This window comes from Cavia porcellus, unplaced genomic scaffold, assembly GCF_034190915.1.
Source record: "Cavia porcellus strain 051 isolate PalLab524CR breed Dunkin Hartley unplaced genomic scaffold, mCavPor4.1 scaffold_5, whole genome shotgun sequence".
Taxonomy (NCBI): domain Eukaryota; kingdom Metazoa; phylum Chordata; class Mammalia; order Rodentia; family Caviidae; genus Cavia; species Cavia porcellus.
The window spans coordinates 34,252,170-34,540,527 of NW_026947488.1; the positions used below are offsets into that span (position 1 = coordinate 34,252,170).

The following is a 288,358-nucleotide window of genomic DNA, read 5'->3' on the forward strand; positions in this document are numbered from 1 at the left end:
CCAGTGCCTGGAGGTGCACCCTAGCAGTGAAGCCTTCAGTAGGTTGACCTGGAGGGTGGGCCCAGCAGAAGCTGCCCAGGTCTCTGTCTCCCTAGTACACTGCAGTGGGCAGGAACACCTAGCCGGCGCAATTCAAACCGTAACCAAAAAAGAGAAAAAAATTGGCCTCCTACATTCGCTTGTATGGAAGGAAAAAAAAGTAGGGGAAGAGGAAGCAACATGAAAGGGTCCTCAGTCCCCAATCCTGAGAACACTGATCCAGGAAAGGGAAACACAAAGGAAGACACAAAACATGCAATATCAGACAAGGCACCAATAGATATAAAGCGATATATCCAGAGCCTCATAGACAAGTTTAAAAATGAAATATTTAATGAAATAAAGCAAGATATAAGTAGAATAGTTAGAGAAATGCTAAGCACCACCCAAGAAAAAACAGATAGTGGAATGGAAGAACAGAAAAAAAGAGGAGAATTGATGGAGAAAATAGAGAAAACATAGAATACATGAAGCAGGTTCAAAGAGATTACCAGGAAACTAAAAACTCTATTGAAAGCTGGCATAACAGCTTGAAAGAAACTAAGGATAGATTATCTGAACTGGAGGACAGATTTGTAAGGTGGGAGCATGAAATGAAAAACTTCTTAAAAATAACAAGAAAGCAAACAGCAATAATACAAAGGCTAGAAGACGGTAAGAGGACCTATAACTTAAGAATTAAGAACATAAAAGAAGAAGTAGGGACACAAACAAATGAACTACAAAAGCTACTTGCAGAAATAATCCAGGAGAATTTTCCTAAGTTAGCAAAAGGTAAAGATACTCAGATGTATGAAGCATACAGGACCCCAGCCACCTACAACCCAAACAGAGCTACACCCAGGCATATAATAATCAAAGTTCCAGAAATCCAATATAAGAACAGAATATTAAAAGCCGTCAGAGACAAGAAACACATCACTTACAAGAGAACACCCATCAGAATTACAGCAGACTTCTCGGCACAAACCATCAAATCATGAAGAGCGTGGGGAGAAATAATTCAATTTGAAAGATAATAACCTCCAGCCAGGATTGATACATCCTGCACAACTATCCCTGGAAATTGATGGAAAAACAAGGTGCTTCCAGGATAAAGAGGAACATTTTTAAACTTGTCTATGAGGCTCTAGGTGAATATGCAACCACCAATTCAACTCTACAGAGAATATTGCAGGATATTCTAAAAAAGAAAAATCCAGAAATAGTGGCAGAGAGGCCACAATGAATGGAGCAGAAAACAAAATGAAGAAGACAAACTGACAACAAATGACAGAAAAAGAGCTCAACAGAAATGAGGCAGAGAAGATTAGATGGTAGGAACACCTATTTTGGAGAAAACAAGACATCCTTAGTATCACCTTGCTTTGAAGTCCCATCAAGCTTTTATTCTTCTATCTCCATCAGTCTTAACAGGTTGTATCTTATTATATGTGATAATATAAGCAAAAACTTTTCTAGACAAGGAGATTATACAGAAACTATTGTTCATTTTCTCATGATTTTTTTTTTTTTAGTCTTTTTCATTTTTTATCAGTACCGGGGGTCGAACTCACAACTGCCTGCTTGCAAGGCAGGCACTTATGCCGCTGAACTAAATCCCCAGCCCCCTATTGTTCATTTTCTGATAGTTGGTTCTAAATACCCTGTAATACTGTCATTCTCTTGAATGGTTTTACTTTGTGTTGATATGTTTGGTGTTACAGTATACGAAGCTATACTCAAAGATTTCAAGGAAAGACACACTATGGTAACTACTTTTATGTCAAGATATCTTGTGGTGAAACACTAATTTGCTTAAATGGTTATGCTTTGACCTGCGCTGTTTTGTTGTTATGCTTTTATCTAAATCTCCTTTTTTAAAATTTATTTTCTTTTTAATTAAGGGAAAAATAAAAAAATTAGCAGGATACATTATAGTAACCTACTTTGATTTCCTATTAACTTGATTTGAAACCCTGTATAGCCCTCACCATCTTGCTTTGACTGATTTTCCTCTATTCTGCTTTGCTTGATAGTACCAAGTTTGAAAGTATAGCCAACAACTGTGAAGACAGTAAGATTCATTATGACGCCCATTCCGGTTGACTATTACCTTCTTTTAAAGTCCTGTAATGTCTCCAATGTTTTGGTTTTATTCTTTACTGTTTTGTTCAATTTTATTATAACCGATGATATAGGCAATTCTTTTTAAGATAGCAAGAGGCAGTATGGTAACCATTGTTATCACCTAGTATTTTGTTTTTACATTATCTATTATGTCCATCCTCTTGATTTGACTGACTCTGTTCTGTTATGGCACATTTGGTTTTACTCTCTTCAAAAAAAAGTAATAAGAACTGTGGGAGTAATAAAACCCAAAATGTGTAATTGTCATTGTACAAAAGAAAGGAAAAGTGCTCTAAAGAATATAACTGCATATATATTTAAGTGTATAAGATAACCATATTACTGAGTTTTGTTGGATCATTGAACTGTTTCCAGTCTCACTGTTTCAAAGTCCACTTTATATGCTTTAATTTTGTAACTTGAACAACTATTTCTAAGATAATATGTAATCTATTAACTAGTGATTTCCTATTTTTTCTGAAATTCTGTATAACTTGTACCCCTTTTTTCTACTTAAATAAAAAAAATAGTAAAAAACAACAACAAAAAAAATAAGTCATCTAGTGCAAAAGCATAGGAAGCAGCCATCCAGCACATAGAGGCTGCATTTCCAGAGGCTTGCTGTGCACCGTAGTGCTACAGGAATGGGAATGAATCCTGAGCATCTAGGGCTTCTCTCACAAAAGTTCCTGTAGAAGAGGACAGCCAGCATCACAGAGCTGTGCACAAGGCATACTGTCTCTCTGTCTCACAGCACAAGGCAACCTGGCACTATGCAGAAATGCACATCTGCCTCAGGTCTGTGCCTGGGGCCAGGCCAGCAGCTCATTTTAACTTCACTACAGAGGAATCTGGTGCTTCATCCCGGGCAGTGAACCTGAATGTAATTTAGAACACTGACTCAATTTCCTCAAAGGCCAGCACAAGTATAAATGGGAAGGCCAGGAGTATAACTGAGTGGCACAGTGTCTGCCTCACAAATGCAAGGTTGTGAGTCTGATTCCTGGTACCAAAAAATTAACTAACTAAATAATCTAAAGCACAATTATAAATGGGTAACTGGATTTAAACTCTAGTTACACCAAATATGAATGAGAGGTGGACTTTTTTGAGAATTAAATTGATTTTCTGAGAATCAACATTTCTACAGTGGAAGTTATATAGCACCATCTCTACCCAAGACAGTCTACCCTTTAGTATGAATACCTGAGGAGCTGTGGTTTAAGTTCTGCTTCCATATACTTACATAGGGGAGCATGATGCCTCATATGTTCATGAAAATCTCAGGCATTCCTACATCTACCCACAACTGAAAGAGGATTTTAAGTTTCATAACGTACCACTCATATGTCTAATATTATTGAATAATTTTGATAGAAGATTTTTATGTTGGATTAAAACCTTAACATAGGCTCACATACAATTTCCACAAGATCTTCTGATACTATACAGGACAAATTCAATTTGGCTTTCACATTGTAATTCTCAAAATATTTGAAGATAACTTTAATTTTCCACATTAAACCACACACATAGGCTATAGGTATAGCCAGTGGTACAGTGCTTACACAGAATACGCAAGGTCCTGGGTTCAATCCTTATCACTGAAAATATATATATGTATATGCATACATAGATATATCTGAAAATTTCCCAAACAACTAAAACTGAAGTTTCTAAAGACATAAAACTCTAGTGTTTAAATAAAGTGTCTTTAGTGGCTAATGTTTCAGCTCCAAAAAAAAAAAAAAAAAAAAAAAAAAAAAAAGCTTGGAAGTCATTAATTCCTTTTATCCAAAGAGAAAAAAATAACAAAAGAACAAATTGAAGTCAGTAGCTTTTTTCTCGGACCCACTGGAGGACTGTGGTTAGATATCTAACTACCACCTTGCAGTCTGAAGAGACAGGCAGATTCACAGTCACAGCCAATAGATACTAGCCTGGAGCAGAAGTATTAGAGCCATAAGCTGGCAGGAATGATTAAATGTTAAGTGTGATGAGCTGTTAGACCTGTTTAGGAGCCAGACATGGTGGTGCCTGCTTTCTAGAAAGGTTAATTCCAGCTTTCTAGAAAGGTAAGGCAAAAGGATTGGAAGTTTGAGCCCCGCCTGGGCAAGCTAGTGACTTAGTTGAAAATAAAACCTGAAAGCCTGTTTGAAAAATAAAAAATAAGCATGTGCCTGGAAAGTGCAAGGTCCTGAGTTTGATTTCTGGTACAATAATAGTAATAATAATAAAAGACTGGGGAATGTAGCTCCATAAGAAGCTCTTGGGTAGGGCTGGGGATTTAGCTCAGCGGCATAAGCACCTGCCTTGCAAGCAGGCAGTCATGAGTTTGATCCCCGGTACCGATTAAAAAAAAAAGTAGGAAGCTCCTAGGTTCAATTCCAGTACTAAAAAAAATCTAGTGCAACCTTAGGGGAGCTCACACTTTTGTAGACTTTTACCTCCAGGAACCCCAGAAGGTTTTGAAGAAAAGACCAGGAAAGACTCTCTTAGAGCTCCGACAGTGGAAAGCTGCAAGTGATCATTTGAAATACATCCAGGATACTGCCCTACAAATGTCCTCTTTCCTTAGGGATAAACTTTGCTAGCCACTTCCCTGATGGGAGCAGAAGGGTACACTTCCATGATTCCAGTCCTACTATACTTCCTGACTTAAAATGGGGGAGGGGGATACTTATGAAAATCATATCAAGAACACGGGTCCAATGGAGTCTGAGATTTACTCATTAGGATAAGAGTTGTATAACAATAAATACAGTAACTTAGGAGTCCTATATCTATAAAATCACAAATTATGGACTGCTTAATCTAAATCTTAATAATAAAATTAAGGATTATAGGATTATAGAACTCTCCCATGCTTTACTACCAAAACCAACAGGACACCAGCTTAATGAGGGTAGATTATAGCTGAAAGAGGCACAAGTGGAAGCTCCACATAAGAAAGAGTTCTTCAAGAAGCCCAAGACAATAAGAGATAAGAGCAAGGACAGTAGGGAGGGCAGAAGCCTCTGGCACTGTAGCTGACATGAAAAACAGCCCGGTGCCTAGCTATACTACCACAAAAACCTCACTTTAAAGGCCTACTCACCTCAGTTTCTATTACCTGATACATAAGGTTTGACTTCTAACCACAAAATCATAAATCATGTTAGAAAGCAAGATCAGCCTAAAGAGATGAAGGAAATACTACAACCAGACTTAGATATGCTGCAGATTCTGGAGATATCTAACAGGGAATTTTAAATAATTAGGATTTACATATTAAGGGCTGTAGGGGAATAATATTACATGCTGTACAAAAACAGGTGGATAATATAAGGAGAGATAGAAACTAAGAGAATCAAGAGGGAATGTTGCAAGTCAGTGAGAAATATGCCTAAGACACAGAAAGAAAACACAGAAAACAATGGCACATTCCAGAGCCACGGGCCAATTTCAAAAGGGGTAACATGTACCTAACAGGAATTCTATAAGAGAAGAGAATAAAGCAGAAATAGATGAAGTAACAATGGCCAAGAATGTTCCAAAGTTAACGGCAGACACTGGGAAAAAAAAAAAAGGTAGCCTCTTTAACAAATGGTGCTGGATAAACTGGCTACCCAAATGGAAAAGGATGAATCTAGGCCTGTATCTTTCACTATGCACTAATGTAAAATAAAAATGGATTGAAAACCTAGATATTAAAACAGAAACAATCTGCTGGAAAGTAAAATAGGTAAAACTCTTGATGATATAGGCAGAGGCAAGGACTTTCTGAACAGAATACCAATTGTACAAGAAATAACACAAAGAATCAATAAATGGGATTGTATCAAATTAAAAAGCTTCTAAACAGTAAACAACCAACAGAGTGAAGAGACAACCTACAGAATGGGAAAATTTTTGTTAGGTATTCCTCAGAGGAATAATATCTAGAATATATAAAAAAACCAAAAAGTAGACCCTCTGAAATAAAAATTCGATCAAAAATGGGCAGTTGAACTGAAAAGACACTTAGAAGAACAAACGCAAATGGCCAATAAATACCTGAAAGAACATTCAAATCTTTGGTCATTAGAAAAAATGCAAGTGAAACAATACTGAGATTTCATCTCACTCCAGAAAGAATAGCCATCATCAGTAATTCAAAAAACACATGCTGGTAAGGCTTAGGAGGGGTAGTCTACATTGTTGAAGTGTAAATTAGTGCTACCCCTATAGACATCAGTGTGGCAATTTCTTGAAAGACTAAATTAGAAATTCCATTTGACACTGCTGTTGTCCCTTTTCTATCTCCAAAGAGTTGAACACATTATAATATAAGCATGTGTATATACTCATATGTATAGCAGCACGATTTGCAGCAGCTAAATCTAGGAAAGCAGCCTATAGGTTCAGTAATAGATGCATGGATAAAGAAAATGTGGCATTTACCCACAGTGGGGTACTACTTTGTCATAAAGGGCAAATGACTCATTTAGGAAAATAAATGCACCCTGAGATCATAATATCAAGTGAAATAAACCACTCATTAGCTTAAATATGATATAAAGAAGGAGCAAAAGATGGTAAGACACAGGGAAGTAGACATTTTGCAAATGGTAAGGGGACATGGAGATGGAGGGAAGGAGGAGGAAGGGCAGAGGAGACATAAAAGGGAGTAAGATATGATATGTACATGTTCAAGCTCCCCATGACAAATATATTCAGTAAGTATTACAAAAAATGTACTAATAAAATAAAAAGAGTGACACACACCAAACTAAAGATTTAGGAGCTCAGAGAACACCAGTAGGATAAATCCAGATCTAAACATATCCCTTTCAAACTTCAAGTACAAAAATTACAGTAGACTAGTTATGAGAAACCATGCATAAGAGAAAAAGTGGAGTCAAATATTTAGTGACCAACACTGGCAAGTGCTATGAGGAAGAGGTAGCAACCAAAAGGATTAACAAACTAGAGATTAACATATAAAAATACATAATGCTCATAACTGAGTCACATTTAAAAAGTGAAAATTCCTTCCTTCATTCCTCTTTCACTCTCTAAAGGATAACTCCGGTAACTATTTGGCACAACTCCTTCCAGATGACTTTAAGAAAAACACATAAACAAATTGAAAACATTTCAGGTATGTTATTTCAAGTACATTAATTATTTCTATAAAATGTGATCACAAGGTGTGGTGTGGTGTGCCAGCCAATCCTCATTGTCAGTTCGGCAGGATTAAACAATGAAGGTGACTGGATTGGGAAAGCACAGTGAGTATGAGATGAGGATGTGGGATGTAGTTGGAGGTAGTGGCTCACACAGATTGGCTTTGGCTGTGTCTGGTCCCTGGCCCTTCCTCTCTGGTTCTTTCTCTGCTGTCTGCTTCCAGGCTGCCTTGAGCTGAGCAGTTTCCCTCTACCAGGTCCTTCCGCTATGATGTTTCTGCATTGGACCTAGTGTACCCATGAATTGAAACCAGGAGCCAAAATAAAGCTTTCAAATTGCAGATATCAGGTATTTTGTCCCAGCAACAGAAAAGCTAATGCACATGGCTTTGCAACTTTTCTTCAACTTTTCATGCCTATGAATGCAGCCTTCCCTCATGCTACTACACATCACTTTTCTATGGATGAAAACTCAGTTCACAATACTTCAGATTGCCTTCTGGGTAGCTTTTATACATATTTATGTCCAAATATTTTTATAGGATACTTACCTAAAGGTGAACTTGATAGTTCACAAAAGATGTACATTTAATATCTTCAAGCAAAAATGCTGTATCTCTTCATAATCTTGACAATATTCTGTCCTTGTTGTCCTGTATTCTCCAACTCGGAATATAAGATAATCTTTCTGGAGGCAAGGAATGGTTGAGAGAAAGGGAAGGGGAGTCAAGATAAGATTCACAGAATGAGCATGATGTAGAAGGGGAAACAAGAACAGAAATCAAAGAAGTTTTCCAGAAAACAAAGATAGTAGCAGTCATGGTAGCAGAGAAGTCAAAGAAAGGGTGCTGAGCTGGACAAGGTGCCCACATCTGTAATCCCCACACTGTGGGAGGCTGGGACAGGATGGTCAAAACTCCAAGCCCAGCATGGAAAACATGACTTCATGAGACCCTGTCTCACATAAAAATTAAAAAGGGCTGGAAATGTAGATCTGTGTGAAAGCTGAGTTCAATCTCCAGTTTTTTTTTAAATTTTATTTAAAAGGAAAAAGAGAAAAAACAAAACAAAGTGGTGTAAGGGTACAAGTAATACAGAACTACAAAAAAAAAAAAGTAAGAAATCACCAGTTAATAGATTACACATTATCATCTTAGAGATAGTTGCTCAAGTCACAGTATCAAAGCATACAAAGTGAACATTCATACAGAGAGACTGCAAACAGTTGTGTTCAATGATCCAACCAAAAACATTAATATGGTAAGCTATTTAACACCCCTAAACACACTTGCTGTTGTATCCTTTAGAGCACTTTTTTCCCCCCTCTCCTTTTTACAACAAAATTTACACATTTTGGGTTTTATTCCTCCTTAGTTCTTATTACTTTTTTTTTGGAAGAGAATAAAGTCAAATATGGCAAAATAAAGCTGTCAGTCAAAACCAAGGATAGACATAGTACATGATGTAAGAAGAGAGTACAAGGTTATCAACAATGGTTACCATAATGTCTCTTATTTCCTTAAAAAGAATTGTCTATCTCATTAGGTATTATAAAGTTGAACAAAACAGTAGAGAACAAGACTAATAAAACTTAAACGTTGTATAAACATTACAGGACTTCCAAAGGAGACAACAGTCAAACCAGAATGGGCATCTTAGTGAATCTTATTGCCTTCAAAGTAGTTGCCTATACCCCCAAACTTGATACTATCATACAGAATGGAACAGAGTCTAATTAGTCAACAATCTTCAGTTTAAAAAAAAATGAGTATGAAAGCAGGAATTTGATCGTCTTGTTTTGTTTTGTGTATCCCCCTCCTGTTCTCTAATCACCAACTCTCAACCACACACATCTCTCAATGGTTCCAGCCATGGCTGCCTCTCATAGAACTATGCCCACAGCAGTGAACACTTGTTCAATGCTGAACCAACCAGGCTTTTTAGATTAGAGTACAAATCAATAGTCAAAATCTTCGAGTAGAAGTCTATGTGAGGGAACCACAAAAGGGGATGCTAGCCCCGTTTCCTGCCACATTGAGGAAAGTAATCTGTAGTAGAAGTGACGCCAACATGCAGACAATAGATGAGTTTCCTGATGGCATTTGAGTTTCTCATTATTTTGTCCCTGACATTCAGCTATACACTTACCTTTCTCTGGTCTGAGACTAGTCTCAGCAGCATTCAAATGAATACCTCTTTTCATATAAATTACTTCATTAGGATCCTGTAATCCTCACGAATGTAAGGTGAATCTTTTTGAAGGCAAGGAATAGTTTTTATGGCTGTTTTATTTGTTAAGTCCCTTGTCTACTAGAGAACAAACACCTTGCTGGTAATGATTAGTCCTTGGTACTGTTTTGTTTTCATAAAATGCCTATTCTCTACTGGCTCATTCATTTGAAAGCACATTTATAGTATATATCCTTTGTGAATACCACCTGTGTTTAAATTAAAATTTTCACATGCAACTGTATTTTTAACAATAGAATGAGAACTGTTAAAGAGCAGTAGGAGAAGAAAGATTCCCTGACCTCTTTAGTACCTCACATAACCAGTACTTCCCCACTTCCATGGCTGCTGATTTAGTCCAAGCCGACATGGATTTTTAAAACAGCCTAGGTTTTTATAATAGCTTCCTTACCGATATGCTGCATTTAGCATTAGTATTTCTGGATTAATTCCCAAGCCTGATGCCAGTATGATTTTAGTCTTGCTGTTTTCTGTGGATAAAATCCAAATTATTTTACATAGCATACAAGGTTCTTCATAATCTGGCTCTCGCCAAATTTTCCAATTCCACCTCCCAGTGATCCTCAATTTGCTTCTTTTACTCTGGTCACACAGTTTGCCATTCCCTGCACACACCAAGCTTTCTTTGGGTTGGCATGTGGCAGATGACTTTGTTTTTTGGTGTTATATACCTGAATCTGGATACTTACAGAAAAAAAAAAAGATTTAATTCAAAATTTTTGAGGTTAAAGTCCAACACCATGCATTCTCATCTGCTTTACTCCCAGTGAAGGCCCCCTTTGCCATCTAATGTGGCAGAGAAACTGGTACCCCCACAAAACGCCAAGCCTGTGAGGTAGCCTTGGTTTATAACAACTCACTTGCTTAAGAACTAAGGTCTCATGGGAACTACACTATCTCTTCTAAGGCATATGCCACCAAATGATCTAATCACCTCCCAATAGACACCTTGGGACTTGTACGCAAGTTCTCTACTGCTTAGCTACATTTCTAGTCCCTGCCCCTACCTTTTAAGTCTCCCCATTCTCAGCATCAAAATATTGAAACCAAGTTTTCAGTGTGGTTTTGGGGCACAAATTCAAACCATATCTGAACTATGATGGCAAACATCCCTTAAATATTTGTTGACTTAAATTACTTTTGTAAATGTCCTTTAAATGCTTCTCTACCTAAACAGAAGAGCACAATTTCAACCTTCTACCTTCCTCATCTGTGACATTCGTGAAGCCCTGATTTAAGTTTTGCCTAGGCAAGATATTTTTACCTTTGGTATAGAACTTTGCTTTAGAAGCTTTTTTTCATTGATGCCAGGATAATACAGTTGATTTTCTTCCAAAAAGAGAAACTTCTCTTCTGACCAAAGATGTGAATTTTTCCAAGATAGAGAGTACATTATTCAGTATTTTAGCTCTAAAATGTCATACAAGAGAAGGCTGAGTGCTGTCATGGGATGATGAAATGACGACTCAGCCCCCAAAAGGATCAATCTTTCTCTCTACAAGCCTAGGTCCACTGCTATCCTACTACTTGACCTCTCTTTTGACATAGCAGACACCATTCTCTGCAATTAAACATGGTATTTTAGGAAATATGTCCTTTTGTTCTCATAGTGGAATAGAAAGAAGATATAAGCAAACATTTCATGGACTGCTGTGATAGACTATTTCATCTATCACTTAGTCCTACTTCATCTGCCACATTTTTATAGTTGAAAAAAATGAATTTCCGGGGACTCAATTTGCCACCAAATTTCCTTCCAGTAGAATAGGATTCAATGAAGTTCATTCAATTCTAAAGCACACTTGTGTGGGGCATGGTAACACAGCATTAATTTGTATGCTATTTAACATTATACATATATATGTTTATGCACATGCATAAGAAAATATATGTATGTATTTGTCTAAAAGAAAATACTTGCCACGTTTAGGCAATTGACTTATAAACTTCAGAATATATCCCATTGGTATGGTGGAGAGGCTAAAATTCTAAAAATCATTAACATTAATCTTTTACTAGTCTATTAGGTGCATTCATGAGCTTTATGTGTTCATCTTAATACAGTATAAGAGAATTAATGCCTGTAATCCCAGCACTCAGGAGGCTGAGACAGAAGGATTGCTGTTTGAGGCAAGTCTGGCTATACAGTGAAAAAGACAAAGAATTTTTTTTTTAAAAAGCACATCTGCTTTTTATTACATCATACTCAAGGTAATAGATAAAAATAGATTAACATTCTAGGTTAAAAATTTTAGCTTGAATACTTAATACTGGTATTACTGCATATTGTTTCAGGGACTTTTTCCCTTTCACACTGTTTTTCTTTCTTTTTCATTTTTTAAAATAAGTAATGCTTTTTGTAAATAGAAAAGTATTGAAGTGATATTAAAATACTTAGGTAAGACTACAGAAGTTTGAGTAAAAGTGATTAGTATTGATGAGATGTGGAAAGAAAAGCCATCCACTGCTGACATATAAACTCATAGTCTTCTTGGAGGGCAACTTGACAAGTTCTATCAAAATGTGCATTAAACTTAGCCCTGGTAAAATTTTACTTCTAGAAATTTATCTTGCAGAAGTTTTTGTACCCACATCTAAAGATTTGTGTATATGTTATTGGTTTCACTGCTTACAGTAGAAAGGGAGAGAGGGAAGGAGGGAGGAAGGAAGGCAGGCAAAGAAAAACAATGAACCTGAACTCATTGGGGAGAGAATGATTAAATAACTTATAGTAAAATTATGTTAGAGAATGTAATATGCTCATTAGACTTATAACATAGTAAAATTATGTTAGAGAATGTAATATGCTCATATGATGGAGGTCTATGTACAGTGCCATGAAAACCCAAATTGGTAGACAAGGAACATATTTATAGTTACTGATGTAGAAACTGGTATAAAATATAGTTAAGAGGGGTGGGGATGTGATAGAGCTCTTGTTTTGTATGCATAAGGCCCTGGGTTTGATACCAGTGCCACGTAAAATAATATAGTTAAGAAAGGAAATCACAGAATATATTCACACCATAGTATATAAAAGACAATATGACTATATGCTTTAGACACATAAGGAAATATAAAATATGTATATGCATACGTGTGTTTATATTTTTACACATACTCAGAACATACAGGCTACATTAGACAGACCTGGAAACACACAAAACCTTTAACCAGTGATTACTTATGGGGTTGGTGGATGCAAAGGTGACTTTCCCTTTTACTCTAACAGTGGCTGACTAACATTTTCTGTAAAAGGACCAGCCAGTAAATATTTTAGGCTTACAAATCGAACAGTTTTTGTTACAACTATGTACTCACCTCTGCTGCACTAGCACAACAGTGGACACAGATAAACCAGTAGACCTGTGTTAAATAAACATTTATTTATAAACCCCAATAGCTAAACTCCATGATTTTCCTATGTCATGAACTATTATTATGCATTTGATTTTTTAAAATCATATAAATAAAAAAACAATTCTTAGCTCCCAGAATACAAAAAGATATGTTAGGCCAGCTTTGGTTTGCAGGTCCTAAATTCTTAAAGATCTATGCACACTGACATGGAAACATGTTATTTGTAATGACAAAGAACAAGTGTATAGATGATTTGGAAGCTGATATAAAATATAGTTGGAGTAACTCTGCTCAATACAGTAACCAGGAGCAGCTCATACTTCCTGAGGTTGGGCAGTGTACCCAGTCTAAATGGAGATGTGTAGTAAATGTAAAATTACAAATATTCAGTATACAAATAAAGGCCTCTTTAATAATTTTGTATTGACTATGCTCAAAATCAGTATTTTACATATATTTGGTTAAATAAAAACACTTTTATTTGACTCCACCTATTACTTTTTAATTTAACAGAATAAAATTTTAAAAATTACATACGTGGCTCACATCTTTTTATTGGACACCACTGCTCTATGTACTTCCATATTATTTGAATTGTTTTGTAACAGGCTTCTATTTAGTAACTTTAACAATGTTCAGCTGATACAAATAACCACTGGTATGAGCTATGAATACAATATTTGTAACACACTGTAACAGGAAAGATTATACTATTAATTTTTCTAAGGAAATTTTACTACTGTGGTACCTATAGGAAAGAAACACCTATCATTATTGCTCCATTAACCCTACATACAGCCACTTATAACATTCAAGCTCTCTGCTGTCCTGATAAATATACAAAAACCAAATATATTGTTGTGTAGTAAGTTTATAAATCACATGGCAATGTGATTAACAATAGCTACCATCCTGACCTATCAACCTCACACAGATGAGAACAGTCAATTTTCTGTGAGATCTGCTTGCTCCTATTCAGAATTTTTAAAATTTGAATTCATTGTCAATCACACTAAATGTTCTCTTATACTGTATTAAGATGAACACATAAAGCTCATGAATGCACCTAATAGACTAGTAAAAGATTAATGTTAATGATTTTTAGAATTTTAGCCTCTCCACCATACCAATGGGATATATTCTGAAGTTTATAAGTCAATTGCCTAAACGTGGCAAGTATTTTCTTTTAGACAAATACATACATATATTTTCTTATGCATGTGCATAAACATATATATGTATAATGTTAAATAGCATACAAATTAATGCATACATATATACAATTGTGAAATACAGTATGATTGCTCACTCCAGAACCAGATGGCCCTTCCTCTCTTTTTCCCAAGCACTCAGGACATTCTACAGCACAGTGAGCACTTAATAATTCATAGATAACAGAATTGTATATGTTCACTCCAGATAGTTGTGCTATCAGGGATTTTAGCTCAAAAAGGAGAAAACATAAGTAGGACAGTGACTATAAGATAATATACTTCTATATTTAAGAGTTTTATGGGAAGAAAACTAGTTTGGCATCAAGAGACTGAACAAAGATTGATTCTTGCAAATTATAGCAACTACTGAGCAGTAGGGGAACTTTCTAGTAATCAGACTAAATCATATTGTGGTTTTTATGTGGTGTTCTTTGAAAAGTATGAAGTTCATTTCTGGACTTCAGAAGCCTATAAACACAGACCATATTATTTTTTTCCTTTCTCAAAGTCCATGATTAAGCTGATGTGGTGCTGAGGTCTCAAATTCCTTTGGGATGACCACTATAACAAGCCAATCATAGAAAATAACTCTATCCACTATCAAACTATTAAGAATATTCAGTGCTTTCTCTGTGACGTTCTCCATTAGATGAAGGGATAGAGCTTTTGTAAATGAGTAGGCGTCCAAGAGAATTTGGGTAGAGCAGGAGGTGGGGAGAGAAAATAATTAGAACAAATATGTTATGTATAGGAACCTAATAACCTAAATGAACATAAACATGAGATAACATTAATAATATCAAAAGAATGAAACGGCAAAGGGGATTTAGAGGAGAGGGAAAGGTGGGTGGGAAGGAAAAGGGGATTAAAAAGCTGTACCCACTCAAGATGATTGTACACTACATACTGCAAACATGTACTAATAGGAAAAGAAATTTTAGAGCTGAGTGGTAGAAAATGCATCTTGGAGGCATGAGGGTGTGTTCTTCCTAAAAATAAAACATAAACTTGCTTTTACAATTGAGCCCTAGGATGCTGTAAGCCAAGACTGACATTCAAAGGATGTCTGTAAAGGATTTTTTTCTCCATTTTTTAAAGTATCTCTCCTATAAGGTCCTTATTTATGAGGCCCTGATTCTTAATGAATGTTTAAAGTACACAAGTATGTTTATTTATAAACTGTCTCATTTTTATCAATCAAGGGAAAGAGAAAATGTATTTTATCTCATAATATTCTCTCTAAATCTGTGTCAAATAATCTACATGAGATAAAACTGGCTTGAACACATGGAAATGGAGCAATTTATATACAGAAAGTTAATGACAGTTTGCCATTAGATTGTCTTGGGTATAGAACGTGTTTGTTAAGTTAGTAAACAACTCCATCTATTACCTATGGAGTCAAATACAATCACATGGAATATACTCAATATACACAGTATTCTTCATTTTTATTTTTGACATAGGTATAAAAGAGACACTCTAATTTGTTTCCTTAAGATCCACAACCAAATAATCTCTCTGTGCCACATAATTTTTTTCATGAGCAGAGCATTTAAATGACACTTGCACCTTCTAAACTCCATTTTCACATGAAGATGATTTCAGAGGGTACTAGAACCCTAGGTTTCTCTTTGATTCCCCAGTCTCACTAGAAACCACTTTCTAAACCACCATTTCTACTACTGTTGTAGTCAGGGTTTTCAAAGAAAACAATTTAATGCAGGACACACAATTTATAGGATTATTTAATAATATTCACCCAAGCTGGGTAAATATAGCGCCTGCCTAGCAAGTGTGAAGTTGTGAGTTCAATTCCCAGAACAATCAATCGATTGATCAATCAGTTCACCCAGAGTCAAATGCAAAAAGAGTATGGAAAATCTCTCCACACACTAAAGACCGAAGAATCTAGCTGAGGGCCTGGATTCCACAGCAATGTCCTGCATGAGTCCAGCTGAAGACCTAGAACCCATTAAACTGTGCCAACCCCCACCCCACCCCACCCCCACTCCCATCCAACTGGAGGCCTAGCGCGCATGGTAATGTCTCATGCAAGTCTGTTTCATTCATAGATCAGGGCTGGGAAGACCCAAAGGTCAGTGGTGTAAACTAGAAAGTCTGTGCCAGCGGAATGAAGGATCTGTGCCAGCAGACCAAAGGAGCCACACTGGAGCTAGCAAGCGACACTCAAAGGACTAGAAAAGAACCACAGCCATCCTCAGTGACAATAAGGCCCCAAACCCCTCCAACAATGGAACGGCCGAGTTCATATCAGGGAAACCAGTGCGCCTCTTCCTCTCCAGTTCTTTTTCCACTGCTAGCAACAATCCTTAGGTGGCCCTCCACACCCAGCACCACACTGATTCAGTTCAGCTGGGTGTTACAAGTTGCCTACCAGTTATCAATCCATCATAACAATCCTCTTAATCTCTGCAATTGTTGAAATGTGCTCCCCATATTGACATGACTCCCCATAGTGACACGATTGAATTCCCTTTTATGTTTAGTATTTCATTATCAAAAACTTTAATACTGATTTGGTAAGAGTCAAAAACCACTATTAGTCTATTTCACAAATTAGATATTTTAGCTCAGTAATCTTAAACCTTACCTGCCAGATATATTGTGATTTAACACTTATTTAAGTCTAAAATGCTAGGGCTATAGCTCACTGGTAGAGTACTTGCCTAGTGTATGCAAAGTCGTGTTTCCTTTTAAACACAATTCCTACTCTCGAGTTCAGACATATATACCCTCTCTGTTCAGTATACAAAATGAAATTTGCCAAATTATTCTCTAGTTATAATACTGTCCTCTAAAATATTATTTCTAAAATGCACATAGGAAAATTTCAATAACCTGATAATCAACTTATCAGAACTGGAGTTACTGTCTAAGTAAATAATGGGAACAAATAATACAATTACCTATCTCAGCTGATAACTTCCTTTTCAAATTGACTTGTACTTATAAGGTGATACATTTTTAACAGGACACTGAATTCTTAGACTTACAAACATTGATAACGTGAAAAAAATTATAAAAGTTTATATTTTTAAAGGTTACATGTAGTTATTATTATTAAACATATGTAGAGACAGGGTAGCACATTTAGGACAACCAGCTTCTTACACAATGAAAATATGATTTTACTTAAAATTGAAGATTTTTTTTTCCTATGAAGCATTTAATGATATTCAAAACATGAAAGATGCTAAAAATACTGTTAAATGGAAATGCCATGATTTTAAGTTTTAAACTTTCTACCTAAGTGAAACACAAGTAAACTTGTTATTCAGAATTAAAATATTTCCACATTACTATTGCTTTCCCATATCATGTATTGTACTAAAAATTAACTTCTAAAATACAGAAAAATTGGAGGCTGGGGATTTAGCTCAGCGGCATAAGCACCTGCGTTGCAAGCAGACGGTCGTGAGTTTGATCCCCGGTACCGATAAAAATGAAAAAGACAAAAAAAAAAAAAAAAAAATACAGAAAAATTTAAATTTCTAGCTTGAACATACAATACTAGTGTGAGAGAATTATGACAAATAGGACAACTTTCAAATTTTTACTCCATATTATAGCCTGTTATTCTCTGCTTAAAAATAACAAACTGTGGGGCTGGGGATTTAGCTCAGCGGCATAAGCACCTGCCTTGCAAGCAGGCAGTCGTGAGTTCGATCCCTGGTACCAGCAAAAAGGAAAAAGCCAAAAAAAAAAACCTGTTATGGTGTTTCGATGGGGAAAGTTTCTTGGGATTTTTTTTTTCTATTTTTTTCGTCATTTCATTGAACTTCACTATGATTATGTAGGCAAGGATGATATCTTTAACACCTACTCATCCTTGGATAGTACTAACAATTATGTTAATTTAAACATATTCATTGGTCAGAAAAGAACAACTTTCAATCTAAAATATCTGACTTTTAGGATGATTTAAGATTTTTTTAAGAGTAGTTGAACTGTGAGGATTCTACATTTTGTGAAGAAAACATGAAAGGAATACTGGGTCATAGTGAAGTAAATCTCATAAATTTGTTTCCAGTGCTTATTTCAATTATTTTAAATTTCTTTTAGTAATTGTGTACTTCTGTTACTCTGTGACTCAGTAACCCTTTCTTTCTTTTTTCTTTTTTTTTTTTTTTTTTTTGGTACTGGGAATCGAACTCACGACCTCGTGCTTACCAGGCAGGCACTTATGCCACTGAGCTAAATCCCCAGCCCCTTTCATATTTTCTTCACAAAATGCAAAATCTCTGCAACTTTTAAAAATAATCAGCAAAAAAATTAGCAAAAACTTTAAACTTTGTTTCATCTCTCTAGCAGTTTTCTGTTTATAACTTCAAATGTTCCTATACAATAGTAATATCTTTGACAGAATTCATTATTCCCTTCCAACTGCAAAGATATTTTAAATCTACAACATGAAAATTTCATTATTTCACAACTATTTCAAGCTAACTACAAATGTAGCACATGTCTCCTTCCCTAAAGCCAACTTAAGTCCTTGAGCACCAAACACAGTTTTCCATAAACACGGTCCTGATGAGGAAATTCAGGACACATTGACAATCTACTTGTTACCCTAGGAAGACAAGCTTTCCCTCAGTGCTGGCTGGAACTCCACTTCAAGCAGATCTTGCTAGAAGGGTTGGGCTCCCCTCAGGCCCCTCTGTTGAGCTGTCTGACAATAGCAAATTCCAGCTCTTGGGAAAGCACCTTCTGTAGAATGATTTTGCCAAACGTTTTTGTCCCTAAAGTTAACCAAAGATTAAATCAAAGATTTTCAGTAAATACCACACTTTTGTCAAAAAGTTGAGTGTCTACATAATCTTTTAGTTTACGAAAATTTTATCTGCCACAGCCTTAGTACGTTTCCAGTATTAAGTGTAATCCTTAATCAATGCTAAAAGTGAGGCACCACACCACACCCAGGACATGCCACCTTTAGTGTTATTACATGATCGTGTGCCTTCACCTTCTGTGTTATTACATGATCGTGTGCCTTCAGATGCCCAGGCCATCTGGAAACAGTAGGTTACACAGTGTGCCTGCAGGGAAACTGGAAGGCAGGACAGAGGGACTTCTCATTTCACTTTCAAAGTATTTGTTTTTGCTTTCCCCTGAGTGCCAGCATTAAGAAAAACAACAAGAAAATATTCCTGATAAAATAATTTCCTGTGAAATCCAATTTAATCGACAGTATTTAAGAATCTACTAAATCTAAATTTCCATTCACAATTTTGACAATTTGATAAAAAATGAAATGTAACCAAATTATTTTTTTTCTGTCTTTATACAAATACACCTGCCAAAATATCTCTATTTTCAAAACCATCTGTTCACATACTTGCATTTCCAGCCTACAGATATGCGATTTCAAGTAAGACACAAATAATTAACAGAAATAAATGCTGATGATTATAAAATTTTCCCCTCAGAGCTGTGCACCTTTAGTGAAGGACTATTTGGTTTACTTCTAAGGGGTCAAAAAATGACTCTGCAGAGATTCTTCAGATATGATAAAGTACCTTTTAATTTAAACATGGGAATCTCTCAGATGTAAATGTACTTATAATAGGACCCAATGCAGTTAAAAAGCAAGCTTAGCTTCTGGTATAACCACTTATAAATGACTAATTGAAGTTCTATAAATAAAATGTGAAATGAAATCTATAGCCTGAAAACAGTGAATAGTATTCATCTAGAAAAATTATAATTGAAATATTTTTTTCAATTAGGATGCCTGGTCAACATAGAGACTGTGACAATGGCTTCCTGTTTGAAATGTTCGAACTTGAAAAATAAAATAGTTCATTACCTTTGTTTGAAGAAAGTTTAAAATTGCTTTCTACTATTTTCATTTAAGTTAATAAACACAACTAAAGTGATGCAATTTTTTTAAAAAAGAAAAACTGGACTTTTTGGAAACATCCGAGTTGTGCATCCTTAATTTAGGAAAAATAGGCAATTCCAATGCAGGTGAGGAAGAAGATCTAAAAGACCTGTAAAGCAGCATGACATCAAAACCAGGCCAATATTAAATTTTGTCAATGACCGATGTTTATAAACAATTCATGTAATTACATTTTATTCTTTAGCATGTATTTTAAAATATCACTCTAAGTACTCATCTAGTTATCACTTTCTTCCTGACGATATCGCTTTTTCTCCATAGAAAAGACAGATTCTTTACAAAAACTACAATGCAATGAACATAACAATGATTAAAACAGTGAGACAAAAATCACATTCCAACCACAGAAATGAAACCAAACAGAAAAAAGGAATATGTAACAGTGTTCTTCACTGTATGGCAGGCTGACAGGTTAAACTTCCACAATTTTCATACATCATCTTTTTAAACACAATAGAATCTCAATGAATAAATCATTCTGTTCTTTCTACTACTCCAGTTTCTAAGAAAACTTAAAAATTGTATTTTCATTTCTGTTATAATTTTCTAAAGTTGCAAGATTGTTTCCAAAATTTAGTTAATATGCTACGCACATTTCTTTTGTCTAATTCTTTGTCTCACAGAATTCATAATGTGCAAGTTCTTCTTTGTCATGCAGGTAAACTTACAAAGAAAAAAGATGCAGTTTTCCTTTTACATCATTTTAACTATGGCTTTGTATTTTTCAAGAGAAATTCACTTTCACTTTATTTCTACTTCCACTTTCATATCCCTTAAACAGTTTTTCCCCCAATAACAACAACAACGACAAAAGATCTACTGCAAACAGCTTTTTAAAATCTTTGCTAACAGGGTAATGACAGAATAAATTCTAAATCAAGAGGGTTGAGGGGAGAACACAGAAGGAAAGGTAACAATAAAAGAACTTTATAGGTATAAACACGATACATTTTACCAAATAAAAATAAAAATCCACTTTCTCCTGTTCAATTGCCATGCCCACAGAGTAAACACAGAATACTTACAAGTTAGCATCTGTGTGTGTGTCAGTGTCTGTGTGTGTGTGTTCTCTCTTCCTCGGATTGGGATACCTCGAGCTAATTTGATGCTATCCGTTGGGTGGCCCACAAAATGATGCTTAAAGACCTAAAGATGCATAAATTAGGAAGTCCTACAATGGCAGAGGACGGGCATTGTAACTCTTCTCTTTATGCGCTCTTATAGTTCGACCCAAGAGCCTTTTTTTTTTTTTTTAAACACTTTAGATGATGGAACCTGGAGGGGCTGGCAGCTGGAGAGGCCGGGGCGAGTCCCGCAACGCCACCCCTCCCTGTCTTAGCACACGCCGCCCCCGCCCAGTCATCCTGGACGGCGCTTCCCAGTCACTTTGGGAAACTCTGGTCGGGAGGCGGCCAACGCCGGCCACGAACGCTGCTCAGAGCTCCAGGGCCGGACACCCGGCGACGCGCACGAGGACGGGCGGCAAGAAGACCCTCCCGGAGCATGCAGCCCCCCTTACCTTCGCCGTCTCTGTTCCTGGGGGGTGTCAATGACCATTGTCTGCCCGTTCGGGATGTTGCTCCGCCCCCCGAGGCTGTCGTAAACCTGGCGCTGGACTAAAATAAACCCAGCTCCGCAGCCCGGCCGCACCGCGCAGAGGTGGTGGCGACGAGCGGCGCCGCGTCCCGCCCGCCCGCGCCCCCGGGCCCCACCTAGCCGCCCGCCGAGCCATGTCGTTGAGCCCCAAGCACACGACGCCCTTCTCCGTGTCCGACATCCTGAGCCCCATCGAGGAGACCTACAAGAAGTTCGGCGGCACCATGGACGGCGCGCCGCCCGGCCTGGGGGCGCCGCTGGGGTCCGCAGCCGCCGCCTACCGCGCGCCTCCGCCCGGGCCGGCCCCGCAGGCGGGGATGCAGGCGCCGCACGCCGTCGCTGGGCACAATGCAGCGGCCGCCGCGGCGGCGGCAGCGGCGGCTGCGGCGGCGGCCGCTACCTACCACATGCCGGCGGGCGTCTCACAGTTCCCGCACGGCGCTATGGGCGGCTACTGCAACGGCGGCCTGGGCAACATGGGAGAGCTGCCCGGCTACGCAGACGGCATGCGGGGCGGCGCGGCGGCCGCGGCCACCGGCTGGTACGGCGCCAACGCGGACCCGCGCTACTCCTCAAGTGAGCGGGGGCTGAGGGTGGCCGGGCGGCGGCGCAGGCATTTCCCTCCCCAAGCGCGGCGCGGGCGCGCGAGGGGTCCTGGGACTCGGCCTGGGCGTCGCGGGGCTCCTAGAAAGGCGCGGGGGGTCTTGGGACCTGGGCTGAGGCGCGCGGGGGCTGCTGGGGGCCCGGCCCGTTCGCGCCGTCGCGGGTGAGGGGTCCCGGATGGAGGCGGCGAGTGCGACGGCCCCGGTCCCGGCCCCGGCCCTGGCCCCGGCCCCGGCGGCGCCGGCGCCCGCGGACCCGCGCTCACGGCCGCCCTCGCCCTCCCAGTCTCCAGGTTCATGGGACCGTCGGCGAGCGTGAACGTGGCCGGCGTGGGCTCGCTGAGCGGCATCGCCGACGCCGCCAAGTCGCTGGGCACGCTGCACGCGGCCGCCGCCCCGCGCCGGAAGCGGCGCGTGCTGTTCTCGCAGGCTCAGGTGTACGAGCTGGAGCGGCGCTTCAAGCAGCAGAAGTACCTGTCGGCGCCTGAGCGCGAGCACCTGGCCAGCATGATCCACCTGACGCCCACGCAGGTCAAGATCTGGTTCCAGAACCACCGCTACAAGATGAAGCGGCAGGCCAAAAACAAGGCGGCACAGCAGCTGCAGCAGGAGGCCGGCCTAGGACCCCCACCGCCACCGCCTCCGCCCCCACCGCCCTCGCCACGCCGCGTGGCCGTGCCAGTGCTGGTCAAGGACGGCAAGCCGTGTCAGAACGGCGCGGGGAGTGGGGCGCCCACGCCAGGCCCGCCGCCCACGCCCGAACTGGAGGAGCTGTCGCCCAGCCCACCCGCGCTGCACGGGCCGGCGGCGGGGATGGCGCTGGACGCGGCTGCCGCGGACTACAGCGGGGGCGTGCTGGGCGCCAACCTGCTCTATGGCAGGACGTGGTGACCCGCGGTGCCGAGGGCCCGGGATGACGCCTGGCACGGGCGGGGACTGCGGCTCCCCGGGGCCCGGCGCTGCCACCAGGCTTGGCGGTGGCGATCGCGATCTCCCGCTTCCAGGAGTTGCTAAATACCGGAAACGCTGGCGGAGCCCTCGGGCACCAAGTTCCTAACCCGAGAGCAAGTTTTAAAAGTTGGAAACTTTGTTGGTGTTTGTAGCTCTCAAAATCAACCCAGCTTCAACAGTCAGTCCTTTCCGACGCGAAATTGATCTTGGGAGATTGATTTTCGAAGGGCACCCCCTAAGTGCAATTTCATTAATGTTTCAAAGTAAGTTGAATTGTGACTCGAGGTGGATCATAGGGTCGTACACATAGGAACATTATCACAGAGGAATTATTGCCATTTAGGTAAAATAGCGCAACAGACTGAAAAGAAACCAAATTATATGGCTCAATATAGCGTTTAAAATGCTGATTTCAGAAGGTCTTCATAATTGTCAACCTAGTGTTTGTATTATTCTGCAAAAGAGCCCTTCCCCCACTAAGGCAAAGCTCATCCTAGGAAGGGTTGTACTTTTTATATGGAAGCAGGTTTCTCCATCTCTACTGATAAATATACCCCGTCGTTCTGTAGACATGGTACTGACTCTTTTTAAGGTATTTTTGTCCGAATTTGAAGCAAGCAAAATTGCTAAAGTTGACATCAACCTATATTTGAAAGCATGTGAAGAAAGAATAACATGATTTATTGAATTGTAATAAAGAGTAACCAAAATATTTATAATTTTCCATCATATTTAGAACTTAATAGTTGCACCGATTTTGTTGGTGTTTATTGTATAAATAATGTATTTACTATGCCAATTTGTATTTCCTATGTTTCAAATGAATATTTAAATATAATTTAAAAGAACCTTAAGTACTTTTTCATAAAACTCAAGTGGTCATTTCTTTTTTATAAAGTGTATAGGAGCTTGTGACTTTTTAAAAAGCACTAGTTGGCATGATGTGACAACCTAGCCCAATTTACTCATGATTTAAATAACTGGGGTTGAAGGGGAAATATTGAAGCAGCTGAATAATGTGTTTATAAAATGTAGTTAAATAAAATGACTAAAGCACAGTTTACAAATGCTGACAAAGTTACCAGAGATCCCAAACCTCTTCTATATTAGAGTTCAGAATAACAGTTTGGGACTGAAACATTTCGTTTCATTTCTTTGTTTGAAAATTTTTCTCCATGTGCAAAATGAATCCATAGGAAAGTATAGAGGTTAAACTTGCACTTTCTGTTTTATAAAGCAAATGCTCTTTGTTTAAACTTCGTTTCTTTCACAGAGGAGAAAAGAAGCAAAGAGACTGCCTTTTACCAAGGAGTGACTGCATTTTTGGAAAATGAGATTTAATTTTTTAAAACGTTTTACATAATTTCAACAGGCAAACTAGTATTAAAATGATACAATAAATCTATAGAAAAATCCTCTACCTGGGGTTTTTGTGTATTGATGGATTTACTTCACAAAGAAATGTTAATCAAGATAGCATAACTATCATTAATATGCCAAGAGTTTAAAATGCTCATTTATAGCAGTTAGATCCTGTATTAATTTTAGAAAACATGTTTGCAATTTTTTTCTTTGAACATCCTGGTACGTATAAAACCAATAATGGCTTTTGGCCCAAGAGCACGCAGTAATTTTTTAAAGGAAAATTAGTCTTCATGGACAGTTTTCTCTTGACCAAAAAAAAAGTACAAAGGTTCCCTTAAATTGATGAACTATGTAAAAATATCAAGGAAAATAGTTTTATTCAATATTTTCTGCAAGTGTGCTTAGTGTAGCCATATTTTTTTTCTTTCAGCATTCCTTTAGTGAAAGACCTAAGCCAGAAGTAATTACTGCAGAAAGCTTACCATTTTACACCCAGAGATTGTGTTTTATGTGTGCATATCCTGAAATTAGGAAAAGGTTTGGTTCCTGAAACAGTAAAAGAAAAGTTTTTACTATAGATTTCTATCTGTGATTAATGCAGAGCAAGAGCTTTTTTTTCTTTTTCAGCTAGTGCTTTGCAGATCTTTTATAAAAACGCAAACGGCCAGGCCAGACTAGGTGAAACTCATTAACTGAAGAGGGGGATAAGTGTCTCCACATCCAAGAGGGAAGACTGGCGCAGGGGCTGAGAGGGACAAAGCCCCTCAAAGTTTAGCAGAGGCCACAGCAAACCTTGGTTTCAGAATTGCTAACTGCAGGTGTGACATTCTCCCGTCTGTCTTGGGATCTAACTTATCTTTTCCCATTGAGGCGCGGAAACCAAAACCCAGGATCAGAGTTGCAGAGAGGACCAGCAGGACTGCAGGTACTTTCTCTAATCTGCATTGGGATGTAAATTGAAGAGTCTGTGTGAGTGTGTGTGCCATTTTGGAGCACACAAGAAGGGTGTTTGTCTATGGGAGGGTGAGGGTGGAACCCAGTTGTCTTCTATTTAAGGCTGTGCTTAGAACCGCAGCCTAAAGGTCAAAACAAGTAGTCAATCAGACTTCTATCAACACAGATGTTGTGTTCAAACTCCATTCTGCTAGCCACTGTTTACTTTCAATTTAAAGCAAATCAGAGACTCAGTCCTGTTCACTGAATGCAAGCACCTTCCATAGACTTGCTTTGTGAATGCGTTGAATAGAGATGATTTAGAAAGACTGAAATTTGTTATCCATAAAGATGCAGTGATTACATTTTTACAGTTTGTGCATGTGAGAAAATAATGCATTCTGTGGTGACCACATAATTTCAGATGCAGTTCCAAGCATGGATGTGTTCTCTAATGGTGTGTGGAGGGAGCCCTGTGTGTGTGTGTTATTTAGGTCTGGTTTTTGAAAAGGTTACTTGGCATCCCAAACGCAGTGAGATGGGACAGGACATGTTTTATAAAATGTAAGTAACCTTTTACTGCTAGTGACCACTTGTGAGCACTGGGAAACGTCTAGAAGATGCCTAGACGGACCTGTATCCCCCTTGGCAGGAATGTGCCGGCCCCAGTAAGTACTGAGATTGCTCTGGGGTTTCAAGATCACTTTTTTTTTTTTTTTTTTTTAAGTTTAGAGATAACTGAAGTTCCTGGGAGAGAGGTTTTATGGTTTTGTTTTTGGTTTAAAAACATACCCCCGTGAAATGCAGTGCCTTCATGTTTAAAATGTATTTTAGTCACTGTCGAGGTGACTTCTGATAACACCATAACCCTGAAAGTCGCCTCACTCACGCAGTGGTGAACTGCTGTGGTTCCCTCATCCGAATTAAAGAGTGCTCGCCCTTGATCTGCATCCTCTCCATACACTGTAAAGAGCAAGCAAACCCCCGTGTGTTGGACTGAGGCCTGAGTGGAAGAAACACCCGTGGAGAGTGGGCCGTTTGATACTTCTTTCACTCGCTGCCCTTTTGCTCAACAGTCTGCCAGGATCTCATGCCCCTGACCCAGGGGGCAGGAAGTGTCTAACGGATCAGGTCCGAGCTAGGATTAGGGTAGGCAACCATGCTGCGGGAGCCAGGAAGCCAGATTTTAGGTTTCCAACCTAGCTGAATTCGGCTACCGCAGCTTCTGCCTGGGGAAAAAAACATTTCCGTTGTTTTCTACAGGTTCTGCGCTTGTAGAGGCAGAGCGCGGAGTCCGTGATGCTGGGTGGGTGAGAAACTGCGGGGCAATGGAAGCCCCGCGAGAGGGCTGGACTAGCGACCTTGCAGCACCACGATCTAGCAGCGTGGCACCCCGCGGTTCCACCCTGCCCAGACCTTGGCCTCCGCCAGCCTCCAACTCGGAGTGACGGCGGGAACTAGCTCTCTGCCGCGTCTCCGCCCATGGGGAGGTCAGTTGCTCGCAGCGGGCTGCGCCGGGTTCTAAAGTTTTAAAAAATCTTGTACTGTGGAGCCCTGAAAAATGCTCCCTATTAAAGTACATGCAGCCACGAAAAGCTGGCCCACTTACTTTGTAGTGATAAACATCTCACCTTAAAGTTCCAAGACCAACCGCCTGGAACAACGGGACCTTTTTCTGCAGATTCAATGCGGGCCGCGCTGCTGAGCAGAAGCCTCAGCAAGTAGGACTGGCGCGGCAGGACCTGAGGGGCTGAGTACACCCACCTGCTCCACGGAGGAGCTGCTCCAGACCGGGCCTCCACGCCTGGGAATACTTAATTTTCATTAGTTCACGTTTGCAGTAACGATTACGTTCCCCGCGGGGACTTGATACATGTAACATAACTCTTTATGTTCCCTCCCCACTGGCAAAAGACCCATTTCCCTCTGAAAACACTCAGCAGTCAAAAGCCAAATTAAAGGCACCCTAACTAAGGCTTAAAATTAAACTCAAACTAATGGTCTGGGGTAAGATACAAAGGGTGGTGGGTACCCCCAAAACAGGAAGATACTCAAGGGCTCCTTGTCAAATATTCAGTGCTTTTTTTTACAAGCTATTCATTTTAAATACTGAGAAGATAAACTCCACCGCAGACAGCATTATCACCTGCCAGAGTGGAGGTAACACAGAATGATGCTGGCGATTCCTCATGGAGACCTCTATCAGTGAGCAAAGGGTGCTGTGGTGTTAGTCCATCACTAGCAGTGACCTCGTTAGCTCCAAAATACTTCAAGGCAGGAGTCATCTTCCCCACAGAAACAAAGATTAACAAGTGCATTTAAGTTGAGTATTAGCACAAAAATGTGCTAAATCAGAAGGTCACAGGTATCTTACACTTAGGCCAGGTTGGAAAGACTGAGACAAAGCAAGCCTTCACATGTAGGATCCAAGTTTGTTTTGGTAATAAAATCAAAATGCAAATACACATAAAGGTGCTGTATGTGAATTCCAAACACACACTTAAGGAATATAGTGTGCTTAATAGCCAGCAAAAACGAACAAATCTATGAACATTTAAAAATACTGAAGCGTATAGAAAATGTAGCTATAAATTAAGTTTTTTTTTTTTTTTTTTTAACTTTTTATCGGTACCAGGGATTGAACTCACGACCGCCTGCTTGCAAGGCAGGTGCTTATGCCGCTGAGCTAAATCCCCAGCCCCCGAGGATCATTTTTTTTTAAGTTTTTTTTTTTTTTTAAATGTAGCTATAAATTAAAATTTTCAAGTTTTTAAAGATTTTGGCACAAATCCTTAAAACAGGAACATGTCTGTGTGAAATTTATAAAAATGTAAACAACTAACTCTAAGACTTTAGTTTGATTGTCTTGCTGGCCACATCCTCTTAAAAGCTCCACTTAGCTGGGCATAGTGGCACGTCCTGTTATCCTGGGAGGCTGAGGCAAGAGGACTGTAAATTGAGCCCTGCAGGGCAATTTAGCAAGATCCTGTCTCCAAAATACTACTACTACTACTACTAGAATATAAAGTGCAGGGGATGAATGCACCCAGAATGAAGGCTCTGGGTTTAGGCCCCAGTATGGGGGTTTAGCATCTTCTTTATGATTTCACTGACTTGCTTGTGACATCTAATTTCTGCAAACGCTAATGTGTTTACTAAAGATTTTCAAAGCTGCTGGGGTTTAGTTCAGTGGCACAAGCGCCTGCCTGGCAAGCATGAGGTCATGAGTTTGATCCCTGGTATAGAACAAAAAAAAAAAAAAGATTTTCAAAGCTGAAATACTGTCAAATAACACAGGATGCTAGAACTTTTAAAGTTTAACTTTATTTTTTTATTAAAGCCCAGAAATTTCTGTAAGACAAGTACATTAATGAACTGTTTCCAAAGAACAATATATACTCTAGTTTGCGAGGGTTCCAGCTCAAAGAGCTCATACCTAATTCCTGTGCACTAAAAATCAGCATGGATCTTAGATGATCTAGAATATACTGTGTTTTGAAGTCCACAGCTAGTTTGATTTTTAACCATAATGAAAAACCAGTACTAATTCCATCAAATGTGTTTTACAAGCAATTATAAATTCAGATCCACTGTGTTATGCAACACACGTCTTTGGAAAGCAACATAAAACAGTGAGATCAGATCAGTACAAATATACACAGTTAAAAGAAATACACAAAGGACTGTAGTTTTATTAAAAACTACTACTTGAGAAAGAAATCTTTCCACAAATAGCATAAAACTGTAGAATGATGAAAGGATTTGGGAAAGCTTTACAAAAGCTTAATTCCAACTGTATCTTCCCGAGGGTGGTGGCAAAGGGTATTTTCTTCCTTCTCTGGGATATCCCTGAAAATAAAGCAAACAAAGTGTTTATTTTGTGGATTAAAACTCCTGCATAGAAATTAATTTTACATCTTGGTTAAAAAAAAACATATCATAAAGAAGCTAAGTATGTCTTAAGGTACATGGGCGTCTGTAAGTAGCTACTTGGAATGCAGAATCTTAACATAAGCTTGCAGGGCTGTAAGTAGCCCAACAGCCATCACTGAAAACTAACCAAACAAGCCATCACTGCACCAAAGAAATTCCTCAAAACACACGAATGAACAGCAGCAAAATGCTTTATGTAAACAACACGTACAGACAGTGGTTCTCAATTTTCCTACCATCCCAAACAGTAATTCAAGTAACTGAGTGGCTAGGAAAGTCATTCTGTTAGAGCCTGCTGAGTCAGCTAGGCCTACTAGGCAATCAAGGAAAAAATTTTTCTGCTTTAGTGATAAACTTAAGGTTATCATATAAGTGGTGACATGTGTCATATATCCTAGTATGCTTGTAACATTTCTGCACAATACAAGATAAATGTAACAGCCCTTCTGTAACAACCTCCCATCTAGGGACTGGTGCACAGCTCAGGGGCACTGTACTTGGCCAGTACTGTGAAGCCTCAGGGTTTTGTATCTAGAACCACAATACCCTAGAGAAAAGGGTTCCTCCCTGCCTAGTGCATGCTACGCAAGCACTCATGCCCTAAGCTAAACTCCTAGGCCAGCAGAGCTCACTGAAAGGGAAGCTTCTTGGCAGAAGGGAGGAAGATGCGGACCTGGCCAGTAGTCCAGGCAGCCAGTCCCCCACCTCTGCTGCCACACTGCTGGGCTCTTAGTTCATGACCTGGAAAATGAGGTGAATGGACTTAACATTCTCCAAGGTTTCTGTCAGTTATGTATTTATTTTAAAAATGCTCACATTTAAATTGTTTAGTGCTGTCTAGACTTCAGTGGCACAGATAGCCTCAACTTACAGATGTGACTTTTAGAGGTCTTGGGTTGAAAGGATTCAAAGTAAAATGCTATAAACTGATTTTAACGAACTATAACACAATCCTCAAGGAGCATTAAAATCTGCAATTAAGGTGAATTTTATAAAGGGTCTAGACTTGTGAAAACACATAAAAACCATAAAAAATAATTTTCCTTAGCTGTCAGAAGGAAAGTTTTACACTAAAAGGGATTCATGGCAAAAACTTAAGTATAAAATTAATATACAAAGCACAGCAGAAGGCCAGTGGGCAACACCAGGTAAGCAATTTACAAACTACCGAACTGTGGGAGCCAAACTCCACAGACAGCACACACTCTGAATCTCGGCTTACCAATTCTGTTTTCCAGCAAGGATCTGATCAAAGAGCAAATAAACACTAGCCAGAGTGCCAAACTGGCCGGGAAAATTATGTTAAACAGACCTCAGCCTTAAATGTTTCTAAACTGGATGCAAACGAGAAGAAAACTACGCTTATATTATGCGAGCTATCTATGAAATGTGATCCTCATTCAGTGACATGGCTAGCACCATTTAGTAAAAAACATGTGCAAAATCTTTCCAGGTGGTGAGATATCACTGAGAAGTCAAGACCACAGACTTGTAGGATGAATAAATGCCAGAATTCAACTGGAAGATTTTACTTTCAGCTTCTAGAAAATTCTATGTTATAAGGGATCTAGTTTCTGTTAAAGCACAGTTTTCCCTTAAACAGAAAACAGTATGTTTTTAGTGACTGTCTTGTGTTTGTGCTACTCAGCACTGACTACTGTGATTAAAAGGATTTCTGGGCTGGACTTCTCCAGGGCCCTTGGGGTATAAGTCTGGGGAGGCAGATACTATACTTACATACGTGGTCAGTAAAGGACACAAGTTCAGCTGAGCTACTCTACTGACACATTCTCCAGAAATAAGACAAAATGCTGCGTCCTGCAAACCATGCTGACATACAAAGTTAGCAGGAAGCTTTTTGCCCACAGTCCACACTGCATTACCTGTCTTCCTCCACGGTCATCTCTCCGGGGCGGATACCCACCAGGACCAGCTAGCATCTGGTACTGATTTGGCTGGAAAGCTGCGTTTTGGGTTTGGAGCATCCGGTTCCATGGCAGCAGTGGCTCAGCCCCAACACCTCTGTGGAAGGGAACCATGTGTACATTTTAAGTCCAGCTTGTTACACAGCAGGAAGCCCTGGCACTGGCAGGCATCATCTCCAAGCCCCAATCTGATATGCCTAGGTCAGCCACGTGCGATGTACAATATCGGGAAGGCCTTCATGTTTCTTGTATCTGGTACAGTCAAATGTATTTCACAAGATATCTGTATTTATTAAAAAGGATTTTCAAATGCAACTGAATCAGGTTTGGCTTTTTAAAACAGTTTGTTTATTTTCAATTGTGAAACTGCCTTTTCATTCATTTGAATATTTGGATCCAAAATCATCATGTTGGCTATATTTTTGATACTATCCAGAATACATATGTACAAGAGAATGAGGCTTTTTTAGACTGTCCAGACTTGTTCTTGGAATCCATTCTTTCTAGTTAATTGCAGGTTGCAAATGAATTCTTACTGCTGAGTATTTTGAATCCAGGGTAGGGGACTTGGCTGCTTTTTCCCATCCATTATTCTGTTCAATATGTCAGAAGGTCTGATCGGGAGGAAACCTTTTCAAGTTCTATTGATGCAGCTTTCAATTGACCATGGTGACCTAGCAACATGAGCACTAATTGGCATGGGCTGACTGGCATTTGGTGTACAGTTTACATGGGAACACAGATTCAACAGCTATTATAACCCAGTTTGCTGTCCCAGATTACTAGTTGAAAGAAATGTTTTAATTGTCTTCAAGTGCCTATTTTAACTTTGCAGATACAAAGCAACAGGTATAAGGTACTAAATCATAACTTAATTAAAAATTGTAACAATGTAGCAAAGATACACCTTTTAATAGGAATCATCATTTAAGGCATAACATTCTCCTTGAGTAACTTTACTCACCTTCTAATCTATAGGCTTCACCACAAAGAATAAAAAGAAGTGAAATTCTTTGATCTATTTTAACATAAAAATTTTGAGGCCACTGAGGATGTTAGGAAGAATGCAATAAAATTTTAAAGTTACTGGTGTGCTGACTAGCTGCTATCACGCATTACCATATCAGCATATGAATTTTACTTCTTAGTAGAAAACTCCCAGGAAAAAAAGCCCAGTGTTGACTCATTAGGTAATACATTCTCCTTGCAGCTATTCAAGCCCAATTTCATCTTCTCTAGCCTCCATTCTTTTTCTTTTGACTTGGAGTTTGCATCAGAAAGCAAAACAAAAACCCAACAACAAAAACAAACCCAAAGATAATTACTTTTGTGTGATATTTTAAAGCAAATAGCTCTCTGAAGAACTCTAGGAAGGCCAAAGTTATTCTTTACAGTGCTAAAACTAGAGCTCTATTGTAACTTGCTGTGATTAAAAATAAAATTCAAGGTCTGTATCTCAGAAAGAAATGTGTATGTTTAGGACTTACAGTTATTGTTCAGGCTTACTATTAGTACAAGTTCCAGCCAGGATGCCTCATCTGCTTTAGCAGGAACAGCTCTGCATCCAGAGCAGAACAGTAGAGCCTGGGGAGGGGCGAGACCTGCACTGTGACAGGAGGCTCCCCAGCGCTGGGGCAGGGTGTGGGACTCCAAGCTAGACACACACTCACACGCTGGCTTCACTGTTAATCAGTTTTTCCTTCTGGTCTTATACATGTAAAATTCACACAACTGTGTTTCAAGAAAACTCACTAGTATGAAAAATGTACATTTTAAAATGCAATTTTAAAAAACATTTTAGGGGGCTGGGGATTTAGCTCAGCGGCATAAGCACCTGCCTTGCAAGCAGGCGGTCGTGAGTTTGACCCCAGGTACCGATAAAAAAAATAAAATAAAAAAATTTATATATTAAAAATGTAAAAACAAAGCCAGTTTAAAAGCACACATCACTCCTTTTTGTTTGAAATGATTACTAATATTTTTGACAATGATATTTTATGATAAAAATCACTAGTTAAAACTAAGAAAGAATAAAGTATCATTGATACGCACTACCTTCTTCCACTTAACAGCAGAAAGGTCTTTATTTTCTAAACAATGGTATTTCTATATTAATTTATAAACAAACAAATGAACTACAATTTGCCTAGGAGAATGTGTTCAGATCTGAGCTGGAGGCATTTAAGCTGACACATTTTAACTTGCTAGCAGTTAGAAACTGGGCCAACATAATGGAAGCATTTGCCATCATGGTGGAAACAATATTCCTAAAATTTCCAAGTGACTGGAAACATGAAGTCCACCAATCTGGATTTTTTTAATGTATATGTAGGACAAAATGGGGTTTTTAAAACTTTTTCATGACTAACCGAGCTCAACACCCATAGGTTAGAAACAAAATGTCTGCCTTACTAGGGCGAGAAAAAGATGCCTCTATTGGCAAGGAAAATCCAGAGAGTATGGCAGCCTCAAGTGGTAGAGGAAACTCAAACCCTGGCCACTGCTTCTGACAGTGGACACTACTAACATGGGCTGCTTCTGTGTGGGAGCAGGAGAAAACATGTTCCTGTCTTTGTTGTTTCGTCTGTTTTGTCCTAGATATTGAACCCAGGGCTTTGGCACCAGGATATTATGCTCAGCTTTTATGTATTATTTTTTTGAGAAAGGGTCTTGCTAAGTCATTGAGTGGCCCAGGCTGGGCTCAAACTTGCAGGTGTCCTGCCTCAGCATCTGGGATTACAGGCATGCGCCACCACCTCTAGCCCACTCCTGTTACATTTCTAAATCAAATAAATAAGTAGATTATAAACACGATCTTAAATTAGGCAATACATCAACTTAATATAGTGTAGTGTAGAGAAAAAATATACTGAAAATTCTCTTTTCTAATAGGATTCTCATCACATACTCCAACTAGTGGAATGGAAGTATACCATCTTGGCAAAATCAAGACAGTCTGTCATCTCTGTCTTGTAAGGTATGTATTGTTGGCCTGACAAGTCCTACAGAAGTGAATGATACAATAGGTCTGCATATTAGTTAGGAGAAGTTTAGGACGAGAATCCAAACCTAGTTTCTGATGAACAAAATGGTGAATTTCTTAAATGATTATGATTTAAGCTTCATAAGTTAGAATTCTACTAATGTTCACATTTAACTTTTGCCTTTAGGCATAATTTTAAATTTCTGACTACAAACTAAATCAAAACAACACAAAATAAAACCCTATAGAACTTGTTCCTAACCTGCTGGGTTCATAAGACAGCTAGGATCATGCTGATACTTGGTGAGTACGGAATAAGAACTGAAGGATGAGCATTAGAGCAAGGAGAGGGCCACGGCGGTGATCTTGGGGGAGCTGCACTGCGTGCAGGGAGCAAAGTTGTGGGATGAGACAGTGGCCTGCATCTGGATGTGGAGTCTCTGCTTCCTCTTAAGCTCCGGACTTACTGTATTATGCTCAGAGTGAAGATACCAATGAGTTTTGTTCTCAAGAAAAGTTTCCTGGTAAAGAGCAGCATAGAAGTTTGACCTTAGCTAAGCTACTGAACTATGTGCCTCAGGTTCTTCCTATCAAAATAACAGGATCTACTTCAAAAGGTTGCTGGGAAGCGAATATATTAAGTCATGTTGACAAAAGGGTGTTAACACGTCCTTCAAAAGCAGTGGAGAAACACAGGCAATTATTATTAAAGTGGGGAAGAACTGAAGAACACGATGAGAAAATTAATTCAGAAAAACACACACTGTGTATCTAGAACATGATGTGTGCTTTGAGAGCTTACACACTGAAAACAGGACATACACACACGCTGCCCATCATATTAAACTTCAAATGTGACTCGCACTAAGCAGCTAACACCTCTAATGAACTTAGCAACACGATTTCCTGTCTTCTTAAAGAAAACAAAAAATGAAAATTCTAAAAGTCTCTAAATAATTACTGACTTTTCTTAAAAGGGGGGCACTATTTAAAACCTTATTTCATTTCAAGTATAACCAGGTGAGAGACTGCTGAAACACTAGAGAGGGGAGTAAAACAGATTAGAAATGGGAAGGCAAAAAAGGAAGCCTTGCTGCACTGGGGCTTCATTTGTTTTCCTATTTACCGATGCTGGTAGAACCAGCATGAAATGATGTATTTTAAAACTGTGCCTTACAAATTTTGCTACAGATGTTAATATACTATTCATGACACGCCTTGCTGCCTTGTCGTCCACAGTCTATCTGACTTAGGAACACACAACTTATCAATGAAGAGACACATGTCAAACATCCCTTGTTATTAAACCATGTCACATTCTTCCTAGTCCATGGCACTTATTAGACTGCAGATCCCATAATCCTCTTCTGAGTCCCTTCTGCATTTAATTCAGTTCAGTCTTAAGTAGTTAAAGAAACTGTTTTCAGTGGCAACTAATAACTACTGACCTACAGTGACACTGCCTTACAATAGGCTTGTCAGTCCTGAAAAAGTTCTACCAAAGAAGCTGATTAGGACTTCAAGAGGTTTGTAGCAAGAATCAATGGTTGGTCTGTACTAATTCTGTGTTGCCAGCATAGAAATGATAAAGTGGAACACTGTTAGTTATGCCTCATTAAGCTGCACAACCCTGCTAAAAAGAAATTTGTTTAGCCTGACCAAAACCTAATACAGTTTTAAGCTCTCTGTGTTGCATTTTTCGGGGCATCTCAAAAGCTTCAACAAAATAAAGGCCAAGAACCAAGATAAGTAGGGAAGTATACAAATGTGAGTGTTTTAATTCAAAGTGTTTCTGTATTTTCAAAGGACAGGTGCAAGAAAACCCTTTTGGTGGGAAAAAGTGTTTTTCAACCATGGAGGTCTTAGACTCTAAAAAGTCAACAAACCCCAAATGCTGATGGGGGAGAATATTTAAAAGCTGTGTTGGTTTTACTATTACCTGTCAAATCTCTGCTGCTGGAAAAGAGGAGGAGGACCTCGCCAGGAATCCTGTGGCCTCATGTCTGGAAAATAAACAGTGATCAGTTAAACAGAGTATTTTTTAAAAAGTAATCAGTATTCAGCTGCTCATACACTTTAACTATAAACTCTATTAAAGAGTGCCTGAAATAATCTGAGATAGAATGTACACCAAGTAAACTAGTATTGCAATTATGTAGAAAGTCAAGAAAGCAACAGAACTGACAGATTTGTAAATCAATTTTCCCTTGATAAAAGTTTTGGTAACCATGGCCATCAAACACAGATCACCTCTCTCTCACTTGCTATATATAAAGCATATATATTTCACATATATTTTAAATGCTGTGAAGGACAGGATTTAGGTGTTATCCATAAATAGACACTAAACAGACACTAACTTGCATAGAAACCTTGAAATCCCACCCCCACCCCAATGTGTAAACCCACCGTAACACTGAGGGCATACACAGCCATGAAGGGCCCATCCACTCTCCACAGGGTGCTCGAAAACATCTCATCCTCAGGGCCAAGTCGGCTCTAGGGATGTCACACTGGATGGCTACCGCCCCTGTACATGGACTCACTGACCAGGGGCCCATAGGCAGTGTCCCGAGATCCCTTGCAGGATGCTTGGCAGCTGCAGGCTGCAGCCTTGCAGCCCCCACCAGCGGAGTCAGCTGCAGCCTAATTAAAACAGCTGGCACCAGAAGTTGTCTAATGAGTTTGCTGTGCAGGGACAGTCACCTCCTCTGGACTCCAGAGACCAAGGACCACAGGCTTACCATAATGTATTCAGGCTCACATTTTAATGGAAACACAAACTAGAAACATGCTTTTCAAAATTACTTCCTTAAAGAAGAAATGAAAGCTTATCTCTGAATTAGGAACCCACCTCCATGCAATTTGGTTTTCACAAAAAGAAAAGAGTAAAATTCTGTGTTTTAAAAGCTTATAAAACAGAACAGAGCACAAAAAAATTTCTAGCTGCTATAATGGTTATAGTGTAACCCAAATGGGCACCCCTGTGTCTTCTTTGAATCTCGACAGCACAAGGACAGGCAGGGGAAAGGGTGAGAGGGGTGTCCTTCCCTGTGGACACAATACCACAGGGCAGAAGAGGGCTAGGGCAGTGAGGTCTGCAGGGCACCCCAGAAGATCATAGGCAGGAAGCCTTCTCGCAGTCAGCACATTCACACAGAGCCCCTTCTGAACTGAAATGGTGTCTCTTGCCAGTCTAAATCAAGTCCTCCTACAATCTCTTAAAAACCAACTACTAGCAGCCAATCCGAGTAACAGTGAGGAGTGCAGGGCCCCAGGGTGTCATCACAGCCCAATCCTGGACAGAAACTTGGGGAGTGGGTCACCAGACAGCTCCCCAGCCTAGACCCAGACTACTACAGACACAGTTAACAGAAAGTCAGTTAGAAGAGGCAAACCCTAGAAACTGTTAACAAGAGCAGCAATTATCTCATTTGTGTGGTTTCCTTCTACAGAAAAACTGAAGATACATTTACTTGACATATACTTTTAAAAAGTTACTACTTAGGACAAAGCAACCCACTGAAGAGTAAAATCACCACTTGTGTCAGTTTTCCTCATTTTTGCTCTCTTAAACTTCAAGACCACTGGTCTGCTCAGATGGTCTACCAAAATCATTTGAGGGGGAACTGAATGAAATGTTGCTAGAAGTCATTTACTTTAGTGCCTTTATATAGATTGAATTAGCTAACTTTGGGTTCCTGTCCAGCCCTGTATTTCACATGTGCTGAAGCTGCTATGGCCTCCTAGAAACATGTCTTTTTTATCAAGGAGACTTGGTTTGATGTGTGAGATAACCATTGGACACACACTGTTTGGTACTTAAACTTCCACATTGGATCCACCAGATTTGAAATGCAGACAGTCAACCCATCTTCACTAAGAGAAATCTACTAAAGCAATATTTTAATGTCATAGAAAAAACACTTGCACATCTTTTCCTAGAAAAAATATAGCAGGAAAGCCATCACCGCCAGTAATACACCTGCCTGTGAGAGTTGGAAGATCTAGATATCTAAACAGAACTGGAAAACAAACGTTCTGGGCGTGCTCAGTGTCCACCTGTCCTCCTGTGCTGCCAGGAGGGCGCACAGCTACTACTCTGTCCATCTACTTCCAGCAGCTGGCTGCTTCCCCTCTATTTTACATTGGCTATTTCTTACCTTTAGAATAATTTTTCTCACATAAACTCAGCATGAGCAAAAATAGTTTTTGTTAAAACCTAAGCAAATTTTCTAAAACTTTTAAAAGAAATTCTATCATGTAATTACTAAAATATCCCTTGCTTTCTTTCAACCCCCCCCAAAAAAACCTGAAAAGAGCAGAAAAAAGCTTCTTGGCAACCTTTCTATAGGCATGTATGTGGCTGCATGTGGCCAGAAGTGTGTGTGAGTGGTGTCTGGTGTTTTCTGACTGTTTTGTTCTTGTAGTAGTAAGGCCTGCAGTACTTGCACCCTAGGCAAAAGGTCTACCACTGAGCTACACCTTTTTGAGATATGTATTAAACTGCTTAGGCTGCCCTCAAACTTGTGATCTTCCTGCGTCAGCCCTCAGGGTAGCTGGGATTACAAGCAAGCCTTACCATGCCTGATGTAGGGTTACTTTTACATAATTTTTTTGTGTGACTAAGTAATATATGTAGCCTTAAGTTTTCACAAAGCAGAAACACTTCCTGGCTGATAAATAATGAAGTAGATGGTAAAATAAACTTATCACCATTCATTTGTAAGGCTCTATCAGAAGATCTATTTGAGAGGAAGAAAAAAATTTCCAAGATAGTGAATTGCACTTCAGAAGGTACAAGCGAGTAGGGGAAAAAAATGACAATTTTTTTCCTTTGGTCTTTAAAACCTTATCCCTCTTCTAGTGCTCTAAGACTATGTATACCACGGCTTTGCCAATAGCTTCTCAAGTGACAATTTACCTAATCAATGTGGCAATCAAAGAAAAGATTTCATTTTTTCTGATTGCACTAATCAAGAATCACTTTTCAAATGCAGTTAATTGGTAAGTTTACTAACTGAGGAGAAGTCACACATCATGTTTTCTGGGCAGCAGAAACCATATGCTTTATTCACACAGGGTACTTGGGCTGCACTTGACTCCAGCAAGTCATCAGTGCCTAACAATTACTGATCAGCCAAAACTGACACAGGAAAGACACACTGGAGGCCAGGCACAAGGAACATCTCCTGCAGACGCTCGGCAGGTAGCAGTCTGGCCAAACGGCCCTTCTTTGTGTAATTTTAAACAATGTATGAAGAAAATAGATCCGACACAAAAACATTCACAAAAATTAAATGCTTTTGATAACAAATTTACTAAAATAAACAATTTCTGACTAAATTTTAAAGTTCAAAATTCTAGAAAAAGGCAAGCTGATCTGTGATCGCTGAATATTTTCGCAGTACCTGGTATGTGCTTGGCACTGTTAGAACTGTGACTAAGTGAGCAGCCTGGGCCCAGGTAACTTGTGACTCTGGAGCACAGAGAGAACACCAGGCACTGACCACAGTCTGCACAGGGCATGAGCTATCATGGGGCAAGGGGAAGCCAGGGCTACCTTCTCCTACCCGACATGTACTTGTGCCATAGGTTGGGCTGCCAATTTGTGTTATGAATTCTGGGCTTCTCAATCAGGAGGCTCAGAAACTTGGGGTTTTAAGAAGAAAGGATTAGCGATTTTAAAACTTTTTAAAATATTTTGAAAATTCAGAACTCACACTATTCACATGTCTAATTAGCTCAGGAAGGAAAGGGCTGGTACTGTGGCTCCAAGGCCCTGAGTTCCATTCCCTAAAAACCCCCCTCCCCACAAAAAAGCTAACAAGGAAAAAGAAATACTACATGCCTGGTAAGCATTTCCTTAAGTACAAATTATATCTCATAACAATGTGGGAAATGAGGAATAACTTACTCCAAATCATAAATGTGGATCCACTGAAATAAACTGCTTATGTGCAAACAAGAGTTGTGTGTTTCTAAGAACGACTGACCCAAGAACTACAGAACTACAGGCCCCTAGGGGCATAAAAGTATATGTATAGTGATGCTGATAAATACTTGTAAAAGAAGCTTTTGGACTGGGGGGTGGTGCTGGGGAGCAAGCCCAGGGCCTTGTGTACACAGGGCAAGTATCCTACCTCAGAGTCACAAACTTTGCCCCTAGGTCTCTCTTCTCCTCCTTTGCTGAAGGAGGATCCTTCAACTGGGATTGATAGACCATAAGACCTTGCATTTCCATAAGCCTCATACACAGTGATTTTCTGAGGAGTGGGTTGATGAATGCCTGGAATGCCCGGAAAAGTAAGGACTACTGACCTAGCATAGTATTTCCCAAGAAGCAGTACATAGGATGGCTTGGGGGCATCTGTGAACAAGCCTTTATCCTCAGAGCTATAGATATTAGTGTGTACCTGACTCTTTCCCCCTCTTTGGGGAAGTGAGTGGGGAAGGAACTCAAGGCCTCACGCCTGCTGTGCATGGACTCTGGCCCTGAGCCACACCTCCAGCCTCCCTTGAGGTAGAGAGTTGGTAACCTGTAATGTCACAGTCATTATGTAATTTATAAATTTAAAATAATCAATCTGCATTAAGAGATTAGAAAGGATAACAAAGTAGTTAATAAGGTAATATTGAGACAGACCAAGGGTTGGTAATATTGAGACAGACCAAGGGTTGGTATACCCAGTTACAAGTAAGGCCTTAGGAAACATAGTGTTATGGTTGGATCTGCCTGAGTGTCTTCCAGCCTTCCTGCACTGAAATGTCACACGCTTCTGACAGCTTGAGCCACCGGTGCTATGTGCATGACTGTCCCACTGCATGGCCTAAACCACCAGTGGTTAGCTATTTAACGTCAGATGACAGAATTCAAATCAGAGCTGCTGTCAGCAAGATGAATTATTATGGCCCTATTGTGAAGATATGTTCAAAGACGGGGCTGCTGGGTGGTGATTAGGATAAGGTCATTTGGGTGGTACTCAAGTGGCTTTAAAAATGACAAAGATCCCCCCACTCCCATCTCCTGCCATGAGATGCCCTAACCTGTCGTGCTCTGCTAAGAGACTCTGCCACCAAGAAGTCTTCCCAGGTGGGGCACTTCCAGAATCTTACAAAAAAAATTTCTCTTTTTTTGTAAGTCAGTTGGTTTCAGCATTTTACTGCAGTAATGCAAAATGAACTAACACTTGCAGGTTGAAGAGAAGCTTCTTAAGCACAAATCACACACTTTTATCATGCTACTCAACCTTCTTTTCATATCTCTAACATTTATTCCATGCAATAACCTGAGAACTTCCTTGTAACTATTATCTTGAGAAATACTAGCTAAACTAGCCCAGATTCTACCAGCTCGAACATTCTTATATTTCAGTTCTTTTTCCTGTGTAGAAGCTGTGATACCACTGTGCATCGAAGTAGATGACAAAAAGTCACAAGGGAATGGATAAGGAATGTGTCAATAAACAGCTGGCTTTAAAACTAAGCTGGTTACACTTTCTCACCACTCACTGCAAAAGACAATTAACTTCTTCAGTGATTATTAGATCCTGCTGCATGCGGTACTGCATCCGTAATGAATATGCTCAAAAACTAAGAAATGTTATTTGCTAAATCATAGGAGAAAAGCAGCTCATTAACCACTGTACCAGGCAGAACATGAACTGCATCCATGGTAAGTCTCACACTGCTCTGATAAAGTTCAGTAACCCATACAACTTAGAAAGGCAAACACCAGTGAGGGACACACTTGAGAACAGAGGGTCCTGAGGGCATGACACCTGCAAAACTCATTTCTTCTTCAGGACTACATGCATAAAATCTGAGTTTTATGGTAAAAAATGGTCTGTGACTTACTGACTAAACAGTGGTAGGCATGGGACATGAATACTTCCTAACAGTCATTTACTTTAACAAGGCACTTTCTTTTATTAACTAACTATGCATTTGGTTAAATAATTCTGTTGATTCTCTGCATTTCAGTAGTACTTTTTTTTGAAATTAAATTTTTGCAAAATATTTTAAATATTCAGAAAACAACCTGAAAGGATAGGATCCTCAGACTTGACACATTACTCTGTTATTTCTCCCATGCCATCCTTGTCAAACCATCAGATAACCAGGTGGGGCTTCAGGAAGGCAGTGGTTTTAAGAACCTGGCACATGACTTATACTCGTGTAATAAAGGGGCACAGCCCGAGAGCACAAAAATAACATTAAATGGAAATAAAACCAAAATTACTGTAAGTCAGTATTCGACTATTTTCTCCCCTTCCCACAGCAATCAGAATATCATGTTGATCATTTTTTGTGGTTAGGATTAGCAATTCCCAGCTTTGTTAGGTACTGCTAGGTAAAATTTAGATCAATTAAGATAGGATCACTTTTGTCTTTCAAATATCAAAGTGGTGGCAATTTCATATCTACTTACCTAGTTTAACAGTCCAAATATTTGTATTAATGGAAGAAACAACAATAAACCCCACATACCTCTTTCTATGTATGTTAACTCAGAAATAGGTTTGTAAATGAAAACAAAAATCCAGTTTGTCTCATTCAACTAACTATATATAGTAAAGATAAAAATGCAGATAAGACTTTACATTAAAAATTCTGTTATAATTCTTTTAAATGTTTTTAAGAACTATTAATGCAGCGATACAACTGTGATAAATCTCAGTAATAAGGGCTCAAATCCAACTTTGCTGTGACACTTCATTGAGAATGTAAAATAACCAATTAGGAAAAACTTACTGGACATCAGTTTGGGGATCTGGGCTTGGCCCCTTAGCAGCGGCCTGTATAAACTTCCCTGGTAAGTTGCAGGGGGCGGTGCAGTATTGCTGTAAACTCCAGTTCCTGATCCTCTTGGCATAATATGGCTGCAGAAGGACCCCACATGAGAAGAGACAAATATAGAGAGACCCATCATGACACTGAGCTGGCATCAATTCAGCAAACCTGGCTACTCTTAATGCTAGGTCTGCTGAAGAAAAAAAGCAAAAACAGAAAGGTTTACAACTAACATTCAGAACTGTACATAGCAGCAATGGCATGGCAAATGCTCACGGGCTACAGTAAGACTTCTAGAAGCCACTGGAACACACAGTCACATTATGCAAGAACTGAGTCTTTGCTTTACTGGCCTAACTTATTTTTTCCTCAAGAATCCCTGCTGTTATCACTGTACACAACACTGCTCTATATACTGCTATTTTTAAGTTACTATAGAAAGTACTTCTTACCGTTCATATTCCATATATACATACAGATACAAATTTCATTTTTTACTAAATTTTTCCTATCATTCAGTGTCGGTACTTTGGATTGCAATACACCAGGGATACTTAGGTATATAACTATGGTTCTGTAAATCTGCTCAAGACAAAAGCCAAGAAATAAGAATCTAGATCAAAGATTAAAGAATATCTCCAAAACTCAGACTCTATTTAGGGTACTTCTACGTGGATTTCCAAAGTATTAGAATAATGCAAATAAGACATTTTAAGATTATTCTAAATTTATTTCTTTATTAAGAATGAAGACTTCTCAAAACAGTAACAGTAATAGCTAATGTTTACAGTGTTTAAGAACTACTCTGTACCTTCATGAGGTAGATGTGGTCATTTTACACACATGAAAATGGACGTATAAAATGGTTCAGTAACTTAATATACTCAGTGGTTCACTGTATCCAGACAATTAGGATCCAAGGCCCATGGCCTTACCCATTGTGCTACCCCTCTTCCTATTCATACAAATTACATAGTGATGGTGATGCTTTCTCTCTAGATCACTTTTTGAATGATTTCAATTAACTAGAAATGCCTCAAGCAGGATGTGGTGGCACATGCTTGTAATCCCAGCACTCGGGAGGCTGAGGCAGGAGGCTTGTTGCAAATTCAAGACCACCTGGGCTACAGAGTAAACTCAAGGTCAGCCTGAATTGCGTAGTATGACCCTGTCTCAAAAAAACAAAAACAAACAAAACCCAAAAAAGCCTATTTATAAGTTATCATGAATAAGACTTGCATTATGACATTACTATTTCCTTTAGCCTGTTGCTCTGTTTATCACAACTTTACCTGCTATTTGTTATACCGTCCCCCTGCCACTCTTCGACAGCAAGGAAAAAGACAATGGCATAACTAACAGAGCAAAAAGTAAAATAAATAAAAAAGTAATTTACAAAAGAAGAAATATAAGTGACCAATAAATACTAGGGGATAATCTTGGTAGGCAGAAAGGATAGCCTAAGTCCCAAAGACATCACTGTCCAAGCACTGGATAAATAAGACCTGAAGACATACACATGTTAATTCAGCTAACACTTTGTAGAGGGTAAAGATACATTTTATTCCTTTGAAATAATTGTCAGAAAGATAGCAAAGCCTCTTTAAAACACAGAATTAGCATGCAACATATAAAGTAGTACACAAACCCAAGATGGGGAGAAGTAAATTCCTAAAAATGAAAAACTGTATCAAAGTAATGAAATATCAACAAATGACTTGTAGTTTATGACCTCTTAAATATCTGCGCAATAAATACTGACTTGCTTTGTTAAATGATTTAGTAAAGGCAAAATACACCAAAGACAGACAGAAATATACAACTCACCCCAAAGTCCTGAAGGCTGCCTGGTCCAGGTGGACTGGCCTCCGGTCCCGGTTAAAGCCCAGCTGGGGCTTCCACTGACGGCCATTGCTGGATTTTTCCCAGTCACTGGGCTTCAGTACTGCCGCTGGCTTTCTGGCCATTTGAAAATTCAGTATTTTAGGTTATTACAGTGTTGAACACAGTTCATACAAAAGTCAACCTAGAAGTTTACTGCTGTTACCTTGCTCCGGGAAGCAGTATAGCTTTAAAAACATAATCTTCAGCAAACTGTGGGTCTTTAAAATTAATACTGAAAGAGAATAAGAGATAACTTAAATGATTTCATTATATCATCTTAATTATCATGAACACTGGGATTTAAAAAATTTTAAATAGCCACAATTCTAAAGTCTGTAAGAATGATTTCAGCCAATGATTTTGCCAGACGGCTAAATAGTTTCCATACTAAACTGCCTCTGACTCCTCTAATACCTAGGCTTCAAGCAACTTTCTCTGTGAGCAGAACCATTTCCAGCTAACTACGGGTGATCACAGAGAAATAATGGACACTGCCTCGATTCTTAGGAAATTTTAATCTAGTACTCCAGATGGACATAAAAGGTATACAACAACAAATAAAGGTAAGATAGGTAACCAGTTAAAAAGTTTATGTGGGATATAAAACAAAAAAGATCCCACTAAATTTCCCAGTTGGAAACCTATACCTGCTATCCTGATGTGCTTCTCAAACAATAAAATACTCGTAATTTCAAAATTACATAAATGCCTATTTTTTAAAGTTATACAATCAGACTGTGAGTATAAGATGGGCCAGATTTCTTTTCTGGGATAGGGGTGGTATGGTCTGTCATAAAGGCTGGTGAGCAGCTGTGCGAATCTTCCTGCGATCCTACAGTGCCTCTTTCTAGCAGTTTAGCCATCAGATTTAAATTTAGCAAGCTCATAACGCTCTTGTTGATAAATGTCAAAAGAAGCCAGACTTGTGCCAGGGATTTAGCTCTGTGGTGCAAGTGCCTGCCTGGCAAACGTGAGGTTGTAAGTTCAATTCCTTGTACCAAAACAAATAAAAAATAAAAAATTAAGAAAAGAAAAGAAACCAGGCTTGTTCCTAAAAATGGAATCCTCAGATGATAGTTTAAAAAATGTAGTGATGGGGCTGGGGATTTAGCTCAGCGGCATAAGCACCTGCCTTGCAAGCAGGTGGTCGTGAGTTCGATCCCCGGTACCGATAAAAATGAAAAAGACAAAAAAAAAAAAAAAAATGTAGTGATGGAAAAAATATGTATACAACAGACTAAACATATACTCATCAACAGGTTATCAGTGATTTTTGTACAATCTTTCCCTTTCATTATGATTTTAACATTTCCCAAAATTCTACTAATGATTACAAACTATAGTTACAGTCAGTTGAAAAGAATTTCTAAAATACAATTTTACTGAAATGGCTGATATTTTTAGATAGCTTTTTTTTTCCTTTTTGAATATTGCCATTTTAACAAGTAGGGTCCATCTGTTACAAAGAAAATGTCCTTGCAGTCAGATTTAACTGTATATTTTAAGAACAGATTAGCTTTATATTTATGATAAACACAAGAGCGCAAGACAGCTAAACACTTCAGTTTAGTCAATTAGTTCCTTGCACAACTTGCGTTTCACTGGCAACTGCCACTGCCCCCAAAAGCTCCCTGCCACTGGGGCGGCACAGCAAGCACAAAACAAGACAGGCAGTTTCAGAGCACACGGCTAAGACCCCTAATGCACTGGGACTGTTTTAGGCTTTGTGGATACAAAGTAAAAGAGAGGAAACTGGCAAAATTTGCAACTAAAGTGTCTGGAAGCAAATTTCAGCAGGGCTTTTCAGCAGTTTACCAAACTGGTGGATGCTTACTGCATACACAGTACCATGGTGGGAACATCCCCTTCTAGTAAGAAAAATAAAAAATGCTTGATAACAGTTTTATCAGGAAGAATGCAGGACAGATGCCGAGTCAAAACGTATTTGCACACAGCTCTAACATGCTATGTCTTCATCAGTGTGTGTTAAGGGTGGGATAATACCACCCAAGAGTTATGGTTTAAAGTGGGACAGAATTTAATACACAATGGCAGAGGAAATAAACTCAACAAGACTGCTGAGTTCTACACAACATTTATAAAACCAACACCAACTCTCAAACTATTCCAAATACAGTAAAAAGGAGGGTAGTCGATCAAAAAATATTCTACGAGGCCCACATAACCATAACATGAAAACCAAAGATATTTTTCTTAAAAAATATATATGAAAAACTTCTCAACCGAATCCAACACCACATCAAAAAGATTATAAACCATAATCAGGTGGAGCTCACCTTAGGGATATATTAGGATAATCTGACACTTGCAAATCAATAAATATAAAACCATATCAATACACTGAAAACTAAAACCCATAATCGATACAGACCAATTAGGTATAAAAGGAACGTATCCCAACATAATAAAGGCCCTATATGAAAAACTATAGCCATCACACTATGAGTGTTTCTTCTAAGATCTAGAGTAAGACAAAGATGTCCACTCCTATTCAAGATGGTATTGAAAAACTTAGCCAAAGCAATATAGCAAGATTAAAAAATAAATAAATAAAGCGTATCCAAACTGGGAAAAAAATCAAATTATCCTTGCTTATAGATCATCTCATACATGGAAAACCAAAAAATTCAATAAAGAAATCACTGTATGATGAACAAATTTAGTGAAGTTGTAGAATATAAAATCAATGTACCAAAAAAAGGTAGGCATTTTATATAGACACAGACACACACACACACACACACACACACACACACAGCAAACCCATTCACAATATCCAATGTTTTTAAATAACAAACTATCTTAGGAGTAAACTTTACCAAAGAAATGAAAAGAATCCATAAAGAATATAAAAATATTCATGAAATAACTCTTAGCACACAAAATAAAGAGATATCCTACATTCACCAATGACAAAACATTTTATGTGTCTTGGTTACTTTTTATTGCTGGGGCAAAATACTCAATACCCACAAATTAAAAGAAGAGAGGTTTATTTTGGCTCCTAGTTTGCAGTTGCAGTCCATAGCTGGCTGGCTCTAAGGCCATGACACAAGAGAAACAGTTCACAGCGTGGCAGACATACACAAAGTTATACGTTTTTACTTGTGAAAGCTAATGAAGTTTGATAGGTAATTAAAAGGTCACTTGAAGCTATGGAAGAAAGTGGAATACAGGAAGGTACATGATGAGAATCAAAAGCAGCAAAATGGGGCAGTTCTAATGTCCAGTGTACAGCACAACTGGGCAACTAGTCTACAACAATCACACATTCAAAATAGCAAGAAGAGGATGAACGTTTCTAACACATAGAAATAGCACTATAGCAGTAGACAAAAATGCTAATTACCCTGATTTGATCACACATGGCATATACTTACTGAATCACAACCTTGTACCTATAAATAAGTACACAAGTATTTCCAACTTTCAAAATTAAATTTGAGGCCAGGTATACACTTGTGTCAGCAAGAGGCTAGTGTAAGTAAGGCCCTTAGCCAGATTCCCACCACTGGAAGAAAAATTCTAAAAAGAAAAAAAGAAAAATAACAAAGACATGGTCCTCTTCCCAGACTAAGGAAGAGCAGGCCTTCTCAATGGGGATCTGAGAGCCCTCCACAAAAGTGACATGACTACAGCCTCAACTCTCCCAGGGCAGATAAGCTGAACAGCTAACAGCATCCTAGAGGCACAGGACACAATCGGACTCGCTACATACAGCAGATGCTTCAAATGCTCTGGGCTTCATATTCCGAAAGGGCTGTATTTGAGGGCAACGTGTGCAGAAAGAGGGGCCAGCAGAAGTGAGTAAGGCAGAGGCAGTGGCAAGCAGGTAAAAGTGATCAAGATTCGTTTCAGAAAGAACCACCTGGCAGCAATGTGGAGGGAAAAAGACTTTGAAGCCAGTAGAACGACAGTCCACAAGATGTAGTTTACCTGCCGTTAAGTCACACCCAACAAAATAATTGACATTCTCAATACAGTACAAACCAGTAAGAGAAAGAAAAGGAATATGGAAAGAGAAACTTGGAAAATCTCTACTGAAAAGACAAAGACGCTACCAAACTACTTATTCAGAGACAGGTGTCACTATGTGGATCAAGTTGGCCTCAAACTCACTATGTAGCCTAGGCTGGCCTCAAACTCATGGTGATCCTTCTGCTTCAGTCTCCTGATTGCTGCCATTACAAGCATGTGCCACCAGGGCCAGCCAAAGACTATAATTTCAAAAGATTAAAGTGTCCCTTTTCCTTAGGTTTTTCAGAACACTTTGAAGGCACTCTTTCTCTTAACATGAGGTCAATCTCCTTAGGCTGAGAGATCTTTAGTATTTTAATACACCAAGATGTGTTGTTTTAGAAATGTACTTTTCCAGTGTGCTAACATCACCCATGATCCCGACATGAAAAACACAGTGGAGGACCATCAGGCAAAGACCCTAAGGTAACTTTATGTATCAGCATTCCTCTTCTTTTCAGGTTTATGATTTAAATTCTTATAGGGATAACACACAAGGAAAAAAAATACAGACTACCCTTTGACGACTTCCACCTGATAAACTAAGACCTAAGCACTGCAAAAACAAAATAAACCAACCCCAAACAGCCACGGAGCCAACAGGCTGCTTGACCACTGTAAGAGAATGATGCTCGGGTTTACACTGCTCCATCTAATCCTGCAGTGCAGAGAGGTACTTCTCCCACCGTGGCCACACAACAGGCACGGGAGTGCTGCACACCCAGCTCACTGTCACTGTCGGTGTCCAAGAGAGCAGCCAATGGACTCCTCCTTTGACAGGCAACCTACCTGTTGGGTCAGTGAGTGTTTTTGTAACTACACTTAGGGCAAAATGAATAAAAATGTAAATCCTAAGCATGACTGAAAATGAAGCAACTCAATAGTGCTTTTATCTGTACTTTGGCAAGAAGAAAATGTGGCAAAGTCTCAGGAGACAAGGAAGGGAAGTACAACTCTTTTCTCGGACTCAATTCACTTAACAACTATCTGTAGAGAGGCTATTTAATTGAGAGTGCTGGCATCCTTAGCAAAGGAAACCAAAAATTCCAGATACAAGGGTTTATTTATACTCTACCTTTCCTTGGTATATGCTTTAATTAATGCTAAATGAGCATAACAAAGCAATTCTTGCAGGAAAAATTTCGTGGTTCATATATACTTGACATTTGAAAACACTTAGAGAGTTTATAGAATTTTAGCAGGAGAGGTAACCAGTTCAATGTCCTCTAAAGTAACACCAGCAATGCAGCTCACACGCTCCCAAGTGCTTTCTACCACCAAGTTTGCTGTGTGTACTCCACTGTCTCTAGGCTTCTGACTTTCAGTTATTTTTTGTCAACAATGAATCTCACAAATGCTGCAGGAATGGTTACACTTAGAAAGTCCATCTCCACACAAATTCACAACTTTTAAAAATTTCTTTAAAAAAATAAAACATTCTACCCCTTACCTAATTTATCCAAAACAAATACAGAAAGTTTGAGAAACCGTCTTCTGAAGAAAAAAGTTTGGGGCCCATGGAAGAATTCAGCAAATACTGGTTCCAATACTGAGTTTTTATGTTTTTACATGGGCTCAGAATTACGCTAGGTGGTATGGAGTGGAAAAATATCTAACAATGTCACTGCTGAAAATAACATGCAAAAATTATTAAATTATCCACTTGTTTTAGAAGGGAAAAAAACCAAGGAAGGGTAGGCCATGAGAAGGCAGAGAGAAAAAAGGAAGAACACCTAACAGTGGGAAAAAGACACAGAGGCCAAAGCACACTGACGGGACCATCGAGGAGGGGCCACGACAAAGTGGGCTGCAGACACACAGCCATGGCTTTGCCAAGCCAAGCCTGGCCTCAGAAACCTGAAGTGTATGAGGCTGAGAATACCCAGGCTCCCAAAGAAACAGGAAATTGTGCTGCTGTCCTGGGAAGATAACTTCTGTTAATTTAAAATTGTAAGCCAAGGGTTTATATACTTACAGTTAATAAAGAATTATTCCAAAGATACTACATGTAAGTAAATTACAATGGTAGAGGAAGACCAACATGAAGAAAATGAAGGGCAATAGCATGGTTCCTTCAAAGTCTAGCTACTATTATGTCAAATCACATACAAAAACAAAACGGGCAGCGGGGAAGATACCCTAGGTCAGAGCTGACTATAGTTTCTAAGGGTCCTTCCAGGAACTCAGGGCACTGCAGTGACTTGTACAGTGTGCTTCCTTAGCACTCTAGGTAAGACCAAAAGGAGTAGCAGTAACCAAACTAAATTCAACTTAAGGAACCAACTTCTTGAATGCGGAATGGGATCCTGGATGCATCCACTCCTGTCAAACTAGAACAATTGGCAACTGACCCTGGAGGCTGCGTTATTAGATTTTTACTTATAAAGCAAATATAACACTGGGATGCATGACAAGCACAGAATCAAGCAAACACACACACACAAAAACTGCAATAAACTGGATCCCAGCCCAACATTACCCTTACAGAACACACTGAATATGACCTCATGAAATAAAAGTTAACTAGTCTTCTACAAGTCTTTGGGAAATTAATTCAATAAAATCAACTTTTGTCTGAAGTTATTTTCAATATACACTTGACTATGCACCTAGATCCAGGGTTTGGTATTTTTTATAAATTTAAGAAACACAGTGGGTACCAAGTTGTACTTCAAGCTCAGAACCAACCAATAATAGTATCACTGCCATAATACAAACTGCACGAACTGTCTGCTGACTACATAATTCTCCTCTGGCAAGTTTTTCTGTTTCACTTAGAAACTTCGTAGAATGAACTACTTTTAGACAGTGAGGCAGGAAGGCCCTTGAAAAGAGCAAAAAAACCCTGAGAAACACAAGCAAAAAACCCAATGAGAGAGCAGGGCAGTTAAGTAGTCTGAAGTGCCAGAGACTCTAAGATGAGAATATATGTCCATCACAGGCCTGTCAGGGCCAGAAGGCCGCGATGCGCTGAGGAAGGTGACTTTAGAGCTTATGCTCCCCCCTTAACAAAAGAGCACAAGACAAACAGGCAGGACAGGTTACATATAAACATAAACAAAATATCATGCATAAAGATAAGTGAAAGCAACTAATTCAGACAGATTCTCCCAACATAGAACAGTTCTCTTTAAATAAAAGCCTTTCTAGAATGGTAATCAGTTACTATCCAAATCTATTAAAGAGAGGAAATAAACATGCCTAATGTGAAATCTAAGCAAAATCTAAAATATTTCCTGAGAGGGAGAGGAATAAAAAATGGGTGAGAAAGGAAGATTGATTGAGAATTAGCAAGCTTTTATCAAATTCTTGAATACCTGAGAAATGCCTCCATAAGTTAAGCCATCAAGACACAAATTATATTACATGGGTGAGTAGTAAGAGTGATTTTGTATGCTAAACTGTCATATCAAATTTCACATTATTTTTACTCAACACAAGATGCTGTCACTGCTCAAAAACTGAGGTATATGTACCTTTTCCAGACTATAGAAATTAGCCCTGTAAATTCACAACTATTGATAAAAATGTTCACAGTCTATCTCAGCCCAACTAAAACATGTAATATTTTTTTTAAAAATCCAACTCTACAGGACCACAACTGCAAAAATTACAAGCCCATTATAACACAGGAAAGTTGTCTTGTCTGCTCCTGTGTGGAAATTCTGAGAAACTCCTACTCTGCCTCCCACTTTCCTAATCCAGGAAGAATTAGAGGTTGTCAGGGGAAACCAGAAAACAGATAAGCACGTTGCTAAATCAGTAACCTTAACAATATACGTAATTTAAAGTCAAGAGGCTCCGCAGCACAGGGACTCTCCAGTTGCAAAGCACTGATGCCTGAACAGCTGCCATCCCCTCTGGGTCAGAGGTCTCCTATAATGTGTGTGCTGAGTGAGTGCTGTGCATCTTGGAGCACTTACCTGATTGCAGTGTTCTGCGCCAGGTCTCGTAACATGGGCACAGGAGAACACACTACTCTGAAGGAAAATGAGAGAAGAACCATGCGTATGTAAATCGTAATCGCTTAGGTGAGTGGAAGTGAGATGCTGCTATGCTTGTTAGGCTTTAGAAAAATCATTAAAATGCACTAACAAAAACATGACCATTTGTACTTTTAAAAATGACCCTGTCTTATCTATCATCTCATAAACACAAAACAATCATGAGCTAATGACAGAATTTGTAAAATAAACAACAGAAACCCACTGCAAACCAAAAAAGGGGGGAAAAGAATAAAAAAAAACAAGAGCAGGTACCCTATAAATGAGAAAAACAAATGATTAACCATTAGCCATATTCACATCTCTTAGTTGACAGAAAAATACAATTATGAATCGAAAGATGCCAGTAAGCAACCACCAAACAAAAAAAGCTAACATCACAGTGGTCCAGGGTCTGCCAGAATGCAGTGCAACAAGATCTCTCACAAACTGCTGCTGGGATTATAATATAGTGTAACCACCACTTCGAAAAACACTCAATAATGACCTAGAAAAGATGAAGATACACATACCCTGTGGTCAGCAATTCCATCATGAATATATACCCAGGAGCAGCAGGTCCCAAACCCAGGTGTCAAAACTCTTAACGTTCTTGAAAATTACTGAAATCCTTAAACAGCTTTTGCTTATGTTGGTTAACCCTATCAATAAATACCTATTAAAAATTCAAACTGAGAAATTTTTAAAAGACTAAATTAAAAGCAAACTTGTTGGGCTGGAGATTTAGCTCAGTGGCATAAGTGCCTGCCTTGCAAGCAGGCAGTCGTGAGTTCAATCCCCGGTACCCATAAAAAAGAAAAAGACAAAAAAGCAAACTTGTTACATGTTAACACAAACTGCATTTTAACAGAAAATAACTATTTTTACAAAGTGAAACAAAAATAACCAAGAAGCATGTCACTGTTTTACATTTTTAAAAAGCTAGTATCTGACTTGCTATCTGAAAACTAGATTCTCTTCTCTGCTTCTGACTGCATTTCTTGATATATTCAATTCCATTATGTCTCTGGAAAACACTGGGCCCTCAAGAAACAGAATGAGAGACAATCAAGTAACACCATAGTATCTCAGACTCTGAAAATAATTTTGTTTTTTGGTTTTTTTTGGTCTCAGGGATCGAACTCATGACATCACACTTGCCAGGCAGGTGCTTATGCCACTGAGTTAAATCCCCAGCCCAACTCTGAAAATAACTTTGACCCTATGGATGCCCTGACAGAGTTCCAAGGTCCCCAGCAGTACCCTTACAAGGTACTGTATGTTGATCAGGGCTTTGAATACAAGCCTCTTTTAGTCCAACAAAAAAAAAAATTTTTTTTTCTCTTCTCACTAGTACTAGAAAAGAAAATATTATACACCAGTGCTAACTGAACGTTTCGAGTTGCTGCAAGTATATACAAATCAATGCTTACTGATCTGGAAGAATAGCCTCTTCATCCAAGGAAAACTTGCCCTGAATCCCATGGCAAAGTTCAGGTGGGACGTCCACTGGCTGTAGAAAGATGTGTTCCTGATTAGACTATATACCCAAAGGAGTGGAAAATGGGACTCAGATACTTGTACACTCAAGTACACAGGAGTATTATTCATAAGAGGCAAATGGTGGAAATAATTTAAGGACCAAGACATGAAGAGAGAAAGAAAATATGGCATATGAATATAAATGGAAAAATATTAAACCATAAAAAGGAATAAAATTTTGCTACACACCACAGCACGGATGAGTCTTAGAAACATTACATTATGTGAAAAAAGGCAGATACAGAAGATAAAACTTTAAGACTCCACTTCCAGAAGTACCGAAGAAGAGGCAAATTCAGAGGCAGAAAACAGGAGAGAGGCAACAGATTCTGGAGGGACAGTGGAATGAGCAGGTTCGATATTGTTTAATGGGTACAGATTTTCTCTATGACTAGATGAAAAAGTTCTGGGGACAGTAGTGTCTATATTTTACTAAAATTTTTTAAAATGCATTCTTCATTAACCATACCTCTGTGGATCCTGTTCGGTACAGCTCTGAAATGAAGTCATGGAGTGGGTGATGTTTTCCCACAAACAAAACATCACCTCCAAGGCTGTTTCTTCTGTCTGAGAGGAAAGAAAGAAAAGAGTAAGAATCACACATGAAGTAACTCTATCTACAACCCACTGTTATTGAGAATATAACCAAGGAAAGCATCTAAATTTTAAAAACTTAGTTCTGGCATAGGGTTTACAAACTCCACATCTTAGTATAAAGAAAAATACAAACATTCCCTGTAGAAATACTAAATGTATCATCTGATGACAAAAATTATACTCATGACAGTTGATAAACTGTTCTGTACAAATTGTTCCTTACATACTTCTAATGGTATGAAACAAGTTTTGATAGAGCTCAGCTTTGCATTTCCCCATCTAAACACTTTTTACTGTCAGTACTAATTATAAAAATCCATTTTACGCAAATAACATTTCAAATTAGCACTCAAAGGGCAAATATTTGTTTCAGTGGAAGAAACAAGTACCTTCTCAATAGACCAAAAAAACCCTTTTTATGTGATCATATCACCTAAGAATCAAAAACCCAAAGGACATTCTTGATATGTTGCTTTTTAATACATTTAGGGAACATGTGCACATTAAAAAATTTTTAAGTGCTACTCAATTTACAGATTAAAGGTTAAGAAACAAAGTTAACAGTTTGCTGGAACAACATATGCACCCTCTGGGAAATGTGACAAATAGAAAGAGCACAGCCCATAGTGCAAACTGGTGGTTGACCGAGGGCTTGCAAGTCTTACTCTCTTCTGGAGTTAGGTCGGGGTACACCTCTTCTAGGGCAGCTCGTAGCCTTCGCTCATCCACAAAGGGCAATAGAGCGACACCTGGAAAAGCAACATATGTATCATCCCAGTTAGCACTGGGCCAAATAAACATTTTAGTAGACTGTTCCTGCTGATATAAAGATATTTCAGAACTGAACTCTAGTAGGTCATTCAGCCAAAATTCAGATGCAAACATCTTGTATGTGGTGGTGAAAGAAATATCCTCTATGCTTTTCATCCTTAAAAAGGTTCACATTGCTTTCTGAATCTCTGCAGCAATATAATTTTCAGATGACATGATGAAGGACACACCTGGCACCAATCTCTTCCCCAGCCTTCCTCACCATATGGTACCACAGGTAAGCCAGGCCATCCTCCAAGGCACTGGGGTTGTCCTGTCGTCTTTCTGGTACCTGGTTTCTCATTTTGCAGAATAAGACTATTCAACTGAAACATTCAAGAAATCCTATACAACCAGACAACAAGGAAGATCTCTTCCAGCACCAAATTTCAATAGTAAGTTGTTGGCATTTTTAAAGCCTAATTAATTTATATATAAAGATTTTTAAACAGACTTGCATAAATAACCTGGAGAAATGGAACACATAGGGCTCATCTAGGGGCTAAAAATGATCCTCTCAAGTTTGCTGGAATTAAAGGCTCTGTTTTCTGTGGACTCATGTGCATAAATTTCAGAAGTATACCACTGACACAGTATCTATTATAAAAATGAACCAAGTTACTGAAACATTTATATGTCCTGCTATTCTACAGTCACAATAGTATTTTGGCTAAATGAAAAATATTAGGCAAATAGCAAGGACAAATGCCAAAGAGCTAAATAATTTTTGAACTATTACTACTCAAAATGGTACTGCATTTGACAATTATGAGAAATGAAAGGTTATCAAAGTTGTCATTAATATCTCAACTACTGTATTTCCAAAGTAAGGAACCATTCAATTTTAATATGTAGTAAGGAGAATTTTTTAAATTATAAAGAAAGTATAGTCTAATATGAATTGTGAAAAATATTACTTTCTATCCTCTGAGTGAGGCTATTTCAATTACTGGTAAACATGTTGGGAGGGTCCTAGGGAGTCGTTCAACATTTTACGTAAGTTTTTTTTTTTTTTTTTTTTTTTCATTTAGGAGAAATACATGAATGAGAAACTACAGCATTATCTATCTTCTATTTTCTTTTAAATTTAGAATATTAAACATCATCTGCAAGACTTCCCTACAGGAAGATTTTCCTGCAACTGACTTTAGAAGTCAAATTCAATCAGTAAGCAACTTGCAGGGCTACAGACAGTAATGAAGTTACCAAGCAACAGGTCAACTCCAGTGGCCAGGGTAGAAGGAAAAGCCTTACTCCAGCTGCAACAGCAGGAGTGTTCAAGAGTATGTGGATAGTAATAAACAAATCCAGTATCCAAGCACTTAATATGTTACACTCATTACCTCACTGAACACTCCCAACCCACTTAACCCCAAGGTGCTGTAGATGGTGGTTACGCTCAGGTAAACACAGTAACTTTCAAACATGAGCTCAGGTTCCTGGTTCAGATCTTGGGTCTCCCACTGTGTCACTTGGGTCAAGCTAACTTAAATTCTCTGTTCGCACATAAAATGTACATCAATTAATACTACTCCACTATAGCTGTATCAAAACTATATCCACTGTACGTATTAAGCAAATATTACAAGAATAAACATTGGTATCCATTTATATATACTGTTGTTAAGTGCACACTCAAAAATGTTGGAAAAGAACCCAGATATATTTTATTTTCTATCAGTTTAAGATGTATTCAAGGTAGACAAGAATTTAACCTAGTACTGTAACCTAGTACTGTATTATTTCTTCTACTAAGTTTTAAAAATGTTAATGGAGAAATAACTATTGAGTTTTATCTCCAAATTTTTTTTCTTGCTATGAAGGCTAAGTGCAAATCTTAATATACAATATAAAATTATTAAAGATCAAAATTTAAACCTATCAAGGGATCTCAAATAGCCAAGACAATCCTGAACAAGAACAAACTTGGAGGATAAAATTTCTGACTAACACTTAATACAAAGCTACAGTAATTAAAAGAGTATGGTACAGGCATAGGAGAAGACAGCGACCAACAGGATTGATGAGAGAGCCTCACATGAACAGTCAATTGATTTTTTGACAACTGTGAGGACTATTTCAATGGTAAACGATTTTCTCAACAACTGGTGCTAAGAAAACTAGAAATCCACATGCAAAAGAACGAAGTTGGACTATTTACTTACAGTGCATAAAAAAATAGCTCAAATAGATCAAAGATTTAACTGTAAAAGCTAAATTACAACGTACAGAACAAAGCACAGGGAAAAATTTACAACATCAGATTTGGCAATGATTTCTTGGATATGATACAAAGGCACAGCAATGACAAACTAGTAAATTAGACTTTATACAAATTAAAAACTGTAGCACATCAATGGATATTGGAACAAGAATAACAAAAACCCACAGAATGGAAAAAATATGCAAATCATATGATTACAGGGTAAATTCCAGACTACATAAAGAATTTTGAAGATGTAACAACAACAAAAACCAAAAGATGATTAAAAAATGGCAAAGGTCTTCAATAGACATTTCTCCAGTCAATATACAAATGGCAAGCAAGAACACAAAAATATGCTCAATGGCAATAATAACCAGGGAAAAGAAAATAAAAATCACAATGAAATAGCATTTCATACTCATTAAGATGTTACTATCACATGACAATGCTGGTGAGGATGTAGAGAAACTCGAAGTGTTGTGCATTTCATTACCTTATGTCCCCCCACCAGAGTTAGATGATATGGAAAACAGTCCTTGACAGTGACATCAATTACTACAGCGATAAGCTTGGTAAGTCATTTGTATTCTTAGATATTTAACTACTTATTTATTTAGTAAATCCAGGCAAGGATTCAATTATTTCCTTAGGTAAAGTATTTAACAAACACAAAAATATATTCACTATTTCCTATTTACTCATTATTTTTACTATTCCCCATTCTCCTATGCTTCTTTTTCACATCAAAACATCCTCCATAAAGTTCCTTCAAAACCAACCTCAAACCAACCTAAGATGCCAACCTGCTGACACATAACAACACTTCTTACAGCCCCACCACCCGTAGCATCTTTCCCTTTATTGGTCCAGGGAAGTAACAGGAAATCTCTGCAACCAAAGCAAACCAAAAGTCAACCCTAAAAGTTCAGGAGATAATAATTCTCAATCTGTAAAATGACTATGCCCCTCTGCCCCATAATTCTCTTTAACTCAGTTCACTGGGAGGTCATCCCCACTATAGAGAATCATCAATGGAAAATGAAGACATGGTCTTACCAAACTCACTTATTAACCTAGAAAAATATGTAGTAGAAGAAAAGGTTAAAATGGTTTGCTGAAGGAGGCTTTGATGAGAAACAACAGCTGGCTTAGTGGCTAAGAGTTTTCTTTATCATTTTTTACATTCACTCTCCAAGATGTGTTAAGTAGTGAACAGAGTAAATGTAAGTACTAATCTTACATACTCCCATTCCAAAAATAATGGAATAAAAAATAACAGGTAAAGTAATGACCAATGTCAAGTATTTATCTAATACTCAGTGACTAAATAAAAGTCACTAGTCTATTTTTCAAAAGTTTCCCAGGAATAGCCAGGTATGGAGGCACAGGTCTGTAATGCTAGCACTCTGGGAGACTGAGGCAAGAATGTAGCCCAAGCTCCAGGCCAGTGTGGGCAATTTAGTGAGACCCTATCAAAGAACACGAAAAGGGCTGGGGATGTAGCTCAGTGTGAAGGCCCCTGAGTTCAGTCCTGAACAGACCAAAAAAAAACCCACAAATAACCAAACCATTTTTTTAGAAAACAGTATCATGGTTTATGTCAGTGGCCCTCATTTCTCATGCAATTATGGACTTGACCAAATTAGTGTTTGTGAATGGTTCACTGTGTAGTGCTCAGAATGGTGGTATAAGTGGTTTACCCACCCAGCGGTAGAGTCAGGATATGATATATTGGCAGGAAGAAGCTGTGTGTCTCTCTCTTGCTGTTTTGTGCCTTGCTGTTGGCAGCAGCCATGAATGGTGGCTCTGCCATGCCACTTTGCCTTGGAGCCAGCTGAGTATGGACTGAAACCTCCAAGAACTGTAAGAAATAAACTTTCAGGGCTGAGGATTTAGCTCAGTGGCATAAGCACCTGCCTTGTAACCGGACGGTCGTGAGTTTGATCCCGGTACCGGGCAAAAAATAAATAAAATAAACCTTTTTTCTCTAACTTTGGACATCTGGTATTTTGTCTCAACAACAAATAAAAAGTGACTAAGACAGTTTTCAGCACTGAAGAACTTTTCCACAGTGAAAGTGAACTCCCATATGAATATTACCGTTTCTTTCTCTCTCAGCAATCGTAAAAGGCAGTAACATACTACAGAATGGCTGGAATAAGTGTACTGATTAATCACAAGGAGACAAAAGACTTATCAAATGCTATGATTAAAATTGCTAATTATTGCTAATTAAGGTAGAATGGACAAATACCAATGTTTCACATATACAGTAATTCTAAAAATACTTTTTATAGAATTCTTTCACTCCATAAATCATGACTGCTCAGTTTTACCAAAAATTCTTTAGAAAAAAACAAAGTGAGCTGCATGTGGTAGTGCAGGCCTAAAATCCCAGTACTCTGGAGGCTAAAGCAGAAGGATTGCTGAGAGTTCAAGGCCAGCCTGGGTTAAAAAGTGCAGTCTGAACTGCACAGTGAAACCCTGACTCAAAAAAAAAATAAGAGAGAAAAATCTAAATTTTACCTTGCCACGCATACTTTTTCCCATTCAAGTCAATAGCAAAATCTTCAGGGTAGAAGTCAATTATACTAGAATCCTGCATCAGGGAGAAAAGACAAGACTCAAAACAAAAGTCACATCACCCTGTTACAAAGCATTTGCTATGAATTTTATTCAATTAATCAGCCTTAAAGAGGAAGTGAGGTCTGTTTCTTTTTTTAAAAATGTTAAGCTATGACACCATTCATTCCAGTAGTAGTAATATGAAACTGACAATTGTATTTGAAAGATAAAAAGAAGGGAAATGTAGAAATGATAGCTGTGGGCCACAGGCAGGCAGGTAGTGAAGGATTTATCTCTTTCCACACTGCACTTCCTGGCTGGGTCTCACACTTTTTTGCTAGCACACAAAAAAACTATTGCAGATGTGATATTAGGCAGGCTTTTGACTCTGGAAGCCATCATACGTGACTGAAACACATGAAAATAGACTTACACATAGGCTGAACATGAATCAATTTTATTTATTGGATAGAGTATTCATGACCAAAGGAAGCAGCAGAAAAAAATACATGTTATGAAAAATATATGAAATCGATTCCTGGAACCAAAAAAAAAAAAAAAAAAAAAAAAAGTTTAGGGGCCGGCTCAGCAGTGTAAGCCCCTGCCTAGCAAACACAAGGTTGTGAGTTTGATTCCCAGTACCCAAAAAACAAACAAACAAAATATATATATATATATGAAAGAACTGAAATTCTTTGTGTCTGGACTTTGGTTTTTTTAAACTGTGAGATGGAAAAGCAATTGTGACTAATGTGAATGAAATAACGACAAAAACCCAAGATACTAAGAGACTCACGGGGTCACTCATGAGCTTCCGCCATGATGGGGGCAGAAAGTTACCACTTGCAGCTGGAAAAACTCCCATAAGTTGTTCCAGAGGTTTAAACTGCAAAAGAGAAAAAAGTTAAAGACTTAAAATTACTATCCAACTCAAAGTTCTATTGCTTTATCAATTCTAACTAACTGAGCTTACCGGTTTTGTACCCTTCTCAAAGTCAGAAGGCATGTCTGCAATACCTTCAAAATCCGAAGCAAATGGAGCATAATGGAATGGATAATACCACTTCCAGGAAGCGCAGCCCTAGAACCATTAAAAACAGAAAACACACACAACCTGTGTTAATGATGGACGCTGGGAAAAATAAATGATTCATCTATAATACATTTCATACTCTATTTACAAAACATGGTATGCTGATTAATCTTCATTGTCAATTTGACAGGATTAGACTCCTGGAGGGGTAACTAGACTGTGAGAACACCAACTTCATCAATGGGTCAAATCATTCATGAATTCATAGCTGTATGGACAACTAGATGGGACCGAGGAAATGGGTGAAGAGGCATAAGCTTCCTTCCTCTCTGACTCTTTCCCTGCTCTCTGCTTCCATGAGTTCAGCAGCTTTTTCTGCCATGCTCTTCCACTATGATATTTCTATCTTGGGGCTGGCCAACCATGAACTTAAACCTTGGAAACTATAAGCCAAAACAAATGATTCTTCCTTTAAGTTTGCTATATCAAGTATTTTGTTGCAGCAATGGAAAGCTGCCCAATATATGTAACTTCTAGAAAAAATACATTCCATATTTAGAGTCTACCAAAAAATGCATACACTTTAGCACTAGTAAATGTCCGGATGCTAATGGTCACTACTCTGAGTATCTCTTAAAATTTCAGAGGTCAAAAGTAGTTTGTCTTAATCTGATGATGTCTCAATAAATTTAGCATTAAAATATTTATACAAGTTACAAGTTTTTCTTTTCCTCGTGTATATATTTTTTGGCAGACTGGGTGTTAATGTTTTTCCAAGAATCACAAGAACTGTTTTCCTTAAACCTAAACTTTTTGTTTTTGCAGTGGCTCTTTAATTCTGCAAAATATCTTTAATAATCAATAGTTAACACCAAATTTTACATTCACAAACACGCTTTGGTGAAGACTTCTACTACCCTTAAAATGTACTTGGTGGCATTTTTAAACAACTGTAGAGCTGTCATTATCAAATAAAACCAAGAGAAGTTGCAGTTTGCATTTGTTGAGTAAGGAGGTGGTGGGGATAGCACAAGAATAGTGGTTTGAAAGTTAAACAGCCAAGTTTCACTGTACAAGCCATAATTATTTTTTTCCTTCTGAGATAGGGTCTTGTTATGCGAACCAGACTGATCTTGAATTCCTGGATTCAAGTGATCCTGCACTTGAGTTTTTCCAGTGCTGGAGAGATCATAAGAGCGTGCCACAGGGCCGGCACCATCTACTGTATTTTCATGTAACACCTTTCTCTTGACCATAAAGAAATTTGAGTACTGAGGCCCAATAGGCTAGCCCAAACCAGGTCTCTGCGCCTGGCAGTATACCCTAAGGCAGTGAAGCTTTCAGTAGGTTGACCTAGAATGGCAGGCCCATCATAGGCTGCACGGGTCTATACCTCCTAGTACACTGCAGTGGGCAGGACCACCTAGTCAGCGCACCTCAGACAAACTGAAACTGACAAAGAAAGAAACTGGGCCTCCTATATAAGCCTGTATGGAAGGAACAAAAAATATGAGAAGAGGAGGCAACAAGAATGGGTCCTCGGTCCCCAATCCTGAGAACACTGATCCAGAAATGGTAAATGCAAAGGAGAATGAAGACAAAAAACGTGCAATATCAGGCATGGCACCAATAGACATAAAGTGCTATCTTTGGGACCTCATAGACAAGTTCAAAAGTGAAGTATTTAACTAAGTAAAATAAGATATAAGTAGAATAGTTAAAGAAATGCTAAGCACCTCCCAAGAAAAAACAGATAGTAGAATGGAAGAACAAAAAAAGGAGAGAACTGTTTGATGGAGAAAACAGAGAAAACACAGAATACATGAAGCAGGTTCAAAGAGATTACCAGAAAACTAAAAACTCTATTGAAAGCTGGCATAACAGCTTGAAAGAAACTAAGGATTGATTATCTGAACTACAGGACAGATTTGTAATGTGGGAACATGAAAGGAAAAATATAAAAATAACAAGGAAACAAGCAGTAACAATACAAAGGCTAGATGTCAAGAGAATCTATAACTTAAGAATAAAGATTGTGAGAGAAGAAGCAGGGGTACAAACAAAGGAACTGCAAAGGCTATTCATGAAATAATAAAAGAAAACTTCCCAAACATAGGAAAGGGAAAGATGATCAGATGTTTGAGGCATACAGAACTCCAGCCACCTACAATCAAAACAGAACTACACCCAGGCATACAATAATCAAAATTCCAGAAATCCAATATAAGAACAGAATATTAAAAGCTGTCAGAGACAAGAAACAGATCACTTACAAGGGAACACCCATCAGAATACAGCAGACTTCTCGGCACAAACCATTAAATCTCGAAGAGCATGGGGCAAAATAACCCAAGCCTTGAAAGACAATAACCTCCAGCCAAGATTGATATATCCTGCACAATTGTCCCTAGAAATTAATGGAGAAACAAGGTGCTTCCAAGATAAAGAGGAACTGGGGGAATTCACAACCACCAATCCAACTCTATAGAGAATACTGCAGGACATTCTAAAGAGAAAAGATTCTCTTTTCAGAAACAATGGCAGAGAGGCCACAATGAATGCAGCAGAAAGTGAAATGAAAAAGACAAACATACAAGTAATGATAGAAAAAGAGCACAACAGAAACAAGGCAAAGAAGGCTGGATATAATTTCTAAATATAGATAGCCAACATACACTAACTTAAGGGGAAAAAGAGAGAATCACAGGCAGAGTGGATCAAGACGTAGGGTCCCCCGAGAGACTCTTTATAGGAAATTTAATTAGCCTGAAGAAGGTTATATAGACCAAAATCAAATATGAGAAAATGGATCTCAATGTGATAAGGAACCAGAGAATAATAGGAGTAACTGGGCCAGTATTTATGGATAGGCTGAACAGACAGGCTTTAATAAATGAAGAAATGTAACTAGAAATCTAGCGCAGGAGTGAGAAAGTTCAGAAATACTTAGGTAAATAGCAGGTTGCCCCCCTGCCAATATAAAACCGTGAGTGATGGGGAGACCCGAAAATACACAGTTCATTCTGTGAGAATAAAGGGGAGGAATAGTCTTTAAAAAAAAAAAAACAGCAGAAGATATAGCTAATAGTGTATTAGGAATTAAAACCCTTATTACTCGCATTACTCTGCTTGGTTGGAACTTGTTCCATCCTAGTTTGATACAAGCACTGCATCAGAGGGCACTGACAGCTGTCCCGAAGGTATCAGGACATAGCACAGTGGTCATCTTTAATTTCCTATTAACTCAATCAGGATCCCTGTATGACTTATACTGTTGTATCATGACTGATCTTAGTTAAATCTGACTTGTTTGAATACTGCTTATTATTGACAGATTTAATTCAAAGCTGTTAGGTTGCTGCTATCAAGTTGAGGAATATAGACAACTATACTGAAAATGACAATGATTCTCCACAATATCCATTCTGATTTGATTACTACCTATTTTTGTAGCTCTACACTATCTACAAAGTTGTATTTCGGTTAATTCTGTTATGTACTGATATGTTCAATTATACTTTATCTGATGATATAGCTAATTCGGTTGATGATAACAAGAAACAGCACACTGACCATGGTAGAACTCTTTATACAGCAATTTTATATGTCTTTTTAGTTTTATGTGTCTATAGGAATATGTTTAGTTCTGTCCTACTTTGTTCTGTTTCTCCCTCTAATATAGAAAGGATAGAAATACATATTAAGACCCATGCTTGCATAAAACCTGTAAACAATTTATGAGAACTGATCTTATGACACATGATGAAATGAACAAATACTTTGAAGGAAAGAAAGGGGCACTGCAGTACCCAGTGCTGATTCCGGAGTGTTATGATGTGAAATCCAGCATTATTATTAATCTTTGTTCAGAAGGATTTTAACCTAATAAGTTTTGTTAGGTCCCAACATAAACGAAGATATGGATAAATGCGTACATGTCTAAGTGTATAGGATTGATACTCATATTACTTAGTTTTTGTTGGATAGTTGAACAGAACAGTTTGCAGTCTCCCTGGCTGAATTCCATTTATATGTTCCACTTTTGTATCTTGAACAATTATTTGTGGGGGGACAATATGTATACATCAACTAGTGATTTATTACTGTTTATTTTCTTTTCTTTGAAAGTATGTACTATTTCTGCCCATTTTCTATTCTATCTTTCTTTAAATAAAAAAAGAAATTTGAGTAAACTCCAAAAGAAAATAGAAGCAAGTTGCCTTCATAGAAGAGTCTATCTGGTATGCGTTTGCCCTCTGTGCCTACTGAATTAAAATCACGAGAGTAGGACTAAAACATGAAAATAGAATACTTCATGTTATGTGCTACTTACTAACAAATTTCATCTCTCCAGTCACATCAGACTTAACCTGGCTCAGAATATGAAACCAGGTATTAACTACAGGGCGCGCTCCTCAGCCTCACATTACAATTATCATGAGGTTTGAGTCAGATACAGACTAGATGGATCAGAATTCACTTCCTGTACCGTGACTATGTTAGGAAGAGATGGTCTGTTCAAATTCCTTTCTGATTCTCACTGGTGTTTCCCAGGCTGTCTTTTGTTCAGTTACTCAAGAGACTGGCAATTAATTTCCTGGTTGTTTTTAAAACTCCAATTTAAAAAACCATTAACCTTTAATCCTCTTAATGATATGTTAAATATCTTTAAGATACTCAAGTATAGTTATGGGTAGTGGCGAAAGCCTGTAATTCCAGCATTCTCAGAAGCTAAGGCAGGAGGATGGCAGGTTCAAGCCCAGCTTGGGCAACTTAGCAACTTAGTGAGATCTTGTCTCAAAATAAAAAAATTAAAAAAACTAAAGAATGTAGCTCAGCCAGGGGATTTAGCTCAGCAGTCTAAGTGCCTGCTTGTCAAATGCAAAGTCATGAGTTCAATCCCCAGTACAAAAAAAAAAAAAATAGTGTAGTACAACATGAAGGCCTTGAGTTCAATCCCCAGTACCACAATTAAAAAAACAAGTATACTCAACCCCATACTTGATACTGAAAATTCCCAAATACAACAAAAACTAGCTTTATTTATATATTAATAACCAAGGAGCTTCAAAGTCTTTACAAGCAAATGTAAGTGGTAATAAATTTATGATATACGCTCAAAATATTAGTCTCATTTTTATTTGAGGATATTCAATATCACACATTATGACACAAAACAACATCATTTAAAAATGATAGCCAGAAATTTAGAGGGAAATACTATTTTTTGTACCTGATAATAGTATCTAAGAACCCAGCAAAGTCCTTCAACATAAGACTGTACAACTTTACGACGGAATTTCTCATCAGCTGCATCAACATCAAATTTGTTCTTGTAGTATCGCTGCTTCCAGCCAGCTTCCCATAACCTATATGTCAGAGAAAGCCAATTTATACTGAAATCAATACATGTTCAAAATAGACTGTTCACTGATTTAGATCCTAAATTAGTATTTACTATTCATGAGAAATCAGAATAAGTTAAACAGTAATGCTGATACAGATTCCTGTAATTGGATTTATCAACTTAAACCCAGTTAAACATCAAAAATCCAAAAACTGATTCTGATAGACCTATTACAAAACTGCATTAGGAAAAGACAGAAAATTATTTATTAAGTATAAACACAACATTGTTTGCTTTATGTTTTTCCAATTATGCAACAGTTGCAAAACTTTTAAGAATCACATACTAAAAAATTGTTTTTTAAAAGGTAATTTTAAAATGTAAAAAATAGCTTATGAAATGATCTAAGAATTCCTATCCTTACTTGAACCTTATCCTTTGAGCTAATAGGTATCAATGGTTTAAGAGCATCAAAGAACAAACACAGGGGCTGGGGGGTTAGCTCAGTGGCATAAGCGCCTGCCTTGAAAGCAGGCAGTAGTGAGTTCGATCCCCGGTACCGATAAAAAGGAAAAAGACAAAAAAAAAAAGAACACAAAAAAATCAGCACAGATCAAGAACATTAAGATGACTCGCCATTAAAAGCTCTTTTCCACGTGGGCCAGAGCACATATGTTAATTGTACTCATGCTTTTAAATATATCATACCAATTTTTAACCCCCAAAGGAGTCACAGAACAACAATTAGGAGAAATATCCTCTATTCATAATGTAGATTTTCATTGTTTCATTGTTTCAAGAAAGTACTAATGAAAGAAATGTTAACAGCCCAAAACATTTTTATTTTGATTATTTTCAGTACTAGGATCCAAATCAAGTTACTATTAAACTATCATGATCATAAATATTACATGGTAAGAAAATAAAAATATGCTTGAAGAGGGAAATCTACAGCTACAGGAGCACAAAATGGAAATTAATGTTTGATCACAGGCTTGCATGCATCTGTTAGCAAGAGATATTAGAAAAACACAGACCATCATGACCCTTGTGCAGTTTCTAACCATAAATGTGAGCTGCACTTCTGTGTCCTGAAAAAGGAGCACCAGCAATGGACCACCACTATCATGTCTCATGTGAAAGATGTCATCACCCTATATTCTTAATGGGCTACGATTTTTACATTATTGCCTTTTTGCACTAAAAGCCCAGGGTTCAAGTCTGCTGTTGTTCTACAAAAGACTGTTAATCTTATCATTTAATCATCCTAAACATCTAGATAAACTAAAGCACCAGTTTCCTACGATAAAGTTTAATATAGCTAAAAAAGAAAACCTCCTCTGTCATGAAATGCAATTGTGCGTACGCAAGCCTGTAGTTTCCAAAAATAAGTATCTATGTCTTAAAATGATTTTTGTATATTTCATTCTGAGGAAGAACCCATACAAGTTGCAAAGATTAAAGCAAACAATATTACTATCCAACTGTAACTGAACTTTCTAGGTTAAGCAGCTTGAAAATTTAATCTTCAAACAGTACCATTCAAATCACACCAGCAGGGCTGAACACCTCATGTCTGGCTGCACTAGTGTCTGGTCTCAGAGGGGAAAGTGGCTTGGAAGATGAAAACCTGCACGCATACTAATCTAGATGCCTGAGTTTAACAGCAATAGCTTACACCTCTCACTGGAATTTACCAACTGCTCTAGCCCTCCACATTAATTATGGGTGGATAAAAAGATCATGGGCACGCATCTGAAGGCACTGCTGCTCCAAGCTAAACAGCATTAATTAAACTGCATCTCTTTCAGCAATTTGCTAACAAAGTGCTACCAAACAACGGCTGCACCTGACATTATCCTCGGGCTCCGGCTCGCTGTCGCTGTCTTCTGCTTTCCGCTTAATTCCTCCTAGTGGAGACGGGGAGCCATCGGATGTGAAACTTGTATTAGGAGACACAGAAGGGCTCTGCAGACAACCACAACATCACAGGGGTTTTTCACTTATTTACTTGAGTCAAAACTGATATCACCACCAAGCTTCACATTGACACATTTCCTTACAGGTATTAAACAGGCATGGTAGATATCTAAATGCAGTAAATTTAAAAGTACAGATACTAATCCTCCCTTGTCCAAAGTGATACAGTATTAAGAGCTTTCTATGCTTTAAATCAAAAAAATTAACATTATTAGGATAAAAACTGTTTCAGAACAGAACAGTTCAGAAACTTCTTTTCTCAGTACAGGAGATTGTGCCCAGGGCCTCGTGCAGACCAGCAAGCCCTCTACCAATAAACTGTAACTGAATTATCTTAAAGCTGAGTGCTAAAAACAAAACAAAACAAAACCTGAGGACTCAAAAGTTATTTCACTAACACTAAAATGGAAATACAGCACACAAGCAGTTCACTCCACAGGCCATGAAAAGATAAAGCAAAGTTCTGTTTCATACAGAGCTCCTATCACCTTCCTTTTAAAACTACAGTATAAAGTTTCTTTATGATAACATATATGCAATACTATCAAAAGAAAAATAACCAAAAGCACTGCTGGAAAATGAGATAACAGCATTTAGTTAAGCAGATCTGAATATGAAATACTATGTTCAGCCTCTTTTGGGTCCCTGGCCTTGGAGACTATAACTGTGAGCTCATCTTTTTTTTTTTTTTTTTTTTTTTAATTTTTATTTAAGGAGAAAAGAAAAGAAAGAAAAAAAAAAACAGTGAAGGGGTACAAGTTATACAGATTTACAGAATAAAAAAATGCGCAGTAGGAAATCACTAGTTAATGGATTACATATTGCCATCTTAGAAATAATTGTTCAAGTCACAAAATTAAAGCTTGTAGAGTGGACATTCCAACAATGATACTGCAGACAGTTCTGTTCAATGATCCAATAAAACTCTGTGATATCATTTTCTATCTTATACACTTAAATATACATGCAGTTATATAGTTTAGAGCACTTTCTTTTCCTCTCTTTTGTACAGTGACTATTACACATTTTGGGTTTCATTGCTCCCACGGTTCTTGTTGCTTTTTTGGAAGAGAGTAAAACCAAATGTGACATAACAGAACAGAATCGGTCAAGTCAAAAGGGTGGACATAATAGATAATATAAAAACATAACACAAGGTGATCAACAATGGTTACCATAATGCCTCCCGCTATTTCTAATAGAATTGCCTATATCATTAGTTGTAATACAATTGAACAAAACCGTAAAGAATAAAACCGACAAAACCAAAACATTGGAGATATTGTAGGTCTTCAAAAGTAGATAAAAGTCAACGAGAATGGGCGTTATAATGAATCTCATTATCTTCTCAGCTGATGCCTAAACTTTCGAACCTGATACTATCCAGCAAAACAGAATAGAGGAACCTCAGTCAAAAACAAGATGGTGAGAGTAACACAGGGCTTCAAATCGAGATAATAGAAAGTCAAAGTGGGTTACTATATTATATCCTGCTATATTTTTCCCTTTAATTAAATGGATAAAAATAAAAAAGTAAATAATGGAGTGGAGATTGAGAAAAAAGAGGGCATAACAGCGAAACAGGGCAGATCAAAACATAACCATTTAAGCAGAATAGTGTTTCACCACCAGATAATCCTGACCCAAAAATAGTTACCATATTGACTCCCTCCCTGAAGTCCTTGAGTACAACTTCATATACTGTAGCATTAAGTATATCAAAACAATGTAAATCCATTTAAGAGAATGACAGCATTATAGAGTATTTAGAATCGACTAACAGAAAATGAACAATGGTCTCTGTATAATCTCCTTGTCTTTAAAAGGTTTTTTCTTATACTATCGTACTTAACAAAATCCAATAAGATACAACCTGTTTAGACCATTGGAGACAGAAGAACAAAAGCTAGATGAGACTTCAAAACAAGATGGTACTAAATCAGCATTACCTATTAAGATGTCATTTTCTCCAAAAAAAGCTGTTCCTATCATCCAATCTTCTCTGTCTCATTTCTGTTGAGCTCTTTTTCTGTCAGTAGCTGTCAGTTTGTCTTCTTCATTTTGTTCTCTGCTCCATTCGTTGTGGCCTCCCCGCCCCTATTTCTGGGTTCTTTGTATTTTTCTTTTTTTAGAATATCCTGCAATACTTTCTGTAGGGTTGAATTGGTGGTTGCAAATTCCCCCAGTTCCTCTTTATCCTGGAAGCACCTCGTTTTTCCATCAATTTCCAGGGACAGTTGTGCAGGATATCTCAATCTTGGCTGGAGATTATTATCTTTCAAAGCTTGAATTATTTCTCCCCATGCTCTTCGTGATTTGATGGTTTGTGAAGAGAAATCTGCTGTAATTCTGATGGGTCTTCCCTTGTAAGTGATCTGTTTCTTGTCTCTTACAGCTTTTAATATTCTGTTCTTGTATTGAATTTCTGGAATTTTTATTATTATATGCCTGGGTGTTTCTCTGTTAGGGTTGTAGGTAGCTGGGGTCCTGTATGCCTCATACATTGGAGTATCTTTACCTTTTGCTAAATTAGGAAAATTCTCCTGGATTATTTCTGTGAGTAGCTTTTGTAGTTCACTTGTTTGTGTCCCTACTTCTTCTTTTATGTTCTTAATCCTTAAGTTATGGCTCCTCTTATCATCTTCTTGTCTTTGTATTATTGCTGTGTGTTTCTTTGTTATTTTTAAGAAGTTTTTCATTTCATTCTCCCATGTTTCAAGTCTGCCCTCCAATTCAGATAGTCTGTCCTTAGTTTCTTTCAAGCTGTTATGCCAGTCTTGGGTAGACTTCTTAATTTCTTGATAGTCCCTTTGCACCTGCTTCACATACTCAATGCTTTCTCTGTTTTCTCCATCAAGCAATTCTCCCCTCTTTTTCTGTTCTTCCATTCCACCATCTGCTTTTTCCTAGGTGGTGCTTAGCATTTCTCTAACTATTCTGCATACTTCTAGCTTCAGGTCATTGATAACTTCATTCCTGAATTGGTCTATGAGGCTCTCTAAATGGCGCTTAATGTATATTGGTGCAGTGTCCACTGCCTGATTCTCAGGATTGGGGGTCGAGGAGCCTTTTTTGTTGCTTCCCTTCCCCATATTTTCTGTTCCTTATAAAATGTAATCTTACACAGGAGGCCCGGCTTCCCTGCCTGTCAGCCACAGCTTGATCAAATTGCGCTGGCTAGTTGTTCCCGCTCACCGCTGCGCCCCAGGGAGTTGCAGAGGAGGCAGCCTACGCGGGAGTCGGTCGCTCCTCCGGGCCACCGTCAGGCTCTGGGATCTGGGTTAGGCCAGCCTAGGGAGTCCGCCAGCAGCGTCCCTCCGGTCAGGCACCTTTCACCAATCCCGTCCGAGAGGGAAACGTGCGGCTGCAGTTGCCACCGCGCCCTGCTCTTACAGGACTGCCCGCGCCCAGAAAAACCTCTGCTGGAGTCAACCTGCGGTAGGGAGTCAGTTCCTCGCTCACCTCGCCACCAGTCAGCCTTCCTCCCTGTCCGTCGCGTTTCCGACTCCGTTCGCAGACTCCCGTTCCCAAGCCTCTGCGTGTCTCTCCTTGCCGAGCCGCTGTGGAGGCGCCGGCCGCCGGGCGGCGGGAAATCCAAACCGCGGTTTCCAATGGCGTGGAGTCGAGCCTCCACACCGAGATTTTTCTGTTCCTATTTTAGCGCCAGGACTGTATTCCAAGTTGGATTCTCTCAGCCCAGTTCGTTCCTGAGTCAGCAGAGCATATCTCTACTGGTTCGTATCTCCTTAGTCCGCGTCATTCCTGGCCTCTGAGCCGAGCCTTTAGAGAGCGTTCAGTAGTTGCTGTTGTCTGTCCGCCATGTTCTCCCCGTCTCTGTCCGCCATGTTCTCCCCGTCTCTGTGAGCTCACCTTAAAACAGGGGTCAGGAAGCTCTGCCTCTTTACAGCTTAATGCAAGGACTAAATGAAACGTGTGTGAAAGGTTACTGCTCCCCTGGCACATGTTCAGGGAATCAAAACTATTACTTTTTAACCTTACACTCATGCATTTGGATTAAAATTACAAAGTAACATTCCTATCAATTTCTAAGTACAAATAAATTGTGTAAGTAGTGAACTTTCTCAAACTAACTTTTAACCAACTAGATATAATCTTCAACTTTAACTAACAAAAATAATACTTTTCAGGGTGGAAAAAGCTGTTCATTAATTAACACTAAATCTCTGCTGTCCTGCCTCTACAAATCAATGTATTCTACTCTAGGGATACCATATTCACACAGCCACTGAAATGATCTGTTTTAAAAATGCCATCTTTGTGTTCAAATTCTAAGAAGATGGCCTCAAATGTAATAAAACCATAATTCTGAATGTAAAATTTAAAACCACACATTATCAAGAAAGAGGAGCCAAGTGATGAAACAATATTGTTGGCCATCAATACACACGTACTTCAGACTAACAACCTCAACAGCTTAGAATAAATAAAATAACAAAAACTCCTAACTTTAAACACTTTTCTAAATGAGCTGACAATTTGACTTCAAGATTTCCTTAAGCTCAAAACATTCTAAAAGAGAAAATCCCACTATTCAAAGATTCCAACTCTGTATCTCCCTCTATAGAAACAATTATGTCAAGAGAGGTCACAATGGGATCCAATAATTACCAATCTCTCCACTCCTACTCCCATGGAAGACAGTATTGATCAACAGCCTGGTTTTATGGAACCTTAATATTGAAATCTTTCTCAAAGCAATCACAGCTGGCAAAGTTTAAACTTATCTTCCTCCCTTGAGAAAGCAGCATTCTATCATCAACAGGACACTTGAGAATACCAGTCTTTCTCAGCTTTGTTCTATGGGGACTGTAGTCTTAAATGACAAGATTCCAGCTTTTTATGTCCTACTCAGGTATCTCTGTGCACTCCAATCCCTGAGCCTCCACACTCTACTCTGTTAGGGAGATGAAAGAATAAAAAATAATAAAAACTCCAGTTGACATTCTCAAGAGATGCAAAATGTCACCTTTCAAATTCTGAATCTAAGTTCCTAATACCACTAGGTGTGAACTGATGTAAATACAAACTGAATTGGTCTTCTGATGTGACAAAAACTCCACACAGAGTTGCTCTCAAATAAGGGATATTAGCATCAATACGAAAATCATTAGAGCGATGAGACGTCAATACCCATGTGTGTGCAAGTTCTCTGGACAGACCACAGCAGAGATGTACATCCAGTCTAGATCTCCCGTAGTATCTCTCCTTCTCTACTCTTAGTTTGGTCTGTTCTTCACCCTGCTCTTGAGCTCAAGGATGTTGCCACCAGAACAGGAAGCTGGTGGACACAGAACAGATCTGCTGGGTTGTCTGAATTGCTTTTCCAGTTTGGATTACAAAGTTCAAACAAGCAGGGATACCACCAGTCAAATCCACTCGGTTCTCTAGTTTATAAATAGGAAGCAACACAGTTTGCATAGAGGAGTACCTTAAAATATTTATTCACAGCTGTCCCATGTCTCTCTGGTGAGTGATTAGGCAGGGAAGAGCACCAGTTTTTGGTAGCTTAAAGAATACTTTTAACGGGGCTGAGGATTCAGCTCAGTGGCATAAGCGCCTGCCTTGCAAGCAGGCAGTCATGAGTTCGATCCCCGGTACCGATAAAAAAAGACAAAAAAAAAAAAAAAATACTTTTAACAGAATGCCCCTAACTGACCCCTAGGAGGAAAGAGGAAGTAAGGGAGCAAACCGTGCCAGTCCCTCTCACCCCAAAGTCAGACGTCTGGATCTAGAGTCTCGCCACTAGCACCACTTACCTATACCTAGGTCCTGAAGGCAGGGGACCCAGTTGTGACCCCTCAGCTTTTCTTGTGCACAGCTGTTGGTTCTCTACATACTCTTTCCATCATTCAGGGGATTTGTAATGATGCAGATGGACTCAGGGAGTTACAAACACCTCAGAAAGGAGACCAGCTATCTAACTGAGTGATAGAATTCACATGCATACAATCCCAGGAGGAAACCACTCACGCGTCAGTGCCACATAAAGGTAAGCCACTTACAGAGTTGGTCTGCATCCGCATTTCATAGGCTGCCTGTCTTGGGTTACTGGCTACTTGGGAACCTGGTGAGTTTCTTGACCCCAAGGCATGAGGGGTTAATATTCCACTAGGAGTGAAAGCTGGTTGATCTCTCTTAACATAAAGGGAAATAAATGTAGAAATTAAAATTAAATTACAATAACAAAGGCGACAGCAAGAAAAGAGGACAGTGGAACAAAGTCCTTAATATAAGTTAATTACTATAGTAAACTCACCAAAAGACCCAACGGATTTCCATCAATATCACAAATATACTCCCAGTGATTGTCTGTACTTGGACTAGATGGTTACTCACATATACCTTGTAAATAGCACCCTGTAATACTTAACATCACCCTAAAATTACATAAAATATACTGCACATGAAAAACAGGCTGTGTACCCGCACTCATTTAAGTCTCACTATGATAATGCAGAGTTTGTTTATAATTTTAGAAACTATTCACAAGACAATTTCAAGCAAAGAAAATAATATAACAATGAAAGTAAGACTTGCACTCAGGAAATACTGTATAATTTTTATCTATCCTTTACTTTGCTAGGATTTAACTATTTCCAATTAATTGGGGCCATTAAGTGTAGCTGTAATAGGTGATGGTCATGGCTGACTGATACTGCAGATACCGACTGAAATAAAGTTGTAATATGTAAATCAAATATGCCCCTACCTTTTGAAGCTACATAGAACAAGAAACAATTCAATTTTCCTCCCTTCCTGTTTGCTGAAATTGCTCAATTCTAATAAAACACAGTAAAAGACAGACCCATCCCATGAGTTTGAAAATCTAATTGTAAAGATAAGAAAAACAAGAACTACAGAAGCTAAATACCTGTGGGGAAGGCAACTGTAAGCATGGGAAAGACAGGCGCCCATGAGGAACACAGAAAGGAAGGCAACACTGAGCCTGAGGGGTAAGGTGTATCTGGAGGACAGTGGAGGCCAGAAGGGATCCCCAAAACTGGCCCAGATCACAGTATGATTCTGAGCAAGTTAAAGAGGCAGTGGTGATGTCAGTTTAGAGTGTCAGGTTCTCCTGAGTGTAGTAAAACTATCAGACTTTATTATAAAAAACAATACTACAGTGTTGTAAACCTTGCAAACACCTAAGTGCCGGTCACCTCCCACCTCCCACCCATCAAGTATGAACCCTGACTTAGAGCTCAGAAAAGGTTCCTTTAAAAGTTGGCCCCAAGTATGCTTTCTCCAGGCAAAAAAGCAGCTAGCTGGACATATGTCTGACCAATTCCTACTGAATAGGAAATAAAATTACTTTATGAAAATCTTCCTCACAAAATAATCTATTGCCAATCTCATTAACTCACCTTCATTCTCTTTCTTTTTTCTTTCTGCCGTCTTCTAAAACTGTCCTAAAAGTATAAAATCCACATATTCTGTCAAATAATTACACAAAAATATCAGAGTTAAACATTACCAGGAACGACTTGGCAGATCATTTAAGTTTTAAATGAAGACCTCAACAATCCAGGTTCATGATTAAGCCAAGCAAGGGACCATGTATTCAAACTGCTGCTTATGAGAACTCTACATCGATAAAAAGACTGAATTTAGATATAAGATACAATTAAATTGTCCTCCTTCGTCTTTCTTAGATAGTTTTAATATTTCAGGCAAATGCAACAATCAGGAAAGATCCATGTTTTACCCTGGACTGTATAGGCTGTCAATACAGAGAAGATACGAACAAAAAAGAAGACAATTCTCAAGTTTTAGGGGAATATAGATAATAAAGACGATATTCCGTTTTATAGAACCTGTAAGACAATTAAGTAGAGACTCTGATACATTGTTAAGGGCATGACAGTGCCTAACTCTGTAGCATGAACCCACAATAGAGAAAAAGAACCAGGATTCTACTAACCACTAGATTCTGAAAAGTCAATCCAATCAGAGAAAGAAGGAAATCCGATGTGTGTGCTGCTTACTGTGGGCCAGTTTGACTCACAGGAAATGGCCCAATACATTCCAGCTTCTTGCCACTCATTTGCAAAGTGTAGCTATGGCTTCAGATGACAGGATTTGGGGTTGATCCTGGTCCCCACTAACTGTGAGCCATTCAAAGGTCTCCTGTGCCATGCTAACCATTCCCTTAAAAGGAAGGCACTGAAATGTGCTGTGGCCTCAAAAAGGGAGCCAGCTGTACTGTACTGACGACCACCCTATGTAGCTCAACTTCCTAACACTGCCAAGTCACTCCTGCCAACTAAATGTGCACCTTAATGAGATGTGAAGTTAGTGCTTCTGCCAGGAGAGTGGATACTGGACCACGAAGTTGTTTCCTGCCATGGAGTCCAGACAACTGACTACCTGAAACCTCCTGTAATACGGAAACCACTGACTTCATCAAGCTTTTGCTTCCGTCACCCACAAAACTTCTCCTTAGCTAGTACTGGTCTGTAGAATGTGCAGTCTATTTGTCACTATCCAGTACTCCATGACTCTTTCTACTCCAATCACGTGCTTCACTTGGGCTTACAACACATCATGCTCACCTGGTTTTCTCCTCCTCCACTCCTGCCCCAGGCCTTCACTCAATACTTCACTCTCAGGAGTGAAGTGGCCTCCTGGCTTTGAGCATCACCAGCTGCTGAAAACTCTAACCAGGACCTGTCCCCACTCAACATCTCCCACTAGGTATCTCAAAACTGTCCAATACAGAATCCCCATGGCTGTTTTCTCAGGAAGGCTTCTCAGACAAAATGCCCTGGAGCCCATCCTGGTCCCTCTCGCGCTATGCACTGAACCCAACAGGTCTATGTTCCAAACATCTTCAGAATACAGCGCCCTTTCTACTCCACTGCCTGGGTTTTCTTGGATTATGCAATAAACCTCCTCACCTGGGGCTCACGGCTTCTGTCTCTACCGTACAGTTAGCCTCGATGTGGCAGCTGTGGTGACGTTTTTTAATATGGGTTAGATCTTGTCACTTTTTTATTCAAAACTCTTCCCTGAAGCAGAATGAGAGCTGATAGCCATACCAGGTTTGACTCTCCATCTGACCTCATCCCGAGGACTTCACTGCCACACTGCTCCGTGCTGTGCTGTGGACACCTTGGCTGTGCTCTGGCCACAGGGCCTGCGGCTTCCCTGTCTGAGATATCTTCCCTCAAACATGGCCCAGCTCGCCCTCTCCCCAGCAGAGCAGTTGTCAGGGAGGCAGGCCCTCTCCAGACCCCGATCTCCAGACCCCTTCCTTTCTCCAACCAGAGCGTCCTTCACAGCACTTACACTCTCTAACACAGGACACGATCCCATCACGCTGTGGTTACTGTCCAGGAGAAGGTAAGATTCATGAAGGCAGGAACTTTTGTCCATTTTTTGTTTCTTTATTGCTGTACAACTATAACTCGGCACACTGGTACATGGTGAACACTTAACATTCACCGAATCAATGAACAACAGTTGTATGATAAAAGGCAACCATCGAAGTTCAAAAATAGGGGCAGGAGGGGCTGGGGATTTAGCTCAGCGGCATAAGTACCTGCCTTGAAAGCAGGCGGTCGTGAGTTCGATCCCCAGTACCGATAAAAATGAAAAAGACAAAAAAAAAGGGGGGGGGGGCCTTTAGCTCAGATGTATAGGCACCTGCCTGGCAAGCAGAAGATCATGAGTTTGATCCTCCCTGGTAACAAACAAACAAAAAACAAAGTTCAAAAATAAAAAGCATCATGTTTCTGGTTAATTATTCAATTTTAGTAATAAATATTGATCTGTTTCTTTCCTGCCATGCATTTTGCTAAGCACTGATCACTAAGCACTGATGATCAGACAAGTCAGGGTGGACCTCACTGTCCTTTAATCTTTTTGTGCATTATCCTCCTTTGAAAATCAGTCAAAAACCATGGTTACACATGCCAGAGAGAAGGAGATATCCAGAAACTCTCACACTGAGTTTCTGATTCCCCTGATGCCCGATCATGCTAAGGACACTATTTGACTCCAGGGTCACCAAAAAGGACCTAAAGCTTTAAAATACTCATCTGAAAGCTCAGCTGGAAACCATATTAGTAACTCTGAAGCACCACAGAACACATCAAAACCCATACTTCCCCCATAATGCCAACTTCTCACTAATAGAACTTGCTATCCCAGAAGCCCATTGCCAAGCATGAAAGGCTTTAGAAAAAATGTTTATAGTACACACACTGCATTACATAAAATGATGCCCAAAATTCAAAACCTAAAGCTATCATGTACAAAGCTGAGGAAAACAGGAATCTCATTAGAGTTGATGAGACAGTTTTGTTTTGTTTTGTTTTTTGGTACCTTGGTACATGACTTAGCGCCTACCAGACAGACTTATGCCCCTAAGCTAAATCCCCAGCCCAAGATATGTTTTTAATCTGTTAGGAGACGAGAGGCAGTGTAGCACTACTATCCTGCTATTTGGACTCAGTGAAAGAATTTCCTTCACTCTTAAGAATTACTATCTGCTCACTTGGCCCACAACTGGCCTCCCTTCCCCCCTCCCAGACAATCCCATTCCACCCTACTGTGCCTAGGCTGCTGCCCCCTACTACCAGCAGCTCCTTGCGGTCTCCCGCCGGGGCGCAGGCTCAGTGCCCAACCATCTCACTGGGATGGCTGCTTATCTCCTCAGGGATTTCCTTCCTACCTCTCCAGAACTGGATCCTCCTTATCCTTAAATGTCCAGACTTCCCCAGGCTTCTGTTGGAAGCCATTTCACTCTAGATAAAGTTCTCAAGGAATTCAAGTTCTCACTCATGGCTTCAAGAACCTTACATCAGCTAAAGATCCTCATCTCTCTCTATATAGTGAGACAGGCTCTCACTATATAGTTCAGACTGGTCTTGACCTCACTAGGTAGCCCAGGCTGGCCTAGAACTCATGGTGATCCTCTTGTGTGCTACTATGCGCAGCTTCAAAGCTCTTTTCAAGACATTTCTCCTCTTAGGTACATACAGTTCCGCAAAGTCAACATCTCCAAAATGAAATTCAATTCTACTCTGTCCCTCCCCAGGTTTGCTCTGCCCTTAGTGCCTGCCAGCCCTATAACTGCCCCAGCTGGACACCTGGGCTTTTGCCCCAAGGACTTAATCATCACACAAAATCAACTTCCAACACAGCAACCACTAGCTCAGTGATAGCATCATTCTAGGCTTGCAACCCTCACTTCACAGCCTCACTTCATAGTGGTTAGACAGATGTTTGTATTTATATCCCTATTTAAGATTGGGAAGACAGGAGAAAAATCACAATACAACTCAAACAGTAAGCAATACATAGTTTCCATAGCAAGCATCAAAGCCTTTATAAATAAAACAATCAAAGCACTGATCACTCAGGATTATATTGGTGTTGATATTCTACAAGGTTATAACAACACACTGACAGAGGTTAAAAGTACAATCAGAGGATCATCACAGCCCATTAGAGACAGGAGCAATTTTAGCTACTGCAATAGAAACACTTTACCTCATCATCCTTTCTCTTTTTAAAAATGCTATCCTCAACTTCACCAACTGCTAACATGATCATCTGTACTCTTTGCAGATTGACATAACCACTTTCTGTAAGGTAACCCTGTAAGTGATAAAATACACGTAAAATGACCTTCTTAGAAAAGCAAAAACTTCTAACTTGAAATTATACAAGAGTGAACTTACCCCAGTCTTGTGCACCACATTTTTATATATGTTAACCAAACGGTCAATGGCACCTTCCCTGTCAGCAGAAGACAAACACTGTGCATTAGGACCAACAAATGCCATGAGGTAAAGAAGGCTAACAAAGCTGGGAAAGCACGCACACACATACCTAATCTCTAAGGATGGCAAGTGAGGAAGGAAGTCATTTCCCACAAAGAAGCACATGAAGACCCAGTCGTCAATGCTCCTCTCAACATCGAATGTGAACGGCAGGCTGGCCATGGTGAGCTCTCTTTCCAAATACTACAACAAAAAAGGAATACTGCCATCCAGAGCCATCCAAAGGCACTGCTTCAGGAGAGCCAGTTCCAGTACAGATTTATACACACCTCGCGCAGGACATTCAGCCGAAGGAAGATGAACTCTCCCTCTGCACACGGAAGACTGTCCGCAAGCTCATCATGCTGCAAGAATGGGAGTGGGGGTTAAAAATGTCTATTTGAAGTTCTGTGATTTTTTTCTAGACAAGCAAAGTTTAATGCTTTTCTAACAAGATCCATTCTATTATGACAAGTATTAAATTTTTAAAAATCAATCACCAACCCATTTTAAAACAAAAATTACCCATAAACCCAATCACACCTAGACCAGGGGTCAGCAACAGTTTTCTGTAAAGGGCCAAGCAGTAAATAGCTTTTAGAGGACATCAACAGTCTCTACTGCATATTCTTTCATGTTTCACTGTATTTACAACCTTTAAAAATATGAAAACCATTCTTAACACTGGCCAAATGGAGAAAACTATAGCTTGTTAACTCTTGACTCACAGCAAACCAATATTAATATTTTGAGGCATAAGCCTCTTCCCTTCTGTGAATATATGCATATCTACATACACTCAGCCTTTATTTTATCATGTATCTGAAATCATACAGCATACTGTATTCCTTACTTGCTTTTTAAACCTTTTTCCCTTGAACCTTATCCTTAAAATAGAAACCCCCCTAAAGGATACTGGATTCACATCAACCCAAAAGATACAAAAACAGTAACTTAAAACTATGATGAAATTAAATAGGTAAGATTTGCAGTTCCTTGAAGAAGAGTAATTATTTGAATAAACCACATGCAGTGGTCAATATTATCTTCGAGAATTTAACTCATGTACATGTGGGTTACAATGGGAAAATGTGAAGTAGAATGAATATATGCATGCATGTTTTTGAATGCAAAATATTTCTAATATCTCTCTATGAGGGTAACATTTTAAAAATGAGGCAGTTTGAATTATTTCATATTATGTATATTCAGCATGGTAATAATTTTTCTTTTCCAAATAAGGCAGTTAACACCCCAAAGTTCTTACCTTTCCCTTCTTTTCTCTTGGCAAACCTTCACAATCCTTGACCTCATGTCCAAACTGGTTACAAAGACCACATGGTTTGGGTTTGTTTGGTTTGAATTCTTCTCTAATAATGGTAAAGTTGGGTTCATGTGTAGCAAGGCCAAGCATAATGAGATCAGCTACCAATAAGGAAAACATGAAATGATGAATGCTTTAGAGGGGCCTTCCCATAGCCAAAGCACTGCAGGACACCAGAGGGAAAAAAGCCTCAGTGAGCCACAGCAGGTAGCAAAGTCAAAAGCCCAAAGTCCCCTTGCCCTCCTCAGCAAGATGTCCTCCAGATATGCACACCTGGGACACACACTCAGGTATACACATGCGGGAATCTCTACACTATAAAAGCAAGTGTGCCGGGGATACTGCTCATTTGCAAACCGCCTGCCTGGCAAGCACAAGGTCCTGAGTTAGATTCCCAGCACCAAATAAATAAATAAATAAAATTAATGTAGCTATATCCAAAGATTGGAAAATATTAACACAGGTGATCACTCAGCAACTCAGGAACAGTTTTCTAACTTAAAACAAATGAGGCATTTCAGAATTTCCAGGTAGCCCCTGAATAATCCATTACTAGACACCAGTCCACCAATGTGCTACCTTTACCCAAGAAAAACAAATCTGAAAGAAGAAACTTACCATCTGCTCCACATAAACAATGGTGAGTATTTGGGTCATGGTTAGGCTGTGCTGAAGTGGAAAAAAAGTTTGTATTATATAAATATATCGTACACTGCAAAATTATCATCTTACCAAATATTTTCTAGCCAATGCTTTGAGTTCAGTTTTTTGTAATACTGGGGATTGAACTCAAGGTCTGTCACATGCCAGACAAGTGCTCTACTACTGAGCTACATCCACACCCTGATTTACTGTCTTTACATTGAACATACTGTATTATCACATAGTTATGAGTTTTACCTCTTTGTCTTCTAATGTAATCCATGATTTTATGTTCTCCTTCACCAGGAGCGCTAGCATCAGATAAAATAACCTATTTTAAAAAAGCAACAATTTCAGTTCATCCCCAGTTTTCTATCAGCACAAAAATCAAGAGAACAGACTCTTAAAATGAACTTCAGTAACTTTATTATGACACTGTGATTGGTTGGAAATTTTTCTGCATAATATATGTGTCATAAGTACCAAAACCACTTCATTGATTAACTTACCACGTGGAATAGAAGAGAATGAAATGTGCCCATCAGACAAAATAATCAGTGGAAAACAATGCTTAAATATAATTTACTGTGTCTAAATGAAATAAAACACAAAAAATCTGAAGTTTATTAAGTTCATTTACGTTTTACTTACACTTTTATGACAACAGTCATTTTTTAAAAGCAATCTTACAACTTTAATCTTGCTGTACTTTGATATCTACCTACAGGAATTTCTACTTTAAAACTACATTCTTATGTATTTTAAGAATTATGAATCCCATTTTATAGTTTCACAGTGATTGTAAGAGAGCAAAATTGGCACTGAGAAGAAATTTAGATATCTAAAACCTAACCAAGCAAAGCATCTCATTTCCATTAACTCTGGAAGCTTCTCTTTTCCCTGACAGTCAACTAGCATTTTATAGGGGGTTTGGGGGTGGAAGACACACATAATATCAGTCATACCAAAATGTAGACTCAAATGATCACTCTAATCTTTTTAAAGTACCAAAATGTGAAACTTACTGTCAAATTTTTCCACCCAGGGTCATTATTTAAACGATCAGCAATGTAATAGCGAAGACATTTAGCAAGATTATCCATGAACTCAGTTCCCTAAAATGATAGAAGAAAATAAATTAACCTATCATTTAAGAGTTAGCAATAGCTAGCAAAGTATAAGACTACTTACCGGTGTAATACAGTTGCTGTCAAACCTTTCTTTTATTTCTTCTGGAGGAAGATAGCCACCTAGAAAAAAGAGACAATGTTTTATTTTCCCCATAAACTGTGAGGTAATAAAAAATTCAAATACAAAAACTACAATGTCTCCTTTTTGTAGAAGAAAGTATGATTTCTCTTCAAATTTACTGTAAACTTTAACAAGACTATCAAATAATATAAATAAAATACATTAGATATAAACATAAAAATTAGGAAGTTCCCTCTGAATTGAAAACACACATGGTTGTTTCAAATGGTTTTAGTTTTGAGGACAGTTCTTAAAATGTGAAAGTACCATGAAAAATGAAATTAAAATGCTGAATTTAATACAATTTAGAATAAGAAAATGAGCTAACTACATAAAAACACCAATTTTTGCTCTGCATTACTGATGAGCCGTTAGGCAAACAAATATATTCATAACATCTTTAAAAAAGAAAACTTACAATAAAAAACACTGTCATAAATGCAAATAGGTTTAGAGTCTTAGTTTTCAGCTGTGGCTAACGTCACTATGTACTCGTATATTTCCTGCAAACTGATAAAGTGTGTTATGATCCTGGTCTATGGCATCGTGTTTGCAGCTCCACAGCATAATTAGTCCTGTGCCATCCATCCTGACTCTTCTTAGGCCTGCGCCCAGACCTGCCCCTGTGGCTCTGGCCTCACTATATGTTCACTAGGACTGACTCCCAATGCTGTGGGGACAAAGGTGAAAAGTCAGAACTCCATCTTCAGTCTTAGTACCCTCTACCTTTTGCCAGGATCTCCTCCCTGACTCGCTGCTTCTCAACCGCCGCTTCCATTCCTTCCTTTGATGCTCGAAACCTCCTCGACCGCTGCTGGTTCATTTTAGCACGTGGTGCCTGCAAACATGCATTTCACACTCACACAAAATGATTCAAAATATTCACAAATACTATACATTATTTTCAATCATATTTAGTACACTACAATAGAAAGACAAGTAATGTGCCTAGTATCTTTTCATGACAGACAAATTCTGAGAACTTAAATTAGAGCCAAGATCCTTACAATCAGCTCAGCCAGGCAAGCAAATGACAGGAAAAATGGACACAAGTATCCTCTGAAAGCACAGGAGTTCACACTTGAGCCACAACATGAGGCCAGCTCCCCTGTCCCAGAGCATCTCCAGGCACCCAGCAAACATAGCTCGCTTTACCCCACCATCCAGCCAGTATCTGGGCTGTCACTGCCACAGCAAGGTCTCTACGTCCATGACTAAAGGAAGGAGTCTCTAAATCACATTCACAGCGGCCCCCAAAGGCAGCAGAAAACAGCTTCCTTTTGCCCTGCAGGACTTGAATGCACTTTTCCTTCCCATTTCCTACAATCAGGCTCAGAGTTATCACTCTGTCTTTTCGACAAGGCACAGCAGTTAGAAAGGAAACTGTTTTAACCCAAAGTACTTTTTTCTTTTTTGCTGACAGGGTCTTGCTATGTATTCCAGGCTGGCCTCCGACTCACAACACTCCTCCTGCCTCCACCTCCCGAGTGCTGAGATTATATACATGTGCCTCCATACCTGGGCAACTCAAAGTACTTTTAAACCACTGTAACTCTATGTATTTCCCCTCAGTGCAGGGCATGGAACCCAGGGCCTAAGCACCTGCTTGGCAAGCATACCGAGCTATATCCCCAGCCCACCAAGAACAATTTAAATCACTGGATGGGCCTGAATGAAGTGAACTGGACTGCAGGATTTTGGAATCTTACAGGTTCTGGGCAGTGAAGAATTCTAGAATATCCTATCAATGCCTAAATGATAAGTTATCTAATGTTCTTTAAACAAATACTTTTCCTGTAAACTGAGACCTTCTAATGCAGCACTCTCAAACATCAAGTTCAAGTGTCTGAATTTAGAGTTTAACAAAAATGTGAACATGGCCGGGCATGGTGGCTCACGCCTGTAATCTCAGCACTCAGGAGGCTGAGGCAGAAGGATCGTTGCGAGTTCAAGACCAGCCTGGGCTACAAAGTGAGCTCAAGGCCAGCCTGAACCGCATAGCCAGACCCTGTCTCAGAAAGACAAAAAAAACTGTGGGCATGTACATGTATGGGCAAATGGAGCCAACTTAAAGATTTTCTTCATGAAATACAGATGAATGCGAACTGAACATGCTCTTCACAAGACAAATTCCTATTCTCTTTATCTTTATTCCACTGTAACTACAAGTTAGTAGACAGCTAAGATTTTTCACTGAGTAAAAGCATTTGCACAGAAAAGCTAATCTTGGACTCAAAGTACTCTGAACTTTCAAAATCATTCCACTGACCACTAAGCTGTACAACATCTTGAAGAAAATCTACTTGCCTATTCATAATACATTTAGGGCTATGACTTATTCTTCTTATACCTGATATATAGTTTAAGTGGTAATTTATAACATAAGCTGCTTGTTATAATTATCACACATCTATAAAATAGTCTCCTCTTAAATCATTTTGAACATTACTCAATGCCAACAGGATACTTCTGAATTTGGCATGTAAATTGTTCTACTTTCTTTTTCAACACAAAACAACTGCAGTTACCCCAGCTGTATTAGTGTGCTCAAAAGCACAGACAGCATGCTTACCTCTCACTTCTGACAATCTGGGATCCCCTCCTTCCTCCCCACACCGGTCCCATTCATCCCACACTACTGCCCACAAATCTCCAACTGTGTTTCGTCCTTTAAGAAACGCGAGACCTTCTCTATCTCCTAAGTAGCCCTGCCTCCTCTCCCCTCAACACCTACAAGCATTGTTGAGTACTTCTAGGACCTAAACTCACTCGTATATCTGTGCTACCCTCCTTTGAGGGTGACCCTTCCAAAGTAAGGCCATTCACCAATATTCCTAGCATTTCACAGTACCTGGCAGAAAATAAGTATTAAATAGTGAATGAACTAAAGCATGCGACTTTGTTTCTCAAATTCTTAACAGCTGACATTTTTTCACTATTTAGCTGACTTTCACTCTAGACACTGAAAACACAACAAAAATAAAAGCAGAAGCTCTGTGAATTATTTTAGTACTTACCACTCCATCTATTGCCATGTAGAGAAGGCGTCTTGGTCTTACAATATTGAAAAGTCTGTCAATGTACTCAAAAATTGCAACCATCATTTCATCTTCATTTTTTGGTGCTGGCCTATAATGACAAGCAAACAATGTAGTATACTATAGTACTTCACCTGTGACTTGTGTTAGCAGTGACAGAAACAAGTTACATACTTATCTTCAGGATGAGTACAAGGATGGATGATCCCATTCATATCCAAATACAGATTATCAAACTCCACATCATTTGGGTTAGGTTTACTGGCATCAACTGGAACCTTTACACCATTGCATTCTTTTGGCTATGAGGAAGTGATAATAATAATTTAATTGTTCAGGTCTAAAAATGACAGATTCTAGACTCAATATGAACCTGATTCATTTCTGGAGATAAACCACTTCAAATAGCTTATTGAAACACTTTCATTTTTATTCCTTAAAGCAAAATGAAACTTATTTTATCTGTAGAAAGTAAACAGCTCCTAACACGTTAATTTTGACAACAGGGGAGATTTTTTATTAAATTCTCAAATTCAATTGTCCAAGTGACAGATCATTGGAACCATTTTAGAATTTATTTCCTTCACCAGCCACATCAGTAAGTCCTGTCAATTTTTTTATTGCTACATATTTGCCAAACATAATGATCAAAGTCCTATCAATTGAATCTGAGAAATCGTCTTGTTCTCCTTCCACTCCCACTGCCATCACATTACCCCATCTCACCTTAGAGGTCCCAGTGTCCCTATGAGCCACCTCACTAGTAGACTCATTTCCAGAGTGCCCTTCTCCCTCTCCAAGCTTCTTTTCTGATTCGCATGTGTCTGTGGCTGAATCTTGCCCTCCTCTAGGGATTCCCAGAGTGGTGGGTGCTGACCAATGGGCCTGGCCTTGCCTTCCGTTTGGCCACAGCAGTGTGGAGGTCCACTGCTCTTTTCAAACGCTCTCTCGCCTCTCAAGGCCTTTATAACGAATCTCATTCCAGAAGGACTTCTTCCCTACTAACACTCAGTTCCTGAAATTTTCCTAAGTTTCCAGGGTTTAAGCAGATCAAATGTCACTCACTTCCCAACCCTTGTACATGCCTGCCAAGATATTAACTGCTCCTCTTCACTCCGCACTGGCTAAGAATTTTGCTCATTCTCTTGTAGCATTTTTATAGTTTTATAATTAATTTGTCATTCTAGCCCAACCATACTGTGAGTTCTTGGAAAGGTAAAAGGTATGTACTCACTTCTAAGGCACTGGATTATATTTTTATAAATGACAATACCCTTGTGATTTTTTTTCCAGGGCTGTGACAAAAAATTAAGAACATGAGATCCAATTTTTGTTATTAAAATTCACTTTAAAAATAACGGTTCCCCAAACACACAAAGCAATAACAAAAACACTGCAAACAATTTAAAGCCCATCATGTACATGCTGCATCATAGATGAACCTCAAAATATTATGCCAAGTGAAAGAAACCAGTCACAAGAAAAAATACACTATAAAATCACATTTATAGGAAAAGTCTAGAAGAGATAAATCTAAAGTACTTTGATGACTGCTTCAGGCTGAGAGTGAAGGAAGGGTAAGGGAGAAGAGAAGTGACTGCTGGAAGGTACAGTGGTACTCTGGGGAAGGATAAGAGCACTGTAACATTAGGTAACAGCTCGGTAATTACAGAGAAAAACACAGAACTGTACACTCCATAATTTCATGCTACTGGACATAAATTATCACCTCAATAAAGTGGGTTTTTTAAAGAATAAAAACCAAAGGTGAGCTTAATTGGGAACAGGGAGTCTGTTGAGAAGAAAATGATTTATTAACTGTGGTATATGGTATAAACTGTGGCATAACCAGCAGATAGCCAGACACCATGAGATGTGAGGAATGAGAAATGGATGGTCACAACTACACTGCTGAACCAGAAAGCCAACGGCAGAAGAACACAGTGGACAATACCTGTCAGCAGCCACAGAGCCAACAACACTGGATGCTGCTCAGAGGCAAATATGCAATGCAGCAAAGGACACAGAAAAGCAAAGGATGATGAATAGCATCAGAAGGGTTGTCTCTGAGATGGAGGAAGGGCACAGGACTGGGCTTCTGTTTGTTTTATAACTGGAGGGAAAGGATATGAAAAAAGATTTCAGGACAAAGAGGAAGCTGTTAGATGATGTTCTGTACATACGTGGTGGGAACCAAGCTAAGGGCCTTCCAGTAATGAGCTGGTAAGGGGCAAGGAAATCAGTTCCATCCTTGCGCGTCTATGGAAGAAGACACCTTGATGACCTCCAAGCTAAACTAAACTCTCTCTAGGCAACAGACTCTGTCTCTCTATCTAACCTATGTACCACTTGGTCTACGTCTCCATTTCTTCTCTATGCCAAGCAGCCACCACACTCAGGAAAATGAAGGCTCAGTCCTCCTGCTTCCCAAAGATCGAGGGAAAATATCTTCCACTCGGCTACATAATCTTAGGTGCAAATTCAATCCACATGTGCAGAATAAAAGCAACCACAAACAATATGTATACGAGTGGGTGTGACTATGTTAAATATAATTAATTCACAACAACATAACAACAAATAACATAACATAACAATAAGTCACTGCAGGCTAACCTCTCCCCTTGGCGCTGGCACAGCATCAGGCATATTAAATACCGAATACGGAGTATAGTTGCAGAATTTCTATCTCCATTACCTAGAAAAAAATTCAGTATGACAAAGGTGGTAAGGAAGGTCCTAGTGCTGAGAAAAGAGGTCCTGAAATTCCCACTAAGAAAACAGAACATATTTTCTCCCCAAGAGCTGGTAGACATTCAACACATCATATATATTTAGAGTTCCTTTGTTCCAGAGTCTGGTGCTAAATGAAGGAACTCCTTTCTTGAAAGCCTTGTCCAATGCAACACCAGTGGTTTTTTTCTGTTAGATTGAAGTGAAATCCTTAATCAAAGGGTAGTGAAACTAAAACCTACTCTGAACCCTAAAACCAATTTATTTCACATAATAACTTCTCATTATCTGTTGAGTTTCCCAGCTGACTGAGCACACACTATAGTCTTCCTGGTTTTTTTTCTAAACCTAGACCACGTGAAAGGCCTGGCCAAAAAATTTGTGAAACTATAGTGGAAAACTGGAAGCAGAAAATTCCATGGGTGAGAAATCACAAGACACCTGAAACGCTGGGGAAGCAGTGGACCCAGCACCAACACCATGGTAGAGCAGACACGGGTAGGAGGGGCAAAACCACTGCTTTCAGTAGCAGGTAAGCAGATACATCCTTGCTTAAACATACAAAGGTTTTAACAGCAACATCAGAAAAATCATAACTCACATCTAAGGTTCCAGGGTAACAAAACAGCCTACTGACGGAAGTCAGAAGCTGAACTGTTAGATTTCCACAAGCAGCTTGAAGTCATAGAAAATGAAAAGTCTGAGTGATATTTTTGGGGAGAAATGGCCAAAAGGCTAATAAAAATTTCCAACTGCAGTATTTGAGGCTTTAAAACTCAAACTATGACTGTTTATGTAAGTGTATGGTTTGGTCTGGCTGTGCTCCAGGCTTCCTGCATTCTAGCCAGCTGCTCCACTGCTGAGGTGCATCCTCAACTCTGGGCTATAAGTCTTGATGTTTCTGCCCAGTAAGATGCTTGAAACCTTGTAAACAATGAATGTTTCTTCGACTTGTGTGTTAGATCTTCATCTTTGAAGATATTCACCATGTTTTAGTGAACAAAAATATTTATTGAGAACACTGTACAGACAACACTGAGAATGGCACAAGCACTGATCTAAGGGCCTTGCCTCAGGACTTGCTCCATTCTTTCCTCACATCCACCCTCTGAAATCTGGCGTATTCCACTTTCATATGTTTAGAAGATTAGGTGGATTTTCAAATGTCATGCTTCTGCCAGGTTCAGAGGACAGCACTTGAACCCAGCAGACTGGCCTTTAAGTGGTACCTTTACCACTATGCTAGACTAACTGTCCTTCCATATGTTTAACATGTGTGCTGACGACCACAGCACATATGGAGCACCTAAAATATGAAACGTGGAATTTATCCTTGCTCTCCAGACTAAATAGTGTCAGAAAGATCAATTTCCAATATGAAAGGATTCACTCACTAGCTTCCCCGTGAAACTGGAGAAAAGTATTTTAAAAACAAAAACATTTAAAACTTTTGGCATAATTTAATTTTTCAAAATTAACTTATTTTTTTAAAAAACTATGAAAATAGTGGAAATCACTTCATTTACAAAAAAGCATGACAAAGTTAAAACCAAAGATGCTATCAAGAACAGTGAAAGCTGTAGAGAAAAGCAACTGGGAAGAGATTCATAACTAAGGAAGGACACAGCTGAAGAGCCCCTTAAATTCTGACCATATAAACCAGTTACCCAAGATGAGTCACAATTTAACAGGGTTGGCTTACACAGAAATTTACAGGCTTCGGAATTGTTGAAAGTAACAATGGACTCAATTGCTGGAGTTTGAGAGAAGAAGGAACCCCGCTGGTTCTCCCACTACACTTCCAGAGCTGCCCCAAATCACATCTCCCAAAAGACAAAAACAATTATAAAAGAAATACTACCAATTTAAGTCAATTTAGATGACATGGACAAATTATTAGAATTTAGATGAAATGGACAAAAACACAGAAGAAATAATCAGAACAAACCAATAAATGAAAAAAAGTGAGTCAGTAATTTAAAAAACTACTCAAGAGGAAAAGCCCAGGCCAGGTGGCTTTATTATAGACAGCTAAATTAGTTAAAAATATTACAGGCAGTCAGACAGGGGTAGGCTCTCAAAGGAGTCAATGCAGAAGATACATTATAACTGTAGATGGAAGCACATTTGTTAAAGGCCAGACTTCAGCACAAAGATGAAATGACAATACCTACACACTTTCCCTAGGGATAACAATGATTGATATTCTAAATAGGCATCAATCACCCGAGGGTGGGGGCTGGAAGAGTACCTGACCCACCCCTTCCAAGTGAGGTTCTAGTTTTTTCCATGCACATTTGCTATACAATTTGCTTCTCTACTGGATCAATATTATCTGAATGACTATATTTGTAATCTAATTAGTTGATCACAGTTTTGTCCCACCTTATACCCTCCTCATGATTTCCCATTAGATCAATACTACCTGAGCGACTATATCTGTAATCTTACTGTTTGATCATAATTTTGTCCCCCTTATATCCACCTCGAGATTTTGTTCTATAAAGCTTCCCCTAAGAAGTGGAGTCCTGGGTGACCCACTTTTCAGGTTCCCTTCTGTCTCTAAGAAGCTTTCTTTCCCTCACTAAATAGTTCCTGCATTTACCTCCATTGCTTCTAGAATTCACTCTTCAAAAGAGGGGTAAAGAGTAGTGAAGCCGTACGGGTCAACTAGCCACATACACAAGCATCAAGTCAGAACCCCTACCTCATAACATATGTAAAGCAGCATGTATCTGACTTTAAGAGCTGACAGTGGAAACTCTTAGATGAAAATACAGAAATCTTGGTGACCCTGAATTTAGCAACAGATTCTTAAGATATATCACCAGAAGCATAAAACAATAAAAAGAGGAGGAATACATAAGACTGAAGCTCATCAAAATTTGAAACTTTTATTTTTCAAAATACACCATCAATAAAGTAGTAAGACAACACACAGAACAGGAAAAACCTTGCAATTCATATATCTAAAATGGATGTTACAGCCATAATGCACAATACACATAGGCATCTTCTCCTTCCCTTGCCACCGTATTCTTGTTTTTGTTTTTGTTTTTGCTTTTGCTTTTGTTTTGACAGGACTTTGTTATGTTGTCCACGCTAGTTTAGAACTCCTGAACTTCTGGACTTACACAATCCTTCTGCTTCAGTCTTCCACAGATTGAGACAACCAATGACAGAACAACCTTATTTACAAAGAGGTAAAACAAAAAAACCCTGAAATCTAAACATATACTCCTAAAACAGATACAAATGAAAATAAGCACATGTAGCACAACAGCACAGTGGGATATCTATTTCATGCACCAGCTAAGAATAAATACATCAGACAGGAGTATGAGCAAGTACAAGATGGTTCCCTGGGTGCTCTCCAAGGTAGCTCATCACTTCCTTCCCAGCCTGCAGTTCTCAAAAATGACTGTAGAATGAGCTGCCTGAAACCTGCCCAGGCCTTGTCCCAGTCTCTAGAACCTTCATGTATTGCTGGTAGGAATGTTACAATGGCGTGGCCACTTTGGAAAATAGTTTGAAGTTCTTCAAATGTTTAAACATGGAGTTACCATGTAATGCCACTCTTAGATGTATAAATATGAAAAATGAAAACACGTCCACACTTAAAGAGTCCATAGTTTAAACAATGTATATCCAGAATACAAGTTACAGCACTCACTACCTATCAAAGAAGGACTATTTCAAATTAATAACCTGAGTATGAAAAGCAGGTAAACCAAATGTGAGCAAGGGGCCAGACTCTTCTGCCAAAACCTTTGTATCAGTCCTAATGAATGAATAGGTAAAGATGCGGGGTTTTTTATACAATAGAATAGTACTCAGCCATAAAGAAAAATAAACGAGCTATTTCTAGGAAAATGAATACACCTTGAGACCATACTGTTAAGTGAAATATATCAGCCACATTTGCATAAATATTAAATTGTCTCTCTGATGTGAAAACTGAAAGTTTAAGTATACAAAATATATAATAAATATTGTGAAATAGGAAGAAATTGCTTACAAGGGAAGGGGACCTAGGGAAGAGGGAGAGGGAAAGGAAAGAAGGGCAAAGAAAAAAATGTGAAAAGAAGGATAAAATGGAAACAAAGCTTCCCCAAATAAGGAGGGAAACAGGGATTGAAGGGAAAGTAAGGGAATAAGAAAAGGATTAATGAAGATACCTTATGTATCAGTACAAATTCCCTAGGATGAATGTGGTCATTATGTGTATCTAAATTGTAACAAACTATTAAATAAAAAAAAAAAAGCAGCTAAACCCACAGTGAACATAATAGAGAGATAATTAAAATAAGGTAAGAAATCAAAGAAGTAGAAACCAAACTACTCCTCCCCAAAAGCCACCACCAGGAGTGTGAAGACAACCAAGAAGCCAAACCATGCCTTCCAGTCGGCAGGCTGGAAGACAAAAAGAGCAACCACGCCCCCCCCCCCCCCCCAGTACACAATGGGAAGTCAGGCAGAGATGATAGCAACTCAAGTAAAAAAATAATGCTTGCTTTTAATTACTTGACTGACTTTGCAGGCCTAAAGTTGGTAGTTTGGTCATCTATTTGGAGGATAACAATATGCAATATAGCAAATGTAGGGGTTTCCTTCTGTCTTGTTTTTTAAATTCTATGTTTTGTTCCATTTTACTGTTTCTGTGCCTGGTAACTTGACCAACTATTTTGAAGATAACAAAATGCAAAATATGCAAAATAACAACCATCATTAAATTCCTATCATCTTGTTTTGAAAACCTATAGAGCTATTGTTGTTTTGTGGTTGCGGCTATTGTTTTGCTTTAGTTTATTTTGTTTGTTTTTGGTTTGTTTGTGTCTTGATTTTTCTAGGCTTTTTTTTCCTCTTTAAAAAAAGAATCAAAAAAGTAGGAAACAAAAATAAAGAAAAATCAATGAAATCAACAGCTTCAAGAGTTTAGGGCAGGCTGATAATGGAACAAATGAGAATAGACAAAATTACCAGTATCAAGAATGAGAGCCGACAGCATTACAGATTTTAGTAAAAGGACAAGTAAATACTAAGTACAATATTACATCAATAAGTCTAAGATAAAACAGACAAAATTCTCAAAATATACAAATTACAAAAGCTCATCCAAGAAGCAATAACTAATCTACATAGTTCAACATCCAAAGAAACTGAATTTATATTTAAAAATCTTCCTACAAAATTCCAGGTCCCGATACTTTCAGTGGTGATTTCTAAATGTTTAAAGAAGGGCTGGGAGTTTAGCTCAGTGACACAAGTGCCTGCCTGGCAAGCACGAGGTACCAAAAAATAAAAAATAAATATTTTTAAAAGTTACAATGTCAATTCTACACACACTCTTCCAGAAAACTGAAGAGGGCATCCACTGTAATTCCACTGGAGGCCAATACTACTTTAGCATCAAAACTACACAAAGATTACAAGAATACAACAAACGTATCTTTTGTGAACAAAGACATGAAACTTCTCAGAAAAACTTAAGTGCACTTGAGAGTTCCACCTATATACTCAACAATGCATAAAAATAATACAATACAACCAAATGGGGTTTACCTTGCCAAGAAATGCAAGGCAGGTTTAACTTTAAAAATTAATGTAATTCACCACATTGAAAGACTAAATATAAGAACTATAAGGTAAACTGTAACTACAAAACTTCTCTAAGAAAACCTAAGAAAAGAACTTAGTGAACTTGGCTTTGGCAAAGAGTTCTTAAATACAATACGAACAGCAGAAATGTGAAAAAAGTTAACACGGCATATAGTATCACAATTTAAATATTTAAGGCAGTGCTAAGATGTGAAAATGCAAACTACAGACTATGAGAAAATACAAAGGACACAGCAACCTAAAGAAGGCTACCCAGAATGCACAGTATAAATAAACTCTACAATCAGTAATAAGACAACCCAATTTAAAAATAGGCCAGGTATGGTGGCACATGCCTATAATCCCAGCACTCAAAGGGGTGAAGCAGGAGGTTCACCATGAGTTTGAGATCAGCCTGGGCTACAAAGTGAGATCAAAGCCAGCCTGAACTGCATAGTGAGACTCTATTTCAAAAGACCAAAAAAAACCTAGTCTGTACAGTCAAGATGATGAATGGAAGACAAATAAGCACCTAAACTCAGTAACATTTGCAGGTTTAAAACCACCATAAAATGACACTACAGTAGAATCTCTAAAACTTGAAACAAAATAAACCAAGTGTTGGCAAAGAAGCAAAGCAACCAGAGTTCTCAGACGGAGTGCATGTCAACAGAAAGGGCACAACCAATTTGGAAAAATAAGTAAGTTTCCTTTCTAAATAATCACATACCTACCACACAATCCAATTATTTCACCAGTAACTTTTTCCCCTAAAGAAACAGAAGCATACACTCACACAAAGACTTGCACACAGATGTCCACAGGTTTTTTGTAACAGCACAAAAGTTGAAATGATCCAAATGTTCATATATCAAGAAAATAAACAAAAGGTGTGCCCACAATACAGAATACTATTGAAAAATAAACTACTGATACTCATAACAAATAAATCTCAAAATAATAATGCTACATGCAAATAAGCCAGGTTGAAAAGGGTATATGATGTACAATGCACTTCACACAAAATTCTAGAAAATGAAAATTTATCATTAGGGTCAGAAAACAAACAGTAAGTAGTTAATAAAAGATGGAACAATTAAAAAGGGGCAGGATAAGTATTTTAGAGGTGACGCTTGCCTTTCCTGGCTTCAAGACACATTGCATTAAATTATATATTCTATATTTCACATTGCATCATGTGTACCTCAGTAAAGCTTCAAAAGAAGGGAAGAATTAGAAAGGGGTAAAGAGCTAGGGAATGAGAGAGGAAAAAAGAAAAAAAAATCAGTTAATCTAGAAAGACCAATATCCAAAATTTAGAAAGCAAGAAAAAAAAAGGTCAAGAAATAAAAATTATTCCCTAAAACTAGAACATAGTAGAGTTCAGATTTCTAATCAAAACAAATTTAAATTTAAAAATGAAACCTATACCTAGATACATAGTAATGAAAATAAATAAAACTCTGAAAGAAAAGCTGAACAACATAAAATGAAAGTGAAAGCATTAAAAATTTAAGATCAAGGCTTTCTTGGTTTCCATACTGCCCTAGCATTTACTATTAACAGTGATCTTAGGTGTGTCACTCCACTCTTCTATTTGTTTTCTGATCAGTAATAACAAGTAATAATAGTAGGGGCTGGGGATTTAGCTTAGCGGCATAAGCGCCTGCCTTGCAAGCAGGCAGTCGTGAGTTCGATCCTTGGTACCGATAAAAAGGAAAAAGACAAAAAAAAAAAACAACAAGTAATAATAGTCATGTGGGTGGTAGGAGTCTCTAACAAGTTAGCACCTGTAAAGTGCTTAGAATATAGTAAATGTTAAGTATTGGTTAAATAAGAAAACACAATTAACATTGGACTTGTCATCAACAATACTAAATAAATTAAAGAACAATATTTCGACGTTTTGAGGGAAAGTAACTTTGGGAATTGAACTCCATTAGTCTAGCTAGGAATCTTTCAAGTGTATTGAGATGTGTAATGGAGATATTTGAGGGCCTACAATGACAGAAAACTCACATCCCAAAAAGACATTTCTTATGAAGTCAACTGAGAATAAAAACCAAGGAAAGATTCAGTCAAGAAAGATGATGACCCACAAAACGGTACTTCCACTGAAAATTCGCATGGAGCAGCATTCCAGCATGCCCACACAACCACCAGGAGTGACAGCAGCCGGAATAAGGGCGACTCCAAAGAGGAGTCTCCAGGAAGAAAGCGAGCTTAACACAACGCCTGATAAAACTGCTTTTGTGGAGAAAAGTGAAAGTGGAAAAAGGAAAAGCAGCAGCTTACGAATCTGTATCACGGCAGACCAACACTATTTGATTTCGTAGCTTTTAGCAACAGACTTGTACAGTATGACCAAAGCCCCAACAATTCTGGATACTAATAATGACAAAGTACAGCAGGCAACAGTGAGGTGAAGGGTAAGGCCGGCAGGGGCAGAAAAGCTAACACCAGCATCAAAAGCCCGGCGAGTCAAACGGCCCTTTGTAAAATTGATAAAATTGGGGCTGGGGATTTAGCTCAGCGGCATAAGCGCCTGCCTTGTAAGCAGGTAGTCGTGAGTTCGATCCCTGGTACCGATAAAAAGGAAAAGGACAAAAAAAAATTGATAAAATTTTTAAAAAGCATTACTTAAAGTTACAAAATTAACCAATGGAAGAAATAAAAACGATGACTTACTGCCTGAAGATGAGGGAAGGCCTATTACAGCGAGAATTAGACCTAAAACTGATAAATCAAGTATAAGCACATTTAGAGACGGAGCCAAAATAGTTAAAAGTGGCGGTCTCTGGGGAGAAGAAACAGTTTGGGAAAGGGTGGACCAAAGAACTGCTGCTTTTTATTTGCTTAGCACTATGATAATGTAGTCTAATTTTACAAACAATCCAGCACTGCGCTTATTAGTAACTTCTTTCATGAGAGGACAAGACGTCACTCAAACAAGACTATCGACTTGAAATTCAAAATCAAGATCTTTGCCATCTAAGCAAAAGAAAACTTCACAGCAACAGGTAGATACTGACGTCAAAAACCGAGGACAGGAGGGGACGTGTGATGTCCCGAACTTTCCCAACTCAAATATTCTAAGAGCTCACCGTCGAACTCAGGGTGATGGAAATGATAAAACTCAAAAATGGCCAGAAGTCTTCCTACATTTTAGCAAACAGAAAGCATCTTCTTTTACTATCCCTGAAAATGTTAAACTGCCTAACATTCAGGACACAAAGAGGGCACTTATCAGATCTCCGTGAGGTCGCAGCCCTCTCCAACCTGCTGCTTTCTAATCAAAATCTGACAACAGCAACAAAAGGTCTTACTCCAATAATAAGCAACAGAAAAGCTCGCCGCACGGCACGGCTTTACAAGCGGAGGAAAAGCACATTGGGCACCGCAGACCCTACCAGGGCGGCTTCCCGGGCTCCAAGCCTTCAGCGAACCCTAGTGGGCGGTCCGGGCGAAACAAAGCGTGGGCGGGGCCTGCGGGGAAGCGCAACGCGGGACGGAGAGGGCTGCCCAGTCCTCTCCCCGCGGCCCCGCCCCGCCCACACGCCCCGGCCCGGGACCCCAGCCACATCCCCCCGGGGGGCGGGACGGCCGCAGCTCCGGCGCGGCTCCCCGCGGCCGGGCGTCGGAACCGACGCCGAGGCCTACACACGGTGAGCCAGGGTTCCAGCACGCCGATCGCCCAGCGCCTCCTCACCTTTTCTTCCACGCAGTTGACAATGATGGACGGGTACTTGCGGCTGAGCCAGCGGAAGAACGCCGGGACTCCCATAGCGGCAGAGGCAGCGGCCCGGCCGGCAAGCCGTGTAACCAGAGAGACCGGCAGGAGCAGCAGCCGCGGGCACCGGCACTTCCGCCCACGTGCGCGTCGCGGCCGGAAGTGACGAAACGCGCCGCCGCGGGGAATGCCGGAGTGGGCGCAGCCAGGTGAGGCGCGGCGGTTGGTGAACGCGGAGCCTGTGGGTGCTCCCGGCTGTGTTGCTCTCTGCGGTCGCGGGTCTCGAGATGCGAGCGGGCTCGTCTCCCACCGGGCTCCCACCTCCGGGTCGCCGCGCCCCGCGGACCTCGGCGGGGGGAGCTCCCCTTGCCCTTTGGGTCAGTTTTCCCTTTGGGAAAACGAAACTTATTTTACTTTTTTTTTTCCCACTTACCTCGACAATCAGATCGAACTGTCAGAGGCCCCGCGTTAGTTCCATTTCCCGATTTCTCACGGTTCGGTGCCACGGTGCGAACCAGGACTATGAGACGGAGCATTTGAAAGTGTCTTACAGTAACGACTGTTTGCGTAAATTAAAGCAATTACAGAATGTAGCCAGCAGTGAGCATCAAGTACAAACTTCTAGTTTCACTTAACGTGTATTTAAAAATTGCTAAATTTGTGTGTAATTTTATTGACGTCAGAATGTGCTAAGACATTGACCAAGAGATTCTAATACATTTGAGCCCACTGAGGCACCGTCGTCATCCCCTGGTAATGTGTACGGTAATGGATAGGAAAGTCAGCCTTGCAAGGGTTCTAAGTCCTTTGCTTTTTTCAGTATATGTTTCAGTTAAAGCAAAAATCATTAAATCTCCTGTCCTTGGACTAACATGATACTTTTATTCTTAGTTTCTGATGGCAATATATTATGGGGGAGGGGGGGTCAAGAAGAGGTGGCATTTATGACCATTTGCTGGGCCCAGGGAGACTCTTAGTCTCTCTCTCCTGAATCCCCTCTGGGCTTCACAAATCACACTCTATCCTAAAGGCTCATTTCAAGAGGTCTCTAGGAAAGTGCTTCTCCTGTGCTACCAGGCAGCAATATTCATTGCTCCCTCTGTGGCCTGATGACGCAAGTGCCTGTGTGTGTGTGTGTGTGTGTGTGTGTGTGTGTGTGTGTGACACCGGAAATTGAACTCAAGTCCTCAAGCTTACATAAATTAATGCAAACTCATCTTTATTGTGCCACTTAACTACATCCCAGCCCCCCCTTTTATTTTTCAAAAAAATGTTAAGACAGTCCTGCCAAATGGAGAATATAGAGGTGTGATTACCTCATAGTTTACTTAAGGATAGTTAAAACCTTCCAGAATATTTTATCTGTGTTGAAATTTCACATTTTACCTGGAAATGGCCTTGTTCCTCAAGTACTTGGTTTCCTTAGGAGGTACAGTCTTTTTATAGGAACACACATTATAATTGATACAAACATAAGCTGCTGACCAAGATGAACCATTCAGGTTTGTGCCCAGAATTAGTGATCTTTGAACCATGAAGAATATAAGACAGCCCCTCCCATATAGTCAACATGCTATATAAGATAAGAATCAGAACTTCTTGCTAGTCTACAATGAGAGAAACAGGTTCAAGTCCCTTGTCTTAGTAGACTTTAAATTCCTGTTCAAACCTTCCCGTCCTACAGTTTCGTTGGTAATCTTGTCCTCTGAGTCAGTGAACCAAACAAATCTTTTGCGCTATACTTAAGCAGGAATAGTCTAAGTTCCTATTCCTTGCAAAGGAAAGAGTAAAGAAACAGGCAACAAAATTTGAGATGTGCACAGCTAACTTGCCTACATGCTGAAAGTGCTTTGCATAAAAGAAGTACAAAACCTGGAAGTTTTGGAACTCTGAGAAAAGGAGAGTGGAAGGTAGAGATGAATGTCTGAAAGGTAGTAGGAGGATGTAGACTAAGCTGAATGTATCCTGTCAGATTCAGGCTTAGTGTGGGCTTTTCTTCTTGTAGAAATCAAAGAACGAGTCTCAGATTGGGATTACCTTGAACCATAGCACAGGACTGGGAAACAGCAGAGATGAAGAAGATGAGAATTTGAGTGTAAGAAATGAACATCAGTAATGAACTAGACCTTGGACTTCTGTAGGCTGAGAATCCAGCTGACATCTGGATTACATTAATGTGAAGATAATATGAAAAATATGTATATACAAAATCAGAATATTCATAGACATTCATAAATTCATTTTAAGCCCATTAACATGATAATTATTGTAGAATTGATTTTGTCTATTTTTGGTTTTGGATTATCAGTTGCTTTTTTCCCTCTTGATCCTTACAAAGTTCATTGTGACTATTTCGATGCACTTAAAATAATAGTGACATTAATTTCATGTGCCTACTTTACTGGACCAGTGTGTTCAGATATTCAGTTAAAAATTATTCTGGGTGTTTTTAGAAAGTCATTTTTGGATGAGATTGACATTTTTATCAGTAGAGAAAAACAGATTGCTTTCCATAATGCAAGTGGTCCTCTTCCAATCAGTGGAAGGTCTCAGTAGAACAAAAAGACCAGCCCTCAAAAGAGAGAGAATTCTCTGGGCTATGTATTGCCCCTAGGCACCTCCACTATTAGTTGTTGTGAGTCTTGAACTTGTCATCCAGCACTGCAGATTTGGATTTGCTGGCCCTCGAAGTCATTGTACCAGATCATCATCCTCTGAAGACAGACAGATACCTATAGAGTCTTACTCTGAAGAGTCCTAATACAGTAGTTTTGTTTACATGTGAATTTGTTTTGTGCATTTTGCTGTTTCATATCAGATAAACCTGTGAATAACTCACAACACTAGATTAAAATCGAATGGAGATTTTTAGTTTTCTTTTTAATGCAAATTTTAAAAATATAGGATTTAGAAACTAAAATACTTTGCTGGTAAAAATATGCTAAATCAAGATTTATGAAGTTATGCAAAGAAGGTTAAGGCTATTTTTACAGGGATAAATGCAGGAATCAATGAAAAACAAATCCCAAAGAGAGCCACATACTCACATTTGTATTGAACACTTAAAAATCAATAGGTGTAGGGGCTGGGGATTTAGCTCAGCGGCATAAGCGCCTGCCTTGCAAGCAGGCAGTTGTGAGTTCGATCCCTGGTACCAATAAAAAGGAAAAAGAAAAAAAAAAAAATAGGTGTTACAGTATAGAGAATTGGAGAAGGGACATTTAAAAAAATAATTGTTTGATTTGATTTTATTATGTGTGATGGTATGAACAGCTATTTTGAAGAAAACAAGACCTTATGACAGCCATTGCTGATTTAATATCATCTTGCTTTGAAGTCCTACCATGCTTTTGTTCTTCTGTTTCCATTAGTTCTATCATGTTGTATCTTACTGGATTTTAACATATGTGATAGTATAAACAAATTTTTATGGAAAAAGAGATAATGTAGTAGCCATTGTTCATTTTCTGTTATTTGATTCTGAATGCCCTGTAATACTTTCATTCTCTTGAATGGTTTTATACTATTTTATGTTCGATACTATTGTATGTGAAGGTATGCTCAACTATTTCAAAGAAAGAGACATTATGGTAGCTATTAGGTTGTCTTGTGGTGAAGTACTGTGTTGCTTACATTGTTCTGATCTGCTTTGTTCTGTCCTTTTTTGTCTTAATCCCTTTAAAATAAAAAAATTAAAAATAATAATTGTGCTAGAATAATTTCTTATCTAAATGGAAAAAAATGAAAGTGTGTATCATCTCTAAAACTTTTAGAAAAACAAAAACACAAGTTGAATCATAGTCCTCCTTATGAAAGGCAGAATTATAAAGCTGTTGAACATAATCTAGGATTATAGCTTTAGAAGCTGTGGATGAGAAAGATGTGACAAGCTCTGGCCATAAAGAGGCTGATAAAATGTTACACTATCATTAAAAGCTCTAGCTCACAAAACATGATAAAGACAATAAAAAGACCAACAGCAGAGTTATAAATAATATTTGCAACACACACCGAGAGAATTTAAACACAAAATAATTAAGTAACTCTTAGAACAGAAAAGCCAACAGAAAAATAGACTAGTCTTTATAATGTGATAAATCCTTAGCCAAAGAGAAAATCCAGATGACCAATACATGAAAAGGTGTTCAAACTCCGAGGAAATACAGCAATTGCAAATTAAAGCCACACATCTAGCAAACCAGCAAAAGTTAGAAAGACTACTATACCAAGTGTGGGTGAAGAGACGAAGCAACAAGAACTTTCATTCTGCTGTTGCTAGAAGTACAAACTGATGACCTGTCTTAGAAACATTTGATGTCATCTAAGATTAAGGAGATGCTCTTCTACATGGCGTTCTATGCTTTTTATGTCTAGAGAAGCCACATCTTGATTGCCACGGTCCACTTGAGAGGTTTGGGGCAGTTTAATTGACCAATGCCTTAGTTTCCCAAACACCATGGGTGGCTGGAAACTTTGTAAGATCAAATCTATCTTCTTCCTCCCTTCCTTGTATTTCCTGCTTCTCCCCACTATGCACTGTGTACACTGTTAGTGCTCCATTTGCCTTGTCATCAATTGACACTCTCATCCTCTCTTCTCCTCTCCCAGCACGAGCTCAAGCTGCCTTTCACCCACTCCTCTTCCATGTGGCTTCAGCTATCCTGCATGTGGTGTTACACTTCATACTAGCTCAGCTGCAGTCTGTGAACATTCTCTCCCGTCATGTTCCTTTCATGGGTCAGGATGAGATGGGTTTTGCTGCAGTAGCAAGTGATGCCCTTGGTTCTGTCAGCTCAACACGTGACCACTGTAGTCACTGCCAGAGGGAAGATAGGAATGTGATCATTATGTGTATCTAAAATATACCAATAAAACTAATTTAAACCAAAAGGAAGACAGGGCAAGAAGGCTATACTCTGTGGTTTCAAGGGCGAGGCATGGTGGTGAATTTCAGTGCTTTCACTCATGTATGCCTGGCCCAGCCCTGTCACATCGCCCTTGCCCAGTTGCAGAGAGACTGGGAAACCATCTTCCTGGTGCCCAAGGACAGAAAAAGAATGTAAGCTTGGCAGGCACATGGCATTGCCTCTGGCACCCTCATTTAGCTGCCAATCACACTATTAAATAGCCATTCAAGAGCCAGTCTCTGCTGTGTATCTTGGGCATCACAAGAAAAAGCCATTGCCCTTAAAGTAGTGAGGCCAAGATACAAACCACCAAACGTGAAGTATCAAGACTTACATAATGGTTTGACGAATAATAAGCTACCCGCAACGGCATAGAATGACACCGAGGCTTGGGATATTAAGTTTTGGTTGGTAATGAGGCGTGGAGGAATCGTTAAATTCCTTGAAGCAGAGATGTGACTTTTGTGTTAGGTGGGTGTCCAGGAGACTCAATAAATACTTTCATTGAATTCTTGGAGTGGTCATTCTCAAAGTGTATCCCAGAGATTCAGGGATCTGCGAGACCGAACCTGTTTTTGTCATGTCGGGCTGTTTACTGTTTTCTGTCCAAAGGTGGGGAGAGGCTCTGGCTGAGCAGCCTTGCAGCAGTGGTGACAGAAGGAGCTGGACAGTCTACTCAGGGTGGAAAGGAGATCCAAAGTTACAACAGCACCTTTAGCTAACAAGCCTTTTTTTATGGGAAAGCACTGTTACTTTATTACAGTGTTTGTGATGTTACCATGTATTTTTTATTGTTCTTTTGAAGATTTTTGTCTTTATTGTAAGTGATTCAATAAATTAGTTTTTAAACATTCTCTCAGGCTTGATTTCTTTTTATTTATTTTAAAGAACAAGACAGAACAAAGCCAGTTGAGACAATGCAGTGAAATTGGTACAGAACTTCACAGCAGGATACCAGGATAACACTAATAGTACCATAGTATATCTCATTATCTTCACAATTGTCGTCCATTCAATCAGGTATAACGAAATGAAACCAAAAACAGAACATTACAAAACAATAGAGAATACTGAATAGAGCAAAACAATCATAACAAAACAAAAGTGAAAACAACATTTGCCTTCAAACAGAAGACTGAAGGAAATCCCCCCTATTTGCTGTATTGTATACGGTCATCCTCCCAAGAGATGCTCTGCCCCCAGTTGCTGACAGAGTGGTGGGGAGGGATGGGGCGTTTGATTCTCAGCCCATATGCTGGTAGGCTCATGGGAGCCGCTGACTGGTTCTCCTCCTGGGTCGCATGGGGGCACTTTACCAAGAAGGCGGGTGAATTCCTTTCTTGGTCAGCTGCCTAAGTTCCACCATGGCCGGATCTTGGGAGCCACTCTCAGGCTTGATTTCTAACACAGCAAATATCAATAGACCCAATCCACTTAAGCTCCTTGGGCTTCTCAGTAATTTTTGAGTCCTGAGACCAAAAATTTTGAGAAGTTGTGTTTTAGAACATGAAACTGAAGATGGGAGTTCCTGGAACTCATTCAAAGCAACCCTTTCAAATTCCTATGATGTTTATATCTCCAGACCTGAACCAGTGTGCAGCCTGTGTGTTCATAGGCAGTCCTTCCTGGTGGAGCTCTACAGGGCAGCTCAAAACAAGGAGGCACAAAAGTGTAACACAAATGGAACTAATGTGGAGGATGTATTGTTAAGGCCTGTGTGCCTATGCCCATCTCAGTCTCTGTAGCTGCCCACGCTAAATTCTCTAATTCTGAGAATCTTTTTTCTCTTCCTTGCATCCCTCGGGTGTTCTGGGGAATGGTGCTGTAGACATGTTGTGAAATGATGCTACTACGTATATAGAAAAGTGTGCACACTGCTAGGGAGCCAACTTTATGCAGATGTCACTAGGTTTCCAGAAACAGGACAAGATGAAAACCACAGGTCTAAATTCATCCTTGTTATTACTTGGATTTAGTTGACAAATTCAATGCTCTAATATATAACCCCAAACAAGGAGAGCCTACTAGAACATGATTTGCTTGTAAAAAAAAAAAAAAAAGGTGTAAGATGATGTAGATCCCGCTCTATGAAAGGATCCTACTACATTTCATTCCCTAATACGACGTTTGAGAAAATCCTGGCAGATTTCCATTTCAGGCCTCAGGTTGTATTGTCTCCTAAAGGAAAAGACAGGAATTGACAGAAGCCTTATGTGTTGAAGAGTTGAACAGTTGTAATTCCCTCTGGGGTATAAACAGAAACAGCTGGACAGAAAAGGCCTCATTTAAAGGATAATAAAGTGTAAAGCGCTCACAAGTGTTGAAGGTAAAGACCTCAACCTTACGAGCTGATAAGCAGGCCCAGACTTTTATTCGTAGTGACATGAGTGACATTTATCTGCCTCTCACTGGAACATCTAATCCACTTGTCAAGGTGTGTCTCACACGGGGACCTGATTTCTGGTCAGAGCTGGCAGGCTTCAAATACAAATGTGACTGCCCTGGCTGAAATTCCTGATTGGGAAAAAAAGTCACTGGGGGATGAAATAATCAGGGAACCATATCAGCTCCATTTCACTGAGCCTCGGAGAATACATTGCCCAAAGAGGGTGTTGGCTTTGAGATAGAGACTGGTCTGTCAATTCAAGTTGGACTGGAATGAATTGCCGAGGTGTTCTCACTCCTTTTATTCCCTCTGTAGGATCATTTTAGAACTGTAGAGGTCTCTTCCTTACCCCGAATTTTTGACCCAGTTGGGTTTCAGGAAAGGCCAGCTCGGACTAGGGCCACCCTGACAGCAAGGAATGGCAGAGGCCCCAGGGTCAGACACACCAGAGATGAAGAGCATAGGAACACTTGGGTAAGTAGCAATAAGCAGTTTGAATAGTAGAGGAAAGAAAAATAAAGCCATAACTATTTACAAATGAATTAGGCAGGTGTTACCATAAAAGTTCAAAGAAGGCAAAGAAGAAAGTGTGGGTAGGGAGGCAAGAATTCATGGTGGAAGTGGGACTTAAAATAGTTCCCGATGGAAAAGATTAACGAGGCCTTCACCAAACCATGTGGTGTTGGTTCCTTTCTCCCCTCCCTCTCCTCCTTCCATCCTTCCCTTCCCTTCCCTCTCCTCTGCTTCTGGGCCATATTCTCTCTTGGCCACCAAATTCATCTCCCCACATCATGGACCTGTCCCTCAGCCTCGTCCTAGATCACAAGCACCTCGGGAGAGACTTATTTTCTTCTCTCTTGTGCCGAATTGGGTCCAGATAAAATTGGTTTTGTTTTCATGCAGAACTGGGGATGAATCTGGGGCACCCTACCACTGAGCTACATCCCCAGCCCCTTTGAGTTTTTGAGACAGAGTCTCACTTAGTTGCCCAGGCAGTCTTCAAACTTGCAGTCCTTTTGTCTCAGCCTCTCAAGTAGCTGAGATTACAGGTGCCAAGCTCTAGGTTGTTTTTTTTTTTTAAATTAACTTTATTGAGGCTTAACTTGCACATATTAAAATGCATCAGTTTAAACCTGTGGTTCAATGGGTTTTGAAAAGCATGTATATTGAAACTCACCCCTATGCTCAAGACAGAATGGTTTGATCACCACAATGTCTTTTGTGCTTTTCTGTAGAGTCCCTCCCTGTCCCTGGCGTTAAGCAATCATTGGCCAGGTTTTGGTCTCTGTAGATTAAAAGTCTTTTCCCTACACTTTTGTACCAATGAAATCCTAACATTTCATAGTCCTTGGTCTGCCTTCTTTCACTCAAAACAGTGTTCTCAAAAAGGTCCATGTTGTGTAGATCATTTGTTGATTTGTTTGTTTTTTCAGTACTGAGGATCAAACACAAGACTGAGCACCAAGTACTGTACTACCACTGAGTTATACCCCCAGCCCAGTTTTCAAAAGTTTTTTCTTGCTGTGTGGTATTTTGTGTAGACGTGCCACAGTTCCTTTGGTCATTCACTTTTTGATAAATATCTGGGCCATTGCTAGTTTTTTTGGAATAAAGCCACTATAAACATTCACATGTCTTTCTATAGAAATACATCTTTATTTCATTGAAGCAAAGTCCTAGAAATAAGGGTTGCATAGTAGCTGAGTAACTTTGTAAGAAATCATTAGGCTGTTTTCTAAGCAGTGTGTGCTATTTTATTTGCATATAATGCTCGATGGTTATAGGAGTGGGTATTACTGTCACTGAAGAAAATCTGGAGGTCTCTTTTAGTTGTTTTTGTTTTCTCTTTTGTCAAAGTGCTGGTATTAAAGTCAGGCCTCATGCTGCATGCAAGGCAAACATGCGTTAGCTAGCTGCATCTGGCTACGTTTCGGGGAATGGATTTTACACTCAAGACCTGTCTCTGGGTTCCCCACACCAGCCCTGTTCCTCCTCTCTCACTGTACTCTTGTGTCATGGCTCCCTTTTCTCTCTCACATCACTGAGCTACACCTAGCATGATGTCCAGGACTGTGGATAGTTTTACACCAACCAAGCGGGTGTTCACGTGGCCTGTGACACACAATCACAAGCCAGAGGGGCCAAGGTTAGATCCAGAATGAGACATGAAAGTCATCACATTCTAAAGACAAGTTTTACAGAGGTATTGTACTAACCGTGAAGTGTTACCCTCTGAGAAGAGCTGGTACAGACAGCATTCTCTGTCCTTATAGTCAGTCAGCAAGCATTTAACCAGCATCTACTGTTGGAGACATAGCAGGGCACTGTGGGAACTACTGACCTGCAGTGTCTCTGTTGGATGAGAGTTGCTGCAGCCCTGGAAAAGGGGGGATGCTACAGGTGGCTCTCAGAGATCCTGAGGGACTGAGGGGATCAATGTGATTCTAAGTGAAGAACAAAGAGGACCCACAAAGGTGGTGACAGCTGTGACCCCAGCACTCTGGGAGGCTGAGGTGGGAGAACTGCAAGCTGGAGCCCTGCCTGAGCAAGTTTGTGGCTTAAGGAGACCCTGTCGCAAAATAAAGAAAACTGAGGACATGGCTCAGCATGAAGGTCCTGAGTTCAATTCTCAGTAACAGCAGAGAAACAAATCATGAGCCTGCCATTTACAATCCAGATACTGGTCAGCGGGCCTGCCCAGAGGCACAGGAAAGTGATGGCTGGGGTGAGCAGCAGAGCCCACTCCGATGGCCGAATCATACCTAGTGTGGGAGGACCCACGCTGTCTATCGCCTCCATCTGAGCCTCAGCCTCACCTGCAAGTGGGGAGTTCAGCTGTTTACCCCAGGGCCTCCTGGTGCTCAGGTCTGGGCCAATACGCAGTGGCATTGCGACTGTGGCTGTCATCTCCTGGTCTTCGGTCGCTACGGAGGACTCAACTCCACCAGGAAGAGACTGCAGGGAACTGGAAAGTGGAGCAAAGCAGGGAGAATGGGTCACAGGGACTGTGGGTGAGAGCTCTGGTGCGGGGCTGGGGAGCCAGGGGAAGCCGTTTTTCTGTTTTCTAAAAATTGATGTATAATTGACATCAAAGGTTCAGTTCTGAAGTGTTCTGTGTTGAGTGCGATAATTTTACAGATCTGTGGTGTTTTTAAAACATGCTAGGAAACACATGGCATTGTCTCCGTCACTGCCTTCTTGTGAATCTACTGACCAAGAGCATGGAGTGTGATTCTGGAGACCAAGTCCCACAAAGCACCTGGCCCTCCCCTCCCCTTTCTTCTGCTCCCCTTTCTTCCCCTCTCCCTTCCATCTCCTCCTCCCTCTCCCATTCTCTCTGCCCCCCCCCCCTCCGCTCAGAAAACTCATTTGCTATTCTGTGAGGAGGCAGTTCCCATGCATGGTTATTCTAACTGATGGCCTGCTGTAATTTGGATCTGGAATGCATGCAGAGCTCTGTGTGAAGGCATGGTTCTCAGACCATGTGGCACCTTTGGGAGGTTAGGTCTCTTTGGAGTCCAGTCATTGGGAGTATAGCCCCAGCCCTTTCCTATATCTTTCGTGATGCTTCCTGGATGAACTGTGTGCTCCACCAGGATGTGCTGTGCTGCCACAGGCCCAAAGTGACAAGGTCCTATATACACTATGTATGTCAGGCTGGCCTGGAACTCAAAGCAATCCTCCTGCCTCGGCCTCCACACCTGATACCTTCTGACTTATCTTGATGCTCAAATTGTCTCAAATTTGGTCAGCAGAAACCCCGACTCATAAGCCCCTGCATCCCTTGGGTATGTGTCACCAGTTTCAGAGTGGGCACTTTATTCTTGGCACGGGAAATAGCCCCCAGGCTCCTCCACTTTTCCTGTTCCAACAGCACTAGCAGCCAATGCTCTGAGCTTCCCTGGGATCTCTGTGTTCTGGCAGGATACAGGGACATAGGTTATGGCCCCAAGGCCTCAGGAGGGCCCTGCCCGATCGCTCCCTTGACAGCCTGCTTCACTCCACCTGTGCTGGCAGCCACTGAACTAGTGATCACTTGCACAAGCTGAGCTGAAAGCACAGGGCCCTATCAGGAGTACCCCTGGGCATGAGCACCTGAGAAATGCCCTGGGGCATGGAGGGAGACCTGAACTAGTTAAGCAAAGGGGCATGGTGTGACAGGTGTATACAGAAATGCATCACAGGGTTGCGCAGGCTCTGCCTCCTGTAAGAGAAGGGCTCTTCCCCGCCCCAGCATTCTGTCTTTATCTTTATTTTCTTCATCCTCATGTGACTTTTCTCCCCAGGGAGCTCTCGAAGACACGATACATGAACCCATCCTTCAGCACCCAAAGTCCAGAAAAAATGAAATCTTATCTCAATTGTATTTTGTGTCCTAATTATTTGTAATATAGTATGTTCTAAATGATGGTTTCTCAGAAGAGGCTTTTTAAACAGTGAATTCTAGGGCCTGAGGTAAGGGCCTGGATATGAGCGGTGCTCACCGTATGTGCATGTGGGAAAATCACAGTGAATCCCAATTATATGCACAATTAGTGTGTGCTAATAAAAAATGAAGACAACTTTAAAAACAAATGGGCAGACCCAGCAGTCATAAAGTTAGTGAGCGTGGAACTGAACTCATGACACCGTAGATCAACTGTCGAGGACTGGTGCTGATAAACTGCCTCATCCAGCGTGGCAGTGCACACTGGTCTCAGGCTCACCAGGGAGGTCACCTGGGGAAGCCACACTTGAGCCCTCAACATCCCGAGGAAGTCGAAGACTGCAAATCACAGGATGTCTGCTTTCAGGTTACAGTGGAATTTAGCACAATCCAGTAACATAAAGATCACTGGATTCTATCAACATGTTTGAGTGAAGTAGTTTCAGTGGTGCTACTTAAAAAATCAGAATATTTAGTATTGATATATAGGTGCCAAATACTCATCAGTGAAATAATATGATGCTTTGCATTTGCTTTAACATAACACAGGCAGGGAAAAGAATTTAGAGGAGGGCAGAGGGAGATGGGAGGGGCAGGGAGGTGGGAGGAAAAGGGAAGAGGGTTAAAAAAAAAAGAACCAAGCTTTATTATATATGCATTCCCATTCTCCAAGATGTCTGTAAACTGTAATTACTGCAAATTGTACTAATAGAAAAACAATAATAATACATGTGAGCATTGGGAGAAAATATAAATGAAACAAGATTTTGTGTTTATTTGCAAACTTTCATAATAAAAAGTAAAAAATAAAAATTAGTATCCAAAAATAAAAAGGAAATGAGGCTTTTGATGATGTACTCTATCTGCTTATTTTCTTTTTTAATGTTTATTAGTACATGCTTCTGGTACATAACGATTGCCTTCATGTGGGGAGTTGGTACGTATTTATAACACTTCTAACTTATTTTATTTTCCCTTCCTGTCCCCTCTTTCCCACTCCCTCTTATCTAGTTCTCTTCCCATTTAAAAGGCTCTATCACCCTATTTCATAATATCACTCATTTATTTTGCTTTTTCAGTTATTTATACTTTGAATTTTTCAGATAAGAAAAACCATGCGAAACTTAAGCTTGCATATCTGATTTATTTTACTTAATATTGTGGTCTCAGAGTGCATCCGTTTTCCTGAATGACTTAAGTGTATCTCTCTGATGGGCCCAGTAGTGCTCCACTGTGTGTAAATGCCACATTTGCTTTATCCATGCATCTGCTGAGGGATGTGTAGACCTCCTCCACAATCCAGCTAGTATGAGTTGATTCACTATAAACACGGATGTGCACGAATCACTGTGAGATGATTTTTAACTCTTTGGGGAAGAAAGCTGCGTCAAATGGCATTTCTAGTTTTATTGTTTTGAGGACTCTCCACATTGATTTTCATAGTAGTTGTATAATGGAAATTTTACAGCAAGAAAATTTAAAATTAGTAGCCATTTAGTAACCTGTTACTGTACTGAGATAAGATGTGCTCACCCAACCTGTCACATAATTAGACTGCTAAACCTAGTCAGCCTTGACTGTCTGTGTGCAGCTGCTTTTCATAGACAGCCTGGTTCAGGTCAGCCTGTCCCAGTTCAGAAGCAGGGACTATATTTCCCCACCTAAGAATATAGCCTGATTTTCTAATATGTTCCAAGGACTTTCTGCCCCAGACAAAGTAGCCCAGTCAAGGACAACTTCACCCTACCTGTCCTGCTCAACATCCCCTTTCCCAGAATTTCCCCGCCTCATAATAAACAACTTCCTTTAGCTAATTCTGCCTGACAATGTATGAGTTAACTCATGTAATCATTTATATGACCTATCAGCTTTTGAATTTCCTGCTTACAAAATGTATGTGAGTTTTTGCTTTTGTATGTGAGTTGGTGCTGACGATTTGGAACTGTACTGATTCCCACCAGTCAGCTAGAGTGATAAAATTGTTGCCTTGCAAACATCTGGGTAGGAAGTGCCTTTCTTTCTGTTTAGAACTGGGTTTCTGCAAGTTGCTCCTTTCTATGAGCAATGTAGAAGGGTTCCTTCTCCCCACAAATCTCACCAGCATTGGTTATTATTTAATTTCTTGATGGTGGCTATTCTTTCTGGGGTAAGGTGGAAGCACAGTGTTGTTTTAATTTGCAGTTTTTCCTGGATAAACACGTTGAACATGTCTTCATGTATTTATTGGCCACTCACAATGTGATCTATGTGTTTAACACATGCATAACAGGGCTGTAATTCATATGTCTCTGCTGGGCAGCCTGAGCCACTAGTGGTACATGGATATGGTTCCGTCAGTTTTTTGGTAATGTTAATAGTGATGAGGTCCACTTGTACTACCAGTGGCACAAGCAGTCATAGGATGGTCATGTATGTACCATCTGTGATTCAAGCCAGTGGGAACATGTTCAATGCTGAATGAAACTTAGGTGAAATAGCATACGTTTGCTATTTCTCTACCTTTGCTTTGGTACTTTTAGTTTGGGAAGGGTGAGTAGCAGTGGCTGCATGATGGGGTGGGAAAGTTCAGATCTCTGGGCTGAGCCCCAGGAATCTGGGCTTTAACATGTAGTCTCACCAGGGACTCTGATACACCCCCACCTTAGAGGAGATGGGTGCAGGTCCAGGTTGAGCTCACTGATGCTGTGTCTGCTCAGTGCTGGGCCGGGGCTATGTCCTGCCTGGGTCTCACCAAGGACTCCTGAGTGCAACCACAGCCAGGGGTTCAGTGAACACACTGTGCAGGAAAAGGCACTAAGCATAGGGTTCACAGGGAACCCCACATCCCAGGCAGTATCTCTAACCTGGCCCTGTTTGCAGAGTCAGCAGCACATCTCTTCTGACAGGTGATTCTGATGGGTGGGAGTGGCGACAGGGACAGCAGCTGTCCCCTACCTGTCTCTGCCGACTGTCCCTCCCCACCCTTGGGCGGAGTTTTGGCTACCTTGGGGTTTCTGTCTGTGACCAGAGGATGGGAGAAGGCAGCTGGGATTCCAACCTGCTGCTATAATAATACTTGACATCTTTATTTAAGTAGCAGAATAACGCTTTTTGCTGCCCTTGAAGAGACTGGTTGTGTTCAACAAATGAACACAGTAGAATAGAGAGGCCAGAGAGTCACAGGTGAGCCTGGGGAAGAAGAGACAGCAGCAACCTGAGTGTTACCCTGGACCCTAGGTCAGCAGGAAATGGGAGACCTGAGGGAAACCTGAAGCACGCAGGGTTCTCTGGGGGCCACGTGGGCACCATGAGGGTCCCAACGCTCTGGATTTAATGAGGAGCTCAAGCTAACAGGAGCCTTCAAGGGAAAGCCGCTGAGTCTCTTTCTGCTCACTCCAGAGCAGGGTTTGAGAGTCCTACATCCTACAGGCTGAGAGGCTCTTCAAGGATCTCGAGTTCGCCCCGCAGGAACAATATTGACCTTCCCCTTTTAATCAGTGAGCCCTCCCTGGGGGCCACACAGGAGCAGGGCCTGCTCTCTGTCCTCTCACCGCTGCCTCGTGCTCTCTCTCTCTCACCCTCTCTGTCTCTGTCTTTCTGTCTCTCTCTCTCTCTCTGTCTCTCTCTCTCTCTCTGTCTCTCTCTCTCTCTCTGTCTCTGTGTCTCTCTCTCTCTCTCTCTCTCTCTCTCTCTCTCTCTCTCTCTCTCTCTCTCTCTCTCTCTCTCTCTCTGTCTCTAAGTCCCATTCCAGGTCTGGCAGCATTGCTTTCTGTGAAAAAGTAGGTAAGTGTTTCCAGCTGAGTCCCAGGGCCTGCAGGGTTCCCATAGTGCTCTGTTTCCCTGGTTTCCCAGACAGAAGCGTGGAGGAGGGCACTGTCACCACCTAGGGCTGAGGTTCCTCTCCTTCTGGGCAGAGGACTTGAGGTGAAGGACTCAACTGACAAGCACTGGGACATGAGGAAGCCTTTGAAGTCCCTGTGAAGAGTTTAGTGTGGACCAGGGTAAAAGGATGAGTCCCCCACCTGGTGTAAAAGCAGGACAAGTTCAGCCCAAACCTTTGGCCCTCTTCCAGGTGGTGTCAGTAAGCAGCATGGGGCTTAATTGGACAGATATAAGGCACCAAGCCAAAAAAGTACTTGTGTGGATATCTGGTTCATCATGCAAAACACAAACAAACACAGCACACACACACACACACACACACACACACACACACACACAGAGAGAGAGAGAGAGAGAGAGAGAGAGAGAGAGAGAGAGAGAGAGAGAGAGAGAGAGAATCCAAACTGGTGTATGCAGCACAGTGAGGGTTATGGCTTCCGTCTGCGGTGTGGCCTTCTGTTTTGGGTGGTGACTGCTCCTGTGCTATTGCCAGAGGTTCGAAGCTCAGGACTCCTGTCCCCCAGAACCACACAGCAGAGACCTGTTCTTCCTCCCCTTCGCTTCTCCATCCCATTTCACCCACTCTTTAAGTGGCCCCCTCTGGAGTGAGACTCTCTACGCAAAAAAGCATCTCTGCTCATCTCTACTGAAGGAGCTAGATGTTCCACAAAGGAAATGCACAGCTTGGATTACTATGCAAAGAGCTGAGGGCTCCATATAGTATGGTGGCATGGAGAGGGCCACCAAGAAGCCAGCATAGCCCACTGCAACCACTCTAAGTGTTTGGATATGACTGCAAATGAAGATGATATATGCAAAAGCATATGTAACCCAGAGGGGACCTGAATGGAATAGTGTGCACCACATGCAAATGAGGACCATTGCGGAGATCTGGGACCCATGAAGCAAGCAGGGCAGGTGTTGGTCCCAGTTCAGGTGAGTACATGTTGCCCAGGTAATACCCACGAATGATTTCTATCTGTCATCCTTTGCTTCAGTGAACAACATTTCTATAATCCTTCATGTCTGTAAAAGTGAAATGCAATGAGTGAGGTGTGAGTGGCTCTGAGTTAAAAAGTACTGTAAGGGAACATTTTGCACAAATAATGACATTTGCATAAGCATTGTCCATTGGATAGCAAGCATTATTGGATTAATGCTCTGGTCTTGAAGGAGATGATGGTAATTACTACTGGGAAAGAAATGTCCTTATTCTCTGGAGATGCTGGTTGGTGCTCTTAGGCACTGGGAAAAGAGAATGAAGCAGGCAGGGGACAGTGGGTCTCAGGAGTTGTGATACTTAATCTTGACTGTCAACTTGGCTGGCTAGAGAGCTGCCTAGAGATTGCATAGCACATTTCTGGGTGTTCCTGAGTGCGTCTAGGGTCATGACCCTGAGGTCTGTATGTGATCCTTGGCCTCTTTTTCTCTGGCACTATTTCTCTGCTCTGGTTCTCAGCTGCCATAGACTAAACAGCTTTGCTCCACCAATCCTTCTGCCATGATGTTCCTGCCTTGGAGCCAGCTAACCATGGACTAATTCCCTTGAAACCAGGAGCCAAATATCAGTGTGTCAGATATTTGTCCCTAGTAATGCAAAAGTTGACAAATACAGTGTGTGTGTGTGTGTGTGTGTGTGTGTGTGTGTGTGTGTGTGTGTGTTTGGGGGAGGGGGATCCAGAGGTGCTAGGCATGTAGGCTAGCAACCTGAGTGGGGAATACCTGCCCTGATGGTAGGTACCTCTGTCCAATAGGCTTACAGCCCAAATGGAGGAAAAAAGCTAAAAGTGGAGGGCATCAGCCAACATGCTGGAAAGTTCCAACTGCTTGAGCAGGTGGGGCTGTGGATGCTGCCACTGCGTGTGGACATCAGACTTCAGCCTCTGCCATATTTCACAGGGGCTCACATGGTAACTCCAGGAGCTCCCAGGCCTTCCGCCTTGGGCTGGGGCTGTGTCCTTGGTCCCTGTGGTTCTGCAGCTCCCAGCTCTTGGGCTGTGCATACATGGGATCCCTGGCTCTGCAGTGTGCAGATAGCCATTGTGGACTCTCCCACCTCTGATTTGGTAAGCCAATCTGATAAAATCTCCATATATACTATTATTATTGCTTTTGTTCCTCTAGAGCAGGAGGCCACCCTTTTGGGCACTAAGGACTGATTTCCTAGAAGACAATTTTTCAGTGGAAGGTGAGGGTTAGTTTCAGAATGATTCAAAGGACTATGCAACCGAGACTTCTTACGCAGTTCACCAAAGCCTTCCCGTTCCCATGAGAACCTAAGGCTGCCAAGGGTCCAGCAGGGGGTGGAGTGTGAGGGGGTGGAGAGCAACAGGAATGGCTGGAAATACAGGTGAAGCTTTGTGTGCTCACCCCTGCTGTGTGGCTTGGTTCCTATTAGGCCACAGATCAGTACCAGCTTGTGTCCTAGGGGCTGGAAAACCTCCCCCCCCCCATTCTAGAGAATCCTTGCCAATACAGGGTCTACCTAGCCAGAGAAGAAACATTTTGAATACTTATTGCTGTGTAATAGACCAGTCCACAACACAGGGGCCCAGACCACTAAGTGTTTACCTGCTTGTGTACTGCCCTTTGGGCAGACACTCATGGGACTTTCTGTGGTATCTCCTATGGTGTGCAGGATGGTGGCACCAAATGGGCACCCTTGGCTCTCTGCCACAGCCTCCCCTGGGTGATCAGCTGGGCCTTCCTGGCAGTACAGAGGCCTTGGCACAATTGGATCTCTTACACGACATCTGGATTCCCCTGAGGTGTGGAAGAGGAAGTTGTCAGAACTGCACAAGGCTTGGACCTAGCAGGGCACCATGTCAATTGGCCACAGGAGATGGTGCAAGGCCAGCTTCAAGGGACTTTAATATCAGGTGAAGAGGCTTCTGGGGGTCCCCCCTAGTGGACAGTGTGCCACACCTAGACTATTGTTGAAACCAGAAACCTCAGGAGCAGGGTACCTAAGAGGTGACTGTGCTTCAAAATTCTTCAGCCTACTGGGGCACCTCAGTTGAAAAGCAGTAATAAACTGGTCTATGAACAAAAAGAAATGGAAAACAAGTTTCCTTATTAATTATTATTCTAAGTCCTTATTCTAAGGAAATTATTCTAAGGACTTAAGTATCTCACATATCTTAGGGGTGTAGTATAGCACCTTCCACAAGTTTTATCTGTCCTGGTTCTTTGGGATAGCTCCTCATTGGATGGCATCCCGGCCAATCTGCTGTCCCTGATTTTCAGGGTGCATGCTGGGAAGCTTCTCCCACATCTTCCCAAGGAAACTTGCTGAAGTTCACTGTCACCAAGGGACAGAATGTTTTTGGAGCCTAGAATGACCACCTTCCATATGAGAAAATTTTAGTTTGTCACAGGGACAATGATACCTTGATTACGGACTTACTTAGCTTCCCCATGCTCAGAATGACACCCCCCCAACTGACTCCTTGCTGAATTCTTATTGGCCCCAAGACTCACCCAGTCCACACCTCATATAGGACTTACTGGCCATCCACTGGGTCCTCTCAGTGCATTTCCATGGAGTAGCAGCACCAGGAGACAGACACACGCTTGCCTGACCCTGAGTGTTTACCCATCAAATGGTTTGGCCTCTCTGGGCATGCTCCTCTATCAGGATTTATTTCTACCAAAATCTGCTTTCCTCTTCTTCCAAGAAGCCCTGCTGCACATCTGGTGAGTGTTTTGTAATCTTCTGGATGGCCAGGTGTGGCCAAGGAACCAACTATTCACCAAAAGAATATGAGAAATTCCCATGCCACTCCCTGGAAGTAGGATTTCTATTCTCTCCTCTTCCTCTTGTGCCTAGCACCAGCTTGGCCACACAGATCAGTATGGTGTCCTGGGGAGGTGGAGGAATCCAATGTGGAATACACGGGCTTTTGAATTCATGGAATGAATCTACCTGCTGAGCCTCATACTCACTATGTAGCCCAAGTTGGCCTGGAACCCATGGTGATTCTCCTGCCTCTGCCTCCTGAGTGCCACAATTACAGTCATAAGCCACCATGCCTGGCTTGGGGCTCTTAATGGTTGTGAAACAAACTTTTACATCCCCTGAGCTGCTGCACTGGGGGCCTACTTGTCATAGCAGCTGAAACATCACTCTTAAGTATTTTACACTGAGGTGATCATAGGCAATTTTTGTTGTTGTTGTTCATTCATTTTAGGACAGAAAAGTCTGAGGGCAGAGACCAGGGCAAATCCATCCTGCCATAGCTTTGGCCCAGCACAGTCCTCTTGAATAAATGTCCCTACAGAATGAGAAACTGAGTAACAGCTACTTCTTACATTGTTATACAAATGTCTCTCTGTGCCTTGAGACCCGATGCAGGTGAATCTGAAGAGGGACAGAGACTGGTCTTTAGCAAGAATCCAGACCACATGTCCAGCAGATGGCACTGTCTTGGGGCGGCTGGGAAACTGAGGACTGCGTGTGTGCCTGTAAATGCTATGGAGGCCCAGCCAACAGAGCCCTAAACATGCCATCCAGGGAATTACCGTGATTAAACCACAGGGCGTCACAGAGTGGCTCCCCAGCTCTGTCTTCTGTATGGTCCCTTGGTGGAGAGCACCAGGCACTCGATCTGGGAAGACAGGCAGTGGCAGTGGTGCCATCCATCAGTATCATCTGTCCTCATCTTTGAGCTGCCAGCATGACAGCTGGGGAAGAGTAGGATCAAGTTGACTGGCAGAATGTTTCACATCTAATGAGTTTGTGCACAATCATAGTATAATAAAGCAGGCTCTAGAGGAACCTGGTTATCACATACCTTCCAAAAGTGAGATACGGCCTTACCTGAAGCTTACAGAACCATCTGTCATCAAATATGAGTCTTTGTGTCAATGACTGGCCTGGCCTGAGGAAATGGAAAACATTGGCAGAGAGAAGCAAATGACAATATGTCGTTCAAAAAGACTTAAAGGGAACTACTTTAAGGAATCAGAGATGTCCAGATGATTTTGAAATAAATTACAACCATTACCAAATCTTGAAATCTTGGCCATTGACTGCTAATGAGTCTTTCCATTAGACAAGTTCAGTTCCTATCACTCAGGGTAAGTTCATGGGCAATATCACCCTTATCTGCTTAGGTTTTGGGCTAGAATTATTGTGGTCATCGTTAATGTATTTTTTCCAGTTTGATTCATCAAAATTGGATTGTCACCTAAGCACTGTGCTCAGGTTACTGCCATTAGTGACAGGAGTGCTTAAGGTTGACGAAAGCTTGAAAATTAGAAGAAAGCTGTTAGGATTTGTTAGATGTTTGGTTATCTAATTTTTTGTGCTGTTGAGGGAATGGAGTAAAAGCTCATAGCTATCACAGAGTTGAGGCCTAAATAAATCTAATCTGTCAGTAATGTGACACTGAGTGTTTCAAACTACCAGGCAGGAAGGAGAGTCAGGGAGGAGACAGCAATGTCTGATTACTTAAAAAGAAGTAGAAAAACAATTCATTCAAATGATAAGTTCAAGGGCAGCCAAGCCCCAGTGACAACAAATGTAGGAAATTTTATGGTGAGTATCTGTGTATGGTCTTCCATCAAGACTTGCCTTATTAGGGTTCATGCCTGGACAGTGTATGTGTGTGTAGGGTTACAAAGGTGTGCTTCTAGGGACAAGAATCAGTGAATTGACTTTAGTGCTTCACAGAATTCACCTTTCCCTATCAAGAACATTTTCTCTCAATTGTATCCCTGGACCACAGTGTGGATATATAGAGAATATGGAGGACGAGTATTTAACATCCACTTCAGCCCCTCCTGGTATGTATTGCTATGTTGTAGAGGCTGGAAAGCCCAAGCTACATTTCCTAGATTCCCTTGCAGCTAGAGTTCCATTGTGATTTTAGGTCAGTCCTGCCAAGCATAAGACTTGGAGAGTAGGAGGGAGGCAAGACTGCTACTGCTTACTTGTTGAGGGTCATCGGAGGACCAAGGCTGTTGAGGCACTGCAGAGGACATCCATTCCTCTAGTGCAGATGGATTAAAGGGAGCACAAATCAGGAAATGGCAGCTGTCATGAAGATTTTTGATTGTGGTGGTTTCCTGATTGTTGCTTTCTGATCACTGTGCCATCCTCACTGTGGCTGAGATCTGGAGATGGCAGCTGTTGAGTAGTTTCATGTTTTGGCAAGGGACAAAAGACAACAGATTCCTCATGGCCTCTTTGTTGGGGTGGCTCCACTCATTTCTGTGGCTATCCTCAGATGTATGTGCCTGGTTTCTTCAACTTCCTGGGGTCTACAGCACTTTTGCCTTCACTTTTGCATCTTCTAACAGGGGCACATTACCTTGCCCCTCAGGCCTTCTTCCAAACTGAGTGGAAGCCTTCATGACCCAACTCTTGGATTCTGCATGCCTGAAATCTGAACACTCAAGCAGTAATCGGGCCCCCGTGGATCATGACTGCAGAGGCCTCTGTGTTTGGATGGGGAGTGCTCTGAAATGAATTCTGGGGAATCAATTTTCTAGGTGGATCTTCTTGGGAAGCATGGGAGACAGGCTATGGAGTAAAACTGCTCACACCATAGTGGTCAGGAAGCACAGTGACAAGGGAGTCAGGGCAAGATTACCCTCCCAGGTCATATTCCCCAGCAAGATGCCTCTAACCAGATCCTATCTCTTAACAGCAAACTCAGGTGTTAAATTCATTAGTAGATGAATCTAGTGATGAATATAGTGCCACAATGGTCCAATCACTTTCCAAGAGCCCTACCTCTGAGTAAATGAGAGTTCAGGTGGTGGGGGTGGAGGTGGGGATTCTAGATCTAAACTGTTACAGCACATCTAGTAACTAGAAACTTAGAAAATGTAGAGAAAATGGTAGGGAAAACCTAGCACAACTAATTTTAATGATATATTTTAATGCAACATATCCAATACACTGTGATCAGTATTGAAATATTTTGGCTATTTTTCATACACATCTTCAAATCTATTGTGTATCTCTCAGTCTAGACTGCTACATCTCTCAGAGATTCCAGTCACATATGGCTGATGACAATCACATGGGATTGTGGTTCTATAGTTCATATTTAGGAGTGGAAACATGAGGTCATGGGTGTATCCACCTGCAACTTGATATTATGAACAGGTACCTCAGTGTACAAAAGTCCCCTGCTGGAAGTTCTTCACATCACTGTGTGATCTGCCTCTTGATCAGTGCCAGGTGACTGGGTACAAAATAGCAATTTATTGTGTATTTCTTTTACAGTTTGCTTTCATATTTCTTTATGTCTATGACCATCTGGCTTCTTTTTCTATGAATTGTTTGTTCCTCTTCCTTGCTTTCCCACTGTTTATATTTCTTAGTGATGTGTGATTATTTCTATGGTCCAGATGCAGATATGGGACAAACATATATTCTACAAATATCACCTTTTAGCTGTACACCATTTTCAGTAATTTTGTCATACAAAAGTTTTAAATTTTAATGTAGTTACATTTATTGGAATTTTTCCTGTTTGAGTGTATTTCTATCTTGGTTACAAAATTATTTCATGCTCCAAAGTCATACAGATAATTCTTCTTTAAAAGCTTAAAAGTTTTTCTTTTCACATTCAATTCTTTACCCCAGCTGGACTTTCTCTTGTGGTAAGGTAGAAATTTAGTGTATTTCACGTGGACTTCCCACTAGCCCACACAATGTGTACAAAGTAGTGCTTGAGATTTTATGTCCTTGGCCAGAGTATGAGTACGCTGAGGTCAGTGACTGTTAAGATTCCCTTTGCTTCTTGGATAACCAGCACAGCAAGCAAGGCCTAACACACGAGGTGCTAGCAGAGCTTGCAGAGTGAGTACATGAGAAAGCTGTGTCTGAACTTCAGTGGTGGGGCCTGGTGTAAGGCAGTTACTGTTAAGTCCCTCTGAGTTCATCTCATCTTCATTGTTACCAAGTTCATGGATACTTGGTTAATTGAGGTTCTCAGACTGGAAAAAAATGTTTGTTAAGAATACAGTTTAAAATTTTTTCAAAAATATGTAAAATGAGCATTTAAGAAACCTTGCAAGTGTCACCACTCAAAAATGGAAAATCTCATGGCCTAGCTCCTAGAGTACATCTGCGTGGAGGAGTGGTGTGCTGTTCAGGCTGGGCCAGAAATTTCCTGTGGTTAAAAACTGCCAGCTCTGTGGATCCATCTCAGTCCCTTAGGGGCTCAGGGGCCTGCAGGCTCCACTTCATCACATGCTTCCATGACTGATGACCCAGGAAAGGAGGCCTTGGGATTCACACATTGTACTTAAAGTTCCTAAATTTCTGTTGAGGTTTCATTGGTCAAAGTAACTTGCACTTTTACAGTTAATTTCAGTGCTTGCCAGGTACACTATGCTCTCCTTTTCTCCTTAGCACCTGCTGGTTAGCTCATTCCTACATTGTCTTTCATTTGACTGTCCAGGGTGTGTATCACTTTGAACAACTTTTCTAAATGAAAATGTTAGTGTCCTTGTGATTCTAACATTCAAAGACCGGGTAATCTCTAAATGCTTTTCCAGGCCTAAAACAGAATGATGCCAAATCTTTCCATTATATGCTTTAGGCCATAATGTATTTGTTCATTTTTCAGCAGAAAAATGCTAATCTGCTGTGACAGAATACCTGAGGCTGGGTATTTTACAAGAACAGACTGGATGTCCAAGATCATGGTGCCAGCATCTGGTGAGGGGCTGCCTGCTGTGATGGTTCCCAGAGGGAAAGGCAACATGGACTCAGAGAGGATGGGGGCCAGACTTTGCCTTTCCATGATAACAGCATCCATTCATAGCTTAACTTCTGTAATGCTACTGCTACAACAGTAATGAATCTCAACATGAACTTCGGAAGGAAATTCAAATAATGGCAATGACCACTAAATCATGTTTGTTTTTTAATATGGTGGATAGGGAAGAACTAATTGAAAAAACAATCCTGGAATATAAAGTTAAAGGCTTTAAAAAGCAAAGAATAAACTATTTTCTTTTTAGAGCAAGTAAGTCAGAAAAAATAAAGCAAAACGACCTGTTAGCCAAGAGTTGCCCATAGGTGTTCCTAAGTAATCGGACCCCAAAATGTATTCATCACCAATTTCCTTTTTAAAAATACCAAACAGAAACCAGATGATAACACAACTCATCTATTTATTTTTTGGGGACCAAGGATCAAACTCATGACCTCATGTTTGCCAGGTAGGCGCTTATGCCACTGAGCTAAATCCCCAGTAATTTACCCATTTAAAGCACATGATCATAGTTTCCAGTTTATTCAGAGTTGCACAACTGCCATCAATTTTAGAACACAACTCGCCACACTTCGAGTAGTCAGGCCTCTCTCCTCTCAATCCCAGGCCTAGACAACCAAGCATCTGCTGGCTCTATGGATTTCACTATCCTGGCCACACCATCCACGTGACTCCTAAGCCACATGATCTTCTGCATCGGAATTCTTCTGCTTCATGGTTTCCAGGTGTATCTGTATTGCAGTATGTGTCAGTATCCATTCTTTTTTTAATTGAGCAATGATATTCTTTTGTATGGTTAGACCACATTTTGCTCATCCATTTACTGTGTGATGGATATTTGAGGTGTTCCACTTTTTAGTTCGTGAATAATACTTCTTCGAGTGGTTAGGTCAGGGGTAGCTCTTATGTTTAACTTTCTGAGGACTGTTTCTCAAAGTTTCTGCACCATTTCACACATAAAAGAGGGTTTCAGTTAGTTTAAAGGCTTTATTTCCAGCAGACGTTACCACTTATTAGTTATAAAAGTCATCGAAATCATCAGCAGACGTGTACTGGCTTCTGGGACGTAAAGCAGCTTCGATTTCTGAGTTACTGTCATCAGACTCCCCCCAGAAGGCTGCAAGAGAAAAGCAGACAGCGGTGGAACAGGTTCTGAACTCTGACTTGGAGTTTACAGAACAGTGCAGCAGACAGCACATGGCAGGCATGTGTGACATCAACCACAGACACAGCCTCAGGGGAGAACATACGCCCCACTGCATCTTGTGCATTGCAGGATGCATCCCTTCCTTCCTCTGTGTCAAGGTCTGCTATAGGACAGGGACAGACAATCGCCCCAGGCTGCTCCTCCACTGACCGCCTTTTGTTAAGCAGAGCAGAGGCACAAAAAAACCCTATTCTAGTGTGGTCAACAACTGGGTGTGGAGGCTAGGACGCCCTACCAATCCACAACTGGATGTAACGCTGCTCTGCACTGTGGCCCATGGCATGCCCTGTCACTGAAGTCCCATTGCTCAGAAGCCCTTGGGTCCCACCCCATGGTCAGTAGGGATCCACCCTCGACTAAAGACACACTTTGTAGTCCTTACACGAGGACATGTACCTGGTACATGAGGACTAGTACCTGGTAAAATGTAATTTTTCATTCAAATGCACCAAGATTGGTGTCCAGATATTTCTCTTACCATTCGACTTCAAATGGGTCACTAATTTCTTTTTGTCTTCATGCCTGTAAAAGAAAGAAACAGCCTGAAAAAAAATGACAATCAGAAAAACAGTTTTACAAGATTACCTTAGGAGAGAGGCACTGTTATTCATGGCAGTGCCAGAGACTTTGTTTTTATTCACAGATGATAAAAGCACAAAGCCAAGATTCGCAGTGGCCACTGGCAGTAGGGAACTCAAGACGTGGGCACAAGGTGGGCATGCTTCTGTGTTGTCCCCAGGTTGGGGAAGAATTCAAATCCTAATCCCAGGTGAGCCTGTGACCGCAACACCAGCATTTTAACAGAGAAGGCGACAAACACATGAGAGAAAATACAGCGTGATGGATGCCTGTGTTTGGGGCTCAGGTGTGGACTGCACACGATGTGGTGCCTGCAGCTCATCTGCCAAGGGCAACGGACAGAAAGCGTGGCTCAGCAAGGGGCTTCTCAGCACACCTTGCAGGAGCTTTGCAATTCTAACAACTTAAAAGTCCCTTCTGGAACTTCTGGAAGCAGCATTTACATTTTTTTATTTTACTTCAATTCTCCAAGGCACATGTGGAGGAGGGAGGAGGTCAAAGGGGATGTTAGGAAGTGCCCACACCTACCGGGGGCCACCTTGGCTCCTCCAGATGCAAGAGCCCCTGGCCCAGGGGGCTGGACTGTATGTTGAGACTGCCTTTTGTCAAAGCCGCCATTGTCTTTCCCTCATGAACAAGCTCCAGCACAGAATCATTTTACAAGATTACCTTAGGTCAGTATTCTGAAGTGCAGTGCCCGTCAGGTGAAGGACCAGGGAGGCCTGTGGCTACCCTTTGTGTAGAGCAGAAGCCCCAGTTACCTTGGGGACCCAGCAGCTGGCCACAGGCAGGGTGCTGGGAACATGGGCATACCCAGAATGAACCCAAAAGAGTCATCTTAAGCTAAGTGCATGTATGCTTGTGCGTGCGCGCACGTGCACAAACACACACACATACACACACACACACACAGGAAGAAGTTAGTGGGGCTGTTACTCTTTCTGCTTCCCATCCCCAGCAGACGGTGGGCTGCAATAGAGCATAGAGGTGGGCTCGCTCTCAACCCACTGTAGGCACGCAAGGGTTAATGTGCCAGCTGAGATCAGGAAGCAGAGTGGGTGAGAGGCCACAATGGCTAGTGGCTGGACGGCTAGAGAACACAGTGCTGAGTGATGGATGGGGCTGCAGGATCCCCGTGAGGTGAGAGGACTCAGCTCAGAGTTTAGGACAGAGAGGACATTGCAGGCCATGACCATGGGACAAGGTACAGCAGGGTGTGCAGCAGAAGCCTTGGTACAGGAGTGGGGGTGCAGAGGCTGTGGTCCCCTCCCCACCAGGCAAGGTCTCTCCTCACATCACAGGGCCAGGGCAGGGCACATCAAGCCTCCAGTCCTCATGCCTCTCATTTCTCTGCCACCCCCCAGCAGCCTGGCCCTGCCAAGCTTCGATCCCTGAAACTCTCGCCGTATCCCATGACCACTCAGGCTGCATCTTGGCAGCCGTCTCCTAGACAGTGACACTGCACCAGTCCTGTCCCTCCCTCACCTGTTTCCCACTCTAGCAAGAGTGAGGTTTACAAAGCACGATCTGATCGATTCCTCATGTAAGGGCCTCAATGCCTTCCCTCTGCATGGCTGCAAAGACTGTGACACTGCCCCAGATCTCCAGAACAGGCCAGAACACGTGACGCTCCTGTTCTGCCCCTGTCTGTCCAAGCAGCTGCTGCCTGCCTGAGAGTGTCCCTCACACAGGAGGTGCCCCTCCCTGCTGCAGTGCAGGCCACAACACCCAGCCCAGGAGGTGCCCAGCCTGGGTACCAGGTCACTGTGGCCATAGTTAATGGTCACAGAGAAAGGTGTAGTATGCATGTTTCTCATGAGCATGTGACTTTGGGGTCAGGTGGTTGAAGTTTCTTTGGCTTGCCTGATGGCAAAAGAGGAAAACAAACCCCAACAAACTGCTACCCTCCAAGAAAAATCCTGGCACAGCAGTGAGACACAGCTGTGGGCCTTGCCCTGCCAGTGAGGGTCTCGATCATTCAGCTTGCAGGGGCAAGTGGGCACAGGTCAGCTTCTGCCAGAGGGGGCGTGTCAGGTGGCTGGGGCCCCGTGGCTCTGTGAGGGCAACGGGCAGGCTGTGTCCCCATGGGGCTACCTGAACCTGCAGCTGCTTGCCGTCCTGTGGTTACACAGTAACTTTATTAAGACTATGTAAGCTGCGGGGAATGTGTTGGCAACCCCATGAAATGTGAATCCATCATGCAATGGCTCCTGTGCGGGTTACCAGTTTTCTCACAAGAAACATTTCAGAACCATGTGGCACTATCTCCTGGCAGAGAAGGGTGGGGCTGACTGGGCCTCTGCTGCTCACACCTATGGGGCACTCCTTTCCAGTGGGAGCCAGGTCCAATGGGTGGGCATGTACCACCCCTGCACTGGGATGCTGGGCCAACCAGCGATGGAGGAGCGGGCTCCTGCACTGTCAAATAGAGCTGGCTCACCCAGCTCTCCTGCTGCTTAGGGAACAAGCACACACTCCTGTCTGTCAGCCTCAGATGCAGAGGAGCACTGCTCCATCTTGCAGGGCAGGGGTGTGTGGGAAGCTGAGGCCGGGCACACTGGTCCCTGAGGTGGGAGGACAGGCCTTGCTCATGGGGCATCACAGCTCTGGCTCTGATGAGGCACAAAATCAGCATGGGGAGAATATGTGCCACAGGACACGCTGAGTTCTGAGGAAACCCCATTCACAGACACTGAAATCAGGGCCTGTGCACTCAGGCACCATAGCATATTCCTCTCCAGACTATCCCCTGCTGTGGAAAAGTGTGGACAGCCCTCAGTTCACGGGCTATTGGGACCTGTGCCTGAGCTTGGCCCAGGGCTACCTCTAGGCCTGTAGCAGGGGGCTGCCAGGGCCTGCCAGAGTCCTTTGTGGATCCAAGGTAAAGTGTTGGCATCTTTTCCCGATGTTCACAATTAAGATTCAGGGCCTGGCTCAAAACAAAGCATTTTCAGATAAGATGCCACAGGGAATGACTGAGTGTATTCTGCACTAAGGGGACTCTTCACCCGAGCTGTACCCTGCATACCACATGCCCTTCGAGGTGCTCCACAGTGAGCACCTTTCCACTTTGGCTCTTCCAGCTCTTCCAGCACCCCACTTTGTCTCTGTCAAGCCCGGCCATGCTCGGTAATTACTTCGGTAATTACTTATGAGTTCTGAAACTGAACAGTCAGGCTAGGCCGATATCACCACAGCCACTTTCACCACGGTCACTTTTGGAACACTTAAGAAGCTAAGGTCAGCCAGGACACTGCACTGGAGTCAGGGTGACAAAGTGTGTGAGCAGAGCAGCAGAAAGTGGGTGCCACTGTTCACGTCATTTGAGCGAAGAACTGCAGGCCACGTGGCCAACAGAGACATCTGCCTCCCTGGGGACCAGGTGGCAAGGGTCACTGTGGGTGTATAAGCTTGCATTTTAGACCCAGTGTACAGATACAAAATGAGACCCAGAAAACCTAAGGCTAAAAATCCACATTATGTTAGGCCCAAACACTGAGGATGTCAACCCAGAGCTGTCACTCCCTGGGGGAAAGGGCCCAGACACTGAGTTGGCCAGTGGCAGAACAAAATGGGACCAAGATGCTCTCCTGCTGCCTGAACCTCAAAGGGTGTCCCCTGTCTCACAACGAGCAGAGAGGCCCAGGAAGCCGGGCTCACAGCAACCCAGCCCTGTCCACCGTGTGCTGGCCAGGTGAGCTGCCTTCAGTTGCTGGGGTTGATGAGTGCTGGGCCAGGCATGGCTTCCGGTTCCAACTCTGCTCGCTGTGCAGCTCTAGGCTCAGTCTCCTGTGTGCAGAATGGGATGTATCCCACCAGGCTCGGGCGGACGCCCCCAGCGAGAGCTCTGTGGCCCAATGTGTAACTGGTGGGGAAACCAGGCAGCAGTGAAGCACAGGGTAACATGCCTGATCCCTCATGGCAGTGGCCACCATCTGTGCTGAGCTCTGGTACTCACCTGCTCGCTCTGCCTGCGGAAGGACAGAACATGCAGAGAGGAAGGGACACTGTGTGAAGCTCTTGGCCAGGCAGCATATGAGCAAGGCGGGCTCTACCTCTGCTGCAGGAGACAGGCACCCAGTAACAAGTGACATGGGCTGCAGGCCCTGTCCCCAGGCAGGGAGGAGAAGGTGTCTGTCCCTGTGCTAGGTGGGGACAGAACAGCCAGGGTGCAATGGAGAAGTAGGGAGTGCTGGATGACACAGGAGGTGCTGACCACAAGCCACCAGGAGACCTGCAGAAATGGAAGTGGGTCTGGGGTGTGGGCCTGGCCCTGCAGGAGAAACTTGGGGACCCACAGACCCAGGGATGTCCTGACATGAACCACATGCTGATGGAACCTCAGAAACTATGCCCTGGGGACTCAGTCCTGCGACAAAACTGAGACCCTACCTTCCTGAGAGTCTAGTCTGTGGCCTCGCAGTGGCCCTTCCATGCCCAGCCCGTCTCTTGGTTCTGGAGCTGAAGCTTTTCATAATTTCATTGCTAAATGAAATCAGTATTTCTCAAATACTATCTTCTTATGGAACTTCGCTCAAAATGGACATATAATTTTAAAAAACAGAAATGAAAGAAACAATCTCAGCATCCACACCAGCAACTTACAATCTTGATTTGAAGTCTCAGAGCCCCACGGGGCTGCAATGGTGCTAATTTGGCAAAGTCGGAGCGCCCCCTGATGGTTAGTCGGGGGCCCTACAGGAGATGCTATTTTTAACGGTCAAGGGGCAACTTGACAACAAGGATTTTCTTATGTAGAAGTCCTCTGTATGAAAATCAAGATGCGCATTTGTGACAGGGAATGAGGAATAGCTGGGAATCTGCGAACTCAGTGGGACTGAAGGAGAATACAGATTTGCTAAGCTAGAGCCTGGGATGGATACTTTTATAAGAGAACCTAAAAGATTTCCAAGAAACACTTGCCATTATTTCCCTGGACAACCAAGTTCTCATGACTGTGATATTATCCCAAGGAAACCAGCACAGTGAGGAGGCAAGGAGAGCCACGCCAGGCCCCAGGCCAGTGTCAGCCGCAGACCGGCGCCCTCCGCTGGCCATCTCTGTGGCTGCAGGACCAGCAGGGAATGCCACCCACAGTGACACTGGAGCCAGTGTCTCGGTGATTTGTTACCTTCCCACTAGCACTTATGTGGCAGGAATACACCCTTTTCTTTGGGCAAAAAAACCATCTTGATGTAATCAGTAAGCTGAAGTTACAAGGCAAGAAGCGGCAGGCTAAAGTTAGTTCCGCAGTGGGCTGCTGGGACCACTCCCCACTGAATAGGAGGGCCAGCAGAGGGGAGCGGGCTTCCTGGGGAAGGTAAAGTGAGACAATGTCTGTGAGGAGAGGAAGCTCCGGCAGGCACCCTGAACAAAAGGGAACAAGTGGTCTTTAGTCAGAGCGCGGCTTCCTAATAGGACTCACTCCTTCGAACATTATGCCTTTCATCCCCACTCAACCACAAAATGATTTTGCTGAAGCAAATACAATGGCAGAAAAAGATTTACACTGAAAGAATCTTTAATAATAAACTGTTGCTGATCTGCCTACTTGCCCGTGATTTATCATACAATAAACATCGGATTCTATTACAGCTCATGCTCTGAAGCCGATGCTCTGAAACACCGAGCACGAAAGCGGCCAGAGCCCACCACCATCATGATGAAATGAGCGTGGCTAAATGTGCTAAGAGTATCTCTTTGCATCTTTTATAGCTGTGTGTATTAATCTGTAACGCTTATTAAGAAAGTCATTGCTATGCAAAGCAGCACCCAGTGCCTTTCTCTGGCTTTTCAGCAGAGTGCACTGTTTAGCCAATAGGACGGGCCCTCTGGCCCTCATTCCGCATTCATCACAGCCAACATTTGCACAATGTATCTCTCAAAGGCGGCTGAAAAGAAGGCCTTAATACTCATGTAAACAACTGCAAACCAATTACTTAATGAATCAGGCCCACACATAATGAGGTGCAGACAAAGAGCTATAAATGCATTTTTGCACCCAAGCCGCTGCTTTAAAGTAAAATCCCTCAGCTGTAGTTCGGGCTTAACTAGCACATCATAATTATTGTCTCTAGGACATCAGAGGAAGCTATTTTTTTTTAAGGTCCAGCAGGGCTTTTTTTTTTTTTTTTTGAGGTTGCTCATCAGCTCACTGACAAAACAGAGCAAAGAAGAATTTTTAAAAGTGCTACAGCAGTGCTGCACTGTTATGTTTATTCTCAAGTACTGGGTTTCGAGACCACTTGTAAAAGCAATAAAGCACAAGCAGTGAGTGCAGTAAGTGGGATCCTTAAATGTAAGCCTCAAAGAAACTTCAGTGAGGACTCCAGGCTCGGAAGCAGGCAGCTTCTCCGATGCCAGGGTGAGAACTACCAGCATCAGACCCAGCTCAAGGCCCGGGGCACAGATGGCTTGTCAGACCAACGTCCAGGTTCCCGGCCCCACGTCTCAGGGCGGTCAGCAAGCGTCCAGAACCAGAGCTGCTTGCAGACCTCTGTCTGCTTTTCTTCTCCTTAAAGAGAGTAATAAGATTCTCCTCCCTTGTGATGAAATTAATTTCATGAAGAAACAACAATAATAACCAAAGGCCTCTTCCTCCATTTGGAGGAGGACAATGTTCCATTTTAGTTTGGGGAAATACATGCAAGATATGAAAATTGTCAGGTTGAGAAAATGTTCTATGAAGTTCACTTGTTTTTGAATGCATTTAAAAACTGCCCAATGAACATTTATAAAAAAATTTAAGGAAGAATTTGTTTTCTCAATGCCTCTGAAATATAACTGAAACACTTCTAACTATAAAAAACTAAAGGGCTGTATTTTTAAAGTAAATAGTAACTTTAAGTCCTAAAAATTATCTACAGAATTTACTGTTCTTTAAAACTTCTTGTAAAAGATCCAGAGCCCAAATACACAGTATAATCATCACAACCTAATGGTCTAACACTCTTCCTTAGCAGGTGGCTGACACCTCCTTCCCTAATATGGATGCAAACCTGGGAGTTAAAAATAATACTGTCTCATAATTAAGTGGTCATTTTGGATGCTTGTCAAGTTTCTAATAGTAAGAATTTTAGAAAGCCAACTTAATTTTAATACACTCCAGGTCCTAAAATGTTATACTGTTCTTATAAAACGCAAATGAAAAGTGGATTCTTTTCACTTTTATTTCAATATGATATTTATGGATCACATCATTTTAGGCACTGGGACAGTACATGTAACATTAGAAATGTAAAGTTCTTGTTTAAAAGTTTCAGCAGGATCGAGCAGTAAATTCAAATACAATGCAATAATCAAAAGACCACTTTTTAAACTGTGTTATTGAAAAGGAAACTTTTGGCGCTATTTTAAATGACATTTGGCCTAAAATGGCTGGGTAGGCATTCTTTCAGATGACTGCTTAAATCCTGCTGCATGAGTATTTTACATTGATAAATTCTGTACATAATTCATCTGTCATAGCTCAAAACATCTTATGAGAAGTGTTATAGCTTAACAAATGTAAAAACATGAATTTTGTACTTTAAAGAAAAAAAGCAAGAAAGTATCAGAGGTGGAAAGAGTAATGTAGCCTAAATACTTGCTAAAAAAGAATACAAAAGATAATATCTAGCAATTGCTAGTTTATGCATCAGCCGCTCAGAAAGGAGAAATAGGCCACATTTCTCTCTTTCAAGGCCTGATGTTTTCTCTCTGCCCTTTCCCTGACAGCCCCATTGTGCGTCTCTAAGCAGCCCTGCTGCAAGCAGCTGTGGGTGCTAATTTGTGGTTCACTGAGGTGTCAATTGAGTCTTAAAGCAAGAAAATCACAGCTGCAAAACAATACTTGGCTGTGGGGCAAACATTTTCAAAGGTAGACTAAAGTTTTGACTGTGATTTTAGATAAACAAAAACGCAAACCGTTAACTCTCCATCAAGTCATGCGATAAAATAATATGCAGCCGGAGTTGAATTCATTGTGGAGTGACACTGCACATCTAGTGCTGCTATTCAGAAAGGCTCCCACCATTTACCTTAACAAAGGACTTCCTTTGCACGTTGAGAAACTAGCTTCCGAGGCAACTTGGTGAGCTGTCTTCATCTGGAAAGCATTGCTGCCCGTGTTGAGACCTGTGATAACACAAAAGAAGTGTCAGAGGTCTATGTGGTAAGAGGCAGGAATGGGCAGGTGCTGGAAACCAGCTCTCAGGAATAACCACTACCCTGGATCACAGCACCCATGCTCCCCACTCTCCGGCCCCTCTGCCAAACCCCATCAAGGGTGCGGGCAATTCTCCACCAAAAACAGCAGAAGGGCTGGAGAAGAGGAGGCTGGCTGTCCCACCACTACCAGTCTGGAGGCCCCCCATCCGTAATTGCTGGCCCTTAGGTTCCCTGCTCTTGAGGTTTCCTGGGTGGCCTCTGCTTCTCTCTATAGCTCACACAGACCCTGGGGGAGAGGGAGAGTGATAGTAATTCTCTGTAGGGGCCGAGGGGGTTAAATCCAGGGGAGTCGACTATATAATGTGTACATGGTCATTTCACCTACAAATGAACTGCCGGATGTTATCAGGATGCTTAACAATGCCGTCATTTTTTTTTTTTATTGGTACCTGGGATCAACTTACGACCGCCTGCTTGCTTGCAAGGCAGGTGCTTATGCTGCTGAGCTAAATCCCCAGCCCCAGTGCCATCATTTTTAATACACATCAAGGGGCTACAACTTCCTCAACTTTTCCCCCTGTCCAGTTAAGGTTCCAAATGCACTCAGCAAAAGCCCTTGTGGAGCTGATGCCCCACGATGCGTGTCTGCTTGCACCCACACAGCGCTGAGGAAGGCCTTAGTCTCGGGACCATGAATGTAAATGAGGGCGGGCAAATGCCTCCTAAGGTGCCCTGAATTTCGATTCAGTGGCTCTTGTGTGAAAAGCCAAGAGTCAGCTAGTACTCCTCTCACCAAAGTGATGATAATGTCCCATAGAATGCAAGCCCAGTTTCTGCTCAATGGCTTGGAGTGTCTTACCCTGTGCAGCACACACACCCCACCATCTAGGCCTGCAGCATCCCCTGAACCCTCAGAGCCACCAGCAAAGCTGGGCTTTCCCACAGCCAAGCTACCACTCAGTTGTCCCAGCATTCCCCTACAGAGAGAGGATTCTGATGCACCCTAAGTCTATCCCTTAAAAGCATCTGTCTGAGAAAGACATTCAAATGTGAACCAGGAATTATATGCTGTTAAGCAAGTACTTTCCACTTCTATTGGGAAAACTGTGATACTGTGGCTTTGTAAGAATTAAGCCATTAATGTATATTCGCTTCTGTATTAATCCACGTACTTTTATGAAGGGGTGGAGGCGATAAATACTTTAAAAAGAAGGTTCAGTATAATAAAAGAAAAAGGTACAGTAAGAAAGTAGAAGAAAACAAACAGAAATATAATCCAAACATACTCTAGGTTAAGGGAACTATATATAAGCTTAAAAATGAGTCTCCTGGCATCTGCAGCCTCCCCACACTGAGGGAGGGCAGAAAGAAACTACTCTGTCCACTGATGATAAGAAGCTGGGAGATGGAAAAGGGAAGGAACAGGGGCCACTCCTGTGGGGGCTGAGGACAAGCGACTACCATGACAGGGAATGTGGAGACCAAGGTGTTTGGTGCTTGGCCGTGGGGGCCAGCACACACGCCACAGGGCTGGGTTTTCCAGAGGCTGGGTGCCAAGGAAGGAAACTCCTCATGAGCCCACTCAGGGCCAGTGACAGCTTCTTACACTGCAACTCAAGTCCTCAAAAAGCCCACCCTGTCCCAGCCTGACAAAGGCTCCAAACGCCAAATCCACCCATGCTCACCTGGAAACTGTGCTGCAGTGGTGGGTGCCCCTTGGAGCCTGCCTCCCATCTGACCTGTGCATTCCTGAAGGGTGGACTTTTTCAGCAACTGGTAGGCTTCTGTTTCTGTAGATTAAAGAAAGCACAGAATGCTGAGTTTCCCGCTGTCAAGAGATATCATAAATTCTTCCCATGAGGTTAACACTTTTCAAGTGCACACAAATTATTTTTTGAACTGTCATTTTTTCAGAAATTTTGCAAACAAAACACAATTTAGTTGAACCCAGGCTTCAAGACCCAAAGAAGAGTTGAGCTATAAGAGTTCATCTGCAGCAGGAAATCACGGTCATTTCCTGGCTCAGAGGCTTCCTTCCCTTTCAGGCCCCTGAGAGCAGCAGGAGCGAAGACAGTGCCCACATCCCCAGTGGTCAGTGCCTGGGACAGCCCTGTGTGTCAGCTCTCCCACTGGGGACAGGGTTCTGGAGAGGCTGGCGAGTAGTGTTGGGGTGGGTGATGAGGATAAGCTCAGGGTCCCAACCACAGGGAAGATAGGGGTGTGTCTGTGGGGGCTGCTACACCTGCAGGAGACATCCTGGCTAGGCTGTAGAGAGGACAACAAGATTCCACAGCCAGCCCATTCCCCCAGGTATCAAGGACACGAGGATGAAACGGAGGTTGGGGAGTCTTTCCAAGCAAAGATGAAACAGAACAGCAACCATGTGGCCCCAAAAAGATTCTTGCTATAGACACAGGCTACCGGTCAACTTCCTGCTTTTGCTGACTTAGTTTAAGACCCTAACTGCAGGCTCCTTATTCCTGGAGTAAAATTACCATTAGGCTGAAAAGGAAAGCATCACTCATCTTGTTTTACTGAAAATGAGTCAAGTCACAATGATTACTTGAAATGAACACTGTACCTGGAAATATTAAATGTGGTATCATTAAAATTTACCTGGATCAGGAGCTCTTAACTCTGAAGACATGAAGTTCCAAAGCAGCATTTTTTTAACATTACTGATCTGTGAAATCAGTTTGGTGTGATGGAACTAGTATTTTTAAAAATTTAACAAAGAAAATACCAAGTGAAATTCATGCAGAAGGGAAAGGACTGGTCTGTATAATGTGTATGTGTGCATGTACATACGTATTTGTAATACATGTATGTGGCGTGTGTGTCTGTACTATGTGTATGTGTGTGTCTGTGCCATGCAAGCAGTAGCCTGGGACCAAAAGTGCTTTTTACAGGTTGGTCACTAACACTCCCAACAGGGCCACATGACTTGCTGGAAGTGGCCTGGGCAGGGAAAACAGCAGTGGACTCAGGGTGCCTGAACCCCTAAAGGTAAAGAATCATTAGAGATGACAGTGATTTTATTATATAACAATCAACCAAAAGGTTTTTCAGTTTTTAGGATAATAACCACGTGTCACTTTTGCATTTGATTAAACTTATTTGGTCAAGGAAAAGATAGCAAAGAAAAAACAAAATAAGAATAAAAACGGAGCAGCTACTGGTGGACAGAAGCATGCAGATGTTCAGAAGGAGAAACATGGAGCTGATGCCCAAGGTGATTTCAGCCAGGGCGCCAGGCATCTGTGACACAGGTCATTAGTGACACAGGGTCAGTCTAGCAAGGAAGCACATCACTGAGATGCAGGGAACCAATGATGGACACTCTGGGTCCCCGTCCCAGTCTCCTTCCCTTCCCCCATTCACTCTCAACACCTCTCCCTCCTCCCCTCACTAGCACAGCCTCACAGGCCTGCTGCAATCTTCTCTGGAGGAAAGCAACTTCCACGTGGGACATAGCTTTCCTGACCGGAGGGGTCAGTGCTGGCAACACGAGGCTAAGGATTGCTGGGCGTGGCACCACCAGCAGCCCCAGTGTAAGCTGCTCTAGTGCTCTCAGAACTGGGAAGTTTCAGAAATCACCAGTAATGGACATACCCAAAGCACAGAGACCAGACTCACCCTCTCCAGCAGGGGTCCCACCTGCAGTCAGTGAGATCTGCTGCGCTGGGAGACAGTCCAGAGAAGACAAGTCGGATGAGTGGGCTTGATTTTAAACAATCAGGCATGGCTAAAGCAGCTGGTTCGCAGAGGGTGGTTAAGGACAGATCCTGAGAACCGGCTCCATGGGGCTCGGACTGAAGACACCTCTGGGGCCACCCAGGCACTGCACAGAGGTGTCCCTGCCCATCAGAGACAGCAGCTCTCTGGCTACAGCCGGGGCTGCCAGGTGGGAAAGTGAGCCTGGTCTTGTAGACTTGGTCTTTTTGTTTTAAAAATACTAAGTCACTGCCAGATCTGAAAGGAGCACATTGGCAACCTGGAAATTGGATGTCAGTGAGCAATCTTTCTGTTTACTAAAGTGGCACAAGAATACTTAGCAGCCAAAGGATCCAAGCTGGACACTGAGAAAAGCTTTCTCTTTGAAAGAGCTGTGACCTTGGCTGGCACAGAAGGAGGCTGCAGAGCCAGCTGAGATTAAGCAGCTGTCCTTAGCAGCTGGACCAGGTTTCATAATCTTTGGAGGCAAGCATATACTTTTTGCTAGAGCTCTCAAACAATTCAGACACCAGCCCAGAAGGCTTAGCCGGAATGCCAACCTCATGGTACAAAAGGGAAAAGCAACGGGTACAAGTTTCACAGCATCTCAGGCCCAGGCTTTTCCCGAAGAAAACGAGGAACAAATCAAGCAGTTATAAGCTGCACTACAGTGGTGCACACCTGTAATTCTAGCACATGGGGGGGCTGAGGCAGGAAGATATAAATTTGGGGGCAGCATGGGCTATACAGTAAGACCCTGTCTCAAAAAAAGCAAAGACAGGGCCTGGGATTTAGCTCAGTGGCATAAGCACCTGCCTGGCAAGCGCAAGGTCGTGAGTTCAATCTCTGGTACCAGGAAAAAAAAAAAAAAAAAAAAGCAAAGAAAAATAAAAGTTGCCTTACACACAACCACAGTTATCAATGAACAGAAATTAATGAACAAGGAGTGAAAGTTACAAATCGCGAAGTTCAAGCTAGCTTGCTATAAATGAGAAAGCAACAGAGTTCATATATTTCCAAAGAAAAAAGAACTCAGTCTTCTCAGCCACAATCTGAAAATTTGAGGGCAGGGTGGCTGTTACTTGCCTTTGAGCCTGTGACTTACAACTCCAGGGAAACGCTTCCCCCCATTAGCAATGTTAACTGAATGTGAAAACAATTCCCTTAAACAAATGTTTCTGAAGCATTCACTTCTTTTCAGCTGGAACAGTCTCTCAGACACAGAAACAACACATGCAAGCTACCAATTTCAGTTTTGAATCTCCATCAAGCATCTCTGCTATCCAAATCTGCAGCAGGATTTAGTTTAAAAGCAGAGAATGTTACAGTTGAAAACATGAAACAAAGCAAAGCTCCCACCCTGGGTAGTGTCCAACTCCAGGAGATTAAAATCCACCCTGTAAATCCATACTAATGGCAAGACCCGTAAACATACTTCTCTTACTGGTACCCGCACTGCTGGGCCTCACCATCCTGCAGTGTGCTGAAGGTCACTGAGGTTCCTGCTTTCTTTTTGATAGGCACTTTGTATCTAAAAATTAGAAATGGCTAGAAAAAGAGTGAAAACACACTAAACACAGGGAGGTAGGAGAGAGATGATGTTAACAAGAGGAGAAAGAAAAAGCCTCAACTTCTTATCTTTTATTCTCTTTTATATGCAAATGTACACCTGCTAAAATACTTCTAAATCTACAAAGAAAAAAAGAGAGAAAATATCTGATGAACAAGTGCTTTTAACAACCCATTACAAGAGCCAGACAAATGTGGGTTCACCAGCCTCGAAGGGGTGTCTGAGGCAGAGGATCTGCCCATTGCTTTTGTAGAAAACCTTCATGAAAGAAGGAGACTTGGACTGGAGAGGGAGGGACAAAGGCAGCCAGACAATACCGGACAATACCGGTACTGGAGCTGGGAAAATGACCTTGAACCCACGAAGAGTGTCCTGTGCAAAGTGGGTGGAAATTGCAAAGTTTAACTTGAGAAATACTTTCTTTTCACCAAGTTTCCTAGTGCCGCTGCTTTTGACATACTCTACACATGTTAAAACATTCTTTTTTAATGCTGCACTAGATGTATTGCTAATGTGGCAAACAAAATAAAAACATAAGATATGTTTCTTAAATTAATTACAAAGACAAATATTATCACTGAAAATTCAGAAAACATCTGTCTCAGTAATGTGTGCAAATGGAAACAAGAAAGTTTTAGAGTATAGGTGTTTCTGAAATTCTGAAGATACAGAAAATTCATGTCTTTAGAACTTTCTTCTTAAATTTCAGAAGTCTACATAAATGTGAGACATTGGCTATTTTTACCCATAATGGGAATTACTCTTTACTTCCAGACCTGCTGGGAGACACTCAGCCCCAGCACCCTGGGCCTGTAGCTTGTGCCAGGCTTCTCTCCTCGGCCTGCTATATGTCTGACAAGTGAGCTCCAGGCTGCATCACAAACAGAGATTGCAGGACTGGCTCAGTGCCTGCAGCAACCAAATGGTTGACCTGAAAAGAAGCACAGGCATGAACTGGGCTCTGCAAACATTTTGAAGTGAAGCACAAGTCTGGGTGAATGCACTTGGCACCATGTGTTTTCAGGTCTACAGTTCCAACCAAACTTGACTGAAAATATTAGGGAAAAATTAATCTATATACTGGTTATGTAGGACATTTTCCCTGTGGTCACTGCCAAAATGATACACTACTAGCAATTAGTTATGCAACGCGGACATTGTGTTAGGTCTCATGAGTCATCTGGAGATAACTGCAAAGTTTACAGGAGGATGTGTTCTGGGTTCTAAGCAAACACCAAGCTATTTCTTGTAAGGGACTGGGGTGCACAGCAGCTCCACAACCACAAGGATCCCAGAGTTGATTTGCTGTGCCAAGGAACAGCTGCACCCAACAAGACATCTCACGCCGTTTCATAACGGGAGGGGCACTTCCTCTCAGGCTGATGGACCCTTCACATTTCAGACTTTGGAACCCTGGCCAGAAGCCATTACTTTACAGCAAACAGTCCCTGGACTCCTCCAAGCTGAGTACTGATCCTGGGGCCAGTACCTGTTAAGTGTGTATTTTACCATGGAGCTACACTCCTCAGCTTTAAATTGTTTTTCCTCCTTTTCTTTTTTCTGAGACAAAGACTCATTATATTTCAGGCTATTCTTGAAGGCCTACCTCAAACTTTCCTCTTGCCTCAGTCTCCTAAGCAGCAAGGACAATAAGCATGCACCACTGGCCGTGGTTATAATTGCTGGCACCTTGTTAAAGTGCCCTACAAAAAGGATGACTGATTTTATCAGAACAGCAAAGCCTCTCTTTTTCACAATTTGTACCTCCTGCTCTGGGGTTCCCAAGCCTGGGAATTCACCTTGATGTGTGATGCCTTTGCCTGGGTCCCCACCCAGAGGCACTGATGTAATTGGTCAGGGATGTGGCAGGGGCATGGGAACTGCACCTGTGACTCTAGCGTGCAGCCTTTATGTAGGCTGGGGGTGGGGGACGACTCGGCACCAGGGGCTCAGGTCCTTGGGTGCAGAACCATCCAGTCAGCAGCTCTCTTCACAAAGATGCCCTTAACTCTTTAACACACTGAATAACTCCCACACAATTCAGAATGGGGAATGCACTATGACTAGCAGTGGGTGCAATGAAAGGGTTTTGGCCCAGACAGGACATTGTAGCCAGGAAAGCCTCAACCAGAAGCAGGAAGCCCCTATCTCCCCCGCCCCTAGGAATTTACCTGTGACGCCATCTTCCTGCCTCTGGAAATTTACCTATGGCGCCAAACCTAGGACCAATGGGCTACCTGTGCATCCCTAAAGCCCTCCTTAGGTTCTACCCCAGACCGAGGCTACTTACATACCCCCATGACACGTGTCCGGAGAACACATGACACGGAGAGATTGTGGGACACCAGCGGTAGGGGGTGCCGGTCATCTCTCTCCGTGTTCTCAGAATAAAGGCCGCTTTTTGTTTTATACTTCTCATCTTTTGGAAATAATCCTATCATGCAGAACACCAGGTTGCCCTTGCCCTGTGATGGGCAACCCCGCAGCACACACCGTCTCCCTGGTTTTACACAAGTGTGGGGTTCCCCATGTCTCCCCCGAGTCATCAGTAAGTGCTCTGGGATTGAGGCAGGTGAAGCACATTTTCAGCAGAGTCTTGGTATTGCCATGATATCCTGCCTCTACTTCTGTTGTCACTATGGTCTTCTCTCTCAGGATAAATGCATTCACCAGTGACGACCCTATTCCAGCTCAGTGTAAAACTCTAGTGGTGGTCTGAGGTCTGGGGAGGTAGTACTCACAACACCAAGCAGCACCCTGCAAACACAGGCCCAACCCTTGGATGGACCCTGCAGCTGTTTCCACATGACTGCAGCCCTTCACCTGCCGTGTTGTCTGCAAGGAATGCATGCCCAGTGCGCAAGCACTTTCAACACAGCTTGACCAGGAGAATTGATGTCAAGGAATAAGAGCTGAATGGGCATTTTCAGAGGCTTAATCCTCTTAGATAAAAGCTGAGGGCCCTTTTCACATGGAGCTCAGGAGAAGAGTTCTACCAGGATGGGCATGTGGGTTGGGAGAGTGCTAGTGAGGCAACAGAAAGAGACAGACATGCTGGCATCAACCCATTACTAGGGAAACTCCTCACTATCTCCAGTGTTATTGTTTTACAAAATAAATGCCCACTGTGTGCCAGACTCTGTGTCGGGTGCTGGATTTGATGACATTTGGCAGAAGCTTTGTCATGGGCTAAAATACAGAGCTGAAAGGTAAATTTAATGTGACTACAAATTAAACAGCTGATGTGGGCACCCGCAGCATTCTCCTGTGGTCTCATTCCTGCCTGAGTGTATCTGGCCTGCACTGGTCACAAAGGCAGTGTGTCTGCCCCACTGCTGGAGGTGCTGCACTAGCAGAATCCGCCTTAGGAAGCTCCCCCAAAAGGTGAGGGAAGGGTAAGCTCTGCTCCTCCTCATTCTCCAGAGCATCCCCACAGAGCTCCTCTTTTGTGAGGACAGACACTTTTGTTTGGCTGGGCCAAACATCTTGCTGCAGGTGCCCTGGCTGGTACGAGGAAAGAGGCAGCTTGCAGAAGAAGAAGAGCCTGGAGTTTCAATCCAAAAGCTGGAGCTCGAGTCCAAATCAACTGTATAGGTGGCACAGCCTAAGGTAGGCACGGCCTCTTGGTGGCTCTGTGTGAGGCTATAGGATGAGTTACTGCTATTTAGCTTCTGGGACCAGTGTGAAGATCAGAATTGTCAGGGGCTTCCTGAGGGTAGCAACCAGGTCTTTTCTGAGCCAGGTACCCCAGGATACAGTCCAAGAAATGCTATGTCTGGGAAATGCTATGTCAATTATTACATACAAGACAGGTTCATAGCCATCAGCACTGATCTTGATTTCTACCTGGACATCTTAGTAAAAGCAGCCAGACAAAATGGTGGTCACGAAGCTGGCCCTGAGGCACTGGTGCAGCAGTGTGCATGCTGGCTATGGATACAGATGTGCACAAAAGCCAGTCCTCTGGGAATTAGCCCAGTGAACTGACAAATGCCTTAGGAGCAGGCACTTTAGGAGTGAGTCCCTTTCCCAAGAAGACCTGAGTTTTGGGGTGATAAGCACATAAGGGTAAACACAGATGCAAGAATGTTGGCATGTGAGATTCCTTTAGCACAGTATATGATCACGGTCTGGGCAACAGAAAGAATGTGAGAGGTCCTTCCTTCGGGTCCAGCACCTGAAACAGGAGTGCTCCTCAGCCCTCTTCAGGGAGTTCCCACACCCAGCATAGACGCGCATGCCTACAGACACTGTGCCTGACGCTGGCAAGCAAGAAGGCCACAGCGCTTCTGTTTCTGATCATGGGCCACAAACACCCTGCCAAGCATGTGGCAGCCTCTCACATATTTAAGAGCAGCTACAGGGCCCTCTGCTCAGGCTGAATAGCCCCACAATCCTTACCTCTGAGAAGGGGTGACTTCAGGGACACCCAGCCCAGCCTCGCGGACTACCCTTGGGGAATGGCTACAGAGCAAATGGTGGCTCCTAGGAGGACCCATATAAGAGCTCCTCCCATGGCTGGAAACAACAGCTGCAACCTCTGTCTTGCTTGGGGAGCAGCTCTGATAAGCAGCTTTCAGTGTCTACCTCACACCAGCTTCCCCAAAGTCTCATTAGAAAGCAGTCTTGTCCTGGGAGTGCATCCCCAGCCCCTGCCTCTCTTCTTTGAGTTGGCTTTGTAAGAGTCCTTTCTCCTAGATGTCCCTGGGGTGGAGACAGTAAGGATTTGGAATCCAGCACAGGAGACCTAACATGCCTCTAAGATGCACGGGAGTGTGTCATACATCATGGATGGGATGCACCAAGGTCCAGTGTCTGCTCAGCACCTGCACAATGGTCTCCTTGAACTGAAAGATGACCCTGTCAGGTGGAACAGTTGCCTTCCCTGTACAGAGCCCCATGGGCTTAAGGGAGAGAGAGGAGAGGAAAGATTGCTGGCAGATGCCAAGCCTGGGATCACTTGCTACATCTCCTCAACCACAGGGGACAGCTTCTGCAATACTCCTTTTCTTTGAAATATTCTAGAAGGCACACAGCCCATGAAGGCAGCATGCAGCTATGCAAACAGGATGCCAAGAGAACTAGTGGGAGTGGGTGAGCAAAGTCTATCTTAAATTGACCCTTACAACTGCCTTCCTTTACTGAAAGCCCACCTCCAAATAACTATGCCAGTCACAAAATGTTAGTAAGGGACTGATGGTCAAGAACTGAGAGACTGAAGCAACTGTGTCAGGGACTGACACAGCAATAGTGTGCTGGCAAGCTGAGCGGAAATGCAGGGGGCCCTCAAACAGGAACTTGGTGGGAGCAAGGAGGGGCACAGAAGGACAAACTTGGCCACAAGGACAGAGCAGCAAGGCTCCGACAAATTTACTGTTTCTTACTTTGCCATGCAACAGGACAAATTTAAACTGCTAACTACTGATGGGTCTATGACAGGTTGTTGGGATAATGAGTCCTTGTAAAGTCTTAATGGTAATACTCAGGAGGGAAGCTGAAGCAGGAGGATCACTGTTTGAGGCCAGCCTGGGCTATGAAATGAGTTCAAGGCCAGCTTAAACTGCATAGTAAAACCCTGTCTCAAAACTGCATAGTGAAAACCCTGTCACACACACGCACAATCTTAATTGATGGGTAGCCCCAATTACTACCCCTAGGCACAGCACACTTCTTTGGTAAGGAAAGAAGAAAGCAAACGACACTTGCACCAATCTTGGAGTGTCATCTATTCACAGCCAGAGAGACCAGAGAAGTAAGAATGGGCACTGGGTCACTTCTCAGTTTCTTTTTTTTTTTTTTTGTCTTTTTCGTTTTTATTGGTACCGGGGATCGAACTCACAACTGCCTGCTTGCAAGGCAGGCACTTATGCCGCTGAGCTAAATCCCCAGCCCCTTCTCAGTTTCTTTTTAATAATAATTTATAATTTTAACTGGAATAAATGCAGAGGCCATTCAATTCTTCTGCATTCAAAGAAGGTATGTGAGTGACTTCCTGGTTATCCGCAGTTGGAGGCTGTCTACATTTCTCCTATTAATCAAAATATGCAAGACAGATCCCTATGAGAGTTTTCTCAAAATGAAAAAAAAAGAAACACAATAAACACTGCTGCAGGAAAATGTTTAAAAGAAAAGAAAATCTCTGAATTTTGTAGTGACATATCATCTACTACATAAAATACATAATCACAGCCCCACGGTAAACTTTTTTCAAAACTGGAGTTCATTAGAGAAACGTGAGTTGAAAGAATTAATCACCATGCTGCGTACTGCACAAACTAAGCTGCTCCTCTCTGCTGAGAACAAGAACAACAGAGCACATATGCAGATGCATGCCTTGGCTTCTCAGTGTGAGTGGAGTCACTTGTATAAATATTTAAAGTCAGACCTTTGCATTTATAATGAAGCCATATACCACTTTAAAAAACAAGGTACTAGTAAATTTAGATGTACAACAAACAGGGCTCTGTTTGGAATAGTAATTGCTGCTGCTGCTACTCTAAACCTAAAAATCATAATGATATCATTTAGATTCCATCTAAACACATCTAACACATGTTCAGAAATCTTAACAGGTCTTGCTACAACCTAACTGGTGAAAGTTTTAAATTACCAGACCAGCTTTCTACAGAAGGCCCAGGCAGGCTTCCTGTCTGGCATCTTTTCCTACTTGTGTTTTGATGATATACCTTCAACTACTACAGCAAAGAAAGGAATGAAGTCAGAAGCATCTCCAGCCTGTGGGTTAATGACTGGGTGTGCAGAGAGTCGGGGTGTGCGGAGAGTCAGCCAAGGGGTGCCTAGCACCTGTGTGACAGAGGAGGCTACAAGTGTGGACACACTGGAGTTCCAGGGGGAGCTCCCCGGACAAGGTCCCCTGCCGCCTCGTTTATGGGATGCAGGCTTGGGCGCTATGTTCTTCTGGCTGCTCTCTGCTTCAGCATGCAGCAGTGGAACATGCTAGCTCTCTGAGGGCCACAAGCTTTTCACCTGGAAGGCCCTGATTATACAAGACCACACCTAGGTTTGGAGCTAGGAAGGCGACTGTCACTTTACCTGTGACTGGTACCTTTGTGTTCAAGCTTTCTTGTTCGCTCTCATCTTCATCTGAAAACCAAACACATGATAACAAAAATGTATTTCAAAGTTGTGAAACAGATCTTGCTTACTAAAAATTCGGATGGGACAAATAAGCCTCAAACACTGGGCATGGGAACCAATTAACTTCTTAGGACTTTCTGTGCGAACTCACAGCTGTCCTAGGAGTCACAGGGCAGCCGCTGACTGAACCTGGGAGAAACACACACAAGACTGGCATGTGTGGCGGTATGGCTAAAATACTTACAATTTCTGGGTACTAAAGTTGGACAGAAATTTGGGGGCATAAATTCATTATTTAGACTTTGAAAAGGTTCTATTAAAATCAAAATGCACTTATGAAGTTATGGGTAAATTCTATTAAGTAATTTAAAAAACCTCACAGTACATTATGGAATCATTTTAAGGGGATTATCTCCAAATTGTGGGATCAAAATGATTTCCTGTAGGGGGCTGGGGATTTAGCTCAGCGGCATAAGCGCCTGCCTTGCAAGCAGGCAGTTGTGAGTTCGATCCCCGGTACCGATAAAAAAGAAAAAGACAAAAAAAAAAAAAAAAAAAAAGATTTCCTGTCAAGTGATTACCTTTAACTTTCATAACTTAAACATCTATATCATTAGAAACTGAACAGAAGTACAGATCTATTATAAGGTTTCTCACTCCTGTTAGACTAAACCAGCACACACTGCATATTTATTGGAAAGTGGTATGAGACAGCTAACAGTATGCGTGGTACAACTGGTGGTGCCCTGCAGCTACTGTGAGACAGGCCATCGCACTGGCTTTGGAGGCCTCCTCACTGTGGACACACTAAGCGCAGATTACCTTGGTCCCTTGTGCAAAGGCTGCTGAGCCGGAACGCAGGTCTTGTTCCCTCCAGCCCTGTGCCCTCCTGCAGAACAGATGGCACGCCCCACCACGACCCATCACTGCATGCGACCGTGCCAGCTTCACACTCTGCTGTGAGATCTCTGCTAAGTGCCACTGCTGCTGCCTACAATGATTCAAAGGAAATAGTAAGAAACCAAAACAAACCATAAGCACATTCTCCTGGTCTCAAATACAGACTTCAAATATAATTGTAGGGTAGACTTTACTGAAGATTTGGTTGCTTCCTAGTATTAACTGAAATTAAAATGTTCTCAAGATGAAATGTCATCTGGCTATTGTACAGCATAATTTAATTCTTTATGACTCTTAACACTCATAGAAACGTATTTTTTTGGAGGACTGAACTTAGAGAAGCATCCGCATGTGTAGTGATCGGCTCTGTTCACCTGGGCTGGTTCACCCTTCCCCAGTACATACAGAAGTCTGCCCTCCATCTCCTTTCTGAAGGAACATGAATCCTGTTTTCCAGGTGTGCACATACAGTTGGCTGGGACTGAGAGAGAAGCCTGGAAGACATGGTCTTGCATTACCCTCCGTCCTAGAAATGACCTCTGAGCTTCCCCCAAGGGAAGACTACAGAAAAACTGGAGGCTGGGGGAGATAGTAAGGGGAGGGAGCAAAATCATAGCTGCCGTGTTTGCGAACCCTGCTCTTCAGGAAAGGACCAAGGCAGCCTGTTCTTCACTCTGAAATCCAAGGCGAGCTGGGGAGCCCTACCTCCCTCATGGTCTATCCTTTCCACAGCACACCAGCCTGGACTGTCCTAACCTATATGGGGACACAGATTCACTAGAGCCAACTTAAGAAGTGAGGAAACAGTGTCGCCTCTCAGATCAGGGGAGTACCCAGGTCTTTCCACTTCCAGGTCACTGCTTTTCTCTCAAGACAAAGAAACAGGCAAAAAAAAAAAAAAAAAAAGGAACAGGTAAAAAACAAGTGTTTGATGGTTAGTAGACAGCCACCAACCACACTGTCCCACTGTCAGAGTGTGTGTCTTCCTCTTGATTCCTGTTCAGAAGGGGAGTTAGAGAGGACACCACTGCTGACAATGGTGGCACATGTGGAGCAGTGACCAGCTCATCCTGTGCGAAATGCAGATGGCACAGCAGGGTCCAGAGGCAATCTGCAATATACAACTGCTTGAATGAGTCGGTGACGGGAAGAAGCATCGCCTTGCCTGTGACCCACATGAGGGAGAGAGAACAGGCTCTGAGAAAGGGGCACCGAGACAGAGCAGGAAGATCTGGCTTCGTGCCTCTGGCTTTGCAGCTCCCTCAGCCCTGACCTCCTTCCTGCAAGACACCTGCTCTCTGCTTTTCCTGGGGCTGACAGCCTGTGGCCCGCACTAGTAGCTGGAGCAGCTGGCTTAGTGATGGTGGTGGAGGTTAAGAGTTTTTAACCCTTGGCCAAAGGACTGGCACCAAGTTAGTCTTTCATTGGGCTTCTTGCAGCCCAGTGGTTGTGACTCTGTGGAGATGACCTGCTAGGTTTCACCATTCCTGCATGCTGGGCTCGCACACAGAAGCTGCCTCCTGGAGCCCAGGCTGAGGGGCCCCTATCATGGCTCTTATTCCACCTTCCCTGCTGCTGCACACAGATTTGCACTGTGCCACTCCCCAGTGCTGCCCAGGAAGAGTGAGCAATCTTGCTCTGCCCCTTGAAATGTCAACTTCAATAGCCAGTGTTGCACTGCACTGTCCTGGGGGAGTGGTGTCCACTCTATCCTGATCCAGTCTGTCTGTGCCCAGTAATGCTGGGTACATGGAAACCACTTTATAATATGAACAAAAATCCCACAGTGAAAACTGTTATTTTCATTTTCTGAGTTTAACCCTAACTCATACATCTAAGAAACTCTTAAATATGTATCTGTAAGCCACTGCACCTTACACAATTTAACAAGTAATTTCTTGACATAACATCTTCATCACTGTTTTAACTTTTTAAAGTATAAAATTGTTAAAAGACCAAAGTTTTTAGTACTTTCAACCACTGAATTTGCAGAGAATGTAAAGATTCATATGTTTGTATACAATTTAAAATAAATATCTTTCCTCCTCTAAATACTGACTGTTCTGGATGACCAGCGACTCAGATCACGTCTCCAGCCCCCCGGATCAAAGTGGAGTCACTCATGCAGGGTGGAAGCCGGGAGGCCATGAAAGAAGCGCCCTCCTGCAGAAGTGCCTACAACAGTGTCTGGACAACAAACTCCACCAAGCTGTACTTCTCGGCATAAGCCCCTCACAGCACCATGGGAGCTGCCTGCATAAGCGCACTGGTTAACGGCAGTTCCCGAGCCAAGGGCAAGACTACAACAAGATCTTGTAACCAGTGTCTCTGTTTCGTGATGGCTGGCCTCAGCCCCGTCTTTTGTTAATTTTCCTCTGCTCTAAAAGCTTCTCGTTTGCTCCCAGCCCCCAGAGTCCCTTAGGGTCCACCATGCACATGCATCCAGGACTGTAAGTCACTGCTAATCTCAAATAAACTCTTGGCTTGGGACAGCTGCTCTCCGATTTTTGTTTTAGATTGACACACTCCACAGTGACACACTATTAATCTTGCTCTGTTGTATAATCCTGCAAACATCCTCCCACCATGGCTGCCTGTGCTGTGCTGAGCACTCCTTTCCACCAGGAGGAGAGTGACCTGGTAATTGGACCACTCTGACAGTTTCATTTATTTTGTCCATTTCATCCCATTTATCTTCACTACTCAGTATTCATCAAGATTTCTTTTTCTTTTTTGATAGAAATATTTATAAAATAACTCATTTCTTAAAATAGTTCTACAGACAATTTTTCACAGATGAGTACTCTGTAAGTATAAAAATGTGACGGACAGTCAAACTGCAATATGAGAATGGCTGGCTCAACTCTCCCGGACCACAGAGCCGAGAGAAAAGGATCTGCCCCGGCACACTCTATAAATCAACCCACAATGTATGTCCCCAGCAAGAAGCAGACAATGGACAAGTGAGATAGAAACAAGTCTGCCTCAGAGAAGGATCAGTCAAATATGGTTTTAGTCAAAAACCACTTCTGCAGAGTCAGGAAAAACACCAGCAACGCATTCTCAGGATGCGCTGCTTGCATATGTTCCAAACTGGGTATTTCTAAGGAAGTCCCCAGTTGGAGACCTGTCCAAGAGTGTAGGGACTAACTCTACCTGCAAAAAGCAGAGAAGAGTTAATAAACTCCTTTGTACATCACAGGTTATAAACTGAGCTCAGTCTCTGAAAAATATCTCCAGATGCCAGCTGTGGACAGTGCCTGGAACTGGACTGGTCTGAACTTATCTGTCATCTGGAGCCCAGGAAGGCAAATGAAAACGTCCCACTAGTCTCAGCAGTGTGAGGCCTCATCGAGACCGACAAAGAGCCCCTCAGTGTTCTGCCACTCTGAGACCAGGAGACAGGGCCCACGTGGCCTGCAGAAGGGCCCTGAGGCTGACACTGCCATATTTCACACCTGATGGCAGGTCAACCACTTTGTGATCAGACTCAGTTGTATTCCTAGAATCATGGCATCAATTCCACCAAAATTTCCCTCACAGTTCAGTTTAGATATGGAACCTGCTACATGTGTAGCCACAAGAGACATTTAGGCTCAATTTATATCCAGACACTTATTAATTATATTTAAATGCACAAATAGACAGATGAAGCTATTAATGGAAAAGATAGTATGCCTAAAACACCATTAAAAAAAGACAAAGATCAAGCTGTTAAAAAAAGCTGCAACAAAATGTATAAATTTGAAGTTCTTATAAATCAATAAAAAAACTCATTACTTATCTAATAGAACTAGTGAATCATGAAAGAAGAAATACAAATAGCTTACAAATAGGTAGGAAACAAGTTTGACCTGAATTATAATAAAAAGGCCAAATGAACAAAAAAGAGTGGATGTTATTTTCACCTCTCAAATTGGCTTTTAAAAAGTCAGTAGTATTTAGCTTATAAAGAACTCAGGGAAATGCCATTTTCATCCATTATTGCTAACTCTGATGACCCTTGCAAGATGAGATTCAGTGGTGCATAACAAAATCCACAAAGGTGTAGATACCTTTTGACCTAATAATTTTACACCTGGGAACTCATTCTGAGGAAATACTACGGATATTTGGAAACGTGAATTGCACAGATGTTTTCTAAAACTATCTTAGTGGAAGAAAAAAAGAGAATAAATGTCTGACAGGCAGTTAGCTGAATCGAGAATGCATAACCCACGGTAAGCAACGCAGGGGCACAGCCGCGGCAGAGAAGGAAACTGTGCCACAAGCGGGAAGGAAGGCTGTGCACACTAGAGTGCAGCGTGTATCTGTGCTAAATGGAGGAAAAGAAGGCATCTTCTCCATGAAGTCTTTAAAACAAAGGAGAAAATGTTGCTATGAGCTAGCAAATGAGTGTTCAAAAACTAACAAGATGGCTGATCACTAGGGGCCAGGCTTCCTGGTGAACAAAACCAGTGTGCTTATGGCAGGGGACAGGCCTTGGTCTACTCTGAGTGACATTAGCAGGCTGTTTGCTGAGTCCAAGTTCTGCCAGACGGAAATAGCTATTGGGAGAAAGGAAATATGAAGCCACTTTGTATTCTAATGAAGCAATTTTTTCACATAAAGTGATTAAAAATTTTTCTGAATTAAAAGCATGCAGCTCAATTATGTAATTACATGACAGGTTATATGGACACTGCTGGCTCTCACTGGTCTCTAGGGGATGCAGCTTTGATGATGTGTTTGCTCAAGAGAAGGGCTGACAGCACCAGGGTCCCACAGGTAAACACCACCTACATGTGGCTGTTTAATTAGCCATTTACTTGAGAGATCAAAGTAAATATTTCTGAGCTTCACAAGACTCTGAACCAACAAATTCATGATAGAAATTTCTTAAATTCTGAAAACTGCTTACTATTAAGAGTTTATCTAAAAAAAGATATTTAACCCGAGTCTTTACTAAAAATCTGTATCTTTTTAATACACAGAAACAACTCAAAGATACTTCATTTTGCTCATCATACAAGGATGATATGGGGCAGGGCAACACACATGTGTGCAGCACAGGCACATGCCTGAGATGGCAGTTTTAGAACTCACAAAACCATTTGGTCTCAAAGTGCCCATGGCTGGCCCGGCCCTCTCATTTTGGTAACTGTATTTTGTGCCTGTGTTTTTGTTTTCTTCAACCTGACCTGACTTCAGCCTGATGGGTAAGAAACCATGTTCACTTCCATTCCAAAGCAGAGATTTTGCCTTCAGTACTGGTTATTGGGGGAGGTGGTGCATCATTTGGTTCATGAGTTACTCCCTGGGCAGCCTCCTCCTGACAAAAAGTAGGGAGATTATTTGAGAAATTGTGAGTAGACTGGCTGTTTGGAATTTGGAACATGCTTTCTAAATTAAAAATATCCTAAGGGAAGAAAAAGAGGACCACATAGCAACCGGCAGTCACCAATCCTTACACCCTTCTTCACACGGCTGTGCTCAGAATGAACAAGAATACAACGGATGCTGTTGCAAAATGGTGCTAAAGAAAATGGACAATGCAACCTGAAGCTGGCTCCTTCTTAAGATCTATATTAGTTCACAAACATGCAACAGATCTAAAAAAACACAGGTTCTGTCTACTTTAAAGCTTTGAAAATGGCCCCATCCTTAACAAAACACAACAATGGGCTACTCAGTCACACACAAAGCAACAACATGAAAACGCTCGGGAGAACTGGTACAAGTCAGTCTGGATAAGGGCTGGGACCATGGGAGGCAGGGAATGCCATCCGTGTCTTCAATGGCTTATTCCCTCCCCCCTGCACGTCTTTTCCCAGAGACAGCAGGTAGTAGGCTGGAAACCCTGAGTGAGGGCTGCTGGCAGCTTCCTGTGCCTTCCTTGGGAATCTGCCTCACTGTCTCCTTCCCTATTCAGCACAAACTCTCCTCCTGCACCAGCTCCTGAGTTACAGTGTCCTTTCCCCTGGCCCAATCCATGGCAGGCCTGGCTCCTTCTGAACACAGAGGCATTTCCTAAGGATTGCAGAATTCATGTCCAGCAGCTTTCCAAAACCTACTAGACTAAACAGTATACCCAGCCCAGGGCCAGCATAATGCCCAGCAGGTCCCAAGACTGCTTAGGGCTCTTTCCTACCAGAGCTAGAGCCTATCCTGCTGCCTCAAGTGCGGCTCTGTTGCCCGGGTATACCTGATGCTCCCCAGCCTGCTCTCTGGCTCTTTTTTTTTTTGGTCTTTTTCGTTTTTATCGGTACCAGGGATTGAACTCACAACTGCCTGCTTGCAAGGCAGGCGCTTAAGCCGCTGAGCTAAATCCCCAGCCCCCGCTCTCTGGCTCTTAACTGCCCATCCCTGTTGCCCCAGTATTACCCAAGCCTTGCCCTGCCAAATATCTGTGTTCAAGGGCCCCTTACACTCTAATGCCTGCCTTGCTGCTTCCCCAGATGTCCTGACCCCTTTTCCTGAGGACCCACATTCTTTGGTGTTCTTTCATTGCAAGCACCCTGCTGTATTACTTCAGGAAGAGGGGATCACATCTTAATTACAATAGTACCTTGATACTTACTGCTCATTGGTTCTGGCAGGCATGATGAGTACAAAAATGACAAGTACCAAGTAAATTGCTGTGGCTGGAATGGGGAGCAAGTCCCGAGGCAATTGACATCCACAAGTCCTAACTTGTGCATCAAGAGTCAAGCAAAGAATAAGTATCAGGACAAAACTGTCACATCAAAATGCATCAAGGACTGAGTTAATGAATTTTAAAGAAGCTGAGTACCAGGGTATGAATTTCTTTACTTCAAATGGCTCTGGGCTGGTATGTGGGTAGGTGATGGAGTGATATATGTTTTCTGAAATAATATGCATGACCTTACAGCATTTTGCAGTACTGTTCAGAGTAGACAGAAAACCACATTTCCAAGTTCCCAGAAAATGCTTGGTAGGGACATTCAATCACACTGCTGGGACCTAAATTAACAGTATGTCAGGGTTCCCACCCAAAACATTACACAAAAGGCCTAAGATCAGAAAATTAAACCAATCCCTATGCCTTACTTATTACTTTTCTTATCACTTCTTCAAATATATTAATCTTTATTTTTTGGACTGGAAATGGAACTCATGATCTCGCATGTACTGGCACTGTACCACTGAGTAGTATGTCAATCATTCTTGAGAATATATTATTTCCTCAACTGGATAACATAAAACCTTGAAATTTATTCTTTAAAAAAATAAAAATTTCTGCTCTTTGATCCCTGGTCCACACTTTGGTCTGAGAAGCCAGAGAGCTGAGCCACCTACCTCTTCGCAGAGAGACTGGCTGAGTTGTTTCAGGCTGGTGGCAGGCTGGCCACAGGGTGCACTCGGGAGGCTGGGGTCTAGTACCCGTTCATATCTGTGAGACAAAACAGGAGATGTGCCACCTGTGTACAGTACTGGGTGACTTAAAAGAGCACCATATCTCTAAGGACTTACAGCGAGCTGGAAGAAGAAAGCTTATCCAGAGAAGGCTGTGGTCTAACATATTCTGGACTAAAGAAAATTTGAACTCAAACATCATTTTTTAAATTTCAAAATATTTTGGGTAATAATCTCCTTACTAAATGGACATTTTCTGCTTTGGTTGCACACAGAACCCCCAGGGAAACTCTATGACCCTGGGAGCCCAGCCCTCTCTGTAGAGGCTCATGGGAGTGGCACCTGGCACTGGCATGTTCTTGGGACGCACAAGGAATCTCGAGGATAGTCTGTGCCTGGTCTGCCCCTCTATGCTTCAGAAAAAAAAATCACATCTCCATCTCAAATACAGGATTGTCACTACTCCTTTACAATGACCTACTTACAATTTTAAAAATTAAGGTACTCCCAGGGATTTGGCTCAGCGGTATAAATGCCTGCCTGGCAAGTACAAGGTTGTGAGTTCAATCCCTGGTACCACCAAAAAAAAAAAAAAAAAAAAAAAAAAAAACCCAACAACAAAATATATTAAAGTACTACAGAAAAGTGTTGAAAAGTAAACTTGGACTGCTATTCAGACTATGATATTTATTATATAAAAAGGAACAATTTCCTGGTCAAAGGAAATGTTCAGAATGAGCCTGGAACATTCACTGAACCTGAAAAGAAGAAAGGTCTCCAAGAAGACTGTGTCCTGTCAAATGGACCCAGGGCTATCTTGAAGGGAATCCTAACTACCGATGGGAAAATTTATGCAGCAAAACAACAGCAATACTAATGATAACTGCAAGGGATTAAAACACAGCTAATTCATAAAAATCCACGAGTTTGGGATCAGTTAAAATGAATAAAAAAATAAAAACTTTTGCATGCATCCTTAAAAAAGAAACAAACCTTGTCAAATATTGTAACATGCTCTGCGAAATAAGCCAAAGACAAAAAAGAAAACGCCACATGACTAGACCTCCATGGAGTGCCCAGAATAGGAAGTTTATGGAGACAGGAAGGGGCAGGGGATTGGGAAGGGAAAAATAGAAAAATGCTTAACGGACAGAATTTCAGTGGTTTTTGTTTTTTTTTTTTTTTTTTTTGTCTTTTTCCTTTTTATCAGTACCGGGGATCGAACTCATGACTGCCTGCTTGCAAGGCAGGCACTTACGCCACTGAGCTAAATCCCCGGCCCCAAGAATTTCAGTTTTGTACAGTGAAAAGAATTGGCAGGTTTGTTGAACAACAGTGTGATTATATTCAACGCTACTGAACTGCACAGTGATTAGGATGGTGGTAGCTTAGACAGGAGGATCACAAGTTCAAGTCCAATGTGTGCAACTTAATGTCTTAGTGCCTCAAGATAAGAAATAAAAAGGGGCTGTAGATGTAGCTCTGTGCCAAGGCTTTGGATTGAATACCCAATACCAACACACACACATACACAACAACCAAAAGAAGGGTTTAAACAGTAAATTTCGTTATATTTATCACAAAGATGAAATAATTTAAAATAAACTCTTGGAGACTACCAAGGCAAAACTTTCGGAAACTATTGACGTAAAAACTTGTTATTCTGAAAAGTAGTCTGTCAAAAGATTAAATCAAGCATTTAGACTGACAATGCAGCTCAAAACAAAAACAAAACCCTGTATTTCAGAGTTATAAGTAGCTGATGAGTGAAAGTTCCTCCAAGAAGTGCAGAAGCATAGTTAAGCTGAGAAAGCCTGGTTAATGAACAGATCTAGGAAATGACTCCATTTATGAAAAGTGTGCAAGGGAATACCTTACGCAGGAGGTGCCAATCTCCAGTGCATAACCAGCAAGCAGCCTTGGTGTCACCAGTCTCAAGCTGATCACAAGCCATGTGCTGCCTGAGCAGATTTCATTAGCATTAGCACCACTGATAGCAAAAACCTGGTCCGGAACAGCACCACCCATCTAGACCTAACCAGCAGGCTACAGTACCAAACGGGAGAGAAGAACAGGTCAAACACCACCATTTGGATATAACCAGCAAATCCAGCATGAATAGTCCAGGAAGATGCTCCAATTTTCTCAACACACCCATACCACTAACTCTAATATGCGAACCTTATTTGGATCCTGAGTCAAACAAAATAAATGTAAAAGAACATGAATTATGTATTAGATAAGCTAATATCTAATCAGATAATAATATCTAAAGAATTCTGTTAAAAGGCATTATGTTAAATCTTTATATGCTGGAGATAAAGACTTGTAAACAAAATGCTATGTTGACTGATTTAAACCACCCAAGGAAAGTACACAGATTGAAGGAAAGAGATACAACAAGATTGGCGAAATGTGGGCACTTGGTGGGTCTCAGTGACATGCACACAGGCTTCAAAGGTTTAAAAATCTTCAGAATAAAAAAGAACTTGAAAGTAAAAAGCTGAAAAAAGTACATTCATGTCTGCCACTTTGAAACCTAGAATAAGAGATGGAGGATGGACAGACACATGTAGGAGGGTCATGAAACACCCATGGAGGAATCTCAAAGTAGTAGATATTCATGCTATGGTCCCTTTTGCTCCTCTTCATCTTTGCCACTTTTTGAAATACAATGTTTGGAAAGGCTAAGGATGTAGCTTAGTAGTAGGGGACTTGTCTAGCATATGGATCCTGAGAAGCAAGAAAACCAAAACAAAAAACATTAATGTTTGGGGAAAAAACCTAGGTATAATTTGGAATCTTCTCCAATAAATCTTAATTTCCTCAGTATTTACTTGAGCCAACTTTAGTTTTTTCCCCAAGACCTGAATAAAATGGATGAGTCACTGGAATCCCTTACCTTAGTCAAAAGCTTCCAAGGATGATTCTAAGGCTCCTGACTCCTTTGATAAAAAGCCCTGTAGCCACCTACCTGCTTTTCTGCTCCCTACCATTCTACAGTGATATTGAACCCAACAGATAGGTCCTCTGTTCCAACTCTGCATCCAGTACTTGGGGTCTCACTAGATTCCCCATGGGAAAATGTTCTGGCTGCTCACTAGTGAATTTTAGCCATTTCAGTGGGTTTATTTCTTTAGTAGATAAATCAACTGTTTCTAGCTGGGAAACAGGATTAGTAGAGATTAAATGATTAAAATCAGATGAATTAACTAATGAGAGAACAGTCTCTTGGGACAAGTAAAATTGATCTGCTGAAGAGACAGAGCCAAAGTGGGATTTCAGTAACTACTACTCTAGCCAACAGCAACCACCCTTCGGGTCCTGGTGTGAGAGAACTAGCTTAGATTTTCCCTAATTACATATATTCCATAAAGAAGCAAAATCGATCACTGAGAGGTAAAAAATGCACCATACTGAGGATATGTAATGCCTGCACAGCTAAGCCCCAACCCCTGAACAGAGCCCAGCACCCCCAGACAGGGCTGTCCTGGAACAGGGTCGAACCTGTGGCTACTGGAAACACAACACAGTGGGAAATCAGCAGAAGTGTGAGAGATTTAAAGGAGCTTTTTACTCTTTTGTTGACTTTACCTTTGGAAAAGCTGTAACATCAATATCACAGAAAAAAATTAGGTGTCAGGTAGTTTATGTACACCTGTAATACATCATAGAAGCACCTATAATTAATTTTATACTCCTGAAATGGTTTCTATCAGAAAGTACAACGGAAATGTATCAGCATTCCCTAACAACTGATATACAACAGACTGATAATTTGATCGATGTTTTAAATCAAACAAAGTAATAAATGTCTTGAACATACGCAGAATAAAGTTTTTACATAATGTATTTCAAACAATATAAAGCTGATTCAATTTTTCAGCCTGAGTATAAGAGCATAATTATTTCTGAAAATAGCCACTAATAGAGATAATTAGTCACACCTGGTAAAACTATAACAAATGATGAGCAATCTTATTATGTTTTCATATATGATAAAACTACTTAATGTTAAAGTATGTCTTCCTGAAAGCAATCATGAACAAAACTTTTTAATCAACTATCCAAATGACATGAGTCATATTTTAATAATTCATAATGGTCTGCAACAGTGTCTGGCACATAATAATAGCATGCTCCCCCTATGAAGGTCTCTGAACACTTAATCTGTCCTGCGACACACATCAGTGTGGGCTTTTCCTCTTCTCTCCTAAGAGGCTCTGTCCTGTGAATGCGAGTAGAAAAGTACTCAGGTTATTTTCCAGGAGGAAGTGCAGATGGGGCAGGCATTGTGCCGCACAGGTAAAGTATGAAGCTGTGGCTGCCAGGGTCGCTCAGAAGTGAACAGAGGCTACCATGCCACACTTGCCCTTATTCTACAGGCTCTAGCCTCCCTGCCTGACTGGGCTTGATACTCTGTATCATCAGAGTTATTAACTATTGAAGAACAAAAGTAGGCCACTGTCTCCAAGCTAGTGTTTCTGGAATGGTTTATTATGTTGCCAGTGGAGTGCTTGAGTTCAGGGAGTGCCACAGAGCAACCAGGACTATTTCCCTAGGGGGAATTCCCAGCAAGAACCCAGATGCCGAGGGGTGCAGCAGGCATTGGTGCAAGGGTGGGGGATACAATGCAGGTGATCAAACTCCATTCACAGAATCCATGTCTCAAAACCACAGTGCTTGTTTCTTGGAGGCCACAAATACTTGGTACTTTTGCCCAGGGTAGAATGCAAACCAGTGAAAAACAGTGTGCTTACGTAGAACAGTAGCTCCAGTAACTACATAGAGAATAATTCTCACAGTGACACAGCACAGCACAGATAGTAGGGGTCATTCCTGACTTCTTTATCTGGCTTTATAAAATGACTGAGGTAAAGAAATGGTATTAAAGACCTAGATTACTAATTTTAAAATTTGAGGGGCTGGAGATTTAGCTCGGTGGCATAAGCGCCTGCCTTGCAAGCAGGCAGTCGTGAGTTCAATCCCTGGTACCGATAAAAAGGAAAAAGACAAAAAAAAAAAAAAAAAAAAAACAACTAATTTTAAAATTTGCACTGGTCATACAGAAGGATTGTTTCTAATGGAAGGCTGATTTGTACAGAACTGAAGGTCATATAAAGTGCTACTTTCCATCATGGAAATCAATGCACAGTTATGAATGGTGAGGAGCTCCACCCACAATCTCCATTGGGCAGCCTGGGCTAAGAGTTGCACAACTAAACATCCAAGAAAACGAATCAGTTTATGCCAAGAATTGCAAATGCATTTATGCCAAACAGTGCCAAAGCATTCAGAACCACAAGAACAGGAGATGTTTCCAAGAGCTGTAACACAGAACCACCAAACAGCCAGTGCAGCTCAGGAAGGCTCCTTCACCACCTCACAAATTTGGGAATTTGAACCTGCCGGTTTGACCCTGCCCAACACAAAATGTGGGTGGAGTTGAGAAGCTTCTGACTAGAAAAGGCATTTCTAGCACTCTCCAGGGTTCAGAGATCATCTGTGCAGGTAAGAGAGGCAGTGGGGAATGGAACCACCACGGGGCCTGGTGGTACATGTCTGGAATCCAGCACCCTGTGAGGCTGAGGTAGGATGATCTCCAGTTCAAACTGGCTCAAGATCTTAGTAAGACCATGTCTCAAGAGGACTTTTAAAAATGACTGGGAATACAGCTCAGAGGAGAGGCCTTGGGTTCAACCCCAGTACTGCATAAGCATAAACTAAATGAATGAGTGAATAAGTGAATGAATAAATAAGGAAACACTCAAGTCAGTAAATTTGTTTGTGCAAAGGTCTCCGTTCAGAGCCTGGTCCCAATTCCTACACACCTTGCAATACCAGACATCAGCCAAGTCAACTCTGAAGGAGGATGGTTACCCTCCTGACTTACGCCACCGACATAAGTGGTGGAAGGGTACCAAGGGCGTGAGCCCAGCAGATGTGGAGCTGGGTGCTCAGTCAGGCAGTCCTGTCAGATGGACTTGCTCAGAGCAGTGTCTCCTGGCTATGATAACAGTCTGCTTCCTGCTCATAACCAAGGACAGCAGTGCCTCTATTGGATGTGACCATGGCAAATCATCACACGCTCTGCTTAGTAACTCAATGGCTATAATGAGAAACTCAGGACTCTGAGAGGTGGGTGCATAGTGTTAACTGATTTCTGACTGCCCAGGAAGATGTCCAAGTGTTTTGCCCCACATGTGCCAGCTACTCTGCAAACTGTTAGCCCTCTCCCACTCCAGCTCTGCAGACACTTACGGCACAGCCTAGACTGGTGGCTATCTACTACAGGGGCAGAGTCCCTTCAGGGCTCACAGATACCCAGATGACTGACCCCACCCTCAAGAGTCCCTGAGTCAGAGGGTCTGGAGGGACTTTGCAAGGGACCTAGATGGGTCTTGAGTAGGGTCTGAAGCAGGTTTGGGAACAAGTTTCTAGAAAGCTGCCATAACCTGTCGGTGCCACTGGGCCCAGAGATCATACCTGTAACAGATTCAGACTTGGGGTACATGTCTAGGGTGACAATGGAAATAGGAGAAGCCACCTGGGCCTGGACCTGCCACCAAGGACCTCCTCTGGCTAGTGGCTCTGCTGAACATAGTCTGGGCTGCTCTCTAGGATGCATTAACACACCAGAGGCTACAAGCCTGCCTCTCCCCACCCCGCTCTTAGTATAAGCACAATCCATGTCTCTCAGCTATTGCTACAGCAAGCAGGAGTCCAGTGGATAAGTCCACTTAGCAATCAGAAACAAACACTGCACATTTATAGAAAGACAGATGGGGTGGTCCACAGCAAAAGCAACACTGACGACTCCCCAGGTCTGTCCTTGAGCTGGCAGTGTGGACTAGCGCTTTGCCATGTCGCGATTCTTTGTGATTTGGGAGCACTGGGAACAAGGACAGTCCAAGCACAGCAGTGATTTCACACCAGTGATGGGGACCAGCTTTTTATTGCTGCCACCGCAGCTAGGAGTCTAGGAAACTGGGGAGGGACAGCTGTTCCGCAAGCCTCAAGGTCTCTCTTCTCCAGGAATGTCACTGTGATTACAGAGCCTATAAAACGAAACAGGTGCTGCCAGGGATTTTTATTCAAGCTCAGAGCACCAGCATCTCCGCTTTTTCTTCCGGGTTTACTGAAATATGTCTGTAATATAATGTAGACATAAAAATGCAGCAACTATACTGTCCCTGAATGAAGATGCAAAATGAGGCAGTTTGAAAAGTTGCTTGTGTGCTTGTGGCAGTTTTAAATCCATGCAAGGAAGCAGCTTTTAACCCTGTGATGACTTTTCTGGTGCTCAAATCTTACTCCACCTCCCACATTACTGACAGGAATCTAGTCATCTCAACAGCAGAAAAGGCTAATTTTACATGGTCAATCATAACAAACACAGTAATCCATGATACCTATGAAATTTACTTAAATTGTCACTGCTAAGAAATGGAAAACTTACAGAAGAGGTATGGTTAAATCTTCTATTTTTAAATGTGAAAAAGTGACTACTATTTTCCTATTCAGATCCCATCCCAGCAACACTTTATTTCTACTAAGAACTGGAAGCTGTGAGAGAAGAATGGGTGTTTACTGAGTGAGAGAACCTAAGGATGTGGCCACTGTTCTAGATTGAAACCACAGCCTTCGGACAGATGGGATAGTGACTGCCTTTAAAGAAAGGTCTCTTTGCAGAGAAGCTACATCACTATGGGAGAAGACCAGAGACAGAATAGTGTTTCTACTTAGAGGCCCCAGTCACATTAATTGATGAGAATATTCAACACATAACTTCCAAAAAAAAAAGAAGGTTGCTTGCAAAGCATGTCACTTTGAAGTCTTTCTCAAGGGCAGCGGGAGTGTGGCTGGGTGAGTCTGAGTCTGCTGGCTGAGGCCCAGCACCCAGGAGGGAGGAGTCAGTCTGCTGGAAGGTGCAGAACTGCAGTCTCTCCCCACCCTTCTGCCTGCGCCAGCCAAAGTAGGCCTCTACATGAGGAAATGCCATAGGACCCCGGCCCAGCTCCGACTCTGGTTATCCTTCCTGAGTCCCAGGGTTTTAGTCTGGACTCTAGCCTCTATGGCCATATCTTAGGCTGAGCCTATCACCCTGCAGCTTGCTGCCCTAAGTCTTCAGAGTCCAGGCCTGTCTGGCTTCTTGGGCTCATGTCTATGTAGGCACAGTCTGACCTGACTCTTTCTGCAAAGCTCCTCCTCACCCTCCGCCAAATGGTGTCAGGCATGTGGCCAGCAAGCAGCCTGAGGAGCATTTTGGCCTGAAATCCTAGTTACCAATGAGAAAGACATGCAAATGAACACACTGCTTCTGCAAAGTCTTCACTTTCTTCCTCCACTCCATTCTCAGAACACTTGCTCTGAAGAAGAGGGAGATGGTCCCCGAGAAGGAAGCTGGTTGGCTCCGGAGAAAGAACACAGGGTGGTGGTAAGAGGCCCCTGCAGGTCTCAATCAATCAATCAGGGAGCAGGAAGTAAAGAAAGGAACTGAAGGAGGGGCTTCAGTACCAGGGTGGGCCTGGGGCAGAGGGGAATGGCTGGTGGCACCTGATGCTAAGGAGTGGTAGCATAAGAGGGGTGTGAGGACGATGGGGGAGACAAGTTTGACTGGGTGGGATAGGTGTTGCTGGTAATGAAATTATCTCATGGGAAACTCCGGAGAGGGCATGACTCCTGGCTTTCCAAGCTGCTGGTCGTTTCTGGAAAGCAGAGGCCCTGGGAAGGCCTGCATGGGCAGACTGGTGAGCAGGCCTGGGGTGCAGGCACTGAGCCTGGTGAGTGTGAAGGGGAGGCAGGCGGCAGAGAGTGGCCACCTAGCCTGGGGGTGCTGCCCAAGGGGACTGGGCTGGGGCTGCAGAGCCAGGGCCAAGGGTTTCACCAAAGGACCAGGTATCATCAGCTACTACTGTGAGACGTGTGTCCACAAGGCTAGTCTCGCCCAGCTTTCAAGAGAGGCTAAGAATTTATAACCACAAGATTTGTTTTTATGTGGCATCCCTCAATTTTTAAAATGTGGCAACTACTTCAGAAGGGTAAACACTGCAGCAGCTATATAGAAGTGTCTGTGGCCTGGGACACGGCTGGGATTTCCTGCTCAGATAGCTGTGTTCCCCTCCCTGGCCAGGCTGGACATCTGGCAGGTACAAGTAGCTCTACATTTTTTACCAAGTGGGTACCCAGTGGGCGGGCTGGCAATGGTGCCAGGGGACGGGCAGAGGGGTATGTGCAGCTCCTAGGAAGATACGTTCCACCTCTGCCAGGCTTAGGAATGGTGCTGAGAGAAGGCTAAATGACAAGCAGTTTCATCACTCTTTTGAAATTCTCCATAGCAAATATAACCCCTTATTGCCTGCCCATGCACTCCCCAAGCCTCCTCACTACCAGTGGGGGCAGGTCAGTGCTGGGGATGCCTAAGTGCCACTCCAAGACAAAAAAAAACACCCAGTTCATCTTTGTTCTCTTCCAGCAGGGTGGCTCTGATGTCAGGCTTCCTGGAACCAGCTCATCTTACTCAGAAGGTGGCCAGGAGTTAAGCAGGGAACAAGATGCATGCACAGAGGTGGGACATTTCTCACCAGATCCGGCTGAATAGTGCCTGATCACTCACTCTTGCCACCTCCCACTGGTGTGGCCCCATTCTCCTTCTCATCCTGCTCAGGAGCTTGAGTTCCCTCCCTCCAGTCCAGAATTCCTCACCAGCCCATGGTGCAGCTCCCTCCTGGGGAGCTCTGGGGAGCTGAACTGTTTTCTTACACCAAACTCCTTTGGTCTTTTTTTTTTTTTTTTTTAATTAAACAAAGAAATAAACTTGTTGGTCACAGTGATACATAAAAACCCTTTTCATGTGTAAGTCAGGTGAGTTTTCTAAATGCCTTTTCCCCCATTGTTCTTTCTTGACACCTGTGTATAGAAACATAAAAGTAAAATGAACAGACTCTCTTATTTACGATTTTTTTTTTGTCTTTTTCCTTTTTATCAGTACCGGGGATCAAACTCATGCCCTGCTTGCACGGCAGGCACTTATGCCGCTGAGCTAAATCCCCAGCCCCATTTATGATTTTCTTTCTTTTTCTTTTTCTTTTTGAGATGAGGTCTCACTATGTAGCCCAAGGAGGCCTTGAACTCATGGCAATCCTCCTGCTTCAGCCTTCTAAGTGCTGGAATTACAGGTGTGTACCACCACACTCAGCTAATTATTTTAATTTAAAAGTCATAGTAGTTCTTTCTATCTTTATGAGATTGAACTAGCAAATCCAATTACTGTCTCAGAATTTTTCAAGGTTAGAAAACAAAAAATAATGGGGCTGTGGTTGCTTCCTGCCATGGCCCACCTCCCCCAGAATGCCTCCAGGATGCTACTGTCATTTCCTGGGAGCAGCTCCTCAGCCCCACAATCCAGCAGCCCCCCTCAACAGCCTCAAAAGGGCTGCACTGTCAACAGGGTATCTACCTCCCTGGGCCTGGTGTATCTGTTCTACAGGAAACTTACAGGGGGCGAGGTCCCTTTAAATGACATTTTCTTTCCTGCCCAGTCTCAGCAACCAATACAATTCTTTCCACTCCCCATACATCACTGACTCCCTGGCTAGCACAGGACCTGGCAAGGACATAATAAGCATCTAGTGAGTTCATGAACAAAGCATTTGTGACGGAAAACAGCTGGAATTAGTGATGAAGTGGTCATGAAAATGTCCTAGATTTTCTATTTCTGTTCCAACCAAGCATTCTACTGATTTTTATTTTGGTTATTAAGCAATTAAATCACAACTCTTCTTCCCCCCATACTAGCGCTCTCCTGGTTTCCTCTACTGCTGCCACTCCATCAGCTCACGTCTGTACACTGTTCAGAGCTCTCTATCAGACCTCTGACATGTAGTCTGCTGGTCTGCTGGCTGTGGGGCTATCTGAATAACAGAGGCTGTTGAGCCTTACACTGGGAATGCAGTCTGGATAGAGAAGATTAATTTTAAAACTATCACCTTATCAAGTTCAGGGTTTTAAAAAATATTTAATCCTCTCCAAAACTGTTGATTACTGTTATCAGCATTTCCTTGGATTAAAACATATGCAGCAGAACTGGGTTTAAAAATATGCAGCACTCATGTACTAGACCCCAAGGAATACAACTAAAATAAAATTCAACTAATGAAAAAATTCAACTAATGAACCAAAGCCAACTGCTGTCCTGTCTGTCCTTCAAAAATAACTCAATCTGCATGGCGCACTGGTCATCTGAAGCTATTTAGCACCTTCACCAGTTAGAGAAAGCATCTAGTGATCTACTACCCATAGGTACAGAACACAAGGAGACCACAGAGGGATCTGTATAGTGCTACTCCACAAGGATGCAAATTAAAATTTAAACAGCACAACAATAGGCTGGAGCTAATCCTTTTACAGAGGTGTAAATAGCTATTGAGGACTGAATGCCGGCTACCAACTTTTGTTAAGTAGCACTGCAAACAAATTTCACCCAAGAGCAATACCAGCCACCAACTCTGCTGACTGCTGATAAAAAGTTTCATAAAGCCAGTGAAAGCTGTTTGTTTTGATATCAAATTTCCTGGCCAAAAATCCAAGCATGTAAACATAAACCACACCAAGAATTAGTGCCCTGGGAAAATAAACTGGATGTGACTATCTCAAGCCTGACCCCTGATCGGTGGAACAGCTGTAGCGCAGGCCACAGTGAAGTCTGTATACGGGGTTTTGTTTTCAACACAAAACGGTGGCAGAAAGGATAAACACATACATAGTTAAACAGTATTTTTCTTTTAAGGGAATGTCTTACAAAACCTATGTTTTTGTGGCTACCTCGGCCCCCATTGTGCAGCCCCCTGGGTGGTCCCTTCCGGGGGCCCACTTGAAGGGAGCACAATGTCCCTGGGAGGGGAGGAGGAGACTGAGACACAAAGGCCAGCAGCACAGGGCGGTCTGGGCAGGCCACGGACCAGGGGTCAGCAAACAAGGCCACTTCTCTTTACCCAGGAAACAAGGGCTCCTTCTCTCTACCTGGAAACGGCGTGATTAAGCTGACAGCTTGAACTATGGGCTCTGTTCTGTGGGCACCGGCCGTATGCACTGAGGTCCTCTTCATTGTAGCAGCCGAGCACAAGCAAAGCCCTGCCCTCTCCCTGCTTTGGCCTCCACACAGACCTCATCTTTCTGTTCCATTTTCACTGTCAGGACCAGCCCCTCCCATGCCACTTTTAAAAGAAGTTTCTTAATGAGGAGCTTGGAAGGCCTGGGATAATTTATAACAGATGCTTCCCCACCGCCCTCCAACAGAGATAACCGGCCCAGAGCTCGTCACCCATTTGGAGCTGCAGGAATCCTGAGTGACGACCACAGACTTCTGTAAGGAAGGATAAATGGTCTCAGTACAGTCTCTCATAAATCTGTAGGAACCCTCGCTTAACTAGGCTGACAAAAACCCACCTAGCTGGGAGGGTGAAGCCTGAAAGAATTTGCTTGTGCTTCCTGGGTTTCTTTTAAATAAGCATCAACAGTGGGGCAGTCACTTGAGGGCTGCTGGCTACTTCTCCATTTGAGATGTACAAATGCATCTCCAGGCAGGACAGAGCCTAGATGGACCATGCTTTAACTGTCTGCTGAAAAAACATATGGGTGTAAATGTCTTATTCTCATACAACTTTTTTTCCCCAAACGTAATATAACCAGACCCTGTCTTTTAGAAAAGTTAAAAAAACACCCTCACAGCATACTAACTTCGACATTCATTAGACATTATTCTGTCAGTTCTATAACTAAACTCTAGAGGGTACTTTTAGTAAAAAGGCACCTGATAGGTAGAATGTTTTTTGCTGGGGCTCAGTGACTGATGTAGGAACATAAAGCATTAGATCATGCTGTGTTACAGATCTGTAAACACACATATCCATGCATGTGTGGGGGGTGAGGAGACACGAAGTTCTGACTGGGATGTGAGGTTTTGACTTTGAGTGCATGTAGGGAGAAGGGAAGCCAGTAGGTATGGCAGATGGTGGGATGGTGAGGCAGTGGGTGGTGGGTGTCCCAGAGGGTGGGACAGTGGATAGTGGATGGTGGGACAGTGGATGGTGGATCACAGGATGGTGGACGGTGGAATAGTAGATGGTGACATGCTGAATGGTGGATGGTGGGACAGAGGATCAGAGATTCTCCAGAGCACAGTTAACTGACACATGGAAACAGGGCCCATTGCACAGTCACCATGTACTCTGCCAGGTGGGCAGGGTAAGGTCCCTCATGTTCTTATCCTGCCCAGGTCTACCACTCAGATAATAATGAAACAGGAGTGGCAATATTTAAGGCAGATGCCTTCCACAGGTGGAAATGTGTTGTTGGTCACACTTGACTCCTGCTGTCCAATGTGGTAGAAATCAAATATAGGGCTGCTGAAAAGATCATGCTGGTTGACAGCTGGCCCTCCAAAGAGTCAATACTGTATTAAACTGAAAAAACTGAATCAAGTTATTAGTCAAGTGTTCATTCACATAAAAAGCTGCTAAGAGAATGTTAAAGACAAAAAGAAACAAGGACGTGGATGATAAACGATTACAGATTAATAAATGGATGGGTTATGAAGACAGAAGGCAGAATGCCCATAAGAAAATGACCGAAGCTCACAGGCTCCCTGGGGCTACCTGGGAGCAAAGTGACAGGGCTCCTTCCTGTGTCTGTGTCTGTCTGTGTCAGCGTTCACACAAGTATCTGCTAATTCGGGAGAGCTGCACTTTTCAAAACAGCAGGCACTGATTCTAAGCTCATGGTCACAGGAGGCAGCAAGACAGCCATAGCCAGCAGAGTCTGTGTAACACACAGGCCAGTGAGTCAGAAGGGAACATCAAGGCCCATGGGCCAGGACTGACAAGGGGTCCTACTGTTCTGGACAGCAGTCTTTTTTCCTGTCTTGAGTGGCAGAACACCTGAATTCATAGAATGCTTTGCAAAGTTCCATGAGGCCTGAAATATTCCACTTTACTACACAAAAATTACAAAGACGTTTTAGTAGCAAATAATGAATATATGTACATAACAAAAAATCAAACACTGACACATAGGTCCATGATTTCAAGAAAAGAACTGTTAAGGGTCACAAGATTAGCTGTTTCTGCATTTACTATTTTTCATTTTGTTCTCTCACTCATTTCACGTATCTTCCAGTAAGTAGGTAAGCCATGGCAGCAGGTAGCAAAGTTTTAGTAGAATGATTTTGGGAAAATTCTCAAAGTTACAAAAATTCATTTTCCTGTACAGATGGGAAAGGCTACTTTGTTCAATTGTAAGATAATTAATTCTACTATTAGAATATATTTAAGAACCATTGCTATAAGGAAAATACTCAAATCTGGTATTGTTTTTAGCAGATTGAAACACAGTCCATCAAAAAGATAAGCAATGAGAATGAATTCACTTGACAAAGAAAATAGAAAAAACTTAAACCACATTTAAAAACACAGGGGTTTCAGAACTGCTCCTCACAGCTCTTGTGAGTAAGTCAAGTCTTCTCCCAGTAGGCTGGGGACAGTGAGATTCAGTGTAGAAGTCCAGAGGCACCAAGAGGCCCTCCTCACATTGGAGCTGGGCTCACCCATGTGGCCCAGGTGCACACCATCCCCTCTCCTGGAGGGCAGTTTCCTACTCCAGTAGCTAGCTGCAAATTCTCATTCCAATTCACCTTTAAATGGATTTGGGCTTTCCAAAACCTGCACTGATGACTTCAGGTGAGAACTGTAAGTTAAAATGACACTAAAAGGCAAAGGTGGGACTGAAGGAGGCAGAATAAAAGGGGCTGCAGCGTTTGTTCACTATACTTCTGATCACGCTTCATAAAGACACCAACAAGCATGTCAGGAACTGCTTCAGAAGTGGCAAGAAGAGTGGGATGTGTATGTGTGTTAGGCCAAAGGGAGGATTTGTGGGCTCCTTTACCATAATAAATTTCTTAAGTTTAAGCACTCACTGTACATTTTGTTTCTTGGAAAGTTACAGAAGAGACTCCTAAAATGACAAATGTGCATCCTGCTCCATCTCCCTGTTTCCCTATTCTCTCATGATGTCTCCTCACTGTTTACCAGCAGAATGCTTACCCTACTAGACCTGGCTTGGCCAGCAGGGAGCAGGACCGGGCTGCTCACTGATGGGCCTGGAAGTCAGGAGGACCTGTACCCGCTCTGAATGCTGCCCTAGCCCACAGAGGTGCCCTGTGCACCCCACAGCTTCTAGACACAATCCTGCTAGCCATCTCCAGGCCTCTGCTGACAGTACACCTTCCATCCCAGCAATGCCGGGTTGTTCTGGTTATGACACAGCTAGTTAGATCACAACCCAAATTTGGCAGCATAAACAACCAACCAATGCCCTTGTATGATGCTCATGGCTTCTGTGGGTCAGGAACTTGGGCGTGGACAGGGCATAGTATAAGTGGCCTGCTTCCTGTTCTGCAAGGTCTGAGACTTTAACCTGAGCATCTAGGGAGGAGCTTGAAATGCATCTGGGGCCTGGGCTTGGGTGACTTCAGGCTTAGATGGAACAGGTGACTAGCACACCTATCTGTGGCCTCCCTGAGGCCTACTGCTATGCAGGTTCATTTTCTTGAAATCTGCCCATATTCTGCTGTCCTGTCTTGGAATACTTAGAACCTGACTGCCAGAGTCTCCTCTCCACCTTATGAAACCACGGGTAAACCTGCTTCACTCAGAATCAGTTGCACTCAAATCTCAAGTGGGATTTTCAGGAAACCTATTTGTGATACACTGGCCTCTCCCCCTGCAGAGGCAGAAGTCCTCTATGTTCTCTTACTGGTGCCCTGGTCTCTGCATCCCCTTCATTCCTCTGTCCTCCTCCCCTCCCCATCTGCCATTATTGGCCCCAGAAAGCTGGCATGGAGCACCTGACCACTCCACTATAACATTTCTCCAAAATGATGGAAACCAAATGACAAAAGGAATTCTAGAAAAACAATGGTAGCAGAGCTGTCACTGCCACTGTCATTTTTAAAATGCTGCACACTGCATGTACAAGTGCCCAAGGGTGAGCATCCAGAGAGCGATGGGAACCTCGTGAGCTTTTGAGTTTGAAAATTAACTTGAACGCCTTCAAACACACCTGCTGCATTGTTCCTGCCACTTTGTGAGGCTGTTCTGCAAGGTCTCGTTCCTGTCTTTATGGGTGTGACCAAGAGCACATGGAAAGCTGCTGTGGAGTGCCAGCTAATGCGGAAGCAGTCACTGCAGATTCCACTCTCCTGCTTCCAGTAGTGGACAGAACAACTAGACAGGAAATCAACAAAGGGGATGAGGACCTGAACAACGCCACAGACCAAATGGGCCTCATGGCCCGACACGGAGCAGCCTGCCCATAGCAGCAGCGCAGGCACACGTTCTGCAAGCCTAAGCAGAATATTCTCCAAGTTAGATCACATGACAGGTCAGAAAACAAATCATAACCAAGAATAGTTCTGACCAAATGCAATGAAATAAAAAATCAGCAGGTGAAAGAAAAACAAAAAGTTCAAATATGGGACTGGGCATTTAGCTCAGCGGCATAAGCACCTGCCTTGCAAGCAGGTAGTCATGAGTTCGATCCCTGGTACCGATAAAAACAAAAAAGACAAAAAAAAAAAAAAAAATTCAAATATGTGGAAATCAACATACTTATGAAATCACTGCAGAAGAAATCAAAAGGGAAATCAGAAAACATCCTGAGACTAACAAAAAAATACCAAAATTCACAGGATGCAGCAAAAACAATATTGAGGGAATTTTATAGTAATAAAAAATCTATGTTAAAAAAGAAGGAATGCTCAAAACAATAACCTCAATCCAAAATTAGTACATAAAAGGAAATGATACAAATTAGAGCAGAAATAAATGAAAGAAGAGAGAAATAGAAAATATTAATGAAACTAAGCAGAGTTTTTAAAAAAACAAAATGACAAATTGTTTACTAGAGTAAGAAAAGTGAGGTGTCTGAAGGATGGTTATACTGAGTAACCTTATATGATCACTACATTTCGTATACATCTATCAAAGATACCTTACCCCATAAGAATTTATATTATATATTAATTAAAATAAAACTCCTTTAAAATTATTAACAACTATTGCATTCATAAAAATATTTTAAATAAAATACTATACTTAAATAAAATGAAAAAAAGTAAAATCAGAAATGAACAACAGGAATAAAGACAAGATACTATTATGGTCCTATCAACTCTTTTGTCTACTTATAGATTACTCATATAGGACAAAAACATACAACCAAAACTGATTCAAGAAAGATAAAGTCTGAACACAAATATAACTAGTGAGAAGAGTGAGTTAGTAATAAAAACCTTATTCTCAGATGAAAGCCCAAGACAAGATGGCTTCAGTGGTGACTTCTATCAAACATTTAAAGAAGTGAAATCAACCCTTTTCAAATTCTTTTAAAAAGCTGACTAGAACTCTTTGAAGCCTATTTTTTAAAACTCATTATTATGAGTTATGATACTATGATACTGATACTAAAGATAGGCAAAAATACCACAAAAAGTAAAAACTGTAAGTTAATAACACCAGTGACTAGATATAAAAATGTCAGCAAAATACTAGTAAACAAAATTCAAGGGCACATTAAAAAGCTCATACATCAGGCCAAAGTGGGATTTATACCTGGAACAAATCAACATATAAAAAAAAAAATCAAACAATGTGATATATCCCATTAACAGAATAAGGGACAAAATTCACAGGATCAGTTTTACAGAAGCAAAAAGCATCTGACAAAACCCAACATCCTTTCATGATAAAAACTTTCAATAAAGCAGGACTAGAAAGAAATTACCTCCAGAATAATAAAGGTCATGGATGCAAAACCTGAAGCCAGTATCGCACTTGGTGGAAGACTGAAAGCTTTCCTTAAAGACCAGGCACAAGGCAAAGAGGCCTACTCTTGCCATTCCCATTTAGCAAGCACTGGAAGTCCTAGCCACAGGGATTAGGCAACAAAAATAAAAGCGATCAAAGCCAGAAGTAAAACTGTTCTTGTTGGCAAATAACATATTCACTGAAAACTAGACTACACACACACACACACACACACACACACACTCAAACATGCTGTTGGAACTAGTAACAAACTGAGTAAAGTTGAGCACAAAATCAACACATAAAATTAGTTGCATTTTGATACACTAACAGCTATCTGAAAAGTAATCAGAATAATCTCATTTATGATAGCACCAAAAAGAATAAATACTGAGAATAAAGTTAACTAAGGAATAAACCAAGTAGACAAGCAGCTTTACTGCAAACTGTAAAACACTGATGAAAGCAACTGAAACACAGAGAGATAACTACAGTCATAGATTGGAAAACTTAATATTGTTTTAAAATGCCTGCATTGCCCAAAATGACTTCCACATTCAATGAAATCCCAACCAAACTTCCAAAGTCAGTTTTTTAAAAAAAAGAAGCAGAAAAACAGCACTAAAATTTACCTGGTACCACTAAAGACCCCAACAGCCAAAGTATTCCTGAGAAAGAATAAAATCTGAAGCTTCCCAGTTTCTGATTTCAAAATATGTTACAGAGTTACAGTAATCAAAACAGTACAAAGAGACATAGACATATAGCCCAGGATAGAAATAGAGTAGGAAGCCAGAAATCTGTCTATATGTAGATAGACAACCAACCTTTGAGAAGGGTACCAAGAATACACAATGGGAAAAGGATGGTCTCTTTAACAAATGCTGTTGGGAAAAGTGGATACTCACTTTTTGAAGTTGGACTCTTATGTTAAACCATATACAAAAGTCAGCTCAAAATGGATTAAAGCTTTAAAAGTAAAACCTAAAACTGAAAAATTCCTAAAACAGAACATAGGGGAAAGACTTTATGATACTGATCCTGGCAATGATTTCATAAATATCACACTAAAATTACAGGCAGCAAAAGCAAAAGACAAGTGGGTCTACCTCAAACAAAAAATCTTCCACAAAGCAAAGGAGTCAGTCAACAGGGAGAAAAGGCAACCTACTGAATCGGACAAATATTTGCAAAGCAAAGGTTAGAAAAGGGGCTAATTTCCAAAATATGTAAGCAACTCCTGCAACTCCACAGCAAAAAAACTAGCCAATTTAAAACTGGGCTACAGATTTGAGTAGAGAGAGCAGGTACACAGGAGGAGGCTCAGCACATCAAAGTAAGTAAAATGCACATCAAAATCACAGTGAGACATCACCTCTACCTGAGAGGGTGGCGATTCACAGAGACAACAGACAGCAAGTGCTGACAGGGAAACGGTGGGACTGGAACCTTTGTATGCTGTTAGGAATGCAAACTGCTGCAGATGCCATGAAAAACAATATGGAGATTCTTCGAAAACATTAAAAATATAACTACTGTATGTTCCAGCAATCCAACTTCTGGGTATTTATTAAAAAGAAGTCAAATCAGGGTCTCAAAGCTATATCAGCACTCCAATACCATGAATGGTTAAAGGAAATACGGTGTGTCCTCACATTAGACTATTACTTAGCCTTAAAAGGGAGGGCAATTCTGATACATGCTATAACATGGATGAACTCTGAAAACATTATGCTAAATGAAGAAACACAGATGTAGCAATTTTTTTTTTATCGGTATCCACGACACTTGCTTGCAAGGCAGGCCCTTATGCCGCTGAGCTAAATCCCCAGCCCCAGATGTAGCAATTTTACTGACCAATCTTCAATAGAAATTTGGTGATTCCTCTGTGTCCAAATTACTGATAAGTTTTATATGTTTTTTATTTTACAGAGAACAGAATAAAACCAATCAAAGCAAAACAGTGTAAAAGATACATTCCTAAAAAATGTTACCAAATCAACAATAGTTACTGTAATGCCTTATGTCTTCAAATTAGTTGCAGATAACTTCAGACAAGTAAAAATCAACCAGAACAGAATAGAATAGAAATAATAAAAACAAAACAATGAATGCAATAAGACTTCAAAATAAGCCTATAGTGAATCCAAAATTCCTACCATAATATATCTTGCTATCTTCGAAATAGTTTTTGCCATCAGATTTGACATAATTAAACAAAACAAAAGAGAATAAAACTCAATCCAACAAAACAATGGAAATGATATAGGACTTCCAAAACAAGACCACAGGGAATCAACAATGGCTTTAACCCCCAGAAGGAGATCCCCCTAGATGTCACATTGAGTACCACTATCCTCTAAACCTATGAACAGACCACTGGCCCTAGACCTGCAATGTTAGTGAAACACCAAAGCACCACACGCATCCAATTGCATTTCACTTCCATAGCTATCATTACAGCCTGTGTTTCTCCTGATAAGCCTGTTGCTATGGTGATTGGAGGGTTGGTGGTACTTGTTTGCCAGCCTATGCCAGAAAGGGCTGGAGTCTGTTTGTTCCAGCCTGGTGGTGGCCCACACATGGTGCTAGTTCCAGGACTGGGCTTGCTTGCTAGTGTCGCTTTGTTCTCTCTACCCAAGGTCCATGAATGGCAATGACCCATGGGGAAAGGCTGGGGTCTGTCTGCTCCAGTCTGGTGGTGGCCTGCGCACGGCACTGGTTCCCGGACTAGACTTGCTTGCTGGTATTCTTCATTGCCGTTACTCTGGTTTACTTCTAGAACCTTGCTTTGGTTCTTTCTTTCCTTTATCGTCCTGGGGATTGAACCCAGGACCTTGCACATACTAAGTAAGTCTGAGCTAAACCCTGGTTCAATTCTTTATTTCTATTTTTCTGCTTATGTCACCCCACTGGTTTCACATAATTGTCCACTTTTTACATTATAGCTCTACTATATTAATCGTAAGTATTTTAAGTTCCCAGTCTGATAATTCCAACATGTGTCATATCTTAGTCTAGTCCTGATCTTGGCTTTGTCTAAACTATGTGTTCTTTCCTTTTAGTATACCTTGTAGTTTTCTGTTAGAACCAGAAGTATAACCCTTTAGGGCAGGCCTGCAAGGAGACTCTGGTTAGGAGCTGGAGTGCAGGTGTCAAGAGGCTAGTATTTGCTTGGCTGACCTTGTTTTTCTCTCTCTCTTGTCTCTGAGTTTCCCTAGAGGTTTTTTAAATAAGGCCTGGGTGCACAGTTCTTTCAGCTACATTTCCATTATTATGCAGGAGCCGCAATAATGTGGTGATAAGGGTGTGTGTGTGCGTTGGGGATATCCTCTAGGAAATCCTGTTATTAGATTTCAGTCTTTTAGTGACCTTCACTCCTGAGCACCTTTATAAATGTTTCTCAGTGCCCATTTCCCTTATTCCAGGTCACCCAGGCTCTGATTGAGGCCTGAAGTCCCCAATGGGATGGCTGGCAAAGGTGGGGTAGAAGTTGGACAATGCAGCCCTTTACTATCCTCTGTACAGTGACACTGATTTCCACCTACTTTGCTGATGATGAGGCCTCAGAACTACTTCACTGTAAATCTCATTCTGACATTTGGAAATTTAAACCAAAATAAAGATATTAAATTTTTCAGAAAAAAATTGATGAGATATAGGCAAGAGTAGGGGATGAAGTGGCAGGCAGATCATGAAGGAGATGCCCTGGTGACCACATTTAATGGCACTGGGTTAGTCTTTCAACTGTGTGATGCACAACCTTATTCTGGTGACAAAGCCCAGAATCTGTGAGATGACAACAAAAGGCACATGAGTTATTTGTATTGAAGGGTCAGAGGTCATGTCCCAGAAAAACAAGTAACAGCCTCATCATATTTGAAGAAATGCTATATTTAAAATACATTTGTATCCTCATAAGAGGAATTTAGGGTAAACTCTAAGAGGAATTTGTATCCTCATAAGAGGAATTTAGGGTAAACTCTAAGAATTTAGGGTAAACTCTAATACTCTATGTGATATGATTTCCAGCAGCAAACCTTCCTCAGATGCAATAACTTCTTTCCTATATTTAACTTTGAAGAGAGGTTAAATTAAAATCCCTGGGTAGGATTCAATCTATGTGATTACATTTTTACGACCTTGAGAAACCAAGGCTTTCATTTTACTTAGCTTAAAAGGCAGCATTCCGTTCTGCTTTCAGTTACACACCAGGAGAGAGAGAACAAAGCAACTTGCGAGCACTTTGTTCAGGCCTGAAGAAAGCACACAGCACTTCATCAGCCTATTTGAGGATGGGAGGCGTAAAAATTAGGGTGGATGGAGCAAAAGGCCAAATTGCCACGCTTAGTTTTCCTTTCTTTTTTTTAATTAAAGAATCTAATTTGCTTCTTGAGCTTCCTTATTTAGCTCTATAAAATATTATCCTTGGTGCTATTCCAGCTACCTCTGCAGTAGTAAGCTGCTGAGACAGCATCGGGTAGCAACTTGGAACACAGCTCTGGACTGCGATGGCCAAGTTCAAAGCACACTGAGCTACCTCAAGTCTCCACAAGTTATCCATCTTCCGTCCTTCGGCTTCCTCTCTGTGAAGTGGCAAAGGTGACAGTGCTATGCTAGAATTCAGAATGGGTGGAAGGACAGAAGAAATTAAGAGCATGAGATCCACCATGAGATCATCTGTCTGGGCCAGCCCTCTCACCTGGGAAGGTTGCTTCATCTTCCCAAATACCACTCAGAACACTACTGTCCCCTGCAGCACAGTCTGTGCTTCCTCTCACTTTGCCAGTTCCTTCTGACATTCCTGACTCTGAACTGGCAGCCAAGCCTTGGGCCATCTTCCTACTTCCATTCACTCTCAGAGGGCTGATGTATCTCTGCACTTCCTCCATCGTCCACAGCACTGGCTTCCCCGTGGCTCCTTCTGCCTGCTATGCTCTTCTTCCAGAAACATCCCATCTGCCTTCCAGGTAAGGGAGGGAGGGGAAACAGCCACTGAAGAATAAACCTACAAGGTTGAAAAGTAAATGGCAAAGCACACAGCAGCCTCTGTGGACAGAGAAGGGAGCAAAAAGGGTAAGGGTGCACTCCCCTCATTTTTTTAGGCTTCCTCTTAAGCTTCCCCTTAACAGAGACTTTCCCTATCTTATGGTAAATTGCACCCATATCTTTGCTCTCCTGGCAACAGTTTTGCACCATCATGTGTTTTGCATGATTGCTTACTGTTTATATTCCCTTGATGTAAACACAATTGCAAGCACCATCAGAGCAGAACCAGTGCCAGGCAAACAGCAGGTGCTCAATGCAATGTTAGGTGAATGCTCTCCTTCCTTTGTATCTGCAGACTCCTAATAAGCTACCCCCAAAACCCAGCACCTTCAAGCAACAGCCAGTGCATCACATCTCACGATGCTGCAGATTAGGGTGTCAGACAGAGCTGGCTTCGTGACTGTGTTTCGCGTGTCCTTGGGAGAGGTCATTTAGTGACAGCTGTGGAGACTTTTCTGTGGAGTCCAAGAAGGCTTCACTTACTTGTTGGGTTTCTCGGCAGGGATGACTAGAGGGAGGAGGCTCGGCAGGGAGGACAGGTGAGGCACCTGCACTGAATTTCTTCAGCAACCTCACAACAGCCAGACTTCTTACACAAGTGCTCACGGTTCTGAGAAAGACCCAGCACAGAGGGTAATAACAGCGTGGCCATTTGTAACTCGACCTCAGAAGTCATGCGGCATCAATTCCACCATGCTGTGTTTGTTGGAAGAAGTCACAAGCCCACCAAAACTCAAAGGAAGGACAAGAGGAGTGCTGGAGAATCAGAGCCACACTTTAAATTGCTACAGCCTCAAGCTTGAAGAACAGAGCTACATAGCAAGTGTTCAAAAAACTTTGGTTGAATCCAAATGGAAATAAATCATGGTGTTTTTAATTAAGGCACCAGAATTGGAAGGGAGGACAGCTTAATTCTTTAATATATGGGCTTAGAAAGAACAATTAATTTTAAATGATCAATGTAACTCAAAAAAAAAAGAAAACATCAAACTCAACAGAACATGCCAACTCAAAGACTGGACACAGTTTAAAAAAAGAATCACAGCCAGGCATAGAGTTGTGGTACCTGTAGTGCCAGCTAGGCAGGAAGCTGAGATCCCTTGATCCTCCTTGAGCCCAAGTATTTAGGGACCAGCTGGGACAATGCAGCAAGAATGTGTGTGTGTGTGTGTGTGTGTGTGTGTGTGTGTGTGTGTGTGTGAGAGAGAGAGAGAGAGAGAGAGAGAGAGAGAGAGAGAAAGGCAGGTAGACTCAGAGACAGAGAGGTAAAAGAAAAAGGAAGAAAAGCAGTAGCAGCAGAATAGAAGAAGGAGAAGCAGAAGTCAAAGAAAAAAAAAAGAAGAGAATCAATGCCTTGAAGATGCTGTCAATAAAAACTTGTCAGACTGAAGTGCAAAGAAAAAGAAGGAGAAGGTTGCTGAAGTCCTTCCAGATAAAGGTGGTGGTCGCTGTAGTGAGGGGAGATACTGTAGTGCACACAAGTGTCAACCGGCCAGTGGCTTTTGTCAGGAATATCCCCTGGACTACAGCACCAAATGAGCTGACAGGATACTTTGCTCAGTTGGCCACATATGCAAGTGCCATGTTCCTGTTGACAAAGAGACTGGCTTTCACAGAGGTCTGGATTGGTTTCAGTTTTCTTCAGAAGAAGAGCTTCAGAATGCAACACAACATGAAAATCATGTATGGAGTAAAGGTCCATGTTCAAGTTCAAAGACCAAAAAGTTTGCTCATGATTCTGAGAGCAACCCAGATCAATCATCTGATGAAAAGAAAGATTTGAGTTCCGGGAGAACATGGCGGACAGATAACAGCAACTGCCGGAGGCTCTCTGAAAAACTAGGCTCAGAAGCCAGGTATGGTGCGGACTAAAGAGACATAAGCTGGTGGATTTATGCTCTGCTGACTCAGGAACGAACTCGGCTGAGAGAAACCAACTTGGAATGCAGTCCTGGTGCTAAAACAGGAACAGAAAAGCCTTGCTCCGAGGCTGGACCCCGCGCCATTGGAAGCCGCGATTTGGGTTTCCCGCTGCGCGGTGGCTGGCTGCCTCTACATCGGCTCAGCAAGGAGAGAGACGCGCGGAAACTCTGGGAGCGGGAGTCTGCGAACGGAGTCGAAAACAGGACGGGCAGGGAGGCATGTTCTGACTTGTGGCGAGGTGAGTGAGGGAGACTGACACTCCGCCACAGTTTGAGCCACAGTTTGACTCCCGCCACACATTCCCCTCTTGGGCGGGATTGGTGAAAAGTGCCTGGCCTGCGTGACGCTGCTGGCGGATCCCGTAGGCTGTCCCAACCCAGATCCCAGAGCCTGACGGTGGCCGGGAGGGGAGACGCGTAGGCTGCCTGGTCCGTAACTCCCTGGTGCGCAGCGGTGAGCGGGAACACCTAACTGGCGCAATTTGATCAGGCTGTGGCTGACTGGGAGAGAAGCTGGGCCTCTTATATAAGCTTGCATATATAAGGAACAGAGAAGAAGAGGCAGCATGGGAAGAGGCAGCAACAAGAAAGGCTCCTCGGCCCCCAATTCTGAGAATCAGGCAATAGCAGACACCGCACCAATACACATAAGGCGCCATATAGAGAGCCTCATAGACCAATTCAGGAATGAAGTTATCAACGACCTGAAGCTAGAAGTAGGCAGAATAGTTAGAGAAATGCTAAGTACCACCCAAGAAAAAACAGGTGGTGGAATGGAAGAACAGAAAAAAAGGGGAGAATTGTTTGATGGAGAAAACAGAGAAAGCATAGAATACGTGAAGCAGGTTCAAAGGGACTACCAAGATACTAAGAAGTCTATCGAAGACTGGCATAACAGCTTGAAAGAAACTAAGGACAGACTATCTGAACTGGAGGGCAGACTTGTAATATGGGAGAATGAAATGAAAAACTTCTTAAAAATAACAAAGAAACAAACAGCAATAATACAAAAACAAGAAGATGATAAGAGGATCCATAACTTAAGGATTAAGAACATAAAAGAAGAAGTAGGGACACAAACAAGTGAACTACAAAAGCTACTCACAGAAATAATCCAGGAGAATTTTCCTAATTTAGCAAAAGGTAAAGATACTCAGATGTATGAGGCATACAGGACCCCAGCCACCTACAACCCAAACAGAACTACACCCAGGCATATAATAATAAAAATTCCAGAAATTCAATACAAGAACAGAATATTAAAAGCTGTCAGAGACAAGAAACAGACCACTTACAAGGGAACACCCATCAGAATTACAGCAGATTTCTCTGCACAAACCATCAAATCACGAAGAGCGTGGGGGGAAATAATTCAAGCTTTGAAAGATAATAATCTCCAGCCAAGATTGAGATATCCTGCACAACTGTCCCTGGAAATTGATGGAAAAACAAGGTGCTTCCAGGATAAAGAGGAACTGGGGGAATTTGCAACCACCAATTCAACTCTACAGAGAGTATTGCAGGATATTCTAAAAAAACAAAAATACAAAGAATTCAGAAATAGTGGAGGCCACAACGAATGGAGCAGAGAACAAAGTGAAGAAGACAAACTGACAGCTACTGACAGAATAAGAGCTCAACAGAAATGAGACAGAGAAGATTGGATGATCGGAACAGCTATTTTGGAGAAAATGACATCTTAATAGGTAATACTGATTTAGTATCATCTTGTTTTGAAGTCTCATCTAGCTTTTGTCCTTCTGTCTCCAATGGTCTAAATAGGTTGTATCTTACTGGATTTTATTATGTACGATAATATAAGCAAAAACCTTTTAAAGTCAAGGAGATTATACAGAAACCATTGTTCATTTTCTGTTAGTCGATTCAAAATACTCTGTAATACTGTCATTCTCTTAAATGGTTCTACATTGTTTTGATATACTTAATGCTACAGTATACGAAGTTGTACTCAAGGATTTCAAGGAAAGAGACAATATGGTAACTACTTTTAGGTCAGGATTATCTGGTGGTGAAACACTATTCTGCTTAAATGGTTATGTTTTGATCTGTGCTGTTTCGTTGTTATGCCTTCTTTTATCTCAATCTCCACTCCATTATTTACTTTTTTATTTTTATCCTTTTAATTAAAGGAAAAAAATAGCAGGATATATTATAGTAACCCACTTTGACTTTCCATTACCTCGATTTAAAGCCCTGTATTACTCTCACCATCTGGTTTTTAACTGATGTTCCCCTATTCTGTTTTGCTGGATAGTATCAGGTTCGAAAGTTTAGGCATCAGCTGTGAAGATAATGAGATTCATTATAACGCCCATTCTCGTTGACTTTTATCTACTTTTGAAGACCTACAATGTCTCCAATGTTTTGGTTTTGTCGCTTTTATTCTTTACTGTTTTGTTCAATTGTATTATAACTAACGATACAGGCAATTCTATTAGAGATAGTGGGAGGCATTATGGTAACCATTGTTGATCACCTTGTATTATGTTTTCACATTATCTATTATGTCCACCCTTTTGACTTGACCGATTCTGTTCTGTTATGTCACATTTGGTTTTACTCTCTTCCAAAAAAGTAATAAGAACCGTGGAAGCAATGAAACCCAAAATGTGTAATAGTCATTGTACAAAAGAGAGGAAAAGAAAGTGCTCTAAACTATATAACTGCATGTATATTTAAGTGTATAAGATAAAAAATGATATCACAGAGTTTTATTGGATCATTGAACAGAACTGTTTGCAGTATCATTGATGGAATGTCCACTCTACAAGCTTTAATTTTGTGACTTGAACAATTATTTCTAAGATGACAATATGTAATCCATTAACTAGTGATTTCCTACTGTTCATTTTTTTTTTCTGCAAATCTGTATAACTTGTACCCTTTCTGTTTTTTTTTCTTTTCTCCTTAAATAAAAAAAAAAAAAAAAAAGAAAGATTTGAGATGACTACTGCCCATTAAACAAACATGAAACAGGAAAAAAAAAAAAAGAGAAAAGGAAGAAAAACATAGAACAGAATATCCAAGAACTATGGGACTACAAAGGATGTAACATCCACATAATGGGCACACCATAAAGAACAAAAAGAGAAAGGAACAGAAGAAACATTTGAAGCAGTAATTAACTGCAGACCCAAAACCATAATTGGGGAAACTCAGAGTATACCACGGATAAATAACAAAAACTCTATACCTAGGAATATCATAAAAATCCTTAATGTGTACATGCCCAACAGGGGCATCAGAATACATAAGCAAAAACATGTAGACCTATGGAGAAGTAGATAAATTCACCATTACAGGTGCAGACTTGAACACCCCTCTATCAGTAGCTGACAGATCCAGCAAGCAGTAATGAGACAGGTGCATTAATCAATTAGATCCAAGCGACGCTTATAGAATACTTCATCCAACAACACAGAACGCACATGCTTCTCAACCGCGCATGCAGCATGCACTGCAAGGCAGAACACATGCACTGCTGCCAGGGCTGGGAGGCAGTTGAACAGCCACTAGGCTGTGGGGTGCACGGGATGAGGAGGCGGGCTACAAGGAGGCTCAGCTCCAAGGTCACTGTGCCACTTAGGTGCCCTGCCCTTCATGTCTTCATGTATAAAATGTAAATCTACCTCAGGCTCCTTACCTCCCTTTCTTCTTTCCTCAGAAGAGATTTGATTCTATTAGCACTATTTTTTCAAATATCACAGAATCGGTGTTAAACAGCTAACAAGTCTTCTACATAGTAGATACATGAAACTTTCAATATTTTTTTTTGTACCTAGTATCTCCAATCAATAGTAAAAAAAGAATACATTAGCTTTTATGAGTTGGGTACTATAAGTGCTAAAAATGTATCATGTTGATATTCCTATTGGACACTAGAAATTCCAAAGTCCTCATATTTATACTCAGAAAAGGAAATCTTAGGTATATAATGAGAATTTTAGCTCATTTAGTTGTATGAGAAAAGTGACACTATATCAAGTTAAATAAAGATTAATTAATTAGCTACAAAGTTCTTAGTCTTATAGCTGAATTGCTAGTACATGTACTTGTCATCTTCTATGGTAACAAAATTCCAAAATGGATTTATTTTTAAAGGGCCTGAAAGTAGGAGGTAGGGTGATTTATGAATTAAATGGGAACTGTTTGGATAAATATGTCAATCACAAGGATTCAATGATCATTACTTTAAAAAGCTAGTATTTAAACTCTTTATAAGAGCTAGTTTTAAAAAGCTAGTTAAGAAAGGAAAGGAAAACTTACATCTTATCTTAAAAGACTACTTATGAGATTTAAGAAACATATAGTTGAGTGTTCAACAATACACTCTCAGGGAAATGGTCCCTGAATCTGTCTACAATGAAGAACAGGACAGTAAGAGACAAGAAAGAAAAAAGGATGGCTTACTGTCTCGGTGAGTTAGAGCAGACCGCCTTTTCTGAATCAAGTGAGCTCAGAGTTTGCAAAACACCAGCGTTCTTTCCAGTGGCAAGAACATCTCTTTCCTGCTCAGTGTGGATTAGGGCGAAGGCCTGGATCCCACCTTCTCTCTCCATCTGGGCACCCCGATTTGGCTGTGGTTCTAGGCTCTGTAAAATCAGGTCATCTTCACTGATGGAGACCGTGAGGCTACTGCTGCTGCTGCTGCTGCTGCTGCTGCTACTTTCCTCCTCCTGCTCCTCCTGCAGGTGCTCCAAGGGTTTGTGTAACTCTAGGTCCCCAGGGGTGAGGTGACCTGCATGGGGGACACCACACAGATCGCTTGTCATTGATGTCATGGAGAATCAAGGAAACACAGAACAGAATGACTCCTCAATTAAGAACACACAGTACCAATCCATAATTACAGGATTTAAAAATTCAAAAGTTTTATTTTTAATAAAAAAAACTACAAAATTTTAAATTTTGTGGTGCTGGAGATCGAGTACAGAGCTATGTGCATGTTAAGCACATGATTTTCTACTACTAAACCACACCAGTGCTTGAAAATATTTATAAATGTTTTTTAAAAATCATTGAGTTTAAAAATCAGTGAATTCACTTTCAAAACTATGTCCAGGTACATAGTTTTGAACTCATTAGAATGTAATTTATTGACAATGTCTCCATTTTGGTTTTTGAAAAGAGATAAAATGGGTATATTTTATCTTTACATAAGATCTCTCCCCATCCAAAAAAACTAAACACCAACAAAAACCTGCCAGTGAGCGCAGTCTCTCATCCCACCTGGAGAAGCGGGCCTGGCAGAACGTGTCCCTGGAGACCTCGTATTTCCAGATGCACTGTGCTCAGAAACTGATAGGGCAGAGACAGGCAGGCTGGCGCTTTCTTCCTCGACTTCAATATGCTCTTGTGTCAGTCTTCCTCGCTCTGATCCTTCTGATCTGCTGCAACTGTCACACTTTAAATCACTGGTTGAGTTCTTGGGACTTAATCTGTGCTGTGGCAAGGAATGGAGTTCAGCAGACTTTCTACCTTCAGAAGAATGACTCTCGCTGTGCCTTGGGTTGCTTCCTATCTCCAGGCAGTGAGTCTGTACCTCCTCACCCAGTGCCGGGGCAGTGACTGGAGTCTTCTCGTCAATCTGAAGAGATGTCTTGCCATCTACTTTGTCAGACTTAGCTAAGCACTGCGTGTCACTAGGAGTTTGTACTCCACAACTGTCTGTCACTCTGCTGTTTGGGGCTGTCTGTCGGTGTGAATGTGAGTCAGGAGTTGAGAAGTTCTTTGTGAGCTGGGCAAATTCCTGCTCTGTGCTGAACTCTCCAATGCTTGAGAGGGCTGACATTTGGCGGCCCATAAAGATTGTTGCTGGCTGGTACAACCCTCTTGACATAGACGTCCTGGAGTTAATTCCAACTGGCACCGCAATCTGCAACAGGAAATGTGAGGTAAGTGTAGTACACAGAGACAATGAGCTTGCTTTCTGAAGTGGATGGAGGTAAGAGAAGTACAGCCATGGAAGTCACCATTTACCACCTTTTAGGAAATGCATGCTTTTCTGCATAGCAAATGAGCAAGACATTATATAGCCCATGCTATTTAACTTTAGTAACAGTACTGATTCATAAAGCAATTATAGCCAGGAAATATGGCATCTATAATTTTGAAAAAGAAAAGCACATACTTAACTGAACTGCATGCTTAAAATTGAATTACACTGGCAATTTTTTTGCTATGTGTAGTCTACCATAATAAAAACCAAGCCAAAACAAAACAAAATTTTTAAAAAAAAGCTGTGAGTTCTAAGAGTTCTCCACAGAGCTCAGATTTAATGAAGAACTTGATCAAAACATAAAGAAAAGAGAAAAGGGAGGGGCATACAAAGAACTACTGGACGTTTCAAAATTATTTCTAGCATTACATGTACTATAAATACTTCCAATAATCACCTTCAGGATGGCAATAAAATATACTGCAACCTACACAAAATATTTATAACTTATATCCAAACTATAAATAACATCAGCTTTTAAAACCTCATCAAGTAACATTGTTTTATTGTCATTTTGAGATAGTCTCATTATGAAGTCCAGACCAGCCTTGAACTCACTATGTAGCCCAGGATGGCCTCAAATTTGGGATCTTCATGCCTCAGCCTCTGAAATGCTAGGACTACAAGTGTACATCATCATGCACAGCTTCAAGCAATTTAAATTTACTGGCAAGAGTGAACTTGGTCTTTCATGGAGAAAGACACAGAGCTTGAGACGGAAGGAGAGGCATTGGTTCAATGGCTTATCAAGGACACATGGTGGGAAGCAGAACCAGAAATAACAAGCTGGAAGCCTTCTTTCTTTAAAAGGGACAAAAGCACTTCCACACATATGAACATTTATGTCAGAGAAACATACAGAGTAGACAGGAGATGCATCTGCACCCCTCCTCTGCAAATGGAAAATGTGAGGCCCACATTGTAGGAGAAAATGTCACACATGTCACAAAAACAGAATCAAGGTCTTGCTCCCTCCATACAGTGTCTTTTCTGTTCTTAAAATAAAAGAAACAAGTTTGAACTCAGCAAATGATCAGGGATATTGGAATGAGTGGTGGCAAAGAATCTCTGAAAATTCCCTGCTTCTAGAGATATCACTGGGAAAATGTTCTGAATGACTTCTCAGAATTCTGGAAATTCATTGGGCTTGTGACACCTGGGGGAGCATTTATTCAGAAAAAGCAGCTGGGTCAGAAATGCAGGCTGGATGATGCAGGACCCTACCTTCTTCCCAGCCTCCTCCTTTGGTGTACCGAACCCTCAAGACTTGTACTCATGGTGAAAGTCAGTGGCCCAGCAGCCACAGGGGTGGGAGAACAGAATCCCATTAAAGACCCATTTCTAGAGAACTGTCATCATGTGACTTGACAGCTCCCTGGGGAACCTCACTCACTGACTGCTTATTTGACCTGGCTCCAAGCTTACCTGGAGCAAGTAACTGTCTCCCCTGGGGGATTTGTAGGAAATAACAAAAACCAAGTTTTAATAGGCAGACTGCTTAGGGTAGTAGGTAACTTGAGACAAACAACAGCTAACTAAAGATTTAAAGGGGAAGCTGAGGGGGTGTGTCTGAAAGCTCCAATCCATTTCTAGGAATGCAGGCAATACCTACACAGTCTGCTGGGCTGCACTCAGAAATGATGTGAAGAGCATTGAGCTCCAGCTCTGCAGAGCAGAAAGCAAGGGCCAAGGAGGAGATGTGAGTTGTGTGGTCAAGTGCTGAGTCAGAGCGCAGGTGGAGACTGAGGATTCTACTTCCAGACATGTAAAGAAAGCTGTGTCACAAGCAGCCTGGAAGGGACAAAGGGCTGTTGGAGCAGAGATGGGTGCACTCAGCCAGCTTATGAATCATAGCATTCATCTTACACCTCAACATTTAGAGGGTTCCCACAGAGACTGCTGGTGCCTTAGCACAGCAAGGCCATCACCCTGTGTGGGCCGTGGCCCCAGGTAGAGGCCCAGGGAGAGCAGGAGAAGCACTGCCGACGACCAAGGTGGCCTGGTGAGCAGAACATACTAGTAACCCAAGAGGTGCATGGATTCCAGGAAAGGTCTCACTCACTCAGCTGCACCAGGCCACAGGTTGATACCACAAGCGTCCATCGTCCTCATCTATCTGCACTGTGCTGCTGGTTACTCAAGCTGATCTCAGAAGCAGCTACAAGTTTAGAGTCCATGCCACAGCTCCTTTTTAAAATTTTTTTTCCTTTCTTTTATTTTGAAGAGAAAGAACTTCAAAATAGGATAACAGGAAATCAATAGGGGCTACCATAATGTATCTTGCTATCTTCAAAATAGTTGTCCATACCATCAGGCATAGAAAAATCAAAACAAAACAAAACAGAGTAAGACCAATCAAAGCATAATACTGAATAAAACAAAACAATAAATTGGAACAAAATGGAACAGTGAGAACAATACTGCACATCGTTATTTTCAAAATAGTTGCTCAGGTTACCAGATGCAGGGAAAAAACAGTAAAATGGAACAAAACACTGGATTTCAAAACTAGGAGAGAAGGAAACCCCCTACAGTTGACATAATGCACACTGCCATCCTCAAAGCAGATGCCCAGACCACCAGCCCCAGGCCAGCAGAGTCAACCAAACAATACAAGCATTGAGCTGTTCCCTTCCCCCTCAGTTGGTATCATCTTACTCTGAGTCCTCCAAATCAGCAGGGATGTCTGTGTGCTCTTCTGGTTTTTCAGTCTATGCACTGGCTGGCTCACAGTAAGGCATGGTTTCTCTTCTGGCTGAGACTCTATCAGGATAGTGGAGCCTGCTTCATGGGAAGGCGTGCTTTCTCTTCTGATTAAGGCTCTTACCAATCAACATAGCACACCTGATCTTCTTACTCTCACCAACTACTAGCGACACTCCGGAGCTAATGGAGTCCATACTTTGTCTCTGGAGACTGGTTTTATCTACACAGGCAGCGCTGCAGCTAGAGCCCATGCTTCTCCTTCCCATGTGGAGTCTGTATGGCCAACACTGTGTCTACTTGGGCTATAATGCTGCCAAGCTCATCACACAAATGGACAGCGCTTTTCCCAGGCAGACAGGAAGGGCTGACGCATCTTAGCCCAGCATTGCCACACAAGCTGATCACACAAGTGGCCAATCTATCTCTGGACAGATGGAATCCATGCCTTTCATGGCAGCCCCCAAATGGATCCTGGGGCTGGAAATGCTTGGGCTTTATATCCCTTTTCCTAGGTGTGTCTTCAAAGGCAAGCTATAAGCAGAGGTGTCACATGTTGAATGGCTGCTAACTCCAGTGTCAGAAACTCTGGAGTTAGCAGCTTTTGAGCATTCCCAGTCATTCAGCAGCAGTGCAAGTGTCTTGCTCAAGACATAGGTGTGTGGTGACATTTCAAGATGGAGGTGCTCACACCACGGCACTGGAAACAATATGCTATGTTAAGACTCATAACATCCTGTCTGGTCATGAGCTGATTACTGAGCCAACTGACAGAAACGTCAGTGACTACACATGAAAAACAATATGGACTTCACACAATGAGTTCAGAAAGTCACCAAACAACCCCAAGACAAATAGCAGCAACACATTCAGCGATGGAAGAATCTAATCATAGAGTTACCACATTTTATTATTTAAAATGTGTAAAGTTCAACAAAAAATTATGAAAAATGACAAGAAACTATGACTCTTCCTCATGGGGGGGAAAAAAAGCAGTCAAGATAAACTGTCCATGGGGGAAACCCAGGCACTGAACATAGCAGATAACAGCACTGAATTAGCTCTGTTAAATATGTACAAAGAACTAAAGGAAATTGCACCTAAGGAACTAGCACAAAGTATAGTCGTAACATCTATATGTAGTCCATCAATAAAGACACAGGGTTTGGGGTGTGGCTCAGTGATAGAAAGCCTGTCTAGCACATAGGGCCAAGGGGTCCATCACCAGCAATACAAGAAACAAGAAATCAAGAGGCAGAAATTATTAAAAGAAAACAGAGCCAGTTTGCTTTGGCAGACACAGATATTCTTCGTTAAATTCCTATGACTGAGACATTAAATGAATTAGGTCACGAAACTCATTCATGAGGAATTGTACATAGTGTGTACATTACAACATTCAAAACAAAGCAATGGTCAAAGGAAGTTCAACTCGATGACTTTGCTTTTATTTGCACAACTCTTACATGTGGTACTGTGATATATAACAGAACATAAAACTAGAGTACTGTATAGTGCAACTAGCAAAAAGTACAGTCCTGTATAAACAACATACACTGTACAAAAAGACACAGAGGCTCTATAAACAAAATGCATAGAACCCCCCCCCCACACACACACAAGACAGGTCATAAATCCAAGCAGCAGGTAGCAAGTCCGAACAGTTGTTAAACAGGTAGGTTGTTAAACGAGAAATATCTGCACAGAAATGGATGCTCTCATATCATGAGATCCTAAGTAAGATCAAAGGTGATTTATCGGAAACCATGCATTAGGAAGACATACTAAACATGTCGAAAGGAAAACTATCAGCCAGGAATTCTCTATCTACTGAAAGTCACCTTCAAAAATGAAGGAGAAATTAAGACAATCTAAGAGAGAGAGAGAGAGAGAGAGATGAGACTACTGGTACCATTCCTGCCATGCAAGAAATACTAGAGAAGAAATACTTTGGGCTGAAATGAAAAGCCATTTAAGAGTAGCTCAAATCCACATTGAACTAACCAGCTAGGCTACACAGTGAGCTTAAGGCCACTGAAGTAAGTGAGAACCAAGAATCTCTTGGGAAAGGATTCAAGCATCAAGAGTTCTAACCCACTTGATGCCTTTGATTCAGTAATTCTGCATGGAAATCCACTTTTAGGAAATAAGCCCAACAGGAGAAAAAAAAAAAGCTCTGTAGTCAAATTAATTTATTTACAGCATTGCATACAACCAGGAAGAGTTGGGAGCAACCCATATGACTGCAAAAATCAGGCAAATGCATATCATAACACAAGGAAGGTCTAAATACGGTAATGAAAACAAGCAAACAAATAAAGCATAAGCCTATGTAAAGATAAAGGAAAACATGATTTTTCTTGGACTGGGAATGTGGCTCAGCGGCAGAGCGCTAGCCCTGCATGCACAAGGTCTTGGATTCAATCTCCAGCCCCACAAAAAAAGAAAACAAAACACAGGCAAAAGAAGTTCACCAAAATGTGTCCATATAAGAGTGTGTCAGGAACAAGGGTATCACTATTCTTTTTTTGTAATTTAACAAATTCAAGTTGATTTAAGCCTTTTTTTTTTCTTTTTTTTTTTTGTCTTTCTGAGACAGGGTTTTGTTATGTAGTTCAAGCTGGTCTTGAATTCATTGAATAGCGCAGACTAGCCTCAAACTCACAGTGATTTCTTGCCTCAGTCTCCCAAGTGTTGGGATTATAGACATGAGCCACCTGCATGGCTGATTTAAGCCTTTTGAACTTGTTTTTACTGATGCAAACCATGCATATTAAAACATAACTTTTAAAAAAGTATTCGCTATGTTTCAGAATTTCACGGCCAATTCTACAATCAATCTGAATGTCTGTCATTACCCCAAAAAGAAACCATTCCTTATCCTCTCCAGTCAGCTCCAGCCCTGTGCAACCACTGATTCGCTCTGTACATTTCCCCACTCTGGATTTTACATATGTGGAGTCACACAACACGCAGTCTTGGTGACTGGGTCCATTTATTCAGCATAATGTTCTCAAGGTGCATTCGTTTCGAGCCTTGTCAGCGCTCTGTTCCTGTTAGGAGCTGACGTGCAAGGCATGTCTGCTTTGTGCCTACTGTGACTAATGCTGCTGTAAACATCTGTACAAGATACTGTGTGCACACTTCCCTCTCAAATCTCTATGGATGAAACTGCTGTGTCATACAGTAACAACACATTTAACTTTTTTAGGAACTGTCACTGTTTTCCAAAGTGGTGACATTAGTTTACATTCCTATCAGCAATTATTTAAACTTTTATTACAAAAATGTAGGAAAAACTCATAAAAATTAACACAGACCTTTCTTGGACTGTGTTAACGAGGCACGGTGGTAAAGGTCTTGGTGGCTCTTGTTGCTTAGTAGTTGATAATGATGCATGTGAACTGGCTCAGCTTTGCTAACAATACAAGCTCCAGAAAAAGTAAGCCATGCTTCTGTGGGCTGGCAGCTTCCCGGTCTGCTGAGTTGGAGTCTTGGACAGGTGTCCCTTTGCTTTTTAAAAGTTTATCACTTTGCTCCCTTAGCAACAGGAAATAAGGTGCTCTTTAATCTTAAATTCTGAACATTATATATCTTATTGAAGCAATTTCTGAACCATGGAAGGTGAAGACATTGCCATGACTTTTTTGCTTGTTGACACTGGAAAAGTATGAGGAATTCAAAAGCTTTTGATAGAAGTTAGTACCAAAAGACTGCACGCCCTCTGATTACTTTCTGTAGTTCAGTGCTACTGCTAAACCTACAATCTAGGGCGTTAGTTCAGTTCCTTTTTTTCTGTCACAGTTAATCATCTTTAGTGTCTTAAAAATCAGTGGAACTGAGCACAATGGTGCACAACTGTCATCCTGGTGCTTTGGGAGGCTAAGGCAGGAAGATCGCAAGTTCAAGCATAATATGTCTCAAAATAAATTAATAAATTCATTAATTTTTATAAGGGCTAGGAATGTAGCTCATGAATGCCCCAGGTTCAATCCCTAGTACTGAAAATAAAATGTTGGGAGTGCAGAAAGACAGGCAAAGGAAATAAACATGACTAAAAATACTACTGAACACATAGTAATTTTTAAGTCAGGAGTTTTATTGGGGGAGAGAGAGGGACAGATATAAGGAGTTATTAGCAATTTTGGAGTTGTAATAATATTACTCATCATGAACTACAGTATACAAAGTAAATTTTGACCATTAATCTATGTTGAAACAATTTATTTGTTATGCTTCACATTTTATAAATGCTAAGGAAACCTGGAATGCTCCTCAATGTATTTTCCCCTGAAGGTTAGGGGATGAGAAGTGGTGAGATGAGTGGAAAACGGGAATGGAGCTGTTAAACCAGCAGCTCAGTTACCGCTTTTCACTTCCAAGGAAGCAAGTTCTTAGGTCAAATTGAAAAGCTTTTTAAAAAAACCCTTAATAATAATAAATAGTCCTTCTGGAACTATTTCATATTATCACTTACTCTGGGCTGAATCATGACTGCACTCCTCCCATTTCACAGGTGGAGCTGGAATCTCCAGTTGACTGTGCTATGGTTTGTGTCTAGAGATTCCCCCAAAGCCTCATGTGGTCAAAGGGGGCTGGATCTGGAGTGTCTGATGCTGGGATCAAGGGTATGCATTTACTTAGTTCATGATTGGTTTCACATAACAATGGCTGATTTCTAAAAAATAAACACATACCTCAGAACCAACATTTTGCCTAAAACAGTGTATCATGGTTTTTCAAGGGAAGGAACTCAAAGAGTATCTAAGATAGGTTTTGATTGTTTTGTTTGTTTGAGACAGAGTCTTGCCTCACAGTTCAGACTGGCCTTGAACGTTGAACTCACGGGACCCTCGAGCCTCAGCCTCCTCCTGAATACTGGGATTACAGGTGTGCACCACCACGCACGGCTGACAAGTCTTTTTTAAACATAATATAATTCACTGTGGCCTAGATCTACTCCACAGTCCCCACAGGGTAACTCAGAGAACTAGCTATGTCCCTCCGATTTTTCTATTCACAAAATGAATGTACAGGGACAGAATACCAATTCCGTGCTCTAAAATTCAGGAATATCTGTGAAAGGAGACAGGCAACTCATAGTTTACTGCACTAAAAAGAGCAGTCTCATCCTCAGGCTGGCCCTTTCTTCTTGGAACAGATTAACCAACCTTCCTCCAATTTAAAAAATTACATTATGTTATAAAATCACAGAAATAAGAAACAAAGCACAAATACTTTTTTTGGTATTTATCCCTCTCTCTCCTCTCCCTAAGGTGATGAGGTAGGCAATGCACATGACCTTCAAACCTTTCTCCCAACTTACACAAACCTAGTTACCCAGAGCCAGGGGTTTGGGCATGTGTTAATGTGAAAGCACACTTCACTAGGTCCTTAGCAACCTGTTCTCCTCTCCTAACAATGCCCCAGGATACTCAGCCCCACCCAAGGGAATTCCCTGGACTCCCTTCTACATAGGTGGAGCACCCTGCCCTCTCCAGGCCAGTTCCTCCTTCATCGCTAGCCCTGGGGATTTCCCAAGTTTTGCTCATAGAGACAATGCTGCAGCAGACTAATGAGATTTCTATACTGTGAATCAAAGCTTTTATTTAGATAGAGTAGATGACCAACAGTAGACCTTTACGACAAAGGGTATATGGACATTAATGATGATGGTCATTGCCAGAGTCCTTTCCAAAAAAATTCTAGGAATTAACACGTTTTTCAGGCTAGATAAGCAATATCCTTTTCTAATAATACAAGATTTCATGGAATATATACATATGAAATTTGGAAAATCTTTTAAAGAACAAGAAATCAATATTAGCTCTGTGGAGCTTCTCTAATCCCATGTACTATCAAAAGGTGAAAAATCTATCTCCCCCTCTTTGCTAAATGGACTTGTTTCCTTCGCCCTCTCCCCCTCCTCCTCCTCACTGAGGCCGAGTGGGGCCCTGTATCTATGAGTGTTTGCTCTCCCCCATGGAAGCCTTCAGCACATAATTCCACCACTCAGGAAAGCAAGAGAAGACAGTTACCTGACCAGTGCAAAGTAAGCTTTAAAAATACTGCTTTTCTTTCATTCTTGAATAGGAGAAAAAAGCTAAAATTCCTCCAAGGGCTACTTGCAACTATTTTTCCAAGTAAATTATTTCATCCAGTAACTTAAAAGTAGTATAAATTTTAAAATATAAATTATAAATAGCCTTTATTAACTAATATTCCAAACCAAAATAATTTTTTTTTTGTACTGGGGATCAAACTCATGACCTTGTGCTTGCCAGGCAGGCACTTATGATGCTGAGCTAAACCCCAGGCCAGATCAAAATAAATTTAAGAAAAAAATAAAAAAGTAAAACTATAAAAAAATAAAACGAGACTCCAGACCAGTCTCCTGGGACCTGAACCCTAGCTCTGCCACTTATCAGCTGTGCAGCCTGCAGATGAGTCATGTAATTCCTTTAAGCATCCCTTCCCTAATGTGTAAAATGAATGTACAATAGCCCGTTTGTAAGGCATTGCAATGGATATGTATGCATGCCACAGAGGGCTGTAAGGTAGGACAGAGAACTCTCCATGACAGCCCACTCTCTCCTCCTCTGCCCATGTTCCTGTCTTGTACAAGGGGTGGGCTGGGCCCAGACCCCGAACTCACAGTCCTGTATGTGTCTAGGGTCTCCAGAGTGCTTGCATCTCATCTGTGGAGACCAGATGCAGAGTGAGGTGCAATTGCAGGTGGGTGGGCCAGAGGGTAGGCCCTTTCTCTCCTTCCCCAGGCCAGGTCTCCTGTGAGGCTTGTTCTGCAGTCTTTCAGGGCTCCCAGGGGCCTGAGCACCAGGTGCTCAGTGCCACACTTTCATGGGCTGTTTGCCCTTGGTGTCACTCTTCTTGCTCACTTGCTCCTCGGTTGTGCTTCCCTGGACAACCTCCCAACCAAGTGATAGCACGTGCTCAAATCTTTGTGCTGGAATTGACTTCCAGGGGATCTCAGCTAGGGCATCTGCTTTTTAAGCAGGGAACCAGTGTTAGGGCTCCTTCCCCCACAGTGACACTGACCTCCATCAGGTTTCACTGCACCACTTGTCTATTCCTTCATGCTAGAAGAAGACCTGGGCCTGGGTTACTACCCAGGTCTGGTAAGTACCACTCAGATTCTGAGAGCAGCAGCTGCTAAGTGTGCAGGGCTCACACTCACTGTCACCTCTAGTAGTTTAAGTACTGGAAGTGCATAGGGAGGGTTACAGTAGAGGAAGTGACACTGCCAGCAGCTTCTAGTGTTGTGATGAGATCTCCTGGCCTCCCTTGTTCTTGGTCCTGACAGGGTGCTGCCCGTCCGTCCTACTTCTAGTAGAACAGGATTCAGCACAATGGTTCAAACCCTCACAGCCCCCATGGGAAAATGTATTCTCTTGGCCACAAATGCCTAGTACGCATGTTTTGGTGTGCGTTTTACACATATTCTCTAGTCACTGCTTATACCACACAACTAAGTACCCAGAAAGACATGCCTACAAATGGAATCAGAATTCACACCAAAATAAAAATGGCAATAGATAAGAGAGGGGAAGGTCTGTGGCAATACAACTTGTGAGGATTCAAACAGGGCTTGAATTTTATCTTTTTGTTATCTTATTCTTTTTTTTCTAAGTAAAAGCTGAAACAAGCTGAGAGGGCAAGCAGATTAGTTTTCTACCCTTTGAGAGAACACAACCCTGGATGCTTGCACATAGTGGGTTCCTTAATGCAAAACTGAACCAGGGTTTATGTAAAAACACAACTGCTACCTACTTGATGACTTCTCCTGACATCCAAATTACTACCTAGGGGACAACTACACTTCCGTACTTGCTGTACAGCCACTAACTGCTACCTTTTAATACTCAGCTGAATTGCTGGAGCTTCTCCCTTCTTTAATGTTTTCCTCTACAATGCCGCCTGGGCACAGGCATGGTGGAGTGACTCCTGTGCACTTGTCCTCAGAGCTCCAGCTCCATGTGCCCTTTCTAGTCCAGCCCAAGCTTCACTGTTAGCCTCACCTCCTGCAGCTGCTTTTCTGGACCCCGCTGCCCTGCGCCAAAGTCCTTCGCCTACCCACCACACATGCACAAGTGCTGACCCTAGGAGGAGGCCTCTCAGACTGAATCTGCACTCCAGGTACAAAGTCTCCAGATGCCCTTGTTCAAAGTCACTTCCACCTTGCTCCCAACAAGTCCTTTGGACCTCTGCCAGATGGGCACCTACACTCTGGGCTTGCCAGCTCTTTCTCCTTTATCAAATCACCTGTCTGCAAATTCCCAGCAGCAACAGCCTCCTCTTCCTCCAAGGCCTACTCCAACACCTCCTCCGAGGCCTGGATGACCCACTCACAACAGAGAAAGTGGTCCTGGCTGTCCCCGTAAGACTACACCTGTTTGGAACCAGTTCATGTCACACTCTTTCCTGTGCCAAAGAAAGAACAATGTTCTCTTAAAGCACCTTCAGGGCAGAAATTGTGACATTCGCAGAGGAGCCTACTGCAGCATCTTAAACAGAGCAGCTCAACAGCTAGATACTGAATGGACAGCTAGATCCTGAACTAGGAAAGTCACTGGAAACCAACAACTCAGCGTGGAGACGAATTTATGTGGCTGCCTCAAGATGAGGTGCTCAAATTTCTGAGAACAAAGAGAACTCATGGGATATGGAACTGCTTGGAAGTTAGTCTAAAGCAAGGATTACACCATGATTTTGCTGTAATATAGTTACTTTTTAACTGACTGAAGATCAATAGAAAATTGGAAAAGGCAAGATACAAGTTTCTCAAAAGGTTACCTAATTGATTCTTACATGCAGTCAAAAGTCAAAGCTTACAAGGAGATGGCACCTTTTAGAATAAGGGAAAACACTTCTATTCTAATTAAGTGAAACATTTTAAGGAGTTGTCAGCAGTATGTCTCTTGTCTCTGTTTAAATACGACTTAAAAGAACACTCCATGACCATATGCAAAGTAAGGAATCAATAGTGCAAATAGAAAAAAAAAAAGTCTCCCGTTTTACTTAAGTACCATTGACACTGCTGTACTAAGGATGTGTCTATCAGGAGCAGCACAGAAAGCATAAACTGCTTTACAGATTAAAAACACACCAATTATTTCATGACCAAACGTCAAACAGAAAAATGGAATGGTTTAGAAGTCTATCACATCATACCACACTGTGCCTACATCTAATGGCATACAGATCATTTATCATTAAAGACCTTTTTATATAGGTCAAGGTTGCTGGGGCTTGGTGTTTTGTATCTTACAGTTTAAAGAATGCTCTAAATTCTAGTTTGTTTGTTTGTTTGTTTTTAACTTTCTAATCTATGAGAAAGAAAACTAAAACTTTCTATAAACTCAGATTAATGCCTGCTAATGCATGGAAGAAAGAAAAACTAAAACCTTCCCCCTACTATAAAAACAAAATAGTGTGGCCTCTGTTTCTTTTCTGATAAGAGTCTTAAATACCAAACAGTTAACTGCATAATAACATTTACTGGCAGCCAGGCAGCCTGCTTAGCAGATATATAAAGCAGGTAAAAGGAGAAAAAGTTAATTTCTTGGCTGAATGATTCCATCGGTAGCTATAGGGCAAACCTGAAAGTCTTTTAGTAAAGTAGCAGTTGATTCTTCTATCAATCTGTAGCACACACACTCTTCCAAGGAAAGCATTAAATATGAAAATCATATCCCGTTATCATCAGTTCCCAGCTTTCAGCCCAGTAAGCTTTTCTTAATGAATGCTGCAGCCTAAGGAACAAGCACGCTGCTGGCTTTTCTGAATAATGGAGTGATGCGAACATTTCTGCTTATTACAATATCGACCGGCTGAGGGGGTTTCACACATAGTCACAAGTGACTACTCTTGCCAGCATGCTCCAAGTTATTACAAGATGTTTTTAGACATTTCATCTAAAAGAGCTTTACTGCTTTTAGTGAAGAAAACATCTATGGTCTTGAACAGAATCATTTATATGGAGATAGGCGGAGGATTAGAAGCCTGCATTACAGCAGATACATAGCAGAATTTATTTAAGTATTCCTTGCCAGTCTTTTTGTCTATTGCTTAGATATGCAATCTTTCTTTCTTTCTCCATGAAAAGGTTAAAATGTACAAAATTATATGCAGAGAGCAAAGAAGTCAAATGAACATTTTGTTTATGTTTCATTTAAAATATTTCTCAAAGTAAGACAAAAAGTAGCTACAAAACATCATTTAGAAACCACAACTTTACCTACTAACAAGACTCAGGTTTTTTCTGGAACCTAAATCTTAGCCCCAAAGTGACTGCTTTTCAGTCAATTTAATTAGACATTAAAGCAATACTACAAAAGCAAAAATCTTTAATCACTTATGGTTTAATCAAAACATGTTATAATAAGGTAATTTTATTAAACTATCTTAAAATACAAATATTTCAGAAATCACCTATAAACAGAAAGTTTATTATTTTAATTTATTACCTTTTCTCTGCCCTCGTCTTTCAGTTCACCTTTTATTCCCAGGCTATCTTTGGAGATCAGCTGCACCTTCTTTATTTGAGTCTCATATTCAATCTAAATATAAACAAAATCTGATTTTATGATAGATTTCATTACAACCAGAAAATGTCCACATTTCGCGGTACTTACAACATAAAAGGAAAAGTGAAGCAGATAATAAAAGCTGATGCTTCCAAGAAATTCAGCTTACCTTAGACAATTTCATAAATAACACATAGCAAACACTGAATTCTATAAAACATTAGATAAATAAATCATGATTTGATGGACTTTTTAGCATTACATCTATTTACAGAATAAAATTCTGATACAGATATATACACATATTATATAGCTTGACAATCATAAAGTTATTATGAAAATCCAGTTACTTTCATATGAAAGTAAAATATTAGTGTTTTCTTTAAAAAGTTTTGTCCTGAACAAAGGAAAAATATCACTACCACTCACTTCTTATTTATGTGTTATCTCCATAACATAATCTTGGTAGTTACAGCAATTGAGAGTATTATCTGCTAGATCATCAATTTAAAGCAACTCCATTTTCTAGGAATAAAAATACTCTGTAGATAGTCATCAGTACTATAAATTCAAATTTCCTTTGGTGCTAAAAACTATATAAAGATGTCTGGATCATTATTTCACTATAAATGATGAAAGTGCTTCAATCATAAAATCATCAATCATTTTACTTAAATGCAAGGCATAAAAAGCACTTTAATTCAGTACATTAGTAATCAAAGCTTACAAAGTCCCTGATTGTGGTCCAACACAGAGAAATACAGTACTCATACATTTTCTAAATTAGGCAGGTATGCACTGCAACTAGATCCACACCTATGGGGTCATTAACTCAGGAAGCTGTTTCCGTAGCTCTTGGCTTGAATATGACATAGGCCTGGGTTTGTGTCATCACATACACATAAAATACACAGGCAGTAATAAATCAAAGCTGATGCATTTCCCTCATAAGATTTTAGAAGGTGTTATATGATGCCCCACATTTTAATAATGGGGATATATTTTTCCTGTAGCAGAATGCTATTATCATAATGGAGGGCAATAATGATCTAAATAGATAATTAAAGTTTTAAAGATCATGATACAAATGACAAAATAGAAAAGATGAATAAATAAAGCAATTATGAAAACACAATTTACATGTCTGTTCTATATGAACACCTTTGAATTTACAGATATTTAGGTTTTAATTCTAAGATCTTTAAGCAGGCATACTTTTACCAATTCCATGAGAAATTATCTTTAAAAAGCAGTAAGAGACAGAAGCATAATATATAATTAGAAGTTAAATAAAAATTCTTTTTTTCTGTGACTACAAATGTGTTTTGCACTCTTTGAGATCAGTGAGCACTGTCCCTGATCTTGTCACCATGGGGTCGTTTCAGAGCTGTACCTTCCAAAGACAGAGCACTTCCAGAAAAGCATGAGAGTTTTATTCAATTCATTATGCTGAGGCAAAATGGAAATGATAATTGCATAAGGGCTTTCTGATAATAGTAAGAAAGGTATCTTCAAGAGCTCAATTTAGTTTGTTCTCAATGCATCTGAGAAAGTTACTGAACTATAGGTCTCTTTTTTAAAATTACTGATGCAAAGAAAAACTGTACACAGTATTTTGAAATAAAAATGTGCTCCTGTATTATGACTGATACACATAAACTATATCACCTGAGATGACAGACTGATATCTAAAAGGGCTTTGATCTTTCTTTACCTTTCATTTTTCCAATGGACATCTGGTTATTACCCATCAAATCCACCCCTGAATGTGGGTGAACCGGGGCTTTCAGCTGTGCTCTACAGCTCTGAAGATTCCTAGTACCACTTTAAAAAGTTATAAATACTGTACAGGCGAACCTTTCCAAGACTTCCCCTGCTAGACATATGTAATTCAATGTCAGAGTCCATGTCTTCTTTGCATCTCCATCTGTTAGACAGCTGGTGTTTCCTCAGCAGGTTAGACAGCACGCCATCTTACTGGTACAGGCATCCGCCCTGGTGCTCTTCCTGCCACGTGGCCTGGACTGCTCAGTTAGACTTGCTGCTTCAGGGTCTACCTAACTCATGCCCAGTAACATGGCCTGGTACAGAGCTGCTCTAGAACAATCCCCTCATCCTCTGCTCCAGCTGGGAAATCTTGTCTTCGGGAATAAACTGGGGGCACTGAGTCTAAGCATCTACTAACTCATTCTGTTACTATTTGCTTCACGGCACTGGCGTAATGCTGTGCAACCCAACTGAAGTGACTGTCCATCCGCTTCACTACACATGCACATGGGTTCCTGCAGCTCGTTCACTGAAATATATTCAGGAGAGGCTGAGGGTGGGAAGGGGAGCCATAGGCACTTGTGCATGCAGCAGAGGGCTGTTATCACAGAAAGCGCTAAAAGGTTCACCATCACTGACATAGTATAATCAATACCACATCAGCTCTCCCATCACTGTTCACAGTCCCTAAGAGACACAACAAAAAATACAGAAGACTTAATTGTCCATCAGGGCGCAGGGTGGTCCCTCAGTATTCCCTGAGTGCTTACTGCGTGCCATATTGAGAGCAATGAAACTGGAAGATGAGGAGCTCATTGTGAAGAGGACAGACAGACAGGTAAACAATTCCAACCCCATGCAGGAAGTGCTTCCTGAAATAAGGGGTCTTCTGGAGGGAGGGAACAGGGAGAGAGGAGATAATGCAGGGCTCATGCAAATTGTTCAGCAGGGTTAAAGTGCTATGGGTACGTGTGAGTGAGCAAGTGAGTATATGTAAGGAGTACATGTGTGCAGGAGAGGAAGACGTAGAACAGGAGTGGGAAGATAAAGGGTAGGGACATAAAGGCTTTTGGGGGAGAAAGAGGCAGGAGCTGGGGATAAGCAAAGGCAGGAAGCCTGGATGAGGGACAAGGAAGAGATGGCAGGGACAGATGAAGATGGAGGGAGCCTATGGGTGGGAGAGAGCAGGGAGAAGAGGGAGCAAATATGCATGTCGGGTTAAGTGTGACAGTGTGTGCATGCATGTGTGTTAGTGTGTGAAGGGTGTGTTCACACAATTAGGCCAACACATGGAGACCACTTTTGAGCCTTTGTTACGAAAAATATAACCAAGGAAAAGGTACCCAAAGTGGGGATCCTGTGCCAGGCACTGCGGCTGTGGGAGGCTATGCACATGCTGGCAATGCTCTACACTTGTCCCAGAGCACTCTGGGTGCTCCGAGTTCCATTACCAGGATCTCTGTGCCTAAGACTCCTAGAACCAGGTAGCTGCTCTGACCACAGGGGGCCTGGCTAACCCTACTGCCTTCACCCACCCGTTCTCCATTCATGCCAAGTAGTGCCTGGAATACATAGCCCAGACGCTCCCAACCACTTGCCAGAGTTTTCCTGTGCAGTGAAACACAGTGGTCACCTGCAGAGGTGATACCTGCTGTGCCCCTCTCCAGTCATCTCCCCACTCTGGCTCCTGACACACCTTCTTCCGGCTGAATCCCTTTCTCAGGGGCTGCTCTGGGGAGAACCAATCTGTTTGAGATAAGACATACAGATTCTGAGATAAGCCAAAGGGCACCCTCAAGACAACCAATGCCAGGAGCAGGGAGCAGAGCAAGTGGGGGCCAGGAACCTCACAGGATTCACACTCATGCACACACTCTGGCACCAAGTTTACCAGCTTCTTTATACCCAACACTGACAAATGGCAATGTAGCCTTCCAGCCCCAAAACTATACTTTCAAAACTTCTAACACATCAATATCCTTAAAAGCCCTGACAATCTTCTTTGGTCTCCAAATAACACAGAATGATTAGTAAAATCAGCTCAAACTCTGTTTTAGCTTTGATTCCACCTTAAAATATTTTGATGGTATGTGTATAAGGTGGGCCCAGCACATCACAGAGGGAGAGAGCTACTCGGTATAATTTGGGCGGAATCCCACGTCCTCCACACTGCCTCACTTGCATTAACTTTCTTGCCTGCCACCCAGCTGCAGGAGCCATGCTCTGAGGCACACAGCCCTGGAATCTCAGGTGCACAGGCAGCACCTATAGACACCTCTGTCCTGATATCTGCCTGGGGTCAGGCAACACAGGAGGCAAAGTTCAGATGCCTGAATTGGGAGCACCAGAAAGAAATAGTGGTCCTCACACCTACAGCCACCACTTGACATGGTACAAGAGGAAGTGGCAAGGAACAATGAAAACAAAGAAAAGCAACTCCCCTGTGCAGAACCCAGAACCCATGGTGTGGCTCACTAGTTTCTGACCCCAGGGTCTGCAGTTTGAGACACAGCAAGCACAGGACTGAAGACATACAATGGCTACGACAGGACAGCTCACATCCTTCCCATTGGAGCCTCCTCATTTGTCCTCTATGTCATCAGCAGATTCCTTTTAGAGGTGTTTGTTATCTAAAATTCTAAAAAGCAACATGTATGCAAGGTTTGACCCATATATATGGATCATGCTTTTCATATTTCTGAGAACAGAGTTTGTTATTCTTTCTTTCAAATGATCCCTTATGTTGATGTTCTTTTGTAGCTCAATATGTAAGTCATAATTATATACAACACATGCTCTCAATAGTATTTATAAAAGATAATTCTTCTTTTCAAACTCCTTTGGTTTTAAGAAGTCAATAATTAAATAAAACCACAATATGAAAATAAGAGGAAATTTTCTATTATTTCTGCAAGCAAAATTCTTTGCTTTGTTCACTACTTTTCTGTGATACCTCTGAAAAGTGGTTTATAATGTAGAGACAACTGCTCTTGAACTCAGGCATTCTAGAGACAGAACTGGAGTGCTGCACCCAAAACCTGCTACTGCTTGAATACAGCTAACCCTCAGCTTCTTAGTACCAGAAAGCAGTCACAGCTCTGGTGGTGAAAGGCTGATTTCACATTGGAAAGAGGGAAAATATAGCACAATCCTGGAACATCTTCCTATGCAGAAAAGCAAAGATAAGTCAGAAAAATGGAGTTATGATAAATGGACACAGAAGTCAAACTACAGAGACTCCTGTTATGCCCTGTATCCAGATGTGTGTTGTGTGCCCTCCCTACCCTGCCACCTTGAGCCCCTGGAGCTTTTCAGAGGTGGCTGGATCTAGGGTATACATCTTAGTTACTTTTTACTTGTCGCTGAGACAAAACACCTGATGCCCAAAGTTGGGAAAGGAAAGATTTATTTCTTACAGTTTTTGGAGGTTTCAGTCCATACTCAGTTGGCTCCAAGGCAGGGTGGCATGGCGGGGCCACAGTTCATGGCAGCTGCAAACAGCAAAGCAGATACCAGCAAGAGAGCAAGACATGCCTTCTTCCTGCCATTACATCACATGCTGGCTCCACCCTATGTGGGTGTAGCAGTGACATCATCAATCCAAGCACTAGACAATGAACTAATCACAGATGCATAATGTAAATGCATGAGGCCTGGGGGCCACCAACATAAACCATGATAGTGTGTGGATATGGATTAAGGAGGGTGTGTGATAACTAAATTAGTCTACAGACTGGTTTAACATAATGCTGGGTGTGGATAATGAAAAGGCCCATCCTGGACATGGGTAGCACCCACCAACAGATGTAGAGCCTGGGTGGAATAGAAAGTGAAAGAGGAAAGCTGCTTCCTGCTTGCACACCATGGACTGTTTCTCCTCTGTCATGCCTCTCTGCCATGCCATCCTGTCTTGGAGCCAGCCAACTATAGACTGAAACCTAGAAATGCTGTGAGCTAAATAAACCTTTTCTCCTTTAACTTGTGGGTGCCAGGTATTTTGTCTCACCACTAAGGAAGTAACTACACTAATTCTCTGTGGCTGGGGTGTCACTCAGTGGTAGACCATGTGCTCAGCATGCAGAAGGCCCTAGGTTCAATCCCCAGCAACCTAAATAATAAGGAGACTTCGATAAGCCAAGTTTGAAAAACAGGAAAAACATAAAACTACTATAGCTAATAACACACTGACTGAATAACAATTAAATCCACTGAGGTAATACAAAAAGAAAGTAAGAGAAAAGAGGAAAATGTCCTTTGTTACAGAAGTCAGGACACTCAGCCGAAAATCACCGCCTCATAGTCTCCAGCATAATAAATGACTTGGTTAACTCTCCTCGAAGGACCCCAAGCCGGCTGGTGGGCATTAGTGAGGAGCATAGAATCCCAGTGATGCCAAACTGTCACTCTGTGGCTACCTACTAATTTATAGGTGGGGGACACAGTAAAACAGACATCTAGAGATCACCATGGTAACAAGGGGCTCACTCAGGTGGCCCCCTCACCTCGACCACAGGGCCACTGACTACAGAGGAAGTGAAGCCTCAGCTGTTACTATTTCCTTCAAAATTAACGGAAGAAAAACACAGTCCTCGGGTATAACAGTCACATTTTCAGGACTTGACAGCCGCTACTGCAACAGATGGATCAGCAAAGCTACAAGGCATCTGCCTCTTTGCAGAGCTCCCTGAGCTGTGCTGGCTTTATCTGCATTTCTGGTTTACAGGAAATACAGGGCGCTACTCCAGAAAATAGGATCTCAAACTCAGAATGGCCACACCTGGCCTCCTCCTGCAAAACCTCAGTGTCATGGGGAACAAAAGGAAGACTGGCAGGAGATGAAATCAGTTTTAAAAACTGAAGGCAAGTGGTCAGGAAGAAGGCCTCATGCAGGGCCTCCACACCTTCCCTGATTAATGAAGCTGTGAGTAACTAAGCCCTGGAGAGGAATGAGGTACCCTCACCAGAGGCCTCGAGGAGCAGGTGCTCTGGGCTGCATGGCCTAAGAGTATGAGGGTGAACTCCCGGAGTTCTTGCTCCCCCAAGGCACTGCTGGGCCAGAAGGGAAGAGTCCAGCCACAGAATCAGCACCCTGTAAAAAGAGAGGCAGTTTCTAGAGGCTGCTCAGATTTGATCATTGCACCAACAAATACCAGGTGTCACACACAGCATCTGGGGCTGGCTAGTGACCCTCCCTGGGACACAGATTCTCCAAGAATTCCTCAATTGCAAGAGCAATGTTAGGAAATGCAATTTCAATGTCTCTGATCAAATGTGGCCACATGGCAACTTAAGAGAAAGCTTATACTTAATGTTATCTGCAACCAGCTGAACCCTCGTGACTGCCACTCCCCTGAAAACAGGTTTTTTAAAAACATAGTGTAATACAATGTGTCACCTTCAGTTCCTGAAGCTTTTCTGAACTGGTGATAAAGCGTCCAACATGAGCTTGAACATGCTCCAGCTGCTTTAAATATTCTTGGTTTCGAGTACGAGCCTTCCTTTCAGATTCACATATTTCCTTCAGGTATTTCTTTAGTTTTACATATTTCAGCTTAAGTCTAGAAAAAAAACCAGATTTTGTTTTTAAACAATGGTGTTAGACTTTGACAAGCCTGAGGACAATTTTCTTTAACAAATTCATTAATGAGACAATGAAATCTAAGATATTTTACCCAAGCCACTAATGTCCATAGGACAGAGCGCATAGACATTTTCTGAGAGCTGAATTAATCTCATCACTGAGGTCCCACATGGGGTGCATCATGGCAGAACACTTGAAAAACATATACAAGATCACATGGTAGCACTTGCATGGTAAAGTTTTACATGGATGTATTTCTCAAAATGAAATATCATTTCAGGAGTGGCATCTATGTAGCCCCGCTCAGATTCCTAGCACATTGACATTTTTTTAATATAATAGATAACTTCAAAGTTATTTGCTCATATGGGACTAGGACATAACTATAAATGATAATCCAATATAAATGATTGAGAAATTATAATATTTGAAATATCAGAAAAGCTCTCATTTTATAAAAATATTTGTTAGGTACTCCAAAAACCAGGTGGCTAAAGTATATTTATAATAATACATGGACTCCGCCCAAACTGTGGGAAACCCTCCAGAGACTCTCATCCAAAGTGCGCTCCGAAGAACACCCTGGACCAGTGCACCCGATCTTCTCAGGGTACCAACATGCTAACCCAATCCTTCTTCATAGGTGCTGACATCACAAGAATGCCTATTACGGTAGCAACTGTGTCGTTGCCTAATGAATTATCTAAAATTTTTTCACCAAGAAAATGAGTTTTAAAAACATATTCACCTCAAAACCCAGATTGCCAAGCTGGTGGAGATTTTCCACACTAATCACTAACAGACTTTCAATCTGTAACACGAGGCCAACAATTTTCAGGAAACTATTATGCTCGTTAGTAATGATGTGCTTTGACTGCAGTTACCCGTTTACCATTCTTCTTCCTGAACAAGAACTTAGGATTGTCATTGTTTTGCCCTAACTGCATGTTGGACACAAATGACAGATATGGAGACAAACCTGACACCGGGTCTTTCATACTAAGGTGCTTCGCATTGCTAGTGTCTAGTATCTGCTGGGCAGGTTCCATGGTAACCAAGCCTTCTCCCTCTACATTCCAGTTCCTTCTCCACTCATTAACCTTCAAAGCTGGTCAGCAAGTCAGATATATATTTGCCCATCCATGCAATCACTCATACACTCAGCTCTCCACGTATGGATACCAGTCAGGTCCAGCCAACAGGGAAAACAGTCCACTAAGTAAACATAGCCTGGTGAAGGCTATGCAGGAGAGGAAAGACACCGTCACAGGTCACAGGCCAGGCAACCCTGACTGGGGGGAGGGGAAACAGAACCTTCCCAGCGGAAGTATTTTTCAGCTGAGGCGTGAAAGATAAAATTAAGCAAAATTGGGAAAACAAGAATAAAGAGATAAAGGGGAAATTTCTGGGCAGGAGAAACCATCTGCAAGAGAGTTTAAAGGCAATAAATAAGAATTAATAGCAAGAATACTGATAAAAATACTCCTAGTAAGTTCTTGGTTCATCATTTGGGTCAGCACTGCTTTAAGGCTCTATGGGCATTAACTCACTGCATGCCTGTCCAGAGCTACCATTATTCCTGATTAAGGTAACTGCCATAAGCCCACACAGATGGGATTCAGGCACTGACCTAAAGAGCCAACATGCTTCTGTGCCATACTCAAAAGAGCAGTTGTACTTAAGAAATTGAAGTTTCAGGCAGTGCAGAATTTTAGGGGGAGGATGGAAAGATGTGCTGATGATGGAGAACCTGGTGGGCCATGGTGGGAGACACCTGCAGGGCCCTAGTCCATCTCCTGCCACCTTCCTTCTGCCAGCCACCACGGCAGCACTAGCCTCATCTCCCCAGCATCTCCTGCTCTCCCAGGATGGTTTCGCTTTAAAAGGAGCTGGGAACACCTGTGCATAAGGAGCTCTCCCCAGCAGGCTACCTTTACAGTGGGTGGGGATGCTCTGCAGAGAAAGGGCTCCTCTGAAAGTCTGCAGGAGCCGAAGCAGGCGCCTCCCATTTCCTTCTTCCCAGACTCCTCTCCAGCTGTGTAACCACCACCTCCATAAACCCTGGTCTCTGGTGCTGCCTTCTCAGGGGGCCAAGTTAGTTAGCATGGATTTTAAGGTACAGGGAGCTGCCCAAGCACAGGCTGCACAAAGTCTACAGCTATCCTGGCCCTGTCGGCAAAGAGCTGGCAAAACGGCAGCTGCCAAGACTCGGGCTGAGCCTTCAGCCAGAGCACCTCAAGACAGCTGTTTCTTGTCTCAATTTTGGAACTGCCAGGGCCTATGGCTTCTACCTTGACTGGAAACCTTGGAGGTACACTCATTTTAAACTGAAGGGTAATTCTGAAGATTAGGAAACAGACTTCTGGGTGATCTGGTTTTACAGTATTCTTGTTTCTCTTTCTCAAGTATTTTCATTTCTCACTCTTAGTGTCCCATGCATAAGTCATAATTTAATGCCATCATACCAGAAATTCTTTATACGAATGTTAGAGATAATGGCATACATTTAACTTAAGAATGAAGTTCAGTTTTTATAAATCAGAAATGAAGATATTAGTATCATAGTAAGTAACCTGCAGAGGAATATATATATGTATATATGTATAAAACCTGTTATATTAATAATTTTAATAGTCATTCTCATACATCCATAAAATATGAGACACCAGGTAATCCTGCCTATTATAGTTTTTTCAAATATCAAACATAGTAATTATACGTCTTAATTATTATAGAAACCGCATGAACTTAAAATATCTAAGTAAAATATATTCTTAAAATAATATCACCAGGGGCTGGGGATTTAGCTCAGCGGCATAAGTGCCTGCCTTGCAAGTGTGTGGTCGTGAGTTCGATCCCAGGTACTGATAAAAAAGAAAAAGACAAAAAATAATAATAATAATAATGTCACTGAATAATGAAAAAAATTGTTGATAATATTAAATTACAGTAAAAAATTTAAAAAATTATAGCAGCCAATTCAAATCATTATATAGTAGAAATAAAAAAGTGGTAAAAATATTTCAACTACAAAATAGAGAACATGGTTTAAATTTTGGTTCACATTTGCAAGTTACTTTAAAAACTGTCACTACCGCATCACTTACCTGTATATGTCAGACTGATTATACTCATAAAGTTTCTTTTCCAGATCTAGTCTCTTCTTTTCACTGTAATCCAGAAAGAAATATTTCATAAATCATCATATTGATAAGTAATAAGTTGATGAGTTTAGGCCATCACCTTTCAAAATCATGTCTTTCCCCAAAAATTCCACCAAAAGACTTAGTGATTTAATAAGCAAATTCAGTAGTGTAGCTGGCTACAAAATCAACACTCAAAAATCAATAGCATTCCTATACACAAATAACAAACTCACTGAGAGAGAAATCAAGGAAACAACACCTTTCACAATAGCATCCAAAAAAATGAAATACTTAGGAATCAACCTAACAAAGTAATAGATGTGTGTATTGAAAATCACAGTACTCTGAAAAGGAGATTGAAGCGGATATCAGGAAATGGAAAGAACCCTTGCTCACTCATGGATAGAAAGAACCAATGTTGTGAAAATAGCCATACTCTCCAAACTGTTATACAGATTTAATGCAATTCTGATCAAAATACGTTTATCACACCTCACAGATCTAGAGAAAACATTCTAAAAATTCATCTGGAAACAGAAGAGACTTAGAATAGCGAAGGCAATTCTAAGCAACAAAGGCAAGGCATGTGGTATTACATCCCTGATTTGAAATTATACTACAAAGCTATTGTTATAAAATCAGCATGGTACTGACAAAACAAAATCTTATTTTTGACAAAGGGGTGAAACATGTTCACTGGAAGAAAGATAGCCTCTTTAATAAACAGTGCTGAAAAAACTGGATCTCTACATGCCAAAGACTAAAACTAGACCCATTATGTATCACTGGGCACTAAACTAAAGTCAAAATGGATCAAAAATCTAAATATTAAAACAGAAATACTAAATCTACTGGAAGAGAAAGTAGGCAGAAATCTTGAAGACATACAGGTAGGCAGACAGTTCATAAACAAAAACCAGAATACATAGGAAATACTTTTAAAAATTATTAAAAAGGCTTTTACACATCAAAAGAAATCATCAATAGAGTAAAAAGACAACCCATAGAGTAGAAAAAAAATTTTAGCCAATAGTCCCTCAGACAAAGGACCTCTATCTAAAACATATAAAGAACTGAAAAAACTCAGACCTCCAAATTCAAAGATCCAAATAAGATCCAAAAATGGGCATCTGAAATGAATACATACTTCTCAGATGAAGAAATATAAAAAGCAAATAAACATACAAAAAATGTTCAACATCATTGGTCATTCGAGCAATACAAATTAAAACAACACTGAGATTCCATCTCACTCCAGGAAGAATGGCTATCACCAAGAAATCAACCAATAACAAATGCTGGAGTGGCTGGAGGGGAAAAGGAACCATTCTCCACTGTCTATAGGAGTGAAGACTGGTGCAACCACTGTGGAAATCACTACAGCGATTCCTCAAAAAGCTAGGATTAGAGGTCCCATTCAACACAGACATCTTCCTTTCAGGTATCTTCCCAGAAGAATTAAAAACACCATGCCACAGCAATATATGTATACCCATGTTTATAGCAGCACAATTTGTAACTGCTAAATCTTGGAAACAATCGAAATGCCCATCAATTGAGGAATAAAATTTTAATTTTTTTTTTTTTTGGTCTTTTTCCTTTTTATTGGTACCGGGGATCAAACTCACGACTGCCTGCTTCCAAGGCAGGCGCTTATGCCGGTGAGCTAAATCCCCAGCCCCGAGGAATAAAATTTTAAAAGGTGGTATTTTTATACAATGGAATACTACTCAGCTATAAAGAAAGATAAACTTGAGACATTTATAGATAAATTGATGTAACTTGAGACCATACGCATAAGTGAAATAAATTAGACTCATTCTATGAAATGAAAACTTCATATTGTCTCCCTGGTGTGAGAAACTGAAAGAGTAAATAAGGTCTAAAATATACAATAGATATTGTAAAATGGGAAGTAACTGCTTTAAAGGCAAAAGTAACTGGGGTAGGGGTGGGGAATGGGAAAGGAAAGAAAGGAAAAGGGGGAAAATGCAAGGCAACTAAACTGTTAAGTCTCTTAGCACACTAAAAGGAAAGGCTCATGCTAATATCCTTTGGAATAATTTTTACACCCCTATCTTGTACTCTGAGTACTTCGAAGGTGACAATATGCAGTGGATTAACTATTGTAACTATTTTCTTTTATTATTTTGTTATGAATTTGTTTTACCTTTCTTCAACAAATTAAAATTTAAAAAAAGGAAATCACATCTCTGTGAGGATGGGTCTCTGGTCTAAGAAACAGAAAATGCCATATGTGTTTGAAACATAAACATAAAAACATTAGTAGGGAAATCCAAAAACAAAACAGACCCCAACAGGAGGCAAAACCCCAAGATTCTCCCTCACAGCAAAGGCTGGAGTGCATGCTCACCCCTCAGGAGGGACTTCAAAAGCACCTGGGATGAGCCAGGTACTCACCTGCACCCTGAGCCCAACGTGCTGAGCAAGCTGCCGTGGCCTACCTGGGGCAGGTGACCTTTCAGGGGGAGACGAACAAAAACAAGACAAAGACTTGCCATGTTGGAGCAGTGGGCCTGTGTGGTATGCTTCCCCTGAGCCACAGAGGACTGAAGACTGGTGGCTCCTCAGGGGCCTCAGGAGTCAGGGGCCTGGGCACAGCCAGGTGACAGAGCGTACACCTGGCCTCCCGCTCATCTGATGAAGATCAGGTCCCCTAACATTCTAGACTCCCCTTTAATAACTGTGATGATGCCCTGCCCGTATGCTACTAGCACTTGGGAGTAACCCATTAACCGGTGATACTCAGGTGAGAGCTGGTGCTAAGTTGAGTGAGGACCTCCAGACCCAGCAGAATGAAGAGACACAGGCAGAGGTAGTTCTGAGAAAGGAAGCAAGGCAGCCCAGGGCTAGGGGAGGAGAGTGGAGCTATACTTGGAGGCCCTTTAGACGGCTCCATCTGACGCCACCACGCAGCGCAGCTCACCTCACTGAAGCCCAGCCGTCATTCCGAGTTAACATTAACTAAAAGCTGTAAGAGAAGCATATCATTCAGAGAGAATATTACTCAAGGATGTTGAGACAAAGAGCAGGACTCTGGCAGCAGGTGATCTCGAGCTGGCCTCCCATAGGAAGGTTCCCTTCGTGAACTCTTCATTTTTTCTGTTTTCTTTAGGAAAAACAAATCCCACTGGGGCCTGGTGGTGCACTCCTGTAATCCCAGCAATCTGGGAGGCTGAAGCACGTGGACTGACAGACAGTTCAAGCCCTGCCTGGGCAACTCAGTGAGACCTGTCCCAAAAGAATAAAAAGTCTGGGGATGTAGCCCAGCGCTAGGTTCAACCCCCAGTACTGAGGTTAACAACCCCCAAATTATTCTGGAGCTATGTTACTAGTTAAGTTTCTTTCTCAGCATAATATAAAGTGGAAATTTCCACTTATTCAGTGCTCTCTTGATGGTAAATGAAATTGAATACCAAACAGAGCCTTTGCTTGGGGAACACAACCTATTTTTCACCTAGAAAATGCGTTAGAAAGGAGAAAAAAATCATAAAACCAAATTTCTAACCGGTGCTTATTTTCTCATTAATAACATGAACTCAGAATAGAAATGAAGGAAACATGGTATAATTGATCCTGCACTAAAAATTTTTATTAGCAACTTTTCCCTTGAGAGGTTTTACACTCAGTTGGGTGCTTTGTTCATGACAATAGCACAGCATGGGCAGAGACAGACAGACTTAAAAGCACCAGGACATGTGTCCCAACACACTGCTCCATCCCTGTAGTGCTCCTGCTAAGAATGTGTCACTGGAATCTTGGGGAGGAACCAAGAGATGACCCAGCTTGCAGGTCACCATCTAGAATAAGGGCTGACCTCTGTGTGACTGTCCAGAGCATGAAAGAAAAGGCAAGGCTGAGAAACAGTTTCAGACTGGGGACACTGAAGAGACACAAGGTTCCCAGATGAGACCTGGGCCAGAAAGAAAAAGGGACATGTTTAGGACAGTTGGAAATGTGACGAGGGCCTGAACACAGGTGTACCGAGAATTATCTTGCAAGAGAATGTGTGAGCACATCCTAGTGGGTCAGGAGGGAGGGCGGAGAAATAAGCAGGGCCTGTCAATTATGAGATCCCAGGACGGTGCCAGGTGATTCTCAGGGCCCCATATGTGGAACTTCTTGTGGGGTCCCCTTGGGATGTGGATGACACATAGAGACACAAAGGTCAGGAGGAGCCTACTATCATGACACTCACAGTCACCCACTCTGTGTTTTCTAGTCTAGGGTGCGCTCCTGTTCTGCTCTTTTTCTCTTGTTTGGCCCAAACTCCCTCTACAGAGCTAATTTTTCCTTTACTGCTTCACTTGTCACTTTTCAAATAAACTTTGGCACTGTTTTTTGGTTTGTCTTGTTCTGGTCTTCATTCAAGGCAAGTAGGACCTAGAATGTTTAACTGGTGAGTCATTTCTAAAGGAACTACCCAATAACACTTGCTTTATGGGAATATTCACTAGAGATTTTAGGAATAATGGGGAATTCTACCTGTAATTCTCAAGTGGGTCAGAAAAACTGAAAATGTAATGAAACAGTAGCAGTTGAATAAGGGGTGTTTTGGAAGTCTCTGTCCACATTTATAACTTTTTCTAAAGGTTTTTTTTTTTTTTTTTTTTTTTTTTTGAGACAGGTCTCACTATGCAGTTCAGGCTGGCTTTGAGCTCACTTTGTAGCCCAGGCTGATCTCAAACTCACAACAATCCTCCTGCTTCAGCCTCCCAAGCGTTGGGCTTACAGGCATGAGCCACCATGCCCAGCTACTTTTCTAAAGCTTGAGCTTATTTTGAAATGATTTTCTAATTAATCTATGACATTTTCTGAAAAAAGATCAAAGTCTCTTTGGAGATCCATCCCCTCCCAAGCAGTAAATTCTTTTTAATAACAAATGCAAAACTTCTTTGTTCCTATTCCATCTTCTGTACGTATAGACAGGAAAGGAACAAAGATCACATCTCCTCTCCATAAAGAACACCTACTTCATCAACACTCCATGGCCCTTTACTCCAGGCCAAGTGGTATTAATCTTGTCAACTCTTTGCTACTGGCCCATTTTCTAACCCCTTCATCCATCCTAGAGCACTCTGCCAAGATCGTTAGTCTGTTGCAACTGTTAGTCTTAAAACCTGGTATTTAGTCCAGTGAAAAAGGTAGAAGGCGGCATACTGCAGGACTGCCTCCTTATGCGTATACACTAAATCTCCCTCCAGAACCTTTTAATCACACCAATCATAGGCATTCTCTCATAAGGACTAAGGCAAGTCTGACACAGCTGGGTGCTCCTGAGATGGTTGAGTGCTCTCCTTTCAAGCCATTTATTATTCTGTTTTTTCCTCAATATCACAATTCTCCACTATCTTTGGCTTTACTCAACTAATATCCTGGTGTCGATTTCAAAACTATTATGATATCTCACCTTGAATCAATATTGGCATTGAAAAACTAAGCCTTTAAGAGAGATGTTTTTATATACAATAATTCTAAGACTGAATTCCACTTACACGTTTCTATCATGCTTGTGGGCACTATACCCACTACAAGTCACTCCATTAAGTTCTTCAAGATTCAATTGTTGATTCTCATCACAATGCAGGGAAAACACTGTATACCCACAGGAAAACATTCAGGCTATAAAATTACATCTATGTGAGAATACATAGAAGTATTCATAAAATGACCTGAGCTCAAAACATGACAGTTTTGAGAGCAGTTTTTAGACCAGCTAACATTTCAATGATTTTCTCTAATAGGGCTGAAGGAAGGTGGGGAAATATTTGTTTTGTTTTGTTTTTAAATCTCCCATTCCCCAGAAATTTCTGGATTGATAAAACCATCTTGACTACCATGCAGATTGCAATCTTTGAAATGACTGGGATTTTAGAAACAGTGGTCTCTTGTGCTCACCAGCACTAATTTTAATAAAAATCAAACAACACATTCAAACAAAACACAAAGATGTGCTTTAGTATTGTTTTGCAAAATTACAGCTTTCAATGTTTTTTAAACTTTAAGGCCTATTACTCTCAAGAAAAGAAATACACCTTATTTTGTGTGTTAGTCAAGTCCCCTCATTTCTGGAGCAGAACCAAGGTTCAGAAAAGCCAAAATTATCTGATCAAAGTCTCGTATCTGGTCATGGACTAGAACCCACGCTTCCACATTTTTACTGCAGCTTTATCTTTATTTAAAGTTATTTGCCTTTATTTAGTGTGTACTATGCATTAATTAGTTATGGATTCTTAAAATGAAAAATGAATATATGCAGTAGCAGATTTGTACTAACTTAAAAATAAAACAAATTTCCAAATGCAGAAACACGAATAGGCCATAAAATTTAATTCGAATTTCTTATATAATTTCAACAGCCTCACCTTGCTTAATAATTAAAGCAATAAGCATTAAACATTAAGTAGGTAATGATTACACAGTTATTGTACCATAAGGACTATAAACAGCCAGGTGTTCCTAGCACAGTATACAAGAATAACTCACAATTAACCTATTTTAAGAAGAATAACACTTATATCCACAACATTTTAAGATTAGGTCTTTAGCTAAGACACACAATAACTGAAACCCTACCATACCTAAGCCACTCTTCAAACAGAATAGATGATAAGCCCAAAAGCACTGTAAGGGTCTTGAAACACACAGCAAGTCTTGTTCTTTATTTATCAGGAAGGTGCTGACAGTTATCATCACACTTATCACAGTATCATCATCACACTGATCATCACACTTACCACAATATCATTAGGTCCACTGTTCCTGGTGGACTGGAAAATGGTTATTATTTAGGGATAATATGTGACCATAGCATTCTATGCAAGGTATAGCTCCTAGACACTAGCTGGTTGACTTTGGGATTTCTTCCATAAATTCAACAAATATTTACGAGTACCTGCTCCACGACCAGTATTCTATGATGAGCTAAAGACTGAGCTAGGTTTCGTTCCTAGCCTCCTAGAATTCTCAGTCTAGGCAAACAGCAAATCACTTTAACCCCCATAGAGTGCTTTGAGAAACTTAGGGAGTGGGTTTCAGGAGCTCTTCAGGGAATGATTTTTTTTTTTAAGTTGGAGATGCAGAAGTCCCTGGCTGGGGTAGGTGAGTTGGCAGTATGTCAGGAAGAAAACAGAACGTGGAAAAGATAAAATACAATGCAAACAAATAAGGAGGCCTGTTATACATGCTCTAAAATAACTAATACTAAATGCAGCATAAGATAAATGTAATTCCTCTTGAAAATCACTCACTTCCGCCTTTACCTGACACATAATTACTGTGTTTTGTTATCATTTTGGAATTGTCACAGATAGCTCTCCTGTTCAAAAGAATGATTTTGCAACTTTTTATGCTCATTAAATGTTTCCTTTATCAAGAGATCCAAAAATCTATTTCCTTTCTTGTCAACTAATGAGATGTCTAACTCTATAATTAATTTGGCAGCTAAATATGAGTTCCAACAACTTACCTTTCATGTGGTTGTTCACAGTCAATTGCTTTCTAATTCTTTCTCTTTATGCACTTTTAGATCTGTTTTCAGGGTCCCATCTTTTATGCGTTAATCAAAGCCATTAGAACTGTGGGGAAGCTGGAAATTTCATTCCTTTTTTGCAAGTCTAACCAGCCCCAGCTACCCCTAAAAAACTAACCAAACGCCTGCTGCACTGGAGTGGGGTGCGTGTGACACACACACTCTCCCGCTCGAGTTCCCAGATCTCTCAACTGGACGTATAGCGGCTGTCAAGGCCGGACGACAATCCGAAGAGCGAGGAGGGTTGCGAGCAGGGGACTGGAGAAAGTCCCAGGGCTTGATGTTGAGTGACTTGCGTCTCGGCGAATTCGGGGACGCGGCTTTGGTCGCCGCAGGTGAGTCCCAGCCCTTGCGCGCCACCCCCAACCCAGGGACCTGGGAAGCCGCAGTCCAGGCTAGCTCCAGATACCACGCGACGCCCGCCCGTCCGCTCCACCACCCCGCCCCCGGCGTCATACCTGTCGCGCAGCCCTTGTTGGAGGCGGCCCACCCTCTCGTAGTACTCAGGGCTCGGCAGGGGCGCGGACGCGGCGGGAGCCCGGAGCATGGTGACAATCTTTGCTCGCCCCAAGCCTCAGGGTAGTCTGTGGGCCCGCGTTGCCACGGAGACTGCCCCAGCATGCACCTCGGTAAACATGGCGGGCAGCTGCCGACAGGGGCGGAGCAAACTGCTGGGGCGGGGCGGGGTTAGGGTTAGGGTTAGGATGGGGCTGGCCAGTGCCGCAGCCGGGTTGGGCGCCGGGGGGGGGGGGGGGGCGTGGCATAGAAGTTGGGAGAAGGAAGGCAACCCGGAAGAGACGGACGGGGCGGGGTGTTCGGGGCAGTACGGGGTCGCGGTCCGGGTTGGGAACGGGGTCGCGGTCCGGGTTGGGAACGGGGCCGGCCTCTCCCCAGGTTCCAGGCTCTCTCCGCCCCGCAGCTGATAGGTTCCCGTTTCTTTACCCTCAAGGACTTGCGCAAGCCGCGGTAATTTTTCAAACTGCATTCTCGCTTCTTTCGGCCTTCCTGCCTCCTTTCCTCCCAGGATCTGCTGAATGCCAGGCACTATTGATAAACTTGTTTTCCCAGCAGCACTATCAACCCTAGAGTACTGCGCTGCTTACTTGAAAATGCACGCGCCTTCAAGAGAGGCTTAATGCTTCAGTCGGGGCAGGGGCGCCCATTGGGCCTTTGAGGACCTCCCTGGAGTCCTGCCTGGTTCCTGCAGCTCTGCCTATTCCACGTGCAATACAGGCCATCCTTGAGGCCTGGGCCCTCCCAGGATTAGAGTCCTGTCAGATGAATTAACAGCTATGAGAGGTCTCTGCCCTCACCGCGGGGTGAGAAGCTGCCTGAAGAAAGGCCACCTTGTTCCATGCCCTTGCCCAGCACTTCCGTCCCTTCACTTATTCATGTCTTTGGTTTCTTTTCTCAGCGGTTAATTTCACACATGTGCATGGTGTGACTTTAACCAGTAAGCTGAGGAGCTTTAGCAGGAGAAACAGAAGCATCGACAATATAAAATCACCATGGCACTTAGCTTTCCTTTACCTTGCCACGTCCAGAGCAAAGCCTCAAACGGGATCCCACGTGTCATCTGCCTCAGCGCTAAAACTTACAAACCAAGATCACAATCTGTAGGGAAATAGGTTCTCCACTCCAACTTTGGCCAAGGCACCTTCTTAAGAACCCAGAAGCCCAGGTTGGGCTCCTTCCCTAATCCTTCGCCCAGGCTGAGTCCTGCCTCAGCAAGGCCTCTCGCGGCCGGGGGTGTGTGTGCCCTCCCTGCACCCCAAATCCTAGATGTGCCCACACACCTGCCTCAGCCCCCTCTGGGAGGCGGGGTAGACGACTATGATGGTCCCCTGCAGGAGCCCCCCAGCACAAAGCTCTGCAAGGGCTTGGAAAGCAGCAAGCGCCCTGTGCACATGCACATGTCAGGGGCTACCCTGTGTGAGTTCTAGCTGGGTATGCGGGTAGGAGTTCCACAAGCAGAGCTCTGACCCTGAGCCTTTTCGCAGTTGAGGGGTGGCCAGAGAAAGCTCAGCATGGACCTTTAATGCATAAAGCTGGGGCAGGGTCTCCTCCAGCCTAAAGGTAGCACAGATGTGACTTTCACTTGGTTGCCCTATCGAATCATTTTAGCGAATTGCTTCAGTGATAGAGAACAAAAATTTCTTTTATTGATTTTAGTGTAATCAAAATTATACTATGAACCTGACAAAAGAAAATGCACAACATTTTTAAGGTATTTTATTTAGTTACACTTCCCCAGCTTAGCTTTTTAAGGAAAAGAAAAATCCCCAGGTAATTAATACAAATATTTTTTTAAAGATTTTTAGCAAATAGCATAGAATAACCAGGTGAAGCAGTCATTTAGCATCCCAATTTTTTTTTTTTTTTTTTTTTCCTTTTTACTGGTACCGGGGATCGAACTCACAACTGCCTGCTTTCAAGGCAGACACTTATGCCGCTGAGCTAAACCCCCAGCCCCAAAACTTCACTTTTTTTTTTTCTTGTTCGTTTTTATCGGTACTGGGGATCGAACTCACGACCGCCTGCTTGCAAGGCAGGTGCTTATGCCGCTGAGCTAAATCCCCAGCCCACATTCCAATTTTTTATTAGTCCATTTTAGGAAAGATTCAATAGTAAATAGATAATGTAGAGCAATTAAAATTGCATTCAATAGTTGATTCATTAATGACATGACATCTAGATGGAAGATCCTTTCATTAACAACAACACACAGCAAATGAAAGGAATGTATCTGTAATATTTATTCTAAAATTATGCATCCTAAATGTTGACAAACTTAATATATTCAGAATTCTTCACTTTGAATAGTTAATTTGCTAGGGCAATCTCTTAATATTTTTCTTCGGTTCTATATCAGCAGAGCCAATTTCTGTTAATAGCTCTACTTTTAGTCCACATAGACCGGGCTATCAGGTCTGCCTGGATCATCTGGATTTTCATAAGTTTCCAGAATGTCTTTGCTAGAAATAGGGATTTTAGCTTTGCCCTTTTATTTTACAGAGGACAAAGACTCAGGGCAGGGAAGAGAGTTGGCCTAGGTCACCCAGCTAGTAATCTGTATACTATTAATGATTCCAGCTCGGAATAGAAGTTCCTAATAGACCTATGGCAAGGGAAACCACTGTCTCAGCCCAGAAGTCATAGAGGTGTTAAGGGGAACAGGTACAAAATTTAAAATGTAAACACTATGCAATTTATTTTACTTATTTTTACTAAATTTTACTTATTTATGCCAAATTCAACAACTAACATTGGATATTGTATTATTTAGGACAGCCATACAAAGTACCACACTTGGGGGCTTAAACAAAAAGATCTATTGTCATCATTTGGGAAACTAGGTCAAGATCTAGCCGTCTGCAGTGTCAGTTCCCTCTGAGGGAGATGAGGGAGAAGAACATGGTCCATGCTGCTTTTTGCTGCTGGTGGTTTGCAAGCAGCCTGTGGTATTGCTTGGTTGTAGGTACCTCACCCCAGCCTCTGCATTGCCATTCTATAGTGTTCCCCCAGTGTGTGTCTCCAAATGTCCCCTTTTTATAAAGGTACCAATCCTATTGGATCAGGGCCAATCTTCTTCCTGTATTGCTTCATTTTAACTAATCATGTCTATTTACCAATGAGGTTGCATTATGAGACACTGTGAGTTAGGACTTCACAGTGTGTATGTTAGAGAGAACACAATCCAACTCATAATAGAGATGAACATTAGAAAATATCTAGTTTGTAATCGCTGTCTAGCAGTATTAGCCATTGCATCCTAGATTTTGGAAATGGAGACAAAGCGAACCTAGGAGATAGATGGGGAGGCTGTGTTATTATATCTGTTTGTGTAACCCCTTCCACCATCAAGCATCTATACTTTTGTTAGTAATATACAACTACATCAAATTGTGTTTCCACCAAAATTCTTACTGAGGATCTATATGCCTATCCAGATGGTAAGGGAGACTGCAAACCTGGAACAGGAAGATTAACAGTTGATATCTGAAGAGAGAGGTATGAATAATGAAAGCAAAGACATCGTGGAGCACTATCTAGAACAGCTGTATCCAATAAGCTCTTTTGCAATGATGGAAAGGTTCCAATGTGTACTATCCAATATGGAAGCCACCAGCCACATGTGGCTACTGCTGCACAGTCGAATATGGTTCTTCAACTGAGAGACTGAATTTTTAGTTTAACTAACTTTAGTAATTCACATTTAAATTTAAGAGTCCAATGGAGTTAGCAGCTGCTATGCTGAACAATGCAGATCCAAAGTGGAAAGATACAGGAGTGAGAGATATACCAGCCGATGGAGACGCCAGGAAGTAGGCAGGAACTAGATGAGGTACCATCCTTGGTAGGAGATGATGGGGTCAAAGGGAAGTGAATGGTTTATTCTGTGTGTCTACCTAGCAGGGCGTGGTGTCCTGTTGTTGGAAGAAACAGCAGTCTAGAAGGTACTGTGGAGATCTCTTCTGGTTAAGTCTCTTGATTGAGTAGCTGAGACTCACTCAGATCCAGGAGGGTGCTGTGTTCTGGATATACGTGAGTGTCTTGCCCAAGAGTTCAGGAGTTGGAGGCTTAATCTTTCATGGGGACCTGTAAGAGGCAGGGGCTGATGAAGGTAACTGGGCCACTGGGAATACTGTCCTCAGAAGCAACTGGCAGGGTTCTCACATGTAGGAAGCCCTGTAATTGGCTGCCACCTTATATCTGCAGGCCACACCACCTTAATTTCCCTAGGAGTTAAGTTTGGTAATTAAACAGCACCTTGCCTAGCTTGTTTGGCCTGGCCTATTCAGGGATTATGCTTATGAGCCCATGAGTGGGAAATTTGAAAATTTGATAACCTATGACCCTCAGTATTGCCACTGTTGCTAAGTTACCTGCTGATGTCTCCGAACCCAAAACCCTCCTCCCCAATACCCTATATATTTGATACTCATTTCTTGAATAAACGAGACTTGATTGGACTTCGTCTTGTCTCCATTCTTTGCATCTCTTGTTTCCTTTTCATCCCCACTCCCCCTCTAGGGTCTCCATGGACTTACCTGCAGGCCAGGACACTCACAGAGCCACTCGAGCTCCAAGCTTCATGTAGTCCCTTAAATTGAATGTAATTCTTTACAGTCTCATGACCCATGTCCTCAACTGCCCTCCTCTGTGTGAGTGTGGTTTTGTTTATCTGGAAAGCAATGACTAATATAGGAAGACATGAGGTTACCGTGACTATTTTCCTTTAAAACATTTGTATAGTTAACTTAATGGAATAAGTTGCATATAAATTCTAATACATAAAATGAAAACATGATTTCATTTCACTTAATATCATGTAAAGCAGCAACTAGTATATGGGAAAACCTGAGTTCCATGAAAGCTAAATAATAACAAAAAGTGAAGAACAAAAATAGTTCAATGCCTCTTTCTAGAGACAGTACTTAAATGAGATGACTTACTCTGTCTCACAAGTTTTGTTTTGAGACAGTCTCGTTATGTAGTTCAGGTTAGTCTTGAACTCACTGTGTATCCCAGGATGCCTCGAGTTTATGGTGATCCTCCTGCTTCAGCCTTCCAAGTGCTGAGGTAGCAGGTGTGCACTGGACTGTGTCTCACAGCTTTTTTGTGCCTATGATTTCCACTGAACCTGGCAAATTTATGTTTCTAAGGGGATTAAGCACATGAAGACAAAGAGGACTCCTCAGCAGTTCCTGTGCCCTTCAGGCTGCAGGACCTGTGCCCTTTCATCCCTGTAGGACTGGACTGCAGCTCAGTTTGCCAGTCAGGGCAGCTGGCAGCCCCTTGTGCCTGGGTGTGTGAGAGGCAGGCTGTAGGTGCTAAATCATAAGTGCACAATCCTTCAGTGCCAAGGTTCCCTTCTAAAATCATGTGATAGATTTCATCATTGCCTGCCACTTGGATGCACTTCTCATCAGAGTTCAACAAGTACTCCTAACTGCAAGGGATGGAAACAAAGGGCCCCTCTAGGCCTTCTGTTCCCACCCACTCACTGGCAGGTTGAAACCAAAGAATTTTGCATAATAAATGCCATTTAATTTGACAGCTTCTTGGTTTGTTTACGAGGTGACAAGGCAGCTGGTATGAAATGCTCTGCTCTTCATTGTCTATGATTATCCATGGGTCTTTGTGGAGATGTTGGTTTCATTCAGTCCTGGGCACCTCACTGGGGAGAGCCACACAGAGCCTCCTCCCTCCTCCCGCAGGCACTTGCTGTCGCGTCCTTGAGAGGCAGTTGAATATTAGTGTGAAGAACTTTAACTCAGGTGCCTCATCTGTGTGGCACACTATTGCGTCTGCTTACAAGCTGTGTGGCCTTGGGCTGGTGACTTCCCCTTGCTGTGTCACCAGACTTCCCTTATAAAACAGTGCTGGTATGGGTGTCTTGCTCTCCAGGCTGCTGAGAGCAACCAGGGGTGAAGGGTGTGCTGCTCCTGGAATCGCACCTGCTAGAGTTAGGGCTCCATCAACACGAGCTAGTGCTGCTTCTTCTGGAGGCGGGCAGGGTGTCCCTTTGGGAGACAACAAGTAGTGGTGGCCTTTCTGACTGCATGGTCCTGCACCAATCAATGGTCCAGCCTGTTTTTAGCAGCTAATTTCTGGGACCCCACATATATTTCTCCACTATTATTCATTAAAGCAATATATCATGGAAAATATCAGTTGTGAAAAAGATATACTGTGAAAATCATCTCTCTCATTTTTGCCTACAGCCCTCCAGGTTCCTTCCTTCCTTTCTTATGTCTAAACACACATCTATGCCTGCATTGGTATGTGTATTGCTATATCTAGATACTATGGAACTTTAAAAATAAGAATAGCGGGCTGGGGATCCAGCTCAGTAGTTAAGTGCTTGCCTAGTTCATGCAAAGCCCTGGGTTCTGCCCCCAGCAGAAAGGTATGTAAAAAGACTCAGACCAGGTGTGGTGCACATCTGTGATCCCAGGACCTGGGAGTCTGAGGCAGGAGGATCAAGCAAGTTGGTAGCCAGCCTGAGTTACATAGTGAGACCCTGTTTGAAAAATGAAAAAAAAGAAAAAGAAAGAAAGAAGAAAACACAGTCATACTTTTCACACACAGTTCTGCATCTTGTGTTTTTTTCCCCACTGAGCATGTTTTGGTGGTTTTTTTTTTTTTAAATCAGTATATGGTGAACTATAAATGCACATTATTTTTTAGTAGCTACGAGGAGCTTCATTTTATGGATAATACATGAGGCAATTTACTTCATTAACCCTCTCCTGCTGAGTGCATTTTTGTATTATATAGCATATTGTGGCATACATAGGGCAGCATTTAACTCAGTAATTCTTATTTAAACTTATAAAAGTCACATAGAAATATTGGGGGTGGGGTGTCTCCCCTGCAGCACTGTGGGCAGGTCTTTTGCTAGCTGTGTGCCTGCACCCTGTCTGTATCCCACTGATACCTCTGGAGCTTCTGAAACTGTGGTACAGAGTCACATTTATAGGCGCACTCCTCTCTGGACCCTCTCCCTCCAGTTCCCATGAAATTTCTAAACACCCTACCCACTCCATGACTACTCCCATCCTTACCCCGCTATTCAGATGATCTGCACCTGAGTCCCTGCTCCAGTCCTTAGTTGTGCAGGCTACTGCTTGAAGCCACTTATGCACAGGCTCCATGAAGCTCCCCAGAGCCAGAGCTGCCCTGCTGTGTCAAGGACAGGCTGCTGGACTCCGGTGCCATTGTTTCACACACGTAACTCACAGTGAAGCATGTAGTATAGAGTCAGAGCCTCGAGATCTTATTCTCGCTCCACTGTGAACCAGCTCGAGCATTTGTCAGATGACGGAGCTTTAGTTCTCAAGATGAGGTTGTGAGGGTAGGGTTTATTCAGGATATTTCCAGTTATCCCAGGAAGTGGTAGAAAGAGAGGGAATAGGAGGTAGAGAAGGGAAGCAAGCAGCTGTCAGGGGCCTCACTGAGCAGGGTTTCACAGTGGGCAGCTGTCTGGCAACCCTACTGGTCCTGCTGAGGGACCATGTAGAATGGAATAGAGTCATATTGATTGAAAGATCAAAATGGGGTTTAAAAAAATCTATCCATCCTACCAGTCACTGATCCTGGACTGCCCCAGGAGCATTAATCCCTCTGAATATTTGTGTACCTCCAGAATTCATGTGTTGAAAGCTAGTCCCAGTGTACTGATGTCAAGAGGTGGGGCCTTTGACAAGATACAATGCCTAAATTGAGACACAAAGAAGCGAAGTGTGCATGGTAGGCAATGTCATTTCCTATTCTGATTACCACTGGCTGCATGGTAAACAATTTTTTAAAAGTATTTTGTGTGGTTCTGTGGGTTTCCTGAGTGCTGCCGGGTGGGTGTTTCTTGCCTGAGGTTTTTAGCAAGTTCTCCAGAGAAACAGAACACATTATATGTATTTAATATGCATATGCATGTATGCAAATATGCAGTCAGAGCTACAATGGTTGCACCTGTACTGAACATATAGAACTCTTGTTTATTGTCATTATCTCCTAAATAATACAGTAAAATAATTATTCATATAATATTATGGTTTAGATCCAGAATGTCCCCCAATACTCTCAGAGCTCAGAGGCAGAGCTTTTGAGAGGTTTCTCTTGTTGCTGGGACAAAATACCTGACACTCAAAATTCAGGAATGAAAAGTTTATTTAGCTCACAGTTTGTGGAGGCTTCAGTTTGTAATCAGTTGGCTCCAAGGCAGGGTGGCATGGCACAGGGACAACACTTCAAGGCAGCAGAATACAGCAAGAGCAGCAAGAGCAAACGAGAGGGGCACAAGCCTCTTTCCCTCCCTTATATTGTAGGCAGGCTACCATCCCCAGGGCAGGTGTAGCACTCATCCCATCTTTGTGCCGGCCACTTGCACAGGCTCAGGATGTTTACAAAGTGAGGACCTTGGCCCCCTGCTGAGTCCCTTCCTGAAACTTCTAAACTTTTCAAGTTTACACAGTGTATCAACTAATACAATGAAATAATTATTTATATAATGTTATGGTTTAGATCCAAAATGTCCTCCAAGACCTTCAAAGTTCACAGGTGGACTTTTTGAAGATGATTGCAGCATGGGGTGCTATATTATCAGCAGATTCACCCACAAATAAGTCCACAGCTGCTTGGCTGTTAGGAGGTGGGGCCTGGTTAGAGGCTATTCACTAGGGTATGGCCTGCAAGAGTACATCCCCCTTGTTGCCTCTCTTCCCTCTCTGCTTCCTGATTGTCATGATGTGAACAGCTCTCTTCCTCTAGTCCCTTCTGCCATGCTGTTCCTGCCCTGGAACCAGTTAACTATGTAGTGAATCCTCTAAAATTCAAAGTAACACTCTCATTTTACATTGTGGGTGTGTCATATTGTGTCTTGGCATCAAGAAAGTAACTAAGACACATAACTTTTACATTGTATTGTATTGCAGAGGAGGCAATTGTGACATTTGCTGGCAGGCTGCAAACACAGGCTAGTGTTGATGTGATAATCTTCAGATAGAATTTCTTCTTCAGGGATAAAAGGGATACTGTGTTTTACTTAAAGTCAATTAAATGTATGCTATCACAGCAACACCTAGATTGGTGTATGGTTAAATACTGGGTACTATAACTGACACAGAAAACTCACCATTGCTGGGTCTCTGGTGTGGCTACCCTCAGATAGGCAGAGTGGCAGCCTTCTGGATGACTCAGCCCAGACTGAAGGCTGAAGCAGGATATCTGCTGGGATCTTGGCAGGGGCAGTTGCACTGTATCTGCACCTGGTCCCTTTCCAAGTGGCTTGGCATGCTGTCATGTCTGCTGGATTCTGAAGGGTGAGTTCCAAGAGACACTGCTCCAAGAAACAGGACAGGGAGACTGTGAGACCAGTTAACACCTGCTCTGGAGCTGGTACCACATTACTGCCACCATGTTTTGGTGGTCAAAGTAGTCACAGGCCCACTTAAATTTAATGCGTAGAGAAAGAGATGCCTGCACTGGATGGGAGTGTGATGAAGCTACACTGCAGAAGAATGTGTGGACTGGGGGATAGGGATGATGTCACTTTCTGAGCATGTCAATGCATACTGGGGTGCCACCAACTGCCATCACCCACCACCCTAAGGGGCCTCTTTGGCCAGAGTCTGCTGGCCTCTGGTGGGGCAGGTCTGAGATGTAAAAAAGGAACTCATACCCCAGGCAGTGCTCAGAGCTGGCCACTACTTGTCCTAAAGCCCATGTGTGCACTGCCATCCCAAATTCTGCCAGCAAGTCTAGCTGCAGTTGTGTAAGTTCCAGCTGAGTCAAATGGGAACCAGATTGTCTCAGCGTTGTGCACTGCTCCCTGCATCTTGTTTCTTTTCCCTACTGTCCCTTTGTTGTTGCTTCCTGAAATCTCTTCCTGAAAAAAATCTTCTAACACGCAAATCTTTGGCTTGGGATCGACATTTGGTAGAACACAATGCTCACTACTGAGTGATCTGTCTAAGGTCACAGGACTAAAACTTAGGGCTGAAAGGATCCTCAGTGCAGAGTCCTTTCCACAGGCCAAGAAGACAGCTCAGTGGTAGAGAATTTGCTTGGCATGTAGGAGGGTCAGTACCCAGCAAAGGTAGTGCTCTCTACATTTGATATGTCCTGACCAGTTCAGAAAATTATTGTGTGGTAGGAGAAGGGCTGACAAAGGAGAACCAACTGAAAGTTTGCATGCCTGCCACCTAAACAGACAGTTTGAAAAGAGCACTGGAGTAGGAGTTAAGAATCATAGGTTCTTGCTTTGACTGTAAGCTGTGAGTAGTGCCTCAGTTTTTCTGAGCCTCCAGGGATGCTAGCTTCTCACCTCTCAAGCACTGTCATCCAGTGAGAATCCAGCCAGGTGGGGACTGCAAGAGTGGCATGAAGAAAATAAGTGGGTTCCATCTTTGGTGGTTCCAAACTTCGTGTTTAATATTTTTAAAGCTTCTCATGCAGTTTTGATCTTCCTTCTATTTTTCGGTAAGCAGTAACCAAGACTCACTGCATAACTCAGTTATATTGGAAGTCTCTAGTTTAGAAACAAAATATTTGAGCATGATTATTTTTAGCTTGCAGTTGTCAATAGTCCCTTCTACCTAAAAAGAGCTCCTGAGATGGAAAGTCATTGCTGTGTCTCTGATGACAAAGGTCCCTGTCATTGCCAACCAGATGTGGGCTTAAACTGTCTGGATAAAGAGTCAAGACATTTTTTGTCCCTCTATTTGCTTTTGAAAATAAAACCACACCATATTACACCCCCAACTTCTATAGGATTTATAAATTTTTCCTAGCTCTCTGTGTGCGTGTGTATGTGTGTAGAGTTTTGATACCTATCTCTTTGTGTGTAAGGAGCAAGATAGAAAAATGCAGACATCAGACTCAATGGAGAGAAAATATGAATAGTCTAGGACATATTTAATATTATTGATGATATTCTGTGATAAACACAACCAGGGGGTCAGGATTTATGTGCTTATTTGCTTATTAAATTGATCGTACAGTTAGGTAGGAAACTAAATGCAGTTTTGAGTGGTGAAGGATTTTGAATATGACTTGGGCTGATGTTTGTTTTTTATTTTATATTTTTAAAAGTGACTGGATCAGGGGCTGGGGATTTAGCTCAGTGGCATTAGCACCTGCCTTGCAAGCAGGTGGTTGTGAGTTCGATCCCTGGTACCGATAAAAAGTTAAAAAAAAAAAAGGCAAAAAAAGTGACTGGATCTAATATTTGTTCAGAAAACTTTGCTTACCAAGGTAGCCAAATTTGTAGCTCTTCCCTTGAAAAACTGGCCTTCTGGTTCAATTAGCCTGGGCTTAGGCTGGGGTGCTGGCTGGATGTGGGGGTTGCATCTCTTCCAAAGACTAACTCCAAACTAGTTATGTTTACAAAGATGCTGACTGGCGGATTCCTTCTCTTTGTGTTTGGCTCTGCTGGCCTACAGGAGCCGGATGCACCCTTAGGAAACCTCAAACACTTCATGAGAATTTAATTTTAATTGGTTTAATCATTTTAAAAGGAACCATTTTAAAAGGAGGGGGAGCTCTCGAAAGTAACACCAGGTTTTAACAACTTTAGAGGAAACTCATGGATTATTTTAAAAACAAAGACCCCCAAATCAGGCCTTTAATTGAAAATTTTAGTTTTCTTCCCACTTGCTGCACTCTTAAAATAAGAGAGCCTCGTTTGAGTTATGGAAAAAGTTATATTTCGAAATAATTTCAGGAATCTGGCCGAATTTCGCGCTCGAACTCTCAACCCTCCACACTGGGTAATGAAGACTCAGATTCTAGTCAAATTTGCCCTCCTGAAAAATTGCAAATTAAGATGCTGGGCTGCTTTAACCATAATCACTAAGCTCCAAATCCAAACATTGAAGAAAGGGGGGCTTGCGGGATGCGATGGGTTTTTGCGTGCCCTGGACCAAACTGCAGCCCAGCCTGCGCTTTTCAGATGCTTCTGCAGGCAACAAGCCCCGCGGGTCTCTCAGGAATGGTTAGAGAGCCCCACCTCCCAGACCAGAAACCCACCCCACAGTCCCGCAGACGGCTCTCGGCGGTTCAAACACGCAGCGACGCGTTCAGCCCCAGTAACTCGCGTGATGATTAACGAGCGGCTTGATCATTTAATATCGCATGTGATTAAATTATAAGGCGTGAGGGAGGGGCGCTCTGCGCCAGGCCACCGGGGTGGATGCCGCCGACCGTAGGTTCCGGCTGGGCGCCTAGCGGGCTCGCAGTGCGCCGCGCCTGGCGAGGCTGGCACCGTGGTCTGCGCCTTCCGGAGGTCAGTAGGGCTGGGGAGGTGTGGGGGCCGTGACTCGCCGAGGGGACCGGGAGGCGGGGGCGCTGCTTCGCTAGGCTTTGCGCTGGCAGAATGGCGAAACGAGGGGTTCGGACAATAGCTCCAGGCAGGGAAAGAGGTTTGGAGAGTTTCGGGCGAAGACTGGCGCCAGCCCGGGCCCCGCCTCCCGCGCACCTTGACTCCTACTGGGTTTTCCTGGGGACCGGACTGAGGTGGCGCACGGATTGGCCCACTAATGCCCCTCTGGTGCTCTTGCCGAGCTCACTCGTGCCCAGCATCGGGCACATCGGAGGAGGTGATGGGTGTTTAATGCCTCATTAGGACTGTGGTTGTGGGAGGAGGACAAGACGCAGAGTCTCGGGTCTCCAGCTTGACTCCACGGGGACTCTGTATTAGCCGAGGCTCCCCAAGGGGCCACGGCTCTTTTCTCCGTAGATGGTGGAGCAGAGCCGGTCTTGCTACCCCTTTCCTGGGAGAAGCAGCGCGGGGTCACGGCACAGAATGGGCTCTGTCTCCACGCGGCCCCCGTCGCCCCTGGGGTGCAGGTCGCCCCAGAGAGGTAAGTGGTGGCTTCTGCCGGTGCCGAACTCCATTTCTGCGCGCAGAGGCGGCCTCCGAGGGGCTCCTGGGAGCCACTGGCGGGACATAGGGTGGGGTCGCCTTTTTATTTTGAGATGGCATTGTAGGTGGGTAGATCACGGCCGTCCCCGATGACCCTAGGTTTGTTCTGACTCAGAGCTGGAGGACGAAAGTTGAGGCATCACGACCAGGCCGTGCCCAAGTGGGATTTTCAGCCGGGAAATGGCATGGGGAGCGGACGCCAAGGGCTGAAACTACACCCCGCGCTCACCTGCGGCTGAGGGTAGACCGGAAGGGGCCAACCCCACTGATTGACCGCTGACTGGGCCGAACCGCCTTGCAGAAAGGGACGGAGACTTCCTCAGGCCAGCTCCTTGGGAATGCAAAAATTACCATTTCTTCCTGTTTCTTGGACGACTTGGAAGTACTGTACCCGCAAGGAAGAGGGACAGGGCATGAGCAGCCAAATGTGCTTGTAGATGGAGTTAACTGTGGGGGATCCGTATGCCTCGTTGTTTGGTCATGTGTATGTAAGTTTCGATGAATATGCGCTCACAAACATAGACACACACTATAAACGCTCAAAATTCTCAGAGAATGAAAATGAGCCTGCCTAGGTAGAGCAGAAACAAGCCACCTCTCAGGCGGAAGCCTCAAGAGGCCCTGGCCGGGTGTAGTTTAGCCCTGGGAGGCATAGGCTCTAAGGAGGCCACTCTCCTCAAGGTGAGTTGATCCCCCAGTAACTGCAGAGGATTTAGGGGGCGATGCTGCCTCTGCTGCCAAAGTAGAGCAGAGGCAGGCCTGGGTCCTACCTGTGCTCCCCGAGGGCCCGTGCCCAGATCGCTGCGTCCCAGTGCTGCCCGTTATTAAAGTCCTGGATTACGTTTGCTCCCGGCCTGTGCTTCTCTAAGACACAAGCTGGCCCACAACGGGGACAAGCCCACAAGGGACAACTTCAAGGTGTAGGGCCAACCTTGTGGCAGCCAAAGATCACAGAGAGAGAGAGAGAGAGAGAGAGAGAGAGAGAGAGAGAGAGAGAGAAAGAGAGAGAGAGAGAGACAGAGAGAGAGACAGAGAGAGAGAGACAGGGACAGAGAGAGAGAGAGAGAGAAACAGAGAGAGAGAGAGACAGAGACAGACAGATGCACGTGATAGCATAAACAACATGTACCTCGTGGACTCAAAACCTTGTCCACCCCCACCCCCCCGAATTAAAGGAAACCGGAAATCTGAGTAAAAAAGTCCCAGACACAAATGTGTCCTTGGAAAGAAAGACTCCACGCTGTCAGTATTAACATGGTAGGGGGCACAAGACAGGTACCAACTGGGTATCATTTCCCAGAATATGGTCAATCTGCCGCCTGGCAATTAAGGGTGCCAGGATACGAACAATTCCCAAAACAGCGAAGGGAGAAACACTTAGTTTTATTCTTCTTATCCACGAGATCCCTCAAGTCTGATGATTTCGGAAGCCACCTGTAAAATTGACGTAGAAATCGGCGGCGCATCGGTGTCATTGTTCGGGAATGCGCGGGGCCGCGGGCGGCGCGGCCTCTTTCTGCTTCCAGAGCGCAAACCCGCCGTCTGCGCGCATTGATTTCACCCCTGTGTCTCCGCCCTGCTGCCGAGCATCATTTAGGCCAAGATCCGGATAATGGGAAACACCATCAGCAGACAATTACCCTTTCAGAGGATTCACATCTCCTCACAGACACTGTTATTTGAGAAATAGGATCATTTGATTTCATATTGCACTAAATAACACCCAGCCGGTTCAAATTGCCAGCTTCTTAAAAACCGCCCATTGGAATAAATTGCAGCGGCCTCTCTTGCTTTTCAGGGCAATATGACTGGCACTGGGCAGAACTTGTAAAAATAACTACAAAGCCAGCCCCGAACAGTTAGTATTGGTGGGAACAGCGCTGCCACCCCGCAAGCAAAGATATCCAGCCACGTTGTTCCTTGCCACCGCCCCCTCCGCCTGCCAACTTTGAGACAATTCAACTATTTGGCTTTGGAATTAAAATGCACGGTCCCAGCCACCCAGAGGATGCGTTTTGAGCCACCCAGCGCGCTAGTGTTGAGCGGCGCGAGACGGGTCCTGCGCCAGACAACAGATTTCTTGGCTGCCTTCAGAGTTTACAAGTCTGGAGATCCTAGCGGAGCTGGGACTCTGCGGCGCGAGCACGTGCCCTCCAGGGTCCGGGGTCCGAGGTCCCAGCGCAGAGCGTAGCCTTCCGGGTGTGCCCTACAGGCGTTTCTGCCTACACCACCAGCGCCAAGCTGTGCGCCTAGGCGGGGTTCTGCTCACAAGCAAGAGGAGGGAGCCCCGGGTCCGGAGGGAGCGAGAAGAGGACGTGAGGCGGGCAGCTAGGGGCGTTTCAGAAAGATTTAAGTCTTTTGAAGTCGGCCACTCGCTGTGGCTTAATTGATACTGTTGGACTGACAGCTGTCCAGCTAGATGGGGGCAATCCACGCCGCCCCCCTCCACTTAAATATATAATAACTAAGAGTTGACTCCTTGGTCTTTGTTCTTTTGTGCCAGGGGATAGGGTTAACCACAGCCGCGCCGGTTTGGGGAATTTGTTGTGCAAGTCGTAGTGTTCAGCGAGTTAGCATTCCCCTCTCCGAGGCATACTGAAGGTCGCCGGATCCTGGGGGTTCCCCGGCGCGCCCTACTCGAGTGTGACATGCAAGACATGTTAGTGTCTAGGGACTCAGGTGGCGAGGCCTACGGTGGGAGCCTTTTCCCTTCCTTGGCACTGGGAGGAGCCAGGGAGTAGGGTACGCTCCCGAGGGAAGGTACTAGGCGCGCCCGGAGTGGGAAACTTAAAATGGCTTTCTTTTGGCTGAGGGCAGAGTTTAGCTTCGGGTGAAGGAGTCGGTAGTAGGGAAGACGGCGGTGCCTCTCAAGACAGGCTAATGGACGTGGAAGACTTCAGCTCGCCTTTGCTTTCCACCCGGGCTGCCTTGCTGTCCCTCGGTCGCGCCCCTCCTTAACGCTTCGCCGGGTCACGCTTCTTGCCCACAAATAAATTCCTGCCGCCAGGCCCAAGTGTACCCAGGCCCAATCCGGGCCAAAGGTCTTGGGCACTGCCCCCTAGGTTTGGGGAGGAACCGCGACGCCCACCTTCCCATGCCGCCAAACCCAGCCTGGCCTGTTCGGATTCAGAGCAAGTCTGGGGCTCCCCTGCGCCAGCCGGGGACAGTTTGGCTCCGGGATGTCCCTGTGCTGTGGCACCCTGGCCTGGTGCCATACTGTGCCCACCCCGCGCGCCCCAGCCCTACCACGGCGGGGAGGGCGCGGCAGGGAGCAGTTCTTGCCGAGGGCCAAGTTCAAGCACAGCGGCTTTTCCAACAGGCAGGAAAACTGGGACCTTTGGGACAACCGGTCTTGCGGGGATACAAAGTTCACCACTGCCTGTGGGAACGGAGGCGCAGAGCTCCTCCAAGGAACGGCCGCGCGGCGGGCACCGGGACACCGACGCGGGGCCGGAGCCCTGGGGGCAAACGGAGGCGTGCGGACTGCACCCCTGAGGACGCAGAAGGAGACTGAGATCGGCATGGAATGGGAGCTTCCTTCCTCGCGCGCCACCGTCGCTGTCAGGGACAGGGCCCGGGCAGCGCAGTAAACGGAGGTCGACCTCCATCCTGGGTGTCAGACCTGGCGCGGCGCCGTCCAGGCCTGGGAGCTCTCCGGACACGGTCTCTGGGCCCGCAGTTAACCCAGTTGCTCGGATTGCTGTCCTCACCTCGGTGCCGGTGCCGGCCCCACGCCCCCTCCCTCGCCCGCGCTCCCTCCGCGCGCCGCCGTTACCCGCGCGTTTTGTTCCCGTGTAGGATTCCCAGCCGAGGGGCTGTCACCGCGCGCTCTCCTTCGACGGACCCTAATCAAGTAATTTCCCCATCCCAGCCCCATCAAATTGCTCTTTAGCTGTTGAACTGCGGAGTTTTGCTCGCTTTTCACATGCTAATCACGCCCATTCAGCGGCTCTCGGAGGGGCTGTTTGTCGCGGGATAAATCTCCTTGTTTGCTCGCTGCATGATTAATTGATATTGTTGTCTGGCTTTTGTGGAGACCGAGAGGAACTGAATTGTGGCACGTCCTGACTGCGCCGGGGGCCGCAGGCGACATCCTCGGGCTGCGGAGGTCCCGGCAAGGTCGGGCCGGGACTGATGACATTATGCGCCCGATTGGGTTTTCCTTATTAGAAAGATGATGAAAAACGCGGAGACCCCAGCCTTACAGCCCGCCACCCGGGCGCAGAAGCCGCCCTGCGCCTAAGCCACAGGAGCAGACAAAGCACGGGCGTTTGCTCAGTTCAGGAAAAGAGTAGGTGTCACCGCTCTACCAGGGGACATTTAGAGCAGACTTCGCCCCACCCGGGATTTCAGCAGAGTTGAAGAGAGTGCATAGGAGTTTGGGTTTCCAAGTAAAAGACAACAATGACGGTGTTTTTTGGAGGGAGATTTGTAAAGACTGGTTAAAACTCTTAAAAGATAAGGAATGGCAAGCCAGGATTCAGATAGGGACCTTGCAGGCAGAGGTGGAGGAAAAGACGCACCAAGGCGTGCACCCGGGGTCCGAGTTTTGTTTTTTCCGTTTGCAGAAGCGCACCGCGCCGGCTCTAAGCTCCAGCAATCACGGAGACTCCAAATCCGCCTTCGAGCCGGTTTTGTCTCCAACCGTCCCTCTCCGCGCTGACCGCCCCCAGGTGTACTGCCAAAACAACAAATTCCTCTGCCCTCTGCACCCTTCCTATCCTTTCCCCTGCGACACGGGGTTTTATCCTCGGCGGACATCCCTGAAGACTTGGCGATTTAATTAAATAATTCCAGTTACGTGGTGCTTCTACTGCCTGCTTACTGCAAATATTTCCTCTTTCGAGTTAAAAAAAAAAAAAAAGCAAAGAGAAGAAAAGAAACTGTGGCCTTCGCTTTCACTATGCGCGAAGTAATTGATAGGCTCCATCGGAGGTCAGAATTTGCATAAGAATTAAGAGCAGTAAATTAATTTAATATTCCGTGCACATCTCCAATTATTCCTAGAGACCTTTGTCTCCGCGGCCGCCAGAGAGGGGATTCAGCTGCTCTTCAGCCAAACAACATCTGTGCGGTTAATAATTTGATAAACAGCTCATACAAACAGTTTCTGAATTATCTGGCGGCCCAATGGCTATTCAGTTTGGAAACGTTTTGGCAGGGTCTCCTGGAGCCCTCTGAGGACCTCAGACGTCCGCCCTGACAAATGTCTTCTTATCTTTTAAACATCAACAGACGACAATGTGTAAAATAAGTCATTATCATTAAGTAATAACCCTAACTTTTTTTTTTTTTTTAAATCGAAGCCGCCCGGGTCACCGGGGTGCAGGCAGGTCCTCTGTTAAGGCCCCCAGGCGACTGAACGGGCTGCAGACTGAGCGGCAGCCTGCAGCATGGAAGAGCCGGGGAGGGGCTGCCTGGGCCAGGGAGCTGTTACTCTTGCTCCTTTGGAATTGAGTGACTTGCGCCTGTGCTTGGAGAATCTGTAGGGAAGGAAGGGCTCAGGGGCGACTGCAGAAGGAAGGGTTCAGGCAGGTGGGCTGACTGTCCACACCCTGCTTCCATGCTGTTTATTCTTCTCATCCCATGCAGATATTCCTTATTCCTAAAATAAATCCATATGATGACTGGAATGATCAGAAGAGGAGCGCGCCGTTTGGACTGGATTTTGTTCTCTGACTTACCCTGTCTGCCTCTTTGGTCACACTCTTTCCTTCGCACCTTCACTCCCAACGGAAACACCCTCACCTTGAAAGCAGCTCCCTTTTCCCAGAACAGGTGTGTATGTCGGGAGGGCGTGTCCTCCACACAGCCAGGCCAAACACTGAAGTGGCCCAAGGAGGGAAGGAGGCACTTGGAGACCTAGGCCATCCTGTGTCAGAACAGGTCCGAATTTAAACACTTACCCCTTGCCATTCCCATTATTAACACTAAAGAGTCAACAGTGGGGACAGTGCCCTTTTATCTTTCTGCCACCAGTAGCAGAGCCTGTTCCCCACACAAAGTCTGGAAAGGAACCGTTTGATCTTGAATGAGGTTCAGACTGTTCTAATTCTTGCAACCTGTGCATTGTAGCTGTTTATTGCAAACCTGTGTTTACCCTGGAATTGTTCTGCAGCGACGTCAGGATGTTCTGCCAGGGTCTTTATCTCTCTGTCTATACATTCATGCTCCTTTGAAGTATACACCTCTTGCACTCAATATTCTACCTTCTATGTCCTATGCTACTGACAATCTAAGCACTTGAAGCCACTGAGAACTACCCAGAAGTTCTGAGTAGTGTCTAAGCAATAATATGATAGAGCTTTGTCCTTGTACTCTAATGAGTCCCAGGAAGCATTGAGCTTTAAAGACAGGCAGACCCCTCATGTATAGGTCTAAATATACAACTTTATAGTGAATACAATGCTTGCCTGGGCTCTATGGAAGAATTACTTTTCCAGAAAACAAGTCATTGTGTCACAGAAGAGGACAATAGAATTTCTACCAGGCACATTTATTTCTATGTTTAACATTTTCTTCTTGCATTTCATTAGATTCTCCCCGTAGAACTATAGACACCACTGGGCCTTGCAGGCTTTTATATGCATACAAATCATCTCTGTTATTTATAATTGGGGGGGTCTCTGTCTGCATTCTTTTATTAATTTCTGTCTTTGATTCAGACTTCTCTGGTCAGCAGAGTGATTTGAAAACATTTCTTTGCTTAAATGGAGCATTATCAATTCTTTTGGGAGCCATTCTAATTTTAAACACCAACATACTCAGTTTCTTAATCTGCAACTCTGGTGCTTACTCATTTTTATGCACACAACCCACCTCCGTTGGCGGTACTTCATTTATGCTCTATATTTATCTTCTTTACATTTGTTTGACTATTTTTCAAAGCAGTATATGGGTAGAAAATGGCCATTAAACAAGAAGACAGGAAACTCAGATTATATTTTTGACTATGTAAATAAAATCACAGAACAGGGAAATTTTGAGGTTTTTTTTTTTTTTTTTTTAACTAATGAGCCCTCTCCAGAAAAGCCGTCTGGATACCATTAAAGTTGATGAGTTTGGAAGGATTATTCTGATAAATGCTTGGCTTTTTGGTGATTAGAAACATATATCCAATACAGTCTGTTGAGACTGAGGTCTGCATTAGACCTCAGTAGAACTCTGTAGCGTATAATCAGAAATTTTTGGAGGGGTAGAATCCATAGGATCACTTTTCTTTGTAGAATTGAAACTAAAGGAAATTGCTGTGCTTGTTCATGTGGACTTAAAAAGTGGAATTATAGATGTGTTTGATAAAGTAAGCATTGTGAACTGGTAATTTCCAACCTGTCACAGATAGCTACCTTCTACCTGAGAGACACACTGAGGGTGGCAAGGGGTGGGTGATGATGTAACAACTCGGTGTAATCTCTGTAAGGATGAGGTGTTTTTATTTTTGTTTTTTCTCCTTTTGGTGCTGAAGGTCAGACCAGAGCCTTGTGCTTAAGCATAAGTATTCTATCACTGAGTTCTTTTATTTCTAATTTGAGAGCTGTGAATAGTGCAAAGCCATTAAACAAATTGTCCTAATAAACACAGTCTTCCAACTCATTTACTCCCATTGCCCTTTAAAATTACAACATATACATAATATGTCCAGGTTAAACGCAAATCTATGAAATTTATTAATTTATTAAATTCATATTAAAGTTACAAATAGGATTATTTGGATGTACCTATTTGCTCTCATTTTCTGCTGTTTTAATCTTTAAATGAACTAGCTTTTCAGCACCTCCATGCATGTTGGCGTGTGGGTTAGCAGAGGCTGTGGAGACAAGTACATGTTCCCCAGAGATGACTGTAAAATGACTCTGACCTCCTCGGATGTCAGTTATCCTCTGCTCTTCCCTGTCTTTCTCCCCGTGCCCACTGGGAGACAAGAGGCAGGTTTGGCTTCATGTAACTTCAGGGGCACATCTCTGTCAGGATAGGTGTGTAAGGTTTTTAAGATCCTGTTCTAAGGCAGTACAGCTCCGTGGCAAAATGGTGCTGTTTATATATCCCTACCAAAGACAACACAGGCTAGCAGGAGGCTGGCTGGCTGTGCTTAATGGAAGGGTCTTGGATAATGGGGGTGTGGGCCTTTTCTGCTATTTGCTCTGGCCAGATGATGTAATCCAGTAGACCATACCTGAGAGCAGCTCCTAGGAATGATCCTGTCTTGCTGCCTCTGTAATGAGTGGAAATGGACCCTACAAAACACCAGACTCTTCAGTGTGACATTTGAGACTTGCTATAGTTACTTTCAATCAGTGTAGGGAGAGAAAGACAAAATAGTAGACAGAAAAACTTATAGTTCTTTTTGTCCATTAACTAGGCTCAGGCACTTGGACAATTAACTAATCTCCCTGTGTCACAGACTTCAGTTGCATCTTCTCACCAATTCATTTTCTTCTTGTGGGGCACTTGGCTGTTCAGTTGAACTACATTTCCCAAACCCCTTTGCAGCCACATGTGGTGCATGTGATTAGCTCTCACCAATGGCACACAGGTAGAAGTGATGCGCTGGCCTGGGAATGATGTAAAGGGAGTCATGTATTGAGTACAGTAAAATGCATTAGCCTGTCTTTCCAAGGGGACTTCTTTAAGCAGAGTCTGTCCTCTCACTCTGGACATTATATGGGGAAAATAAATTTCTATTTTGATGGAAAAACTGCATCTTTTGGTTCCCTTTCCCACAGTACCCACTTAAAGTATTCCTTGCATTATTGTTCCTAACTATAAAATGATGGTATCTAGGTTTGTCCAAAAGCAATCAGTTTTTTGGAAGGTGATCTCAAGAGACACAATAAGTATTGAGGGGCAGAGAAGGGCAGGGCCTATTCAGTGCATTATATAGCAAATAAACAGAAGTCAGTTGATTCAATTGGAGAAACCTGAGCAGCAAAATAGAAAATTTGCCTTCCAGCGAGTCTACTGCCATCAGTTCCTAGTGGAGGATATTCTTTGCAAACACTGTTTCCCTAACACTTCTGGCCTGTTGTTCAGGCAGTGAGAGTCAAGGGGCAAAGAGAAGACCCCTGGTCTTGAGCTGCCTGGGCTGGTGGGCAGGTGTTGAGCTGGTACACACTGATGCACAAGAACAGGGAGCCATGCACACGCATTGACTACACCTACTGCAGAGGGCATCAATGGTGGTGTTGGAGATCTCCTTCCTGCCTTAAAGCTATTACGGCCAGTTTTTCAATTTACATTCTTCCAGTTGCAATTCTGAAGCATCTGCCTTCATAGGCATTGGTTTACTCAATTTAGGGTTCCACCAATATTGAATGCATTTATTTTTCCTTTATTTATGCCCTCTTCCAGCAAGAAAACTAGGTTATCACTCTTACACTTCTTGTTACCTCTTCTCACCCACATTGTTCTCTCAGTGTCACTTACCTATTGTTGATTACAGCCACCCCACATCTTAGTGGTTTAACACAACACAGTTTGCTTTTCCCTGATTTTGTGGGTCAGAATTCGGGCAGGACATTCTGGGCACTTCTCCATAGAGGGATTAGCTTGGGTTTTTTTTTCATGTGGAACTTCCAGGATGGACTCTCACATTCTAGGGCCTGTATTCAGTGGCATCTAATCATTGCTGGCTTTGCATAGACTTCTCTACAGCATGGTGACTGGGTCACAGGAGGAAGGCAGTAGAAGCTCCCCATCCTTCTAAGGCTAGTGTAGCCAAGAGTCCCAGAGTGCCTCTGCAATCTCATTCTGTTGGTCTAAGTAGGTCACTAGGTTGGACTAAATTAGAGAAGGAGTCATCTAGCACCCTTCTCTTGGTGGAAGAAGTGTAACAGGCTGGGAGCCATGGGTGTGGCCAGGTTTGGATACCATCTGTTGTTCCTACTCATCCCTTTTCCCACTTATTCAAATCCCAAGTCATATATCTGTTCCACTTCATATAGAAAGCCCTTCCCATTATGCTGGAGAGGATTTTTATTGCCCTCCAAATTCCTAGGGTACCTCTTGTTATCCATCTTACTTTGTCCTTAATCATTCACTCTCTGGGGACATTATTGCTGTTTATTGTTGGCTTTTCGGAGCACAGGAAACCCAGGTCTGAGCTCCAAGACCATCGTGCACAGTTTAGAGCACATGGTAAACTCTCAGTGCATATCTATGCAGACAACCGGCACAGAAATCAGGACCAGGGGAGAGAGTGGCTGGCATCCATAGACCCTGGCATCAAGATCCAGATCGGTACAGCTCATTTCTTTTTTTTTTTTTTTTTTTTTAATTTTTAAATTTTTTTGTCTTTTCCTTTTTATCGGTACTGGGGATCGAATTCATGACCACACACTTGCAAGGCAGGTGCTTATGCCGCTGAGCTAAATCCCCAGCCCTTGTACAGCTCATTTCTAGTAGGTTTATCTAAAGTTTCAGTTGCGTATTCTGAAAAATCAGAATTCTCCAGGCCTGAGTGCAGCTTAGGTGACATATGTATCTGTGTGCAGCAGTGTTGGTGTTCATAAGTGGTGTGAGTCACCTGGAAGGTTCCTACAAGTTGTCCCCTTTTAAACATCCCCTTCCTCCTACTGTGGTACACATTTCTCTGCTGAAAGCACGGGCCCTTTTTTGAAACACAAGCCCAAGACAGATTGGGAAGGACTGGAATCTGTGGCCTATGAGAGCTGTGTTTCTGTTTTCTTCACAGAAGACACGGGCACAGTGAGACAGTGCTGGAAGACCTGAGGCCTCTGCCCGCAGAGCAACCAGGCCAGCAGCCCTGGGATGTACTGAATGACTGCCATTCTCATGGACACTGGAGAGCCACGGGAACATGAACCAGGGGGAGATTCCAGAACCTTTGACTAGGTTTGTGGTCAGTCAATACATGTGCATCAACCCATTCCGGTTTGAGGTTTCTAGACTGAGGTTTCCAATGGCAGAGTAGACCCTGGAGCAAATGACTATTGTGACTCCAGGAAGTATGTCACTATGTACATAGTTTTTCAGTAAAACCACTGAAGATAGCTGGGCAGATGTTTGGTATGAGGTGCCAAAGACTGACCAGAGTTTCTCAATGTTTCCTACTGACCACTTGGGAAATTCTGTAGCCCCTAAATACATTATTCCTGCAATCCCACTCCATTGTAAAAAATTAAATGGTTTGAATTACCCCTTTGGATCAAAATTTTCTTTATTCTGTGAACTTTATGCACCTCTTTCCAGAGAGTAAATGTGTCAGAGGTGATGGTTTTGACTCCTCACTATTATAACTGGCAACTTTTTGTGCTTTGATGACTCCCACACAGAAAATGTACTTTTATGTGTTCTTGGAAATCTGTAATGGATGTTTTGCTCTATAGAGGTGGGATACAATGTGGGTGGAGCCTCACGTCACACTGGGGGTTTACTTGCATTGTGTGGCTGTCATTGGCCAGGTGGTATTGAGCACATTGGATGCTCTGAGGTATATGAAAAGATTTCCTCCTCTGTAAAACAGGAATAACAATACCTAAATCATAGGGTTGCTGTAAGTAATAAATGCATGTTTGCCAACTTTCTAGACAGTTCTTTTAGTACAACATTGTATTTAATAAATGTTTTATAAAACAAGGCTTTGTTATTGTTAATTATCATCTGATCATTTTGCCACATCTCTGTGTTTGCAGATTGTGTGTATGCGTGTTTCATTAGCCCTTAGAAAATACAAGTAGGCACCTGAGACTCTTTAAGGGATGAAATTCAGAAGCATAATTTAGAAGCATTTTAAGAGAGGAGAATCTTTTGTTGCCTTTTTGGGGAGATTCATAAAAAAGATGGGATTTTAAAGCCATAACAGAGGAATTCTCTTTTATGGCTGAAATAGCAGATGACCTGGTTATACAAATTGTCAGAAGCTTCTGGCAAGAGCAGTCCCTCTACCTAGAACGTTTGATCTCAGATGGCCTATAGCTTGGGCAAGATGACAACCTGTCACACATTTGCAAAGAAAGCATTTCCTTGGGATGACCCCTTTTAATTGAGAATCATCCTTTTTTGCCATTCTCTGGATCCCAACCACACTGAGACTCTTTCCTTGGATGGGAATCTTGGTAAACATTCCCTCCTTATCCCTTGACCAAAGTTCTCCACAGTAATCAGGTCTCCAAAAGTGACTGAGTAATCTTTCCAGTCATCTTCTTGTCTTCCAAAGGCTATTTGTTGGTCGACAATACTCTGGAACCTGCAGTATGCACCAACACTAGGTGCAGCAAATCTCTCCGTGGACTTCAGGGTACCTGCAGTGTGGTGATGAGGGGAATCATTATTTATCCTCTTCAGTTAGTCCTTTGTCAGAAAACTAGGATTGAAGGAATTTGGGAAGAAAAAAAGCAACTCAGTATCTTAAAAAACAACTCTCCAATTTTTGGGAAAAAATGCATGGAGAAAATAAATTAAGGAAGATGAACCTGGGAAATTGCTGAAAATGAATGCACATACAGATGCCATCCTAGATTCTTGAGTTTCTTTTTATTCATTCTTGTATGTGCCCATTGCCAAAGAGCTGAGCATTCAGGATAAGTGGAAGCCAGTTTCTTGGCATTTGCTTTGCTATATCCTACATTGGAAAATGCACCAAAAAGCTATTGGTGGCAATGGGAATGTAAGTAACACAGTCCCTCTTCCGTAGTCAGTTGAGATGGCCCAAATGTTTGGCAGGGTCATTAAAATTTCTCCAACTGGGGGCTGGGGATTTAGCTCAGTGGCATAAACATCTGCCTTGCAAGCAGGCGGTCATGAGTTCAATACGCGGTACCGATTAAAAAAAATAATTTCTCCACCCAATGTTCATAAAAATAAACAAAACTTGTCAACTCCCGACATCACTGAAATGATATCAGTAGTCACCAGGGGAGGGTATGGAAATGAAGTTTGCTGGTTTGAAAATGTGGCTTGAATCCCCCCCTTTTGGGGCGGGGCATCTGCACAGTGTCTTTACTAAGTTTTTAATCGAGTTGCCATTCCACTCTCCCGTTTATGGAGCCATAGAAGTGTCTGTAATGAAAGATGAAAATGGTCCTGTGCAGTGGTTTGCAGTGACTCTGCCCAAATAAAATATGACAGCCCTCTCGTAGGGCCTATATGTGAGCAGAGGAAGCTCAGGAATGCGCTGTATTACTCGCTCTGCATACTGATTGTAAACTGTGTGGGTTACCCGAGATGCCATGAGAAAGTGGGGGATTGCTTTCCCCCAAATGATTATGAGCCTCATGCATAGCAAATAATGGAGCAAGGATGTTCTGACTCCCAGTAGCAGAGGTAACACACACACAGGCACACATGCTCACACGCACACACACATTTACACACTGACAGGCTAATGGCTACTTTCCCAAAGAGTGGTTAGAAAGAAGTAGTAAATGGGACTGTGTTGATACCAGGAGAAGACCCGGGCAAAGATCAAGATACCCAGCAGCATATCGGATAACACATAATTGGCAGGTCACAGCCAAATGAGTGTAGTCACGCATCTCTGGGCAGGCCTTTGCCGGCGATAAAGACACTTGTAAACAATTCAGTCCCAGAACATGGCAATAATATGTTGATCCAGCGTGTAATGAGGTGTTCCTGGAATCAGTAAGCAGTCGTGGAGAGCAGGGAGCAAGGGCAGTGGCTGTCTTTTTGATGACCTTTCCTTACCACGGAGGACCTCATCTCCCCTGAAGAGGACTTTTCTCATTTTGCAGCGAGCTCCAAGTGTCAGAACTTCCATTCACAGCCAGCAAATGAACAGCCAGGCCCTGCATGCTAATGAAGTCCGGGCTATTTTGCACCTTTTCATCCGCACATTATGCTCTTGACTCTGGAGAAGGTGGGAATTAGGCCGGACCTCAGTGTCAGACTGCCTGACGGCTGGGCTCCGGAAAACTGGTAATTGAAGCTGATGACTGATGCGAGGGAGGCCTGAATTTGGAAATAAACAGTTTCAAGCACTGCATGTCATTTCTAGAGAGACTGCTGGGAGAATGGAAATGAGCTCTGTTTCTTGAATCTAATGCAGTTTCTCAGCAGGAAAAACACCGTCTTTTAGACAACAATGCCAGTCATTAAGATTTAAATGTTCTGGCGATAATAGACAAACTGGCCTTCATGTTCACAAACAGCACTTATGTAAATGTCTTTCAACACCCTGATCTGCATTTAATCCACGCCCAACTAAATAACTGTGTGGGAAAGCCGCACCAAATGCAATTCAGAGTCTATAAATATCGTTCATAAGGAGAGAAAGGAAAACAGTAAAATTGTTCGCCAGACATGTCACTTAGCCTTGCCTGTCAGCACCAGGAAGGCAGCAGCTCCCTGTCGAAACAATGCAAGGGCACGCGGAGCCTGCGGAGAGAAGCTAGAGGCTGCACTTTACTGATTATTTTTGCACCGCTGTTCATTCCAAATACACGCTACCCTTTGTACGTGGAGGTGGCGTGCGTGCGTGCCACCTGTGTGCTGAACCCGTGTTTGGACAGTGAACCCTGTGCTTGCTGGGGTCGAAGCTCCAACCTGGGCGCTTTCATTTGTATGTTTGAAAGCAAATTCTCACACAGTTATTTAGTTTTCTTTTAATGTACCTAGATTGTCACAAAACCCCAGATCAAGCATGCAAGCTGTTTTAGCCCAGTCGCCTCCATTTGCTGAGATTAATTGGGCATTGTTTGCTGTATGCAAAAAGAAGGGCTCATAACCCAGACACAGGCTTTTGTGTTTTAAGATGCCTTAAAAATCATTTTTACTAGACGTCTCTGGCTCTTCCTGTGCAGGTAAAACACCTTCAGAGAGAAAATTATGAGCCCAGAGAAGAGGAGACGGAGGCTGGTGTTATTTATCATGGCAAGCTGGGAGGCTCATGAATAACCATCCGCCTGCCCTTTTCTTGCTTCTTTCCCTTTCCTAGCAGAAGTGAGGTTTTGCTATTTCAGGCCTTTTTCAATTTAATGGTGACATACAGAATTCTCGCAGGCAGTCTCTGGCCTATTATAGACATCAAGGATATGAGCACAACTTGAGAGAAATCGAAGGCGGTATGTGTGTTATTGTCACTTGGGTTTAAAGGTAGCAAACCTATCTCGAGAAAGGATCAACACTGAATTATTTCAACATTTTGAAAATATAGATAAGCAATGCATTTCTGATAGCGTACTTGTGGATACTACATAGATCAATGAATATTCAGCAATTCTTTGCATAAAATATATGAAACTCAAAGAGAAATAGGTGACATCTTAAGCACATGTGCAAGCTCTCTCTCTCATGCACACACACACACACACACACATAGGCACACTTGGCCTTCACTGTGACAACTTTGTTCCATCCTGAATTTATTTGTGTCTTCTGAGAGCTCATGCCCTATAATGGCTGAGAAAGGGAGAAAACTGGGGTTCCTGTAATGATAATCACAGGATTTACATGCTCAGGTCCACACACACTGGGGGTCCAAAGTTCATACAATAACTCCACCCATGTGTAGAGAAACACTGACTTATTTTTGGTACTGGGGATTGAACTCACAACCTACACCCTTGCCATGCAGGCACTTACTGACTTTTTTTTTTTTTTTTTTTAAGATTTTATGTGTATTTCATCATTGGACTCTCCTCATAAACCTATGGCACAAAGGTGGACTTCATTAACATAGAAGAAGAAGATGACAGAGAAATGATGTTATTATTTTTTTTTCTCCGATCAGTGGCATATACAGTGGCAAAGCCAGTTGTGATACTGGGGAACCCAGGGGCAGCACTTTCTGTTTCTAAACATTTGTCACATTGTTCTTGCCTGCAAGTCTGCAGTCTCTTGCAGATACTATAGATATAGAAAGATAGAAAGTCATGCAGTATTAGGCTATTTCTACTTTGATCTTTCACAAGCACTATCTCTTCTGTGGTCCTTAGGAGGCTACAATTATTCTTGCTTGGAAACAAGACTTGTAACTCTAATTGTCCTAAAAAAGAATTGCCAGAGGAAGAATTTTCCAGTCTTTACTGGCCATGGGTGGGAACTTCCATAATCATATAATCTCTTTGGTGTGGTGATCATGTACAGAAACCTGGACAGAAAACTGTGAGCCAAAGTAAACCTTTTTTCTTTTTAAGTTGATAGTTTTGAACATTTGCTACAGTAATGGAAAGCTGACTAATATTACCTGGTAATATAAACAGAGTAGTTCATGTTGAATACCTGTTGTTTTCCAGGCAAAAGAACACTACAGAACAACAACCTAAAAAATGAGATTTGACACTTGTCCAGCCTTACCAAAGTCTGAGACAATGTACCCTGAAACACAAATAGGGTGCTATTTCTCTCTTCCAATGACAAACATTAAAGTGAGCAATAATGTGTGCTATTGATAAGGTTCTGGGGAAATGGCACTCTCATAAAAGGCCAGGAAGATATGACTTGGATGATAGGGCAATTTGACATCAGTCTTTCTCCTTGGAATCCATTTTAGGACAATATTTGCATGTGTTGCTGGTAAGACTTGTCAGCAGTTGTTGAAATACTGTATGTATTTGGGATCAGGCTGGGGGACTGAACACTTCCAAAAGCATTATGTTTAACTGAATAGTTGCACATGTGCAACAGATTAGAAAAAAAATGATTCACAGGCATGTATCTTTTCTTTATGATAAAAATATTCAAAATCCTTTATTCCAGCTTTCCAAAGCATACAGTGCAGTGCTGTTATGTATAGTTATAGCACTATGCGATAACACGCTTATCTAATTGTTGGTGTAAGTTAGTGCTCTGGATCAGCCTCTGTTAATCTCCATCTACTTTCATCTCATGTGGGATCAACGATCTTTTCAAGGATGTTCATGTACTGAACAGCCTTGGGAGAAAGAGGGGCTTTTCCTTTGAAGAAGGGCAAATTTGCTCTCATCTGATATAATACAGATAATAGCTCCTCCCAGCTTTTGCTTCTTGTCCCTTTAAAAGACTGGCATCTCCTTAGCTAGGACTTCTCAGGTGTGATGCAAACCTACTGTCTACACTACCCACCAGGGGTAACCTCCAAGACACTATTGGGGGTACTTGGGGGTCAGAGGAAACTGATGCAAAAACAGCACTCAGGTGGTCTCCTGCAGGATGTCCAGCCAGTCAAGGTCTCTTTGGACTACAGAGTACTTGTCCGTACATCTAAGGGAAGGAACACTTACATTATCGTGGGTTGTGACTACACATGTCCACTCTCTGTGGGTACAAACTGCCTCCAGTTATCATTCCTGACAAGTGTGGAAATGAATACATTCTCCAAATGCAGTGGTGGCACGCTGTGCTCGCTGGCTGTACCCAAGGTCCCATATCTAATGTAGCCTCTTGTGGGAAGCCGCCTATGATGGCGCCCATTTCCTGCTTCCGGGTTCTTCCCGGCCTGAACAAGCCCGCCAAATTGTCATGTCTGTCCAGTTACCCGTGACGCTAGCCTATCAGCTTGTTAGACGCGCTTCTCTGTGATTGGATACTGCTTCCCCTTATAAGAGGTTGTTCCTGCCCCCAACGGGCGGAAGAGGAACCAACGTTGAGGGTGGCGGACCTTGTTAGGTCCGGTTCGCTGTACGCAATAAACTTTGAGAGCTGATCCTGCTTGAGTTTGGTCTCCTGTCTCCCGCGGCTCCGGTCATCTGGTGGCCTGTACGGGGAAAAAGGTAAAAGACTCAGCGACGTGCCTCTTCGGCCGGGAGGTGCGATTGCTGTCGCCTGCGGTATGACGGAGGACCTGGCCCAATAACAACGGAAAGCCCCGAGCGCCTCTTCTCTTCACCCTGATCAGCTACGTGAGATACAGTGGTTCCCGGGACAGGTGAGTACTGAATCGCCTGGGTTGGGTGGACGCACCTAACAGATTTTGAGCGCCACACGGGTGGACGCCGGTCTTTTTTTTTCTTTTCCCTTGCATTTGTTTCGCTTTCGCTTCGCCATTATGGGCAACGCTGCTCGCAAACCCCTCGCTGACTCCCTAAGAGTCCTGCTGCGGACCCGAGGCATCTACATAAACCGGGTCACCCTTTCGAGATTTCTGGATAGTGTTAATGAAATTGCCCCCTGGTTTTGGCCCACGGGCTCTCTAACCCTCCCGTCATGGGAGAAGTTAGGAGGGGATCTTAGATGCGCCCGAGAAGAGGGACGCTTGGATCCCATGGTTTTACCCCTGTGGGAACTGATTAGGGCTTGTCTGACGGACGAACAAACCCCCGGGCTTTGCTCAGCCCGACAGGCTCTTGACAAAGCTCGATCCAAGTGCTCGGAGGAGCCCGAAGTCACACCTGACTTTGGGCCTCCAGAGAAACACAAGGGCTCCGAAGCTCGCGACCCATGGTCGCCCCCTTCAGGGCGCCAGGCCCTTCTGCACCACCGTGGCCGGAAGAGGAGTTGCTCCTTGGGCTGCCACCTCCACCCGTGGCCGCCAGAGGGCGCCCACAACCTATGGCACTGCCCTGGTTAGAGGGAGAGCCACTTCCTGGGTTGCCTTCTGCGCCCCCATCTGGGGAGGGAGGAGGACGTTCCTTCCACCAGAGGGTATGGTCGTGGCTTCCCTTTGAGTGTTCTGGTCTCCATGCATTCCTGGTACAAGTAGGAGGCAGGGGAGGAGGAGGATATTATGAGCCCTTAGAAATTAAACAACTTAAAGCTATCAAGGACACAGTTTCAGCTTATGGGCCCAATGCGCCATTTACCATGGCGCTTTTAGAGGCATTGGCAGGTCTGTGTAATCTCTTCACCTCAACAATCTATTGGTGTTAACCCAAGAGGACTGCGCCCCAATCATATTTGGCAAATGGATGTTACACACATCCCAGAATTCGGAAAACTCAAATATGTACATGTTTCGGTTGACACCGCTTCTCAGGTTATGTTTGCTTCGGCAGAACCTGGAGAAAGGGCCACCCATGCTATTAATCATTGTCTTGCAGCCTGGGCTGCTTGGGGAAAGCCCAATATACTAAAAACAGACAATGGTCCTGCCTATACCAGCAAAATTTTTATGACATTTTGTCAACAAATGGAGGTCACTCTTAAACATGGCATTCCTTACAACCTCCAAGGACAAGGCATCATTGAGCGATCCCATCGGACACTCAAGGGTGTCTTACAAAAACAAAAGGAGGGAATAGGCCATGGCCTAACGCCCAAAGGAAGAATATCATTGGCACTCTTTACCATAAATTTTTTAAACCTTAATCACAATAATCATTCCCCTGCCATGGAGCACAATAACCCGTCCCCGGCCGACAAAGGGCTGGTGAGATGGAAAGATGTCCTTACAGGACAATGGATGGGCCCGGATCCAGTGGTTAGCTGGACCCGAGGTGCGGTTTGTGTCTTCCCACAGGAACCAGGCTGCGAACCGCTGTGGGTCCCGGAAAGATTGACGCGAGCAGTAAACTCCCCACCAGTTCCTGATAAAGCACAGGAGGATAAGCCCGCGGACACAAGTCAACTCGACCCTTCTGGGACCGACGCTCAGTGCCCGAGACCATCTACAAACTAAAATGTCTGGTTTGGAGCTTTTTCTATTCTGTCGGTTCCTATTAATCACCCCTGTTCGCACAAATTTGACCAACACTGTTAAAAATATGACAGCTTGGCTGCAAGACACCTACCTACCTAAGTTTCACAATTTGTCCCTCATAGTCGGTCAGGAACTTGACAATATGGACGGTATCCAACTAGGTCCAGTCAGGTTCGATTTATCAACTTTAGGCAGTGTTATAGCCAGTTTGTGGGAACGCGTCACCTCCTGGTTCTCCTGGCCCAACCTGACTACTTGGATCCTGATTGCCGTGGCCTTCCTAGTGGGGCTTGTGGTTATTAAATGCTTGTTAGATCGCCTCATACAAACTCAGCAGCAGGCCGTCGCATATCTCCTTCACATTGCAGAACATCAGCTATAAGAGCTGAGTGGGCAAGCCAGTGACGGGTAAGACGGGAAAAGCCCTCCCGGTCAACCTAAGACAGGCTCCACTCAGATATACATGGCCTATAAGGCCAGGGGTCCCTTCTGGAGTCAAATTATTGGCATTGAGATGCGAGACCAAGGGTACTGCAGTGCCGTCCGCCCCAAAGGTTGGGGGGAAGGCAGGAATGAATGTCTATATGCATCCAGGTTCGGTTCACAAAAGCCTGGCCCTGCGAAAAAATGAACCACTCACCTTGAGCATGGTCCTGGCGCAAGGATATGCACAAAACAGGGTGATGCACAGCAGGGTGTAGACCTCTACATTCTCTCATGCCTCGGCCTACAAGGTAGGCCCACTCCTAGGTGTCTAACAGCAACAAGGTCATAGACACCTTGGAGGGACCCACAGACCATCCTATTTTAATAAATAAAAAAGGGGGAGATGTGGGAAGCCACCTATGATGGCGCCCATTTCCTGCTTCCGGGTTCTTCCCGGCCTGAACAAGCCCGCCAAATTGTCATGTCTGCCCAGTTACCCGTGACGCTAGCCTATCAGCTTGTTAGACGCGCTTCTCTGTGATTGGATACTGCTTCCCCTTATAAGAGGTTGTTCCTGCCCCCAACGGGCGGAAGAGGAACCAACGTTGAGGGTGGCGGACCTTGTTAGGTCCGGTTCGCTGTACGCAATAAACTTTGAGAGCTGATCCTGCTCGAGTTTGGCCTCCTGTCTCCCGCGGCTCCGGTCAGCCTCTCATTGCAGCTTTGACTCTGTAGTCCACTATCTTCTTCTAATATTTGACTTACATTATATAGGACTGACTAGGTGCATTAAATGAAGACATGTTAGGGGAAATCCCTCCTACCTTTAGAGCTTTAAGGATGGCAATAATTGCTTCCAGTTGCCCCAAATATTACACTGGTTCTTATGGAACTTTTTGGCCAGGGCAGAGAGAGCTGTTTCTGAGGATTCATGTAAACTTATTTGCTATGGCAGCTCACATGCAGAGTGGTACAATCAAGTGTTGCCCTCAAGGATATGTATGGATCTACCAGACCCACAGGGTGCATAGTCTAGAACTATGTTTATATCCACCACCCCAATCAACTAGAGATTCCAGGATAATATTTGGCTGTGGGTATCTATATTAGCCTATTTGTGCTGTGATAAGAAAACACCAGGATCAAGTAACTTGTGAAGAACAGAAACCCACTTTCTCACAGTTCCAGAGGCTCATAATTCCCAACCAAGGCACTGATAGATACACTGTATAGTGAGTGCTGTCCTCTGCTTCTAATATGCCACTTCTCACTGTGGGACCTGAAAGGAGGTGGCAGGGCCAAGCAGCTCTCTGAAGCCACTTCCCTAAGGGATTAGTCCCATTCATGAGGGTAGAGCACTCAAAGCTTAGTTACTTCCCCAAAGGCCTGACCTCTTCATAGGGCTGTAGTGGGGATTCAGTTTCCACATGAATTTGGGGAGATACAAACACTCAAAGCAAAGCAGGGACATTCCACATGGCTCTGGGATTAGGAGTGGATGCTATGGCATGTTCATCTTTCCTTCCTTTGTCCCTTTCTCCCTCCCTCCCTCCCTCCCTCCCTCTGTTCCTCCCTCTCTCCCTTCCTTCCTTCCTTTGATTCATGTTGGCAATCAGAGCTCAGGCCTTGAGCAGGCTAAGCATGTGCTGTAACGCTGAGCTATGAATGCCTCTTACCGTTTCTTAGTGCTTTTTAAGAGCAGCTAGAAGTTTTATTTTGATGAAGTGCCATTTAGCAGGTTTTTCTTCTTTTATGGTCTGTAGTGTTGTATCCTATCCAACAAATCTTTTCCTACTCTAAATTCATGAAGATAGTCTATATTTTCTCTCATGAGTTTATAATATTAAGTTTTTTATTTATGTCTATGATACATCTTGAATTAAATTTTGTGGAAGGTGTTATGACTTAGATCTAAGATGCTCTCTGAAAGTGTCATGTGTTTAGAAATGGGGTTTTTGGAAGGTGATTAATCACTGGGCAATATGCTCATCATTTGATTCATCCATTGATGAATTCATAGCTTAATGTGCTGTTTGGAGATGGGGTATGGTCGGAGGTGAGTTGCTGGTGGGGGTGACCTAGGCCACATAACTATGGACTGAACCATCCGAAACCATAAGCTAAAGGTCTTTCCTCTTTCATGTTATGGGTATCAGGTATTTTGCCCAGAGATAGGAAGGTGACTACTACAGATAGTGAGAAATAGGTGGTCAAGATTCCTTTTTAAAAACAGATTTCAAATTGTTTCACACTATTCATTGAAAATACTTTCCATTTTGGGAAAACCAAATATATGTTTTTGGGTTAAATTTTTGACTGTAGTTTGTCATATTGGTCTGTTTGTATGTCTTGATATAGTTTCATAGCAACCCTTGAAACCTGAAAGTGGTCTTTAAGTCTTACTTTATTTTTGGTTTTTGTTGGTTTAGATCCTGTACATTTCCTTACACATTATAAAAATCACCTTGTTCATTTCTAAAATAAAGCTTTCTGGGTTTTTATTAAAGTTACTTTGAATAAATACTTTGGTTTGGGAAGAATTTCTGTCTTTACAGTATTGAACCTACCAATCCATAGACAAGGTATATCTCTCCATTTATTCATGTCTTTAGTTTTCTCAGTGTTATTTTATAGGAATATAAATGTCTTGCCCATATTTTGTTACATTCTTTCCTAGGTATTTGACACTTTTGGTGCCATTACAAATGACTTTTAAAGAAGTCATTTTCCATTTATTGTGGGTATACAGAAGTATGATTATTTGTACATGTGACACTTACCTAAAAGCCTTATTCAAAGTATCCATTAGTTCTAGTAATTGTTAATATCTTGATTTTCAACATACATGATCATGTCATCTATGAATGAAGACAAAGATACGTCTTTGTTTCCCTGGTGTTGATTCTCTACTTTGTTGAGTTTGCATTTTCTGTGTTCTGTTGTTTGTTTTTCTTAAAAATGTTTGTTGCTTCTTGAAGGTCTTTCCTTTCAGTTTCCAGTCTGGGAATCTTGTTTTAGTGTTGTTTGTCTCCGTTGCTTCACAGGTGACGCGCAGATTAGAGGGGACCCTCTCAGTTTTGGCTTAGGCATCAGTCATGAAAAGAGTGAAGACTGTGGGGAGTGAGGAACAGGCTGGAGGGGAGAAGGCGGAGGGAGGGGACTTGGACATGCTGAATTTGAGAGGCCTCTGGAGAGAACGGACTGGGTAGCCAGCTGTCTGTGGGTGCAGGCTGGGCCTGTGGCTGAAGATGATGTCACCCATGAGGGGATAGGACAGAGAACAGGCGAGAGGCGAGGGCCCTGGGAGTACCCTTGAAAAGTGTCCAATGGTTTTGCTGACTATAAAGCCAATTGAGAGAGTAGACCGGGTGACATTATGAAAGTCTTCTTGGGGTTTGCAACCCAGAGCAAACAAAATAATGAAAATCTTGGGGTGCATTTGGGGGTACAGGTTGGGGACTGTGAAGTAGATGATGAGGAATAAATGAGAAATACAGATACAGAATGGATTGTTTATTCTCACGTGAAAAATGTGCTGGAAACAACATCTGCATAAGTTTAAAAAGTTTAAAAAATGCAGAAGGGCTTATCATAAAAAGCAAAATTCCCTCAGTCGTGTGAAGTCTTTTTTGACTTTTTGTTTTCTAGATACTGTTTCTATAACCCTGCTTTTAGGAAGGCTTCCCATGATTCCTTGCTTCTCTCACTGCGCTTCCTGCTGAGCCTGTCACTCTGGCTAAGGACTTGGTCCATGGACAGAATTGCCTAGTCTTCCCCTCCTATATGTTGAGATCTAGTTCTTTTGTATTCCTTTCACCAGCTTTCCTTCCCCTGTGTTTCCTGATGACAGCCACTGTGAGTGCTTTGCATTTGCTGCATATACAGAAAAACTTTCACTTCATGTACACAAGGCCAGACAGTTCCACGTCAGTTTCCTGGCTGTAAATGTTTTTCCCTTTTTGGATCTGAATGTATTTTTCATCTTCCATTTAATCTGCATCACTTCAATTAAAGGATAGAAAAATAAAACCCACACGGGACCCTGTGTGTGTGAAATGGGAGCCTCATCAAATATTAAACCATACATACACATACGCAGACACAGGCACAGAATGAACTCAACACCTGAGTCTTCCTTTCATCTTAGTAACAAGGGTGAAAGTCTCTTTGAAATCCTCCCTGGATTCCATGTAAATGACCAAGGCAGTTAGGTAGCAATGATCTTCAAAGCAGGCACCCTTCCAACAAATGTTTGCATTGATTTCGTTATTTCTAAAGGCTGAGTGATGCCAGGAAGAACAAAGAGATAATGCAAAAATCAACTCTTTGATTGCCCTTTGTGTGTTTAGAGTGAGAATATGGGATTGGATCAATTCTCTGGTGATTTAGGGCATTTTAAACATTTCCTATTGGGGTTGAGGTGAGAACTAGACCTGCAAGATGGTTTAGTGGGTACCACAAGGCCCAGCTGTGTCATGGGTCGAGGCCCTGATGTTTGCTGTTCTTTATGACATCGAGGGATTAATCTGCCTAAGGGAGGGTGAGAGGCTGGGGGTGAAGCTCAGGGGAAAGTCAGCGCTTAACATGCACAAGGCCTGGGTTCCATCTCCGCACCAAAAACTAACAAATGAACAAAAACACAAACAAAAACCACAAGAAATGTTTGAGACAACCAGTTGGTTATTTTGATCTAATATGAAGCAACTGTTTGTGGTTTAGAATTATAATTCTTTAATTTTTAAGGCTATATGTAATATTGAGAGCTTTAGTTTTTATTTGAGAGAATGGTTTCCTTACAATAATGAGAAGAAACTCCTCTCCACAATCATTCCACTAAATCCTTGAACTTGATTACCCAGCCTTTCAACTCTTCAGCATGGTGGGCCCAGCTTAAAGATGTCCCTTAACCAGAGTTCCATGTGGCTTTTGCACACAGGAGGAGGACAAGAGTGGGCTTTCAGCGTGTGTGACCCAGAAATGAAGTTTCCTTTCAGTGTGTGTGACCCAGAAATGAAGACAGAGGGCTGCGTGTCTGCCCAGGCCTGGGGGGGGGGGGGACAAGCTAAGCCACGGCGCTGAGGAAGAAAGCCAGGGGTACCTGGAAACAGAGTCCATTGATAAGGGAGAATCTTGTCATTATGGAGAAAATCACCTTGATTTCTAAACATAGGTGTGCTTTATACATGGTCGAGGAAACTTACAAATATGGCAAGTGATGAGAGATTAAATAATTAGTATCCAGGAAGAAATGGTTTCACTATTTTAATCATAGTAGGGAAGACACAAAACAATCTGGAGCTTTAATTGTATTGGCAAAATGAATTTATATTTTAGTTTACCCAGTAACCCAGCGTTGGTGAACAACACAAAGCTATTTAATAGAAATACAGCATGAACCAGACATGTAATTTATATTTTCAAGTTGCCGTGTTACAAAACCTAGAAACAGATAAGATTAATTTTGGAAGTAGATTCTATTTAGCCCAATATATTAAATAGATTTTCATCTCAATGTGTAATTAACATAAAAATTATTAATATCTTACTTACCCCTTTTTAAGTCATTGAATTCCAGCGTGCATTTACACTTTAAGTTCATCTCATTTTGGACACTGAGATGGTTGAAATGAAATGTGTCCCTAAGAGTTGTCTTTAACAGGAAAATATTTTTATACACTTTTAGTTTTAAAATTTAATGAGATACAAAGTTTTAACTATTCAGTTCTATAGTCACTCAGCCACACACCATGCAATTAGTCAGTTGTGGCTGGCATTGGCCATTCTGGGTCTCATCAGATGACACCCTGAGGTCTTTACCCAGTGTTGTCACCAGGCCTCCAGCAAGGACATGTGGGTTAGAAGATGCATAGCTGGTGGGCATCCTGGCTGTGAGGGGCTGAACTGTGTTCTTCCCAAATTCCTAAGTGAAAGCCTTACTTGAGGAGCTCAGCATGGGACTGTATTTGGAGAAAGGGACTTTAAAGATGCAATTACAGTCAAGGAAGTCCTGATGGTCGGGTCTAACCCATTCTGGCAGGTGTCTGTAAAAGAAGAGGGAATTTGCATTAGTGAACATGCAAAGGGATATTGGCAATACTATACACAGAGGAGGAGAGAAAGGAGGAAGAGGAGGAGGAGAAAGGAGAAGAGAAGCAGGAGGAAGTGGAGGAAGAGGAGGAAGAGACTGTCCTTGCAAGTTCAGGAGAGGACTTAGTGTTGGAGACACCGAGCATGAAGCAGCTCTGAGCAGGATTTAAAATTAACTAATTTGCTTTCTGTTTATCTGTGAGTCTGTCCTAGGCCTACACCCTTTGCTTGGCGACAGGAGCTGATTCGTAGTAAGTGGACCTCTATAAATCACTGGTCCTGGTTGAGGCCTATATAGGTCTGTGAGGCCAGAGATATCTCAAAAGGCAAGACAAGGCCACACTGTGGACACTTGGCTCAAACATCAATTAAGTAGATAGAGACTGTAATTGCAGGACTTACTCTTACAGTCTCACTCCTACCATGTCATCATGAAGATAAGATGGTTCTTCTAAATTGACAATGATTCATTACTTGGAGAAGTCCTTGAAGTGACTCCCAAAATCCTGTTCATTGCCTATTCTTTTCTGTTTCCCCACCCTGTGTTTTGGACCTAACAAAAATGGGTGGTCCAGAAAAGTCTTTGTCTTAGCCATCAGAGTCTCAAACTCAGCTAATGAGTTTTGGCCCTCCTGGAGTCCTAAAGTCATACCACTTGTCTCATTTTATTTAAGTCTTCACTGTACATTTGTTTGGGAGATTTGGGATCTAGGTCAGGACCCAATACCTTGGGAGAAGCTCAGCTCCCTACATGTGGTTCTCAACTCTGGCCTCAGACTAGGATAATGAACTCCTGCTTTGGAAGTAACCTCACCTTTGGTGTTTGTTATAACCACACTAAATAGCTATGACCTAATATGGAGAGATCTAAATAAATTATATCCAGACAGGCTTTCTCCTGTTTCAGAGGTATCCCCAATAATTGGCCAACAGCTTCATATTTCAGTGTCCCACAACTCCTTAAAGCTTGGCTTTAGAAAACTCATTTTAGGAAAATGTAAGTCCACAGGTTACCTTTTGTTTTGTTTTGAAGCGGACCCATGTGTGACTCCTTCTCTGATGGGGGGCCAGGGCATCTTATGTGCTTTCCATTCGAGAGGTGGCTAGGGAGTGAGTTACCCCCAGAACCAGCAGCACACAGCTCCAAGGTTCACCACAAGTCTATGCACCCATCAGGCGGGCCTCTTGCTGCTGTTCATGACATCCAGGCTCTTTGCGACTGCCAAAGTTTGTTAATAGCATTCGTGTCTATGCTAATACAATCAGAAAATTATGCCAACCATCTCTTTCCTCTCGGAGAGAGCAGGGTGATCAGCCATTAACGATTCACACTGATGAGCCTCCACTAATTGCACAGAAGGTAATTAGTGATTATATAATATTTGAGCCCTTGCAACTGTCATTAATGCTCATGATTCACCAGAGATGGGCCCAGCTGAATGGAGTATGATTGCTGCGTATGAAGTCTAGTTAATCTGAGGTATGTTAATCAACATGGATGCTCTTTCCACAGTGGTTAAAAGCACTGGTGACCTCAGGGAAAACCTCTGCCATCCACCCAAGTCTGGACTGCATACAATAGGAATCCCTTTCAAAGGAGGAATTTAATAATTAAATGGCCTGGAAAACCCAGGGCCAGTGTTATTATATGGTTTTAACCCACTTAGATGTTTCTGTAACAGATACGGTGATCAAAATGTTATATTGGTGCTGGCATTAATTTCTGATACAGTGCACTAACACTCTGAGTGCGCTGCGTGGTAGGAGTCATGGTGGTTCTGTCACCTGGCTAAGAAGAACCAGAGTAAGAAATGGGCTGCTGCTTAGAGGCTGAGCCTGTGCTCAGATTGCATTAGCTCCTGGGTTGGATCTGCAACATAAAAATAAAAGGAAAGATGACCATAATGGCCCAGAGCTCTGTGGAGTGAAATTTTAGAAGAAATAATGTAACAGGTTGAGTATATCTTTTTCAAAAATGCTTGATCAGAAATGTTTGGATTTTGGATTTTTTTTCTCATATTTTGGAGCATTTGCACGAGCACAGTGAGATCTCTTGAAACCAAACAAACAGCTTGTATATATTTCATATACACCAGGTACACACAGGCTGCAGGTAAACTCATACTGTACCTTTTGTGACCCTGGATTTTGAATATGACTTGCAGTATTTGGGTTGGGGAGGGATTTTCCACATGTAGTATCACGTTGGTGCTCAAAAAGTTTTGAATTTTGGAACAGTTCAGATTTCTGATTAAGGATGCTCCACCAGCATACGGCATTCTGCTTCCTGTAACTGTAAAAACCGTGATGGAAAATGGATTCACACAATAACACATTTGACCATGTTTTGAGTCATAGTGATACAGGAAAAATATAATTCCTGATCTGCTGAGTGTCAGCTGTGCTGAGTTCATGGTCTCACAACATTGAGGAACAAAACTGTGCATCAAAGGAAGTTAGGAGTGTTTCTTCAGAAATAAGGAGACAGAATAGCTCCTGGATTCCAGCAGGGGTCTTGGGTAGGTGTAGTCTAATGGGGGTAGAATGTGGGTCAAACTACAATCAATCTATACAGGATCACTAGGACAGTTGTTCCGCTAGTATTGATCCATAGAGAAATGAGTCACGTAGCAAAGGTGCATGCACAGCCCAAAAGCATCTGGGAGGAAGGGATGGGTCTCAATGCCCTGCCACCAACCTGGGCAGCTGATGCCTGTCTGCACTTCCTGGACAGGGTGATGCCAACTACAGTATAATCTCCAGTTGCTCTTTATCTCTTCAGGAGGCTGCAGGCCTGGACACTGCATCTCCATCTTGTGTCTCTAGCTACAAACTTGATGTCTTTATTTTTTGTGCTGACTTCCTGGAGGGCCCAGTGCCTTTTACAATGTATGTTAATTTTATCAAACTTAGCTGCCTATAATAATAGGAGATTTTCATTTGCAGCAGATGTTGTGGGTGACTCAGTTTGTCCTTCTTGGTCATTGGGTCCATCTTCATTGAAGGGGACAGCTCTAATGTACCCAGAAAACATCCCACCAAAATTTCTTCATCTCTCTGCTACTCTTCCTGAGGATTTCTGCAGAATCCCATAAGCTTGGTCTGCTCATCAGCATGACAACCTGCTACTATCATGGGCTCAGCAAGTCTGGGGTGAGTTGGTGCCTACTCCCTGGGTGGGGCGATTCTGGTGAATGTTCCACACTATTGTAATCTGTATCTGAAGTGTTCCACGTGATAAGACTCATCCCTTAGTAGGACACTGCTGGGAGGTGGTGAACATTTAAGGGGATGACTGGGATGGCTCTTCTGGTCCCTGGAGGGAGTCCCTGTGTCTTTGGAGGGGCTATGGGGCCCAGCCTCCTCTTCCTCTCATGTCCTGGCCTGAAGTGAAGGACTTTGCTCTGCCACCTGCTCCCCACATTTGTGTGCTACTCCCATTGAGCCAAAAGCAGAGGGGACAATTGACCTTGGATGAAGGCTTTAAAATCTGTAAGCTCAAATAACCCTTTTTTTTTTTTTTTTTGTCTTTTTATCGGTATTGGGGATTGAACTTGCAACTGTCTGCTTGCAAGGCAGGCGCTTATGCCGCTGAGCTAAATCCCCAGCCTCTATAACCTTTCTTTTTACAAGCTATCTCAGGCACTTGCTATAGTGACAGAAAGTTGACTGACACACACATTCTCAGATGGTGCCTGCCAGTCGTGGTGACACCTCATGAATGCTGTCCTTACGAGGTTTTCTCTTTCCACATCTTCCCAGAGCCATCACCCTAAGAGTGTATAATAAGCCATAATGACTTCTAGTGGCCTCTTTACAGGCTTGGTGAACCCTGAGTACTTCTCTTCTAGATATGCGTTTTTTTTTTGCCAGCAAATTTATGTGAATTAAAATTTTTATATGATCATAATTTGTGTTTTAAGTGACAGGGTAGATAAACGGCTGTTCCCAATGTGGAATTTGTACAGGTTTACAAATTTCCAAGGCCTGGGTATTTTAATATGTTCCAGTTTTTCATAAAATGATGTGGTTGTAGACACCAATGAGGACAGCAGCTTGTGATTTATGTGACTTCCTCTCATATATATATATTTTATATAAATAATAAAAACGCTGGCATCTTTGCTTTGTAAGGTGCTTTCTCATGGCTATTTAAGCAGGTTGAAGTTTTTCGAGTGTTGTTTTCACGGTTCTGGGGAAAGTTCTGCTGAATAATAAGATGACAGGAGCTTGCATTGTGTGTACAAGGTACTTTGGTGCTGAGCCTTCTGCTCTAAGAATGGTCATGGTCCTGGTGGCAGAAAATTAAGGGAAGTCTCTCCTATGGGTGTGTGCAGATTAGGGGGCAGTAGAGAGCTGGCCTGGATGGGGTTGGCTTTGGTTTGGAGGCTGAAGATGAAGATGTGAGATGCAGAAGGGATCCTGTTGCAGGGCTGCATGAGGCAAAAATCAGGAACCCGCAGCCTGTAAAGCACTGGCTGCAGCGTCGCTCCCAATCCACTTCCTGGGTCTGGCCACAGGCCGCCCTTAGTTTCTGCCCACACAGTCAGTGGAAGACCCTGAAGCGCAGAGGCCCCTTAACGGTGTTGCACAGGAGCAGAGCTGTCAGACTGCAGCGTGCTGAAGAGGGACCCCACTGTCCCCGCGAGGCCTGAAGCAGCAAAGCCACCTTCCCGGGTGATTTTCTGGACACCACACCAGGTGTGTCTCCCACCAGGTGTTTGCATGGGCTAGAGTTCTAGAGGCTGCAGAAAGGTGGTCTTATCTCAGGGGCTGTTCAGGTCTACTTGAGCTCAAGACGCCGCCTGTATGAAGGTCTACTTTCATATCTTTGGAAGCTAAAGGCATCCAAGAGGAAACCAGCAAATGAGTCAGTCTTGGGAAGGAGCAAGGTATTCATTGCTTGAAGACAGTGTCACTAGCCCACATTTAGAGCCGAATCACTGTCCTCAGTAATGCATTAATTAATAAATTGCGGCAATTCACTCGATGGAATAATCTAAAGCCATAAAAATAACAAAGAGACTTTATCATAAGCCAGCAGAAGTAAACTCAATCTATTTGGAGGAAAAAGCATGCAAGAAAAAGAAATTGTGCTAAATAGAGAACAAAATAAGGGCATGAACTAACTCTCAAAATATTTGTACTTGTATTAAAGGTATGTAATTTAAAAACAGAGACTCACACTGGGTTTTGAAATATAACAATGGATTAGATATGAGACACTCAAAATGAAAAGATTAAAAAGTTCAAAAGTAATCAGATGAGAAAAGCTGAGGTAAATGTACAGCAAAAGAAAATTGAGTTGAAACCTTTATATTCAAAATAATGTCAGAAAGAGTGTCACTAACAACAATACAAAAGTCACATAACTGTAACAGAAATATCAGGATAAAAATGTGTATCAATCATGAGTGTGAATCGTCCTGAAATGTAAAGTGACAAGTAACAGAACTGTAGGGAGAAATGCAAAAACTGACAGTTGACTTCAGGGTAGAGGAACCATACTAAAACAAACAAAAAATTGAAGGCAGAGGAAAATTATCCTAAAGAAAAGCATAGAAATGCAGAAAAAAATTAGCAGGTATGAAATGGAACATATATGTACAAACTGAAATTGGCAATCCTCAACTAAAGACAATTTTGCCCCCAGGACACATCTGGCAACATCTGGAGACATTTTTGGGTTTTATACCTCGGAGGAGGACAGTGAGCATGTGGTGGGTAGAGGCCAGGGGTGCTACCAGCCACCTTCCCATGCCAAGGCTGGTGCCGCACAGGGAATTATCTGGCCTCAAATGTTCACAGTGTTAGGATGGAGAAATGCCAACCTAATTTGAATGCTGAGTGTGGAAAATCCCCCAAGTAACATTGTCTTACAGAATTAAAATGACTAAAGTAAAAAGAATGAAAAGAGTGAGGGAGAATAAATTTAATTAAAGTATTTAAAAATCCTTTACTTGTCTGAGAAATTGCATTACTACTAATCAACAACAGATTTTAATAAATCTAGAACCTAGTGGTTGTATCCTCTAGGCCAACAAAAAAATAGTGAAAGAATGTATAATTTACTAACTAAGGGTAAAAGTGGAATAAAAAAAATAGTTAATCCACATACAGCAAGAAAATGAGAATGAGAAGTAGCAATAAATAGGACAAATAGTAATATGATAGTAACATGAAATAGACTGTATTTTAATTAAAAACCAAGGTTATTACATTGTACTATAAGTTCAATGTTTTGCTGCTTAAACAAGATATAGCTTAATATTAACACATAAAAAAAAGCCTGGAAAACTACATTACATGAATACTAAAGAAAAGAGATTGTATAGCTATATTCATATCAGACAAGAATTACTAGAAATAATGAGGAATGTTTTATAATAATAAGATGCTTTATACAGAAAGAAGTTATGTAATTAATAACACAGCTTCAAAATACGTAAATTGATGTAACAAAAAGAAATATAAAAATCACAATGATAATCACACATTAAAATCCTTCCAGTGACTGATAAGACGAAAGAGGAAGAAAAAAAAATCTATGAATTTCAACACACTTTTCAGGTGTATTCATGTGGATATTCACCAAAAATGGCCACATGCTGGGTCATAAATCAAATTTTTCTTCAAAATATTAAAAACAATAGAGACATATTCTCTGATGCCAGTGGAACTCAGGTAAAATCAATGAGATAGTTAGGAAAATGCTTTTCTAAGTAATTTGCAGTAGCAGAAGAAATCACAGTGGATGCTGGGAAATAAAGCATTATGAACTGACAAAGATAACAGAATATATGACCAAGACTCGTGGGAGATAAAGCTGTTCTGGGAGCAAAATCAACAGCTGTAAATATGTACTTTATAAAATAATTAATGATTGAAATCTCTCTCTAACAAATTTAGAAAAAAGTTAAACCTAGAAAAATAAGAAAGAAAACATCAGAAATTAAATGGAAAACAGGCATAACAAAACCCACCATATTAAAGTTAGCTTGATGAAAACATTAATAAAATCTTTAAACTTTTAGTAAGATTTACTAAGAAAATCCATAAATAAATACTTATCAAAAATGAAAAAGGTATAATCAAATGTTTTTTATGTAACAGAGAAAAAAGGAAATTTTAAACAACCTAGGCGAATAGGTTAAAAACCTAGACAAATTTTACATGTTTCTTAAAGAGCACAATTTATACCGGGTGTGGTGGGGCACAGCTGTAATGCCAGCACTTGGGAGGCTGAGGTAGGAGGATTATTGCAAGTTCGAGACAAGCCTGGGCTACAAAGTAAGTTCAAGACCACCCTGAACCGCATAGTGAAACCCTGTCTCAAAAAAGACAAACAAAACAAAACAAAACAAAAAATATAACTTATAAAAATGATCATGGAAGAAATAGAAAAATCCAAGTAGTCCTCCAGTGTCTAAGAAAGTAATTGAATTCATAGTTTTTTTAAAGCCCTTCAATGAAACACCAAGATTAATAACTTTATTGTCGAAATCTTACAAATATTTAAGGATGATAAAACCTCAAACTTACATAATTTCTTCCAGAAAATTCTCCCCATTTTTGCCTTATGAAGCCAGAATAGCTTCAAGCCAAAGCTTTACAAGAAGGGCTAATAACAGGACAATATCCCTTATGAATATTTATGAAAAATCTCAAATTATTAGCAAACAAGATTCAGCACAAACGATTTAAAATGATAATCATGGTTTGGTGTGGTACACACCTTTAATCTCAGCTTTTCAGGAGGCTGGTATAGGAGACTCAATTTCAAGTCCAATCTGAGTGAGTTTGAGAGCCAGAGATTGTTTCCAAATAAAATGAAAAGGGCTGAGAATGTAGCTTAGGTTCAATCTCCAGTACTGCATTAAAAAATAATAATCATGCCCAGGAAGGGAAAATATTACACACACACACACACACACACACACACACACACACACACTAGATATTACTAATCTCTGTTAGTTCATCAGAAAAAATTATTTGTGCTGTCATTGTTCAGTTGTTTTTTTCATTCCTATATCTTGTAATCTGAACAACTACTTTTGTTATTTTGAAGGTAATAATACATGATATCCTAACCATGTTAATCTCCTATTATTTAAAAAATTATGTATCATTTTTATTTTTCATATTAAACTTAAAAAATAATAATCATGTTTAAAATGAGGGGATTCTAAGAATTCAACTTGGTTAAATATTTGGAAAATCATTTTATGTCATTTACCACATTAGCTGAAAAAAAAACCCTTAAAATACTATCACCTGACTTTCTCAATCAATGCAAAAGCAGCATTGACATAATTGCATAATTAAGAAACTCACAGCACATTTAGAATATAAGGGAATGATGGCAGACAGGCTTCTGGATGGACCTTGCTGACCTGTTCTCTCTTGCCTTTGCTTGCAGGTTTGGAGCAGAACGCACTGGGCACAGAGTGAGGAGGAGGGTTCTGGAAGAACGCATGCTCTGTCCTCTCTTGTCCCAGCCCAGGTGGTCTGCAGTGCACATGCTCAGTGAGCCCAGTAGCACCAGGGTAATAAGCCAGGGCAGGAAGCCACCAGGCTCCTCTGTTGTGGGCCTTGAGGAGAGAGTCTCCATCTATGCAGCTTTCCCGGTCTTGGCACCAGGGAGCCATGGATCTTGGTTACCCCACCGTGTAATAGTCTGTCTCCCTGGTCTCAAGCAATTCACAGAACAGCTTTGCAGAGACCTCTCCTAGTCTGGTGACATGTGCCTGCGTAAGCCCCCAGAAAGCGCCACAGGAAGTCATGAATTGTCAACAGCTTCTCCTCCGTGATCGGAAGACAGAGAAAGGTACCTACTAGCACTGCAGTTACCCAACATCACACTGGCAGCTCTGACCAGAGGAGACAGAGAAGAAAAAGAAAGCTCAAGCAGTTAAAACGGAAGAGACAGAGAAAGAAAGAAACAACGGATGACATGGCTGGTACACACAAAATTTAAAATAACCTACAGATAAATAATAAGGATTAATAAATGGGTTTAGCAAGACTGTGAATACAATGACAATTGGACAGAATCAGGTTAATTTCCATACATTAACAATAATTAGAATGTGAACTTTTTAAGATGACAGCATCACTTCTAACAGTATTAGCAATGAAATGTTTAGGAATAAATATTGATATCCAAGAGATCTAAATCAAGAAGTACACATTCCTGGGAGAACGTATTTTACCATAAGACTCAAGAATATAAAGATACCAATTCTTTCTAAATTGATCTATAGATTCAATGTAATTCCAATAAAATATCAATTTTAATTTTGTGTGCATAAATACATGAGCAGATTCTAAAATTCATTCAGAAATGCAAAGGATCAAGAATAGCCCAGGCAGCTATGGAGAACGAAGTTGGTGCTTGGCATGGAACAGGCTTAGGTTGGGCAGGTAGACAGTGCAGCCCAGGGCCACAAGCGAACTCAAGCTGTCTGTCCTCCACATGTTATTGCAAAAGTGTGACTGAAACATGGCGGGGAAAGGGCAACCCCATCAGCAAGGATTCTGTGCTAACTGATCCTGCATTGAGAAGAAACATCATGGATTCTTTCCTATATCCCACACGAAGTAAACTCCAGGTGGGATAATACACCTAATTAGAGGAGATAAAAGAAACCTAGGAAGTAGCAAAACAGAAAATCTTCATCTTTTGGAAGTCTAACATTTCTTAGAGGGATTCAATAATCACTCCTTCTAAAACAGTAAAAACTCAAGTCACCAAGTGGATGAAGATGAATATGTAATACAGACACACACACACACACACACACACACACATACACACACCCCAGACAAAAGACTGGTAGATTGAATGTGTCAGAAAATTCCTTATGGAGACCCTGTCTCAAAATAAAAGTTGGTTGGAGATGTAGCTCAGTGTAAAAGCTTTGGGTTCAATCTCCAGCATGGAAAAACAAATCTTAGGAAGACAGGCCATACAATTTGAAAAATGAGTAAAAAGTTTTAAAGACACGAAGGGCTACTTAATTGTCAGCAAAATGCAAGTTAAGTTGTTAATCAATTACTGTTACATACCTTCTCAAATGCTTAAAAGTTAAAAAAACCAATAGGATTAAAGGTTGAGGAGATAGTTAGAGGTCTAATCCACTGATTGTGGGAGTGGAAAGGGGAGAATCACTCATGAAAACTGTGGTATGGGATACACAGGTGCTTACCTAGGTCCTGAGCGGAGTTCCTATACACAACTGTCAAATATGTGTCAGGGCTGTGCAAGAGGGCTGTGCAAGCATGCTCACAGCTGCAGTCTTCTGGAAATCCAAGTTGGAAACAGTCCCTAAATCTATTAACAGTGGAATGAATAAATAAATTTTGGCATAACCAAATTGGTACATAGCACTAAAATGCAATAAATATGAAATCAAAAATACAAAGGAATATAACAATAAAAATGACTTTATAAAACTATTTCTACCTTCAAAACTTGGGTGAATCCCACCAACTTACATTGTGCAAAAAGCCAGATGCAAAAGAATGTGTCCTGTACGTTTCCAATCAAATAAGATTTAAAAACAGGCAGAACTAACTGAAGGTGATAAAAAACCTAACAGTCATCACCTTTGCTGGGGATGGAGGGCACGGGTGGGAGCAAAATGTGGGGATGGGCATGAGGAGAATTTCCTGTTCCCTGGTTTAGAGGTATTTGGGCAAATGTATTTAATCTTTAAAAATTCACGGATGCATACATGATTTATGCATTTTTCTATATGATGCTTTTCATCAATAAACATTTTTTTTTTGTCTTTTTCCTTTTTATCGGTACCGGGGATCAAACTCACAACTGCCTGCCTGCAAGGCAGGCGCTTATGCCACTGAGCTAAATCCCCAGTTCCATAAACTTTTTTTTTTTTAAGGAGAATATATGGGGTCTGGGAGTGTAGCCAGTGGCAGAGCAGGTGTTCAGCATGTGCGAGGCCTTAGATTGTGTCTCCAAACCAACCAACCTAACACCAAGATGCCCAAAACCAACAGCACCAAAGACTTCCCACAAAATCAAAAAAGAATATTTAGAGGACAGAAAGGAATTTTTGAGACAATAAAACATAATATTATCAATGAAATTCTTAATAGAAAGTTTGGAAAATAAAGTTGAGGAAATATCTTAGAATCTAGAATAGGGAAATAAAAAATAATAGCAACATTAGAAGGACAGTTCCAAACAATGCAATGGTAGGACCAAAGAGAAGGAGAAAAAGAATTGAAATCATGAAGGAACTGCCAGAGTGGATGGCCCCAGTAATTATAAGCCCAGTGGAATTGTGTTGTAGTAAAATACCAGGGACAGAGACATGCTACTGGGGAACTGAAAACAGGGCTCACAAAAATGCCTGGGAGTCGGTTTTCAAAAATGGCAGCTTGCTAGGGGATTGGGTGGAGAGTCTTTCTGGGGAAATCATATTAGATGATAGAATATGACAACATGGAGAGGGCCAGATGAATGGATAATGATTCTTATTAACCAAGACAGCACAGCTGGAGGATTTAAGGTCGTGCTGAGACTGCGATGGTTGATAACAGGAGTCTGCAAATCCTGCATCTTTAATGTGGCACACTGACCAGTGGATCCAAGAGGAAAAGCTGTATTGGCTTTTGGTGATTGCTGGAAATTGAGACCCGGGACCCCATGAAGCAGCCAGGGCTGCCTGGCCACACTGGAGGAGATTGTGAGAAGCTCCGGAGTTCCGAAGCTGGCACCGTGCAGTTTTCTGACCATTCCACACTGTGTCAGGAACGCAGTGAAGGCAAGTGGCGTACTGTGCAGTAGACTCAAGAGGAAGACCTGCACTGAGTCGTGGTGAGTACTGGGGACTGGGTCCCACAGCTGCTGTGGCTGGCTGGAAGACATCTTGGAATTGGGCAGAGCGCGCCACCATGGCAACATCAATAACATGGAGAGTCTGGTGGAAGACATCTTGGAGTTGGGCAGAGCCCGCAACTCAGTGACATCAGACAGTCGCCCCTGGTGTAGAGAGGTCTGGTGGAGGACATCTTGAAAGTGGGCAGAGCCCAGGGCCATATTGGTGTCAATGACATAGAGAGAACTAGTGGAGGACATCTTAGAATTGGGCAGACCTGCAGTCGCGGTGACATTAGATAGTCATTCCTGGCACAGAGAGGTCTGGAAGAGGACAGCTGGGATTTGGGCAGAGCCCTGTGCCATGGTGACATTAGCCAGCTGCTTCTGGCACAGAGAGAACTGGCAGGATCTGCTGGGGCTGAACCAAGCCTCTGCTTATTGGGACCCAATAAGCAAGATACAAAATAATCACGATTCTGTGACATCCACAAAGTACAGCCTAATTTGCAGATTGACTGGCACAGAGGCTGGAGGCTAGCCTGCACTGTCCCTGCATCCCTGCCTACCCCAGATAACAGCAAATTGGGGAGGGCAGCAAAAACTCAAGTCAATACACTTCTGAAAGGTCCTAAGAAATATGGAGAGGGCCAGAGACCCCCAGAACACTCCAGTCTGAAAGAAACCAGAAACATGACAAGAGATAGAAATAAAAAAATCTCCAGCTGCCCAAAATGAGAAAATAAGCCCAGGAAAAATAAACACTGAAGAGAACAAGCACAGTAACCATCCAATACTGGACAAGCATCAGCCGAAATAAAAAAAATACCTCCATGACCTCATAGGTGAATTTAAAGTGGTACTCCTGATCCAAGTGAGGCAAGATATAAAGAGATTAATTAAAGAAATGACAAGCCCCGCCCAAGAGAACATAGATGGAAGAACTGAGGAAATCAGAAAAGAAAGAGAAACTTCTGAAGAAGAATTTAAACATAACTTAGAATACATGAAACAGATCCAAAGAGATTACTAGGAAACTAAAAACTCCATTGAACACTGGCAAAATGCCTTGACAGAAACTAAAGTCAGCCTTTTGAAACTTGAAGAGAGATTTATCATATATAATCATGAAAAAAAGACCTCTTAAAAATAACAAGAAGCCAGAAAGAAACAATCCAAAGGCTAGAAGATGAAAAAAGGATACATAACTTAAGAATAAAGAATGTGAGTGAGGAAGCAAGAGCAACCAAAAATGAAATACAAACAATATTCACAGATATATTAAAGCAAAATTTCCCATGTATAGCAAAAAGAAATGAGATCCAGATAAAAGAGGCATACAGAACACCAGCTACCTACAACCAAAACAGATCTACACTCAGACATATAATAATCAAGATTTCAGAAATCCACCAAAAGAACAGAATATTAAAAGCAGCCAGAGGAAAAAAGCAGATTACCTACAACGGGAAAATTATCAGAATAACAACAGACTTATCAACACAAACTCTTAAATCAAGAAGGGAATGGGGAGAAATATTCCAAGTCCTGAAAGAAAATGATATGCAACCAAGACTCATATACCCATAAAAACTCTCTCAAAATTAATGGAGAAATAAGATGCTTCCAAGACAAGGAGGAACTGTGGGAGTTCGTGACACCAACCCAACCCTACAGAGAGTGCTGAAGGACATTCCAAAGAAAGAGAGGAAGGGATACCAGCATTCCAGCAACAGTGGAAGAGAGGTCTCAATGAATGGGGCAGACAGTGGAAAGAGGGAGTAAGGTAGACAAATTATAGCAGTAAAGTGGAGTAGCAGACATGAGGCAGAGACGGTAAGCTATAGGCTTTAATATAGATAGCTTTGATACACTATAAAAAAAGGCAGCGGTCATGTTAATAGTGTATCAGGATTTAAAAGACAGAGTAGTCTTATTGCCTTGCTTAGTTTGAATTTAATTTGCCCACTCATATTGGATTTGAGGGCACAGACATCTGACTCAAAAATAGCAGGTTATACCATGGTAACTATCCTTAATTTCCTATTAACTTAAGCTGAAATCCTGTACTACTTATATTGTCTTACTATGACTGATCTTATTTGAATCTGATTCATAAGACTGCAGTTTTGCCTTGGCTAATTTTATTTGAATTTGATATGCTTGATAGTATCAACCCTAAAAGTAGAGGCAACTACTCTGAAGATGACAAGATGTAAAAGATATCCATACCAATATTAATTATTAACAGCTCTCTAGTCCTACAATGTTTTCAAAGTTGTGTTATTATAAAAATAGCTAGGTAATACTATGTTCAGCTATTTTAAGCCCGATGATGTGGACAAGACTATTGAAAATAACAAAGAGAAAGCATAATAACTATGGTAGATCACCTAATATTGTGGTCTTATGTGTCTTTTTCACTGCATGTTTTTCTAGGAATTTGTTTTGCTGTCTTGTTATGATTTGTTTTCCCCTATAATACAGAGAAGATAGATATACATGTAGAAATTCATGAATGAGATTTAAAAAAAAAAACTATTTACGGGAACAGATTATATAATGCAATATGTAATGAACAGATACTCTGAAGAAGAGACACTAAGAAACCCAATGCTAATTTTGTAGCATTATGATATAAAATCTAGCAATACTATTATTCACTGCTCAGAGTGATATTAGTCTAGTCTCTTAAGTTCAATTTCTTGAACTTGAAAGATATGTAAAGATAAGGACAGCTACTACGAAGAGAATGAGAAGTGCGGTGGTAGTTGTTATTCTCTTCCCTAATATCAGATCTTGAAGACCTAAAAAACCTTCATCATCCTGTAATGATTTGATTAGTTCTATAATATGCAGTATGTATTTAATGTGTGTGAAGATGGGGACAACTATTTGGAAGAAACTAGAGACAATTAGATACACAGTGAAGATCTCCAGTGGACTTGCTTTGAAATCTTTATTTCTTTAAATCGTTTTTTTAAAACTGTTTTGTTCTGTTTTGATATGTTTAATCTTACCCTCTTTAAGATATAAAACAAGTGTGTAGGACTGATAACCACATTACTGAGTTTTTATTGGATCAGTGAGCAGAACTGTTGGCAGAAGTGTCACTATTTGAATGTCATTTTACATACTTTAATTTTGTAACCTGAACAGCTATTTCTAAGATAACAATATGTAACTTATCAACTGGCGATTTCTTACCATTTATTTTTCTGTAATTCTGTATTATTTCTACCCTTTTTTATCTCCAGGTATCTTTTTGTTTCTTTCTCTTTAAATAAAAAAAAATTCTGCTAAAAAAAATGCCTGGGAATCAGAATGACTTCAGGAGCAGACATCGGAATCAAGATGATGGTGGTGTAATGCTTTGAAAGTTTTATTTTTGTGGTACTGCAGTTAGAGACTAGGGCCTTCACACTGACTTACATTTCCAGTTTTTTTCTGTTTTACTTTTTAAATTTTGAGACAAGGTTTTGCTGAGTTGCTAAGTTTCTTAGGTTGGGCTTCAACGTGTGGTCCTCCTGCCTCAGCCTCTCAGCGTTCTGAGAAGACAGGCATGCACCACCATGCCTGGCAATGCTTTTGAAACTTCAAAGAAAAGTGATTGCTGACTTAAAACTCTAACAGTGAAACTATCAAGTGAGTATGAATGAAGACATATCAACAGAGGAAATCTACCAGTCACAACCTTTCTCAAAAAAGTACTGGAGGATGTGCTCCATTGAAATTAGAGAGTAATCAGAGAAAGACACGGGGTATGGAAAATCAGAGAGATCATCATAAAAGGAAATCTTCTTGTGGACCCAGCACCCAGCAAACAGTATAAATAGATCAGGGTGGTTCAACTCTGCTTACATAGTCACTGCACTGTCTTGATGATGTGACAAAAGTGAAGACAGGACACTGTGGATTCCTGCTCAGATCCTTGCTTCCTGGTGACCAGGTGCTGAGGAAGCTTTCGCTGACTCTTTCATCTTCTTTCTTATCCAGTGTATTGTGTGCATCCCATATTTAAGCCAGGATTTGAGTGCGTGCGTGCATGTGCACATGTGTGTGTGTATACCTGTGCACCTGTGTAGTCACAGAAGAACACCAGTATTTACAGACTGCTTACTAGTGCCAAGTGCTGTCATGTGAGTTCCTCAATAAGGAAAAGCAGGTCGTGTCTGCTGAGTATCATCAAGGGTGCCACCAGGCTAAGCTCTTTGTACCTATGCCCACAGCAGCCATGTGCTTTGGGTGTCATTACTTACCTCACAGATGTAAGAAGCTAGATGTTTCCTTGTTCACTTGGAGGTGTGGTATGAGGCCAGGGATTGCTTTCAAAACCAGAAACGTACAAGTTTATTCCTCCTTCAAACCCAGCCTCAATGTTTTTGCTTTAGATTCTCCTGATTAACATTGTTCTGGCTTTAAACTAATACTTTTTAAAATGATGGGCACCCAGGTACTATGTGTGATACTTCACCTATCACCTGTGTCCATATTGGTAACTTCGAAGGGTGGGAGCCACTGTCTTTACACAGTTCTGTCATGAGAATCCACTGGTGTCTGGGAGAGTTTTATGGGAATCTTTGTTGAGTGAATGAATGAATGTATGGATGAAAGTGTTAATAGATTTGCTCTGGAAGACAAACACACAGACATCTGTCTATATAACTTGTCTTTTCTCGTTTCTTTTATAGGCATCCTTTGAAACTGTTTCTCAACCTACAAAAAGGTTTGTGTGACCTTGAAAATGATAATGTCTGCCTTTCTATCTGAATTTTACTTAATGTTGTCTCAAGGCAGGCTTCTGTTCACTGCTTTACAATTTCCAAATAGGTAATTAAACCACTAGCCAAAGCACGGTCTTTATATCCTGGAAAAATTAAATGTCAGCTTTGAGACATTTATTAAACTCACAGACAGAAGAAAGTGGTTAAATCTTGAGAATCAGGAGTATTTTTCTCAGGGTAGTCATTTAAGATTTTAAATGAACTTTTGAATGTGTTTATGAGACATATTTGCAAAAAGTACCTCTAACATTTTCACAGGTGGGCTCAGTTTCTTTTCCTTTCCTCACTTTGAAGTTCAGTGTCATTGAGTCATTCCTGGAGGTTTCCGCCTACCCCCAAGAGGCTATAGAACCCAGTCACACTGCAGGATTTTCTCTTACACTGAACTAGCTTCTCTGATTGGGAATCACTGAAGTTTCAGGGATGGTGAAGGTTTTGAAGGGGCTCCTTTCAAACTGAGAAAAAACTTCCAATTGCTTTGTAGAATACACATGTTCTTGTTTCTTAAATTCTCCTTGCTTTCTGCGGGAGATTCTGTGTGAAAAATCCCTGTAGAATCACAAGGCTCCAGTTTACAACTCTCCTGTTGTAGCAACTATTCGTTTAGAATTTTGAGGATCCCTAGGGAGATTTTCCCTCTGTTGGTTTATACTGATGTAGTCATCCATTTATTTTATTTTAGTTTTTAAAATTTTATTTAAAAGGAAAAAAAAAAACAAAATAAAGCGGTGTAAGGTTACAAGTAATACAGAACTACAAAAAAAAAAAAAAAACAAAAAAAAAACCCAAAAAACAACAACAACAAAAAAAACAGTAAGAAATCACCAGTTAATAGATTACACATTATCATCTTAGAGATAGTTGCTTAAGTCACAGTATCAAAGCATACAAAGTGGACATTCAAACAGTGAGACTGCAAACAGTTGTGTTCAATGATCCAACCAAAAACATTAATATGGTCAGCTATTTAACACCCCTAAACACACTTGCAGTTGTATCCCTTAAAACACTTTCTTTCCCTCTCCTTTTTACAACAAAATTTACACATTTTGAGTTTTATTACTCCTTAGTTCTTATTACTTTTTTTTGGAAGAGAATAAAGTCAAATATGGCAAAACAAAGCTGTCAGTCAAGACCAAGGATAGACATAGTACATGATGTAAGAACAGAGTACGAGGTTATCAACAATGATTACCATAATGTCTCATTTCCTTAAAAAGAATTGTCTATCTCATTAGGTATTATAAAGTTGAACAAAACAGTAGAGAACAAGACCAATAAAACTTAAAAGTTGTAAACATTACAAGACTTCCCAAGGAGACAATAGTCAAACCAGAATGGGCATCTTAGTGAATCTTATTGCCTTCAAAGTAGTTGCCTATACCCCCAAACATGATACTATCATACAGGACGGAACAGAGTCTAATCAGTCAAAACAAGATAGTGGGAGTATTACAGGACTTCAAATCAAGTTAGTAAGAAATCAAAAAAGTTACTATAATATATCCTGCTAATTTTTTGATTTTCCCCCTTATTAAAAAAATCATAAAACATAACTAAATATTTTTTTATGAATAAGGAAGAGATTGAGATAAAAGAGGACATAGCAAACATAACAATACAGGTCAAAGCATGAAAGTTTCAGCAACCTAGTGCTTCACCACCAAATAACCCGACTTAATAGTAGTTACCATAGTGTCTTTTTCCTTGAAATATTTGAATATAACTTCATATACTATAGCTTCAAACATATCAAGTCAGTGTAAAACCATTCAAGTGGATGAAACCATTGTAGGGTATTTAGAACCAGCTAACAGAAAACGAACAATGGTTTCTATATTATCGCTTTGCCTATAACAATATTTGTTTATACTATCACATATAATAAAATCCAGCAAGATACATCATGATAAAACCAATGGAGACAGAAGATCCATAGTTTGGTGGGGCTTCAAAACAAGATGATAGTAAATCAGCACTAGCTATTATGATGACTTATTTTCTTCAAAATAGCTGTTCATTTCCTCACAGGCAATAATATCAAGCAGCCCAGAATAAAGCCATTCCAATTAATAAATGAAAACTGTATAAGGCTTCAAGGCCACATAATGGAGAATCATGATTACCACATACTTTTATATATTTGAATCATTACTTACATTAGGGAAACTATTCGGTATTCACACATGCGAGATTGATTTATTTCACTTATGAGTATGGTCTCAAACTGCGCCCATTTATTGATAAATATCTCAATGTGATCCTTTTTTATAGCTGAGTAAATACTCCATTGTATAGAAATACCACAACTTTTTTATCCATTCCTCAGTTGATGGACACTTGGGTTGTTTCCAAGATCTGACGATTACAAATTGTGCTGCTATAAATATAGGTGCACATATAACACTGTGGATGATGCTTTCAGTTCTTCTGAGAATATGCCTAGAAGTAGAATAGCTGTAACAAATGGGATTTCCAATCCCAGATTTTTGAGAATCTCCAGACTGACCTCCACAAAGGCTGCACCAGTCTGCACTCCCACCAACAGTGTAGGAGAGTTCCTTTTTCCCCACAGCCTCTCCAGCACTTGTTGTTGTTGATTTTCTTGATCCTAGCCATTCTTTCAGGAGTGAGATGGAATCTCAGTGTGGTTTTAATTTGCATTTTTCTGATGACCAATGATGATGAACATTTTTTCATGTATTTATTTGCCATCTGTATTTCTTCATCTGAGAGGTGTGTATTCATCTCAGATGCCCCTTTTTGGATTGGATCTTTGAATTTCGGGGGTCTGAGTTTTTTTAATTCTTTGTATGTTTTAGACAAAAATCCCTTGTATGAGGGGGAGTTCACTGAGATCTTTTCCCAGTTTGTGGGTTTTCGTTTCACTATGCTGGAGATTTTTTTGATACGCAGAAACTTTTTAATAAGAGGTGGTCCCAGTTATTGATTCTGGGAAATGTTTCCTGTGAGGTTTGAGTCCTGTTCATGAATTCTCTACCTATCCCTATGTCTTCAAGGTTTCTACCCAATTTGTCTTCCAATAGATTTAGCGTTTCTGTTTTAATATTCAGATCTTTGACCCATTTAGATTTTAATTTAGTACATGGTGATAGGCATGGGTCTAGTTTTAGTTTTCGGCAAATGGAGAGCCAGTTTTTCCAACACCATTTATTAAAGAGACTGTCGTTCTTCCAGTGAACCTGTTTGGCTCCTTTATCAAAGATAAGGTGGTTGAGTGTGTTTGTAGTTGTGGTTGTATCTTCTAATCTATTCCATTAATCTTCGGCTCTGTTTTGATTCCAGTACCATTTTGATTTTACTATGGCTGCTTTGTAGTATAACTTCAAGTCAGGGATTGTGATGCCTCCTGCCTTGCCTTTGTTGCTTAGAACTGTCTTTGCTATTCTAGATCTCTTCTCACTCCAGATGAATTTTAGGAGTGATTTCTCTAGATCTGTGAGGTATGTTGATGGTATTTTTATTGGGATTGCATTGAATCTGTGTAAGAGTTTTGGGAGAATGGCCATTTTCACAATGTTTATTCTTCCTATCCATGATCAGTGGATGTATATCCATTTTCTGAGATCATCTTCAATTTCTTTTTTCAGTGTATCATAATTTTCCCTGTATGGGTCTTTTGCTTCTTTCGTAAGAGTAATTCCTAAATATTTCATTTTTTGGTTGCTAGTGTGAAGGGTATGGCTTCTCTTATTTCTCGCTCTGTGATTTTGTTGTTAGTGTATAGGAATGCTATTGATTTCTGAGTATTGATTTTGTATCCAGCTACATTACTGAATTTATTTATTATATCTAAGAGTCTTTCAATGGAGTTTAGGGGGTCTTCTATGTAGAGTATCATGTCATCTGCAAACAATAATAATTTAACTTCTTTTTTTCCTATCTTTACCCCTTTTATTTCTCTCTCTTGTCTAATTGCTCTGGCTAGTATTTCCAGTACTATATTAAATAGAAGTGGTGATAAAGGACATCCTTGTCTTGTGCCTGATTTTACAGTAATGGCCTTCAATTTTGGGCCATTTAGTATGATACTGGCTGTTGGTTTGTTGTAGATGGCCTTTATTATATTGAGGTAAAGACCATCTATTCCAATTTTCTGTAAAGTTCTTATCATGAATGAATGTTGGACCTTATGGAAAGCTTTTTCTGCTTCTATAGAAATGATCATGTGATTCTTATTTTTGGCTTTATTGACATGGTGGATTACATTTATTGATTTACGTATGTTGAACCATACCTGCATGCCTGGGATGAATCCCACTTGGTCATGGTGTATAATCTTCTTGATGATTTGCTGCATCCTATTTGCCAATATTTTATTGAGGATTTTTGCATCTGTGTTCATTAGGGAGATCGGTCTATAGTTCTCTTTTTTAGTTGGGTCTTTCTCAGGTTTTGGTACTAGAGTAATATTTGCTTCCAGGAATGATTTAGGAAGGATTACTTCCCTTTCAATTTCATTGAATAGTTTGAGGAGTGTCAGCATTAGGTCTTCTTTGTATTTCTTGTAGAATTCTGCAGTGAATCCGTCTGGGCCAGGGCTCTTCTTTGTAGGTAAGGACTTAATTACATTTTCAATTTCATTAATAGGGATTGAGTTATTCAGCAGTTTTACATCCTCTTGATCTAGCTTTGGTACTTCATATGTTTCTAGGAATCTGTCTGTTTCTTCCGTGTTATCAAACCTTTGAGAGTAGAGGTTTTCAAAATAGTTGTTGAAGATCTTCTGTATTTCTATGAAGTCTGTAGTGATTTCACCTTTTTCATTTTTTATTGCATGAATTTGAGCTTTTTCTTCCCTTTTTTCATAAGGTTGGCTAGGGGTTTATAAATTTTATTTATTCTTTCAAAGAACCAACTCTTTGATTCATTAATTCTTTGGATTGTTTTCTTTGTCTCTATTGCATTAATTTCTGCTCTGATTCTTATAATTTTCTCTCTGCTTTTGGATTTGGGCTTGACTTGTTCTTCTTTTTCTAGCCTTTTGAGGTGTAGAATCAAGTTAGTTATTTGTATTTATTCTGTTTTCCTGATGTGGGAATTCAGTGCAATAAATTTTCCTCTGAGGACGGCTTTCATTGCATCCCACACATTCCGGTAAGTTGTATCTGTATTTTCATTTTCTTGTAGGTATTGTTTAATTTCTTATTTAGTTTCCTGCATGACCCACTGATTACTCAATAGTGTGTTATTCAGTTTCCATGTGTTTGTGGGATTTTTGCAGTATCTTTTATCATTAATTTCTAATTTCAGAGCGCTATGATCTGATAACATGCAAGGGATGATTTCAACTCTTTTGCATTTGTTTAAATATGTTCTGTGAGCAAAAGTATGGTCTATTTTAGAGAATGACCTATGTACTGCTGAGAAGAATGTGTATTCTGATGTTGTTGGGTGGAACATTCTGTATATGTCTATCAAGTCCATTTGTTCACAGGTGTGATTCAGTTCTGTTATTTCTTTGCTCATTTTCTGTCTGGTTGATCTGTCCCTTGGTGTCAATGGTGTGTTAAGGTCTCCTGTTACAATTGTGTTACTGATAATTTGAGTTTTCATTTCTGTTAATAGTTGTTTTATATAACTGGGTGCTCTGGAGTTTGGTGCATATATATTTAAGATAGTTATATCTTCCTCTTGGAGTTTTCCCCTAACAAGTATGTAGTGACCTTCTTTGTCCTTTATGATCGTTGTTGGTTTAAAGTTCATGTTGTCTGCAATCAGAATGGCTACTCCTGCTTTTTTTTTTTTTTTTTTTTGATTCCTGTTCCATGAAATATTGTTTTCCATCCTTTGACTTTCAGTCTGTGAGTATCCTTCTGGGTTAGATGGGTTTCCTGTAAACAGCACATGGTTGGATTTTGTTTCTTGATCCATTCTGCTAGTTTCTTTTGATTGGTGCATTGAGACCATTTACATTAATGGTTATAACTGTTATATGTTGGTTTATTGTTGACATGTTATCTCTCTGCTGTTGCATCATTATCTTTCTGTTCTGTTTAATTATCTGCTTTGCTTAGTGGTTTTTTCCTTTGTGTATCTAAACTGTCTCTCAATATTTTTTGCAGGGTTGGCTTGGTGTTCATGAAGTTCTTCAGCTGTTCTTTGTCATGGAAGTATCATATTTCACCATCGATTTTGAATGATAGTTTTGCAGGGTACATCAGTCTAGGTTGGAAATCATTTTGCTTTAGGATCTGGAATACTTCACTCCATGCTCTTCTTGACTTTATTGTTTGTGCTGAGAAGTCTGCTGTGATTCTGATAGGGTTTCCTTTATAAGTGATCAGTCTTTTCTCTCTGACAGCTTTTAATAATCTATTCTTGTGTTGGATTATATGTCTGGGTGTAGTTTTATTTTGGTTATGACTATTTGGAGTTCTATAGGCTTCACTGAACCTAATGTCGGTTTCTGATCTCATGCTTGGGAAATTTTCGGCTATTACTTCTCTAAATATCCTCTTAACATCCTTTATGTTGTCCCCTTCTTTTTCATTAATCCTTATCAATCTTAGGTTGTTTTTCTTCGCATCATCTTGCAGTTGTTGAATTGTTATTTCCTGATTCCTTGTTTTTTTTTTTTTTTTTTTTTTTGTCTTTTTCCTTTTTATCGGTACTAGGGATTGAACTCACAACTGCTTGCTTGCAAGGCAGGCACTTATGCCGCTGAGCTAAATCTCCAGCCCCCTCCCTGTTATTTTTAAAAGATCTTTCCTTTCCTGTTCACTAGCTGCAATCCTGTCTTCAAGATCTGAAAGTCTATCTTCACTTTCATTGAGGCAGTTTTTACAGCTTTCAGTGGAGTTTTTGGTTTCTGTATATCTCTGTGCATCTGCTTTATGTATTCTGTTTGTTTCTTATATTGCTTATCTAGGGATTCTATCTTTTTTTAGTTCTTCCAATTTTTTAACTGTGTTTTCCTTAGATATATTCAGCATCTCTGTCATTTCTTTTATCATTTCTTCTTTTACCTGGGAGATTATTTCTAGTTTGAATTCCTTTAAAGCTTCCTGGAGTTGCTTGTTTATTTCAGTAGCTAGTATGTCCGATATTTGAGGTGTATGGCATATATTTTCTTCTATGTACACCGCTCCTAGAGTTTCTTGAGATGGGCTGGAGGTTTGAGGTTGTAATTTGGTCTTTTGTTTTGTCATTTTCCTATATTTCTGTGTTTCAAGTATTATTCGAAAGCTTCCTCAGGGTCTGTTGGAAATCCACTTCTATGTTTGCATCTCCTGGGACTCTGGCACCCAGTTTCCCCAGGCTGCTGGGCCTCTAGAACCAGTGGCCGAGATAAGCTGGGCTCCACGGACACTGTGCGCCTGCCTGCTTGCTCGAAACTCCACAGTTCTCTGAGTGCAGCCGGAATGGGGAGGGGGATGTAGGCGCCTGGGGCCCACTTAGCCACTTCACTGCACCTGGAAGGCTCGAGGGTCCTGAACAGTCTGGGCTTGGGGCAGAGTGCACTGGGCACTTACCGCAGGCCATGGGTCCTCTGGAACTGGTGATGCGGGCCTGCTTGCTGAGAAATCCACAGTCCTCCAGGCACCACAGTCATCCATTTAACAAAAATGCCTCTATACACTGATGACAGACTTTTTCTTGCATTCTCCCCCCAAACAATACAGTATAACAACTATACTGCATTACACAGCACCCACACTTCATTGTGTGTGACCAACAATCTAGACATGGTAAAACATACAGAAAGAGTGGGCAGGTTACATGCAAGTACTGCTCCCTACTATATAGAGGATTCAGCATGTATGGACTTTGGTATCCAAGAGGGTCCTGAAACTTGTCCCTTATACACTGAGGAACACCCGTGTGGCACGCAAGCTACTGCTACTCCAAAAACTGAATGAACTGATAACAAGGGGGCCTGATCTTTTCAGTGTCATATCTTCAAGGATGCAGGAGTGTTGTGGAACTTGGGAACAAATGTGTTGACCCTTCCTGCTAGAGTCAGTGTTTCAGGACCCCAGCGCTGCCAGCAACTCCTTTGTTTGTCCCAGCTGGCATACAGGACTTATTTTTCAAACATCTTGGCCTGATCATTGGACCTGGTCTTTGAAAGGAAAGAGATACATGAAGATTTTATCAAGCCTGCAACACTCTGAACAAATAATATTCTTCTTGGGGTGACCCAGGGGCCATTGCAACATGCTAAGATTAACTTTCAAAAGAAGTCCCTGCCCTATTGGGGAACAAGCAATTCAGTCTGGCACTATTTACCTGTGCCGGGCCAGGGTCATTTACATTTCCTCATCAATGTTTCCCCACTGCTCCATCCCTCCTCTACCCTCCAAGGTGACAGAGGAGAGGACACATGTTATGATCAGGGTCCCACTGGCTGCCCTGTTTCATCTGAATGGCTTAATCACTGGGCCCAGGATGAGTAGGGAAAATTCTCATTCTGATTCAGGGAATGTAGCAGATGCTGTCAAGATGCTGCCCCTGCTCACCCATTTCTGTGCCCAGGAAGCTTTCTGCCTTTCTATGGCCAAGGGTGTTGCATTCCTAATTTGTGGGGAAAACTAGATGCCATCAAGTTAACACCCCAGGAGTAATCCCTCCCCTAATCTACAAGGAGTGGGAACTGCAGGGAAAATGCCCAGGGTCCTTGTCTTTTGGAAGGACAGTGCCCAGGAGCCTTTCAGAGAGTCATGGAGGACAGGGCTCCAGGTGCTCACCACAGATGCCTGTGTCCTGGGCACACGGGGTCCCTTCTGCCCTATCTTCAACACTTGCAGGATTCCTGAGGTCAGATCCCAGGCAAATCAACTAAGCATGAATCTCATCTCAGGCTCTGCTTTAGGGGCAAATGCACACCGAGCAGCCAGGAGGCAGGGAAGCCAGCCTTCTGTACCATCCACTCCAGAGCTTTTGGCTCTTTCCAGCATAGCCCTTGTCTCTAGTTGACAGTGACACAGTCCTCAGTCTCTGCTGATTCTGCCAGCAAACTCTGAACCAAGGTATGAGACTGGGTCAGCAGACAAAGGGGAACTTTTTGGTTGTGCTAATTGGTTCATCCAGAGGAGACACTACTTATTTCCTCATAGTGGTGACTTTTCTGACCGTCTTGCAGGTTTTCCAAGTCTTGCAGTCCTGACCAGTGAAGAATCACCCACTGGGTTGCTAACTGCAGGATCCTCCTGCCTCCTTGAGGAAGATGTCAAATACTACCAAGAGTAGGCTCCCAAAGTGACTTGAGGCCATTTTCCTGTAGCATTCTGCCTCTTGGAGTTCATCACTGTCTTTGTCTATTTTCTGTTACTATAATAAAACAGCAGAAGCAGGCTGCTTTATAAAGAAGGAGATTTCTCTTAGCTCACAGTTCTGGAGTTCAAAGTCTAGCATGCTGATGTGGAGATGGCAGAATTCCTAAGTGACATGAGACATCACAGGGCAGCAGACAGGGCACATGCACCTGCACACTTATGTTTCTTGATTCTTCTTCCTTTTAGATCTCAATCAAGGGAGCTTCACCCTAATGACCTCTTCTAATACTAGCTTCTTCCCAGTGGCCTTGCCTTTCAACATCATGATTAGATTGTTTCCACCCTCCTAACCCCTCAAATTGGGATCAAATTTCAGCACATGAAGCCATGTGTGACACAAACTATACCCAATCCATAGCAGCCACTTTCAAGAACTTACCCAAAAAAGTCATAAAAAACCTGGTGGGATTCAGGGCACTTCTCACCTCTACAATATAAAGGCAGCTCTGATTCAGGTCAAGAGTGTGGTTTTGAATAAATTGACTTGTATGAACTCATATTCATGTTACTAAAATAAATAACATGTATTAACATACACATATGATTAAGAGCTTAAATCTAGCATATTCAAAGAAGTCATGCAGTTTCACAATAAAAATAATCCAATTAAAAAGTGGACAAAGGGTCTACATAGACATTTTTCTAAATACAGCAATTATCAATAAGTGACAAGAAACTTTACATCGCTAGTTACCAGGGAAATGTGAATCTAACATTACTCTTAGCCAGAAATGGAAATAATCCAAATGCCCATCAACTGACAAATGGCTAAAGAAAATGTGCTAGCTCCACACAATGGCCATGAAATATCACAGCAGGATGAACCTTGAAAATAGGCTGAGGAAAGAAACCAGGTACAGAAGACCACATACATGATTCCACTTAATGTACAACTTAATGTTCCCCTTTGCCCCCCGTGAGGCTGCGCATCACCATCATCTGCTCTGACTCAGCCCTGTAAGTCACACCCTTTATAACCCCGGGGCTTATAGGTCACTGATGACAGGCAGCTCAGAGCCCCTGAGCACTGGATCAAGCCCTTGTGCTATCTGGAGACCGAGGGAATGAAGCAAGATGATTTCTCCTTTTGATAAAGCTTTATAGTTAGTTTTGCAAAAAAAATTTTGCATAGTTGTAAAAAAAAAAAAAAACAGGAACACTTAAGGAAGACAATAAAGTTTCACTTTCCATGGGAGACTGCCACCAGCAGCTTGGAAAACACCCTTTCTGACACCTCTGTGAAGGCTGCACACCTCCTGGGCCCACCTCATATCTTTGTAGCCCACCAGTTCACTCCAGCATCTGCTGTGGCTCCCAATCATGCAGCCAGGACCCCTCCTAGCCCCTGCACCATTGCTCTCTGTTCCCATAGAGTGCAGTGCCTGTGGCCACTGTGGCACTGGAATTGGGTAACTACTGATGGGGTCTGGACCCCGTGGACAAAGTGCCCTCTCCTTGCCATAATCTGGATGACCCAAACCCATCTGTTGAGACTTTATCATCCATGTGAGGACAGGAAGGTGGGCTCAGGAGGTGATTAGGTAACCAGGGCAGAGCCCTAATGAAGGCGTTTATAAAAGAGACTTCAACAGCAAGCCGCCGGGTTTGCTCTCCTGCTCTTCCCCGTCAAGAACAGAGTATCTGTCCCCTTTTGCCATTGCCTTGATCTTGTGCTTCCCAACCTGCAGGACCGAGAGCAGCATTCTCCTGTTCTTTGCAAATTATCCAGTCTAGCGATTTTGTTTTAGCAACAGGAATGGACTGACACATTTCTCTTTCTGGGTCCACACAGCTTCAAGCAGTGTGGACTCAGGTATTCACAGTGGTGCTTGGCTCAGGGCTGGTACTGGCTTGGTTTTCCCTCCATCTGGGTTTTCTCCTTCCTCAGCCACCTTTCTCATTCCTGTGAGGTCTTCCCAGCATTATCTGCCCACAGGGGCCCTTATCTCAGGCTGATCTGGGTGGATGGGGAGAAGGGACCCTACATTCTAAGACACTGAGTGTAAACAAATAAAATGATAAATAAACGCACAACATAAAGCAAGGGACCCATGCTATCCATGTGATTCTATAACCTGCTTTGGCACTACCTATATATGGATGTATATTTTGATTTCTGTAATCTTGTTCTTTATTAGTGTATCAATTGTGTTTTCCCTGACTCATTGTATGGTTTCCAGGTTTTTGCTTTCGCACATAGCACTCCATTCTCTCTGTCTCTGTCTGTCTGTCTGTCTCTCTCTTTCTTGTATCTTTGGTACAGGATCTCACTATGCAGTTCAGGTTGACCTTGAACTCACTTTGTAGTCCCAATTGGTCTCAAACTCACAGCAATCCTCCTGCCTCAGCCTGCTGAGTGCTGAGAATCCATGCCCAAGACTCCAGTAGGTGGCTTGCGAAGTGGGTCCCCATGCAGGGCACCAACATTGGGGTAGTGTTCTCCTAGATCTTTCTACTCCAGGGACTCCCTGCTGATGGAGGTAAAAGAGCCAGCCACACTCATGGGGGCGGAAGTGATGGAAAGTCACCTCTGCAACAGCTGCCATTCACAATGCCTCCCTCTGCCACCTTCAGGGCTTTTCTTCTCCAGGCTGGGGTGAAGGCTGTGCCTCAGAGCCCATGGGACTCTTAACCTGGGGAGGTAGGGGCTTCAGTGCCCAGCGATGCAGCAACAGCACAGACAGGGTGCAGTTACAGCTCTAGCTTAATTTTTATTTCATGGAGCCTTGCAGTATTTCAAATGTGGGCCCAAAATATAAAAACTAATATTTTATAGTATACTAAAGTGAACACTCCTTTAAGAAGTGTTCGATGCATTTCAGTGCATTGATTCGTATCATTCCGACAGCTTTGTCCTGTCCTCATAATAAATAGCTAGTATTAGTTAGCATTTACATTAAGACCAATATAATTATGTGATAATTAGTAAAGAGCTTTGTGTGGCTGAGGCCTGCTGTGTGCTAGGCAGAGGGGCTAACTCACTTAATCTGCTGTAAAATAAATAAATGTCCCTATGAGCCCATCTGGGCGCTGGAGACAGTGGAGGCAGATAGAGAGTTTCTACCCCTAGTTACACATCTGGAAGAAGGGAGGCATTTAGGGGTTCACGCTGGGCAGTCTGCTTAGATTTCTGCCTGTATCCCAGACACTGGCCTCTCCTCATTTAACCTCATGGTGACCTATGATGCACCGTAGCTTTCCACAGTGTTGGAAAGAGAGCCGTGGCTCAAGAGGGCCAGCCAGGACTCTAGCACAGTTATCCCTGCCCCGAGGCCCACACTGGTATTGGGGTGGTCACTGCACCCCATCTGCTATCTGCTCAGAGATAGGCTTTTCCCAGCACTCTCCAAGGTTGCCCTGAGCAGGTCATCATGGTACATTCATCAGTAAGAAATAATGCTAAAATTCGCTTTCAGCATGAAACTCGGTGTGAGGCAGAGGGCACTAATTGGGAGACTGCTCATCTAGGAAATTCCTCCAAAAGCCAGGCACTTCCTGGGCACCTCCATACGCCACCTCCCTGAAGCCAGCAAGTCAGCTTGCTCCTCTTCTGAGGGCAAAGAGAGTGGCACAGGATGTACTGTGGTCTCTGTCCTCGGCCTGCAGCTCTGAGCACAAGCTGCCATGGTCCTCTCTCCTCGAGCTTACACATAGTGCAGACCTGCTCTGGGGTACCCAAAGGCAGATAAGCAGAGAAAGATCCTAGAGACCCTGGAGTGTCTCAAGGTACCAGGATAGAGACGCCTGTAAGCATCCTAGAGTGTCCCTGGACAGCTGTTGGATGTCCACTAGGGAGCCTAGTGGATAGTGGGAGCAGGGCAGACACAAAGTCGGGGTGGGAGTGGGGGCTGGGGTGCTGCCAGAGCAGCCTCAGGGCTTGGGAAGTGGGACAGATTGCTAGGATGCTAGTGAAACAAGAGTGTCCCCAGGGGGCTCGAGGGACTTAGACACCTGTTTTTATGGATTTGGAAAGGTTGCGGCTCATTAAGGACTATTAGTTACTGTGAATGCCTAATGGTGTATTCTGTTTTAAGTGCTGATTTTGCTGTCGCTTAATTGAAACGTATTCTAATGCATCTTCAGCAGAGTATTTGAGAATAGAGCAAGCGAGGCAGCTCCATTGAGTGCACTGCGAAGGCTCAGGTGGCAAACTGGTCATGCACACATACGGTGGGGGGCTGAGCTATGCTCCAGTAAGGCGAGGCTCCCTATAGGAGCTTAGTGTAGGAGTCAGGGCCCCCAGGCCCCCAGACCTCCCAGGCCCCCAGTAACAAGCCCTGTACCCTCTCCAGCTCTCTCTTCCCTGGAGAGTTGACCCTGGCCACCAGGGATACCACTCACTATGTGACAAGCCTGTCTGTGGGCAGCTGTGTCCAATGATTACATCACAGGAGTCACATATGCCTCAAGGGGCATTATGATGAGACACACCATAGGGCTCCCTGTGAGATCAGGCTGAGCCAGACCCCAGCTTAACTGGTGAGATGAAAAAGACTAACCCAGAGGCCAGAGCGGAGTCTTGGAGACTACTTTCCACAGGCTGGTTTATGCCTGCTAGAGTATTCTTCTTGCAGTGAGGACAGCTGGGCTTCTGCTCAGGGTCTGACTGCTTGGTGCTGGGATGCGCCTTTTCCCTCACATGTGCTGCACTAACTGGGGATACAGTTGGTTTGTAATTCACAAGTGTCACCACTCGTGGCTTCTACAGGTGGGGAATTCAGGAGGGCTCTATTGGTGGTTTTCTGTGTGTGGCCGCTGTCGGTCTGAGGCTAGAGCAGGCACAGGAGATGGACGGTTGGCTTTGCTAAGGATGGGCAGAAGTCTCCCCTCTCCGCTTCTGCACAGAATGATTTGGGCTCCCCACAGCTTGGTAGCCACTGGGTCACTGGGCTGCCCACATGGTGGCTGAAGCTCTGTGAGAGCAGGTGTTACAAGGTGATGTTTTGTGCTTTGCTATGAAAGTCATTTCTGCTGGACCCCATTGGCTATGAATGAGTCCTAAGACAGACCAAGGAATTGGACTCCACTTGGTGAGCCTTGACTGTAAGACATGCAGAGATGTTCAGATCCAAGGTCTCAGGCGTCTACCCACAGCCAGGGCCTGAGCTCCCCCCAGGAACCCCACCACAGTTTGCAGTCAGCTCAAGCAAATGCCTGCGCTTTCCAAGATGAGACAGTGTTAGCACATGATTATCAGCAACTCCGGAAATGAAGGAAATCAGGAACACAATAAAAACCCTAATTGCTTGGCAACAGTGTTTAGGCCTCATTAGGTAGATCTGTAACAGCTTCAAGAGAAATAAACTCCTGTGTCAACAGATAACAGGCAAGAAATAGGTTATTTCCTTTTTGAAAGGTATGAAAGCTTCCAATTGCCTGATATATTCGCTTAGTAGATTATTTTCTGTCATCTCAGTTAATTGAATTTTATCCCAGCCTCTTAAAATTCTTTCCTTCAAAATAAGGTCACAAAGTTCAGAAGAGTCATGTTTGAAGTTGTAGTCACAGAAGACAGAAATCAACCTTATCTAGACAAAGTGCTCAAGAAGGAATAACAACGCTCAGATCTTTGGAAGACCACCTTTCCTCCCAAATGCTTGGGCAACTTGGCATTCAAATAATATTTTGTGGGATGTATCTTTGTCATATAGCACCCAAGTTAGAATTCTAAATTAACAGTAAAAAGTATTTTTGAGTCCACCTACTTTCTTCCTGAAGAATTCTGTCAGATATTTTATTGTTGAAAATTTTTATTTCAGTTAAAACAGAAAAAATATTCAAGTTTGGTTCCAGTACGAATTGGTTTACAATGTTTTTGGTAGCATTGCAACTTTCAATCTATCTATGACACAGTTCAGGTCTCCTCTCTTCTTTGTAAATGTGTGACTCTTTCTACATCACATACGTCACAAGCAGACACACACATGCACACACACACCTCATTACATACTTAGATAAGATGTGGTACATAAATAAGCTCATCTTTTCATTTTGTGTGCTAAAATAGCAGATCAAATTAGTGTTGCAAAAATTTTCATGTCTCACATCTGAATTTCCAAGGCTGAAATGTCCTTGACTTTGTTACTCTCCATATTGATTTCCAGTTTTTATTGCATACTTTTATAAGAGTGAGGGATGCAAGTATTCAATAGTCCCCCTGCCTGCCTTGTGTCTCCCTCTGTTTCTTTCATTCATTTAAGGGCCCTTTGCCCTAGTGTCTCCTAAGTATAGAATCATCCATGGGAGAAGCAAAAGGAAGCCAGCCTTTTGGGGTCTTCGGGATGCATGCTGACTCTTTGGTGCCAAATGCTGTCCCAGGCAGAGGGGGACTAATCCTCCCTTTTTACCAGTGAATACTCAGAAGGGAAAAGAAGAACATTCTCCTTTTAGTGCTCTTAATTTAGGCCCAAGCCAGAGCAAATTTCTCAGAGCCATGCCTCTGTGAGAAGGAGAAATGACTGCTAAATTTGCAGCCAAGGCCACCTGTAAGGGGACATCCATTGTCAGTGCCCATATACATCCCCTCACCCTCACCACTCTGTGCACAGCCCTGGGGGTCAGGCAGGGCCAAAGACAAGCCCACAGTACCCAGAAATGAATGCTTCTGAGTTATCTCAATCCTGGGGAGAAAAGCACTGTGGATGGACAGCCAAGCCCCAGCACCATTGGGTGGGACAACACTTAAGCCGGTGCAACATGGCCAT

The 288,358-nt window shown here is 41.9% G+C and overlaps 3 protein-coding genes and 3 long non-coding RNA genes across 10 annotated transcripts; 4 read left to right on the forward strand and 2 right to left on the reverse strand.

Moving 5' to 3' along the window:
- Positions 1–20,796: 20,796 nt before the first annotated feature.
- Nkx2-4 (NK2 homeobox 4) lies at positions 20,797–24,379 on the forward strand. Its single transcript, XM_063247933.1, has 2 exons — positions 20,797–22,217; positions 22,530–24,379. The coding sequence occupies exons 1-2, from the start codon at positions 21,776–21,778 to the stop codon at positions 23,132–23,134; spliced, it is 1,047 nt and encodes a 348-aa protein (XP_063104003.1). The 5' UTR covers positions 20,797–21,775; the 3' UTR covers positions 23,135–24,379.
- A 782-nt stretch (positions 24,380–25,161) lies between these two features.
- LOC134476037 (uncharacterized) lies at positions 25,162–29,226 on the forward strand. Its single transcript, XR_010047465.1, has 2 exons — positions 25,162–25,484; positions 26,756–29,226. It is a non-coding gene; the product is annotated as an uncharacterized LOC134476037 (long non-coding RNA).
- On the reverse strand, positions 28,795–99,385 carry Xrn2 (5'-3' exoribonuclease 2). 3 transcript variants are annotated; one of them, XM_003476457.4, is made up of 30 exons: positions 99,196–99,385; positions 87,330–87,457; positions 87,135–87,246; positions 84,844–84,955; positions 84,058–84,116; positions 83,892–83,981; positions 83,125–83,197; positions 82,843–82,893; positions 82,168–82,325; positions 81,191–81,265; positions 80,971–81,104; positions 80,820–80,877; positions 80,629–80,736; positions 76,497–76,541; positions 75,135–75,266; positions 68,981–69,099; positions 67,018–67,153; positions 61,725–61,832; positions 61,548–61,637; positions 60,713–60,785; positions 55,836–55,919; positions 55,043–55,140; positions 54,465–54,544; positions 52,972–53,028; positions 45,174–45,242; positions 44,954–45,085; positions 43,088–43,215; positions 36,273–36,336; positions 31,309–31,447; positions 28,795–29,341 (listed from the first exon to the last, which is right to left on the reverse strand). In XM_003476457.4, exons 1-30 carry the CDS (start codon positions 99,268–99,270, stop codon positions 29,276–29,278), a joined length of 2,853 nt encoding a protein of 950 aa, XP_003476505.1. In that variant the 5' UTR covers positions 99,271–99,385; the 3' UTR covers positions 28,795–29,275. The 3 variants fall into 3 exon arrangements, with proteins under 3 accessions (XP_003476505.1, XP_023415798.1, XP_023415799.1); XM_023560030.2 differs by lacking the exon at positions 80,629–80,736; XM_023560031.1 differs by lacking the exons at positions 83,892–83,981; positions 84,058–84,116; positions 84,844–84,955; ... (1 more) ...; positions 87,330–87,457; positions 99,196–99,385 and having other exon boundaries at positions 82,168–82,221; positions 83,125–83,184.
- LOC134476036 (uncharacterized) lies at positions 99,258–104,977 on the forward strand. The gene is made up of 2 exons (XR_010047464.1): positions 99,258–99,425; positions 101,222–104,977. It is a non-coding gene; the product is annotated as an uncharacterized LOC134476036 (long non-coding RNA).
- Positions 104,978–123,914: 18,937 nt separating this feature from the next.
- Positions 123,915–216,905, reverse strand: Kiz (kizuna centrosomal protein). 2 transcript variants are annotated; one of them, XM_013159927.3, is made up of 13 exons: positions 216,712–216,905; positions 208,663–208,725; positions 205,370–205,532; positions 198,148–198,240; positions 184,192–184,837; positions 183,373–183,700; positions 154,050–154,143; positions 146,673–146,841; positions 145,806–145,856; positions 135,154–135,258; positions 133,339–133,435; positions 125,220–125,283; positions 123,915–124,651 (listed from the first exon to the last, which is right to left on the reverse strand). In XM_013159927.3, the coding sequence occupies exons 1-12, from the start codon at positions 216,798–216,800 to the stop codon at positions 125,241–125,243; spliced, it is 1,941 nt and encodes a 646-aa protein (XP_013015381.1). In that variant the 5' UTR covers positions 216,801–216,905; the 3' UTR covers positions 123,915–124,651; positions 125,220–125,240. The 2 variants fall into 2 exon arrangements, with proteins under 2 accessions (XP_013015381.1, XP_013015380.1); XM_013159926.3 differs by having other exon boundaries at positions 125,220–125,263; positions 216,712–216,904.
- Positions 216,906–228,765: 11,860 nt separating this feature from the next.
- Positions 228,766–241,274, forward strand: LOC106029120 (uncharacterized). 2 transcript variants are annotated; one of them, XR_010047466.1, is made up of 3 exons: positions 228,766–229,040; positions 235,272–235,457; positions 240,370–241,274. It is a non-coding gene; the product is annotated as an uncharacterized LOC106029120 (long non-coding RNA). The 2 variants fall into 2 exon arrangements; XR_001202782.3 differs by lacking the exon at positions 228,766–229,040 and adding an exon at positions 229,146–229,617.
- The last annotated feature ends 47,084 nt before the right edge of the window (positions 241,275–288,358 follow it).

Coding starts and splice junctions, on each gene's coding strand:
- Nkx2-4 (XM_063247933.1), top strand. CDS start 21,776: ATGTCGTTGAGCCCCAAGCACACGACGCCCTTCTCCGTGTCCGACATC. Junction 22,218..22,529: donor GGACCCGCGCTACTCCTCAA/GTGAGCGGGGGC, acceptor TCGCCCTCCCAG/TCTCCAGGTTCATGGGACCG.
- Xrn2 (XM_003476457.4), bottom strand. CDS start 99,270: ATGGGAGTCCCGGCGTTCTTCCGCTGGCTCAGCCGCAAGTACCCGTCC. Junction 54,545..55,042: donor ACCGAACAGGATCCACAGAG/GTATGGTTAATG, acceptor ATCTTTCTACAG/CCAGTGGACGTCCCACCTGA. Junction 36,337..43,087: donor GATCCCCAAACTGATGTCCA/GTAAGTTTTTCC, acceptor TTTATTTTCCAG/ACATGAGGCCACAGGATTCC.
- Kiz (XM_013159926.3), bottom strand. CDS start 216,800: ATGCTCCGGGCTCCCGCCGCGTCCGCGCCCCTGCCGAGCCCTGAGTAC. Junction 133,436..135,153: donor CACTGCAGCACAGTTTCCAG/GTGAGCATGGGT, acceptor GTGTTATCACAG/GTCTCAACACGGGCAGCAAT. Junction 125,264..133,338: donor AAAGGAAGTCCTTTGTTAAG/GTAAATGGTGGG, acceptor TTTCTTTTACAG/GCATGAAGACAAAAAGAAAT.